Below are 271,235 nucleotides of genomic sequence, written 5' to 3'. Positions count from 1 at the left end.
CAACACGAAGCTTGTAGTTTTTTTGCAGCTCCCTTATTCTATAATACAGGTAATCGGGATGCAGTAGATGATACCGAAGACTGCATCAAATGGTCAACTCATCAAACTTAGCGAAATTCAGCAACATAAGCACATACCAAACGTAATAAGTTTATAAATTATGTTATGGTCAATTCCAAGACATATTTCTGCTGCAAATATGAAGCAATTGAACAATTCAAAATCCAAAACATAATACCAAATGACAAACAACGCGATGAAAGTTCAAACCTTAGATATAGAGCACAAGAGTTCTGGCCAAGCAAATAGTCACAAACCACATCAGCAAAAACCCACTTTACATTTCTAATATGTTTGAGCAATGGGTTTCCCTTCTGCAAAAAGGAAACATAACTTCCTAATTATTTATTAAAAAATGAGCAGGAACAAATTCTAAAAAAAAAAAAAAAAAAACCTTACCTGCCTGTGGCTAACAAGAATTGCATTTCGACTCTGTCCAGTCTGCAATGACGATGAAGAAGCAGCAGAGGCTGATGGAGAAGGTGAAGGCACACTGTATTTTACAAATTAGCCCAAATTACAAATGAACAAATCAAAATAACAATTACCCATATTTTTCTACCTTGAATTATTTGAGATGATTCCAGATTGAGAGGATGATGTGGAGGCGGCAGAAGGAGGAGGAGGAGGAGGAGTGTAGAATTCGGAGTTCTTTATAGAAGAGAAAGCTTGAGAGAAAGTCTGCGATGGCTTAAATAAAGACTGGGTCTTTGGCTGTGAGCTTTCTATTACTTCTTGGTACGACGGTATTTGAATCACCATTTTTTTAGTCGTTGATTTTCTGTTTTGCTCTTCTTTGTCCTCTCGCTCCATGTTTGCTCTTGGGATTTTCCCTTTCAGGCTTTCAGTTGATGATGGAGAAGAAACATTTTGTTCGGTGGGCCTAGGGCATTTTACAAATTCGGCCCATTCGGTTTCAGAGCTTGAATTTGAGGTTATGATCCAGGGCCCAAAAGCGAACAAATTTTCTTAAAAATATATATATATTGCTTTATTGAATATTTAAAAGATATTGCAATGTTTTCTTTTTGCCTTAAGAGAGATTACAATGTTTTAAAGTGTACTGTAAAATGGAATTTTCTGAATTTTATTTCTAAAATGTTATGACAACTCAGTATTCGCCGGAACAGAAAGCTACCAGATAAAGATTACCATTTTGCTAAATCAGCCAAGCATTTTTCATTTTTGGTAATTTAACGAAAATTCTAATTAGGGATAGATTACTGCTTAAGCCAATGGCTAATTCCATGAAATGTCAAATATAATTCCGGTAAGAACTGGTCAGAGAAGAATACTAATATAATCTCATTTTTGGCAAATTAGAAAAATCGGAATTCCATATATCAAACTGACTTTACTCTTTCTATTAAACTTTTCATATTATACATCATTATGCAATTAAATTAATTAAACAATAAGGGTTGAAGAAGCTTAATTGCTATAAACATTTTCCACATATCTAAAAAAAAAAAGGAAAAAAAAAATCAAAATTGACCATTAAACCGGAGGGCGGCCCGGTTCTTTGGTATCAGGTCCAGCCGGCCGAGTGGAAGTCCCTTCTCCATCATTGGCCACTCTTGGTGACCTAACTGATGAAGATGCTCTCGTCAAAAACGACGAGGCTCTAGTTAAAAACGACGGTGTCCGACCAAAAACCCACCTATCTGATTTGGTTCCCTGATCCAACCTATCAAGCCGTTTATAATTACTAATATTGTACTTCCCTCTACTACTTCCTTCACCGCCGCCGGTTTTATATCCCGTCCTTGAACTCCTCTGTCTTGAAAACGCTACCAGGTTCATGCTCATGGTCCGGTTCAATAGCTGCTTCCTAACCTCAACCGGCAATCTCAATGTGAACCGGTCGGTGTTTTCGCCGGGTTGGACCAAAGAATGCCCAGTGGAATGTGATCGCGGGAATCTACGTGGCCTTCCGGATCTTGATCCACGTGTACGGTTCCTGTTCAAGGTTTGGTTTACACTCATAACTTCCGGCGCCGGCGCTGCCACTTCTACACTTCCATTGTTGTGGTCGCAAGATTCTGGTTCTAATTCAGCTGCAGCTTGGTTTTGAGCTTCGAGGTCAGACTCAGGTGGTGAATCGGTGAGTTGAGGAGCCGGGTCATCGGGCTGAGGAGTCAAATTAGCCCGACAAACAGGACATGTAGTGTGAGAAGCAAGCCAAGTATCAATACAATCAGGGTGGAAAACGTGATCGCATTTAGGTATTAAACGTAGCGTTTCATCATCTTCAAATTCACACAAACAAACGGCGCATTCTAACGCCGATTGACCTATCTTAAGCCCCTTAACCTCAGAGTAAACCAAAGTCGGAAACGTCTCAATCACAGAAGCGTCAAGTCCACGCGACGCCGCAGCTCGTCTTGAACGGTTGGCTAGTCCCCGTACACTTGTTCCGCCGTTGGTGTCGTTGCAGTGGCGTATGTAAATAGAAAAGAAGCCCATGAAGAAGAGAGCGGCAATTAAGACAACAATGATTATGGCCATGGAAGGAGTAACACGGGCGTAGCCATAGCGATCCACGTCAGGATTTGTTTGAGCGACGGTGAACGGAGCTGTAATCAGGAAGAGGAAGATGTAGAAGGAAATGATGCGGTGTTTGTCCATTTGAGAAGAAGTCATGGCGGAGTTGCAGAAACTGGGTTCAAAGACTTAAAAGGATGGCTCTTGAACACAAAGGGAGTGCAATAAATCCCTCTAGTTGTGATGGGTTCTAACGTGCGCCGACGAGGGCATAGCAGGAAGAAGAAATGAATGGAGAAGAGCAGGGTCGGTTTGGGAGTTATTATAAATGAAAGAGAGAGAAGAAGTGAGGAAGGCGCAGTAAATGTGGTCAGAAACTAAACCAATGACTTTTGAGAGGGAATGTGGGGTCCACTGGAGGAAGGAGCTTGTTTGTTCCCTGATCATTTTCTGGTCAAATATGGTGAGCCACGTGGCATTATTATTTTGTTTTTTTTATAGGAAGGATCCAAATGGTTGATATGGTTATTTTTTTGTAGTCAGGTATAAAAAATAGTATTTATTTATTTATTAAAGGAATTGATTTACTTCTACAAGGATTCAACACTTATTAGGACATCTAGCTGTCAGAAGATTCCATTAAAGAAATCACGTCTACCAAGTTGGAAAATTGTTTTTTTTTTTTTTTTTTTTTTGAGATTATGAAAAAGGCAACTAATTTCAATTTATTTTTCTTTTTTAGAAGAATTGATAATTCATTGATGAGTAGTACTGTAACATTATCATGAAAAAACATAATTAAATTTTTTTTATTGAGTTTTTGTTTGGCGATCTCAGTTGTGGTCCAACCAACTTTATATCCAAATCAAGACGGAAGAAATTTATGATCCAACGGCTATTAGAAACTCTAGAACAGATAAAGTGCAGCTGTCATAAGAATATAGGGTTGGTTTTGTTTTGGCAGCAACCGCGACTTCATTTAATGAAAAGCAGTGATTTGCAGCCACAACACCAGAGGTTTCTTTTCTTAATTTTACAAAAGCAGGCTATAATTCAATTAGAGATAAGATACGGATTCTTTTCTTCATTTTCTTAGAAAGACTCGACAGTGACATAGAAGAATCAGGAGTAATAATAATAATTTTAATTTAAAAGAAATAAAAATTGAGGGTAAAATATTTTATTTAAATTATAATACTTTTTCACCGAAGATTAATTTTCTTTTAATTTTATTTTATTTATTTCATAAGCTCTTCTCACATACTCTATATATAATCCGTAAATATATAATATATAAATAATGAAAGGAACAGTATTTGTATTACTTGATTGCTACGAGGCTTCTTATTAAAGCTCACACAAGAGGACATATAATAAGGGAAAGCACATGAACGATCTGTAAAATATTCTCTTCTTTTATTTGTTCGTTATTCCCACGTGTTGGCAAATTGCGAGACTAACATTCAATTTGATGCTTGGAGAATAGGGTTGGGTGCTTCATCTTTTTGACATTCTTTAACGGGTTTCTCTTCTACGCTCAAAACACTTTTGCTGTCTCCACAACAAACCCTAATTCATATAAAATGCAATAAATTAAATATATTATCATTAATTTAATATTAATTTTTAAAAAATTATTAAATTAAAATAATAACTATTAATAACATACAAAGAGTAAACATTAAATAAATATTTATTATTTTTTAAGACAGTAAATATGCAGAGCTGTTTTCTCAGATGCGATAGCTATTAAATTTCAAAGTACAAATGTCAATTGCATCATGGATGATGATAACATTAATTTGTAAGTTTTCAATGGTCAGTGAAGTTATCTAGAAGAAATTGACTTGTGTGGAAGCAACCAATTTTTATCTTTTAAAAAAAACAAGGAGCCACTCCTTGACTTTTAGCTTCATGCTTGCCAAACAAATAAACTCCTTGCGGAACGGTCTGTATGTTTATTTTATTATTATTATTATTATTATATAGTATTTGAAATTTTGTCAAATTTTGTAATTTTTGGACAAAAATACTATAATTATTCAAACTTCAAATTAGGTAATTTGTAATTTTGACTTTTTAGAATTTCATTTTGACATTTTTTTTTTCTTTTTGATATGTTTAATTTAATTAAGAAAAATATAAAGAAAGAAAAGAAAAAAAAGAAGAAAAGTATTTTCAAATAGAATGTTCTATTTCTGATTGCTGACCTCCTTCATTTGGAAGTCAATCAATTGGTCTAAAAACATACTGAAAGAGGATTATGACATTTGAATTCAATTCTTTGCCAAGAAAAATTGGAATCCAAGTTTCCAAAATTCTGTTCAGACAGGAATAAGTTATTACAACTATCAACCTAACATTCTCACTATTGAAGATGGTCATAAATATGGAACTTGAAGCCCAATAGTGGCAAGATGAGGTTCAAAGTCCAAAATCAGGGCTTCTGTTTTTGGTTTTTCTACCCTTTTCTCTCTTAGTAATTGGGCTTTAGATAGATCATTTGGAGTTACTAAGCTCTGCAGTAAATTCACAAATCAGAATATGTATTTTGTAAATTATGGGCTTGCCATGTCCAAATTGTTAGGTACAAACCAAATGCTTAAATGGACAAGACTATTGAGAATTGTTTCTTTTATTTACGGGAGGCCCAATGTACCGACATATGTGGACTATTCAGCATATTAGTGATAACTTTTATAGCGTAGAAAATTTAAATTCGAAACATCTCATTCTCGCTTTTTCTATAAAATGTGAAAAGAACAACCAAAGCACACTTAATTGATCAGAGTATCAGAATACTAAAATTTGCATTCTTAAAACATTTTGTATTATGAAATAATTGTTGAATTATTGTATTGCTATTTTTTTTTTAAGGAAAAACATTTGTTGTTATGTAACTATTGAAAATTCTCCTTAAATGGTGGGAATCCATTAAAATACTCACATTTTTTGCCATTTTACCCAGTAAAATTCAAGAATTATAAATGTACCCTTTTTGCAACTGAACTTTAGGTCCTAATATGGTATATATTAGAGCCAAAAATGCCTCACACCTATATCAGGAGACAGTGAAACCTTGACCTAACTCTCACAGACCAAAATGTTACATCTGTTCACCTAAAAGGCTTAGTGTTATGGGTCCATGGACCAGATGGTGGATGGCCCATTTCAGTACAACACCCCTCATTTAAGAAAAATTGCCAAACCCTTATCCTCTTTCAAGGTGTCTTTGTAAAATTTCACTTAGGACCCAAATCCAATATTTCATTATTAATGAAACTTGTCTTATCTTTTTTTTTTTTTAAAAAATGTAATTCATTAATAATAATAATATCAAAAATTACCAAATAAGCATATAGACCAGATAAAAAACTTTTTCTTTTTTTGTTTTTAAGAGATGTTTTATCATCTAATTACTCATTATAATGTTGTTGAGATAAATTTACTGTTAATGACAATAACACTTACCTTATTTTCATTATAGTTTGTTGATACACCTTGAGACAATTATAACTATATAACAACTTTATTTCTTATTTAATGTTCTATTTCTTTTTTACATATATACGTGTCTCTACATTATTGAACAATTTTTTTAAAAGTAGTAACTCTAAATTTTCAATCCCTAACTATATTTATAAATTTATTTATCCAAAGGGATAGGCTATGTGTCGAAGCCTGTTTAGCCAATTAAAAAAAGAAAATACAATGATAAAAGCCTACATAGACTTAGCAAGCAATTTCACATGACATGAGCCCCAAAAAGTGGAAAAAAAAAAAAAAGCATATATTAACAATCTAATTGGAAGTATTTATGTACTCTGAAAAGTGAAAGGTTTCGAATCGAATCCTCTCGATTATACACGAAATAAAATATAAATTTCTCTGATTTTATACATGAAAGTATGAGTAGAAAATTAGAAATGTCAACTTCAAAATTGGGGTCCATAAATAAAACAGGCTGGATGAAGGGATGGACACACATGGGTCACCAAAATATAAAAAGAAAAGAAAGGCTCTCTAGGTCATTCTCTCCCTAGCCCTAATGAGATATTTGGAAGTTTGTTTAGGTTCAAAGCAACATCATTACAATCATAATCATGATGAATGATTAGTAAATTGGTGAATCTTTTTTTTTTTTTTCACCTTTTTAACCCAACACTTTCTTTTGAGACATTTTTATTTTTTATTGTTAGGGTTATTTTTAAGTAACTAAAAGAATAATTCAACCAAAAAGGGAATACAATTTTCAATTTAAATAGATTTAGGAAATTTGCTAAAACTATACCAATTTGTGGAATCAACTACATGTACCAAAAGGGCCATAGTTGGCATCAGAATGTTTATTATAAGAGAGGAAAAAAGGGACAATGTTGTATTCTCAAATGGGTTGGATATGCTCAAAGCTTAATCTATTTCATAAGTAACAATATCAAAAGCAAGAGAAGAGGGAAATCTGCAGCCTTATTCAGTAATAATGCATCAATCTAGCTAGAGAGGGCCCAGAACTTGGGATTCAGTCATTCACAATTGTTCTGTTCAGCTGTAAAAAAGTGTTAGATTATTAAATTCTTATTTATTACATTATTAAAAATATATATATTAAATTATTTAATACCATACTTTGTATTGTGTATATAAAAGCATTCATTTGATCAACTTGAAAGTTTTTTTTATCATATCTTGTAAAGTATATTTAAAATAATATATTTTTATCACAGGCGAAAATGAATTGCATTTTCAGTATACGAAACATTTTATATTTATGGACTCTTAAGAGAACGGATGGAGACAACTCCTCGAACTTATAATCTATGGAGCATAAATGAAATAATTTTATTAGAAACTCAAAAATCTCAATTGCAGAAATAAAAATAATATTAATATTTTTTTAAAAAAATAAAATAAAATAATTAATTTGGGGGCAAAAAATGAAACCACTCTAATGTAGGAGGAGTGGTATTTGACAGCGCCGTTGTTTGGAACACAATAATATAAAAAGGTGGAAATGATTTGATTTCATTTCGTTTGTTATATGCCCTGGAAGAGAGGGAATTGTAGAATGACGGACCAGGGAGTTGAATAATCACGATGCTGCCACGTGTACGGCCGAGAAAGCAACATGTTAGGTGCTCTTCCAAATATGTGATGACAAAGCTCTTTCTTTCTTTCTTTATGTCTTGTCCATTAGACGTTTAATCAGTTTGTGGGACCCAGTCCTTTCTACATCACACCATTTGATTTTCTTCTTCCTTTGCCCTTTTGCCTTTTAATTCCTTTCCTTGCATGCATTTGCTTTGCATATCCATGCATATTTCAGGAGGAGGGTACACATTTCTGATCAACTCACCCGTGTAAATAATATTAATAAATAATTTAACTTTTAAAACGTGGCAAACACGAGTGCCTAATCATAATTAATATTTTACATTTATGCCTAATTATTGTTTTTGCTTCTTGCTTAACATTCTCTTCTATCCTTGACCCACCTCACTTGTTAACTTTCTATTATGTCTAACCATAATATATTAATTACTCTAATACATTCTTTTTTTAACACTCGCCTCTACCCTTGAATCGAAAGAAGTATTTAGATAAAACTCTTTGGGTATTAATAATTTTTAAAATTTCGAAACTCTAATCTCACATATGAATTTTTACTATAAATATACTATATTTCTGTTGATCCAATTAGCTGTTACTGATATATAATTGATTGAGTTTTGCAAATTAAACTTGGAATAAAGGGGGAGAGAGAGGATTAATTAATGAAGCTAATTGCTAATGATAGCCCATTAACAAAATTCAATACTATATTGTTAGAAAAAATGGAGTGTTCACTAAACTTCAATGATAGCAATCATCAATGGAGGAAAGTAAAAAAAAGGTAAAAATAATAATAATAATAAAGGACAAAAAATGATTTAATTCTCCAATTCCATTTGTCCTTTAACATATTTGAGGGAGAATCTTACTAGTCTACCAACCAATAGTACTATTTGTTGGTCACATTTCCTTAGTGTAAGGTAACAAATTAAGAGATGGGAATTTGGACACATTGGCAATCCAAATAGAATTATTATGCCTTAGAAAAGAGGGTATCTCCAAACAAAACCTTGAGAAGGATTTGATTGGATGTGGAGAAACTTTTTGCTCTTAGATTCATAAATATGAATTTAATTTATATATATATACACACATATATTTGATTAAGAGGTGATGCCCTGAGGTCCATGTTCGATTCTTGATTATATAATGATTTGAATATAATTTGTATTCTTTTCCTTGCGGACTGTAACTCATTTATAATGAATTGTACCGTTCTTAATAGTCTTAAAACTGTTGTAACTACTCATATTCATTATATAAAATATCGAACGATAAAAAAATAAATGTATAAAGCTAGGTCATGTAGGGTTAGGTAGGGCAATATAGATGGATTTGATTGAGCTTTTAGACGACAATGATTTTGCCTGCCTGTTGGGATAAAAATTGAAAAAGAGAAAAAAAAAAAAAAAGAGAAATTTAATATAATTGAGGGCTTCTACCAATAATATAGAGACATATTGAGGTTTGGTTCAATTAATGGAACTATCTCTCTTGAAATAGTACAAGTAAAATTCTAATTCTTTGAAATGCTTTTCTTTTTGGTCCAAAACAAGCTACTCATGTTCTTTTGATTCTTATGGTGAGATAGAGGGAATATATTATATAATCTCTTTAGACCCCACTTCTTAGCTGCTATTATAAGGTGCTTTCACATGATCAATGGATTCAAAGTAATGGGTCTTTGTCACTCCCATTCTTCCCTTTCTCAATTTAACATTATCACCGTTTTAACCGTAAAAAAGAAAGAAAAATTTATAAACTGCATTTCTGGGTAAACTTTATTACGAGTTTGAGACATAAAAATTCCATCCGTAAAAGGGTTTTATTCAAATATTACATCCGACAAGATAATAAAAGCATGGATGGTGGTGAATGATATATGTCTATACAATCATTAGTTGTATTATAGTACAATATTCTTCATCATCAAGTGTAATATGTTCCTTGGAAAATGAGAGAGGAAGACTTATTATTTATTTATTTAAAGAACTGTGGGAAGAAAATGGTGAGACTGAGACCAGGTGGCATAACACAGTGCAGTTTTGATGTTTTGAATATATACAATACAGTAGTGGTGGGAAGAAATCAGAAATGGCATTTTCATACTTTAGGAAATCCAAGCTAGAAATTGAAAACATTAAGCCACCAGATTGGATGAGGATGAGGTAAGGGATGGTGTCACTTTGAATCTTTTTTTTTTTTTTTTTTATCACAGTTGCAACAAATTTCTCTGAATCAGCAGTCACATTTTGTTAGGTGGCTGATCAGTGGGGGGACAGTTTTTAGTCGGAAAAAATAAGGGATTTTTCCTTTTATTTCATAATAAAATTATTATTATTATTTATTCAGAACAGTAAGTTGATGTTCATTAATTTGGTTGTATCCATAATTGAACTATTTGATTAGCAATTATATGAATGTACAACTTTTGTCTTGTTAGATCAGAATAGATACATCGTCTTTTCAGTTTCATTTAGGAATATACCCTTTTCAATTCTTTTTATTTGCAACGTCCAACATTAATTGACTAAATTAGGGTTTAAGAAAATTTAGATTTTTTTTAATTAAGATTTGCATTTCGGACCCGACTATAAAAAATATTTTAACCCATTATAGTTTTCCTACATAGAACTTGTTCATGGCGGTCAAATTTCAATTTTGAAAATGTCAAAATTATATAACGGTCTGTATAAAAATTTATGATATGGTAATATTTACTGAATAAAATAATAATAATAAAAAAAGATGGTGGGGGGTGGTGGGGGAAGTTAAGAAATAAAATAAAATTAGTTGAGAGTATTAGGAAGGAAGGAAGGGACAAACCCTAAAATAGACCAAAAGAAGATAGAGAGAGTTTCCACCTTAATGAGCAACAACAAAATCTAAATCCTTGAAATCTAATTTTGTTTTCTTTCCCAGCTTGGACTGATACTGACAAAGTTGCCGGTAACCCCTACGGCCGGTGGTGGTTAATTGGCCCCCATTTGCTTTTAATGCATCCTCACCGACTCCCTCTAGTTTCTGCCATTTCAAATCTTAAACCTCACCAAAACCCTACTTTGCACCTTCATTTTCTCTTCTGAGATGACTTATTTAGTTATATATACCATCTGTAATTAATTAATAAAGTTGACTTTGTTTTTTCAAATTAAATGCAACAGAGATGGTTGACTTGGTCTTTTTTATTATTATATAAATGAGTCATGCTACGTGTCTGATCTCATATGTATGATTCTGACTGCCATTAGTTTTTTCGCATAACTAGATGATATTTAAACTAAACTAGGTTTAAGTATATTTAGGTTAACTAGAAGATGAGTTAAGTGATTTAACACTCTTTTTTCTTAAATATAGTTGAGCGTTCGTTTCTTATGAATAAAATAAATACTCACTCGAAATACTTTAATCCTCGATAGATCGATTCGTTGTGAAGAAAATTTAGTTCTAACTAAATGAACTGGTAATCGGTATTCACCGGACTAATGCCTAATTAATGTTATCGGGTTTGCTTCTCTGCTTTATATAGATTTTAATAACCTGCTATTACATGCTGACGTTCAACCATGACATTTCTTTCATTTCATTTACCCTTACGTAGGATCCCATATTGCTTTATTTATTTATTTATTTATTTATTAAAAGGAGTTAATAAAAATTAATAATCATGTATTTTTAGTTTAATTCAAGAGTATATATATACACACACAATCAAATATGGTGTCCTAGGATCGAATCTAGCATAAAAAAATAGCAACAACACGATTGGGAAGCAAATGGGTATGGGTTAGATTGGATTTCTTGGCCGCAAATAGGCCACAGCATGTTATCGACCAGCTCAGATTATCAATAATCAAGATGCTATTCATGTTCTTTTCTTATACAAATTTGTCTTTTTGTCTTCTCTTCAATTGTTTTGATACTTTTATATATTTTTAAAAAAAAATCCTTAAAACCAATAACATGTTTGTTGAGCTGGTAAGCGATTTCAATGCCATTACTTTTATTCTAAAAAAACGCATTTTACTGCGAATAGAAAAACATGACCGAAAGAAATTACATCTTCTAATTATATAAAAAATAAAAAAAAATTTGAATTATTGCACAAAAGCTGCCAGAAATAATTAAGCTATGGTATTGCATAATTAAAGAAATGGTAGCTAGGATGAGTAAAAAGGTTAAATGTAAAAAATTTAATTAAAGGGTACGTTAGCATTACATGAGATTAGCTAATTAATGGATTAAAAAAAATGCAAATGATTGATTAATTGGTTAATAATATGGTAGACATGCACGTATAGGTAGCTATATAGGATCTCTAACAATCTTGGACAAAACGAAAGGGATTATATGCAAGAAGACTCCATAGTCATGCGAATCTCTTAAACAACCATATATTTGATACATTCAAACTAGACCCAGTTGGGTCTAACCATAGTTTTAGATTGGCTACTCAAAATTAATCATTAATCCAGATTTAATTAATTACTATATATTAATTAGGTATAATTTGGATTGGAGAGATTAGAGGAGTTGACTATTAATCCTTTTTTTTTTTTTGGTTTATTTCTCTATTTGGAATTCATTCTTAACAAAATCTATTAATTAATTAATTTAGTTTGTTTCTTTCTTATTAAACTAAACAATATTCATTATTTAATTTGAGCCAATGGGGTAGTGACATACTCTTGTTCTTTAAAAATATATTCATAGAATAATTCTAGTTTAAAATTATAAGACCGTGATAGCCTTTTCTCGTACGAAATAAAGAATAGTCTGTCTAGACTGAAAATATTTAGTGAGAATTTCAATAAATAACAACTGATAATTAATTGATACACATTTGATTAATTATATTTAAAATTTTTTTCTTATTGCTAGTTGGATTATATTAATCTTATAAAAAATAAATAAATTTTAATATTTTAACGGCGATGGCTACTAAAATTTTATCCAACGATTAGCATTTATGAGTTAAGAATGTGCAAGTGTAACCACTGTTAGTTAGTGAGCTCTCAGTATGATTATTATTATTATTAGTTAATGCAGAAAGCAATGAAATGATAGCAACCTGACCCAACCAAAATGTACAAAAAGGACAAAAGGTTGGATTAAAATCTCTTATCTCTAACAACCAAAAGAGATAGATAAGATCATGTTTAAAAAGATGAAACAATTAATTATTTTTGTTAATTAATCAATCAAAACTTGCTTTCTCCGTTAATTGACGTTAACCAAAATAATTAAGGATTAACCACCATCCATCCAAACATCCATTCTTCGTATGTACGTATGTATTGTACACTGTCTGAAAAAAACTAAACTAAAGCTATACAACTTTTTAGCTTCTCTCATCTCTTTAGGGTTTCTTTCTTTCTTTCTTTTGTTTGTTTTCTTTTGTTTCATCTCTCTCTCTCATGACTCCTCAATGATCACTGTAAGAATCTCTGCTTTGGCTCAGTGAGAGAGAGAGTCGCCTTTTTTTCTTCCTTTCTCCCTTTCTTTCACGAATATCGATCAAAGGAGTCGTACGACCGACCGTATTATTACCAAATGACGACCATTTAACCTTCCTCTTTTCTTCTCCACATATTGTCGTGTTTCTCACTTTCTGCTTTCGTTTTCCAATTTCTTGGCTCTTATTTTGCGTTGCTCGTTACGCGCTTTCTTCGAGAGTGTATCGACTCTGTACCTCTTCTTCTCATTATTAACCTATTTTCTGTTAATTTGATAGCATGAAAAATTACAGGCATTAGTGACTGAGCATTCACATTAACTTTTTTTCTTTCCTAGCTCCAAAAAAAAAAAAAAAAAAAAAAAGAAATTAATTTTTTTAGTATAGTATTTAATTTCCAAATGAAAATGATAATATTAAACTAAGATATTGAGATAAATAATAATAAAATTTTTCATATCTTAGAAAGAAATTGGATCCCATAAAAGTATATTGAAATCCCATATATATAAACATACATTTTTTTTTATTAATTAAGTGTGAATATTTTTCTTAGAATTGAAATGGGAAAATCTAGATATTACCTTTTCTATAATTTTTTTAATCGATTGAGATTCATAATTAATAGTAACACAAATGGAAGCAATAGATGTTAAGAACATTTATTAATGAATTTTTAATCATAAATTTTAGTATTTTTCTACATATATCTCTATGAAAAATTATTAATTTATTTTCACTGATCAAACCGTCTGTTAATTTATATTTACATATATACACTTGTCGACAATATTATTTTTTTCATAATATATTGTGCCAGAATGTCACTACTCATCAATGACCGATCGATGAGGCAGCTCTAAGGATACAATGCACCAGAAATGCTCCCAGTTGTCAATTTCAGTGGGAATGCATAATATAGAAAAAAACAATATAAAAGAAAATTACATCTCTATCATGTTCATAGGAAACAAGAACAATCTTCATATCAAATTTTGTCTCAATTTAGTTATTTCTCCCATTTTTTTAAACATCATTTTCAGTCAATTAATGGAATTTGTTTTTTTAAAAAATCAATTTTTGGGTTCATATGTTGGAAATGACAGGTGTATCTTTGGTGCATCAAGTCACTTAACACTTAATATAAGATGTATATACATCATAAATAAATTTGGCAGCGTCAATTGACGTATATTGAAATACTCGTTTTTGTATAAATAACAATCAATAAATTTGTTTTCCGAAGATTAAATCTGTATTTCATCCTTACCGGGAATACCGGAAATGAAGTTTTTCATCTCAATCAATATCCCGTGGATTATATATATCTCAATTTAATATATGTTGAAAGAAAAACTCATATTTTTGGTATAATTCTCTAAAATTATATACTATTTCACGTGCAATAGATCCTGTAGATTAGTAATAAGGTCTTTAAAAGCTCATTTTCTCCAGCCATAGCACCCAAAAAGCAAACACCCTCTCTCTTTTCGGGAGGTTTCTGTACATTTTGCTATGTTTTGCATTTAAAGGAAGAATTTAAAGATTTATATATTTTCTTTTTCTAGCAGAGAAAAGAAAAAAGAAAGGAATGGCACTAGAAGCTGTGGTCTATCAACAAGACCTGTTTGGTCACAGTACTAAGGAATTCTACAATTTGCTTGGAGGGAATTGGAGCTATGAATTTGGCCAACTGGAAAAAGAAGATCATCATGATTATAATAAAGCTGCAGGTTGTTTTGAGAATTTTCTTGATAACCAAACGGAAAACGGCCTCCATGGAGATTGGAACAACTCTTCTTCTTCACCACCTTCCATAATGCCTCATTTAAGTGAAATGCTTCAAATCAACCCATCTTCTGAACCTAACAATGATTCCAATCAGTTGTTAGAGTCGCCATCCACCATGCCTGCTCGAGCCAAGAGACGTCGTTCAAGAAGTAGGAAAAACAAAGAAGAAATTGAGAATCAAAGAATGACTCACATTGCCGTCGAGCGAAATCGAAGAAAGCAAATGAATGAGTATCTCTCTGTTCTCCGATCTTTAATGCCCGACTCTTATGTTCAAAGGGTAAGTTTTTCTTTTAAATTTCTCATCATTATCGTTTTACTTTCCGTACCATCCACCAACCCTACTTTACAGGTGAAGTTTGTCTGGAAATACGGTCGATGAAATTACAGTACATAATTGTCACTCAGATTAATAATTTAACTTGCAGGGAGACCAAGCTTCGATAATAGGAGGCGCCATTAATTTTGTGAAGGAGCTGGAGCAACGACTGCAATTACTTGGAGGGGAAAAACAAGTAAAAGAAGAAAAATCTCAAGGCGAAGAGTGTCCTCTGCCATTTTCTGACTTCTTTACATTTCCACAGTACTCAACAACTCGGTCTGACAGCTCAGTAACAGGTGTAAACGAAACAATGAGCGCGACAACTGAGTCAAGTATAGCAGATATAGAAGTGACAATGGTGGAAAGTCATGCAAATGTTAAAATAAGATCAAAAAGAAGACCAAAGCAACTGTTGAAGATAGTTTCTGGGTTGCATAGCATGAGACTCACTATTCTGCATTTAAACGTCACAACTCTCGATCAAATTGTGCTTTACTCTCTCAGTGTCAAGGTTAGTAAGTTGATTCAGTTAATCGAATCTCTTTAACAAAAAGTAATTAATCAAGAAAATGTTTTAATCATCTTGTCATATATAAATTGAATGCAGGTAGAAGATGACTGTAATCTGAGTTCAGTGGATGAGATAGCAACAGCAGTGTATGAGATGCTAGGTAGGATTCAAGAAGAGTACTCAGTGATGTGATGATGAGTTAATTAAGTTTTAATCTGAAATTTGATTTTGATATTGGCTTACTGTAAGTGGGTATTTCTTGATTTTTAGGAAGGACTTTGAAAGGATCATTTCAACTAATGTTTCTCCCATTTGATCTTAGTGTTAGCTTTGCTCTGGTTGGTCTAATTTGGAGGTTTCTGTTTGCAACTGTTTTCTCCTTTGCCTTTTTTTGGGTTATTAGAGGCATCTTCTGTATCACCCATACATAAATGCTTGGTCAATTCAAACCTTTCTCTCATGTCTTGCCAATTATTATTATTATTTATATCTAATATACATATATATATAAATACTCAAATGGGCCATAGATCAAACTTTTACCAATTAAACATTTCAAATCTGTCAATCTTGTTCCCTCTCTATCTGATTTTCAAGATTTCTATTTGCTTTCTTGATTTTACATGAGCTTCTTGTTTTGTGTTACTATATGCACTCTCTCTCTCTCTCTGTGTAAACCTTGTTCTTATTAGAAACATGTACTTGATATTCACATGCAGACTTCAATTACTTACTATTTATAATAAGCTTATTATAGAATGAGAAATCAAGATTTTGATATCAGAAAAAGCTTAAAGAAAATCTATCAAAAGCTTCATGAAGGTGAAGTAGTAACAGAGACAGAGAAGGCTGCCATGAAACAGCTTTAGAAGAGCTAATAATAAGCTTTCTCTGCATCACTGCATTTTTTTTAACAGTTAAAAGATCATATGTTTCTATATGTATTATCATCCAGAAAGAAGCAAAACTAAAATCAAGAAACCAATTTTTTTTTTAATTTTGAAAATATTTTTGTACGCACATGTCTAGAATAGAGAATGGCTATTTTCTTTTCTTCTTTTCTTTTCTTTTCTTTATATATATCTGTGGCATCAAATCAAAATCATTTGAGCAATAAAGATAATTATAGCCCCATGAAGGTGGTACAATGTTCATGGCGGAATCCCAAGGCAAAAAGTTGATGAACTGGTGGGGATTTAATGTCTTCAGGAGAACAGAATGAAAGAGAATAAAGTTGATCCGAACAGGTCACTGACCTGGTGTTGCTATATATATATATATATTTTCAAGTTATATAGAAAATAAATACTATAAGCTTGATCTTTATTAGATCCTATACTATTTATGCAGCAAGATATACTTTCTTTTTCCTATCCATTTAACTCATAAATGAAAAAAAAAAAAAAAAGTAAAAAAGTAAAAAAGAAAGAAAACTTATGAATGAGAATTGATAAAAGAAAAAACTGACAGTTACAAATGCATGGTAAGTATCAGCTACCCATTCAGTAAATTTTTTATCTGATAATGACTACACTTCTTTTTGAACTAGCACCTGCTATATCTATATGCACGGTTAAAAGATAAAGGTAAAGTAAAATTGAAAGAATATATATTTATTTTGTAGATTCTTGGATGAAATTTTTTTTGTTATGTTATTAAAAAATATTATAAAGATATATTCATAGTATAAAAAGATATAACTGTGATTTTTAATTATTATAGTAAAAATTAGAATTAATGTAAAAAATAATTAACTCATTATAAAATTCATGAATAAATAATTAAAAGTTGTATAAATTATCAACTTATCATGTTATTAATTCTCTAACATTATAATTAATCAAATATATTTAATATAATATAATTTAATTTAATAAAAAATTTGAATTTTTTAATATAAAATAATAATTTCCAATATCATTAAAATTCATAAATTATATATTTTATTGAATGTATTGAATATTAATATTTTGAGAGTAGATTCTAAATCTAGATAAAAATATCTAAATATTAAATATTTAATTTGTCGTTAAAATTTATATAAATTGTTACTTAATATGCTATTAATTCTCTAACGTTATATTAATCAATTATTCATTTCCTAATGTTAAATTAATCAATTACATTTAAGACGTTTTAATTCAATTCATAAACAATCATGAATTTATTTATTTTCAAATAAATACAAAGATAAACAATTAAAGCATTATACATGTCATTAATTTGGAATCCTACGTGGCAATATTAGGGGAAAATCTGCCTGCATGCTTTATATATATATATATATATATATTTTATATTGATTTCCCATATATAAAGATTAACTCTTTTGCATAAAAAAAATAAAAAGAAATATCATTAATTTACACTTAAATTTTAAGATTAATGAATGTAAAAGTTTAATCTTTTTAATAATATTTATTTAGTTTACAGCTAATATGATAGACATAATTAATATACTTGAGGTAGTCTATTTTATGTAAATATGACAGAAATGGAAGGAGAAATTTTTGATTTTTAGGAGTTACAGTGTATTTAAATTTGTTTGTTTGTTTGAAATTATGTGGGGGTAGCTGCAATTAACCCTTATGCACTTTCAATAACAAGACAAGAGAAGCTCACATGGTCACACTTTAAAATGAGATAAATATCAAAATTGCCAAAGAAATCAAATTTATTACTTTAAGCCTTTTCAAAGAAAAATTTACAGGCAATATGCTAAAAAGCTTTTTAAGTGTAGTAAAATGATTTTTTACTGTAGCTGAGTGAATGTAAAATGATCTAAGGAGGATGTTTCTTACTGTGTAACTTTATATAGGAGGGCCATAACCTAATTACTACTATTTGTTATTATTATATTTACATTTAAAAGGTTATTTTACAAGCCTAAGCCTACATATCTTGCAATTCTAAGGATTTTTAGAAGATTCTAAGTTGTAAAACTGTAGACTCTCTTTCTTCCCATTTGTTTTTTTCTGCTTGTTTTTTTCTAGTGAAAAATTAGGGTTCAAGGATTCCAATCTCTCTCTCTCTCTCTCTCTCTCTCTCTGAATGTTCAAATATTGTAACAGTGATGGAAAATTGTCTTGTGAGAAAGGAGGAAATGTGAAAGCATGCATTAATGGTGGAAGTGATTGTAAAACACAAATGACTCAGAGATATGAGCTTATCATCAGTTAAAAGTCCATACAGAAGAGAAATTGAAACAGAAAGAAGAGGCAAGATTAGGGTTTGCATTATATATTCAAATGCAAGCAGAGTTATATGCAAATGTGTGTATACATATATAGCAGCAGAAGTACTGATCTTGCTTTTATTAAACAGAATAAAGAAGAAAAGATATAATAAAAGCAAGTCACTAACAAGAACAAGGACAATTACATTCAAGAAAATGATAAGTACATTGCAGAAAATTTTGAATTTTGCTAACATCAATTTGGCCCACTCCACAGTGTAATTATAGATTATATATAAATACACCATAACACAGACATTGTAGCTTGTTAGTTTCAGCTTATGCAATTTGCATGTATGAATACAAATAATTAATGGCAACATATTGATTCCCATTAGCAGGGTCCACAAGGAGTTATTATATATCTAATTACATGCTAATCATAATCTATGCATGTGTATTATAAAGTAAAATATACTAGGAGGATAATCTGATTACTAAAATCAACAAATCATTCAAGGATGTGTATTTATAAATCCAGAGAGAAAGACCAAAATTTTGATTTCGTAGTTCAATAAATTGGGAAATAAATGGACTATACAAAAAACATTGAAAAAATAATGTTAATATCAGAAAATAAAATTTTCATTAGTCATTGTTTGATTTCTGATGTTTATCGGGTTTTTTCACTTAACATTAAGAATCCATGAGGTGTATCGACGAGACTTGAAACTTGTTTATCAGGATTAGTTTGGATCTCTAATGTTAATTCTTGATTTGCCATTACCAAACCCTGCAAAAAGGTAAAATCCAAGAATTAAGTGTTGTATTATTACATGTATAAATAGAGTTAAAGATATTATTATACTCCTAATCGCCATTGGATTCCAATTTATCTATTTCAAAGGTGCAATATGACATCCCCTACATCTGAACTCTCCAATCACTAAGATACAGAGAGAGCATACAAGCTTGTACATCTACTTATTCCCCATTACAGAATTGGAACCTTGAAATCTTCATTCTTTGGAGGAAGATCCGGAACCGAAGAAATGATCGTACGGCCTTCTACAAGCTGCTTTCTCATTCTTGGTAAGATGGAATAGGCACTCCCGCCTCCTCTGTCAACTTTTTATAAGCTTTTTGCAACCTGTGTGTCACAGGGCCTACTTGACCATCTCCAACTTCACGTCCATCAATCTTGACAACCTGTTACAGTATGTTTAGCAAGTTTGTATTACTCATCAGAATATGGACGACTGTTTTACTTTCTTTTTTATTCGAAATTGATCAGATGCTCAGAGAAATTATGATCGTGAAATTTATATTCAAAAAATAAGGCACTCACTGGAGTAAGCTCTCCCATGGTTCCGGTGGTCCATACCTGCATGGCATAAGATTCCCATTGTTACAATATGTATATAAAAATAGAAGGAAAGACCTATTTCAGATTTTCAGGGGATGAGAATTGTCTCATATTTTGCAGAGAATATCTGAGCAATGACATACCTCATCTGCAGTATGGAACTCTGATAGACTGATATTTCGTTCCTCTAGGACCAAATTCTCTTTTACTACTAGGTCCATAACCTGCAACCTCAAAAATAATTGATCGTATCTTCACCAGATTAAAATATTTTGTCAAGAATACAAGAAAGTTTATGAAGCTACCATCAAATTTTGGATAATTTTATATCATCATGAACCTCATTTTTTTTGATAATTTTCTCATAAACTTATCCACTGTCATTTTTGCAGCTATATTTACTCCTGGTGTGAGTTGTAATGGAATATAAATCCATGATTTCAAGGTACAGAATACATACTACCATGACTAGTACAGAAGTTCAGCAACTTACAGTAGCTCGAGTGATTCCAGGAAGGCAATAATCAGCATGAGGAGTTAAAACACGGCCTTTCTTCACTAAAAACTACAAAAAAAAAAAAAAAAAAGCTGATGAGAATTTCTTCAATCAAAAGCAAAACAAGAAAACCAATGCATTTGAAGGCTCTATTATTGGGGTGGAAATGCTGGTGCCCGACAGTACTGTATAATGTGGATTCTTGTACTTACATTCTTACGAAAATTGTTGCACTTCGCATCAACATGATTACATCAGGCATCAGAAACTGTAACATAAGATAGACTTACAATATTTGTAGCATTTGTCTCTGACACATAACCATCCTTGTCAAGCATAATTGCATCATCTGCATTCGCATTATTTCCTTCTACCTGCACCATAACAAATGAATTATTAAGTTTACATCAAAATTCAACAGAAATACAAACCCATGGTAATTGACTGATCTACTGCCAGAAAATATCCAGTCAACTCCACAACATTAAACAGAAATAAAAATCTGAAAATCAATCCATATATATGGAAGATGAGGGAATCACATCATATAATCAGAAATATTTTAGTGCAAGAATACCTTTGCTAGAATGTTATTGAGGAGGTTATTGTGGTGAATCTTTGAATCCAAATTCTGGAAAAATACAAAAATAAATAAATAAATCATAGAAAGGTTCAATAAATTTTCAACATTGGTTTATTGAAGTGATCAGTGTAACCATGTTTATACTAGCTATTCCTTAAGAAATTACATGGCAGGCCACCATTTTGTTGGCCATAGTCCATATGCTCTCTCCATATATCTCTATACTTTAGCAATCACTGCCATGTGAAGATATAGAAGCTATGCAAGATGTATATTTGATTGCTTAATGTAACTTAAGAAAATTAAAAACAAAAATTGTGTTACATTGGGTGAATTACGCCGTGTTGTAGCAGTCACCAGAGTTATGCCATGAGTGTTATCATAGACGGGCGGTTTCCATTCAGGAAGCACTGCATTTCAGGTGAAATAGTGAGAGCATCAAAAGATGGAAATTGAACAATCATGGAAAATTCTATTATAAGCTTACCCAAAAAAACAAGAAGAAGAAAAGGAAGGAAAGGAGAAAGAAAACGAGAGAGAATATACATTTAGACTGACATAAAAAATAAGAAAATAAGAGAGCACTTCCATTTTATACATCAGCCACACATTTGATAATAGCAAATTTAATAATGTGCCCGAAAGACAAAGGCCATTAACAAAGCAGTTCTATTTTCACACAATTGAAAACAAAGAGTTAGCCTTACCAATTAAGGTGCATCCATAAAGATTAAATGCTGGGCTCATGCCTGAAGTGACCTGATAAAAAGAAAGCAAACGAGGAAGTAGTGAAAAAATACAGTGTGAAAAGTTATTAGGAATAAAGAACTCATAATATCAACTTTAAGAATGGTCATGGTCATGGACTTGTCCAAGAGGAGGCAGGTTTTAAATTCACACCCCAGCTCCATCAAGAAATCGCAGAAGGAACAGAGTTGAGATTGGTACTCCCACTTAAAGGTATTTTTATTTTTACAATTTGTTAATCAAAGAGAGGGAAGGAGAGAGAAACCAGAGAGTAGAAAGAGATATTAAACCTTCTTTCCCCGTGTAAGGGATAGTCGGATGTGCGCATTATCAAACATTCCATTCCTAATTAGAGTTCTGAAGATGGCTTCCTTGACCTGAAACCAGAGCAAATTGCTACGAAGTTGAACTGATCTTTCCAAACTCGCGAGAAAACAAATAAATTCTTTTCACTTGAGACAACAGCCTTGAACATAGCTAAACAAATTCAAATCTCCAAACACTAACCTCGTCACGAGTTGGAACATTCTTGAAAGCCAGTGCCTTGGCTGAGTCAAACAACCTAATGAAAAGTAAACCCAAATCAGATTGTTTCAGAAATGGGGGATTCTATTGTCCAGCCACCAATAAGAAAATCACAAGAGGAGATGAAATGCGAAATGAAGAATCTCTTTTCAGTTTGAAAAAAACAGTAGTTTTCAAGAGAAGCGAAGGAAGCCACTTTTGAAACTAATGGAAGGCACCAAAAGAACATAGGGGAGAGAGCACATTATCAGCTGCGCCTGTGCCATTAAAAAATAAATAAACAAGAAGAAGAAATAAACAAGAAAATAAAAATTATTAACAAATAAAGATCAGTCTGTTTAAATCTAGTTATAGACCTTCTTAATTGTATTCAAGGTTACTATTCGCATGGTCAATTGATATGTTAGTATAATGGTTCCAACTTAGCTGATATTAAAACTTCAGGAACAAATCTTACCACGACATTTTGAATCCCAATTTAGTTTGACACCCCTTATAAAAAATAAGCCAATACATGCCCGTTGTACATATATGTCATCATGACGTGGTGAGTGCCAATCTTGCCAAAAGTTTGACCAGTCTTTAACTAACCTATCTAAATGCTCCTCAAGCTTAAATATCGTCCCATTGTACACTCGAAGTCCCTCCCAGACTGAATCACCTCCTTGGACTACTGAGTCAAAGACAGAAACCTGATAAAAGTCACAAGACATTCACTTCAGTGTAACTTCATGAACAGTGGATCCAAAGTTTCCCATAATCACACCTCATACCTTGGCACTTTCACGAGGTAGAATCTCATCTCCAACCCATGCAAGCAGCTTCTTATTTGCAGGAACTGGAATATCTGGAGGCGGTAATGGGCTCTTAGAAAGGCCTGATGTTCGTCTCACATGCTTCCTAAGCACATTGTACAATGGTAGACTTTGCTCCAACAAGTCATACAGAGAAAAAGGAAATGGCTAACAAGGAAGTAAAACAAGGGCATAAGTAAATACAAGGAGCAAGGGAGATTAAAGACCTTATAATGATATGCTTATGCAAAAGAAGTTGAAAACTTTTCATATTTAAAAGAAACAAGAATATCAATCAAACTAATCAGTCAAAATGCCTTATAAAAAAAGTGAATGCTTTGGAAAGCATATAAATTACTATGGATTCGCAAGAAGTCTGAAATCGCCTTTTAAGGAGGACCAACCACTTCTTAGTAAAAAGAAAAAAGATAAAATGCAGGCTTTCAAAAATGTTTTAAATCTCCTATTCTCCACCAAAATTACTATATAACGTTATGGAAAATAAGTCGGATATATGGATGAATATCATTAAGGACTCAAAATCAATGTCTAAAAGAATTTTTTTTTTTTTTTTTTTTTACAACGACGCTAAAATCTGTAGAAATACGATTCTATGGAAAATAAATAACTCAATTCCTCGGCTTTAGTGAAAAAGGAATTGATAGATGATTTTTAAGTTTGCATCAAGAAATAAAACACAAACTGCATACCTTAGGATACTTTCTTGGTTCAGTGAAGCCGGTTGATTGATGCACACTCTTGTACCACCAAGGAGCCCAAATGCCATCTATTGGTTTTGGACCAGCTTCCCATCTAGCAATATGTGAACCAAAACTTGTCTATGAGAAAAATTGAGGTCCAAATATCAACAGGAAAAAAAAAAAAAAAACAGATTCCATGAGTATTAACCCATGGCGAATTTATCAAATTTCAGCAGACTACCATCAATAAGAATTTAAGCAAGTAACTTTAATCAAATTTCAGCAGACTTCCCATGTATGTTTTATGTAAATACAGCAATAAAGAAAAAAATAAAGCTTCTTTTTATCACGAAACAAAACAAGAATCAACTTTCAAATGGAAATAGTCCAACAAACCTGAGCATTGCATCGTCAAATGGAATATCCAAGTCTTCACAAAGACCTCGTAAGGTTCCCTACATATTGATGTGATCAAAAGTCTCAAATGCAAAATTTAGAGAGTAAACATAGGGTAGCTTTCATAAAAAGTAAGAATTACTATCTTGTACAAAGAAACTTGGCAAGCCACCTGACAATTTATATGGTGGAAACAAAAAGGAAACTCATATAAATAACAGAATCTAGAACCTCAGGATCCTGTTCAAGGTCGGCTGCATCAATAACAGGTGGGGGCTTTCCCAACTGAGAGAGGTCACTGTATATGGAGACTAACTCAGCCATGCCCAACTCAAGAAAAGATGGTGGCACAACTTTTTCAAAAGATGGCTGGAAAGAGAAAAAAAAATGGAACATGAGTGAAAGTATAAGTCAGTTAATGGCATCAAGAATAATTAAGTACAGCATATTACAAGGTCCAGACCAGTTAAGTCATCATTCTTGAAGAAAATAAGAGGAAAAGGGGGAGATGAGGAGCACAAGGTTCTTAATCTTTATGAAAATATAAAACTTGAGTTTACTGCCATTGAGCAGGATAACCGTTTCAACTTTCAATGTTATCGATGCAACAAGATGGAGACGGTGGTAATAAATAAAAATATTATATGCTTGCCTAATTTGATGGACAATGGCCAGATATTTAATGATTCATTTACAATGTCTTACCAATATATCAAGTGGATTACGTATCAATATAAAATGCTTTCCTTTCTTCATCAAATCACTGTGCAGACCAGGTACACGTTGCTTTGATATATTCTGCAGATAGATAAAGGAAAATGAGTTTTGATACAAGTCATTAACTGAAACCCAAATTAGTCCAGCCACCATAAAAATTTTGTATCACATGATGCTTCAGTTAGTGACTAAAAGAATTCAGCTATTTTCTTTCTCCTGTAATTTGTGCAACTAAAGTCATTCTGTAGTATCTTAAAAATAAAGTTCACTTTAAGATGCCTCTGTTGATGACAAATAAATAAGCTTTTTTTTTTTGAACAAAATTTAGCTAATTTTTTTCATTTTGTGAAATTAAAGAAAATATAAAAGGATAATCATTTAGTTTGAGTTACTGCCAACAATATACAGAGCTTGAAATTCTCAAGGATCCAGCAATATAAATTGATCTTGAAACTTTAGGACAAAAAAATGGAATTAGAAAAGGGAAGATTCCAGGATTATTTCCATCATTAAAACAGATTATATAACAATTATCTATTTGTTACAATTCTGAAGAAGATACTACATAATAAAATTAGCATATTAAAAGTTTTTTCTCAACTTGTGGTTGGCAATTATAATCGCTTGCAATTGCATATTACCTTACAATACCGATACTTCTTTTCTCCTGGTCCAAAAATAACCTCTTGTACAACCTTACTTCCATCAGATTCCTATATCCAGCGAAACAAACCATATCAGTGTCCAGAATAAGAGGAGAAAACAAAAGTGACAATAAAAATTAAATATATTATACAACTCCGCCAAATGCAAAAACAGGGTACACGTCCATCTACAACCCTGATTATCCTGTTGTGATTCTTGGCATAAGAAATGCATATACAAGCAAAGAAAATGCAGAAATGGCAAAGAAGGAAACAGTTGTTATTTGGGCGTCATTCTAGTCTAAAAAAAGCAAATCAAACAACCCTTAACTTATTATTGTTAACTTTCCGCTTCCAGGCAAAAGTAAATCAAGTTCAAAACAAAGCTCAAGTATTTTAAATAAAGCACCAAAGCAATCCTGTTTTTCTGCCTGATAGAAGCACTTATGCATGGAACGCTATCTTTTAATTATAAAATAATAAATAACCATTAATATAAGTAAGAAAGGTGAGGAAGACGATGATAGCAGATTTTGCATACCATTGTGGACAAAACTTCTGCTCTGTAGGGCCTATCAAGACCTGTCACCTTTAGAAAAGTTGCATATAAAGGTTCATCAAGCACTTCCGTATCCTCTCTCTTAGCAGAACACAAAGCAAATACACAAATTAGTGAAGTAGGAGTTAGTCAATACACTCTAAAATGATCAATTACTTTCAATATCTTATAAATTTCTGAAAGAGAAAAAAAATTAAGCGACAAGAAAAATGAAGCAAAGGAAATAGAAGGAAAGAGAGAAACCTGAGCAAAAGAGTACATGAGAGAGGTACTGAGAGATCTTGGGCCAGACCAGGAGTGGATCACCTCTAACTCTCCTTTTTTTTGTCCTCCCATTTTTGCTTTCTTTCGAATGGTTGATTAACTTCTTGTCCACCGTCGTCTGTAAGCTTTGAGTGACCGTCCGGTGGAGCATAGGAGTGTATGTATCAGCCTTGTATTGCGTTAGGACAACAAAATCACTCTGCAGGGTGGGGTCAAAAGTACACGTCAACTCATCGACTTTCGTACCTGACTTCGACACCTATCCAAAGAACAAAACATTTTATCTGTTAAATAATTTTAAATAAAATTACTTTTTAACCTCTTAATAAATTCACCTATTTTTTACAAAATAAATTTTTATAATATCTTTAATTTTTATTTTGATCAATTGAATACTTTAATTTATAAAATTATATTTATTAAATAATTTATTTGACTTATTGAACAAATTAATTTATAAAATTAAATCGATTAAATATTTATTAAAAAATTAAAAAATATAAAATTATTATTTTAAAAATTATATTAACTAATATGTCAATAAATTAAATCGATTAAATATTTATTAAAAAATTTAAAAATATAAAATTACTATTTTAGAAGTTATATTAACTAACATGTCAAAGTTAAATAACTATTTAACATAGGTGTAAAAGGATAAATTAAAAAAAATGAAAAAGTAACCATTTTCATCATTTTTGAATCTTTTCTGATAAATTATTTTAATGAGTTGACATTAAAAAACATTTTTAATAAAATTTTAAAAAAATGCAAGAAAATTTTTTTTTTCCAAAACACAAAATTATTTAAGACGTGCACTCAATTACATTATATTTATATGATTTGACTTACCAATATTTATAAATGCAGGATACATCGGTAATTTTGTTCTTAAAAATATACTTTATTATATAAAAAAAAAAAAAATTCCAACCAGCAGAGCAACCAATGGCCAAACAGCATTACGACACTTTTGCTTGGCAGAATTCATAGCCCACATGAAGGCCAATCACAATAAAGTAATAACAACTAATTGATTAATAGTACTTAAACTAAACTATATTTAATTATTCAATTACGTTGAATTTTCTATTACATTACAGATCTCCATGATAGATCACAATAAGAACAATATCCTTATCTAAAATATCCAGCAGAACGTGAACGTATGAGGATAGGACAGAGAAAATGTTGAAGGATCAATAAGGTAGGATTAGAAAAGACAAAGTACCAAACACATCATGAAAGCGACGGAAAATAAGAGCTGTTATTTGCCCGCAATATCAAATAAACGTATACTCGATCTATTGTACGACTGCATGTAAGGAAGCAAATCCATTGGCCTTAGTGTTTCGGTTATGTCTTTGACTGTAAGGTTAGCCTGCTCTGCAAGCCGGAGAAAATAACAGAATGTCTCAATATTGCGGATAACACAGGCAATATAAGCCACAGGGCCTTTCTTCCGTCCACCATGTGAAGAACCATTATCAAGTCCTTCAACTCGACAAACATCATCACAGTCGTTCTGTGTCTGAGACTCAGGGCATGCTTTCGCTTGATTTAAAAGAATGACAAGTACTTGAATAAGATATGGAAGGCAAGATGGATCGTAGATTATATCTGCGCCCAAACTGTATAAAGATAAATGAGGTATATGACAACAGTTTTAGTAATAAGATGCCAATAAATTGCAAAATTAAATTTTCATAACAAACTAACAGATATTGTTGCATCAGAACACTACATGGATGGATGGATGTCATGCTAGCAAAATCCTGGATAGTTAATATTGGCAATTAACCGTGAGCACAGACACAATGGGGAAAGTAAATTGGCAAGTACAGCACTCACATGATGTCAGGCATGAACTCCTGAAGCTCATTCTTTGTTGCAGATTCCCAAGGCATATGAACGCATTTCACCTGAGATATATTGTCCATTTCAACTTTTGCCTCCTGTCTGTATAATCATTTCCTATAATCATTACTTGGTTCTCATCTTTATTAAATTTCCTCAGGATTCAAGAAGAATACCCACAAAATTTGAAGTATAAAATTTCACTCCATAGAACTTACCAATGGACATGGAACCTAGAACAACCACCTTTCAGTTGTCTCAGCAAATCTCCTATATATTTTATTTAGGTACAATCCACTTGCACATGCAAGATTATAGCTAAATTTATAAAGCAACAAACTAATTAGCTTTGCATGACCTCAAATCAACAGAAGAACGTACGGGATACAAAATAATATGCTCAACTATTTGCTTAAGTGAAAAACCATTAGATGGAGGAACAAACATTGTCGTGATCACCAAATCACTTCATCTCCTTTATACACAAAACTCATAGATATTACTTAATTTATGCCATTCCTTAAGTTTACTCACCACATTCAGATCTTGCATAGATCCTGCTTGCATGCCGCTGTCAGCTCTCAAGTGGTTCAACTCCAAATTAAGCTTCATGTTAGCCAAGGTTGACAAGTCACCATCGCTTAATATAACCTGCATCAAATGCACAGATAATTCAAGTTCATTCTTCATTGTATTAAGTAAAGTGACTTCATAACAAGCCATATTATGTCATATCAACCACCCAGACCACAAGAAAGTTTTCAACAATTATTTCTTGAACTATAACTTTAAGCCTCCTGATTTTAGACTCGTCAGCCCTATTCTTGTTGCACAAGGCCACACACCCAACTGAAAAGCCAAAGTAAAGAATTCTTTCAATGATACCAGTGCTTCTCTCTGAAGCCATGCACATGATACTGAAATGCATACCTTAGAAGCTTTTACATGAGAAAGACAGATTCCAACCAAACCGACACCAGCACCAACCTGCATTCATTTTTGGGTAAGCTGAACAGCTTGAAAAAACATAAATTGGATAATTCTATTGTCCCAAACAGAAAATAATAATTAACAATAATCTCAAAAGACAAGGCTTCTATGTTTTGCACACTGGAGAAATGTAGGAGGGAAATCAAATGCCACTCTATGGAAGGAAAACGAAAAATAACTTTAATCTTCTCTATAAAGATATGAAATGAAAGATTAAATAATCAGACAGCAATAGGAGGCAAAAACTACAACAATTAAACTTATTCATTACTTCTATAAATCACATTTTATGGTTCAAAATTCAGATATGAGAACACACCCTGCTATTGTAACTTACCTCAAAACATGATTTATTGGAGAAGATGTCCGGAAAAGAAAGCACAAACTCTGACAAATATAAACTTGATGGCCAAACAGCACACCTGCACAACCATGCAAATGGGAACTAATATACATCAGTTTATGTGGTCCGAAAAACACACAGACAGAAAGCAGAAATCTTCTTACAATGCTGATAAAAGATAACATATGATGTGACAAAATATTAAAAAAAAAATAAAGAAAACAAGGACTGAATGCTCCCCAGCAATGCTGAAGTTTAAAACCCAACTTTAATTATCCAATGCCCAACAAGGGCATTATTCGTATGTATTGGATACATAAAAAAGAAATGAAGCATACGGTACCCAGTGTCTCCTTCGAGCATGTTGAGTGAACAGTGTAGTGGAACCACCAACTTTCTTGACTTTGAAAAACTTGGAGGTCCAGACCACCCTGAAAGTGTCGAATCATAAATTAAGGAAGAGCAGATGTGGAACTATAAATAACCAGTGAACCAATATTACAAGATTTTATTTATTACCATCAGGGAAAAGAAAAGAAATGCATTTGCAGATCCTAGAATTTCCTTTGCCTGAAAGATCATCCTATAAGGATAGAAATCAAATTAAACATAATTCAAGTGCTTAAGCATGAAAATCAACACAATAAGGAATGCTTCTTCAAGAAGACGCCTTACCTTGAATGAAGTCATGTAGTAAGCATATTGCTCATATAACTCATCCAACACAGTTATACGGCTTGATTCAATCTCAAATATAAGTTTCTTTATGAAATTCTTCAAGTAATGTGAACTACCTTCTCCAATCTGCAATGTGGACACAACTGAACCAAGCTTTGTGATCATGAAACAGACCTATTTATCACCAAAAATCACTTAATTCTTTAAAAGATAACCTCGAGTCCCAAAAATCCTTCTTTTAAAAATTTCAATTCCTTCTCTCCAATTCAAATCATGAACATAAAAATTGCAATTAAACTAAATATTCGCAATCAATAATAACTTATGGTGCATAAGGAAAACTATTTACCGCTTTGCTTATACAATGGTCCCAAATAAACCTCTGCATTCTTCCTGTAATCAAACCTCCCCCAGAAGCTCTGCTTTTCAATCAATCCAACACGTGCAAAAAAATAATAATAAATAAATACTTCTATCAGTTCCCAGCCTCATGGCTAATGCAAATGCATTTCCGTAAATATACGATTAATTGACGCTTGAGTGCTTACCTTGCTATTGATATTAAGGAATCAGTGGGCTCCATGGCAAGGAATGCAGATACCAAGTGAAGACCCGGAGGAATGCTAGGATCGAGCTTTGGGTCTGCCATGACCAGCGGATAGTGTAGGGTTTTGTGGGGTTTTAGACGAAGGCAAATAGAGCTTCCTTGCAAGAGCAAGAGAAATTTGAACGCGGTGGAAAATAACAAATTTTAATGCACTGTTTGGCTCCGATGGTTTGGACACGTGGAAGTTATTGTGAGTGGCCTTTTTAGTACTTAGTGCATATACCCGTTTGTCCTGCAAAATAACCCGTTTAAGATTTTTTACGCGTTAATTAAAAAAATAATTAATTTTCATAAATTATTAAAAAACCAAAGATAATTTTATAAAATTACTCTTCATTTAAATTCAAAAATAAATTATAAAGATTGTATCTAATATAATAAAGATCATATTAAAAAAACAGCATTTATTACTAATTAAACCTTTGAAACTAGCTTACAAAATAATCAACATAAAATAACTTATATTTTTTAATAGAGAGAATACATGTCAACTAGACTAATTGGTTATATACTACTCTATCGCATTATAATTTTCAATAATTATTTTTTTTTCTTTAATTTATGTGATATTTTTAAAAAATTAATCTAACATTAATATTTCATTTCAATCTTACTTATCTAAATAAATACTTATATTAAAATACCTTTCAAAAAAGTACTTAAATTAAATTTTATTAACAAACAATTCTTACAAGATTAAATATTTGATTTTCTGAAAAAGTGCTAAAATATCCATAATTTCTAAAACTATATTGGCTTAATATGCACTTGTACCTTTGAATTTGGGAGTTTTAATTTGAATTTTGTGACAATCGTACCCCCAAAATAAAAAGTTAATAGTGTTTACATCCGGAAATTAAATTAAGGATTGATTTGCAATAAAAAAAAAAAACATTAAACCTAACGGAAAATCCATTTTCTATTTGTAAACAATGAGAAATATCATTACCTCGATGTTGCTAGTTGATTCAAATTATTTGTAAAGCTAAACTAATTAAATGGATCTTTCAGTTTAAATGATATTGATATATGTACATTCTGAAGATAATGGAGTACATGGGTTAATGTTGGTTACAACATAAATTCTAAACATGCATAAGTTATTCATAATTCATCAAATCCTAGATTCTCAAATTGTTAAAATTTTTATTTTTCAAAATTTATTCTCAACTATACTTCTCACATACAATAAATATATAAATTAATACACAATACCACATGTGTCTATCACAATATATAAACATATATGAACTAAAATAAAAAAAATCAACGTACTGATTTTGAAGCTATTGTCCAAACTCAAAATGCTTTTACGAATTAACTGCTTTTTGTGAAAATAAAAATTTTGTAATAATTAATGATGTACTCGAATGATAGATGAGGATAATTTTAATTTTAATTTTTTTTTACTTTTCAACATTATTGTTTCAAGTTTGGGTTTAAGTTCTAGTTAAATTAACTCAAACTCAGTTATGAGTCCCATGAAATATATGTACTCGAGTTTGGGTTTAATTGTAGACCGTAAATACTCTTAACTTTTTTTCATTTTGAGGTATGTTTGTCACAAAGTTCAAATTAGAGTGTAAGTGGCACAAACTTTAAAGCGAACTATATCAATCTTATACCACAAGATATGGTATACTCATAATTAGATATGTAAATGAAACAAATTGAGCTTAAAGCTTGGCAGATTGAGAAATTTTAAACTCAAACTTAGATAAAAGAAAACTCGAAGTTACATAAAAAAATTTCGATAAAAGGACTCCTAGGATAATTATTTTATATATATATATATATATATATATTCGATAAAATTCGAAGAATTTCTGATTAAAATTGAATTAATGCATGATAAATTTATTAATAAAAATAAGTGTATGATGTCAATTAAATGTAGTATGTCTTCTCACTTACTAGTGTGAGGAGACCATAAGAAAGTTCACCAAATTTGGTGACGAGTTGTTTAGGCCGTCGTGTTAATAACGCGGCGTGTCAGACACGATGAACTCACAAAGCTCAACCGCCTAGTTTCATTTTCACGCTTCTTTTCCCGCCAATCGAGCATTCACAAGAACTGCGAGTTTCTGTATGATAAATTTCGTGATGATAATTTTGAATTTTAAAGACTTTTTTTAGTTATTCGCTTACGCACAAAAGAGATTATTATCTTTCAAACACATCTCAAATTCTTGTAATATCTGAAATCAGGTTTTGCTTCATTTTCCTTTGCTTTCTCGACAACCAAACGGACTGCATAGAAGTTTCTAGGCGATCAAAGCAAAGATAGTTAAATATACGAGATTTCAAGTTTTTGTTTCCCTTGTTTCTCAGTTTTTAAGCTCATAATCAAACATCTTTCAATTTTCTTCATTACGAATTAGAGCAAGTCATTTCTGTCTCTTCATTTATTTTTCTTTGGGTTTTCGTTTAATTTTTTATGATTAATTTGAACGGAATCCTCTGTATTCGCAGAAAGCGATGTCAAATGTAACGGTATGCTGTCGCTTCAGGCCTTTGAGCTCAAAGGAGAAAAGAGATGATGGCGATAGCGTTTGCATTCGCAGTCTGGACACTGAAACCTTCATTTTCAAGGTCTTTCACTTACCACAATGAAATGCTGTATAATTCTATTCAATATTTTGTTAATATATTAATTATCAAAATACAGAAAGAATTGATCCATTGTTTTGGCGATTTCTGTTGATTTTTTTTTTTTTTTAGGACGAAAAGGAAGAAGAGTCTACCTTTAGCTTTGATAGAGTGTTTTATAAAGAATCTGTGCAATCTGATGTCTATCAATTTTTAGCTCTGCCTATTATTCAAGGTATAACTCAGAACTCAGTTTTGGATTTTATGCTTAACAGAGCTGTAAAAGTAGGTTTGAGTTCCTGAACTACGTTTAATGTGTATGAAGCAGGTGCTGTTAACGCAATAAATGGGACAATCATCACTTACGGACAGGTGAGATTTTGTTATTTGTTTATAATTTGGTTACAGGGATCCTATGCTTTCATATTTAATATTCTAAAAGTAAGATCTCAATATATATGCCATACACCTGTTAGAATTGGATTTTGCATTTCTTTCAAGTACTTGGATCACACTGTATAATTAATTGACCTATCTAGATCAGGAAATGAAATAACTGCTAAAAATTCTGATGAGGCAATAATTTTCTTGTTCACATTCATCAATTACGTAGCTTATCTTCATTGATTTTAGCTTAGAAGATTTCAAGTGACGACAAATTGTGATCTAAATAGATGAGGGAGAAATTATTCAACTGACTGACTAATTCAGGGGGCCATTGCATGCATAAAAATGGACTTCCTTCACTGTTCTATGATGAATTTGTTTAATTTATCTGTCTCACACTGAAATTTTATTGCGCATCTATTAACAGACAGGAGCCGGGAAGACATATAGTATGGAGGTAACATGAAGATCTCATACATGTGTTCCATAAATGTTGCCGATATATGTTAAACCTTATACGCAGAGAAATTGAACATATTACTAGGGACCTAACATCCTAGAACGTGATGAGTTGACAAAAGGATTACTTCCAAGAGTAGTAGATGGGCTATTTCAATGTACGAAATCTGTTGATGGTTCAGACAAGCACTCAATAAAGTTGTCAATGGTATTAGACATGTTTACTTTAAATTGGACTACTTGCTAGCTTCAATATGATTATCTCGCATACTAAAAAATATGGCAACTGTTTGTGTGTCTTTAGGTGGAAATCTATATGGAGAAAGTCAGGTGCGTTTGACCCATATTTTTACTTGAGATTATGACTTTATCTAAAACATCTTTAATTCATTTTTTACTGTTCATTCCCCAATCCATGATCACAGAAATGATATGCTAAACCCAGTAAAATGTTCCAACACATGTTAGTGAACTTATTGCTTTGATTGTTCTTAACACTGAATGTCTCTGCTTTTCATTTTCTAGGGATCTTCTGGATTTAGCAAAGGACAATATATTGATTAAGGAGAGTAAAGTGCAAGGAATAATACTATCTGGAGTAACAGAGGCGAGTTTATTTCTTGCATGAAATGTTATGCTTAATCATAGTTTTGAGAATTCTCAAGTAAAATCTCTTGGTATGCTGCTTTCTTTCTAAATAAATTGCAACAGGAATTTTTCTTTTATGTTGTCTTTGTTCACTTGTCCATCCTCACTGGCTACTCTCTTTGTAGATTGAATTCCCAAGCCATATGCAACTAAAGGATGTTTCGAATCAGTAATCTTGTTTTGAACTTTATAAGATTGTTTTTTGGTAAATATATTTAAACTGATCATATGGCACAACAAGCGACATGGCATCTCTTGGCTGTTCAAACTGAGATAACTTATCGTATCTCTATATCATAATATATATATTCATGACTTGCTCATTAAGTGCTTCTTAATTACGTGTCCACTCACTTGTGAGTTTTTTAATTTGCCATTCAGATTTCTGTTTCAGACCCAGCAGAAGCTTTACAATGCTTATCTGTAAGATAAAGTTTCCACATAACTACTTCATTTTCTAGTAAATAGTCCAGCTTCTAATATAGAGGTTGATTTTGCAGAGTGGGATAGTTAACAGAGCAGTTGGAGAGACTCGTATCTTTTTCTTTATGTTCTTAATGCATTTCAACTTATGTCTTTCCTGTTAATATCATTTGCTTAAAAGAAATATTCTGCAAATATATCACCTGCTGTCTCCCCTACTTTTCTCGTTGAGTATAGTTGCCATTAGTCTTCAGAATTATTTTGTGTTGACACCTGACGTGGATAGAAATGAATATGTCCAGCAGTAGAAGCCATTGTATTTACATTTTCACAGTTCAGCGAGAACTGACTGAGACGAGGTAATGTTGTTTCTGTTTTGTTGTCTGTCATCAAGTTTCAAATGAATTCATCTTCAAAATTTTTGTGCTGTCGGCAGGGCCAAAACTGGAAAAGTAGTTCTTGTGGACTTAGCAGGGTCAGAGAAGGTAGAAAAAACTGGAGCTGAAGGGAAAGTTCTTGAAGAAGCAAAGACTATCAACAAATCTTTGTCTGCCCTGGGAAATGTAATAAATGCTCTGACATGTGGTTCGCCAACCAAAGCAAGCCACATCCCTTATCGTGATTCCAAGCTTACTCGGATTCTCCAAGATGCTCTGGTTAGTCTTTGTCAGTGCAATCCATGTCACGTCATTTGTAACAAACTTTATATCGACAACCTGCAGTTTCTCATCTTACAGGGAGGGAACTCTAGGACTGTATTGCTGTGTTGTTGTTCACCGAGTACTTCAAATGCGACAGAAACTCTATCCACCCTTCGCTTTGGTACAAGGTATTGAAATAAAAAACTTGGGCTGTTTTTCCTCATATGACAGATAAAATTAGAGGTCACAGTAGGTAGATGCAACGCTGATTCTATTAAATGAAATCATTTAGCCTCAACTGTCATAAATCAAATGATTTTATATTATTGGTTTAAGTTCTCTCAAAACAATTTCAGCAATCCAGTAAGTTCTTTTAATTCTAGCAAAATGATTTTCATTTTTTTTTTTTGTCATTTCATGACAGTCCATTTTTGGATTTGACATTTTGGCAGGGCAAAGCATATAAAGGCATCACCTTTTGTCAATCGCATTGAAGATAAACTTGCCAAGCAGCACGGGGCTGTTGTTCCCTCTAAAGATGAGTCATGTGAAAGAATTCTTAATAGGGTGAGGCTCTAAGTTGTCACATTATTGTTCAATAGCCATTTTATCTTTTAATACAGATTGACTTTGTGCAGTTGAGGGAGAGACTGGATGTAGAAGATGTGGAGTTTCTCGAGGATCTATTCAGACTGGAAGGAATATTATTTGATCCTAATTCAGTTGATGATTTGGAATCTGCCTGTGAAGATATTTCTCTACGAACAATTTCCTCATTGCAGCAAGCCTTGGAAGAGCTTGTATTTTCCATTGAGGAGGTGAGTAAAATACATGAGCATAATGTCGTTGCAATGACAATGGATAACTATTCAAGATATTTGTGGCTGCCAATACCATGTCTTCAAAAGAGTTCATGATAGGCACTTTCAGAAATTGTCTCACTCCATGTTTGAATGAGTTATTAGTATGAAACATTACAGATGCACATGCGCACGCTCATATTCTATTTGATATATGAAGTTCCATAAGATTTTATTTTGCAGCTTCAAAGTGAGAACAAGGCTCTTAAATCCAGAATAGCAGCTGCTAAAAAGTCAAATGATGAGCACAAGGAGACAATAGAAAATGCAAGTGTCATGAGAAAGATCTTGGACATTCTAAGCTCCTCTATGTTATGGGTCAGATCATTTCCCCTTCCTAAAATGCTCAAATGAGATAGCTTGCACAGTTGTGAGGGGTTGCCATTCATCACAAGAATTAGAAGTAGATACTGCGTCTAGTTTACAGTGTCAACATGACCATATTGTAAATCTAGATGTTAAATAAATATTTCAATTCCATCTGAAATTCAAGGGGGTTTAGGCATCTCTCAGATTCTATGGCGTATTTTTATGAGCAGCGAACCTTCCGAGCTTTTTTTTTTTTTTTAACAATTTCAGTACAAAATGTTTTGATTCGTGTTCTATTGCTTGTTTGATGACAAACTGTATATATTAATATTAGTTCATGTTTTACCATTTCCACACTACACGAACAAACTGATTTCACCGTTCTTTAAATGACGATCAATAATTTATGGGCATGTCTAATCGTCTTTGGTCGTGTAGACGAGCTGTCAGCTTTCTTTATACATGCTCATTGTTGTTGATCTTGAATAAGCTTGAACTCTACATGAGAAGACAAAAATGTTCAGTAATCTAAAGAGCTTTCAGATTTGAGTGCAGTTCAATGCGATATTAGCTGTAGTCTTGTGCGTGCACACAAGATAACTATTGGAGTAAATTGAAGACTTAAAGTATGCTATTCGTGGAAGGGAAATTCAACTCTTTGCTTGCACAGTGGTGCCCGGGTTTGTCTCACTTGTGGAATGCCTCAGTTTTTCATTGTCTCGAAATTTAACCAAATTAAACCATTTTCTTTCTTCAATTAGTTTTATACAGTGCTATTTTTCATCACTCAAAGATCCACAAAACAAAATTGGAAAAATTACTTTGCTTTTGGTTCTCATTTTGCTTTTTAATAATCCATACTTCAAAGCAAACGTTTACCATGCACATTAAAAACATCAACTGTCTCGTAACAATACATGTCCTTCTGAGTTCTGAGATATCTGGGATTTGGTAAACACAACTGACTGAGCATGGCTGCTAGAATCTATGCTGTTCATCTTCTTGCCCTACTATTCTTCATCATCCCTCCATTGAAAGCAAAATCGATTGATTTTAATTATCCAGCAGTTTTTAACTTCGGCGATTCTAACTCCGACACCGGTGACCTTGTTGCTGGCCTTGGCATTCTCCTTGAATCACCTAATGGACAATTTTACTTCAAAACTCCATCAGGGAGGTTCTGTGATGGCCGTCTCATTGTTGACTTTCTAAGTAAAGTTTCTACCTTTAACTATGCATACATAAAAAATAAAAAAAAAGCATTTCGTTTACCACTGTAGTTAGATAGTTTTCTCTAAATAGATATATACTACTTCCAAATTTTTTTGATATTTCCTTATATGTAAAATATTCATAGTATATATCACTAATATCTGGTTCTTATTATCAGGCACTGTTTAATCCTGTTGAGGTTTTCTCACATAAGTAAAATATCCATATTTATGTGTATAAATTTCTTTATTTTTCTATTAGATATTTATCTATAATATTTATTTTTTAAATTTTTCTATGTTTTAATTGAATATGTATATTTTTTAAAAAAAATTATTTTCTTTAAATAGATATATTCCACCACTTTTAAGTTTTTAAACTTGTTGGTAAAATTTTTTTCTATAAACAGATATATCACATATCCTATATTTGTAATATAATTAAGTTATATATGTTAAAATTATATGAAAATATTTTTTATTTGGGATTAATATATTTAGTATAGAAATTTTTAAATTTTTTCCTTTTATTTTCTATATTTTGTTAGAAATAATGTTTAATAATAATAATAATAATAAAATTATATTTTACTGTTAAATAATTAAATAATAAATAATACTTATCTATCTATTAAGCTATATTAAGATTTAAGCATGCGTAGGGACAAACACAAGTCAGAACCAAACAAAAATTAATGTTGCTTTCTTGCCTGCCTTTTTACTTTTATTCTACACAATTGACCCACCACCATTTTTTTCCTTTCTCTCTAGCGGTTGGTAACTAACATCTTTATGACAGCTACATATCCATTTCTCTCATCATCTTCCTTTTTCTTGATCTTTGTTTTGGATTAAAACAGATCCTCTCACTCTACAGCTCCTACCCTGTCCATGGCAACCAATAATCGTTTCCTTCACATTTTCAAATTCATCTCTGTCATCTACTTTTTCCCTCTTGTTCATTCCATAGACTTCAATTTTCCTGCTGTTTTTAACTTTGGTGATTCCAATTCTGACACTGGTAACCTTATTGCTGCTGGCTTTGAAAGCATCAATCCACCGTATGGAAAAATTTATTTCCAAAATCCATCTGGGAGATACTGCGATGGCCGTCTCACAATAGATTTCCTCAGTAAATCTCTCACATTGCTTTCCAATTTATAGTAATCTTATCTCTGTTTTTCCTTTGGATAATGCTCTGTTTCCTCTGTTTTCATGAAGAAATTTTAGTGGGTCTATGAGAAATGTATGTGAATTTATAGCATTATTTGAAAAAAGAAAACATACAGCTAATAGTTATATCGATGCACACTCCATTTTTAATTTTCATTCTGTACATATTCCCCTGTTTTCTCTGTTTTCAAGTAGAAAAAAAGAACTATTGCCAACAGAGTCTATGTTTTTATATTTTCTGTTTTTAAATCTTGTTTGGATATGATTGTAGTGGACGCAATGGATCTTCCTTTCCTAAATGCATATTTGGAGTCTGTTGGGTTACCAAATTTTCGGAAAGGATGCAACTTTGCAGCTGCAGGATCTAAAATACTTCCAGCAACTGCAACATCAGTCAGCCCGTTTTCGCTTGGAGTTCAAGTGAATCAGTTCCTTCGATTCAAAGCAAGGGCTCTTGAATTGATAGCCAAAGGTGCGTAAATTAGATTTTTCATATGAAACCTTTGATTTGTTGAACCTTGAAAGCTTGATTGGTTATGTTCTGCACTCAGACTGATAAAAATGAACATAGTTTTCAGAAAAGTCATGCTTAAATATGTAAAGAAGTAAATTATTTATTTGTGTATTTTCTTATTTTGTAGGTAGGAAATTTGATAAGTATCTCCCAACAGAAGATTACTTTCAGAATGCCCTATACATGTTTGATATAGGGCAAAATGATCTTGCTGGTGCATTCTATTCCCAAACATTTGATCAAATAGTTGCATCAATTCCAAATATTTTAGTAGAATTTGAAGCTGGAATCAAGGTTTGCTTCATTAACACTTAATATCTTCTCTTTAATTAGTGTCTTATATTGGAAGGAAGAAAACATCAAATTCTCAACTGTTTGATATTTAGTTGGCTTTGCCTTTTCTTGCTGCAGAAATTATATGATCAAGGAGCAAGAAAGTTTTGGATACACAACACAGGTCCTCTTGGATGCTTGCCTCAAAATGTTGCCAAATTCGGAACTGATCCATCAAAGCTTGATGACCTTGGATGTGTCAGTGGGCATAATCAAGCTGCTAAACTTTTTAATCTGCAGCTTCATGCTCTCTGCAAAAAACTACAGGACCAATATACCGATTCAAATGTCACATATGTTGATATCTATACAATTAAATCTAACCTTATCGCAAACTATTCTCGATATGGTTAGTGTACCTCCTCTCTTCTTAAATTAGTTGTACAATAAATGCATGAAGATGAAGAAAGATAAGAAATTTGATTTTTTCTGGATTTCTATATGCAGGTTTTGAGCAACCCATAATGGCTTGCTGTGGCTATGGAGGACCACCATTAAACTATGATAGTCGAATCAATTGTGGGCAAACAAAAGTTTTGAATGGAACTACAGTCTCAGTCAAAGCATGCGATGATAGTACTGAGTATGTGAATTGGGATGGAATCCATTATACTGAGGCTGCAAATCAATATGTTTCATCACAGATACTCACAGGAAAATATTCTGATCCGCCTTTCTCTGATAAAATGCCTTTCCTTCTCAATCTCAAGTTCTAAAGACCTAATTTCTTTACAGTGATATTTATTCTTTTCCTAATTTGTTTGATGGCTGAAACTAATTAAAGCCATTGATAATATTAAGTTCTGACAAATATTGTACTTTGTGCCTGGAAGTTAATTCGGATACTATGAGTTCAATTTATACAATTTGACATGGCTTGCATAATTCTCATGTATTATAATCAATGGAGTAAAGGCTCGATTTTCTCAGAAATGAAGCTGTTTGATCCCTTTTCTCATGCTTTTCATCCTATGATACCATTGAAATAATAATGCATCAAGCCTTCATTCCCAATACACATTCCGTTGGCACAAACTGAAGATTTGTGCTTACCCTCCAATTTTAATGTTCTAATTGACCAGTTTAATATTAACATTTGTACAACTATATGCCACCGAGTTTCTCTGAAACTTAAAAGGGAATAATTTGAGAGGCAAGCCTAACAAAGTTTACCTATTTCCTGGAAACATAAGCATAGTATTGTGCCATCGGAACCACAAAAGCAATCACCAATAGACCTCCAACCACTAGAGCGAATTGTCCCCTCTTCTCTTCTGTCTCTTCCCTGGTTTTGAAGTTAGATTCTCGCTTATTGTCCATGAACTTAGGGCCACCAGGATCAGGAAGCCCATCAATGGCAGCGGCTAACCTTTTAGCACTAGTAACCACTGCTTCATTGTACTTCTCTTCTGTTGCCAATACTGGAATTGCAAACCAGTTATTTAATCAGCATGAATGGCACATCTTAACTAACACATATTAAGTGTTGCTCATGATTAAATGAATAATTTGGACATTTCACCATTACAAAGATATTCCTTATCTTTAACACTAATGACATTTAAACCCGCAAGAAGTTTTGCAGCATGAGCAAATACAAGCAATGTATGCATTCCCAATCTCTAGGATCAATGACATCTGAAATAGTATATATCATCGCAGCTTGCATAAAGGAACTTGGTGAAAACACTGACACACACAATCTAAATGAAATGAATTTTTTCTAAGCAAAATAGGATTTAGTCTCTGACTCATATAACAATGGAGGCTGACTATATGTGTGAGTTATAGCAGATAAAGATGGATATAGTGCTTATGATGAGATGGAGCGATGCACTGTCATGGCAATGTTAAATATGGATTAAGCCTTGGGAGTCGACATTGGAAGGATCAAGGATCCATCTAAACATTCCTAAATTACTTGCAAAAAACATAGAGAAATAAAGACATAACCACATGAGAAGGAAAAGAACAAACTTAAAAAATTTAAAGTAAGAGCGTAGTTACCAGGCAGATTCTCTGAGACAGTGGAGTCAAGAACACTTTCTCCAACAGCTTGGACAAATGCAGGGCCTCCTGTTACTGCTCCTTCCTTTTGACTAGTTACAAGAACAACAATTCCCTTATTGTTTCCCTCTTCAACAGTTGGATACCATTTCTCTAGAATTTGGTCAGCATACTCAAAAGCATCAGCTTTGCTCTGCAACCAAACATAATAATCTCTATTCACTACCAATAACGGACAAAAAAGAATTAAAATTTATAATTTAGCAAAATTAGGGTATAAAGCAATCCAATTTTTGCATAATTACTTTCCATACTTACAGTAAGCTTTCTGACAGTGACGAAATTAATCTTGAAATTCTTTCTAGCCTCCAGGTCCGATAAAAGCTGCTTCAAATCAGATTTAGTCACTTTACTAAGCACACCGGCATCATCAACAACGTAGGAGTCCTTTGGTGGGCCTTCATTGATGACATCAAATTCAGATGCTAGTCCATTGCCAGTGTACAATAGTGGGCTAAAGTTAAGTGCCAAAGAGATAGCTAAAGCTGTGAGTCCTTGTTGGGCATGAGTGACCCAATTCCTTGGTATTTGCAAAAATGGTGTGCAAGATTGTGGATTTTGTTTCTTTAAGCTACAAGTGATGGTTTTAGAAAGAGAGAGTGAGTTTGGTCTTGATTGGAGTTGAGGTGGCAAATGGGTTTTTGCGAAGGAAGATTTTGGGTTAAAGAGAGGAGATAGAGAGTGAGAGGAAAGTAAGGTTTCCATGGGAAGAGAGCAACAGATCAGTAATGGTGGACAGAGGAAGAGAGATACAGAGTCTGTTTTTTTCTATGATATCAGTTTCTGGATCTTCTTTGGTTTACGGTATTGGGTGGTTTGTATTTGCTTTGTGTTGGATTGGCTGGCTTAATTTTGAAGAGGATAATGTCTCTTAGCCATGGAAAATCATGAGGACAATTTGGTCTATTCAGGATTGCCATAAAAGCTAGCATTTTTTCAAAATAATTTGTTTATTGATGCCATACAAATAAAACAGGCACGATTAATTAATAAAAGATCGTTTTTCTAAGATTAAAGATTGTTTTTTTAGATGTAAGAAATGCTCAAATGACAAATCCCTACGAATTCTCATTCAAAAGCTCAAAAATACCCTTTCAAGAGTCGAGAGAATCCAAGATATAAAATCCCTTAGCCCTACCCCACATTATCTCCCTCCTTTTTTAACGACCATGAAATTCAACCTCACCTTCTCTCATGGCCATTCTCTTCTTCCTCTCTCTCCACCCTCCAAAACCTCTCCAAAATCCCAACACCATAATCTTCAACGCCCGAAAACACACCTGTACCTTCCTTAACAGCGTTTCCAAGAGAGAATTTTTCTTCAAAACTACATCACTTGGTGTCATTTACCTAACTACTCAAAACCCGCTTGCACAGTCCTTAGCCGAAACTTCTTCCCCTTCAAAATCGGTACTTTCAGGCATTGCCAACACCAAATCTTGGTTCCAGTTTTATGGCGATGGATTTGCCATCCGGGTCCCTCCTCAGTTTGAGGACATCATGGAACCAGAGGTATATGATGTACATCCACCTTAATCCGGAATTCGATTTTTTTTTTTCTCAAATAGTGTTGCTAATTCAATTTTGAAGTTTGGTTTCATATTATCAATTTTGACAAATGGGTATATGTGTTTTGGCTGCCATTAGATGATGTGAAATTGCACCTGATTATTGATGACTTGTGTGGGATTGTTGTATCCATTTGATTGATCTCATTTTGGGAATTTGCCACTTCAGCAATTACTGTAATACTCCAAGTGATAATGATTCTTCGGTTGTAATTTGGGGCTAGTTGATCCATTTTTCTTGCTAAATGCATTGAGTGGCATATAGATTGTTGATTGAATAGATTTTCGAATTTACCTCAAATGGTCATTGGTGTCCGTGAGCTTTGAAACTCTAAATGTAGAAAGCATTTCAATGTTTTGTTTCAAAAACTTTTTATCTTGGTCTGAGGGAATACCGAATTTAAATTTGTATTGTTCTCTGTGTCTTCATTGACAGATGTTAGTTTTTCATTGTTTTTAGGATTACAATGCTGGACTGTCTTTATACGGAGATAAGGCAAAGCCAAAGACTTATGCTGCACGTTTTGCATCCCCGGATGGGTATACAAGTTTAAATAAAGTTGCATTCCTTTGATGCTTTTATTTACTTTTATTCACTCGTACAAGATTTTCAAAAACTTATCTTCTGTCATGGGCTTCTCATATTTCTGATCATTATTTACTTATTACTGTATGTCTTAATGATACTCGTAGTCTCATACTTCTGTTTCATACTTCTACTTTTTTTTTTTTTTTTGATTTTTTTTTTCTTGGCTTATTGCTTCTATAGATATGAAGTTCTAAGTGTGGTCATTCGTCCCACCAATCAACTCAAAATTACCTTCTTAGAGGTTTGTGTGGCAATGATCGTGGGAATTATGCTGTTTTTTTCTAGCATATTCATTCATCAATTTCACTGGATGAACCTTGACTATACATGTTAACTGTTGTAAACTTCTGAACTATGCTGTTGATTTTCAATACTACAACTGCTAGCCTCATAGAATTCATCTTGGTTTATGTAATGCACCATTAAGAATTGGGAGGTGAGGAGATTTGCTTTTGAGGCTTGCAATTTGTTTTGTGGATGATAAGAATATGCTGTTTTTGTTCTTCACTCTTACTAACATAAATAGTTTAGCCAGTGAGATGCATAGTTGTGTAATAATATCTCAAGATTAGAAGTCCAAAATAATGTTGTCTCCAATTGAACATCATATTTTCATGGTGAAATGCTACTCTTTTACAGTAAATCCACAACTTTTAACTCCAAAAATGGATTGCTTTGTGATGGAATTGACCAAGTTCTCACAAGTCATTATCTATTTCTTTTCTATTTTCTACCTTCTTCTGAGGTTAGGGGGGAAAAGCAATTAACATGAATGAACAATCCCTTCTGGATCCCTAATTTGAAAGTTGTTCCAATTTGAGATCTTATGGAATAACTCCATAAGTAACTCATGTAGCTTGCTAACTTGAACAGGCTAAGGATATTACTGATTTAGGCTCATTGAAGGAGGCTGCAAAAATCTTTGTTCCAGGTGTGTTTATGCTTTGAATTCTGTTATTCTTGTATTTTACATTCTTTACACCTGAAAATCACATGTATAAATCTTCTTCTTTTTGATGGTTTACAAATAAATTCATGTCGTTTCTTACCTCCCTGTTCTTCAGTTTTTATTTGTAATAATGACTTTTAAGTTCTCTTCTGATCTTTGTTATGCTCTGGTTTTATGTTTTCCTAATGCTACAATGGTAGGTGGGTCAACTTTATTCTCTGCTCGAACAATAAAAATAAAGGAAGATGAAGGTTTCAGGTAATTTTATCTTTCCAGTGGAATCTAGCTAAAATTGGTAAACAATGCCATTAAATTAGATGTGGTACCATCACAGAAAATAGGAAGTAGTGGTTATATTGTCATCAAGCATACCATGTTTTCTTCATGAGTCAGCAATAAACGGAGATCATTTCCTTTAATTAGATGTTGAGAATACCTGTTCAGAATCTGCACAAGTGTTTACTTAAAATGATTAATTAAAAAGGCCCAAATAACAAAAAGAAGTGCATCAGCTTTAGCGCTTTTTGCAATATTAGCAATTTAGTAAGGTTGTGCATCTCCTTTCAAATTTCTGCAACATTATCACCTGTCAATTCTCAGGCCATATTGCACCCCAGGTTGTTGACATGGCAGGTGATTCTTAAATGAACAGGCCAAATAAGATTTTTCTTTTTTTTTTTCAAATAAAGTAAAATTTATCCAAAACAATGGACGACGTTATTAGTTGATGAGGGAAACAAAAGGAATCCAAGGTTTTTGTACCAGCAGCTTAATGATTTGAGATTGGACATTTCTGAGAAAAATTCGATTTGGTGGAAAATTAAGAACCATTTGAAAGAAGGGGCCTGCGTCAACAGCTATAAATGTCTCATGGGAAATAGGACATGGGAGATAATGATTAATATTAACTCCGAGATACTCATAATATTGCATCTTGCATTGATGGCAGACGGTCCAATAGGTATTCGGCTTTGCATTATGAGATGAAACAAGAGTTTAAGAATGACCAGTTTGAGAAATTCTTTTGTGTCTTCACAACGGAATTTTAATTCTTTTGAGATAATTTGGCAGAGATTAGGATACGACCTGGCAAATGGTAAAGGTTGGGGATTTTCTTTGCCCCCAAACCTAGAGATGGAGTCATCTCTGTTGGAGAAATTATTTTCTTCTTATGTGACACTGGCATGTGCATATTTATCCTTGCCCACAAGTTCATGCTGGAATTGACACGAGATAGCATTGCAAAAATTTGACCGGAACTGCATAGCATTGTCAAAATTTGAAGTTAATAGAATTGCAATAATTGCTAAAGTTGAAGCCTTTTTTTTTATATATATAATTAGTTCATAAAGAAATCATTATTCAGACATGAAAAGCAGACTTTACATATTATTTATCCAATGCTTTTTCTAACCTATGCTGTTCCATCACTTGATTCATTTCAGGACTTATTATTTCTATGAATTTGGTAGAGATGAACAACATGCGGCATTAGTAGCTGCAGTTAACAGTGGAAAGGTTGAAGCATACACTTTTTACTCTTAGAACATTGATTACTTGCTGCATATCTTTCACAAACATTGTGTAGTCCTTGCAAAATGCCTTAGGAAAGCAGCGTGAAACCAACCCCGTGCCACAGATTGGAAACCACGATTTGCTAAACTTGAACTTGTTTATTCTGAAATCTCTTAGATTAACTTGCCTTCTTACCCTTATTTTCTAACTTAAGTAAATCATTAACCGTATTTTAATTTTGTTATCATTTCTATTTTTTCCTGAATCTATACCATCAAGTAATTTAATGCAGGCAATAATTGCTGGAGCAACTGCCCCACAGTCTAAATGGGACAGTGATGGTGTGAAGCTTCGCTCCGCAGCTATTTCATTAACAGTTCTTTAGACTTGCCAATATCTCAATTTTGCAGGTCGGTAAATTACTTTTGCATATCACCCTATCTATTTAGTTCTTCGATTTATTAGTCTTCACCCTCTCTTCTCACCTTTTTGATTTCTTTTCTTTTATTTTTGGGACAGCGATTAGGTTTCCAGCTATTTTAATCCGGTTGGATATTTGGAATCTTTTTGTGAAAGCAAAAGACCAGATGCAAGTTTGTTACCCCTACCAAATATTGCAACATGAAATCTGTATTTCAAGTCAATGTTTTGACCTACATTCTCAGCTTTTGGGAATCAAGAACAGAAGAGATTTGGCAGAAGTAGCTTATCTTGCCTTGGGAGAGTTTTGGCCTCAGAAATTTTGTTTTATTTTATTTTGTTTTGTTTTTTAATGAGCTTCTTGGATTCCTTCTTGTATGTGGAATCTACAACATGACTAATTGGCCACACATCAATTTTCAGTGACTTCATCCTAATGGCAACTTTTATTTACTTTATTAATTTTTAGCAATTTATTGATGAAATTAAGAGAAATACACAATCACATTATATCGCAATTTTGTGTAAATAGATTAATTTCTTTGATTAAATTTTAATCCCACCTAACCAACTACAATCTTATAATAAATTTTTAATTTTTGTTTTATTCATCTTCTAATGATGAATAGAAAATCTACTTCTTGTGTTCATGGTCAGTCTATGAAGTTCTGAGCCTTCTAAGGCCATTGGTTCTTGTTCAGAAAAGCTAAATTTAATTGCTATTCTTGCTTCTCTAGGGATAGCAACTATTAACATCAGAAAAATACATGCACACACCTGCTAGATTCACTTTGTTTTGATCTATATCACGTCAACATGATTCTAGAAATTCATAGGAATGCACCAGAGCCATATAAAAATTCAATGCCGTAGTACCCAAAATTTAATATTATATAAAAACAGTACCAATATGCACATGGAATCAAACCAACAGAAAGAAAAAGGAAAAAAAAAAAAAAAAATCAAGCGGTTAAAGGATATTTTAGGATCCAACTGAGATCCATATATATTATTTTTTAATTAATGAATGCATGATTAAAAATAAAAGCTCAATTGATTTGAAAACCTAATCAATGATTTTTTAATCATCCCTTTCTATTTTTCTTGGAAGTAATGAAATCCCCATCAAATTAATATTATATATATATTAACAGTGGGGCCCATATTGACTACATGGCTAGATATAAAAGTGACAACTAGCAGATTGCAACAATTAAAAAAAGAAGAAAAAATAGAAAAAAGAAAAATTAGCTACAGAGAATTCATAACTCATAACTAACAGTCTTCCCTCCATTTCACTGTGAATAAAACGAAGACATTAGCTTTCTGCATATACTTGAAAAGTATAATTTCATAGCTCTTAATTCCTAAATTAGCAGCTCTTATTCTTAATAATCCACCAAACCCAGATTTTGTGGATGCTAAATTTTGCTAAACACCTCCCAAAATGGCCTCTCATGAAACAATACCACTTGTGTTACCATTGCAAGACTCAACATCTTTTCTTACTACAAGCACTGTTATTGCTCTCTGTGTCTTCTTTGCTCTCCTTTGTGCTTGTATTATCATAGGTCATCTTCTTGAAGAGAACAGATGGGCTAATGAGTCTATTACTGCCCTTATTTTGGTAGGCCAAGTTCTTTCTAGTGGTTTCTTGATTGATTTTCTTCTTGTTTGTTGATTATTGTATATGTTTTAATTACTTGGCTCTTTTTCGTAGGGATTGTGTACTGGTGCTGTGGTTTTATTGATTAGTAAAGGCAAGAGTTCGCGGTTTTTAGTATTTAGTGAGGATTTGTTCTTCCTTTATTTGCTTCCTCCAATCATTTTCAATGCTGGGTATGATCTCTTTCTGCTACAATAGGAAGTTTGACTGGTTGCTCAAAATTTTTTGGGGTTGAAATTTTATTTGTGTTTCTGGTTTTGGGATTTTTCGTAAACTGGAAGAGGTGGACCCATAACAACATGGAGGGAGGTTGACATTAGTGCTGATTTAGCTATGAACAGAGTAGAATGGAGACAAAAAGGATTGATAAAGCCGATTCCAACTAGTTTGGGATTAACGCTCAGTTGTTGTTGTTGATGCATATGTGGTTTAAATAATTTTTTCTTGATTTAGTGTAATTTGAATATAATTCCATGTTAAGGCCTAAAAACTGTTTTCTACTTGAATTTGAACTTTTTGATCTTGATATTTCTGAGGTAAGATATGTTTTTAACGTGTTTGATAACTCGTCTAAAAGAAAATTTTTGCCGTTTGGGTTTCTTTCTGCTTTCTGTATAGCTATCAATTTAAGGCTTAGTCTGGTTATTGTTTCTTAGTTTCCAAATTTTTTTCCAGCTTCCAGGTCAAGAAAAAACAGTTTTTCAAGAATTTCACAACAATTTTGTTGTTTGGAATTCTTGGAACAGTAATTTCATTCTGCCTCATATCACTGGGTAAGATCCATTTCTATTTTTCTTTTTTGTGTAAGTCTTATATTCAACACCTTTTTTGTATTCTCTTTCAAACATACAGATTCTTACTCTTTGAAAATCCTGTAGGTGCATTTCTGCTTCTTAAGAGAACTGGCATTGCACCTCTGAATCTGCAAGATATCCTAGGTGATTTAATTTGTAACTATTTATAAATCTGTTTTGCACTTCTTAGCCATAATTGATTCTTAGATATTAAAGTTATCTTCTTATGTGTGCAGCTATTGGTGCCATATTGTCAGCTACTGACTCAGTTTGCACGTTGCAGGTAAATTTAATGACGCTAAAATCTTAGTAAAACTATACTTTTACATGGAATAATAGGATTAATAATCTTTTCTTTGTCCTGAAGGTTCTGAGTCAAGATGAAACACCATTTCTTTACAGCATAGTCTTTGGAGAGGGAGTAGTGAATGATGCTACCTCTATTGTGCTTTACAATGCAGTTCAATCACTAAATTTCAGCAACATTGATGCCACAGTAACCTTAAAGTTGCTGGGTAGCTTTCTTTATCTCTTCTTCACAAGTACTCTTCTTGGTATAGCAGTAAGTTATACAGTAATAGTAATTTCATTAACTCGTTTTTTTTTTTAAGTTAAAAGGATTATGAAGAGCATTTTTATCAATACAATTAGCATAAGATTGACAGACAGTAGCATGTTACTTACTAACTTCCTATATTACAACATTTCAGGCTGGTCTGTTGAGTGCTTTTATCATAAAAACGTTGTATTTTGGAAGGTGAGAATGAATGCTCTTTTGTTCTTTGTTTTAGTATTTAATGTCACATGGTCTCTTTTTGTTTGTTCATTTTTCTGTTTCCCAGAGCATTTATCTCTGAGATGTCTTCATCTAAGGTAAAGCAAATGGGAAGCAGAAAATGGCTATGACATGTAGAGCTATTTATTGACCTGTTACCATCTTGGCAGAAGCATATTACTAACTTTTAGTCATATCTGCATATCGGTCTTTGTATGTTGCATCCTGACATTATTGATGTCCCATCAACAGGCATTCCACCGACCGTGAAGTTGCACTTATGATACTTATGGCTTATTTATCATACTTGTTGGCAGAGGTACAAAACTAGAAAATCTCAAATCTTTACTAAAATTCTTTTTAATAGGACTGCTCAGAGGACAATGTATTACCCCATTTGTTGTGTGTGTGGTAAAATCAGGCAGATATTTGCTTGAGGTAAATCACTAACCAAAAAAAATTGAATAAAATGAATTCAATTCAATTTATACAGGGATAATGGTTTAAATGTTATGAGCTTATTTATGAAAAGGTAGAGGTAGAAACAGAAAAAACAATGAGGTTATGTTAACTGGATAGACTACTTGTTCCACTGTATTGCATCAGAGGCTGATATGTTAATTTGCTTCCATCTTGCAGTTTTTAAATCTCAGCGGGATTTTGACAGTTTTCTTCTGTGGTATTGTAATGTCCCATTACACTTGGCACAATGTTACAGAAAGTTCACGTATAACAACCAAGTAAGAAACCAGTTTTCTTGATCTTCTACTTTATTTTAAAAATTTTTTGACTTGAACCTGGAAGATGTATATATTTTCCCCTATTCTGTCAAAATTATAGTTTTACAAGCAAAGCAGTAAGCAGTGGGTAAAAACAAAAAAGAAAAAAAGGACTAATGACCTGACAGAACAATAGCATAGTCTCAATTGAGGGAACTTTGTTTCTTTGTTCAATAGATGTTTCTTCACTCTTGCTCTGTGCAAAACACCTTGAGATTCCGTCAGCTAATTAACTTCAGTCTAGTTCTAATAAAAACAGAAGATTTTACTTTTGGTTATGTATATATATATATTTATTTTTCTTAAATTTAATATTTATGCTGGTAAATTGCAGGCATGCATTCGCAACAATGTCATTTCTTGCAGAAACTTTTATTTTTGTGTATGTTGGTATGGATGCCTTTGACATTGAAAAATGGAAAGGGAGCGATGCAAGGTAATTTTATATCCATTAAATATACATTTGCCTTGTTGTTTCCTGGCATCAGTACTTTAGCTGATAAACTGAACAGATGATCCGCATAACGGCGGCAACATTTAACTGAATTATGTTTGTGTACGTTGCCATTTAAGGAGACTGGCCGTTAGTCATAATTCATAACAATATATTGTCCAGGGAGATTTTATATTCGAGTATCTGTCATCTCTAACTTGATCCGCTTTCATAATTCAGTGCAGGAACTTTGGTTGCTGTCAGTTCAACATTTTTCGCATTGGTATTAATCGGAAGGGCAGCATTTGTGTTTCCTATAGCAAATATTATAAATTGTGTTCAAAAGAGAGAAAGCACGAAAATTGAGTTTAAACAACAGGTGATAATTTTAGGCATCCGCTCAAAAGCATTGCTTAGTCTTTATGTTTCTACTAACTAAAAATCTGTACTAACTATGAAATCTCAGTTTATTATGTGGTGGGCAGGATTAATGAGAGGTGCAGTTACTATTGCTCTATCGTTTAATCAGGTATTGGTGTTTTAATATCAGCTTCTAATTCAACTAGAAGTTTGATTTTTAGATTAACATTGGTTTTATTCGATCTAAAATTGCAGTTTTCAAACTCTGAGACGATCCCTACTTCAGTTTCGGCACTAATGGTCACATGTACCATAATTGTTGTTCTCTTCAGTACAATTGTAAGTTCATTAAAATCGAATTAAGTAGTGTTACTTCTAGTCATATTATTAACAGTTGCGCAAAACATTTCTGTTTTGGACATAGGTGTGTGGCTCTGTGACAAAACCTCTAATTGAAGCCGTGCTGTTAAGAAACAGAAAACCAATGGTTTCAGATGCAAGTGATATTCCAAGTCTAGAAGATCTAAGGCTACTCTTTGCTGAAAATTGTGATCCGAATGAGCGGGGAAATAATGCTAAAGCAAGTAGCTTTAGGTTGCTAATGAGACACCCCGCCATAACAGCCCACTACTTGTGGAGAAAATTTGATGACAGATTCATGAGACCAGTATTTGGTGGGCGAGGATTTGTTCCATTTATACCTGGTTCTCCACCAGAAGCAACTGATGAAAATTCTCCTGCCTGAACAAGGTCAACCTTATTTTTCACTAATTAAATTTTGTTATCATCAAGATAGATACTCTTTTGTGCGGCTTCTACAATGCAATGTATAAAAAAGGCAATAAAAATTAAAAACTAGGCAGGATTGATTACTCTCTTTTTTCTTTTAGCAGGATAAATGAAATTTCTATCGTGCTAAATATTCAAAAGAAACAATTACTCCACCGTAATGAACTCTTGATACAGCCGTGTATCGTTACATTATCAAAAACTCACTTCTGCAAAATGTTAAAGAAAAAAACCAGTTGGCTAACCTGATGCAGATGACTCTTCACTGTCAAAAAATAAAAAAATAAAAAAATAAAAAAATAAAAAAATAAAAAGAAAGAAAGAATCTCTGTGATGTATTGCTGAAGACTATGTTATACTAACTCTAAAGCCGTCTGATGGGGATGCCGCTGTTTGTAACTTGTAACTGCCTCTGATTATTCCTTCAGAAACAAAGAACTATTCTCTACAGAGTGATGAAAAAATCATGAATGTACAGTATCATGTAAGCAAAGTCCAAAGTCATTTTCTTCTCTGCCACCAATCTGGAATTTTCAACCTCCGACTTCTATGTACAGCAAGTTGTACCTCAGGAAGCTTGTGCTTTACCTGTCTCCATAGCATGTTCACAGCGTCTTCCTTTTCTGGTGGGTATTGAAATTCAAAATGATGGGATATGTTCTTCAGCCGTCTCCACATTTCAACCCATCTTTCCCTTGGAAATTGCCGTAGTTGATCAACCATGTAACCTGGTTGAATTGCCTCATTGACAGAGAAGAAAACTGAGAATTGACGATAATCAATTTCGTCCTCAAAAGGGAGCTCAATTTGATCACTGACAATGACAGGAACACAATGACTAACAATAGCATCGAATAGCCGGCATGAAGATGGAGTGTCTCCTGCAGGATGTAGACAGAACTTTGATGACCGCATCCCTTGAGTTGACTGGTATTTCAGAAGAAAACATAAATAAGCAAGTGAAAAATTGCAGCTATTATGGTAAAGGTGCTATTTGGAGAATAACACCATGACTAATGCCTTTCTTGTTTGAGACCAGAGTTATCTTTCTAAATAGATAATCTAAAACCTAATATTAAAATTTCAATCCCCTCTTCAAGGAAATATTCCATCAGCAAGGGAAAAATTTAAATTTAACACAACAAACAGAAAATGGCATTAAATATGGCGACTGGACTTCCATTCTCAATAAATTTATTCCAGCTTCTAACCATGCAACAATTGCCAAACGGATCTATATACAACGGATTCATTATACAATAATTCCATAAAACTAACACAGCCTACTAGATTGTGGACAAACCTGATGGTCCATGGATGAGCAACAGCTAATAAATTAGAACACCAAAAACTGCAACAATGAGAAAGTGTACAACTTACTATCTTCTAGCTTTTGAAAGTGTGTTATAAATGCTTGCCATTGCACATTTGCACAAGTAGTCCAATGGCAATTGGGGCCTTAAAAATCCAACAACCTTACCCCTCCCCTGACCCCAAAAAGAATATCTGCACACTCACGCAACACACACACACACTCACACACATACTCGTAGGATCTAGACAATGATACTATTAATCTGACTATCTTTAGAACCCACTACATACCGCTTTTATTGTTTCTGTTGTGGGTGAGCTTCGTTCAAAATGAACATCATGGTAACCCACTAATATCTTTGCCAGTTTAGCACGGACTTTGCCTTCCTGCAAGATGAGAGAATCATAAACAATCATTTTGCCACCCAAATGCAGGTTTTAAAATGAGGTAAATTATAGAAGTACCAGACATACATCTTTCCTGACTGTATTCCCTCGGAAAAAAAGAAGCGTAGTGCGAGATTCAAATGGATCTGAAAGTTCATCATCTGTAAAAGATTCAACAACATGTACATATGGGGACACCACATCTTTCCTCAGCGTTGACATGGATTTGGGATACCGGCCAAAATCTGCAACTATAAGAATAGATGCATTCAACTGTTGTCGGAGAAATCTAAAAGCATTTGGGTGTGTCATTGGAATCACATGGTCTCGACCTCCAGACTTCTGCCAGTACTTAGATTTATACAACATATCTACTACATCAACCTAAAAAACACAGACATACCATGATCAACCTTGATGATAATGCTAAAATTCAAACCAACACGAGTTCAACACAAACAAAGTAAAGAGACATAATAAAAATTGGATACTCTAGTAGTCAGAGAAAGAGAGTAGTGCTCAATCAAAATAAGTGCGTAGATTTTTTTTTTTTCTTTTTCAAAAATAACATGTTTCACACTTGAGTTTTCTAAATTCTCTGCAGCAGCCCTCTACTTAGATAAATCTCTAATTACCTGATATTTAACGGTAGAATTTAAAACATAAGCAATGAAGAAATAAACCATAAGACAAAAAGAAGAAGCAACAGCGAAACAACTCAATGATACTCACACTTTCAAAGTGTAAGCCTTTTTAGTACAGAAAATTGAAAATTAAGAAATGCTAATTTCTCTCTCCCTTTCTTTCTTTTGTGAAGTCCAAACATATAGGAAAAATTATATGTTAATTTCTTCTCTCTTTGGTTGAGTACAGGAATATAGAACCCAATTAGATTACTCAAAGCCAAGCTATTCTAGAACTTGCTTGTGACTTGTAAGGTCAGTGTCATATAAACACAATGGCCTCAGTATGTAAACTGCAGCAGCAAATGTCAGTTCTTTACCTTTTTTTTTTTTTTTTCAACGACTTCTCAAATGATTTCCGCATACATAACCACATCCACTTGGCTTTTTCAGAAAAAAAAAAAATAATAATCTACTTGCTTACACATTCTACAAAAAAAAAAAAAAAAAAAAAAAAGGGCCAAAAACTGTCTCCTAATAACATCCATTAACGAGTTTTGAATTTCCCCACTTCCAGAAATAAAAATGTCACACTCTGCAAATTTAGCCCTTTGCACTGGAAAAAGCTACAAAGGACAACTCGATGTATCTATGATATTAACCAAATTTCTAAAATCCGCCAAGCAAACGCAAAACCTATCAAAATTCAACGCCAGTAATTGAAAATTTCACAACTTTATATGCAAACTGTAAACTGTAACTGAAAAAAAAGCATCCAATAGTTTATACTACTATTTATCAAATTCACCTGCAATTGGCGATCCTTCTCGGTCTCCGGATCGGTCATGTTATGCCCGTGAGTATTGAAGCTCAAAGAAGAGAAAAATGGCACAAAGAAAGCATGTGCCTCCTCCGGATCCAAGACCCTAACTGCCTCTCTGTCCTCTCCATCACCATGCAAAAGTGAAGCCATTAACCAATACTCAACACTGTGCTGCTGCCTCACCCCTGAATTCTTCGGCCACCGTGGCAAATTCTCCGCAGTCACCGATTCATTATCATTTTCCCGGTGATCCATCATTCCGACGTTAAATTTTCGTGGAAGTTCATACATGTAGACCTTAAGTGGTGGTGTTGCACAGACCGAGCGTGCAGCGGTAGGTGACTGTTGCAGAAGAGGAAAGAAGTATGATCTGATATCAACGGTGCCGATGAATATGGAGTAGGAGAAGATTAAGAGAAAGATGAATACGATTGAAAGAATTACTTTTCCGTACATTTTGAGAGATCTCTTGCTGTTGCCGTTTCAATTACTGTGGCTGTCGACTTTATCCCAAGCAGCAATTGTCCGCTCAGTTCAGTTCAATTCCGTTATTTTGGGGAGACAAAATGGACTAGTGACTGGTGACCGGGTCTGAGTGTGAATTTTTTTTTTTTTTTTTAATCCTGAATTTTTATTAATTAAAAGAGGAAAAGGTATTGGGTTTGTATTTTGAACAATAAGTCCAAGTGTCCAACCTTTCAGACCCAAGCCCATGCCCATGAATTAATGGTGTCGATAGACTCCAACTCCATTGCTGTCCCTTAAACCCTTAAACTGTCCCAAAACCCTTCTCTGATCCGATCATCAACATCCATAAGGGGTTTAGAAGTTTACGTGATAAATCAAAGATGGTTCCTTTTAGAAGATTACTAGCGATTCGTACTCTTTCCCGGACGCTAGAGAGTCGAGATTCTTCGTATCTGTAAGTATAAATTGCATTTGTTGCGCTCTGTTTGGTTTTGAGAAAATGCTAAAATGAGGAATATAAGTTTGGAATACTTTACTCAGGAGAGAAAACCCACTTCCTTTTTTTTTTTTTTTTTTTTTTTTTTTTTTGCAAAAGGTTAAGAATAATTTCCCTGGTCTAGGATATGTGTTTGTTTTCCCAGAAAATCCTGGGCAGAGAAAAATTAAGGTTTCAATTTTTTGCCTTCTGGTTTAATTTTCGTTTATTATTATATACAACGATAAATGACAAGTAACTAAGTTTTTTGAATGTACTCTTTTTCCACTGTTGCAAAGCTGATCTTTTTTAAAAAATAAAGCTGTCATTTGTGTTTGTTGAATTGGAGTTGGTTCATTGTGTGTAACTCATTTTTTGTTTTCTGTCTTCAGGCTTAGGAGTTCAAGAAGCTGCTATAGTCATTTTTCAAAGGGTAAATTATTTAGGCTTGTTATGTCAATATTATGAGATATTATTAGATAAGTTTAAATGGAAGATTCCATTATTCTTTTTTTTTTCTTTCTAAATGATTAGATCATGAACTTCACTCCCAGAGAACTTGGTTTCACACGCAAAGAGGTCATTGTGCTCTTCCTTGGAGTGATGGAAGTACAGCTCTTCACTCTTTAATGGTAAGATTCTGGAACATAAAATTTTGATCTATTTGGAGATAGTTTTCAGCTGTTGTATCTATGTATAAAATACCAAGTTATTTAAGATGGTTCTTAAATGCACCAACGGACTCAGTTGGTTATGATGGTATCCAACTCATATTCATCAAAATGCATCTTGGTTATCTTGATTTCAGGCAGTGGAGTTGTCAGTTTTCTCAATTAAAAAGAGGCTGGTGACAACACAGGCAAGAGCCCCCCCACAAGCACGGCAAATGGTATGTTGTTACTCCTTCAAACAGGCCACTCATAGTTAACTTTGTTTGTTTTACACTTATTCTGCCTGAAGATTACTATAATAAAATTGCTCTATTTATCTTATGAACTGTTCATACTGTGAACTTCGCTTTCTGCAACAGAAAGTTTAGAACTGTTATTTAGCCTGCCAGATCAATAAACTTTTGATAGCGTAACCATCAATAACATGCACAACCATAACACAGGCACATATTTGTTACATTTTTATCAAGTGTGTTTGATTAGTTTGATTTCATGTTGTCTTCTATTTTTCGAACCTTCAGTGCAAGGCCTGCTATTTTTGTCAATCATTTTAAAATATAATGAGTTTGTGTCTGTATTCCTGATTAAGGTCATAGGTGAACTAATTTTTATTATGAATTTTTTGGTTGTCTTGGTGCGTATTGAATTAATAACTTCATCACATGTATATATAATGCCTTATGCAGGGAGCTCTTAAAGTCTCTGTTTCGAGTCCTGGATTCATCTATGAACCTTTTGCACCACGTGAACCAATGCCATTTTGGCGAAGGTTAGCTTGAGTTTTATTTCTGTTGGATTTTAGTTTTCACTAATTATTCTCTCAAACTATAACTCGATAAATGACTTGATGGCAATTTTCGATGGTTACTCTTAGTTGCATTATGTAATTTTTGTTCTGTGTAGGATAATTATTGTTGACTTGCATTTCTTATATATACAACTTTTTTGGCCCATGGTAAATAAGCCAGAGTTTGCTGTGCACCTCTGTTGCAAATGCACTTGGAAATACTGTTATAACCTTATGATATGCAATTTCTTATGTACCCCTATGAGAATGTAACATATTTTCAACCTTTTACTCAGAGTTCTTATGGTCTTTGTTTCAGGTGGTTCACAAAAAGTGGTTGGCGAAGAACAAAAGATGATATCATTCTAGAGGTAACATTCTCGTTTATTGAGTTTTAGCTTTCATCTTCCAGAAATCAACTTATTGATTGGACATATATGGGCTTTTTATTTTTGGAATTTATGCCATGCATTTCCAACTGCAGATGTTTCATATTCTCTATTATGCCATCTTTAGTGCAGTTCTGTGGCTTTCTGTCACCCAAATTACTATTTTCCTATTCACATTTTGCAGCTGAAAAGTGCCTATGCCATTACTAAGTTAAGAAAATCTGGATATTCGAAACACCAGTTCTACAAAGAGGCCATTGAGTTATACAAGGAGGTATCCTTATGTTCTTTTCTTTTTTTCTTTTGGCTCAAGATTTAGCCATTCATTAGTGTTTATGATGACTTTTTTAGCATTCATTTGGGTTCAAATTACATGTTTTTTGCCTTCTGCCTTGTCCCCTTTTCTCTTATTCCAGATAAGCGCTCAAATAGCAAATGGTGACAAAAATTCATTGAGGAAAGCAGTTACAGAGAAAATGTACTCTGTATGCCCTTTTTGCTTTGAACTGCGGTCTTGGTGCCACTTCTCTTGAATTCAACTCTCTATCTCTGCTCCAGTAAATGTCAAACATGTGAACTATGTCTTTGGTAAATGTTGTTGGTTATCTTTTGGACAGGAACTCAAGAATGAAATTAAACAGCGAGAGTCCAGGTGGAGTAAGGTTTATTGGGAAATGATTGAACCAGTGATTAAAATAAGAACTTTGCGTGCTAGGCTGGCAAGTTTTAGTTTTTAATTTCTTCACAGTTTTTATCTTACATAGTTGATTTTTAAATAAATACCACCATGAACTTTGAAATTTAGTTTTATCTAGAAAACATAGAAATGTGAATATGCTTGAGTTTTGAACAGTTACTTCTTCCCTTCACATTGAATAACATGGCTTGCTTTTCTTTTTCACATATGATTTCAGATTGGTGTTGACCGAAATGATCTCAACAAAGTTTTCATACAACTAACACTTGAGTTTCTGACAAAGCAGGTACGATGATCCTATCTATATTTTCTTCTTCTTCCTTTTCTTATTTCTGCATATCTATTGTGTTGCCTAAAGGCATGTGCATGACTTGAGCATACCGCAACTCAAATGTGGCATGTTTGGCAGCTCCAGATACTAAGGTGAATTCATCCTCACCCCAATTTCCTGCCATGGTGATCCATGCTTGGCTAGGGAAGGTAGTTTTAGGGTCAATATTGGTCCTTAAAAGTTCCTTTCATGACGGTGGAACAATTCCTCTAATGTGCAACTCTAATTTAGAGAAAGCTTTGCCAATTATATTATATGTTCAGTAATACTAGTTCATAATATTAGTGACATAGCGGAGAATTTACATGTTCTGGAAATGACGGCCTGAGTAACCATCTGCATATTTCTTTTCTTTTGCTTATAATGTGTCTCTGATTGACAGCTAGGTTGACCTATATGTTGCTTGTTCATTGCAGAAATTTGAAGCCTATGATTCAAAAGGCACTATCGTTGCTGGAGATAAAACAAAGGAGGTAAGGATAATTGTCTTTATCCTTTTGAACTATTGCTGCCTTACCTGGATTTTCTTTCTTTATTTTATGGATTGTTTGAGATTGACGTTAATTGACAGCTGGCTCACTCATCTACCCCAAACCTGAAAATAGAGTCGCTCCCATTTCTCCGAAAGCTGCATCACATATCCCCAAATTGCCGACCTATCCTGTCCATCACCACTCGCTTCTTTGCTACCCAAAGCCCTAACACTAATTCGTTTCCTGACAAGCGCACTGTTGCCTATTACGATGATCTAGTCAATGCTGCTGGCCGTGAAAGAGACTTTAACATGCTTCACTACCTCCTGAACAAGCGTGCAAGAGATAACTGCTACAACTCCACCAACACCTTCAAATTCATCGCCAATACAAATAACTCCCTCTCTATCCTGGACGATGTCACTCAAACTCTAGCTCGCCTTGATAATGGCTTTGCTCGCATGAGCGCATACAACACACTAATTGCACGTCTTTGCAAACTAGACCGTATCAAGGAATCACTTCACATTGTGGATATCATGGCATGTGGGCAGTATGGCTTAAACATTTGTAGCTTTAACCCTATTCTGAATTCTCTTACAAGCAGGAAGAAAATGGAGGAAGCCTGGCATGTTATCGACATGATGAAGACAGTAGGAGTTTCACCTGACATAACATCATTCAATTATTTGTTGACGGCATATTGTTATAATGGGAATTTAATGGCTGCTAGTAAAATGATGAAGAGGATTGAGGAGGAGGAATTGGGTGCTGATTCACGTACATATGATGCACTGGTTTTGGGAGCATGTAGAGCAGGGAAAGTGGAGGGAGCGCTAATGGTTCTGAGGAGGATAGAGGATGACAAAGTGCATGCTTTGCATTCTACACATTTGCATATCATCAGTGCATTCTTGAAGTTGGGATATTATGCACAGGCAGTGAAGTTTGTCATGATTTATGCAGGGAGAGATGCAGCATTAGATACTGAGAGTTTTGGGTTATTGGCTAGTAAGTTGGTTAAGTTAGGGAGGTTTGAGGAAGCTAAGGTAGTTTTGAAGGAAATGCAGGGAAGGCGTTTGGTAATGAGTGATAAATTGAGAAAGTACTGCAACTCAGATGTTAAACTTGTTGAGTAGTTTCACTTATTATTCATAGAGTATCAACATTTTCTGGAGTTGGTTTGGACATATGAGGCAACCCTATTCTGAGGTTAAGTGGCACAACTTACACAGACAATCGTTTTTCTTTTTCCTTTCAGTAATTAAGGAAATTGCTTCGCTGGTGACTGTACAATAGTTGCTCCAATTTGAAAGTCTTATTCAAATGGTTAGGTGTTTACCAAGATATGATTTGGAGATCAAAATCATCAATTGGGTTCTTAGTTTAGTATTTGTAATTTAGAAGCTCATCTTAGCATGTGTGAGTTAATTGAGTAGGGAAAGTCATCTGATTTTGATCTGAAACTTACAAGACTGGAGTTTGTTCACACATCAAAAGCTTAAAAAAGGAGCAAGGATCACTTGTTTCAAATAATCCCATAACATGTCTTTCCTTCTTATACCCTGAAAATAAAGTATTTGTGTAAACTATCTTTTTGTTCTTTTTTATTTCCATTGATCGACAGAAATGGCGAATATAAGAGATGCTCTGCTCTGGTTAGGATAAGATTTAGTATGATGTGCACTAAGCTCTAATCCCAAACTAGCTGGGTCAGCTACAATTTTGATTCTTTTTCAAGCTTTTGTATATTTTCTCAAGTTCAATATTTGATATGCTTTTTTCTTGATGTGTCCCAAATCCAACTCTTTTTTCCCTTTTTTCACTAAAAATTTTTAGGTCCTTGTTCGTGATATATGGGTGTTTGAGAAGTCCCTTTTCCATCCTGGAGCTTACTGGCGTCTTTGTGGACGGATTTCAGTTTGAATCCAGCCTCTGAGGCTCAAAGACCATGCCGAAGATGAATAGCCATTTCTACCCAATTTTGCAAGCTGAAGAGAATTTAGCATATCCAGTCATCACCTCATATGTAGTTCTTTGCTTTATGAATTAATTGTATACTGAATTTCATGGGAATAAATGAACTTTAGAGCTTGGCTTTTCCATATTTGATACTCTTCGACATTCTAATATCCCTTTAGCATCATTTTTTTTATTTTTTATTTGAGATGAATCAAAGAATTGAATTTGATAATTATTGTTAGTGGGTGAGTATATGAAGCATACAGACAAAATGCAAGCCATCCATCTCTTAATGTCTATACCAAATTGTTAGTTCTTTTTCGTCTGAGAAGTACTTGAGAATAAGAAAAAAAACTTGTTGGATTGGTTTACTTATCACATTTTCTTTTGTTTTAATGTGCACTCAACCTTCTGGTATTCAAACAGGCTTCATGATCCTTTTACTTTAAGCAGAGATATTTTTGACAGTGACTTTTCTTCTGGGTTTATAAATACTTCTCAAAAAATTAAAGAAAAGAATCATCTCTATTAACAATTTCTTCTTGCTTATAATGTGCCTGTTCTTGCAAGAAAAGTATATCCACATATGAACAGCATTTATCAAATCTATCACCTCCATTTCATTTACACATCAAAATCTACTTGCAAGAAATGGATCAAAGAGAAGATCAGTTTCAAACCAAAGGCATTTGCAGCAGGCTTTACAACTTCATGACAAAAACCCTAGCAATATATGCCCTAAAGAGTGTCAAATTAGGCCATCCTTTGCATAAAAATTTCGCCAGAGCACGGACGAGGCCTCCCTGCAACAGTGATCTAATGGTGCAACCTGTGACTCAAGAAGAAACACCATTTGAAGGTGTAGAGCAAACCCTCAATATAAAGAATTCAGACCCCTTTTTTCCAAATAGCTCTTCTATAAATGGTCTCAAGCAAGAAGGCAAGGAGCTTCAAGAAGTTCAAGAAAATAACAGCAACTTCAATGGAGAGAAAATTGAGGCAAAAGTTCCAAAGAAAGTTGTTAGCATAAATGACAGGGTAGAGGAGATAGATACAAGTAAGAAGAGGATAAGAAGGAAGAAGTCAAAGGAAAATTTGACTTCATTTGAGCAAGAAGAAGAAGAGCCTAAACCCTTGAAGTCAATTCTCAAGGTGGGTTCTTTTTCAGGTGAAAAATCAAATTCTTTTGTTAATCGTACCAGCGATGAATGAAGGGCAGCGGGATGTTCACTTCTTTACGTAAAATTCAATAATAATAATAAGGATTAATTATTATTTAATCCGTCTAATTTGTTTAGTCCCTATATTTTTAGAAATATATTAATATGTCTTCGTAGTTTGTACTCTTTGCACTAATATTATTTTCCATACAAAACTCATACTTTGTCGTTAATTGTGAATAAAAAAACCAAATACTATATATAATCCTTTTTTGAAAAAATTTACATAAAAAATTGAATTTTTTTTTATTTGGGAGGCCACAACCCCTTAAAATGGTCTGGGTTCATCCCAGCATGTATATAATATAATAACATATAGTATTTAGTTTTACAAAATAATTTATATTATTGAAAATATATATAACCTTTTAAATACCGTATCATATTTAACGATGATCTATTTTTCTTATTCATATCTAATAACTTTTTAAAATATTTTTAATTGTAAAATTACTATAATTTTATCTTAAAACTCTATAATTCAAATAGCATCTAAAATAATCAAATATCCAATTAATTATAACTTTTAAAAAAATTCTATTTATTCAATGTAACTTTCGCAAATCATCCATTCTACCCTATCACTTGTTTAAAAATATTATATATATATATATATATATATATATATATATGTATTTACTTTTCTTATTTTATTACCTATTAAAAAAAAAAAAAAAAAACCGGCGCGTTGCGGTCGGAACACGCTCGTAAATACCAAGGAAAAGAAAATGAAATGATATAACAGTAATTTCAATTGATTTCTGGCCAATAAAATGAAGCAGAGTTAAACAGTCGAAGGAAGGCGTCAGTGTGACAACAAAACCAAACTTTGGCGTAAATCACAGTGAGAAAAAAAATGCACTCAATCTCCTTTGTTAGGCTGCAAATGGAATCTTTATAGAGGCCACCAAGAGAATAGTCAAAATGGGTGCCCACTCCTCTTCTCTCTCCCTCTCTACCGCTAATATCACTACTGATTATTCGTCTCTTTTTCCTCGCAAATCAAAACCAAAACCAAAACCAAACCCAAACTCCACCTTCAGTCCCACCATTGAGATCAATCTTCTAAAACCCACTTGCAGTTTTATATCCCAAAATTCGTGCTTAAATAATTCTACTTGTCCTTCTTCAAAGATTGTGCCTTTGAGGTGTGCAAAAGTTGGATTCATGGAGACCCAAGAAGGAAGTACTTCAAAATCCATAATTGAATTTCATAGCATTGATGAAGAATTGGTTCAAAAGATAGTTTATGATGCTCTTGTCTGGTGCTCTCTCCATGGCCTTGTTGTTGGTGACAAAAGTGTTCAGGTCTGCATAAAGATTCATTCTTTTTCTCCCTTATTGGTTTTGAAATGAAATCCATTATTCTTTTGTCTTTTTATCCTCCTTTCTACCTTCTTCACGATTGTTACTGATGATGATAGCGATAATTATAGAGAGGGATGTCTTCATTTGGCTTTACTTTCTATTGTTGAAACCAAAAAACTTTACCTTTTTTACGCCAACTTTCTCTTAATCTACGCATCAACATAATTTTATAATTGTATGGGTGGTATAAGATAGGAATGATGGAATTATTTGCATTGTAGAGATCAGGAGCAGTACCTGGTGTGGGCATGGTACATGCTCCATTTGCCTTGCTGCCTGCAACATTCCCGGAAAGTCACTGGAATTTAGCTTGTGAGGTTGCCCCCATATTCAATGAACTTGTCGATCGTGTGAGTTTGGATGGAAAATTTCTTCAAGACTCATTGTCGAGGTACAATTTACTGTTACTTCATTTGGATCGGTACCTGCATTATTTATTAATTCGTCAAGTAATTTAGCATTTCTTTGGCTGTTTATGTTCCTTCACTACCTCAATACTATTGCTTTTGATTATTTGCCTACTGTTTGTAAAGTTGGAACTATTTAGGTTTTTTATCAGTGACACAATAGTCAAATCTGGCAAATGCTTATGTTCAAAGCTGGAACCATTCTTGAAAAATCTGTACATTTGCTTCAATATCCGTGATGGCCAATTCTGGGATTAACCTTTGTTGGAAAAGTTGTACATAGAGAATGCTAGACAGATCTAGTTGATACTGATAGTACCTTCACCTTCTCCTTTTCCTGTTCTTGGCCTTGCCGTTTTCTTATCTCCCTTAAGCTTTAGGAAATCAGTTCCAAAATAACTGCTACCCATTTTATGGTCTGGCCTAAAATATTCCTCTTATAATTTGGTTGGTTGCTGTGCTTTGTGTAGCTTCATTTCTGGATCAGGTTGTCATTTTGTGCTAATTCTCTATATTCACTCAATAAATGTGAATACTTGTGAATTGATATCTCTTCAATTCTTGAAACTGCAGAACAAAGAAAGTAGATGTTTTTACATCAAGGCTTTTAGATATTCATTCCAAGATGCTAGAAATAAACAAATTTGAGGTAACTCTGTCAATTAGTTGTCTTGAACCCATTTTTCTTCTTCATATTTTATTTTGTTCTTTTATGTATTTTTACTGTTGTAAAGGTTAGCTAATTGATTATCATTTAGCTAGGAGGATGCTAATGTTGCGTCACACTATTACAGGATATACGCTTGGGTTTACATCGCTCTGATTATATGCTTGATGAAGAAACTAAATCACTCCTCCAAATAGAGCTAAATACAATTTCTGCATCATTTCCTGGCCTCAGTTGTGTCATTAGTGAGCTTCACAGGTTAAGAAAATTATATTAACTTTGTAATTGTGCTTTCTTCTTAGTTATAGGTGTTGCTCAACTTTGAATTTGCAATCCTAGTTACTAAGGGTAATTTAATTGTTTTTTTAAATTTGGTCCATCATTGTAATACTGGGTTTGTTACTAATATGAATGGCTACATGGTTCGCATGTAGACATGAGCAGTGAAATAGAGTTAGATCCAGCATTATAGATGATACCTATTTAGAAGGCTGTGGAAATTGTATACGTTCTGATGCAATGATCACAAAAAGGGTGCAATCAAGAATATATGATTCTACCTGTTCGTTTCTGCAGGAGCTTGCTTAAGCATTATGGGGAACACCTTGCATTAGATTCCAAAAGAATACCAACCAATGCTGCTGCCAATCAGTTTGCAGAGGCTCTGGCTAGAGCTTGGTCTGAGTATAACAACCCTAGGTTAGGTTTGATTACATTTCAGTTCTTTTCTTTTCTGCTGCTGCTTCATTGTGGGCCTCTCTCTCTTTTTTATTTTTTGGAGCTGCCACTGTGGTCTTGTTGGTTGATAATTCTTGATAACTCTTGTACAGGGCTGTGGTTATGGTTGTTGTTCAGCCTCAGGAGCACAACATGTATGACCAACATTGGCTTTGTGCTATATTGAAGGAAAAATATCCTTTTCATGTAAATATAGGCTTTCATTGCTGGACCGTTTTTGTTCCTGAGATGTGATTACAATATGATCATATAGAAAAGGTTTTTGATGCATTATAATGTTAAAGGGCTGATGAAATTTTAGCCAATTCCTGAATTAGTTGGTTTGATGAATTTCATAAATCTATTTTCATATTTTTATTTTAGTTGGAGGCTTTTACTATAATCGTCTCGGAATTTTCTTCCTTAGCTTTATAACACATATAATGTAACAGCTATTCGGAAAACATTGGCAGAAATTGATGAAGAAGGGGAACTTCTACCAGATGGAACACTCCTTGTGTATGTGACTTCCTGCCTTGGAAATTTAGTATCTCCTCTCTAGATTTGCAGTTTTACCTTTTTATATTCTTGTTTGGAATATGAAAGCTACACATTTGCAGAGATCATCAAGCTATTGCAGTAGCCTATTTTAGGGCTGGATATGCACCTACCGATTTTCCTTCAGAGGCAGTAAGTGTTTTTTGCTATTCATTCATTTTCCTATGACTTGTAGTCTTATTTCTTCCATTTCCAAAAGATGATTTCAAGTTTGAGCGCTAGAATTTTTTTTTTCTTTTTTTGGGGGAAGGGAGTAGGGGTGGTACGTCACAGGCAGTAGGTGGAGGGACATAAGCTTTGACCTTGGGAAAAATGTGTAATCAAACAAAAATAAATGGCTTAGATGCTATCCTTGAGGTATCTGTCATTTGAGAGACTCTGCCTGCTACTTTTTACTCCCTGACTTCATTTTATTGCTCAAGATATATTCTTTAAAATATTGTCATTGTTGATCTTTGTGCTTATAATGCTCCTATGATCTCAATTTATGGTGTTCTATTGCTCATTCTTGTTTTATATGTAGGAATGGAGAGCTAGGCTACTTGTGGAGCAGTCATTAGCTATCAAGTGTCCATCAATATCTTATCATTTGGCAGGCACCAAGAAGATTCAACAAGAACTTGCGAAACCTAATGTGCTTGAGAGGTAGAACATTTTTCATGAATAGCACTTCTTATGTGGTCCAAAATTTTCTGCGGCTTTTTTTTTTTTTTGGAGCAAGTCAAAATAAAGAATTGAAATGGTCTAAAACAAGTAGTTTCTCACAGATTTCTTGATAACAAGGAGGACACTGCCAAGCTGCGGAAATGCTTTGCTGGTTTGTGGAGTTTGGATGAATCAGATATTATCAAAAGAGCCATTGAAAGACCTGAGTTATTTGTGATGAAGCCCCAACGAGAAGGCGGAGGTACTATTTCTGGAATTCACTTTGAAAGTCGTTTGGATCGATGAAATTTGAGTGTTGGAATTTAAAATATTTTATGGATTGCTAGATTCTTATGTTTGATTGAGAAAAAATGTCACAATTCATGGAATTGATAAATTCAGTCATAGCCTCAATTCCACCATTTTCAAAGAAAGAGAGATCCCACCTCAGAAGAGGAATTTCTCAATTCCATCAATTTTTTTATTAATGATGGAATTTAAACCATTTAATTTTATTTCAAAAATATCTTTTAAATCTTTGGATTTTGTTTTCAACCAAACATTGGAATGTGAAATTCTATATATTTCCCAATCCATGGTATGGAATTTAAATTACATGAATTATGAAATCCATGAATTTTACATTCCATCAATTAAACTACTTTGATGTTCTCCTTACGATGATTGTTATTGTTTGTTGTGTTGGTGTTTTCTAATGAGCAGTCATCTCCGTTTTCTAAGTAGTAATCATCATCTGTTTTCAGGGAACAATATCTATGGTGATGATGTGAAGGAAAACCTTCTAAGGTTGCAGAGAGAAGGGAGTGAAGAAGACGCAGCTTACATCCTCATGCAACGTATATTTCCAGCTGTTTCCCCTGCACTTTTAGTGCGTAATGGCATTTGTCATAAAGATCATGCAATATCGGAACTTGGAATATACAGTGCTTACTTGAGGTACATAATGCATGCTCCGAAAGATGTTAAATTTAAGACATACATCTACTGAAATGTTTCAGTCATTAGAAGCTGGTTTTTGGGAAAGAAATTGTTTACAAGTATGACCAATGTGGATAATTGAACAATTTTTGTAATTTGGCCTTCTAAACTTCTCAACATTTCGTTTCTTATTTATATACTTCCTGTTTTCCTTAATAGGACCCTTCACACTCCTAAAATTTTATTTTTCACATATTTTTCCGTAGAAATTTTTATTTTATGTGGCCCTAAATTCACTAGTTTTTCATTTATTATCTTATAGTTTATATACATGTTAAAGAATACTATAATAACATCTCGGAACTTGAAAATGGTTAATTTTAACCTTTAATGACAATACAAACTGCAATGGACAGGAACAAGGACAAAGTGATTATAAATGACAAGAGTGGATACTTGGTGCGGACAAAGGTAGCATCATCGAATGAAGGTGGAGTTGCAGCTGGGTTTGCAGTACTGGATAGTGTATACTTGAACTAATGGAGCAGCTTTAATTTTCTTCAAGTGGGTTTACAGCCTCAAGCATTTCATGATTGACTCATATACATTACAATTATTGAACACCAGACCTTACAGATGTTTTGATATATAGCAGGTTTTTACCTTAATACTTCTCAAAAGGTCAGGTTGACATGGAGGTATTCCCTTTTGTTTCTAATTTTCTATTGTTCTAACAGCAATCCAATGCAATTGTAATCAATTGCCAGCATTGCTGGGTTTCATATATATATATATATATATATATATACACTTTAAATAATGGAAATAAAATTTGGAAGTCGGCTTGGGACTCGGGGAGTATGAAATTCCAACTAGATCGAGGTATTGCATATTATCTAATTAATAGTCATATTTCCTGTTTCTTATATTGAACCTATAACAGATTTTTAGCAATAGAAGTTGTATTGGTTCCTCAAGATGCAGAGTTGAATTGTGAATGTCCTGATGCAAAAATCTGAAGGTTTTTGGAAAAATGAAGACCACTTGGTATTCAGTTTCAATCCAGAATATGAAAAGGGATACTTTAACCAGCAATTCAAGAAATACAGAACCATTTCATTTACATTGAAAAAAGTATTGACAACAGCCTTGCAATCACTATTACTACAGTACAAGCTATTTTGCGATTGAAAGACAAAAATTGAAGTTATAGAAGTATCCATACTTGATATCCATCCTCATGTATATACTCTTGTACTATCTTCTTCCCATCCGAGTTCTCGAGCTCGTTTCTCCCACTCTGCTGTAAGTTTATACTCCTCAACTAGTCCTGCTTCAGCTCTCTCCCTTGCTTCTTCACAAGTTTCTGTTTGTGCATTACATTTTTCTGCTTCTTTTTGATAGTGTAAAGAGGCTTTCCTGGCATCCATTACTAATGCCCTGGTGTGCTCCAGTGAATCATTAGCCACTCTTCTCTGCAAAGCAATTTCCTCTGACAGTAAAGCTACAATATCCTTCTCCATTTCTTCATGTATATCGGGATCATCGTTACTACAGTCTGGAAATATAGTAGAAAACAATTTGACAATGAAATAAAAGAATCAATCTATAATTTTCTCTCTCTTAGACAATAATAAGGTCAGCTTTCGATTACTGAGATGCCATAGGGGCCAAGAAGAAGGCATATTCAACAATATGAATATTCATTCCGGTCAATCTTTTTTCCCCTTTTTTTAACTTTTAGTTATTGTATTTTATCATTCCTCGCTTTCATGAAAAGGCGTGATATGAAAGAAACAAAATAACCACTGCAATTTTAACTCCAACAACAATTCAAAAGACAGAAAAATTTGTTGTTGATATTATGGAAGATATATATTAAGTTCTACCTAATTATGGATCCACTTCAACCGATTGACATGGACAGGCAACAAGAATATAAAAGACTTAAATGAATATGTTAAATCTGGCAGAATGCACATGAAACCGACCTGCATATGAGCTGTTGATAAATCCTGCGGAATATAGAGAGAACAAAATTAAGGAAAGAAGCAATGCCTTTGAAGAAGGGAAAAAAACAGTAACAATGAGATATTGTAACAAGCAGAATGCTCAATATATATATATATATATATATATATATATATATAAGGAAGATAGAGAGAAAAAAAAAATTAGTAAAGATGCATCAACTTGTATGTGTTAATTAATGTTGCAAAAAAGTTCATATTGTATAAGCAGACGTCTAAACATGTCCTAAGATGTTTATGTGTCATAGATGAATGTCTTGACATGCATTTGAATCCAGCAATCTTTGATCAAAGGTAGCACTATTTTCGTCGTCATTATCATTTCAGACCATAGCTATTAAAAATTATTTTTCCCATAGTAGTTATTCCAGCAATGGCATAAAAATATATCCTTTTATTCTATCAAGAAGTTAATTATTATTATCAAATGCATTGAAAGATAGAAGTCTCACACCCAACACTTTATGCTATGGAATGAACTTCAAGCTACTAAAATTGCTTCCTTCGACCCACCATTTATTACCATGCAAATGGTTCCTCAAATTGGACTCTAAACAGGCCATGATTTTCCTAGGTCATTGCACGGGACTCCATCAGAAAAATGGTTTAAATCTATAATGGTGATGTTTCATGAGAATAACAGGAAAATCCACCATGATAATAGTTTGAACTTGCTCGTTTGTACATGAACTTGACAGAAGCCAAGATTGACAGTGTAATCCAGTAAATAATTATAGAATTGATGGTGAAAAGGAGAAGATCAGTGATTTTTCATATTTCTAGACATGTATTGACCTTAGAATCTAAAAAGTTTCTGCATTCCACCTCACAAGAACAATCATCGGCACAAAATCCATTTATGACTCTATTCCCAAGTATAAATAATGATATCAGATTTCTAAGTCTAATTAAATTGAGCACGTAATTGAAGGAATGAAAACAGCTATAAATATAGAAAAAATCTGACCTAATGGCAAAAACAGGGCAAATTCTTCAGAGCAATCACAGTCACAAGGACATGAAGCTTGAGCACTTGAACTCTCTCTTGAGTGCAATTGGGGTCTCACAACGTACCCAATCAAGAATGTAGCCACCAATGCCAAAACGATCTTCAAAGCGCCATTACTACACAACCCATAATGCTCTGGTGGATAAGCCATCGATCTAGATTCTAAGCTCAAAAAAGAAAGAAAACTCAAAACCAAACTCCGCTTTCAATTTTTCAAGAATTGAATTCTCACTCAACCAGAACAAAATTAGATCAAATGCCCAGTTCAAAAGAAACAAAACCAACTTTTTTTTTTTTTTTTTTTTTTTGTGAAAGGATATTGTATGCTCACTTAAAGATCTGAGACACTGTCACGTACTTCAAGTGTTAACCTCATCATTGAAGTATTTTAGAATGCACCCATTTCAAGATCTGTACCATTACAGTCACATCTGCAACACTTTAACTAAGTTTGGAATTGGAATCTCTTTTCAGCGGAATTTGTGTGCAAAAGAAATGTCTGCTATGAATTTTTTGAGAAAGTAAAGAAGACCCAGATCCCTAGAAAGTTCAAAAGAAATTTTTAAGACTTAAATGTGGATGTGTTGTTGCTAGGTGAAAGAAAAAGTATAGAGAAGAAAATTTTCAGTTCATGAAGCATTTAAAGTGTAAAGCTTGCTTTGATGATTCTGTTTGTTGCTTTGTTTCTTTAGGTTAAAAAAGTTTGAGAATTGAACTGAGCCAATGGAGGGGTAGATACCGGTAGTTATCTATTACCGTCTAAGCAAATGCCATGCCTTCTCTCTCCTCTCTCTCACAGTCCAGTCTGCTATGTAACTGTTGTTTAAACAATAAATAAAAATAGTATATGACCGTTTATCGATTTTTGTTGATCAATAATTGAATTTTCTGTTCATATATATATGCAATGAATAGTCAAAATTTTTTTAATTATTATTTTGAAATTGATTGGGAATTTTTTTATTAATTATTTCTTTGTGAAAGCCCGTTTAAGGCACGATTAACTATTTAAATCGTATTTATTTTTGTAGTAATTTAATCTCAACCTTGTTATATAGTTATAAAAAAAAAAAATTCGTTTTATGTTTATTTCTTTTATTTCTCATGCTTAGTTGTTGATTACGTTTAATGAAGTTGAGTCTCTGAATTTTAGTTCCTCTAACTTTTATCAAACTTGAAACACATTATAATAATTTTTTTGGTTAATTTTATTAATTTGGTTAAATTTCAAGGACTAAATAGTAATTTTTTTCCACCATCTTATGATGCTCTTTCAAGCTTTGCTCTGCAACGGATTAACAAGGTTTATGATACTTGTTTATCTTAAATTTTGCGGTTTATTATAATGATATCATTTTTTATTGTACTATCTTAATTTGCAGTTTTGGTATTATTTGAAACCCTAAAACAAGTTTGAAAAAGAACATCTCAATTCAAATTGGGTCCCTAATTATTTTAATTGTATTTAATTAAATACAATTTAAGTTTAGGATCAAATTAAGACAATACCTTTGTTTTCAAAAACAAAAATCCACATTTTTAAAAGATAAAATTCAAGAAGAGAAAAATAAAAAAATTGGAAAACAGAATAACAAGAATTGGAATTCAAGACATAAAAAAACAATAAATACATTGATCCCAAAATTGTTCATAAGTTAAAAGGAAAATTAGGGTGCAATTAGAACAAGTTACAAAATTTGAAAACAAATAAACTAGGCCGATTAAGAATGCACTGAAAAAAAAAAAAGAAAAAGAAAATACCCAACCAAATTCTGAAAAAAACAAAATAATAATTATAACAACAAAAACAAAAGAACTACCAGAATAGACAGAGATATATACACAAGGAAGTAAAGAAATAAGAACTGTCATAAGATGCACAAATTCACATTGTTCACTCATAAAACAGAAAACAGAATCTGATAAATGCTTTCAAAATTATAGGTATTTGCATTTACACTCTGCAGAAAGCAGTCAATCATGAATTCAGAAGTAAATTTTTCCTAACAAGTGTTACAATCCTAAAAGCTGTATAATCTAGGTGTATAGCCTCTGTTTGAACAAATTAGACCTGAAGTCTTACCTAATTGAATCAAAAAGAATTGGTAGAGATTGAATCAAAAGAATTTCTAACCCAATTTCTGGGTAGCCTACTCGCATATACTCGAAGAATCATCTGCTTTATCATCATTTTCTTTATTCAAATCAGTTTTCAGATGATTGAAAAATGAGTCCAAGTACCAGGGACAGTTGTCATTCCAATCACCTCTCTGCGCGCGGATTCTCCACTTTTGATCTGCAATCATTTCAGGAGACAGTCCCCATTCTTCCATTTCTTCATCTGTGTGATGGACTGCCAGGCTGTATTCTCCACCATGTCCTTGCTCCATCACTCGACACTCACAGTTATCAGGATTATTTAGTTGCTCAAATTGCTCAACCGTCCACTTGAACCACTTCATGAGGAATACACGACAGGTTAACCCATGTGTTACAATTATAAGATTTAGTTCATCAGTAGGAGCATGATGAAGCCTGTGCATATCTATGTCCCTCCAAAGAGATTCAAAAAAACCTGCCAGATAAAAGCATTTAACTTGGATGATTTAGTCTATTATATACAACTTTCCCCCATGTATGAAAATTGTAGGAAAAATTCCCCCCATTCTTTTTGGATCAGCTTTGAGCCATGTCGACTATAGACATAAGAGCATAAATAATGCAATTCAATTACATGTATATCAAATGCACCCCTTCAGTATTTCAAGGCAGAACAATAAATTTCATCGAACAATCCCAATAAAGTAAACAAAACCAGGATGTCAGATCCAAATCACAGTCTGCTAGTTCTGCTTTATTCACTTTTGAAAACAAAGGTTTTAGTCCCAATAACAAAGAGATTGATTTAGAAGCATTTCTCAGTTAGATTCCAATATACATTTAAACTAAACCGCAAGCATATCCGAATTGAGAATCAGAAAATCACATGGGAATTGCAAAAACAGAAATAAGTAAATAAATACTTTTATAAGATATTTGAATTCTGAAATAGCAACTGAAAAACATTCAAAAAATTGTAAAACTTATATTTGTTGATTATTAGACAATTGGTGATGATCTACAGTTATCATTAAATCTGTTATCCAACTGCCAACCCACGGTTCATAAAGCTGGATTCAAATGCCATCCAACTAATCCAATCTGGTGATAGCCTATCTCAAATCTAAATAATTTCAGATAATGTCTGGCGCATTTTTTACGCATCTGGTGTATTTTTTAGATTTGAAAAGAAAGCAAATGGAAATAAGCAATATAAGGTTCAAAGCGTTAGGCCTTGGAAACAAAGTATGCGAACAAATTCAATAGCATACTCCACAAAATTTTGTGTGCAAATGGTGAAAATGAAACCTTTCTTTTATGAACCAGCCCAAAGTAGGTCTTACTAACAATGCTAGTTGATTTAGCATTTTGAAAGAAATAGAAAAAATCAGCTTGTTACAATCACTATACTGCATTAAGTTGCTTTCCAATGTTAGAGGTAACAGATTAAGAACATAAACAGTTAAGTGAAACTCAGAGACTAAATTGTGCATGGTATAGAAGAGCAGAATACAATACCAAAAATAAAAACATAAGATCACAAAACCTAATTACAGAAACAATCAAAGGATTGTCGGAGCATGCTTTTCCTGTTATAGAAGAATAGATTAATAATAAAAGCAAGTCAAAAACACCAACCAATTATCTAATGATTCACTACACAACGGAAATAAACCATATAAGCAAAATGTAAAATAGTTTATGCATTATATCTATTGACATCACATATTTAGTTTTAAAAGACTCCATTTTTCTTTCTTTAAGCCAGTTCTTCTCCTATTAATATTTAGTAATATAATAATATCAAGAACAAGAAAAAAGAAAGGGAGATACTTGAAACGCGATCGTAAACATCAGCAGCAGATTCTCCTTCAGGAAACCGATAAAAGAACCTTCCAAATCTCTCTCTAGTCTCTTTAATCACCTGCATTCTCTCCTTCACCTGAAAATTTCCAAAATCTTGCTCTCTAATTCTACACTCTTCTCTAACCCCAATAATCCTCTCTCTTTGAAATGGGCGCCCGATCTCCCTGAGAGTGGAACGGGTCCGCAGGTAAGGCGAGACATAGAAATAAACCCGCCAGTTGCTCTTAGAGTTGCCGTTATCGGATATTAGATTGTAGAGGTGGTCCCCGGCGGTGCGAGCCTGCTCAAGGCCCAATGGGGTTAATGGGATTTTGTTATCTGGTGTAGTGGCGTAGGCATCGGTGTCTATGTTGCCTTCAGATTCGCCGTGGCGGACTAAGATTATCCGCTTTGGTAGCAACTTGAAGGAGCGGCGCCAGTTGGTCTTGTTTTCGTTGTCGTTGTAACAGTGGTGGTGAATCGTTTCTTGATCTGAATGCATGATTTTCTATTGTCTATCAGTTTCTTGTTCTCAGAAATCAAGATTCAAAGTCTGTGTCCGTTAGAAAAGGTTACTTGGCTCAGGTTCTTGACAATCAGTTTATATAATGGAGTCTTGCAGTCCTTTTCTTTTCTTTTTGTTTTTTAATCCATAATAGTGCTTTTTAATTATATGGTAATTTTTTAAAATAAATTATTATATTTAATAAACTAATATTTTTAAAAAATAAATTAATTAACTAATATAATTAAAGATGGAGTTAGAATTGAACCTCTTAAAATATAAAAAAGGAATATAAGAAATAAAACTTTACTCAATATTATCCTGACTCGAGTATAAAATATGTATACATGAAAGAAGAAATAAACGACAAAATCAAAATTAAAAAAAAATTTAAATTTGTGAATCAATAAAAAATATTTATATATGAAATAAAATATAATAATATAGATGAGAAATAACAATCCAAATAATTGAATCCACTATGTTAAAAAAATGTGAAATGCATGTATAATTATTTTCAAAAATTTGAAAGTTAAAAAATAATAGTATTATTTAAAGAGCCAATGCAATTTTTTAAAACTATACTAAAAATAATTTCAAAACTTTAATTCTATATTGAATATAATATTTTCCACGTGATATGATGTTAATAGAATTGTATTAACATCATCGTGTGCTGGCTGGATATGTATGGTACGTGGCTGCTTTCTAAAATATTACTCGGAATTTCAAGATTGTCAAGCTGCTATTCCTCCCTAATTCTTTAATCACTTAACCGATTAATAGGGACTTTCTTGTCTTCTAAGCAAAAATGTTGCCTTCCTTCGTGTTGACCATCAATTTTGCTCCTTTGACTTTTTACATATTTTTCACACTAAGAAAATTTTTGGTTAGGTGTAAGTGCATAAATTTTACTAGGAAAGTAAGTTTATGATAATTACCTTATAAATTACGGAATTATATTAATTTACATTAATTTATTCCTCTCATTTTCTTTTAAATATTATTCTTTCTTTCTATAAATTATTTAAAGTTATTATACAGTGATTAAAGAAATAATTAAATCTTATAAATTAATTTAATATTAAATTTTGAAAAAAGTTATTTATAAATTTATATTTAAAGTGTTTAGTTTACGTGAATACGTGATTAAAATTTTAATTTATTATCACCTTAATAATAAAAAAATTAATTTATAAATATCAATTAGTAAAATAAATGTTAATCTATTTCAAAGTAAAATGTGTGCGCGTTACCTACAGAAATAAAAATTGACAATAATGGTTAAAAAGACACTAATCATAATCATCGGACGGCTAACATTTATGCACAATTGTACATATAACCACATACGAAATCAAAGTATTAGGAACCAGGAATTGGATTTGGTGGGGCCTAACGCGGTTCTAGTTCTGCTATGTATAAATACTAAATAATGCACCGAACTTTGCTACCTTCGCATTTGCAGGACATGAAATTCAGATGCCACATTTCAAGTAGAGAAGCACCAATTAGCAAATAATGCATTAAAATTGTAACAGATCTAAAACAGCGAACTTCTTGATCAAATATAACCCAAGAAAAAACACGCACAAAAAAGGGAAAAAAAAAAAATTACAATCATTTTTTTTCGATTGAATCGAGCAACGTTTTTCTTCGAAATTCTAGGGGCGATTCTTGTTCTGGAAATGAAGACAACGTTTTGTTCGTTTGTGGGAAATGGGTATCGGTCTATGGCTGTAATTGGACAAACCCATTGTTCATTTATCGTATCTAACACATTTAGCATTGTTGATTCTGTTAAGGGAAAGGGAGTTTCGGGTTAACTATTCTCAGTTGAGCTTGGATTTTACTCAAATCGGTATTTGTTGAAGATTTTATGAGAATGATGAGTTATTTGTCACATAAATTGTGCAAATTCAGTGGTTTTAAGTGTTGAAATAGATTTGTATAATGGGGAGGTTTCTCAGTGGATTTGCTTTGCCTATGCTTCTTTTGACAGGTTTACATTGTTTTATTCCCTTTAACTGAAATTTTATAAAGATTGATCATGCTTTGTCTTATGTATTTGAAATGCCATTCATATTGTTCTAAATTTCCAAGAAGTTAAAGCTTGGAAAGCTGTTCCGTTATTCATATACAATTATATAAGCAAGTACAACAAGTCGATATGATATAGGAATATTCGTTTTAAGTTGGAGACTTCTTTTCTTGTTTTTATGCTATATATGCATAGTCACAGCTTTGTTCAGCAGATTCTACATGTTTTGTTTGATTGAAGGCCTATCCTTGTGATTACTCTGTAATCTAGTGTGAGATTCTACTATAACTTTTAGCTCTTTTGCATTGATACCCATTAGGGAATTTCTCCAATATAGTACAGCTATACTTGATAAACGTCTCTTTGAAGTTTTGCGGCTTCATAGTGATGCATGGCAAATTCTTTTCACTGTTTTCCATGAGATTCTACTTAGAGCGGATATTGCTGCTAGAGTTTGTGAATCATTCTGTGATTTATCATGGATCACTCATTCAACATCATTCTGTCTAATTTAGTCTTTCATGATTCTGTACCCATTCATCATAATTTGACACCATTAATTCATATGAAGTACTTGATTCTGTCTTTTCATTTGTATTCCTAATATAGATGATAGTCCAGCTGGCATTGTCAACTCATTGGTTATGTCCAGCTGGCATTGTTAACTCATTGGTTATGGTGTTATTGTATAATTAAGCTCTTGAGCCTAGGTGCTTATCTGCAGTTATGGGATTCCTGGGTAGATAGTATGGTGATTTTTACTAAGATAAGAATATATTCACGTAATTAAGGAATGCAAACCATGGCAAAATTATTGTGACAGCTACTTGGGGGTGGGCCCTGGGGGGGGGGGTTATTTTGTTGTTTTAATTATGGTGGGCTACTTGTGGTTCAACAATTTTTAATGCTGTGGATAAACTAATTTCGCATACTCAGGATACTGTCTTGGCCATATGTTCACAGTTTGATGCAACCAAGTATGTGATCATAGTTGGAAGTTCTCAGAGGAGGTGAGAAGACCAAACAAAATGTCTGAAACAAAACAAATTGGACATGATAGCGTTTGGATGATGTTATTATGAAAATCTAAGAGTTTTAATCACAGTGGGATATATCTAGATATTCTAATGGCCCTTATCCATATGCTTATATGATTCATGAGGAAGTAGCGAAGGAAAATCAACCATATAGCCAACCCCAACTAGCATAGTGCGGGTTGAAGTTTCGTTAGTTTAGTTGACCATATGATTCCGGGATTTTTTTTTTCTTTTTCCTTCCGGTTTCCATATATTTTGCATAATGCATCTACCTGTAGGTGTTTTGACTGTGCATCACTGCACCAGCTATAATATTTTCTCTCTCTTTTTTTTCCCCTACTGTGCTTTATCCAGCTGCTTTACTCAATTGGAGTTTGATGTCTCTGGTTGATTTGTTAGCTTTTCTCTCGATCCAGTATGCTGCACCAAAAAATGGTAAGCTTCTGATCATTGATGCCTCAGTTATATTTCTTGCTTTTTTGTATTCTTTATAAATGCTTCCCAACATGAATACTTAAGTTTCTGCTAGATCAGAATTTTTTTTTTTTTATTTTCTGGTTTAGTTCAATTTTGATTATGCATTGAGGAACAGTCGCTTCAATATGTGAAAAATAGTAAACAATGTAGTGATGGAAATTGGTCTTTCAACTCTGTTTTCTTCTCTTATACATTCAAAGAAAGTATCTGCACATGCACCTTCCCAGAACATTGGAGAAAATATTTTAGAATACTAAAGTTAAGTGATTGAAAAGAAAACCTGTATAGGGATAGATTTTAAGAAGTATCCAGGTTTGACATTTTGGCTGTCCATGCTTTCCCAACCACATATGTATGCGTTAGCTTTATGCTTGAATAAATTGATGCATGCTTTCGAGTCTCTAGAAAATCTCTCTCTCTTTGTATATGATTCACTTTATATATCTGGCATACTGTATTTTGATTCTCACCGAATGATAGGAAACATGGAAGAAATAAATATGTCTTGAACCTGCTGACCAACTGGCCCTCAATTCTCTGTGTTCACTCTTTCATGCTCCCTTGTATATGAAGTTACCTTTCTCAAATGAATTAACCTTGTTGTATCTTCCTGAGAACTGCCTATTTACCATCTCATATTGCTTTTTGCATATCAAATCCTACTTATAGAGTTGCTTATGAAGTTTGGGTGTACATGGATTTGCTACTGATTTGGCTTTTTGTGGCTGTCATCTTCTGCATGTCCTATCTTCTCTTGTGCAACCTGTGTTTGTTCTTCTTAAGGTGCTAATGCTTATGAACTTGAGTCAGGTTGGATTTATAGACCTGTAAAGGAATATTGGATCTAAGATCTATAGGTAGCTAATTTGTAACTGGTTAATGGTTATTACAGCGGATGGTATAACTAGTTCTTGAACAAAAGTTTAGTAACTAGATTTATGAACAAAAGTGACAACCAAGGTTGGACTTCTGTTCTTAAGGTATATCAAAGTGATGTCTCATTTGATGTGATCTGTTCCTGTTACTGTTGTTGACTTTTTATAAATTGTTATTGTATAATTTTGAATTTCACTTTTTTTTTTTTTTTATCGAATAGGTTTTCAATCTCAAAGGCTATCTCAGTTATCATGGTGCACGCTTATCTTTTCTTCATTGGCGGTTCTGTCACATGCCATATTTCACATCATATGGGCTGTCAAAGGGGACCAGTGGAGTGTTTCTGATGCTCAATGGGCCAAGTTAGTCGGTTTCCTAAGGTGAGGTTTGAAGTTAACATATATACTTCATTTTTCTCTTTCTACTGATTTTCCTTTGCAAAGTTTCCATAAATTGCATGATTGCTTGCTTAAGCAACTTTATACATATTGAATGTGGTGGTTTTGCAGCATTCACACTTGGAGTTTGCAATATGAAATATGTTTTATGGTCATCCAAATATCTGCAGCTTTTGTTGCTGTAATTGGAATCTCTGGTAGCAGATCTTGTCTGGATCTATGGAAAGATACGTGGTGGGGACATCTGTATTCTTTTGTTATACATATAGGTTTGTCATCACAGATTATTTTCTTTTTCTTTAAAATATATACGTGCTTTCTTCCTTTTTTTTTTTTTTTTTTTTTTTTTTTTTTTTTTCCTGCTTCAAGTCAAATAATTAGTACAGTTCATTCACAATTTAGTTGGCACATGAGCATTTTTCTTTTTTGCTGCTTCAATTCATATCTTAGTACAGTTCATTTGCAATTTAGTTGGCACATGAATTTTTCCTAGAGCATTTTAATTTTAGGGCCCTGGGAACAGGGAGATAAAGAAGTCACTGAAATATGCTTCAGCACGTACTGTTGTTTCCTTCCCCAAAAAGTTTCCTTGCTTCCTCTTTCATTTATTCTATTGTATGGAATAGAAATTATATTATAATTATTTGAGACATTTTATCCAAAATCTATATTGTTAACCTGGACCATGAGTATCTTCAAAACAAAATAGAAAAAGAAACCTTGGACTATGAAAGAAACATTTGGAAAATTTTCCTTCAGTTCAGTATCACTTGTGAATTTTCAGCCCTAATTTCTCAGCTATATTGTGATCAACCATTAAATGGTGTGAGCATTTTCCTGACCTTGGAACTTTCACCTTTGCTTATCTATTCTTTTGCTCCTTGGAAGGCTCGCGTCTCAGGGTTTTATGCTGCTTATTATTGCCCTTTGTACAGCTGGTTGTGGGCATTAGTCATCCATCTTGGGCATCCTTACCATTTTTCATTTGCAGTTGTATTGGACTCATTAAGTGGTCTATAACAAGCAATTTCTTGGGCCTTCTCCAGTAAGTAACTTAGTCTTATTATTATTTCTGTTTTTGGATCTCCTCTCTGAGCAAGATTGGTTGTTTTCATAACAATCAAATGTCAATTTGAATGATTTACACTAACTTGTATGGGTTTGAAGGTGGTGGAGGTATCTTTTGTTGTATTCGGGGTTGAATATTGTCCTGTTGTATGCATATCAGCTTCCAATTGAGTTTTCTGGGATGATTCAATGTGTTGCTGGTTTCATTGGTCTGTATAAAATATCTGCAAAATCAGAGTGGTCAGAAATATGTTCCTGTCTCTCACTTCTACTTTTCTACATTATGGTAAGCAAATTATATTCACTTTAGATCTACTGCCTGGTTTAAATTATGAAAATTTACACAGAGAAATAAACCAATAATAACTGATTGTTGCATTTTCTTTCTTTCCTTTTTTTAAGTCCTTTATGAATTTTATGTGTTTGGTTAGCATTTGCTAAGATCTTGGAAATATCAGAACAAAAACTTAAAATGATTTGGCAATGTTGCAAATACCACATGTGTGTGTAGCTTGTAATGGAATTAGTGACCCATCTATAAAAATCTAGGATCTGCTGCTAATTTTGGTTGACAAGCAGGCATGAATGGTAGTCCTTACCATGCAATATGCAACAATAAGTACGTGCAGGCCTTGCATCTCTGCATTTGGGACTGCAGTTAAAGTGTTTACCTTGCAAAAGAAATTAGAGTGAGGCCAGTAGCTTATTTCCAATCAATTAGAGATATTTATTTGAGGTGGTTTTTTCAATTACTTTCCTCTTACATTATTGATCATGAATCTTACTCTCATGTTCCTTTTGCTTTAGTCATTTACCAATGAATCCTAGCTGCTTATTCTTCCCGGTGGAAGTATAAGAGCATTTTGATCTAAAGCTTGGCACAACATAGGATTCATATAGATCCAGGTTATTCCATGTGCTTTAAACCTAGAATGTGAAGTGAATGTGTGAAAGGTTTCTGGAATTCAAAGGAAGTCCTTAATTATTTTCCTTTGATGTATTACAATTCAAGATGAGCAGCAAACGAGATGATTGACCATGCCTTTTTTTTTTCTCTACATTTGGAAATATTCCTTCTCATTATGGACAGATGTTCAATGTGCCTATTTCCTTGACAGCTATCTTGCATTAGGAATGAGCTTATTGAGATGGATTTTATCATGTCCCCAAGAGAAAGCAGCTTGTCTGAGCGTCTGCTTCTCCGAGAGCATTCATTTTTTATCTATGAATCAAGGTAATTTATGGTGGTGCTATTACATTTTGGTCTTTAGTTTGAATTTCTCTTGCATTAATATCAGAGCTTTTCCCAGCTGTGATGTTTTACTTGGAGCCTTACTGTGCAGGTACAGTGTAAGGCACACCAATGATATGTTGAGAGGCGAAGTTTTTCAGACTTTCAGTGTGAACTTTTTCACTTATGGTTTCCCAGTATGCTCGCTAAATTAACTGCTTTCAATTTTTTGTCATTTTTCTTCTCATAAATCATCAATTCATAACCAAATTGTGCTATTCCATTTGTTACCTATGCTAGTTTTTCTGTTTCATTGGTCCTCAAACTGCAAATAATTATGGGGACATTTATTTTTTATAGTACAAATGATAATTAGCCCAACATATTATGCATATTGATATAACCTATGTAGATATAGATTTCCTTGTCTGAATTCATTAACAAGCTCTTTACCATTTATAGTATGGATATCAATACATCTATAGGCAATTGCAAAGCTTATAGTATACAACAACAATAACCAAGTCTTAGTCCCGAACTAGTTGGGGTTAGTTATATGAATCCTTTGTTCAAAACTGCTATGATCAAATTAATAACAATGCAAAACACAGTACAAGTCAGAAAAAATTTTGAAATACTTTTTGTAAAAAAGAAAATTTTGAAGAGGAATTATATTATGTCTCTCTCATTTAGAAAGTGATCATACGGACAACAATTCTGGGAAATTTGGTGATATTTTAACCAAGGATAAAGGGTGCTTTCATGTTCTCGATAAGCACACAGTTGCAATAAAAACCACACCATGAATGCTCTTGAATGATGGTAGCTCCAGATTAAGTAAAGCATTCGCAATTAATTTCTCAACATTTGGATAGCAATCTGCCTGTTTCTTGGTTCCTTTTCTTTCTTAAGTTTTTTTATACATTAAGCCTTAATGGCTTCCCCTTATTTCAGTATTTGTTAACCCATTTTGGATTATGCCTTATTTACTCAATTTTGCCTGGCACTAACATGCAGATTTTCTTGCTTTCTCTGTCATTTTGGAGTTTCCAATTTGCAAGTCTCTGTGCATTTGGACTGCTTGCTCATGTTGGCTACATTATTTCTGCCTTCCCTTCATTGTTCCGCTTGCATCAATTAAATGGTTTGCTTCTTATCTTCATTCTCTTATGGGCTGCTACCACCTATGTCTTCAATGTGGCATTTATGTTCCTAATTAAGAAAATGTGGAAGGTATTCATTTTTTTGGTGAATGCTTTTGGGTCTAATGTTCATAATTATTATCAAATTATTATAAGATCTTTTAGAATGTCTTTGCAGGACACTGAAATATGGGAAACTCTGGGCTTATGGCATTACCCTATTCCAGGACTCTATCTACTTGCACAATTTTGTCTTGGTGTCCTTGTAGCCTTGGGCAATCTTGTCAACAACTCTGTTTTCTTGTACTTGTCTGATGGGGAACGAGAATCTTCAAGTGACCATTTCATAGTAGAAGGTGAGGACTATTTTGCACATTATATTTTATATATACTAAAATGATTTCCAAAGTTACTTTTCAAAGGAACAGTAACTTTGGAATTACAGCTGCCCCTATATACTAAAAGTCTTCTCCAATCACATTCTCTGTAATAGTGCATGGAGGAAACTTCTCCACTGCCTAGGTGATTTGTAACTGCGAAAATATTGTAGCTAGCATAAGTCGTGTTCCATGTTGCTACAAAGTTTAAAGTTTAATGTTAATTACAAAAATATCTCTAATTTATATACCAACTTTCAAAATTAGCCCTAAAACAAAAATCTTTACAATATGATCCGAATCTTACAAATTCTTTTCACTTCAAGTATTTTATCAAATTTTTAATGAAACTAAAGTTATTTAAAAATCATAAAGAAACTAATAAAATATTTATATTGAAAAATAAAATAAAGCCCATAGGAATTGGCATCTCATTTTCCTCTATATCGTCCAATTTTTCAATTTATTCTTTTATTTTTAAAATATATATTGCAAAATTTTTTCATGTAAAGCGGGAATATTTTGAAATTTTTTATATATATCCTCTTATTTTTAGGTTTTTGTTTCATAAATATATGACAAAAAATTAATGCATATTATTTTTTCAGAAATTGAAAAATATGATATATTAGAAAACTTAGAGAGAATGCAAAGAATGGTAATAGCTTTAAGATTCTTTTGGGGTTGGGGGGTTTATTCTATTCTCTTACCTTGGTCAGCTTTTCAAAATATTTCAACAATTTTTTATATTTTGAAAAATAAACACATTTCTTAAATTAAAATTCATTTGTAAAGTTTGGATTCAAATGGCAATGATTTTAATTGTAAATTTGAAAATGGTAATTTTCATTAATATATAATTATTAAATTGTCTCAAGTTGTTTTCGGGCAAGAAACTATTCAAGATGAAAAAAAAGGCACCAGCAGATAACAACACCTCGCCATTGGAATGAAGATACATTGTTAAAAATTGCATAGGTTATAATTAATAAAAGATAAGTTATATCATTTTATTGAGTAGCAAGATAAATGAAAATGCTATTACGTTTAGAGTTTTTTTCTTTTATTTGTTTTGAGGGAACGCTACACATATACTAACATTTATAATTAATATAAGGATTTGGATTTGTGTTTCTAAATAAAAATTATAAAATTAAATATAATGTTAGATTTCAATGATTTATCCAAATAAAGTGTGAAACAATTAAATAAATTATTTAATGATGTAATTTGAAATTATTAATTATTATTATCTTAAAAATAGTAATATGTTTATGGTATAAAAGTTTTCAAAAATATAATGTCATGCTAATACCGCAACAACGTTTGGGGACTTTTGCTTGTCTTTTATCTAATTTTCTTATCTTTTCCTCAAGAAGGTTGTTTCTTGATGAAGCTGCATTAGCTTCAAATTCAAATAATAATTGTATGAAAATCGCTGCAATTAGGTGTTAAATAATAAATATCTTGGGTGAAAGCTAGAAAAGAATGCATTGATCTTCCTAGTTTTCAGTTCAGTTATTCTTGGAAGGTTGCTATTCTTGTGGCCCATAATTTCACTTACCTTTATGTTTCGTTCAGAGAATGAAGAAACCAAAGTATTGATTGTAGCTACAATAGCATGGGGACTGCGTAAAAGCTCTCGGGCTATAACATTGTTGCTGATTTTTTTTATTGCACTAAAACCTGGAATCATCCATGCTGTATATAGTAAGTTGAAGAACCTTTTATTCTGGTTTTACTTGCAATTGACCATTCATATAGTGATACACCATTTCCTCATGTATTTAACTTGGTATTACATTTAACCTTTTTTGGCAGTACTTATTGTAAATTTGTAAACTTCCAAATGCTTTATTGTATAACTTTTACTCATTTCATTGGATAATATACTAACTTTTACTCTCTGCTTCATGCATCAGTGGCTTTCTTTCTAATATATCTGTTAAGCCACAACATCAGTTGGAAGATACGCCAATCATTGATAGTTCTATGTGAGGCACATTTTGCACTGTTGTACATTCTTCAGCTTGATCTAATATCTAAAGCCTTGGAACAGAAACACTCATTTGCTAGAGATATCCTGTCACAATTAGGTAACCACTTGTAATGTTATTTAGACTGTTTATCTTTTAGCATATGCGGCATAATTTTTATGAGACAATCATTCTTTCCTTTACCTGTAGGTTTTCTTAGTGCTAGTTCGGGGGATTTCTTAAAGATAGCAACACTTGCATGCTCCTGTGCGATTCATAATCATGGGTTTGAAATGCTGTCCTCATTTTCAGCAATTTTGCAACATTCTCCCTGCCCTCCATTTGGTTTTAGCATCTTGAGAGCCGGTTTGATAAAATCAGTTCTATTATCAGTTTTTACATCAACATCCAAACAGAGCCTTGACAATAACACTTCTCATGGTATAACTCATCAAAGGTTGAATATATTCTATGCTTTTGACTTTTCTCCAATTTATGTCCTTGTGAGAATGGTCATAATCATCTACATCAATTTTCAAGAAGTTTCAAACACTTCGTTAACACTTGTAGATTGATAAAAAATTTCTGATAGATGAGACCATAAATGGCCTTGAGCAAGGAAATGTCAGGACAAATTCTGTTAGATAAATTTGATGATTAAACTATTGTCAGCACCACTGAAATCAGTATGGTGATTCCTGTTGTAAGGAATTCTTCTGGCTTTTCTAATCACTTTATAATATTACCTTTTATTTGGAAGTTATAACTCTGAACTAAGTTCAGCTAACCAATTTTTCTTGAAGCCAAATATTGTGAAACTATTTCAATGTCGTTCATGGAGTTGGTTTATGCAATGAATGTGATAGAAGTTCAATGATACTTATAAAATTTAACTTATAGATTTTTTGCTTTATCTTCAGACAAAAGGATAGTGTCATATCTGGAGGCTATAGGGCTGAAGTTTCGTTCAGTGTATCGATCATGTGGAACCTACATTGCCTTTCTGACAATTCTTTTCACCGTGTACCTGGTAAAACCTAATTTTATTTCATTTGGCTACCTATTCTTCCTTCTATTATGGATGACCGGAAGACAGCTTATCGGAAAGACCAAAAGACGCCTTTGGTTACCACTGAAAGTTTACGCAGTTTTAGTGTTTATTCTCATCTATGGCTTCAGTGTCTTCTTCAGTTCTCAGATATGGTTGTTGAGGATGGTTGATGTGTCTTCTGTATTTGGATATAACCCAGAAGCTTCCATGTTGGAAAATATTTGGCAATCCCTTGCTGTATTAATTGTGATGCAATTATACAGCTATGAGAGGAGACAGAGTAAATTTCCTCAACCAATTGATGGTGATGCACCAGAAAAATGTTCCCTGTCCTTTGTGAAACGTCTTTTAATTTTGCACATTGAGAAGATACTAGATCTTGCCTTGTTTTATGCATCTCTCTGCCCTATTGGTGCATTTGGTTTTCTATATCTTTTTGGTTTGGCTGTTTGTTCAACATTACCTAAGTCTTCTTGGATCCCTTCAAAACTGTTTCTAGTTTATTCAGGATTTCTTGTAATGTTCGAGTACCTTTTCCAATTATGGGGTGACTGTGCTGAAATGTTACCTGGGCAAAACAACTATTCTCTGTCACTTTTCTTGGGATTGCAATTCTATAAGCCAGGTTTCTCTGGTCTAGAATCAGGCTTGAGGGGAAAAATTTTGGTTATAGTTTCGTGTATACTTCAGTACAATGTCTTCAATTGGTTGGAGAGAATGCCATGCAATTTTGGAAATGGAGGAAGATGGGAAGAGCCTTGTACTTTGTTTGGCTTAGCAGAAGAAGCTCCAAGTGAAGCAACAAACCTAAAAAGCAAAACTAAACACCCTTTAGGTTCTGGCCACTTGATAGAAAAAGAGACAGAAGAGATAAATCATACATGGCCATCTTTTAGCAGTTTCATAATTCGAGGGCTGGATGCGACAAGAGGCTTTGAAGACAGTAACCCTGAAAATTATTCAAATGCTTGTGGAAGTTCCAAAGAGAACCATAAGTGGAATCGAAGGCGGAGCCATATCCTGAGAAAAGAAAGACTTCACCTGCAGATGACTACTTTAAAAGCATGTGTGAAATTTTGGATAGAGAATATATTCAATTTCTTTGGACTGGAGATTAACATGGTTGCATTACTTCTTGCTAGCTTTGCTGTGCTTAATTCCATCTCCTTGCTGTATGTCGCATCACTTGCTGCTTGCATCCTTTTGCCTCAGCATATCATGCGAAAACTGTGGCCCATATTTGTCTTCTTGTTTGGTTCTGTTATCATCCTTGAATACTTGGCCATTTGGTTGAATCAGTTATCTTGGAAGCAACATGATGCAGGTGACACATTAGTACCTTGTAATGACTGTTGGAGAAGCTCTGATATTTACTATGACCATTGCAAAAAATGCTGGCTAGGTATTTCCTTAGATAAACATTTTTTGAGGGTTAACAAATAATGCCACTTTATATTGTTTACATATTACTGAATTTATAACTTTAGATTCGATGTATTCTACTTCTAACAAGTGAAACTTTCTTTTGTGGATATAATGGTTTTTAGATCTTTGATTGAATAGTTCTCTTTGAGACTTGCAGAAGTATAGAAATCTTTGCATAAAACTGTAATCGTCATCTTTTATTTTAAAGAACTTTTCATAAAAATTAACTGCAAATTTGGTGCATGAAGGTTGACGCTCCTATTGCTGTTTGGGTGAGGGCAAGGAATGTGCCAACTTTCCTATTTATTTTGATGAAAAATTAATGAATTTGGATTGAGATACTCTAAATCAAAGATTTGTGAGTTTTCAATCAAATTATCTTTAATGGTGGTGCTTAGATCATCATGGCCTATGGTTGAGGAGTTTCTATTCAGTTTTAAGAGCACTTTACTATAATTGCTTTCATTCTTTTTTAAAAGATGCATCCGTCTGGATGATTTTTGGGCTTTGCCTAAGGTCAAATCGAAGTGGCATATTAGTTATGGCGAATTGGCAATGCATATAACTGTGCAAAATTTAACATTTTGTCTGCGGGAACAATTTTAGTTCTGTTTCTCTTTCCTCATACCTGAAGTTCAATTGGCTTTTACTCTGGCATTTTACTAAATGATTTGTTTGTTCACCGACATGTACACATCATCAGGTTTAAGATTGGAATTGCAGTTACAAGCATTTATTACTTTAATCTTTTCTACGAAGCACTTAGGGAAGTCCTCACATGCTTAAATGTCCAGAAGATTGAAATCATATCACTTTAATTCTGCCATGTGCTTTCAGAATATCCTGCAAAGCCTCGACCACCAAGTGTTGGCTAAGTATGATATTTTTTGGCAGGAATTGTGGTTGATGATCCGCGAATGCTCATCAGCTACTATGCAGTCTTCATGCTTTCATGCTTCAAATACCGTGCTGACCGCTTGTCCAGTCTCTCAGCATCAGAGACGTATCAACAAATGATGTCTCAATATAAGAATGCATCACTGAATGATCTCTTATTTGAAAGAAAATTTCTGTGGACATTTCTGGACTACCTGAAGCTTTATAGTTATTGCCACTTACTGGATCTTGTTCTGACTTTGATTTTAATTACGGGAACTCTTGAATTTGACATTCTACACCTTGGATACCTTGGTTTTGCTCTGGTTTTCTTTCGGATGAGGCTTGAAATTTTAAAAAAGAATGAAATTTTCAAGTTCTTACGGATTTACAACTTTGCTGTAATAGTCCTTTCTCTTGCTTATCAATCCCCTTTTGTTGGGGGTTCTTGCAAGGCAAAATGCGAAATGATAGATTACATAAGTGAAATAGTTGGATTTTACAAATATGATTATGGATTTCGAATTACATCAAGATCAGCACTCGTGGAGATTATCATATTTATGCTTATATCCTTACAATCATACATGTTTTCAGCACAGGAGTTTGATTATGTATCTGAATATCTTGAAGCAGAGCAGATTGGTTCTATAGTGCAGGAACAGGAGAAGAAGGCAGCTTGGAAGACTTCACAATTGCAACAGATACAAAAATCTGAAGAGGAGAAGCAGTTGCGTAATTTTCAAGTGGAAAAGTTGAAATCAGATTTGCTTAATCTCCAAATCCAGCTTCAGAACATCAGCTTTACTGCAAATTTTGGTAATGCTTATCAAAGTCAAGGAAATAGGATGAGAAAATCCGTTAGTGCAGATGCCATTAACAAACTCGTAGACAAACTGGGAATTGATTTTAAGAAGCAAACTGTTGGTTTGAACTCTGATTTTTTATTTTCTTTTGATGTGAATGAATCTCCTAGGAATAAAAGCCCTGAAAGTCCATCAGTGGCGCATTCCAGAAAGCATTCACTGGAATTTACTGATGGGATCATTGAGCTAACAGATAAAGCTGCTACTTCAGAGTTTTGGGATTCACATGAAAGAGACGAAGACAAATTCCAAGCCAAGAAAGCATCACTAATGTCAGCCGTAAATTTGTTCAATGATGGAGTTAATCAAGTGCAATCTCTTAGTAATATGGCAGTAGCCAATATAGTGAGTTTCTTTAATATAAAAAATGAACTAGATCTAGGGGATGATTGTTCTGATGATGAGGTATACTATGAGACAGAGAATGAGAACATAGGGTGTGAACCTATCGACTCAACATTTTCAATGCAATCTGGTGATCGGCTGACTACCTCTCAAGGTGCATGTATGCAAATTGGGATGATCCTCCATTACATGTGGGCCCAAATGCGATCTAACAATGATGCTGTTTGTTACTGTTGCTTTGTTCTAATATTCATGTGGAATTTCAGTTTGTTTTCAATGGTTTATCCTGCAGTTCTTTTTCTTTATGCTCTCTGTGTGAGTACTGGTCCAAATAACATGTTCTGGATTATTATGCTGATTTACACGGAGATGGATATACTGCTTCAGTACATATATCAGATCATCATCCAACATTGTGGGTTGACCTTCAATATGAGAGTGCTTCAGGAACTAGGATTTCCTGAACATAAAATCACATCATCATTTGTAATCAGCAACTTACCTCTTTTTGTAGTGTATTTGTTTACTCTCTTGCAGACCTCCATAACTGCTAGAGATAGTGAATGGGCAACAATTCCTGAAAACAGCTTTCGGAAAAGAAGAAACAAGTGCCAAAAAGAGGCTATTAAGGATTGCTGGATGATAATAGAGAGTCTGCATTTGTCTGCCAAATCTTTTGTGGAACAATTGATTAGCAGCCTTTACAGGTATTGGAAATCTCTGACGCAGGGAGCAGAAACTCCACCCTTCTTTGTCCAGTTGTCTATGAAAGTTGATTTGTGGCCTAGGGATGGCATTCAGCCTGAAAGAATCAAATCAGGAATAAACAAAATGCTTAAGATCATGCATGATAAAAGATGCCAGGACATGGGCTCAAACCATTTCCATTCAATCAGTAGAGTTCGTGTTCAAAGCATTGAGAGGAGTCCGGAAAATGAAAATGTTGCTCTGGCTGTTCTTGAAGTGTTACATGCCTCTCCTTTGAAAGAATGTTCTGAAGGAGGATTTTATAAATCACTAACTCCAGCAGCTGATGTAGCTTATGAGATTCTAGAAGCTGAACGTAATGGTGTTGTTAACGAAATAGGATTCCCTTACCCAATTCTCTCAGTGATTGGTGGAGGAAAGAAACATATTGATCTCTATGCTTACACATTTTGTGCTGATTTGGCTGTTTTTTTCTTGGTGGCCATTTTCTATCAATCAATCATGAAAAACAACATTGAATTCCTCGAAGTTTATCAGCTTGAAGATCAATTCCCGAAAGAGTTTGTATTTATCTTAATGGTAAATTATAAACCTCTTCCTTGACTATTGTCAGTATTGGTGTAGAATCATAACTTACTAGTTTTATTAATTCAGTTTATTGGTATGTTTTTGAGATGGAGCTTATCACTCAGAGTAGCTCCTTATATGCTACACACACAACCAAGGGAATGTTACCAATCAATGGCATCGATCAGATTCTGTCTTTTATTAAATAACTTTAAACAATTGACAGAGTCAGTTTTGAAACGCTACAATCACAAAATTTCATTTGTTTCCTTGGATAATTCTTTCTGAATTGCTTCAAAGTTGAATCTGTGAAATGTCTCCAAACAGCGGTACTTTTTCAAAAATTAAGTTTGCCATATCTGAAACAGATTCACCAACATCAATTTCTATACCTTTATTGTTTTCCATCCTAGTGTGTCAATGATATATTTGGTTTTATTTTTCTTAAGTAGATAAAATTGTTCCTTCTTGCAGGTGATCTTTTTCTTGATAGTGGTTGATCGTATAATATACCTTTGTTCATTTGCCACTGGAAAAGTCATCTTCTATTTTATCAATTTTTTTCTCTTCACATACTCAATCGCAAATTATGCTTCCCACATTGATCTACAACACAGGCATGCTGCAAGATATGCACTCCGTGCTATCTATTTCACCAAGGCAATTTCTCTAGCTCTGCAAGCTGTACAAATAAGATTTGGGATCCCACACAAAAGCACTTTATATAGGCAGTTTTTGACAAGTAGCATTTCACAAATTAACTATTTGGGTTTCCGACTTTATCGTGCTCTGCCATTTCTTTATGAATTGCGATGTGTGCTTGATTGGTCGTGCACCACTACATCTTTGACCATGTATGACTGGCTGAAGGTATGTCCATTGCTGACTAAAATACAAGTAGCTTTGTTATCATTGTTTTCATCATTGTTATTGTGTATTGATGGAGTCATTTTCTGTGTTCATACATCACTCTATTATGCACATGACACATGTATACTTTTTTTTTATCAGAAAATAAAATAATTAGTAAACAAAGAAAGCTTAACTTGAGCTCTTAGAAATTGTAATAGGTTTCCAGCTATTAGTTTCTTAGTCATGTCTTTTTATACATCAAGGTGTGATATGTCGGCATCAAGGTGCCAAAAGCCTCTGATGATAAGAGCTCTTGGGAGTCATCAACTTGTTACCCCTGTAACTTTGATCTTTTGAGCGAGAGCCCTTCTACACTGAGCTCTTGGATTACTATGAGCCTATGTGCAACCTGCGTCTCTGTTCGACCAGTCGGTCTCACAGTCAGGCAGGCTTATACCATTACGCTCACGAGCAGAATCTTAGCTTGAAAATCTAAATGTATATATAGACTGTGTACTCTCATAAAATAAAACTCTGCATCATTTAGTTGAAAGTATCAAGAGCAATTGCTTATTCACAACATTCAACTCAGGTCCACTTAACTAATCTTAATTCCCAATGTAATTGCCAACTGTAAATATAATATTTCTCATGTATACCAGGGCCAATGTTAGGGTATTATTAACCGTTCATTGTTTTGTTCAATCAAATGGCTTGAATATATCAGATGCATGTTTATTTCTGGATCTGACATTAGCTCTATTTTCAGTTGGAAGACATTCATGCCAGCTTGTTTCTTGTCAAATGTGACGCGGATCTGAATAAAGCAAAACATCGACAAGGAGAGAAGCAATCGAAAACAACTAAATTTTGCAATGGGATATGCTTTTTCTTCATATTGTTGTGTGTTATATGGGCTCCCATGCTGGTAAGGATTTAAACTGTGTCCTGGCTCTGTCATGTAGGAACAAGGTTCAAGTCTACTGGTCTGTTAGGATGCCTCAGTTGCATACATCTCTGCACTTCTGCTTGACACCTATCATAATGATAAACTGCTCATCTCGCCGTCTGAAGTTTTCACCAGCAAATTTCATTAAACTATACAACCTTGTGTGGGCAGCCTAAAAATAATGAATCTTACAATTTGTTGGATGATAATGTAAAATACATATTAGCAATGAGAGGGAATGAATATTGTAATTGAAATCAAGTGCTGAGTTGACTAGGCATCAGAATTTGAGATCTGCCTTTGCTGAATGACATTTGATGAATTTATGCTATTTGGCTGCTAAACATATAAAAGTACCAATGAAGCAGAGGATTGTTAACTGTAATACATGGAAAGCACCGAGGAAAAAAAAAATGAAAAATGGACAAATATGAAAAAAGTAGGATGATGTATTTTGATGTATTATTGTTGATGCTTCCAAGAGATATTCAAGAATTTCAATGAAGCAGATTTTTAAGGAAATAAAACCAAAATCCTGAATGGAGGATCAGGTATCTGGTGTATATAGACCAATAACAGGGAAGTGAGTCAACAATCCAAGTTTGGTGTGAGGCATTCTCAGACTTGGTATTAGTATTAATTTAACCAACTCTACCATTGTTACAAATCTTCATAAAGAAGAACTTCTAACCAGCCTTGTATTCTATTTGCAATTCAGAAGCATTGATGTTTTATATTCCCTACTGCAACATGCAGTGTAAACATTAGGATATCTACAACTTATGTGCCGTCTAATTCTCTCTCTTTTTTTCTTTTTTTTTGGTTGCACAGATGTACAGTAGTGGTAACCCCACAAATATTGCTAATCCTATTAAAGAAGCCAGTATCCGGATTGATATAAGAACAACTAGTGGACGGCTTACATTATTTGAGACAACACTCTGTGAAAAGTTCTCATGGAATGGAATAGGTTCACATGTTGATCTTGATCCTCAAGGTTATTTACGTGCATATGATGAGAAGGACGTTCAATTGATATGCTGCCAAGCTGATGGTAGCTCCTTGTGGCTGGTTCCACCAGTAGTCCAGGACAGATACATGAATTCCCTCAGGTGGAGCATGGACGTAATCTTTTCTTGGCAGTTAACAAGGGATCGTCCCAAAGGAAAGGAAGTTGTGAGATATGACTTGATAGTTCAAGATGAGGATCTTCCAACATATTCAGAAGTAATGGCAGTGCTAAATGGTACTACCAGTAGCTTCAGGATACATAACGTTTATCCAAGATACTTCAGGGTTACTGGATCTGGTGAAGTGCGGATTTTGGAAGAGTTGGTATGTGGTTTCCTTCCCACTATAAGCTTTCCTTCTCTGCCTTGATGTCTATGAATACTGACATTGAAGGTAATGCATCAGAGTTGATTGATTCGCTGCCATGAAAACTGTTTGTGCAGGTAGATCTGGTTAGTGGGGATCTTGTTCTCAATCGTGGGAATCTAGAATGGTGGTCTTTCCATGATATTGATGCTGCATCTGTATGTGGTCAGATTGCAGGTCCTATGGCTATAATTGTTTCTGAGGAAACACCACGTGAGTAGTTATGAAAAGTGTGATCACTACAGCTTTTATGTGCATTTATAAATCTGTGTGCTAATAAAAAATCCCAATGATATTCTTGTCAGTTGATCACAAAATATTTATTCTTTTTTTTTTTTTTTTTCAGAGGGTATTCTTGGTGAAACACTAAGTAAGTTCAGTATCTGGGGTCTCTACATTACTTTTGTGCTTGCGGTTGGCCGTTTTATCAGACTACAATTTTCTGACCTAAGAATGAGAATACCATTTGAGAATCTTCCTTCTTGTGACAGGTATGCAAGCATTGTTTCCAATTTTGACACTGAACGATCAAATATGCGACTGTAGTCTCTTTACTTCCACTTGTTATTCTGTTGAATATCAGAATTTTAAGCCTCCGAACATTTTATTCTATGTTGTTATTATTCTGTTGAGGTCCAAAAGGGTAATACCTATTCACGCGCGCACACACACGCAGCATTATTATAATTTTCATTTATGTTGGTGTAATTAATTGTCTTATATTACTAGAAGCTTCTTGGATATCCATTGACAAGGAGAAAACAGACACATGGTTTAAGTTTTAACATCAAACCAAGTCTAGTTTAAAAATCGACTTCAGGGACAAAAATAGATATGCATGTCCCGATTTGTAAACCCTTCTGAAGATCATTAAATGTGATTGACTGCATGGCTGATGCAGGTTATTGTCAATATGTGAGGATATTTATGCAGCAAGAGAAGAGGGTGAGCTGGAAGTTGAAGAGGTCCTATATTGGACACTGGTGAAAATTTATCGCTCTTCACACATGCTGCTTGAATATACCAAGCCGGATTAATTCATTGCCAGGTGTGATCTTTGTTCAACTTGCCACTCTGCCTAGCATAAGCTCTATATTGAGACTGGAAAAGATCTCCAACGGATTATTGACAGAAAAGTTTGAGAATTCATTCGGCACTGATGCACATCTGTTTATCGAAGCGGTGATCACAATCATTTTGTTCTTGTTTCCCTGGAGGATTTCCTATACTTCGGTGAAGGCTAATGAGCACAAAAATGTTGTAGGCAATTAAAAAGAAAACAGTGGATCTATGCTAATTTGCATGGAAAGGAGCTTCTGCTGCTCATACAGTGAAACTTGATGTGATTCAATTTGTAAAGTTGCATGTTCTTGCTCGAGCAAATTGTATAGATTTATGCCTTTTCTTCCTCACAAAAAAAAAAAAAAAAAAGTTGTACTTTCAGAACAGATTTTGTCTCTCTTGAATGAATGTAGTACTTATTCATCCCAAAGTGTGGACAGGAATCCTTAGTATTTTCAAGTAATAGATCAATAACTTTAATTTCATGAAAATCTTGTAATGGTGTATTCACAAATAAAGTAATAATAAAATGACTTGGAACTTGTTAATGGAGTTAATAAAAGAAATATAACAAGATAGAGATTTAGAAAATTGTTCTTAGAAATGCCATGAAAAATAAAACTCTCAAATGTCGATATGTCCGAGTGGTTAAGGAGACAGACTTGAAATCTGTTGGGCTTCGCCCGCGCAGGTTCGAACCCTGCTGTCGACGATTAATTTTATTTTAATTTGCAGCTGTCCTCAGCCCCAGAGCTTGTCACTTCAAATTAACTAATAATTATGAGGATTCCCTTTCCAATACTCTTTCTTTGCGGCTGATGATTTCTTTAGTCATAAGATAATCATATATACTGGACAAAAAAAATTGCACAAGCAGTACGTAAGCACATATCATTATTCTTCCTTTTTTTTTTTTTTGGTGAGAACTGAGAAGTACAAAATTAATCACTAGATATACAGAAATCAATTCCCACAGAGATGCAATTTTTTTTATTTGGTTTGACATTTCCCAATTATTATGAACACCAAAACTACTAATCCTCCTATTTCCCATATCCATATCACCCAAACTTCTAAATTTTGGAAAACTCTCTCACTCTCACACTCACTCTGTATGTCTGTGTGTTACTGTTGCCCAAAACCCGACATTTATACATGCAGGCCCTTCAATTTCTGTCAAATTCTAAGAATAATAATGTCCATTGTCCCACCATTATGATCAATCATCCATACATCAATCATCATCACCGTTACCAAATACCAATCAAACTATTCTTGATCTTGATTCTCTCGAGAAATTGATTCAGCTGGTGCTTTGCACTTGCAGTACTGGCAAATGATAAATATCTACTGCAAAATCCAAAAATGAAAAACGAAAATACAGACAAACCTTAACCTCCGTTCCCTTTTCTTTTGTATCTTTTTGACACCTCACGTGAGACCTTTTTTTTTTTCTTTCTTTAACTTGTCGTTACGCAGTGCTGTCTCCACACATGCAAATTATGGTTGTGATGATTATGATGATGATGATGATGATGATGAGGTTGTGTCGCTACCTCATGACACCTCCTAAGTCCCTCTCCGTTCACCGGAAACCTCCATTCGTCACCTTCTCTCTCCTCCTCCTCCTCTTCTTCTTCTTCTTCTTCTTGAACCTCCTCCTCTTCTTCTTCTTCTTCTTGTTCTTGAACTGGTTGTTTTTCTTCATTAATATCCTCTAAATCTTCATCGTCTCTGATAAGATGCAATCTCAACCGTCCATCTTCCCTGTGAGCACGTAAAATTTCCGGCCTATCAATCCTAACCTCCGTTAACTCGAGCCTGCCATCTTTTCTCACCGGGCGGAGAAAGAAACACGGTTGGCCATTATGATTTAAAGAAGAAATAGGAGGTGGAAATTTCTTTACCTCTCTTCTTCTTTCTCCAATCTTTCTCCATTTAACCTTATCGGTTCTCGCTGATAATAACTCGTCAATCTCATCATCAACTCTTCTTTCATCGCAACTTTCAAATCCTAAACTTTCAGTGCAAGACATCAAACCATTAACACCACCACCAACATCATCAAGAAATCCAATCCCACCGGGATCTTTCTTGATCGGCGGTGAGGAAGACTTGACAGTAGCAGATTCAAGAATATTGGGTGTTTTACAAAAATCACCAGTGGCAGAGATTAACCCTAATCCACCATTAGTATTAGTTAAAAGACATTTGGAAGGCTTTTCTTGAACAACAGTAGTATTAGTATGATCATTAGAATCCGTGGGTATTGTGAGACCCAAAAAAGAGTGAACACTTTTCTTGCAAAAGCTCATCATACAGTGAAGCATAAAATAGAAAAAAAAAAGAGGAAAGGTTCTTGGTTGGAAAATGAAAAATGTATGTCTGAAAGGGGAGAGATAAAGGAGAAAAAGAGTATTAAATTAGAAATAATAAGATCCTCAAACCAAAGATAGGGAGAAAGCGAGAGAGAAGGTGAGGATTTAATTGAGGCATGCTATGGTATAGAGATTGCCAGCGTGACAAAAGGTGCTGAAATATTAGCTGTACTGATAGAGGAAACGGTGCCGGGTCCCACGTATGATTGCCTAATACTTCGCTTACATTTCCCTTCTTTTTCTTTTTTTTTTTTAATTTTTAATTATATATATATATATATATATATATATATATATATATATTCCACTTTATTTTCATTCATATTTATCTCATGTTTATTTTATCTTTTATCTGGTAACTCAACTTTAGCATTATCAGAAAAATTACTTAAACGCCATCTTGCTTACTGCAAGCATAGAAAAATTTATAATAAATATATATATAAATCAGGTATAGTCCGATTGATTTTTATAATTATAAAAAAATATTTTTTATAAATTTAATTTCATAATTAGTATGCTTTTCTCTGTCCACCGTACACTTTCCATTTTCAGAAAAATAATTAGGCTCACATTTTGTGCATATATATTAAATAAACATCCCTATCATGTATTTGAAAACTCGCACTTACCTTCCTCTCCCTCTCGCTCTCTTAATTTTGTATTTTAGTTCTTAGAAAGCAACATTTGTATTTATATAAATTTTTGTGTTCATAATCTATATAATGAATAATTAAAAGATAATCAATTAAAAAAAAAAATAATGTAATTAAAAATAAGAAAAATAATCGATAAACTAAATTTTAAAAATTTCAGTATGAATATTTTACAAAAATGGAGTATTATTTTGGAAATGATTTAGGGTTTAGGGTGAGAAAGAGGTCCTTGGAAGTTGTGAGAGAGTAAGAACAACAGGATAAGATGCAGACATGCAGTGGCCTTCAATTAGACAAAGATTGCCAACCCTCCTCACTTCTATTTTTAATTTGATTAATTGTAATAATAATTTATTTATTGATAAAATGTATATTAAATGTGGATAAAATAAGAAATTGCAAAAATTATTATCTGTTGAAAAAGAAAATAAGATTATAATTTGAAATAAATAAAAAGGTAAATAAATCTATCTTTATAATATGGAGGGAATGGTTACCATCTCCATATAATTACAAGCGTCCTTTAAGATAATTATATAAAAATTAAGAAAATAAAAATAATTATAATTAACCAAATTAAAACACATATTCCCTAAATACTAAAAAATAATAATTATTTTTTATAACTTTTTATATCTATCATTTAAGATTTTTAAACAGGCATTATATTATATTTAAATATCAACTAGAAGCAAGACAAACTTTGAGTTGGAAAAACAAGAAGAGGGAACTTCAACTTGCATAAGAGGATGGATATTTTCATTTATTTTTTTATTTTTTTGTGGCGCTATATATATATATATATATTCTGAGTTTATTACATCCTCAGTTCCTTGCATTTTTTGCATCACCAACATATGAATATATGATTGGTTCTCAGTACTCAGGACCTAGTCAAAGTCCAATGCAGCTTTTATTTATTTATTTATTTATTATAAGGGAATTAACGAATCTACCAAACTGCAGAACGACTACTTGTTAATCATTTGACGGTTTGGTTTATACATATATATATAATTAAGGAGATCTTGATATATAGTGGTTTTGATTTATTCTGCCAAGCAATAAAAAGATGCTTTGCAACTTGGATTGAGATACCAGATTTGATGGAATAGCTAGGAATTCTTATACTCATATTCTTTTTGAATTTAAACTAATTAATTTTCTTTAAATTGTAATTTGTATATTCTCAATTATGTGCATTCCATCGAGATGATTTTCTATTTTCTTTTATGATGATTTTCTATTTTCTTTTATGATATCGACTTTTAGATTATTTCGAATCTTAAAGAGCGATAGCATTTTTATTTATTATATGGCAAGCAACTAATTTATAACTTCCTTTTCAAGTCAAGCAAATACATGCTTCAAGCTGATTGAATGATCATTTACAACTGAGATGCTTAACTTAAAGCTTATATATATATATATATACAAGTACTTCTTGTACGGATAAGAGTCATATATAGAAGGAAACCTCTTAACCTACAGACTTAAACTTTACCGTGGAAGTCAGAACTAGGAGCGGAGGCAGACTTTAAAAATCGGGTAGAACTATTCTCTGCGATGAGTCCACCCTGCTTGGAACTACCCTCTGCATTGTTCTCGAAATTCTGAGGTGCTATGTTCCCATGACCAATTACTCTACGCCTAGTAGGAATATCATGAATAAGAAGCTACTCAGAAGCCCAGCTCCTAATGGCAAATTCATAATTAGTTTCTTCTCATTAGGTCCTGCCTTAGGAAACAAACAGCCTTGCACATCAGAGCTATAGAGAGCAAATACCAAGAAAACAGTCAGTGATGCAAAAGCATGCACAAAGTCTATAAGATTTATTCTGTAATTCTTTTCTTCACCAGAACCAATTAGTTCTTCTTGTCCATTACCATCACTATAATCACAAGCATTGAATACGTAAAATCCATTAAAGGTGGCAATTCCATAGTAAAGCTTATTATCTTTGCCAATGAAGCTATCAGTGAAAGAAGACAAAAAGCAAGCTAAAGAACAACAAACAATAATAGCTAATGTAAGGTACTTGTTGGCTATAATACACTCGCCATTAGTAGAGAAGGAAGGCACCAAGGCTACAAATAAAAGAACGGTTCCTGTTGCTTATAAGTTGGCTAGATTGGCTGCAGCAGCTCCTGCACCTTTAATGCCTGTTTTTGGCATTCTTATCCAGGAATTGTGATGCTGCTATTTGACTTTTTTGAAATTGTTATTTGGTGGGTTTGTTTAATTTGCATATAAGATGGTATTGGTCGTGGTTAATTAATTTTTATAGGCAAGTTGGAGTGGGGCAGGACCGTGAGTGTGCATGCATGGTGATGTGAGTAACGTGAGGTATATTGGCCAGTATAAGGTAGAAGATAGTGAGGGCTGCATGCATTACAGGAATTGACCTCCTGAGCAGTCACAATAAGTTACGCAAGTTGAGATAACGACTGAACATGGAAGGCTATATACTGTATTAGTATCCTATGACGGTTAACCAGTTCTTGATTTTGAAATCACATGCTCTCGTTTGTTCTCAGGTCAACTTTATTCCTCCTTATTATAAACAGTATAGCTAAAAAAGGAAAGAACCAAATTCGTTGTTCTATAATTCTGTTTTTATGGTGAACCAGTTACCATGTCTAACATTCTATAATAACAGCACTACAATGACAAGAATCTGATGCAGAACTAATCAACTCCTCACGACTTTCCCGTGAATGGTGCTAGAATTTTTCTTTAATCGATTCTATCTTATCAAATATAATTTCTTGATAATCAGTAGGATACAATATCCACGTGAACTTATTTCATTGATCATCTTATGTTGTATCTATACAACAAGAACAACTTACCAGAAATGGTGGAGTAGTTGCTGTCTTAGCTTTGATTATAGATTCTTAGACACGATAAACTTGCTAGCTGCCCAATTCTACCTGACCCAGACCCAGAAAGAAAGGCATGCCTCAAAAGAACTAGTTAGATTTTTGCTAGGATGAATTTACTCAAATTTACATGCATTCCATCCATGCATAACTATATATTATTATTTTCTTATTACGTATTGAGTCTAAATTTATTTATTTATTTATTAGTTTATACCACACATGTTCCTAGCCCATTAAGCAAAGTTTAATTCTACCAGCGCCGAGCCCATAAAGGAAAGTACTTTTGGTGGAGATTTTCTCTATTTACAATAATCGGACTCTTGACCTTTTATTTAAAAAGCTGAATCATTTCCACTCAGACCAATCCCGTCGGCAAATTGAATGTTTATTTTAGTATTCTGTCATTATAAGTTTATAACACAGGCTGCAAATTAAGTGGTGCAACTAGTTGAGTTGGTCCAGCTTACACAGCACCAAATATGTTTCTTGTCCTAAATTTGCCTGAAATACTAAACTCAAGCCTTTGCTGCAAACGGATTCAAGGACGCTTGTATTTCTTCCAATGTGCGTCCCTTAGTCTCCGGCACCAGCTTTGCGACAAACAGAACCGTTAGGCCACATATACTTGAGAATATGAAGAATGTTCCTGAGATCAAAATTTTAAAAAAGCTTAGATTTTACCCAAATAGCTTCAAGATCGAAAGAGTAAACTCGCATGTGAATAATTACCTGTTGAACTCCAATCCATTAGAAAGTTGAAAGCATAGGAGATAATCCAAGAACCTAACCAACTAACAAGTGTCACAAGACTTCCAGCTGGGCCCTTCATGTTTATAGGGAAAACCTGAAATTGAAACCATTTTCAGGCTTCAATAACTGAAAATTAAAACTTGCAGAAGTCAAGCCTTGGTTAGTTAACCTACCTCAGACATTATAACCCAAGGGATTCCTCCCATACCTAATGAGAATGATCCAGTGTATATCTGATCACGACATTACACATATTAGCACATATCAGAAACAATTGGACTTTTGTTGACTTTGAAGTTATACTAAAATTACCAGTACACCAACAAGTGCCAAAAATGGGGAGAATGCCGTCCATTTATGAAGGTCCTGCAAAGTCCAAGCTTTTTAGTTTACACAAAAAAATAAGGGGCAAAGAAGTAAGGCAAGCGATGAGTGTCCTGTTTTGAGAACCTGCAACAAAAATGACAATGCTGCAAGAAAGCAACCCAAGCATGTTCCAGCAGCAGAGATCTGTAAAGAATTGTAGACTTCAGCATGCATTTTTTATTCCAATATTACTTCACAAATTTGGGGCAATTTCCAATTCTACATGTGCTTACCATTAGAAGTGGTCTTCTCCCAGATATATCCATCAAGATTACTCCCAGTGCTGTCATTGGAATCTGCAGAAAATCAGTTCCGATGTTTATCTTAGAAAAGCATTAAGCAGATTGCAACACTTGTACAATGGTAAGAGGCATTTACCTGGACAACCACCATAGCAATAGTCCCAACACTACCAGAAAAACCTGCCATACAATTAGGGATTCATCATCTTTCTAATTCATTGACCACGTCGACAATGAAATATCTTCACATACCAGCTGCTACAAATATAGAACTTGCATAAAATGCAATGCCATTGACCCCTCCAAATTGTTGCAGCACCATCAGGCCAACTCCAACCTTAACAGAATTTCAATTTTAATATAAGTAACATTTCCAAAACCTAACAATACATGAGTACAATGCTATTTAGGATTAATTAAAGAGCTCACAATGAGTGAATGAGCATATTTCCACTGGAACAATTCAAATATGCCACCCTCAGAATGTCGTTGAAGAGTCTCCGTGTAATCCTATAAACAATATAATGAAGAACAAAACACAAGGTGTGCAAGAGATTTAACTCTCTTTTGAACATTAAGTGTTTGAAAAGAAAAGGATAGATTGAATGGAAACTAAAAGATTCAAACAATTCATGTATAAATAAAGTTAAAAACCTACTCTAATCTCAGCTGCTTCATCAGAAATATCAGCATTCTCCCCCCTAAGATGCTGCAGAGCAAGTTCGCACTCTTTCCATCGTCCATTTTTTGCCTGTCAGAATTATTTAACATTTAACACCACAATCTTTCCACTCTTGACAACATTCATATGCACACAATAAATGATAACCTTCTATCTAAGTTTCACAGGCATACCCATAGCACGTTTGATTTTCATTTTTCATGTTTTATGTTTTAGCACGAGAGTTGTAACATATTTCTAAAAGTTCCTTGGACCAACAAAAAATAAAACTTAACTATTCTTTTATTCTTTTAGTGCCAAAATTGAAATACATATAGATAATGACAATTCTCACCAACCATCTAGGAGATTCTGGGATGAAGAATAGCCCAAGAAGTTGAACAAGACATGGAATAGTTCCTAAATCAAACCACGACAAACCATGTATTATGGAATTACCTTTTGCATTACATTGAAACACCACACAAGGAGACAGAAATATTACCAACCAGCGCCAAAATCCGCCAGGACACAAAAGCTCCAATAAGATATGTTACTGAAACACCACAACATATCATCAACTGCAGAATCAGTGGTAATACTAATTAGTCTTATCGACAAAGCATATACCCTGCTTACCAATTATGCTATATAATTACCTGATGAACTGTTGTGAATCCTCCTCGTAGATTCTTGGGTGTAATTTCAGCTATAAATACAGGTACCTTTACATTAATGGAACTAAGGGATTAACGACCACATGTGAATGAGTAATCACATGATTACTGCAGTACTTGCAAAATACTTACCACATAAGAAAGAAGCCCCATCCCATATCCTACCAACATTCTTCCAACATCGAGCCACCAAGAAGCCTTGAGTAATGAATTCAAAGACAATAATAATGAATTCCAATATCCTATTACTTAAATGGGTGTCTCCAGGCCAATCTATGATTCATTTTCTTTCTAAAAAGGCATGGAGAGAAATGAAAGCCTCAAAGAATTATTCATTCTACTTGTAAAACATCCAGGAGAATCAGCAAATTTACAAAATTTTGGTCAGAAAAGGAGAGAAGGGAAGAGAACCTTTGAGAATGCTATTGCAAGCCATCCTATGATACAGAATATTTCGGAAAATCCCATTATCTGGTTCAAAAAAAAAAAAAAAAAAAAAGGCAAAAAATAGAGGAGTTTGATGTGGAACTTCACAGTATGGATAATGATAATGGTAGTAAAAAAAGGAGACTTACACCCCTTCGACCAATGTAATCTGCTATTCTCCCACTCATTATTGCACCTACCATTGCTCCAATTGTCAATATAGAACCGAAAAGTGAGTACTGCAAAATGAAATTAAATTGAAAAAGAAAAGAACAATATAAATTTCCACTTCAATCTCCTCAGACAGCAGAACAAGTAATTTTGCATGAAGGATGTGAAATTTTCTAACGGAAAAGAATGTAGTGAGTTCACAAACTCCAACTACGCATATAATCTAATCCAATCCAATATATATCATTAAGCTAAGGTGCCAATCCTTTAAAATAGATAAGGAATAAAAGACAAAACATGCAAAACTGAAAATTCCAGACTTAATTTCTGCTACTTGTTATTCTTTCACTGCCTACCTCCGCAACAGAGAGACCAAGGTCGTCCATTATTCCAGACTGAGTGGGTGATGAATATCCTATCTGTATACAAATACACCATTTTAGTTCGGTCTAGAAAGTCACCATTAAAGAAAAGATGGAAGCTTTTGCGTTTGGGGGATTTTGGAAGCATTAGTTAGAAAGTTGGCGTGGAGGTTAATTCCACACAAAAATTGACCAGAGAAGACTTCAAGTCCCACATAATTATCATATCAAACAGGGCATAATCTTTTTACACAAATTTATCATGTGTCAGGAACCAGACTTGAACTGGTGACACGAGTTGACCAAAAATTACTACATTACTTGCTATAGTCTTAATTAGAAAAATGAAGTTTAGTGTTATTCAGAGTACTTACAGCTGACCCAAAAACATATGAACCAGAAACAGCGATAAGAGTAGTCACCACCACAGTAGCTATTACTGAAGAACCTCCACTCTGCCCACCTGCAACACCACCATGATCTCCTCCACGTATCTGATGTCTATCTTTGAGAAGCAGATGACTCGATGTATCTCCTTCTTCTATACTTTCCTTACCCATATCTTGATTAGAATTAGTTACCACGAAACTGAAGAAAGAAACACTATGAAGTTGTTGTAAAAGTTCAAGACAAAAAGTGTTAGAGAGAGAGCTTCCAGCTCTCGCCTGTTCAATTTGGAGTTATTACGGCAAAGACAACAAAGGCCACAAAGACGACAAAGACAAGGAGAATAGAGTTGGGGTAGATAAGGGACCCACTTGGAGCTGGTTTTTTTAGGGTAATTACTATATAGTACTTAGATTTTTGTGAAATACACAAATAAGAACATAATTTCTAAAATTATATTAATTAGATAATTTTGTTCCCTAAAAGCTTCAATAGTTAACTTTCATTTAAGTAGATACCTTTAGAGATAATTCCTGTATAAGAACTTGTAGTGTAAAATTGTGAAAATTGAGGTTTTATTGATATACTTCACCAAACTTTATGGACTATATGGTAATTATTTTTAAAATTATTTTTGACATTTCATAGAAAAACTAATAATTGGATCTAATATAATGAAATTATAATATAAGGACAAAATAGTGTGATTTTAAAAATTAAGGTCCTTAATTGTGTATTTGCAAAAGTCTAGGGACCATATAGCAATTATCTTTTTTTTATTAAAGAAAAATGGATACTGCCTACTACTTGTAGTCTTTCTTTCAGCACATCGTCACTTTCTGCCTTGGTACAAATTTAGCAAGAAAACATCCTGCATAAATTTTGTGAAGGAAATCTTGCACCGTTCAACGAGTGAAATCCTATATATATATATATATATATATATATATAAATACACGCCATTTTCCATTTGCAGAATGATGTACATTCAGGTTCCACAGACATTATACATTAACCTCAAATATAATCACCACTCGAATTGCTGGATAGTATTTCCTTCCATTATACTACTAAGTACTTGTAGGTATATGAAGAAAATGAGTTTTTATTTTCTTGTTAACTTCACATTAATCTCTCAAGCACTTGTGTGAATAATCGATGCTTGTAATTCTTCTAGCATTCGTCCCTTGGTTTCCGGCACCACCTTCGCAATGAACAGAACAGCAGATCCGCAGAGTGCAAAGAGTATGAAAAAAGTTCCTGTCAATTTATCATAACATCTGTTAACTATCAAAGGGCATAGCAAGAAGAAAAGAAGATGTTTGACAGACGAAATGAAGTACCTGCTGAGCTCCATTCCATCATAAAATTGAAAGTATATGTAACAATCCAGGAGCATATCCATTTGATTAATGTAGCCAAGCTTCCAGCTGTACCCTTGATGTTTATAGGGAATATCTGGGATAAAAAATGTTAATCTAAGCCATTAAGTTTCCGTATCTTTCCACTTTATATGCCGAGTTAATATGAATGCATTTCAAACCAGAAATAGACATTAATCATACCTCAGAAATAATAACCCATGGTAATCCAGCCATGCCTATTGATACTGCTACGCTATATCCCTGTAACATGTCAGAGGATATACAATTCCATTGAAGAGCAGCCTAAAAGAACATTTTTTTTCAATCATGTTACAGGGACAGTGTCCACTTCTTGCAAGATTGAATTTGAGTTGAAAATGCAGTGAAAATTTTAAACAGAAACCATACTAGTAATTTTGATCAAAGGAATTGAATTGCTTTGAGTTTTCAGAATATCACGCAAAAATTTGCTGAAGTTGTCTTATGACGAAACATAAATATGTTAAGAGCTTCAGAATGAGGGTAAAATTTCTTTTCAATTGCATATGATCGATTAATGATTACCAATATGCCAATATAAACCAACAAGGGAGTGATTTCTTTCGCTTTGTGGAGGTCCTGTCATGAAATATTAACTTTAGACTTTCAGAGATTTGCCATATAAAAGCGTGAAAAATAAGAAGTTTAAGAAGAAATGCTGGAATATCACAAGCCATTTTGTTGACAAACCTGCAAGCAAAATGCCATTCCTATAAGAAAGCAACTTATGCCCATGCCAGAGGCAGAAACCTGCAAACATGAAAAGGGTTTTCACTACCTATTGGTTGATCAACTACATCATAAAATTGTAACTTAGATTTGTTGCATTCTAACCATGAGAAGTGGCTTCCTTCCAGATTTATCTATTAATAGTACCGATGCAGCTGTAGCTGGAATCTGCAAAAGAAAGCCTTGTCCAATGAGAAATGCATTAAGCAGAATCTCTCACCGCTAGTTAAACAGTGCTTACCTGGATGATAGCCATTGATATTAGCCCAACATTAATGGAAAAATCTGTCATCAACTAGACAAATATCAACAATTTTTTAATTTTTATATATCAGTAACTTACACAATGAAATTCTCAAAGCCTTTAATTTACCCGCTTTTTTGAAAATGGAGCTGCCATAATATGCAATTGCATTGATCCCTCCAAATTGTTGAAATAGTAGTATTCCAATGCCAACCTGAACAAAGTAGACAATCCATAGAATTTTAGATTAGTCCTGAAGAGTTTTGCCTTAAATTAGAATTTGCTGCAAGACTCACAATAAGAGAATGAGCATATCTCAATTGGAATAAATCTAAAATCTTAGATTCTGAAAGCCCTTCAAAGGTCTTAGTATAGTCCTGAACAAAAATGGAAGTTCATCTAAATTCAGATTTTGCAGCAATCATACTTAAACATCAGTTAAAAGCGGGAAACAAATAATTTTGTTATCATTGAGCATGAAGGAGGAAGTGTACACTAATATTAGCTGCTTCTTGAGAAATATCAGTATTCTTTCCCCTGAGGCTTTGCAGGGTCACTTCTAAGCATTTTTCTCGACCAACTTTTGCCTGTAGATTTTTGTACGCTTTAGCAAAGCAATATGATGAATGTTCCCTATATCTTTGGACAAGGAGAAGAAAAAGATACAGCACAACTCTTTTATGGTAATTTTTTTCCTTCATTAGTGGACTAGACTTTTTACTATAGCATTTTTTTTCCCCCAATTTTCATCATAGAAGAAGAAAAAGACTCACTCACCAACCATCTAGGAGACTCTGGAATGAAGAAAATTCCTATAGCTTGCAATACACATGGAAGAACCCCTTAAGACATCAACCAAAAGTAAGTGATTTCCATAATTTTGGATATGAGAATCAGTTCAATAAGAGGGACAACAAGATCTTACCAATTAGAGCTAAGGTACGCCAGGAAACAACAGTCCCAATAAAATACATTAGAGAAAGTCCACAACTTGTCATGAACTGCTCACTTGGCAAAATATAGAGGCAAAAAGAATGAGTCAATGAAATATAATGGTTCAATTCAATCAATGGTGGTGGTGTACTTTTTACCTGGTTAGCAGCTGTAAATCGCCCACGAAGATCTTTAGGTGTTATTTCTGCGATGTACACTGGTACCTATGAAAAATGCAAGTTTGTTGTAATAAAGAAAAAGCATGAATGCATGCAAAAATGTTTGCTAGGTAAGAAAATTGCACAAATAGCTTAATATATAATTGCAAAGTTAGCATACTTACCACATAAAGAGTAATCCCAATTCCAATTCCCATTAAAAGCCTTCCAACATCCAGCAACCAAGCGTCCTTTAAACAAGCATTGACATTAAATGCGTAATTATCACAGTCTGAAAACTTTTTAGACTTTTTTAAAACCATGCTTTATAAGTAAAGCATGAAATGAAATTTGAAGCAAAGGTTTTCATCTTTGCATAGGAAATGGGAAAAAGGAGCAAAAACCTGTGCAGATGCTATTGCAAGCCAGCCGATGATGAAGAAAATTTCAGAGACCCACATTGTCTGCATCAGAAAGCTAACAATTCATCGAGTCTAGTAGATAAGGTGACTGTGCAATTCAAATTTTACTCTGCAACAATAGATATTAACAGAACATCTCACATGTCTTCTACCAATGAGATCTGCCATAGTTCCATTTACTAATGCACCAATCACTCCTCCAATTGTAACGACAGAACCAAAAATGGAGTACTGCAGAATGAATTTTAAACCACACATGAAGAGATTCACTGGCAAATAAGTTAAAAAGTTGGCACCTTTTTCAACAAATCATTTACAGAAATCATAGTTTTAGGAAATGAAGTTGGGCAACTCAATTAATTACAAATATTTTCACTAATATAACAGTTAATGGTTCTTGCTTTTAGCAACAAGAAGAATCAAAAAGGGAAAAAACTAGTGCTCACATCAGCCGCAGACATGCCCAGATCTTCCATGATTCCAGACTGCGCAGGTGACGAATAACCCGTCTGTTCAACAATAATAATAAAAAGAAATCACAAAAATACTGGCTAATTCAACAGAAAGAAACAGTGAATATAATCTGAAGGGTCAAAGCTCAAGTTTTCTAATTATCCATTACGAATAATTACCGAAGGAGATAAAAATGCGAATCTTTATTTATAGCACTTACAGCACAGCCGGTAGCAAAAGAACCACAAATGGCAACCATGGTGCTTAGAACCACAGCAGCAGTGGCCAAACAATCCTTCTTTGAAAGGGGATCGTGAATGCCTTTGATATTGGTCTTCACTTCACGAAGAGCAGTTCTTTGAAGTAGAAGCGAGTCTTCTCTTTCTTGCATGGTTACCTTTCTGAAAAGTCAGTAAAACTGGAACTCGGACAGGGAAGGGAAGTGGACGATGGTGGTTGGATAAAGAGACGACTTTCGCTGGGTGGAAATTACCTTTTAACTTTCTAATTCTTAATTGATTCACCATCCATTTCATTATTGAGTTGAAATATATTTAAAATTATTCCTAATATATTTCATGCGGTTGAATAATTGGCGTGTCTTGCTTATCACCATCTCGTTCCTTGATCTGGAGGCCGGAGTTGTTCTTGAAACAATTTGTAGTTCTGTTTTGCGACAGTAAAGGAGATTCTCTTTTTTTTTTTCCTTCATTTTTATGGAACAAGGAAAAATGAAAGAAAGCGACAATGTCTGTTTGTGGTTTTTAAAGGCTGCAGTTAACTGACAACAGAAAGATCAAAGATATCGTGAACAAGATCAAAACTTTTCCTTTTTTTTATTATTTTTGGCAATTCAAGGGCGTCAAATAGTATACTGTTGGTGATACAACTGAACTCACAAGTACAATTACAGTAAATGGGTTCTTTAATCTCTTCACTGAAGAAAGTGGGTAATAGATGCTTGTAGTTCTTCCAACATCCTACCCTTAGTCTCTGGCACTACCTTTGCAATGAACACAACAGCTGAAGCGCAAATGCCCGAGAATATAAAAAATGTTCCTGTCATCATTTCCCCACAAAAATCTCTCAGCATCAAATATAAAACCATTACTGTGACATCAAAGAGAAGAATTAGGTACCAGCAGAACTCCATTCCATCAAAAAATTGAAAGCATATGAAACAATCCAGGAGCTTGCCCAGTTCACTATTGTCACCAAACTTCCAGCTGTACCCTTTACGTTTATTGGGAATATCTGAAATGGAAATTTTAGACCAAGTATGAAGCTGCTGCTTGTTATTTTTGCATTTGTATCAATATATATGCAGAGTTTTATAATATACTAATATACCTCAGACATTATAACAAAAGGTATTCCAGCCATGCCTACTGAGTAAGCTATACTGAATCCCTGTTAATAAGTGGCAATATCAAATGAATTAATCCATTCAAGCTCAAAGTAGAATTTTCAAAAAAATTCTGGATTTCAGTAGATCTTTCACTAGCGATTGGTTCAGGTGCGTAAAGTTTTAAATGTTATAGAAAAGTAAGCTCACAGTTGAGCATGTCAAGTCCTTAGATCCCTACATTCAGACTAGTTGATTGAGCATTTATTACCAGGATACCAATGTACACTAGAATTCCAGTGATCCCCTGTCCCTTGTTGAAGTCCTGCTTAAAAGAGGACAACATTACAAAATGACTATTTATGTTGGCAAGTGAAACCTAAATAATAATATCAAGTATCTAATTTTATTTGTTAGCAAACCTGCAGGCAGAATGCTAGTCCCACAAGGAAACAACTTAAGCACATACCAGAGGCAGAAACCTGCAAGATTTAAAGGACTCTCAAATCTCAGTACCTATTGACTTGTAAACTGCAAGGCAAATATAAGAACAAACTATATGACATTCTAACCAACAGAAGTGGCCGCCTTCCAGCTCTATCTGTTAAGATTATAGTGGCACCAACAGAAGGAATCTGCAAAAGAAAAAAGGTAGCATAGATAAAAATGAGAAAGCGATGAAACAGAATCCTGCCTCTGCCCGCATAATCGAAGTAGCACATACCTGAACAATGGCCATTGATATCAGCCCAACATTACTTGAAAAATCTGTCATCAACCACAGTTTTATTTTATAATTTTTCAAATTTTATATATGGTTGAATATATGACGGGACACTCTCAGCCTTGAATTTACCGGCTTTTTCAAAAATGGAGCTGGCATAGTATGCAATTGCATTGGTCCCTCCAAGTTGTTGAAACAGCATTATCCCAACTCCAACCTAAAATAGACCACGAAATATCAGATAATTCATGACAAAGAAGTAGTTCTTCCAAACTTCAAGATTTTTTTTAAGGCTTACAGTGAGAGCAAGAGCATATCTTTGCTGGAACAAATCTAAAAGTCTAGTTTCTGAGTGCCCTTGAAATGTCTCGGTATAGTCCTACGACAATAGAATTAAAGTGAATCTCATTTCTTATTCTGTTTATCCATTAGGAAAGAAAGAAAAGGTGTTCGAAGTCAGAAGTTTTACTCTAATGTTTGTAGCTTCTAGTGAAATATCAGCATTCTTTCCTCTTAGGCGCAGCAGACTCGCTTCTAATTCTCTTTCTCGACCAACTTTCGCCTGTAGATGTCTATATACTTTTAGGTAAAACAATACAATGAATGTTGACCACATTATTGCTGCATTATTGCATTACAAAGCAATAGAGGAGTATGCAGGTGTAATCAGCGAAAAAATGATTCTTGAACTTTTGTTTCACATACCACAGAATTTGAATAGAAATTTCTAGGACTTACCAACCATCTTGGAGACTCTGGAATGAAGAATATACCTAGAATATGCAAAGCAGATGGAACAGCACCTTGAAATCCATCCAAATCAGGGTTAGTCATCTTCATTACATTTTTAAGGCAAAAAACCAATTATCATTGGAAATTGAGGACCAGAAGATCTTACAACTGAGAGCCAAAGTACGCCAGGACACAACAGTTCCTATGAAATATGCTAGTGAAAAGCCACAGCATAACATGAACTGTACACTTGTAAAAAAATAGTTGCAATAAGAATGAGTTGATAGATAAAAAACTAAGCAATGGTTTAGTTAAATCACGGTGATGCATATGTATTACCTGGTTAGCACTTGTAAATCCTCCACGCACATTCTTAGGTGTTATCTCTGCAATATATACTGGTACCTGATTGCACAGAAGAATTTAAACGTTGTGAATAAACATGAAAGATTAATGGGGGGAATTCATAAAACAAATTAACAATAAATCTAAAGATAATAGACCATTACCACATACGCGATAATTCCTATTCCAATTCCCAATAAAAGTCTTCCAAGATCCAGCAACCAAGGAGCCTTTTAACAAGCAGTTGAAAGTGCAGTTCATTGCAGGAGGGAAAAAAAGTAAAAACTTTCACACCATATCCTTTCCGGTGAAGAAGGAAAAGGGAGCAAACCTGTGCAAATGCTATAGCGAACCACCCAGTAATGAAGAAAAATTCAGATACCCACATAGCCTGCAAGATAAAGGTAATTAGTTCAACTGAGAAGTAATAAAAATTTGGGTTTGTAATTGAAGTAATGAAAAAAAGAGAAAAAAAGGAACCTACAAATCTTCGACCAATGAGATCTGCCATTTTTCCATTTACTAGTGAACCTATGATCCCTCCAATTGTAATTACAGAACCAAAAAAGGAATACTGCAGATTGAAATTTTCCAATCAGAAGATTAACTAAACGGTAAACATGGAAGTGAAACTTGTTAGATTGCTGTGAAAAGATTAATGCTTACTGCTGCTACAGACAAGCCCAGGTCTTCCATGATTCCAGATTCTGCAGGGGATGAATACCCTGACTGCAAAAACAAATCATAAAATCATAATCAAATGGTATGCTAACTAGGCACTAGTTAGATATATCATCACACTATTGGTTGATTATGTACATAACTTGTAAAACAAAGAAATTGCTAGCCTGCTTTTTGGATAGTCAACAAGAAAATCATGCTAAGAAAGTGGAATAGTTTTGGTTAGATATATTTAAACATAGGGATTTGAAGAATTACACTAATTACTAATCCCTCTTTCGGTTTGGTTAAAATGGAGCAAAATTTTTGCATTTCATAAAATTCATCAATCAAAATCTTTCCTTTTTTTTAGAAGGACCAATCAAAATCTTTCAATTCATTGTCCATGTTTTTTGTCATTTTGTTTTTTTAAAGATGAGTTTATATACTTAGAACAACTGATGCTTTTGTTGAGAGAAATAATTTTCTAATATGAGTACATTATTTAGTGTTTTCAAAAACCTGTTGAGGTGGATTATTTAGAGCATAAAGGTTTTTGGTAACGCGCTTCCCGGAATCGAACTTGTGTTCTGGAAGAACTCTTATGGGGATTGTTGGTAAGGAGGAGTGTTATTTGATAAAGTACAAGGCAATCAATGTATCAAAAAGGAATGACTATGCTATAAATATATGCACAGAGCACTTACAGCACAGCCCGAACCAAAAGAACCGCTGATGGCGACTATTGTACTGAAGACAACAGCAGGAGTGACTGAAGGTTCACTTTTTATAATTGGTAAGGAGCCATTGATGGGTTTACCTTCTTCTACAAGAATAAGTGTAGAGGTTGGGAGGAAATCTTCTTCCATATTTGCTCTCTCCATTTCTTTATTTTCGTGAACAAGAAAGCAAATACAAAAAACTTCAGTAGATTTGAGTGATACATCAATTTTATTTTTATATTATGATACTTGGTGTATGACCGACGGATAAGTATTTGATTCCATGAAAATATGCACACCAGCTTCATGTGTTCAGCAGTTTATTTTAACAATTAATGATAAACTACTAATTAAGATTAATTAATTTAGCTGACTTTCAGCTGGGAAACGAGCAACTGAAGGTTTGATAGTTTCTTGTTACGGTCGGCTTGACTAATATATTGTAAGAAAAATGTGCACAAGATTAGGCATTTATCTATGAATTATTGCAGTCAGATTAATAATACATGGATATGCAAGAGAAGGAGGTTTGGCTTGACTAAGAAAGCTTTCTTGGTTTCTTCCATTCTTGCAAATCCATGTTTCTTCAGATGTTTTTTCTGAACTGGGTTTTAAATGTTTTGAATCAGTAAAATGTGTAATGTAAGAAAATATATTACAGAAAATTAATCTAATAGTTACTGATGTCACTAATCAATATTAGATTAAGTATTGAAGGCTGCAGTTTAACTGACATCAGAAATATATCATGAACAAAATCAAAACTTTTCTTTTTTCTTTAATTTTTTTCTTTTTGGCAATTCTAATAATGTACTGTTGGTGATACAATTAAATGTTATTACAGTTTCCTCATTGGAGGAAGTGGGTAGTAGATGCTTGTAATTTTTCGAACATCCTACTTGTTAGTCTCTGGCACTAATGCTTGTATTTCAAAGAAAGCTACAAGGAGTAGCTGACGTTTAGCTGGAATTTATTTTACCTTTGTTGAAAACTATTTAGGCATAGAAAGATTGATTTAATTAATTATATACTGATTTGATTTCTCATATACCTTTCATCAATTAATAAATTAGTAGTTTTAAAGGAAATGTAGGTGCATACAACATTTGCATCATATTAGAAACGAGTTTTATTTTTTATTATTATTTTTTTAACTATTTTGAAGTTTCCATGTGATGCTTTGCGTTTTATACATCATATTAGAAACAAAAAAGAATTTAATATTTCAGTAGCTAAATTATTGTACAAAAATATTAATAGTAGAGTCCATCTATTTGGTAACTATTGATGCTTGGATCTCTTCAAGTGTTCTTCCTTTAGTCTCTGGTACCAGTTTCCCAACAAATACAACTCCAAAACCAGAAATGATTGCATATATGAAAAACACTCCTGAAATAATGTTACAACAAATGCCTTATGGTTTGTAGCATATAAAGCTTAATTAAGCAAAAGCCATACTAGCAAAGAATGAAGTGAAGATAGGTATTTACCTGATGAGCTCCATTGGAACAGAAAGTTGAAGGTATATGCTACAGTAAATGACCCAACTGAACTCACCACATTCACTAAACTTCCTGCTGAACTCTTTATGTTTACAGGAAAAATCTGACACAGAAAGCCAGATTTTCATTTAATCTACTTATATTTGTAATCTGTTAGCAACTGATTATGATTAAACCAAGCAGAAAAATCATTCTCTACCTCTGCCACCATAATCCAGGGTATTCCTCCCACACCTATTGCAAAAAATGCTATGAATACCTGATTGCAGAATCAAAAAATTTAGATTTACTCTTCATATAATATTATAATTACTGAAAGAAGCACAAAGGCTTGTAACCTCAGTGAAGAGAATCAATATGTTTTGGGTCAAGTTGCATTACCAATATTCCTATAAGTGCCATAACAGGAGTGATTTCCTTCCCTACATTACTGGCCTGCAAACAAAATTTATATGAACAATATCAAGGATCCAAAGAAAGACCCAGTAACCAATGAGTTTTAGCTTAGTAATATTGGAATTGTCTGTAAGGCTGTGATAATGTGAGTTTGAAGATCAGTTAGAGCTTAATTAACCCAAAAAAACAGTACAGGGAAGACCCAGTCAAAAAAAGACGAGTCAAATAATTTAACCTGCAACAGGAAGGAAAGTCCTGTAAGGAATGAACCAAAGCACATTCCTGTTGAAGAAACCTGAAAACAGAACAGATATTTAGGGTTTTCTCTCAATATCAATAACATCAATCTCAGACTTTGGAGGTTTAGAATTTTACTGACCACTAGGAGTGGCTGTCTTCCAAATTTATCAATTGAGAACAAGGTGCAAAAGTTCATCACAATCTGTAACAAAAAAGGCAAAGCAGAAATGATATACGCCCCAAGAAGAGTGCCACTTTCTAGTACACTTAAAAAGACACAAACCTGTATTATACTTGCTGCTAAAGACCCAACACTACTGGAGATACCTGCAATGCACCACAATATCAAGTTTACATATTTCTGTATGAGAGTCCCATGAGTTCAATTGTTATATGAAGTATCCTTGTCAACCCACAAAATTACCAGCTGACTCCAAAATAGAACTCAGATAAAGTGTATAGCCATTGAACCCTCCAAATTGTAGCAATGCCATCAACCCAACTCCGATCTAATCCAACTTTATGTTAAACAATGCATTGAACAAATGATGCAAAAGGGGCAAACAATTGGCCACTAATTCATTAGTCTCACCATAACTGCACGGGCATATTTTTTCTGGAACAGTTCCTTAATTCCATCTTCTGCTTTGTCATTAAGATAACTTTGTATATAGTGCTGTCAGATTTTTTCAAAAAGGAAAACCTTAAGTTGAAATATTCTTCTATTTGCATTGAATTACTATTGGCTTGTGCATAGATATTGAGCAAAAACATTACAGTGATTTCATCTGCTTCATGGGAAACATCAGCATTGTTTCCCCTAAGGCATTTGAGAGCAACCGCCATATCTTGTATTCGATCAACTTTTGCCTGCAGAAAATTTTAGTCATTAATAAGCACCTCAATGGCTACTACAAAGATTTATCTTCAGTGAATCCACGTCCTAAATAAAATCAGGACAAAATATTTGACATTTCACATTTAGTAAACCTACAAAGTTTCCGCAATTTTTCAATTGCTTTGGACAATTTGCCATTTCTGCTTACAGATTCCTGATACAAACAATTTTTTTACAACATCTGCCAACATAAGTTTGGTTCGGACTCACCAGCCATCTCGGAGACTCTGGAATGAAGAATGCGCCGAGAAACTGTATTAGACATGGAATAATACCTAGGTTCAAACCAATAAACTGAACATCATGGACCTACCTTCAAATTTGATTAGAACAAAATTTTTAGAGAGAAAAATAAGTGAAATTGCATTACCAACTAGAGCCAAGATGCGCCAGTGACAGACAGAACCAATGATATATGTAATTGATATGCCACAACTTGCCATTATCTGCAGTGGACAAAGACAAAGATTGAGAAACAAAACAAAATTAAACCAAAGTTCATACTCTGAATGACTTAGATTTACCGTGATAAGAGACACAAATGCTCCTCTAGAATTCTTTGGAGTAATTTCCGCAATATAAATAGGTACCTACAGAATGCAGACAGAATACATCCATCAGTGATAGAACTTGTTTTATGGAGTGTCAGCTCCATATGTTATTTTACTAACCACATAAGCAAGAATTCCAACTCCAACTCCCATTAATATTCTTCCAAGAACAAGAGACTGGGCACCCTGTGAAGATTTAACACTATGCTTTAAAAGCCATAAATAAATAAATAAAATAAAATAAAAACTGAGCAGCAAAAACTGTCATAACTTGTAAATTGAATTATTTGATTATTTATGAATCATGATAAATTCTTTAGTTTGCCACATGAGGACTTAATCTAATTTATTTTGCTGTGAATTAGAACTTGTAAGTGCTTTTATATTAATTAACATACTTTTAAGACCAATACTTAGATAATGCATGAAACCTCAAAGAAGACGAGCAATACCTTTGATAATGCTATTGCAAGCCAACCTATAATGCAGAATGTATCAGACACCCAAATTGCCTGTTTTAAATGTTCGATAAAAAACAAAAGGCTAGATGGGTTAGATTATTAAAGTTGAAGGAAAATTGGATAAGGAAAAAGACTTTAGTAACTTACACCTCTCCGACCAGCAAAGTCTGCTACCTTCCCACATATTGATGCACCTACTATTCCCCCAATGGTTGTTGCTGAACCAAAAAGGGAATACTGAAAAGAAGAAAATAGAACTGAAAGTAAAGGCTGTTGAACAATTTCATCAATGAGAATCATCAATTTGAGTTGACTCATTGAACTAAATTAACACAAAGCATATTTTCATGAATTAATAGAAATAAAATATTAATATTTACTGCAGGCAATGAAAGCCCCAGTTCGTCCAGAATTCCAGATTCAGCAGGTGATGTGTATCCCATCTACAAGAAATCAAGGGAAAAAAAAAAAAAATTATTCCTTCCGAGCTATGGAATTTATTAGACGTGTGTAAATTTCCAATTTTGAGGTAAAATACTTAACCACAGTACGTTAATACTCACACTCTCAGACCTTAATCAACATCATCCATGTTTTAACTTTAAATTTCAGGTGAAGAGTTCTGAGTTTAAACATCATTAAAATTGAGAAAAAATAAAAAGGAAGTTACTTAACAGTATTTCCAAGAATGTAATAACCACAGACAATTATCAAGGAGCTGAAAATAAGCATAAACGTGAAAGGCGATGAATTCTCGCTTGTTGCTGCACTATTTTGACCAACCCCATTGAGCCTTTTTCCGGAAAGTAGTGACCTTGATATTGCTCCTTCTTCATCCATAGTAAGGTGCTACTCAGTGCCAACAGAGGATGAGAATGTGATATTGGGTAGTGGATCTTCCAGGTAACTTACGCTCAGCTGCTACTGAAGTTAAATCTTCAGCAAACAAAATTTTTGATTATCATTTTTCCCTCAATCTCAAATTCAAGTTTATTAGGGAGTATATTGTGGTTTATTCCATACTTTTTATATAAAGAAAAGAACAAGCTACTCCACCGCAGAGTTTTAACTTCATTATTTATTTATTTTAAAGTCAATTTATGATACGGACATCTGTGGCTGTGCTACTATCCAACCAAAAAGAAAAACAGAAATGTTATTTTCATCTTACGAAGTACTTTACTTTCACGTGCATGTACTTATTATAGATATATCTTAAGGTTTAATATTTTAATTAATTATTCTTAATATAATATGATTTGATTGATTTTTTATTTATATAAGAACCGAAAAATTTTTTAAGAAATTTGATCATAATAATTTTTTCTAATTTAATAAGTTATTAGAGCTTACGATGTTACTGTAATTTGTTAGGCCTCCAAATGAAATATTTAAAAAATATATAATTTTATAAAAAAATATTATATATAATTATAATAAACTAGTTTCCTATAGTTTTTGCTCTGGTCGGACCACTGTACGATTTAAAAGCTAACCTATAAACATTGTGTGGTCCAACTTAAAAGTTAAAACCCTCGTCAACTTCCCTGTGAAACGCAATTCAAGACAAGAAAGTGAAACTGGAACCCATTAAACAGACAAAACTTTGGCCCATATCTTGACCCACAATGGAATTCCCAATTCAACTCCTTGGGCCTTGGCCCAAGAAAACTAAAAAATAAAAAATAAAACAGGATTCAGGGGATAAGGAGTGGAATAAAAAACAAACAAAATTAAGCAAACCAATACAGAGAACAATTTTCTATTATGAAAATAAAAAGGTAACAGATCATTTGATTGAACTAAATTCCAATGCTTGATTTTGTTCAAAGAATATCAATCCTATAGATTCTAGACATTAATGAGTAATCAATGATGTTTGGATCTCTTCAAGAGTTCGTCCTTTAGTCTCTGGTACCATTTTTGCCACGAACATAACACCTAAACCAGAAATTATTGAATATACAAAAAATACACCTGAAATAACATAACATAGAAAAGAAAGTAAGAAACATCCTTAAAATAGTAGCATATAAAGGAAGAGAAGAGCAGGGAAGGAAGTTACCAGCTGAGCTCCAATCAAACAGATAATTGAAGGTGTATGCAACAATCCAACTTCCAGACCAGTTAATCAAAGTCACTAAACTTCCAGCTGAACCTTTTACATTTACAGGAAATATCTGATATACAAAAACATTGTTTCGTTTAAGTTAGGCACTTAGATTTTATATATATATATATATATATACACTTTTTATCAAGCAAAGTTATTGTCATTGCACCTCTGCCATTATAATCCAGGGTATTCCTCCCAAACCTATTGATATAGACGCCACATATACCTAATCACAGAATCATAATTTTCATACTCATCGAATAATATTTTAACGTATGTTAAACGCGAAAATGATACGGGCAAACGATGTTTTAAATAGTATAATTTTACATAAAATATAGGGAAACAGAAATGCGGAAACGCCCATGGCTGAAAGTTTCCATGCATCATAGATTTTAACTAACATGGCTGAGAGATGAAAGCTTATATGTGATGGTTGAATTGCATTACCAATATTCCTATAAGAGCTAGAACTGGAGTGATTTCCTTCACCAAGTTGAGGTCCTGTTCATTAAAGTTAAATTTAAGTACAAACAACATAATAGGGAGGGAGACAAGGTATATAATTTGTTTTTCTTTGGAACCTGTAGTAGAAAGGACAAGCCTGTAACAAGAGAAGCTAAGCAACTTCCAACTGAAGAAACCTGATAAGATAATCATAACTTTACAATTTTGGGCTCTAACCAATCAAAATTGAGAGGTTAAATTTTGAAATACTTACCAGCAGAAGTGGTCGCCTCCCGTATTTATCAATTAAGAACAAACTGCAAATGTTCATCACTATCTGTAGCAGAAATGTGAATTAGACATGAGAAATGCAGCTAGAAAAAAATAAATAAATAAAGACATACCTGAGCAATACTTGCTGCTGCAGATCCAACACCACTTGGGAAACCTGCCAATGCCAATACCAATATGTCAAGTTCATAGAGTTCCATTCAATTATCTAATAAATTTGATTTCTGAAACATCCTTTATCATTACCAGCTGACTCTAAGATAGAGCTCAAATAGAAAGTATAGCCACTTTGTCCTCCAAATTGTAGCAGTAACATCAGCACAACTCCAACCTAATCCAAGTTGGAGTTGAAACAAAGTGTCATGTAAGTAATGTAAAAAGGGGCCAAAGCTGAAAGTAAGTTAAAGCTCACAGTAATTGCATGAGCATATTTCCATTGAAACAACTCTTTAATTCCATCTTCTGCTATTTGACCAAAGTCTTGTGTATAACCCTGTTAGATTTTCCAAAACGAAAAGCCATAAATTATAAAACAAATCTCCTCTAAACTGAATTGTAAATATTTACATAGACACCAAGTTTAAAAAAAAATTACAATGATTTCAGCAGCCTCAAGAGAAATATCAGCATTCTTTCCTCTAAGCCGCTGGAGAGAAATTTCCAGCTCATTTTCTCGACCAACTTTTGCCTTAAGAATTTCAGTCATTATTGAGCATTTGAATTGTTTCTTGGAAAACACTAACTATGAAGACAAACAATATATTCTTAGATAGTTTTGGATCGGACTGACCAGCCATCTGGGAGACTCTGGAATGAAGAATGCACCAAGAAACTGAATTGCACATGGAATAGCCCCTGAAATTGAAACCAGAAAATTACCATAATAAACTAAGTACTAACTTCAAATTTATTAACAGAAATTTTTAGGGAAAACACTACCCAGTACAGCCAAGATACGCCAGTTACAGATAGAACCAATGATAAACATAAGTGATATGCCACAACCCATCATAAGCTACAGAGCAGACAAGAATTGATTAACAAAAAATGAAGCCAAAATTTTATGAATTTCAACCGGCAGAAATATACAGCTTACTGTATTAAGTGATGCAAATGCTCCTCTTAAATTCTTGGGTGTAATTTCTGCAATATAAGTAGGTGTCTACAGAATGCAAAGTGATATATATCATATTTATACCCATCACTGATAAAACTTAAGTATCAGAAATGTTAAACCAGAAATTTATCAGACTAACCACATAAGAAATAATCCCAACTCCAATCCCTACTGATAGTCTTCCAAGGTCAAGTGACCAGGCTCCCTGAATAAAAAAGGTTGGACACTAATATAATTCCTTCAAAGCAAAAGGCAAACTAATAAAAATTAAAATATATCAGTATTTTTTAGGTTTTAGATAATTTAGAAGAATAATAGGTTATTAACAGATATTAAAGAAGAGAAGAAGTACCTTTGATAATATAATTGCAAGCCACCCTATGATACAGAATACATTTGAAACCCAAATTGCCTACATTTTAAATAATCAATTAAAAAAACTATCACTTAATTATAGTATAAGAAATCAAAGGAGTTGATTTTTTTGTTGATTAACTTACACCTCTCCTTCCAGTAAGGTCTGCTATCTTTCCAGAAAATAATGCACCTGCTAGTCCCCCAGCTGTTAATATCGACCCAAAAACTGAATACTGCAAATTAAAAAATATATATATAATGTAAAGAAAACAAAATATAATTTTCAAGAATTTATTTTTTTGACATGTGATGAATTTTCAGTACTTACAGCTGAAGTAGAAATGCCCAATTCATCCAGGATTCCAGATTCAGCAGGTGATGAGTATCCTATCTACATGCAATTGCAATTCGTTACCAAAAAATATATATATATACAAGACTTGCTAATATGTAACAGAAATTTTTGAAAGACTATTTTTTTTTAAATAATTATATAATATATAAAAAGTCTCGTCTTTTTTAACAAGCTCTAGTCAAATGAAAGTGAGAAGACTCACAGAACATCCATAAATGAAATAACCACAAACAATGATAAATGTGGTGAAGACGAGCAAAAATGTGATAGGTGAAGAAGAAGAAGAAGAAGTTTCAACTCCACCATTTTCATCCAAGTTTTCTTCAGAAAGTAATGATCTTGCCATTGCTCCTTCCTCCATTGCCCTCCAATCATGCAAAAAGACAGGAATGGAAAAACTCAAGACAAGATATATTTTTTATGTACATATACATGAAAAAGCGTAAGACCGGTTGGCCATCAAAGAGCACGTTTTGGCAAAAAATGCCCACCTAACCGGCTACTGCACACTTCAGGAGAGAGAGGAGAAATTATACTGGTACAGTTTAAAATTTATTTTCAAATCCTACCAATTTTAATAGAATTTGATTTAAATATAATCGATTCCACATAATTATAATTTTAAATGGCTTTTTATTATACCAAATATGAAAAATTAAATTTGTAAATTATGAAACTTTTTTTTTTAGGAAATCTAAATTGTGAAATTTATTTATATCAAATAAGCTTTCTTTCCTCCATATTATGAAATACATTTTTTAAGAAAGCTCGTATGATTTTACTGAGTTTCATATGATTTTACCACGAATTTATCAATTTTCAATTGTTCAACTTGATTTAGTGAGTCAAGACCGCAAACTCGAATTTAAAACCCAACTTGCTTTTTTTTATAACAATGTTTATTGCAAACAATTTGCAATTGATGCTTGAATTTCATCAAGTGTCATCAAAATAAATAAATTCAAGTGAAATTAGATTAAGCTATTTTTCTAATTTATACAAATCAATAAAAAAATGGAAATGTTTCAAGAATTATGTAAATATATACTTGTTAATTTCTTGATCCTAACCACTAATTTTAACTGTAAAACATATATATATATATATATATATATATATATATTTATCTAGACATAGCTCAGCTTCTATAAACAAAAAAATAAAATAAAATAAAATAAAAATACATTTAAGTATTTTCTTTTTAATTATATTCACTATATAAAATAATTCTTAATATTATAATCAAATATTTTTTCTTATAAAATAATAATAATAATAATAATAATAATAATAATTGTCATATAGTCTCTGCTGTCTGGACCACCGTATAATTTAAAAGCTAGGCCATAAACATTGCGTGGCCCAACGTAAAACCCTCAGGCCTGCAAAACTCAATGCAAACACGGACAACACTTGGCCCATGACTTGACCCACCATGGAATGTAAATTCCCAACAACCCCTTGGCCCAAAACAGAAAACAGAATTGAGAGAAGAAATAAATAAAATTAGGCAAACTAATACAAGGAGCAATTTTCTCTTAAAAAAATAAAAAATAACAAAACAATTGAATGAACTAAATTCCAATGATTGATTTTGTTTCAAGCCACTCTAAGAAAGTCTTAATCCCACGTATTCTAGCCCTTAATTGGTACCAACCATGCATGGATCTCCTCAAGTGTTCGCCCCTTAGTCTCCGGTACCATTTTTGCAACAAATATAATACCGGAGCCGGAAATGATTGAATATATAAAAAATACACCTGAAACAACATGAGAGAAACATCCTCTGCATAAAATCTTGAAATAGAAGCATATCAAGGAAGAGAAAGGATGGAAGGTAATTACCAGCTGAGCTCCAATCAAACAGATAATTGAAGGTGTATGCAACAATCGCACTTCCAGAAGAGTTGACCACATTTGCTAAACTTCCGGCCGAACCTTTTACATTTACAGGAAATATCTGATATAGAAAGATCATTTCATTTAAGCTGCATTATTAGGCATTTAGATACATATACATTTGATCAAGCAAAATTATTGTTATTGTACCTCTGCCATTATAGTCCATGGTATTCCGGCCAAACCTATTGATAAAGACGCCAGGTATGTCTAATCACAGAATCACAAGTTCGAGACTCGGTCATCAAATAATATCTTAACTAACATGCCTGAGAGATGAAAGCTAGCATGTGATAGTTGAATTGCATTACCAATGTTCCTGTAAGCGCTAGAATTGGAGTGAATTCCTTCCCCAAGTTGAAGTCCTGTTTATAACAAGATAAATTTATATCCAAACAACATATTCACTAGGGAGGGGAAAGGAATACAACTTATATTTCTTTGGAACCTGTAGTAGAAAGGACAATCCTGTGATGACTGAAGCTAAACAGCTTCCAACTGAAGAAATCTGATAAGATAATTAAAATTGTTAGTGTTCGAACTCTAATCAATCAAATCCCAGAACTGAGAGGTTTAAATTTTCAAATACTAACCAGCAGAAGAGGTCGCCTTCCATATTTATCAATTAAGAACAAACTGCAAATGTTGGCCACTATCTGTAGCAGTAATGTAAATTAGAGATGACTTATGCAGCTAGAAAAAAATAAAGTCATACCTGAGCAATACTTGCTGCTGCAGACCCAACACCAGTAGGGAAACCTGCCAGTACCAATACGTTAAGGATATAAGTTCTGTTTAATTATCTAATAAATTAGATTTATATTGTGAAACGTCCTTTTCAAAACTTCCTAAATTACCAGCTGACTCTAAAATAGAGCTCAAATAATAAGTATAGCCACATTGCCCTCCAAATTGTGCCAGGAAGAATAGCCCAACAACCACCTAATCCGAGTTGAAGTTGAAACATGGTGTTATGCAAGTAATCCAAGAGAGGGCCAAAACCGAAAGTAATGTAAGGCTCACAATAATTGCATAAGCATATTTCCCCTGAAACAACTCTTTAATTCCATCTTCTGCTATCTGACTAGAGTCTCGTGTAAAATTCTGTTAAATTTCCAAAAAAGAAAAGCCATAAATTATAATATTAATCCTTTCTGAAATGAATTGTAAATATTTACATAGAAATTAAGTAAAAATAAAATGTTACAATGATTTCAGCAGCCTCAAAAGAAATATCAGCATTCTTTCCCCTAAAACGCTGGAGAGCAATTTCCAGCTCTTTTTCTCGACCAGCTTTTGCCTGCAGGATTACAGTCATGATTGAGCATTTGAATAGTTTCTTGAGTCACATTAACTATGAGGACAGCTCAACTTAAAATGGTTAAAAAAATTGCATTTTGTATCATTAATAGATGCAAACAATAATATAGATCCACTCTTCAGATGAGCATTTAAGATGTGATTTCACATTCGGTCAACCTATAAGGTTCTGCAATTCGAACTTTTCAGTCAAATGGATTAGTTTCCATCTGACAAATGCATCAAACAAACAAGATTTGAAAGATATCTTCGAGAAAATTCTGGATTGGACTCACCAGCCATCTGGGAGATTCTGGAATGAAGAATACACCAAGAAACTGAATCACACATGGAATAACTCCTGAGATTGAAACCACAAAATTAACAACAAGAACTAAGTTCGAATTCATTAATACAAATTTTTAGGGAAAAGAACAACACCTGTTAGAGCCAAGATGCGCCAGCTACAGATAGAACCAATGATAAATGTAAGTGCCATGCCAGAACCCACCATAAGCTACAGAGTGGACAAAAATTGATCAACAAAAACTAAAGCATAAAATTTTATGATTTCTACTAGTACAAGCATACAACTTACTGTACTAATTGATATAAATGCTCCCCTGAAATTCTTGGGTGTAATTTCTGCAGTATAAGTTGGTGCCTACGGAATGCAAAGTGATTAATATCTCAATCACTGATAGAACTTGAGTAACAGAGTCAGAATGACTAAAATGTGGAACCAAACATTTATCAGACTAACCACATAACAAGTTATCCCAGATCCAATTCCAACCGATAGTCTTCCAAGGTCAAGTGACCAGGCTCCCTGAACAAAAATGGTTGGAAATTTATAATGTTCTTCAAAGCAAAAGATAAACTAATCAAATTAAAATACATAAATCAATCAACAAGAGGTATATCCTGGGTGTACTTGTTATTTTGAGTGGAGTCCATGAATAATGACAATTCTTCTGCTATTTTTCCCTATGAGAATTCGATTTAAATTCTCCATTGGGCTCCGTTTATGGTTTATAATGCACCCTAGGAAAAAAATTTGTGAATTGACGCAACCAATCATTGCAGGAATTGAAATGTAGAATAGGATTCGCCGGCTCGCGGAGGACAAAAATGGCGGTTGGCTGTAAGATACGTCCCATGTTTTTTCTAATTTTCTTGTATTCACGAAGTTTGGGCAGATTGCAGGTGATGAAGAAAAATGTAGATTGTCATAGTGCTAAGAAACGAAATGTTGAAGTAATTTATAAGTTGTTTTACTCAAGATTTTTGCTTCAATTGGCCGAATAACGACAACGACAAGCATATTTGGTTATTCTGTTGTACAAACAGTCACATTCTATACGGACATGGTTTGCTGTCGTTTTTGTTTTTTCATTTTTCAAATTCACCTTTCATTTTCTTTTTATTAAATATGACTTTTCTTCATCCCATAAATTATCATATTACCATTTTGAAATGAAATTTTTAAGTATCTTAATATAAAATTTTATATTTTATATTCATATAGTATTAGAGAAGAGAAGTAAATACCTCTGATAATGTAATTGCAAGCCATCCTATGATAGAGAATACATTTGAAACCCAAATTGCCTATATTAAATAATCAATTAAAATAATTACATCACTTAATTATAGTATATGAAATTAAATGACAATTTTTTTTTTTTTTGGGTAATTAACTTACATCCTTTGTTCAAAAAGGGGAAAAAAAAAACTTACACCTCTCCTCCCAATAAGGTCTGCTATCTTTCCAGAAAATAATGCACCTGCTAGTCCCCCAATTGTTAACATTGAGCCAAATAGTGAATACTGCAAAAAGAAAAAAAAAAAAAAATGTAATGTAAAGAAACAAATATAATTTTCAAGAATTTATTCTTGATATATGATGAATTTCTAGTACTCACAGCTGAAGTAGAAAGGCCCAGTTCATCCAAGATTCCAGATTCAGCAGGAGATGAGTATCCCATCTACATGCAATTCCAGATTTTTTAACAATAAAAATACAATACTTGCCAAACAGATTCTTCTTTTTTTTGTAGGTAATAGGTAAAATCCCTTTTCTTTTTACTCCAACAACTCATTCATGAAAATTTTCATTTAATTTGAAATGTTTTACATAGTTCAAAATTATTAGCATAAATGAGCTGAGCTGATTATCTTAAGCTCGAACTCGATTCGTTTACATAACAAGTTAAGCTCTAAATAGCTCACAAATGGTTAAGTCCTTATCGCAGTTCTAGTCAAAATAAGGTGAAGAGACTTACAGCACATCCATAAACGAAAGGACCACAAACAATGACTAAAGTGGTGAAGACAAGCATAAATGTGATTGATGAAGACGAAGCATTTTCGTCCAAGTTTTCTTCAGAAAGCAGTAATCTTGCCGCTGCTTCTTCTTCCATCGCTTTGGCCTCCTATCCTAAGCAGGCAAAATACAGAAATGGAAAGACAAATGATAAGATATACTTTTAACTGAAGAAAGAAGAAGAATTATATCAGTAAAATTGGAACTGCATCTGTTGACAGATAAGAAAGTTCAGATTTCTTTTTCAAGCAATAACAAGTGTCGGCAGGTTTAAAGCAGTATCAATTATTGAATACGTGAAGAGCAATGCACTTCAGGATAGACTTAAAATAGAATGAGTTCAACAGATTGCGGTCCTTCCCAACTATCAGCTTAACTAATCATGCTATCATTCAAAATGTTTCAAGAAAAATGTTGAGTGGCAGGAGGCAGAAACTTTATATGTCGTACCTGTCCTTCTTGGTCTGCATCTCTATACTGTCATCATTAATGAATATGGCCCAAATCCATATTATTGGGGAGAGCCCAAATCCAATTTGACCACCTACTTTTCTACTTCAAACCTTGTTGCCCTTGTAGAGGCCCTTTCCCTTGTATCAGCAGAATTTCACTCAACAAATTTAAGATAAATAGTTGATATCTCATTATCCAAAATATAATCCTCCTTTTAAATAGATTTCAAAATAAAGGGTAGAAATTACAGAATGTAGCAAAGGCCTCTAATGCTAACCGGTACATGAGCATAAGTTTAATAGAGAAAGAAATTTTGTCAAAAAAGAGAAGATTCTTGATCTATAGAAGGTAAAAGATAGAATACAAGAACTGAACATACTACATCTTTTAGATCAAATTTACTTCCAATCTGAAAAATTATCACAAAAGTTGTGCTTATTGCAAATCGTTTGTAATTGATGCTTGAATTCTTCAAGTGTTCGCCCTTTAGTCTCAGGTACCAGCTTTGCAATGAACACAACACCCAGAGTACTAATGGCAGCATAAATGAAGAATGTTCCTGGAAATTAAAAAAGAAAGAAACCTCAAGAATTGAATGCCACATATACACTGGAGCAAAAAAAAAAAAAAATGCAGAATGGGCAGTAAGTAAGGGATCACCTGCTGAGCTCCATTCAAACAAAAAGTTGAAAGTGTATGAGATAAACCAAGAACCAATCCAACTAACTAGATTGACAAGGCTTCCAGCTGATCCCCTTATGTTTATGGGAAATATCTGAAACAAAAGGACCATCACTTTATATAACAGCTTATCTCCATCCAAAGAACTGAATCCCAAAAAGAAGAAAGAAAGAAAGAAAGAAAGAAAGCAAAACCTCGGACATGATAATCCATGGGATGCCCCCCATGCCAACTTCAAAAGAACCCAAATATACCTGTTTTAATTTGCATAATCAATCAATTACCAAACATTTAATAAAACATATAATAAAAAGTTTCTATGGAACAAATGCTAGAAGAATTGCATAGCAGGAGAGTTACATTACCAGTACACCCAACATCACCAAAAGAGAAGTGAGCTCCTTGCCTAGGTGAAGATCCTGATTAATTATGATAAGATGCATATATCATCAGTAGAGAAAAATTTCTAGAGAACTACTTGATTCTAGTTCTGAAGAAACCTGGAAGAAGAATGACAATCCTGTAAGGACACAACCCAAGCAAGTCCCCACTATAGATATCTGCAAATGATGTGATGATTCATTATTTCTGGATAATTAGCATTCATATAACTAGACTTTTCCCCTCTTATACGATACCAGTAGCAGCAGTCTTCTTCCTGCCTTATCGATTAATAGTACCCCTAGAGTTGTCATTACAATCTGCAAAGGTTATTCGCTGTCTTAGAAGTGAATCAATTAGTACTATGAACACATACATAATATAGTAAACTCGACCAAGAACCTGAGCAACTGATGCTACTATATCACCAACTGTGCTTGAGAAGCCTGCCATTAACCATAAAAATTAATGTATTGACATCCATAACATGTTTCTCAACACTAATCCTATCTCGAAATAGATTCTTTACCAGCTGATTCAAAAATAGTGCTTGTGTAGAAGGCAAAACCATTGAGCCCTCCAAGTTCTTGGAACACCATCAGCCCAATCCCTACCTAGAAAGGAATTCACTTTAGCACCGTCAAAACAAATCTATAAAATGTTAACAAGTGAGGATTAGATAAACTTTGAGGCTTACAACGAGTGAATAAGCATATTTCCTCTGGAACAGGTTTAAAATCCCATCTTCTGAGATTTTGCATACATAGTCTGTATATTCCTTGAAAAAGAAAAACCATACCTTATTTCCTTCTTAAAACCAAGTTAAAATATATGGCTGAGAGACAAAAATTAGCATATTTACTCTGATATCAGCTGCTTCTTGTGATATATTAGCACTCTTCCCCCTGAGGCGCTGTAGAGAAGATTCAAACTCTTTCATCCGACCAATTTTTGCCTTCAGGAAATTAGACTCCTTACTGTAAATATTCTATTCTCATGGCAAATTAAATTTCAAAGTGACAACTTCAAAATTATATCAAAAACTTGTTTCTTTAAATAACCAACCGAAATATGACTAGCACTATTTACTGAAGACAGACTCACCAGCCATCTAGGGGACTCTGGAATGGAACATAGGCCTAACAGTTGTATTAGACATGGAATAATTCCTGAAAATGCACAAAGCTACAAGTCAATAAAAAATTTGGGGCTAACTACAGAAAAATGATATTTCAATGGCAAAAGGTGTGACCTATTATAGCTAATATTCGCCAACTGACCAGAGAGCCAATAAGAAATGTAAGCGCCTTTCCCAAACCTATCATCAACTGTAAACTCAAGGGTAATGTCATATGAACAAAGTTTTGACAAATAACTGAAATAGATAATGGAGTCCATACCTGATTAAGAGATACAAATACTCCCCTTACATTCTTGGGGGTAATTTCTGCAATATATACAGGAACCTGCGTACTTATTTCATTAATATTTAATTCCACTATTTATTGTCAGGCCAGGTGAATCAAAATTAGAAAGTAAGGCTGAGTGCCATTACCACATAAGAAAGAAGCCCAATTCCACATCCCAGTGAAAATCTTCCAAGGTCAAGCCAAAGAGCATCCTGCCATAGGATTTCAAGTATTTTTGATGAAGTGAAAAAAAGAACATATTAAAAAAAGAAGCCCATTAACTCAGTTTAAACAATGGTTTTCAATGTGCTTTTTGCAGTTTCAGATTTAATTCAAGCAATATAAGAAGATACAAAACCTTAGCTAATATAATTGCAAGCCAACCCAGGGTGCAAAATATTTCTGAAACTCCCATGGCCTATTCAACAAGGATAAAAAGAATACATTACTGAACTTGGATAATGCATGAAACCGAATACTCAAGCAATGAAAAATATAACAAAAACCTAAAACTTACACCTTTGCGCCCAATTAGATCAGCTATCTTCCCACTAATTACTGCACCTAACATTCCTCCAATGGTTAATATTGAACCAAAGATCGAATACTGCAACATAGAGCAAATAAATTTAGAAAAATAGTAAACTGAGATATGAAAAAATGATACTTCAACCGAAATTATTTTGATTGGTTAACGTTCCATGTCCTTCCTGTGAGGGCTAGCAATGGCTTACACAACAAGCACATAAAGCAATACATACATACATACACATCCATATATGGTTAAAATTGATCAAACCTGTTCAGTCTGTGTGAATAGGTCAATCTGATGGTACTGTATGTATAAATAACATAATGATGAACCAATAAATTTATCTTGCTACTCACTTTCATCTCAACCATGAGTTGCAGTTTTTTAAAAAGATAAATATATAGTTGTATACAAAGTCAAAAATATGTGCATATATAGTAAACTGTTATCATGGTTTAATTTTTTAACTGTTCTGTAAATGAAAAAACATTAAGTCTATACACATGAAGTAACATGCTTAACATAGAAAAGATTTGTCATTTACTTTCACTTGATCCAGCAATATCCTTAGAAGTTTAGGTAAAGATTACTAGTGTAAACAAAACAATTATCCATTATGGACATAACTATGTTTTGTTTGAGTTGGTAATCAACTGTCAAAAATAATAGAAAATTTAAGAATCGGAACTTACCTCAGCCGTGGTAAGGCCAAGATCATCCACAATGCCAGACTCAGCTGGTGATGAATAACCCACCTGCAAATCACTCGTAAAATGAAGACTAAACAACTTAACCTCAGTTGGGTGTTCAATCCCCGATAAATGAAGTGCATTCATTAAAGCAACAATACATACAACAAATACATATACAAAAATAAAGGACCTGCATTTATGACCAATATCAGATATACTAAAATCTAAATGCACGAAAAAGTAGAATTTACTGCGTTTCCAAAAACATAGGAGCCACTGACGGCAACTGAAGTGGTGAAGACCAAAATAGGAGTGACTGAAGAGGAATATTGCTCTCTGTCTTCTTCATCAATTAGTGAACTTGTTACTGCTCCTCCTTCCATTAATTTCACTAATCACGATTAATCAAATGCATGGGTCTTTTTTAGGCTTTTATGCTTGTTTGTCAATCTTCCGGTCGTATACTCTGTGCCCTAAATCAGGAATTAGAGTGTAACTGTACTCAGTTTTATACTTAAATAAAACCATTAAAAAATGGTCCCAACGGTAAGTCAAAATCATGGTGATGAATTTTTTAAATTAGGGTATCGTTTTTAAATTACTCAGAATCGGACATCATCTATCTTCTTCTTCTTTCTTCTTCTTCATTAGTCACAACCAATGAGCTTTCAACTAATATGCCTATCAGGCTATGGGCATAGCCCTCAGGATGTAATGTAATTTCTCAGCAAACGAAATGACCACTCGTCTTCAAAGTCTTTTCTTTTACTTTTACGAATGTTGAGCGATTGGACGCTTCCACCTGTACCTTAAACGGGCAGATCGAAGAAATGGGCCTAGGGATTTAGAATTCAGTACATTTAAACTTTGAAAATGAGCGATTAAACTTTGCTGCAACTTTTGGATAGTACCTCTGTTTCTTGTGGATTGGAAGGCAAGCCAATGAGTCTGCTCATATTCTAGCACGAGAGGCTCCTAATTATACTAGCTTCCAGTTATGGAAGACGATTCTTGTTTGTATTGAGAAAATTGTGCTTCATGAAACTAATTAATCAATAATATTTCTTTTTTTATGCAAAAAAAAAAAAAAAAAAATTCATCTCCCTAATTTTCATAATTAAATAATCTCATATCTCAAATGTTGAAAAATGAATTAGTTTTAGAAGCCATAAATGCAATAAAAGTAAAATTCAGGGATCATAACGTTGAAAATTTCGAAGATTGTAACCCAAGTCTTTTCTTCAACAACTCAAAACATATTTAAAGTTTAATAATAATACAAGAACATAACATAAAATTCCTAAAACTGGCTTTAGGATTAGTACTTCCAGTGCAACAAAAAAACTAATTTTTGACATTTTATATAGCTTAATTATGTCTGAAATACACTATAAAAATAAATCTCCTCTTTCCTAATCTTGTTGTCCTAAATCCAAGAATCTTTTTGTTGAACTAATTTGCAGAAGCTTGAATCTCTTCCAGGGTCCGGCCTTTCGTTTCTGGAACTAGTTTGGCAATGAAAAAGATAGAGTAGATACAAATACAAGCATACAAGAAAAATGTACCTGAAATATCACAATCAACATCATCAAATTTAACAAGCTAAGTGAAGAATTTACATATTTCACTACATGCATCAATTTTAGAGAACTTGGCTTACCATAAGAATTCCATTCCATAAGCAAATTGAAAGTGAGGGATATAAACCAAGAAGCGAACCAGTTCACCAATGTCACCAAACTTCCTGCAATTCCCTTTAGATGCAATGGGAAGAGCTGTAATCCAAGCAGGAAAGAATTGAAAATTAGAGACAATTCTTACTTAATCTAAATATATTCTACTAACCCAATTAAATTTGTGTTCTTTGATTTTACCTCAGACATTAGAACCCAAGGAATTCCTCCCATTCCTATTGAAAAGGAAGCTATGTAAAGCTGAAATTAGCCATAAAAAAAAAAAGAAAAAAAAAAAGAAAAAATGCCACCCTGTTACTGTTGAAATGAAATGAAAATTTCAATTTCAGGTTTATCAGTTATCCATATTCAGGCTGTGCTAGGTTACCACTTACCATGACACCAGTGATTGCAAGGATTGGAACCAAGTCGATAGCCAAATGGTGTGCCTGATGCAAAAATTGGAATCTGTTAGTACTTGGGACCTCTATGAACTTGAATATATATAAATTACAACGTTAGAGCTTGATGGTGATTATTACCTTACAAAAGAATGAAGTTCCAATTAGTAGATTGCCCAGAAGCAACCCACATGCCGAAATCTGAAATGGAACGATAAAAAAAACTTAGCATAAATAAGATTTTACTTGTTTTAATCTCTTCTTATGAGTTATATCGAAAATTTCAAAATGAGCAGTCAGTGAGATGCCTACCATTAGGAGAGGTCGTCTTCCGGTTCTATCAATTAAAGTTGTAAGAAAAGCAGTGAGTATAACCTGTAGACCTGAGTATGATATACTTCCAGCACTTGGGGGAACACCTGGTTTATAGATTAATATACAATTAGTAAGAAAAACTTGAATATATATTATGCGCATGTTCGTCCTTATATGATTCAAGAAATGTGAACTTACCTGCCGATATAAAAATTCGATCAGCATAGAATATAATGCCATTAATGCCACAAAATTGCTGAAAAAACATCAATCCAACTCCAACCTATGTTTCAGAACCTATTAGTATTACATCAAAAGGAAATTAGTTTTTATACAAAAGTAATTCCAGCAGATTGCAAGATGCTTACAGTGACAAAACGAATGTTTCTTCTGCGAAACAAGTCGAGTAAGGTAGCTTTTGGGAGTTGTTCAAGCTGGCCTAAAGAAGCCTGTAAGTCGAAAAAAAAAAAAAAAGAAATTTCCTTCAGCATATGTTAAGCTAATAACAACAGAGACATATCAGGAAAATCATTAAATTGGGAAAGATTCTTTTACTTGAATGTCGGTCTTCTCCGGAGAAATGTCAGCCTTAGCTCCCCTAAGTTTTTGTAGAGACTCTTCAAACTCGTACTTGCGACCCATCATTGCCTGTGCCATTGAAATAGCTTCTTCATATGTAACTCTAAATGGGCAGCACTTGGACTAAATCGTAGCCTCAGGAATTATTTTATTATTATCTTCCTTTTCCTTTCATATATATATATATATATCAGATTCCTAAACTTTTAATGAATTAGTTAATATTAGTTGTTGAAATCATTTTCCTATTGGTTTTATTAACTGATCAATACCTTTCCTTGAAAAAAAAAAGGTTGAAATTTTGAGGTACTGATATATGTAATATTAGTTTATAAAATATCATAATATTAGAGATCTAGTCTATTATGAAGAAACTGAATTTACCAGCCATCTTGGGGACTCAGGAATGAAGCAAAGACCAACAAGCATAACCAGGCATGGGACATTTCCTGTAAAGCATCAAGCAAACTGAGAAACATTTCCCATCTCGACTAATTTTGGAAAATATGCTCTCAAAGGGTATTCCAGAAAGAGATAATGGAAGTTATATGTTTGAATCTTTTGTATAAAAGTAGAAAACGGAGAATCTGTAGTTACAATCTAAAGTGGAAGAAATACTAGTGTATTAGTCATTAATTAATGGTAGAGAGTACCTGTTAGCGCAAGTATCCTCCATTTTACAAATGCACCTATCAAATAGATTGCCATTACCCCAAAAACAATACAGAACTGTGGAGTAGGAAAATCGAAAGAAAAAGCTTCATCAAAATAATATAATACATTAAGCAAGAATGACTCTTACTCCAACCAAGAAACCAGTTTATTGATCATTTTCGGAAGATATTTCAATGCAGATTAGTTGAAAGATCAGCTAGCTCTCATACCTGATTTGCAGATGCTAATGCTCCTCTAAGATCCTTTGGAGTAATCTCAGCTATAAACACAGGTACCTAATCAATTTGAAAGAGACAGAAATGTTCAAGTCCAAATTTGCATATCCCTGTCAAACATTGGTAAAGTGAAGCTACAAAGGAAAAAAAGAACTACCACATAAGAAAGGATGCCAATGCTATATCCTGTTAAAAGTCTTCCAAAATCCAGTAACAAATATCCCTACCAAGAAACCAATTGGAAGGCTAATATATTATTTCACTGCATTACATTGATGAATTAGTTAAAAAAGGAGAAATATCACTAACTTGTGACAAAAGGATTGAAATCCATCCTACTATGCAGATAATAGAAGACATCCTCATAGCCTGAAACAAAATAGAGCTATGAAGTTGAGCAACCAGATTCTTTAGTCATATGATCTTAACAGCCAATCTGCCCTCTTTCATACATACCCCTTTCCGGCCAATGAGATCAGCAATTCTTCCACTTGTGATTGCACCAATCATAGCACCAATATTCAAGATGGACCCAAATACTGAATACTACAAATGATAAGAAATTTTTCCATGAAAAATCCATAATCACATTTGCCAAAATTATACAGTGAATTGATCAGGTGTTATAGCTTAAAAGGGTTACCTCAGAATAGGACAAGCTAAGGTCATTCATAATACCTAGTTGGGTTGGTGCAGAGTATCCAACCTGCAAATTCATAAACTTTAGCACTCCAATCACTAAAATACTTACTTGCTTCAATGAAAATACCAATAAAAATGTGTACTTACACAACATCCGAAAGTAAAAGACCCAGAAACTGCAATGGCAGTGCTCAGAAGAACCATTCCTAACCCACCAACGCCAGCACCACTCTTCTCATTATGTTCATGTTTATGTTGGGTCTCCTTCTTTTGCACAACAAATGGCTCCCCCAAGCTGCCATCATGATATTCTACGTCCGCAGAGATGGCCATTTCTTTTTCTTCCTGTCTCTGTTTAACTACAAAACCGATAAAGGATGATATAAACAGGAAGGTACACAGAAAAGAACAATGCAATTGAAAATATATAGAGACCCATTAGTACCAAGTTTTAATTTTTTTTTTTTTTCCAGAGCAGTATGTTTCTGCAACTTAATCCACGTAAAAGGGTAATGAAGTGTTATTGACAGTGTATATATATAGCTTCCTGTTCTCAGATTATACACATCTTGTCTATTTTTTATGTGGTCATCATCTAAAATGGATTAAAACCTATAAATTAAGAGTGGCAATATAGATTTATCCAATGAGAGCCACCAAATTCCACATTCAAAATTTTTGTGTTTGCTTGGCAAGAAAATCTGATAGATTTCAAGTACACAGCAAATATTGCTAATCAAAAAAGTTTGCAAATAAGAGAGTTTCAATGGAAGAAAAAAAAATGTTAGATTGTTCTTATACTGCTATTTATACAAAGATGAACTTAAAGTAGCCAAAACTAAAAGGGAAAGAACATCTATTATACAAGAAAAAATCTAACTAACATGGAAAACCAACTACTATAGAAATAAAATACTATATACAGCTAATCCACGGCTTGATTTTAGGCTCTAATATTAATCTTATATATATGGCTTCCATATATTTTTCAATGACTGGATAGAAGTAAATGACGTTGGATATGAGTCAAGATGATAGAATATGAAGTTCTTTTGCAGCCAATGCCTAAAGTATTTATTACGATTTGTAATATTCAATGAATACATCGAAAATTAATCAGTTTATGGTATAGTTGGTTTTGTCGAGAAAACATATCTCTTGAATTTGAATCCTTTTAATTATAAATGTTATGTAGTTTATATCGTTATTTTGATTCATTATGTCAATTTTTAATGGGATGGATGGAATTCACCTTAAGTATTTTCCTTGTGAATTAAATTTAATTTATATGAAAAGGGTTTTAACGCATAAATTGCGTCATGGGCAAATTGGGCATTTACGAATTGGGCTGCGGAGTTGGTGTCAAAGCTTGTCGTAGCAGCCAGTAGCCACCGGTAATTAGTGGGCTTTACAATTTTTGTTATACTGGACCTGTTCAAGTTTCAGGCCCTGGATTTTTCAAACTGGCCCAGGCTTGGTCCAGCTCCAATAGTTTTTTATTTTTTATACTTTTTCATTTGTTTATGTATGTATGAATATATTTAAATAATTATTTTCAATAAAAAAAATATATTTCCTTGATCCAGTGATCAAAATTGATCAATAATTTGGGGATTAATGCATAAACTGACTAAAATAAAATTTTTAACTTCTCTCAATATATGACCATAACAAAAGGATTCAAAGCAAAACAAAAATAATTCAAAATATTCATCCAAAGGCACAAAAAGCAACCATATCTAAATTTGACATATATATAATTTTCTTTATAAGAATATAATCAGAACTTGCAATTGAAATAAGACTAGTTTCTTTTATTTACCCAATGAAATTTTCACATTAACATGAGGGAAAACAATTAATAGAATGGACTAATTAATCCAATCAAACAATTCGGTAACCAACAACACGTTGATTGGGTGGTAAGTGATCTCAATCTTCAAGTTCAATTCCTGGAGCCGTTCTTTACTGGAATTACTAGACAATTATGACTAATTTCATTCATGGATCGGTTGCTGTAATGGAAGAACAGGTTATACAATTTGAGCTGACACTGCTAACTGTACTGTTATTACTACCAATAGGATAAGCTTCAAGAGAAAAGGGAGCTAAGTGCAGATTAGACTCCAGTATTTTGACAATCTGATACATTGTTGGCCTTGCAGACAGTATTGGATGAGCACAAATAACAGCAATAAAAACATACTGCTCCATAACTTCTCTGCAACCCAATTCAGGTATATTCTCCTCTATAACATCCAATGCTCTACCTTGTTTAACCAAAGACCAAGCCCAATCTGTCAGAAGAGAAACTTCTCCATCAGGATTAGTTTCATATGCTTTTTTTCCACTCAAAAGTTCAAGAAGTACAACTCCATAGCTATAAACATCACTTCTTTCTGTTAATTTCCCATATAGGGCATATTCAGGAGCAACATAGCCAAGAGTACCTGCAGCTCTTGTACTTAAATGTGTCAATCCTTGAGAATTGAATCTTGCCAGGCCGAAATCTGCAACTTTTGGTTCGAATGTATCATCAAGAAGTATATTACTAGCTTTTATATCTCTATGTATTATAGCAGGATGTACTCCATAGTGTAAATAAGCTAATCCGCGAGCTGTTCCAAGCGCGATTTTCTGTCGAATAGGCCAGCTAAGCTTGTTATTCTCTTCTGATAAGAATAAATGATCGTAAAGAGACCCATTATGCATCAAATCACATACAATAATTCTCTGATGACCTTCCATTGGAACTGTTGCAGTGCAATAGCCTCTTAAAGCAACAAGATTGACATGTCTAACACTTGCAATGATTTCTACTTCATGTGCAAATGTTGCATCACAAGAAGCTGAACAGCTCTTGAATCTTTTGAATGCAACTTGAGAACCATCCGGTAATGTTCCTTTGTAAACATTTCCATATCCTCCTTTTCCAATTAGATAATTTCTTGAGAAGTTCATTGTGGCAGCCCTAATTTCATCTATTCTAAATTTCACTAAATTAGCACTTCTCCTATATAGTTTTCCCAATCCGAATTCCAAACTACTCTCATGATCTTTATAATCAACAGAACTTCTCATTTTTTTCTTTCCATATTTCTTATGCAATATCCAAAACAACCAAACTGAAACAGCAGCACCAAAAACTCCAATGATGCAACCTAAAACAACACCTGAAATCACAGATTTGCGTTTCCTATCAGAAGTTAACCGCCAAGAAAATTCAAGCGTGAATAAGCATTTTGCAGTTGCTGAATCGCCCGGTCCAAGTTTATTGCTAAAAGCAGCTGCATACATGAACAAATAATCAGAAGCATCCTCAGTTAGATCATCATCATAAGGACTAACCTGAAGGTACAGTTTTTCAATACTTGACAACTTTTGAGTGCAAGATTTACAAGAAGAGGTATTATCCAAAGATCTGTTACAATAATCTGTCATTTCTTGCAATTCCGTTGTGGGAATTAGGGCTTCAAATTGTGCTTTAGTTGTAATATTCATATAAGTCTCTGAAATCCATTCAGGATGATATCCACAAGTAGCTTGAGCATCAAAACCATGCAAGTATTCTGCTACTAACTTCCCATATGAGTTCCAACAAGCCTCTAAAGTGTCTGGAGGAGGAAAAAAGAACCCATTTGTTCGAAGATATTCTGATCGAACAAAAAGGAGCCCTTTTCGAATATATGTGCATTGCCTTGGAACATCAATTAGAGCAAGCTTTAAAGGGGCTTCATCGGCTAGTTCACGAAGAACATTGAAGTTCAGTGGACAAGAGGAGTCTGATAATTCATCAGCAGTACCAGTAAGGTTTTTGTTTGAGATTTTGGGGAAAGTTGCAGCTGATGAAGAAGATAAATTGGAAAATGTTAAGACTAATAGTAAAAGAAAGAAAGGGAAGGGAAAGAGAGACATGATATCTCTAAAGCAACAAGTTTTCGTGGGATTTGAAAACCATGGTTTGTTGGGAATTGGGAATTGGGAATTGGAAACCCTAACTTTATCCTTAATTTTTGAAATGCTTGAGACTCAAATCAATCAATCAATGGCCGGTTTTGGCGGTTAGTTAATTGGCGGCAAGTGAGACTTGGAATGGGTCTCAAGACTCTCAACTGAATTTTAAAAAACCGAAGTGAAAAAGAATCTTGCTTTGTCTTTATAGGGAATAGTAAATTGCAAGCACTTAATTTGGAGCTCATGTGACTTTATGGGTTTTTTGATTTATAATATATGATATTTGTTTGAATAAATCAAACGAGCTTTCAAGAAGCTCCTTCTTTGTACATTATTAAACTTGTCAATTAATCACAAATCAATTAATTTTCACTTTAATCGTCATGCGTCATCGACTACATTTCCAAATAATTTTATTTACAAAATTATATTCTAAATTTTTAAAATTATTTACATGAATACTACTTTTCAATCCGAACGTGAAAACACGTTTGTGAAACTTAAAAAAAAAAAAATAATTTTATATGAATTTATATAATCAAATTTGTCATGTTCTTGATAAAAGATGAATAGTGTATATTATGTTTTTTTTTTTTTTTTTTAAAAAAAAAAGAATGATCTTATATAATATGAATGCGAGATAATTAATTATTAATTGCATTGATTAATCTCTTATTAATTAGAGAAATTTCATGGTGGGTGGAATACTATTTTACTCTATTAGGCACTTGTGGTGAAGTTATGAACCATTCTTTAATCTTTAATAAAACAAAACTAAGAACCATGAAAGAGAGTGAATTTGACCCCTCTTATCCAACAATTAGACTTAAAAAAAAAAAAAAAAAAGTCAAAAACCCTTTTATGGATGTTTTAATTTGTCAAAACCAAGTTGGTTTCACATTCTTATGAGTGACTTATACAACATAATTTATATTTTTATTACTAGGAAAAATGCATAGAAATTCCAAACCTCTCTTCACACTTTATAACGTAATTTAAATTCTTTATTTTAATTTTTGTAAGGTACTCTTGTTTCATAGTTAAAAGAGCCAAATTTCCAAATGGGCCCATTTGATGAGAAATTTATTTTTTTAGATAATTTCAAATAAATGGATTTTTTTACATTTTATATGAATTTTCTAATGGGAAAAAAATTAAATTATATCAATTTTTTATTTAATGGGATGGATAGAGTATACCTTTAAGTACTTTCCTTGTGAATTAAATTTAATTGATATGAAATGGTTTTTAACGCATTAATTATGTAATGAGCAAATTGGGCATTTATGAATTGGCGGGCTTCTATAATTTTTGTTCACACTGGACTTGTTCATGTTCACCTAATTTCGGGCTTGGATTTTTCAAATTGGCCCAATCTTGGTCCAGATCTAAGAGTTTTTTTATTTTTTATACTTTTTCATTTGTTTATCCCCTCTCTCTATATATATTTAAATAATTATTTAAAAATTTTCATATTTAATTAATAAATTTTAAATTTAAATTTAAATGACAAGAATAAAATTCTAAATAAATTTAATTTTTTTTCTTTAGATTAAATTAAAAATAATATTTTTCAAAATTTATATTTCAGAAGGGTGACTTATCGTTTATTTGAAAACACTCTCTTTCTTTTATATATATATATATATATATTTTTTTTTTTTGGTGCGTTTGACGGTTAGCTCATTTCTACTGCAATAACGAGTTGACGACAAGAAAACATTCTTCATTTCTTTCTATGACAGTGCACTAATAATTTATATTTTTGTTTATTACAAATATATTCAACCATTTTGTGCTCTGACCCTTTTGTTTTCACTATCATACACCATATATGTCTTCCATTTCCAATTATAATATAAACCAATTATTTGATATTAATTTGTGATATACCAGTAATAATTATAATAATTTATATATGGAAAACAAAATTTGATATATTGTATGTAGTAAGATATATAATTAAAAAAAAAAAAAGATATAATTTCAAAAAAGGATAGTGATTTATTAAAATAAACTTTAGATTGTTAGTAGTTTCTAACTGAAAAACTTTCCCTCTCTCTTTAAAGTCCTTCTGTTTCTCTGTCGGGTTCAAAGGCGGAGAGCAGAAGTCGCTTCAGAGCTCTTACCACTTGTCAGCAACCATTAGACTGTTCCAGCGATTTTCACGGACTTATGTAAGAGAGAGAGAACATAAACATAAACAATAGAACAAACGGAAGAGAAAGCGAGAGAAAGACATAACAATGAGGCTTTTCCATTTATAGCTTGGAGATTTTCTTTCCAGGGTCTAGATAAGTTTTATTCAAAATAAAGGTTTAATCTTTAATGTTATAGCGACCACATACGACAATTCTTGTTTTTGTTTCTGGGTCTCTCTCCCTTCTTCTCTGTTTCCACCTCTTCTTCTTATTCTTCTCTTTCTCTCTGTTTTGGAGGCTGTGTGAGCCTGCTGTTGTTTATTTTCATGGCAACTGCTGCGGGTAGAAACCATCATAAATCTTCTAGTAACACTATTAGTCAATGGTATGCGTGTGTTCCCCTTCATCTTCCCTCATTTGGGTATGTCTTAATATCTTCTTGTGTGGCGTTCATTTCGTTCTCATGTAAGGGGTCTGTGTTATATCTATCATTTTACATACATATATAACAGAATCAACCTTGTTAAATGTAATAATTTTTGGATATGGATTTTTTGGGTTGTGCTTACAATTATGGTTATTATAATTTTTTCTTCGATTTTGTTTACATTCATAGGGAGGGAGATAGAAGGTTTTCGCTTTTATGTCCACTTTTTAGTTTTTTTTTACTTTTCTGTTTAGGAGTTTAAGCTCGTAGATTTGGGGACAATTTTTTTTTGAGAAGATCATTGTGTGGTTTCTTATCATTTTGTTAAAGGCCTATGCTTTTAATGTTTATGGAGTTAATGGGTGTTTTAGATGTTATGTGAATATAAACCCCAACAGACTTTTTGTTATCTTGTGCTTGGTGATTAATTTCTTATTTATGCCTGAATATGATATGAAATGGATGGTTTTTTTTTTTTTTTCAGGAGTTGTGAGTTCTACATGATTTGGATGTTATGTCTTCTGATTTCTATGATTTATCTTTATCCAAGTTTTAGTTTGCGCATTAGTTCCAAAATTTTTGGGTTGCCTATGGTCAGGCTACAGAATGAGGAAACCTTTCTCCTTCCCCCTCATTCAATGCTGGCTGTTGAGAGGTTTTAAGAGGCCAAGTCTGTTAGAACAACATATAATTAAGATGGCAAACACCCACAACAATTACACTGTATATGGTTTTTTTATGTATCTTCCTTGAGCTTTAACATTGCTTCCTCTTTATTTTATTTTTCTATTCAGGGAGAACGGGAAGGAACTTTGTCAATCATCAGGGAGATCTCAACGAGCAGAGACTCCTCCACCAACACCAAAACATAAAAAATTTAGCAAATTACTTTCTTTTGCTGGTTCTACTCATGGTATTTTTTTGCAGTTTCTTATTTAGCATGAATGTCTGACTGTGACTAGTTCCATATTTTGTCATAAATGATTTTCATGTTTTGTGGGCATGGGACATTCAGACAAGGAAAAGGAAAGACAAGATGGATATTCTCCAACAGGAGTTATAGAAGCCTGCCTAGAAGGCTTGGAATCTACCTCCATCCCTCCTGATATTCCCAAGAAAGAAGCACAAGCTAGTTCTTCAAAATCAAGAGCACAGTCTCATTGGGGTAGATTCATTAGATTATGGAAAAAGAGGTCACTAAAGCACTTGAACTTCTTCAGTCCTCTCCCTATGCCAAAACTACCAATAAGAAAGAGCAGAAGCTCAAGAGAGAACCCATTACTGAGAGATTTATATAAGTTCAAGTCTTCATTGGAGGATTTCACACTTTCTCAGCTTGAAGCAGCAACCAACAATTTTAGCCCTGGTTAGAAATTTAAGTGCTTTGTGAAATTTGATTATTGTTTTGCTTTTTATTCGTTATTAATATATATTATGTATGATATTGTTTATAGAAAACTTGATTGGAAAGGGCGGTTTTGCTGAGGTCTATAAGGGTCGTCTGCGAAATGGAAAGCTAGTAGCAATAAAGCGGTTGACTAAAGGAACTTCTGATGAACAAACAGGAGTATTCCTATCTGAGCTTGGGATTATGGCCTATGTTGATCATCCTAATACTGCTAAGTTGCTTGGTTGTGGGATTGATGGAGGGATGTTCCTTGTTTTCGAATTGTCTCCACTGGGGAGTTTAGGATCTGTTCTCCGCGGTTCGTTCCTATCTTGCATTTAGTTCTGTACTTGAATTGAAAAAGAGTTTTGGTTTTCTAGTTACTTTGGTTGTTCTTTACTTACATTTCCAGGTTCACAAGTCAAGCTTGAGTGGAGTAAAAGATGTAAGATTGCATTAGGGACAGCTGATGGATTGATGTATCTTCATGAGGGTTGTCAAAAGCGAATCATCCACAGAGATATAAAGATTGACAATATTCTTCTTACGGAAGATTATGTGCCTCAGGTATATATATTTCGAGTTACACATGAGAATCAATCTTTATATTAAATTTTTTCTTTCACTGATGCACTATCCCATCTATTCCAGATTTGTGATTTTGGCCTTGCCAAGTGGCTGCCCAGGCAATGGACTCACCACAATGTACAAAAATTTGAAGGCACATTCGGGTTTGTGATCATACAACTTTGATCTATAGTTAATCAATCAAGTGACTTGAAATGTCAATATGTTACCCTGTTTTTCTTTTAAAATTGCAGCTACTTTGCTCCTGAATACTTTATGCATGGCATAGTTGATGAGAAAACTGATATATATTCGTTTGGTGTTCTACTTTTGGAGCTCATAACCGGACGCCCGGCTATCGATCATTTACAGCAAAGCCTTGTGGCTTGGGTAATTTTACCTCTGCAAAAATTGTTCATACCATTATTCCATGTAAAGTAATGAGCTACCCATTTTCCTTTCTGGGTGTTTTTTTTTCATAGGCAAAGCCTTTCCTTGATAACAATGATATTAAGGAACTTGCTGATCCTTCTCTTGGTGGTAACTATGACCCTGAAGAGATGGACCGAATAGTTTTGACTGCCTCTTTGTGCATTGAGCCATCTCCTATTCTTCGTCCTCGAATAAATCAGGAAAGTGCAATTCCTTTACACTAATTAGCATTATCACAGTTAAATTTACATGGAAATAACATAATCTACTCGTTATGCAGGTTGTGATACTTCTAAGAGGCGACGAATATGCAAAAAGATGTGCAAAAGAACGCAAGAAGAAGTCTTTCCAAAGAACTTACTCTGAAGAACTGCTGGATGCACAAGAATACAATTCAACTAAGTATCTGAATGATCTCAAACGACATAGGGAACTTGCTCTAGGGTGTTGAATTGTTCAAAAGCAAAAGAATCTTAGTTCCCTTGAGAGAAATAATACCGGTACTAGTTATTGATCTTAGTTTCCTTGGGATTTGCAGTTTCAAGAAGGTTTTGAAACTCCTACGGAAATAAAATCATACCCCAAGATTTCTGTTTTACATGGCATTTGATTGAAAAATGATACTCAGTTAAGTACGGATTTCAAATTCCATATAAAACATGTTGAACTGGTTTTCTTTCCATATGTGAAAAAAAGCACCAGATCATCTTCTTCCATTGCCACTATCCCTGTATATGTATATACACTGGGGTTTTTCTGAGACATGGGATGCTTTGTGGAAGATAAATTTCAGCTTTATAGAGAAATAAAACTTTGATCATATAATATTTTTTTAATGAAAATGCCAAATAAGTTCTCATATTTTTTATATTAAAAAAAATCTATATGCTAAAATCATTATCCTTTAAATCATACTATTCCACTCAAATTAATGCACATACACGTATCATATAATAATATACAATTATTATAATTTAAAACAAAAATAAAACATTTTATTCCCCCAAAGAAAAAGAAAACACAATGAGCATATACAATGATGAGGTGTTGATAAAGTACTAATGTGAGAATGACACGTAAAAATGGATTTGCCTTGAGGAAGTGGACGTGTACACGTCACCTTTTTAGTATTTTGCTCCTTTGATGTATTTTTGCTAAAGTGGAGACAGACATGTCGTTTTAGTATTCTTTCCCCCCAAAATTTACGGTGGACAAATCCCGATCTAGCCGTAAAAATAACCAAATTTACGGCACCGTAAAACCTGGGAAGATAAATAATAAATAAAATAAAATAAAAAAGGTAGCTGTAATTCGGAATCTTGTTTTGAAGATATTCTCAATTCTCATCCGTTCCCTGTCGTAACGTAACTAATGTCTACTCTCCTATGTCTTACGATTGCTTTATTATCATTAGCCTCCCCTTAGTTTTTGATATTGCCATTTGTTCCTCATTAATTGATGAATAATTGTAATTAACTACCATGACGCCATTATGTCTCTTGTTTATAACTACAAAGACCTATTTGCCCCCACGTGCTCCCTTCTATATGTCATGTTGTCACCTCGTGGCTTGTTTATTTATGTTGAATATCATCAATCTTCCCGTCTTGATATATGTGATCTATTGGTAAATTTAAAATTTAATTCCATGTAAATAAATACACCCTCTGTTGAAAAATAAGTTGTAATTTTTATAATTTCAATATTTCATTAATTTTTTCTTCTTTAATCTATTTTTATTCTACTCAGAATATGATTGTTGTTCAATTACACCCTTATCCTAAAATTATCTCTTAAATAATCTGATCACATTTTTCCAATAAATTTTAAGGCTACCTATATATAAATTGAATGCAATAGAGAGAATAATGGGATGGAGAATTAAAAAAAATTAATTAACTAATTTTAAAATTTAAACTATTAAGTTCTGTTTGTTTTCGTAAAATAAATTGCAAAAAATATTTTACATAATTTTCTGTTGTTTGGGGCATTCAGGAAAATAGGTCGATGAAAATTATTTTTCTAGTCAAAAGAAAATTAAGTCATTCTTTATGAAAAATAACTTCTCATTTTCGAGAGAATAAAGTATTTTTCAGACATTGACAAACCTTATGAATCCATATTTTTTTTTAATTTATTAATCATTATAGTCACCATCACCGGTCACTATTTACCACCAACCACCACCACCATCGGCGGCTTTCATAATTTATATTTTTTTACATTCTTCTCATATTTAACAATAAACTTTTTAAATTATAAAAAATTTATATTATTATTAATATTAAAATTTAAATCTAAACTGAATTGAACCAATGAGTTTAGTTTGATTCCAAACAAAAATTAATATGGTTTTCGTCTAAGAAAAAAGAAACTTTTGGTTATCAATTTTTGTGATCCGGTTCAATTTAGAATCAAAATGTTGATTTACACACTCCTATTTTGAATTCAAAAGCAATTAATTATGGTGAATCTTCGTGATTTTGAACCGTTTCCGATTTTGAAGACTAGAATTCAAACCAGCTCATCACGATTAATTTCGTTTTAATTTCAATTCAAAATTGGAAATATTGAACCTACTTTGATTCTATTAAAATCAGATCCCTCTAGATTAATAAAGTGGTGAAGTTGTAATATCAGTTGTTTTTTCAGCCTTCCAAATGTGGGTTCCATTGTCATTTTGAAAACATTTGGGACACAGAGGAATTTAGCTAAAGTTCATAGGATGCTTCTGACATTTCGCAGAATTAGCTTACAGAGCAATCAACACCCGAACTCACACATAGAACTCTGGTCACAAAAGCTAAACACATTTATTTTATTTTATTACTTTTTTCAGATAGAAAAGGAAAAAAGAAAAGAGAAAAACAGTTCGATCAACAAGAAAACACAAAACAAAAGCAAAGAACCGTTTCTCTTTCTCCCTCTCGAAGGTCAAAACTACCAAACCAAACACCATCAAAATCCAATTTCTCGCCGGAGCTTGCCAATTTCTCGCTGCTATTTCTCTTCATCGGTACTCAGCTCTTTATGCTATTGACGATCGTGGTGGCCAGACTTCCTGTTCCCCGGTAACTTCCCGGTGGCCGGTGAATTTTGGTTGAGTAATTTTGGATAGTGTTTTGATTTATTATGAAGAATAACAGCAAGGGAAACAATAGTAAGACTAACAGCAATGGCTTTCTCCCGAATTCTTTGAAGTTCATTTCTTCTTGCATTAAAACCGCCTCATCTGGTGTCCGGTCCGCTAGTGCCTCTGTCGCCGCTTCTATCTCCGGTGATAATCAAGACCGTAAAGACCAGGTTTCTTTATACGCTCTTTTATATTACTCTTTTGACTTCAATTTCATTTTAGTTTCTCTATTTATCTATGCTGCTATTTACAAAATCAGCTAATTGAATTGGTTCGATTTGTGATTTTAATTTCAATTAACTTTAGAAGTGAAATCTGCTTGGTTGCCAGGTCCAATACGTTGTTGTATCCCTGCAGATATTTCTCTTTCTAACCATTCTTATTCAATGCTAGGCATAATGAGTATAAGGACCTCAAAAAAAATTCTGTTTTCGTCCTATCCTATGAACTTTAAGGTGATAAAAGTTGAAGCAAAAAAAGAAAGATTCAGTTTATATTCAAAATTTGTTTTTAATAAGTGAAATGGTTGATAACTGCTTGCATCAGTGATAATTCTTAGTGATATTGTAAAGTAATTAAACTTCGTTTAAGTTCTACATTTTTTTTTATTGCCGCCAAAAGAACTAAGTGAAATGGTTGATAATTACTGATATTGTGAAGTTGAGCTGCAATTTTTTTTTTTTTTTTTCTGTGGACAAAAGAAATATGTCCAGTTTTGTTTTTGAAACTGATGTTCATTCTTGCAAAATTAGCCACCATTTCCACATGGATCCATTGTACCGCAAAATTTTAATCTTTGATTGTAAGTTTAGTTTTATTTTGGGATTAGGAGAACCTAAGACCTTGAACCGTGTTTATTATGAAATTAATTGATCAATTGATTGCCACCAGTATACTGGAGGCATCTTTGCCTAACGGGAAAACCAATGTATTTGGTACTGAATATTTTTTGTTTCAATGTCTTATCTAGTTCACCTAATGGGGATTCAACATTTGTTTCTTAAAGTGTTTTGCTGATTGTTCAGTTAATATTAAAGATTTATTTACAGGGGCTAAAGGATAAGTAAGAGGAGATAGCAATGGAGGATTTAGCCTAGTCTAGGGCCACTTTGTTTACCTTTTGAGCAAGTCAACTTAGTGTCATTTGATGATTTATTAGAAGACTTTTGAGGTCAAAAGTTTACTTCAATACCTCTGTTTCTGTTTGTGCCTATTTGTGTATGTTGCATATCGATTATCATATTATGCCTACAGGCTTGATATGGAGTTCTATGGTCAAACAGGTACTTTGGGCTTCCTTTGACAGACTAGAGCTTGGTCCATCTTCCTTCAAACATGTTCTCTTACTTGGGTATTCCAATGGCTTTCAAGTCATTGATGTTGATGATGCTTCTAATGTCATTGAACTCGTTTCCAAGCGTGATGTCCCAGTTACATTTTTACAGATGCAGCCTCTGCCTGCAAAATCTGAGGGCCATGAAGGATTCAAAGCATCACATCCTTTGCTCTTGGTTGTCACATGTGGTGAATCAAAAAGCTCAGGCCCAATGCTTAACGGGAGAGATGGGTTCATCAGAGATGGCTATAACGAGCCTCAAATGGGAAGCTTTTCCATTTCTCCTACTACAGTGGGTTTTTACTCGCTAAGATCTCATAATTATGTTCATGTTTTGAGATTTCGTTCGCCAGTTTATATGGTTAGATGCAGTCCACATATCGTGGCCGTGGGCCTTTCAACACAAGTAAGCATAAGCTAATGTTAGATGTTTACCAAGTAATTCCTAGTACAGTTGTGTCTGAGGTTAGTTTTCACCATTTACTTTCAAAGCCAGAAGAGTCAAGACTAAGGATGATTGCAGAATTGCTGCCACTTAATCAAGACATTGATTGCTGGAAGCTTTTGCTGTCTATAATTGTTATTATGTTAGTTTGGTTTGGCTAAATTAATAATTAGTCATAACCGATTTAAACTCAGCTAAAACTTGGTTTGTTTCATATTTTGCAGATATATTGCTTTGATGCTCTAACTCTCGAGAATAAATTCAGTGTTCTCACTTACCCTGTCCCTCAGTTTGGAGGCCAAGGAATTGGTGGGGTTAATATTGGATATGGTCCAATGGCTGTGGGCCCTCGGTGGTTAGCATATGCTTCTGACAATCCACTACTGTCAAACACAGGCCGTTTAAGTCCACAAAGTCTTACTCCTCCACTAGGTGTCAGTCCATCAACTTCACCAGGCAGTGGGAGTTTGATGGCTCGTTATGCCATGGAATCTAGTAAGCAGATAGCTTCTGGCTTAATAAATTTGGGAGACATGGGTTACAAGACTCTGTCTAGATATTATCAAGAATTTGTCCCCGATGGTTCTAATTCTCCTGTATATTCAAATTCAACTTGGAAAGTGAATCGGGGTGCAACACATTCTTCAGAAACAGATAATGCAGGAATGGTTAGTTTGGCAAGCTAACTTAAATTTTAAATAAAGCATAAAGATTATGACAGGGAAATGAAATTTAATTGCTTGTGCCTAGGCTTATGTCTTTCATTTTGCCTGTGGATAATACATTTAAGTTCAAGTTCCCAGGTGAATGATCTTCTGAAAGTTTAATATGGCTATCAATTTTAGACGTGCCAAGTTCTAGAGGGATGTGGAATTTTCTAAGTAATAGAATTTTACGCATGTCATCATAGTACTTAGGAATCACTTGTATTTGAAGATTTTTCCCTCTTATTTTAGTGGCATATTGCAGGTTGTTGTGAAAGATTTCGTTTCCAGAGCTGTGATATCACAATTTAGAGCTCATACTAGTCCAATTTCCGCTCTTTGTTTTGATCCTAGTGGTACACTTCTGGTTACTGCCTCAATTCATGGGAACAACATAAATATTTTTCGGATTATGCCTTCCTCATCTCAAAGTGGATCTGGCACTAAGAGTTACGATTGGAGCTCTTCTCATGTGCATCTTTATAAGCTCCATCGTGGCATTACGTCAGCTGTATGTTCCAGCTTCCCCTGTCTTTCTTTCTTTTTTTCTTTTTTTGTATCTTCATGTAGATTTTGTTTTTCCTGTGTTTTTTTTTTTTTTTTTTTTTTTTTTTTTTTTTTTTTTTTGCAGGTAATACAAGATATTTGCTTTAGTCATTATAGTCAGTGGATAGCCATTGTTTCATCCCGTGGAACTTGCCATATTTTTGTGCTTTCCCCTTTTGGTGGTGAGAATGTTCTTCAAATTCACAATTCACATGTGGATGGGCCTAGTCTTTTACCAGTTTTATCTCTACCATGGTGGTCTACTCCTTCGTTCACAGTAAACCAGCTGTCTTTTTCTGCACCACCACCACTGCCTGTTACCCTGTCCGTGGTGAGCAGAATAAAGAATAATAATTCTGGCTGGCTCAACACAGTTAGCAATGCTGCATCTTCTGCAGCAGGAAAGACATCAGTCCCATCTGGTGCTATTGCTGCGGTTTTCCATAGCAGTGTACCTCGAGATATGCAACCTGCTCACTTGAAAAATGTTCATGCTTTGGACCACCTATTAGTCTATACTCCTTGTGGTCATCTAGTTCAATATAAATTGCTGTCGTCAGTGGGGGGAGAGTCCCTTGAAGTTGCTTCAAGAATTGGACAAGGTTCTTCAGTGCAGATGCAAGATGAGGAATTGCGGGTGAATGTTGAATCTGTTCAGTGGTGGGATGTTTGCCGAAGAGCAGATTGGCCAGATAGAGAGGAATGTATTTCTGGAATTACCCTAGGCAGACTAGAAACTACAGACTTTCCCATGGAAACTTCTGATTGTGAAGATAATGATACTGAACACATGGGATCATTTAAGTCCCACGAACCATCTCACTTGTATCTTTCCAATGCAGAGGTGCAGATGAGCTCGTGGAGGATCCCACTTTGGCAGAAATCTAAGGTATTGGTCATTATGTAATTGTCAGATGCTTCTACTTTTCATTTTTCAATTTTCCTTTTGTTTGATTCATTTGTATTTCAGGTTTATTTCTACATTATTAGTCATCTTGACACAACAGAACGTAATGTCATTGAAGATCTTGCGTGTGGAGAGATTGAAGTAGAGAAGGTTCCGGTTCAAGAGGTTGAAATCAAGCGGAAGGATTTATTACCTGTTTTTGATCATTTTCACAGGAGTCTCCCTAATTGGAGTAACAGGTGCATTCACATGTTTTATACATTCTGATAACCATGTAATAACTATTATTAAGGTTGCATTTTGATTAAATATAGTGATAGTGCTTTTTGTCATTGTATCAATCATTCAGGGAGCTTTTTTCCCACTGAATGATTCTTAACAGGCAATATGCTCAACAACTGACAACCCCTTCCTAATGCTTCCTGCTTAACTTTATGTCTCAGATTAGTGTTTTTCTCAATTGTTTTCAATGTAATTGTCCACCTTCGGATGTGTAATTGTCTATTTTTTCTCTGACATGGTCCTTTTATGTTTCATCTTTCCTTCGGATATGTTTCCATTCATCTTTCCTTTGTTCATTACAGTGGCCAGATTTATTGAATCTCTTGTGCTCCTCAATGATATTTTGTAACTAAGTACATCATGCTCGGCATCTGAAGAAAAATTTGTGTTCTTTTTGTTTTTTGTATATCCACACAGTGCCCTTCGTAAATGATCATTATTTGTTGTTTCCTGCAGGAGTCTTAGTGGTGAAAGATACTCAACTTCATCGACCGGTTCTCACGAAGGTAAAGAGTCAGAAGATGCTGTTATTTCCCCCTCCAAGTTGGTCTCAACTGGCTCAGTTGCAAACCCCAATGGTGGTATGGTGATTCTGAATTAGATATTTGATTTTTTTTTTTTTTTTTTTTGTAAATATGACTTGTCTCATTTTTATTCTTGGCATTTTTCACCAGGATCATCGACAAAATTTTATCCACTTGTTCTCCAATCTGGTAATGCTACCGGTGATGGAGGGATATCTATTTCTGTGTCGCCTATCTCTTACAAAAGTACTGTTAACAAAGATAGTGGTTCAGGTTCTTTTGAACAATCCCAAATGGGTATTTCCCCTGAAGATAGTAATTCGGTGGATAGTAATGTAACATCCTTAACAAATGGTTCTCTTTCTGCTGGAAGAGCAATTGCAAAAGAAGTTCAGTCGTCAAACAGTGGTTTGACCAGTGAAGCTTCAAACACAAGCTCTAACCGTTCTGACTTGAGTATGAACATTATAGATGAGGGGCCAACAAATGATTCTTTTGATTTTGAGCAGTTTTTTCAAGAGGGTTACTGTAAGGTATCTGCATTAAGTGAGTGTCATGAATCAACAGCAGCTAGTATTGTGGACAAGAACAATGGTCCTTCTGATTTAGAAAAATCTGAAGAAGACAATGATGACATGCTTGGAGGTGTTTTCGCCTTCTCTGAGGAAGGTAGGTAGGGTGTTGAAAGTATCATCTAAATGTTTTTATACTACATCATGAAAGTATCACAGAAGTAGGTGTGATTTAGGATTATTGGTCCTTTCACATTAGTTTAGACAGGAACTATTGGTTAACTGAATCCTTTATTCATCCAAAGTTGTTGAAATTTTCTGTTTTCGGCCTGCAGGTTGATGTCTCCTCCCATTTCAAATTCTGCTAAATTATGCGTTTCTTCAGTTTCATTCAATTCATTGTGCAAAGTTTGATGCAAGGTCAGCCTAATGGAGAGTTAGGTACTAATTTAAAAAGGTTGCAGGTAATATCCTCTCAACATTGGGAACGTTTACTGACTGATTAATTAAAGATTTGCCAGTCCAAACGAATGGCTTTTCTCCTCTTCTAATTCTGATGTACATGCTGTAAATTGATATTCATAATACAAATTATTTGTGTGGAAAGGTCCATTTCTTGAGTGTATTCATTCTTCAAAAGGGGAAAAAAAAAAAAAAAAAAGAAAATAGAAATAAAAAAAAAAATTTGAAAGACCTTATCATACACATTCTGTTTGTTTTTTCTGTCCAGGTACCTGTTCTTGAAAGTGATCACATTCTCTTGTTGGCTCGAAATTGATGTTTTGTTTTTACTTGGTGGAACTAAAATGTTATCTCATCCAGAAAAGCATAAAAACCGCGACAAAAAAAAATAAAATTATTGTCCTTTATTGCATCTGTTAGTGTTTTTGCACCTCTTAGTTCTGTCACGGCATGCTACTTACCAATGCATGTGAAGAGTACTGTGTGTGCGTGGGATATGGGATAATAGGAAGTGGTTAAGCCCTTTTTGGCCAGAAGTGCTGAGGAAAATTTTGTCTGAATTCTTGGCTGTCATCCGGTATTGAACAGTGGCATGCATTTGGAACATATTATCTCTTCTGCAAAAGAATGTAGCAGGATCAGACTTTTGAAATTGATGGAATGAAATCTTTCTATATGTTAGTGTTCATAAATTAGCCATCTTATTTAGGCAGGGGAAACTGGAATTTAGATTGAAATTAGAACTTCTCTGGTCTGTTATTTTCAAATTTGTTGTAAAGAATAAGGAGGAGGGTGACAAGGATGGCTCTCAACAAGAACATTACTACATAACTAAGAGAAGAGAAGAAAGGAAACGACGGAAAAGAGAAAAAGCCAAACTAGAAAAAAGACAAGAAACGATGGTAGTACAAAGTCTAGGTGGGTACTGAGATAGGAACACTCATTCAAGTCTGGACTTTGGATTCCCAGACATCCCAAATCCTTGTATTCTAGTGGCCTGCATTGGTAGCTATATTCATGGCAGCAAAGCTGCTACTCAAAATAGTTGGCCCCCACTTTGATTCCGATCATATCAACATTAGAGGCACATAAACAACTGGTCCTTCCAATTTCAAAATCACTCATTTACCCAAATTTTATATCTATGAGATGTTTTTTCTTTTTTCTTTAGCTAGTTTCTATTTGTATTATAATTATGATTTTTTTCTTTTTTATTTTGCAAATAAGCTGATTACTTACTCCTTAAAGTTTAACTCCTTGAACTATTCAGTCCTTTGTCTGAAAATGGTCATTTTGCCGTTAAAAGAGGGATTAAATAGTAATTTAATAGTACATTCAAGGAGTATATAGTATTATTACAGTAAATGTAAATGATTAGATGATTAAATAATACTATTTTTTTGGATGTAAAGATTAAATAGTATAATAGGATAAAATCTCATGAAACAATCAATGCATTATGAAGGAAATTGTAATTATGGTTAAATTTAAAGGACTAAATAGTTATTGTCCTTTTAAAAAATTATCTTTTCAAACCTTGGGATAAATTTATAAAATAAATAAATAAATAATAATTGCAGTCGGAGACAAGATTAGTATGAAATTAATCCACATATATATATATATAGATGTGATATTTTTAATTTAATGTAAATATAAAATAAATAAATAAAGCCAAGAAAGGAGTCTCATAAATGCAAGTAGGGTAGATGGGTTAACTGAAGTAGGCCCAAAGTTTTCGATTCCCGCGAACCCATAAATCATTTTCAAAGAGGGCTCAACAAGACTTGTATTTCACGCGAGGCCCCACCAATAATTTCACCCTATTATTTCTCTTTTTTTTCTTTATTTTCTAAGGTAGCTACCTTAATTTAAAAAATTCCCTAATTATATTTTTGATAAAAATTACAAATTATAAAAATTGCAGAAAGAAAAAAAAAAATCCAAATGAGACTATTTAAGTCTCAGATTATTACATTTATCAATTAAATTAACGTAATCTGCAATAAATAGGGTCATTTTTACTAAGTAAAATTTATCTTAATATAATTTAAGAGTCATTTTATAAATAAAAAATATATTTCAAATCAGACGTGATCTCTGTTTGCTATTTTTACTTGTGTGAAAAAGTTAAAAGTCCCAGATATTTTTAATAATTTCACTAATTTATTGAGCCAAAGTGAATGTTATCTCCTATATACAGCCCGTAATATTATTGCTGCGTATTAAACTTTTCGATCAATAAAAAAAATACATTTCAATAGATTGCATTGAGATATATGATACGTAGTACTTGGTGAGACATTTCCTTTGTATCAGAATTATTGGCACTAGTTCAAAAATAGACGTCCCCCCAGCCATGGAACTCTGAAAAATTGACACGTTGTTCACATCAATGTCAAAGGTGAAAGCTTTCAACATCACAATGATAATTCAAAGATAAAATAAAATAAAATCTCCCTTTTGAGTTAAAAATTAAAAATGGCCTATTAAAATATTATAATGTATTAGCCAATCAGAAACAAACAACCAAGGTAGCAAATTTGATGAGAATCTCCAAAAGATGAAAGCAAAGGACTCGTATCATTGAGAGGATAAGAGGGCAAAAAACAATTGGGTAGGTCATAGAAATAGATAATAAATCTAAACCTAAATATTTCCTTTTTTTATATATATATTTTGAGTATTAAAGTGAAATTCTTATTTATCTATAATTAATCTTTCCAATAACATCAAGCCAAGACATTAATTTTTTAATCCCACAATTTGATCTTGTGGGAAAGAAAAGAGATGTTGAGTTTATGTTTTTATATTGTTTATTTATGAGTTTAAAAAGCTTTCAAACATATTATTAAAATGGGAAAAATCAAATAAAACAACATTCTGTAAATATATGTAAAATGATTTGATTTCAAATCAATTTATATACTTTAATCCGTGCTTATCGGTCCTTTCACTTTTTATAAAAATGTATAAAGCATTAAATTTTAAAATTAAAGTTCTTTCTGTATCAAAAATTTTTACTAATTCTACAAATTGTTGTTTAAAAGAGAAAATTATCTCTTACTTTTTGATATATGTATTAATAAGGACTCAGCTTAAATCAGATAGGACCAGATTTTGAAACTGTGATTGCCGGTTTGGATAAGTTAGCAACTTGTCTTGGGGTGGGAAAACAGACTAAACGGGTAAAGAAAAATAAAATATTGCAAAGGGAGGGAGAGAGAGAGAGAGCAATAATTACTGAAACAAAAATAATATGGAAGGTAAACGGTACAAGGAATCACGTTTTGGATCTTTAAAATTTTTTTATAGCTCAGAGAAACACAAACCTAGAGGATATATAGGAGGGAAATGAAGGCTAAAGACCAAAGAAGCTAAAAGAGTGACTTCAAATTCCTCTATTTATTATCTTATTTTCTACCTCAAAGTTCTAAAGCCAAGAATCTTTAGCTACAAAGACCAACGAGTCTATCAAGCCCTCATTTTTCTTGGTTTTAGACTTCCCAAAGAAAAGAAAGAAATGAAGTGATTCCTATACAAGATCTGCACGAAACTAGAGGAGAGTTGGTTAAAGAAAAGCTACAATGGATTGTTTGGTTCAGTTGCAACGACAGTTAGTTGACTACACAGCTTCACTGTTTAATGAGGTGAGCAGTTTGTATATCTATTAGTGGAGAAGAGAAGAGGTGATCTTTTAGTTCTCTATATTTTTCTTTCTTTGGTTTTTATTATTAAAGATGAGTTCTTTTCTTTGAAGGGAATCTTGGATGAACAGTTTACTCAACTTCAACAATTGCAAGATGAAAGCAACCCAGACTTTGTGTTTGAAGTTGTTTCTCTTTTCTTTGAAGATTCAGAAAGGCTTCTTAATGAACTGACCAAAGCTCTGTGAGTTTTTTTTTTTTTTGGATTTTTTTCCAAATAAAGCATTTATTTTACTAGCTTTGTTCATTACTAGTTTCTCCTTTTTGTTTTCCTATATTTTACAGAGACCAGCAAACTGTAGATTTCAAAAGAATAGATGCTCATGTTCACCAATTGAAGGGCAGCAGTTCTAGGTACTTTAGTCTCCCATTTTACAATAAATCTTATTCCCAAGAGAAAGATAACCTAAATCTAATTATTATTAGTGCATGGTGAAATTAAATACTTGGTTTCTTAATACTTGAAAGTTATCGTCTTTAAAGGATTTGTCTTCTCACAACAACTGTTATATATGAGTTTATATTTAGTTTTTTCATGATCACATTTAGTACATTACATATCATCTTGAAATGATACAGCATAGGGGCTCAAAGAGTTCAGAAAGTCTGCATTACCTTTCGCAATTACTGCGATGAGAAGAATACTGAAGGGTAATGTTATGTTCTTTAACTACTAGGATTACAAATTTCTGTAGCCTTTACTTATGAATGTTCTTCGTTCTGATACAAAATTGACTTGCTGTATATATATATAGGTGCCAAAAATGTTTGCAGCAAGTAAAGTACGAGTATAACTTGGTGAAAACCAAGCTTGAAACTCTGTTCAAGGTAGAAGATTATGCTTCTTGATCTGAACTTGCTTATATTGTTTGAGAACATGAGCCTGAAATGTAGTTACTGTGTGATTGTAGCTTGAGAGACAGGTCCTGTCAGCTGGAGGATCACTTCCTTTTCCTATGTGATGCAAGTAGAATGGGATTTTGGATATGTAGAGGATTTCAATCTTCATTGCTCCTCATTTTCTATTTTAAATTCAGCACTTTGCTTCAAATTTTTAGCTTAAATTTTGTATTTTATCCATAATGTATGAGCAATGTTGAAGAATTTGAATTGATCTTCCCAGTTCATTTTGTTGTTTAATTCATTTTCAATTCTCTTGTATCCTAAAAAGGGGCAGAATGAATCTAAGATGGCTATGAATGACTTCAGGCAATGGTGTTAGAGTTATCTCCAAAGGGTGTAAATAAGCTGAGTTGAGCTTAAATCTGCTAGACTCGAAGCTTGGCTCCATAGGATTTAGCTCGGCGAGCCTGGATAGCTGTTAATCCTCATTTGCTGTATTGATAATCATTGTACGGTGCATAATTATTAGTTACAATAACAGAATAGTTATTAAGAAAAGAATCTGGATTGATAACTAAAAACATAATTAGGTACACCAACTGATCAAAGCTCAGTGGATAATGACAATGTAACTGTTAAGCTCCTATTTGGAGGACAGAACTTTGGGTGCATGTGAAATAAAAATTAAACATTGGGCAAATAAAGTTTTTGCCACCGACCATTTGCCCTTATCAACAACATAACATACTAAAAAATTAGTTTATGTAATTATTTTTAAGGAGGTACAAGTGGTTGGGTATTGGGATAGGTACTTCTGAGTATCCAAAATTATAAGAAAAACCCCATCTTGGAGGTGTGATTTGTTCAAGTCATTGAATAATATTTATTTTAATCAAATATTTATAATCTTATCTTTACATTCAATGTATGGATGTATCTTTTTTATAAGTCAACTGCTTTCATATAGGGTGGGATGTCTCCTGGTCTGCGGGTATGTGCAAGTAAGGCCAAAATGCATGCTGAAATGGTAGACTTATGCTTAAAATTTTTTTTTTGCTTATATTAATGAATCGCTCTCTTCTCTCTCTCTCTCTCTCTCTCTCTCTCTCTGTTTAAGCTCTTAGGAAACAGTTTAAGTGACATTCAAAACCATTTGATCGGGAGGAGGGCAAAAAACATTTACTCTATACAGCTCGAGAGATTGAACCTTATACCAAAAAAACCATTTGATAGAATAAAAAAAAAAGAAGGTGAATTTGACTGAACACCGAAGAGAAGTAACTAGGAAGTGATTTGATCTTATTTTTAAAAGTCCTAAGTAGATTTGACAGGGTGAATTCCCAGCTAGGCAGATCCCACCATATCAAAAATAACAATATTCTAAATTTAACGTAAGCAGAAATAAACTAATTTTATTCTTGACTGTGATAACACACAAGCTAGCTAGTACATGTATATAGAACTAGGAAGCACAAGTTTGATTCTTTCTTTTTAATTTTTATATATTTTGTTGTTTGGTGGCAATTACAGCTTAATTTTTGCTCTCTTTCCTTGATCAGCTTGGAAAAATCTGTTAAGCCTGTCAATTTCCTGTTTAAATGTCTTAGTCTGCACTGCGAAGCAATAAAACAACACGAGCAACAGAATAAAATTGTATTTTTAGCTGTAAAGCTTTCAATCTTAAATCCACTAATTGTTGGTCAGCTTAGGTGATGATTGTTCGGTATTTGGTGGAGTATTCCATATTCTTTCTTGCTCTTGAAAGCTTCCAATAAAAGCAGATTGTCTGTGATCTTTTAATACCTCTGCGAAATGATTGAAATAAGCTTCAGGATTAACATTTTCTAAAATCTTAACTGTTTTTCCTTTCTCTTCATCAATAACTATTTGTCCTATTTTTGTTTCATCTCCTTCTGCTAAGATTTTAATACTTTTTAAATCAAAAGTTGGCTTCAGTTCTTGATTCCCTGCTAGTATTACTGCACCAAGAATTTCTCCTGAAAATGTATCCTGAAAAGGAAAAATGATTGAATTCAGCATTTTTTAATTAATTTATAAAAAATAATTTTAAAATTACTAAAAATTACCATGTGGAGGTAGCTATGATGTTCTTGCTGTAATTTACAAAGCCTTGATAGTAAATTCCATGCAAATCTAGCTTCAGGGATAGTAACATTTCCCGACTGTAAATTGTTAAGAATTTTAGAGAAATTACTTACTGCCCTTTGCATAGTTAATGTGATTAGTGTTATATTCAGGTCAGATTCTAAAACTGCCTTTGCTGCCAAAGGATCACGATACATATTGAACTCGGAATATTCGTTCCAAGGAACCGTAAATAGATTCCCCTTTTCATTAGCATTTCCAATGTTGCCTCCAACAATATAAACTTCCTGCATCAGAAATTATTACAATGAAAACATTAAGAAGTACTGTTGAACAATTTGCACTAAATCTAAATTACTTACCTGAATCACCGAACTTGCATTCTTTGACTGAATTATTTCCGCTAAATTAGTTAATGGCCCATTAGTCACCACAGTAACCTTAGATTCTCCATCAAGTGATTCTACAACAGATTTCCAAACATCTAATGCAGATGGTTGCCTAAACTCGGGGTGATCAGTGTCGCGAATGTCTCCAAATGTCACAGATTTTTCTGCTGTGTATCTGAAACATAGTATCTTGCATCAAATATGTAAAAATACCCCTTTCTGAAAAGAACATTCCATAATCTTACATGTATTATGTGAAAAATAATGCTTCACATGCAATATAATGAATGGGGAAGTCAAAATCTTTAAATTTTCACCTTCTAGGACCACGAGGCAGCTCGCGAGCAAGGCCATATAGTGTATCAGAATCCAAGAAACCACCAGAACCATGAGGAATAGCCTTGGAATACTTGCAGTCTCCAATAGCTTTGAAAAATGGATATGCTTGGCCAACAGCGAATACATTTCCAAGACCAACTGCTATATCGTCCCGGCCCATCATATGCAGTACATCATATATAACATCGATTGTAGCAGAGGTTGCCCATCCAGTTGAACTAACTAGTATTCCCTGGTTTTATACGTGCTTTCATTTCATTAACAAGCTCATTTTTACAAAATGTTGCATATGTAATTGTTTGTGTATATGTCACCTTTAGATTGATCAATTCCCTTGGCAATTTTAGGAGATATAGAAGAGCTAGGAAATCTCCAGCGCTCATATCCATATCGAAAACAACAGGTTGTCCACCTGATTTTGTTGTGAAATTTGGTCTGAAAATAACTTCCTTGTAATAAGGAAATTGTGTGCTAATATTGAACCTTCCAGTCTGCTGAGGTTGATTTATAACCTGAATTTGAAAAAATGTTTAGATTATCATTTATTTGATGGCATAAAGAAAATACTATGTACAAATTAAACAGTCTTACATCCAGAAAGCTTCTGTAGAATTCTTTATCAAGTGAGCTACTAATGTTGCGATTCGGTTTAGCTCTTGTTGCTATACGAGCTAGTACTGCTTCTGAACCAGTTACTTCCTTTGTGTAACCATCCTGTTTAGCATTTTTTTAATAAAAATATTTAGTAACAATAGAGTACTGTAAAGTACCTTAATTAGTTCGTAAGATACCATAAAATACCTGGCATCTACCTTTCCCACTGTCAAGGCAGAAAGGATCCTGCATTCCTGTCTGAACGTGACCACTGTGCAAACTTTTGTTCTCTACATGTAATATTGGGATCAAATGTCCATTGTTGATTGGATTTGACCCATCAGATAATCCATAAGGTTCATTAGAAGTAACCACGGTTATGTTCATAAGTTCCATATCAGCAAACTCGTTTTCTCCATCAGGATTCTGTGAATTTCGCATCATTGACAATGCTATACCAACCATAAAAGAATCCCACATACAATAGTCCTGAAAAACTTCACAGCTTTATCATTTCAGGATCTTTCACATGTTTGGTGTAAACAAAGAATGCCAAGCAGTTGGTGAGACTTGCCTCATGAAAGTTGTTATTAGGCCAACTATCGCGAATCAATTTTAAAGACCGGAAACAATATTCTGCTTCATAAGTATCCCTTCTGCCTTCAAATTCTTTGAAAAAATTTTCACTCAGAGGGAGTGTGTTTGTTGCATCAAGAGGAATCACTGTAACTGGAATACCAGAATGCAAAACCTGCTCATTGGGGCAGCAAGCAAATGTTATCGATTTACAATATTTCACATTATTGTTATTACCAATTTTAAGGCATTTGACTCCCATTCAGACAATAATCCAGTGGTCGATTTATAAGAAACTTGTCATTCTAAGTAACAAAAAGATATTTTTACCAAGTAAGCAGCCAAAGGGTCTGAAAATATATTGAACTCTGCGTAAGGATTAGTGTCTTGTGGAAACAAACTGCCAGAGGATCTAATGGCACCACCCATTACAAAAATGTGCTCGACATTTTTCTTGAGATGAGAATTGCTCATAAGAAATAAAGCAAAATTTGTATGTGCTCCCAAAAGAAACACAGTTATAGGACCAGCTGATATTGCAGCTATCATCACCTCTTGTGAAGTGGGTTGTTGAAGAGGAACATAATGCCTCCCACCCTGTTGTTCAATCATGTCTATGAGTCAATAAGATTCTACAGAAATCTCCTCTGATAAAACCATATATTTCAAACTTTAAGAATACTAGTTTGAATTGAAAAATAAAAAATAAAAAATAAAAAAGCCTAGTACTTGTGGGAGGAAGCCTTTTCTTAGTCCATAATTTGTATTTATATCTTGCCGTCCTGTTCGGCCCACTGGAATTGCTTGTCTGTATCTGCACTCGCCGGAGGTGGACATGCGCTGACAAACTCAAGCAAAAAGGATGTCGCTTTAGATTTTGTAAAGAACCAATCTGTCGTTTTAGATATAAAAAAGGTGTGATACTTAGCCATCTGAAGATTATATCACACCTGGTCGATAATAGGAAAGTACCCGCCAACATTTGGAAGAAGAGTCCCATTGCTTAAGATGGAGCCTTCACCTCCTACTCCAACTGGAATGTCGTCTCGACCCATCATGAAAAGAATGTCGTATACATGATTAATGGCATGCCCACTATCACTCCATCCATTTGTGTTTAGAGTGATTGCCTGCACATATATGTATATTTATAACTGAAGTTCCAGAAAAATATTTCAAATATCCAAAGAAAGTGAAAGGTTTTAAAACTTCTTTTTTTTCCCTTAAATTTCTGTAGAGATTATATTCAGGCCAGTTTGTTTGTCAATGGAGATTATATTTGATCTCCAGCTGAGTTTTGTTACACATTGTAAATATTGGAAAGAATAGAAAGGACAAAATAAAAAACCTGCAAGTCAAATTCGTTCTTGTCTTGCTTCAAGAGATAAAACAAAGCAAAAACATCATCTGTATCAACATCTGTATCTACAATAATTCTCTTAGGCTGTCGCTGAGCACTTCTAGCTCCAGAGGTAATATTCCAAATTCCAATCAACAACATAACCACACTGATCAGCAAGAGCATTGACCTGTTAACATTTAAAAAAAAAAATGGAAGAAGAAGAAGTATTGCAGTTGATCAAACACATTTTTCATAGCCTTTTCATACTAAAATATTAAAAAAAAAAAAAAAAAGATGTAATAATAATTCTTAAAGAAATTGAATAAAATAGCTGAAAAAATCACTTAGAAAAAAAAAATTAACTACTCATCAGGAGAGACATATATAGAATAATCACCTTCGTTTAGCCAAGCTTCTAACTTTTTGAATGATCATTCTCTGTTTAAAAAAAAAAAGGGAGATATCTTTTTTTTTGGTTGAATATAAAAATTAGGTTCATGGGGATAAAAATTTATTGGGTTGGTGTACGAGCAGTGCAAGGAAAATGATACGCATGTAGATAACAACAATAAGCTATGAAGCTAACTATTCTTTCTATTGTTTCTATAATTTCTCCTTCATTCCAAATATTTTAATGATTAAATAAAAAAAAATTTATTTTCAAGTAAGTGCGGTCTGACTTGTATTCTCACTTATTTAGAAACAAACTTTTTTATTTGGTATATATATATATATGTGGTATGGGAGCTTCCATCTAAAATTATCTTTTCTTTGGTAGGTTGAAGAAGATACATGCATATCCTCGCTCTATTCCATATATAAGTTTCATTTCCTTTTTATTTGTCCCATATTTGTTGTCCTTAACCTTTTTTTTTTTTTTTTATGATGTGGATAATTTACTTAATTTCTACTTTTTTTCCCTTATTTAATATTATATGAATTGAAGAATTTGGTGTTCCAACACTATTATTAATAATCTTTAAATAAACCTTATTTAATTAATCGTCATTTAATTGAAATAAAGTTTAATGTAAATATTAAAACAAGAATAAAGTTGAAATAAAATAATTAATATTATTTTGATTTTTTAAAAGTGCTATCTATATAGACAAAAGAATTGTTGAGTTTAATGGAATAAATGGAAAAATCTTTAGATAAACCTAATATGTGTACATGTATCATAAACATCTTTGAAAATAATCATGTTAATCAATTTTATTTCATTGGCTTATTTATAGTATTTAAAATTACAATTTCATTAATTGATGGATTATTAATATGAGGGCAATGTTAAAATTTTATAATATAATTATTTTAATTATATTATGTGAAAATCAAATTATGTGAATATGTACGCGGCTGAAGGAATATTATTCATGTAACGGAATGTGATTGTGCAGAGGTATTAATATCTATAACAATTTATAGTATAATATATATATAAGTGAAAATGCGTGGGAGAAAATCAAGATTGCCAAGAACGCTCATATTATGAATAAATAAAAATATCATTACAGATATTAATTTGATTGGTTGAAAAAAAATTAAAGATAATTTAATTTTGATTGATCATATTAATTTTCTATTTAAATTTAAATTCTATTAAAAAAATAATAAATTTTTATATACTATACAAGAAATATATAAAATATAGTAATTTTATTCGGTTATACTTTTCTTATAATTACATATGATTTGAAACCAAAACTATATTATATAATAATATATATTAAATAATGTAATATATATATATATATATATATATATATATATATATGTATATTATGATCATATAATATAATATAGTAATATTATTATATGGTAATATTAGTTGATCGATACTAAATAAGGAATATATTAAATATGGTAAGATATAATATTTTTAAAAATTTTAATTTTATTAGTTAAAAAATAAAATTAATTTAATTTTTAATCGGTTATTTTTTTTTTCGAAAGTAGAATTTATTAATAATAATAATATCAAGAGTTACAAATAAATTTATAGACTAGACATAGAACTTCACTATTAGTAGCTGATAAAATTTGCTAAACAAAGGAATTCATATGCTATTGAATGAAACTAAAACTAAAAAATATAACGTTGGATCTTTCCGCTTGAGTTGATCTTGATAAAAGATACAAATCTTCGTAACAGCAAATAGTACCTTTAATTGATTTGGACGTCAACTTCTATGAATCTTATATAATTAAAATGTTTTTCCAATAATTTGTAATATATGACGAACAGAGATGAATTTTCGCCGCTATCCCTCAATCGCATCAATGGAGGAACATACCACACTATTATACTCCATCAATCGAAGATCCACACCTGCAAATCAATATCTAAAATCTCCAACTAAATAAAATTATATATTATAATTTTATAGATTTGAACTTGAATTTACAGCCCCAAGACCGTCGGCTCCATTGATTTTAATTAGTTTGTTGAATAAACTTTAAAAATAAGATTTGAACTTTTATCTCAAAATCATAGCCGCTAAACTATTTTTTATTCAAAACATGAGTTGGCTGATTTATGGTGCTGCCAATAAAAAATTTATTTCCAAATGTAAGCACTAGCCACGTGGGTACTAACAATGAGAGAACAAAAATCTAATCTTGAGCTTGAAAAATAATTGAAATTCCCAAAGCCCTAAAACTTTGGGCCCAAAATTTAAACTCTCAGCAACCTGTCGTCTTCTGCTTCTCCCCCCAATTTTAATTTATCCAACTCATTTTCCCACCATAGACGCCCTAGCAAAACCCTAACCCTAAATTCTCAAATCCTATCTTCACCACCAAAAACTATGGCTAAAAAGAAACTTACCCATAGCTCTCAACACCCCAAACAAGTGAACCCACAAGATCAAAACCCAACCTTTACTATGACCCGACAACAATCCTCCAAGGAAGACCCTGAAGAGAAGCTACAGAACTTGAAATCCCTAAATGGTATGCTTCTCAAAGAAACCATTGAGCGCAGGCAGCAAGTTGAGTCTTTAAAGCAAGCTAAAGAGGGTTTAGAGTCTGAGTTGGCTCGGACTGGTATGGAAAAGACAGATTTGGAAAATGAGTTGGCTCGAGCTAGTGAGGAGAGAGTGTGTTTGGAGATAGAGAAGGGTCTTTTTTCTGTTTTTATCAAGACGAGAATGAATGAGATGGGAGTTGGTGTAAATGGGTTGGTAAGAGAGCAAGGAGAGAAAGAGAGTGAGATTAGGTTATTGAAGACTCAGGTGAACGGGTTACTGGTAAATCTAGAAAATGAAAGAGAGAAGTCGAGCCAGGCTTGTCGAGAGAGGGATCTATTAAGGATTGATCTTGATAACTGGGAGAAGGAAGCAAATGGCCTGAAAAGGAAAGTGACTGAAATGGAGAAAAATGGGTTAAGAACTGAGGAGGAGATAAAGAAACTGAACTTAAACCATGCTCAGTTGACTAAGCAAAATAAAGAAACAGAGGAAGAAATTAAGGAGGTTAAAAATTCGAGAGATTTAGCTGAGAAGAAATTATTGCAAAATGTGGAACAGTTTGAAGATTTGAAAAGAGAGATAGAGGAGATTGTAAAGAAGAAGAATGAGGTTGAAATGGAGAAAAGTAAGCAGAAGGTCAAGATTAGTGAATTGGAGAAACATATATCTGAACTGAATGAGATCATATCAAGTTTGCGGGGAGAAGAGGGTGTTTTGCGTGAAAAAGTGTTGGAGTTGGAAAAGTGCTGTGGTGAGGCAATTGACAAGGGGAAGGTCTTACAAATGGAGATTAATGCATTGGGGGAAGAGAAGAAAGTTAAGGAAAGAACAATTAAGAGGTTAATGGGGGAAATTGATTCAAGTGGGGAACATATAAAGGCCTTGAATAGTGAAAACAATGATAAGGAACAATTAATTGAGAGATTGATTAGAGATAAAAATGAGATTGAGGATTTGAAAGTTAGTAAGGAGAGTGAAATTGTGGAGTTGCATGGGGAGTTGAGTGGATTAAAAGATGTTGTGTTCACAATGCAAGAATCCTTAAAATGTCAAGAAGACGAGAACAAACAATTAGCATCTGAAGTTGGTCATTACAGAGATGCTTTTGAGAAAGTGAGGCTTGAAAGGGACAATGCACATGAGGATTTGGATGAGGAGAAAAGGAATGGCATAAACCTGAGGTCTAAAGTTCTGGAAATGGAGAAGAGGATTGAAGAGACTTTGAAAGAGTTTGCAAAGATGAAGACTGAGCACGAGAATTTGTTTGGGGAAAAGAAGGAACTGGAATGCCAAGTTGATTTGTTGAAAAAAGAAAAGGATTTGGTGCAAAAGAAGCTTTTGGAGGCAAAACAAGAAATTGGTGAATTGAAGACTAAAATGGAATCATCTGGCATTAGATCAGAAAGAGCACTGGCATTGTTGAAGAACACTGCAGCATTAGTACGTCAATATAATAATGGAAAGGGAGAAGTGTCCTTCACTGAAAAGAAAATTGAGGATGAAATTGAGCCATATGCAACAGAACTAGAAGTAATTAAAAATTCATTTAGAAACAAGGAAACGGCAGTAGAGGAGATGAAGCAACAAGTGAAGTTCCTCCAGAATTCTGTGGCAGATGCAAATAAGAAGAAAGGCTTATGGGCTTTAGTATCTTCAGCAGCAACAGTTTTGGTTGCAGCCTCTGTTGCGTATGTTGCTACAATACGTTGAGTATTTTGGTTTATTTGTTGACCTTTTGTTTCTGGGCAAGTTGCACTTTGCTATGAGATTAAGTACTACTTGATCAGGTTCTAATTGGGGGCAATGCTTTGTCATTTAGGTACTCTCTGAACTTCTGCTTAAGACAATGTTTTCAGTTCAAATTGCTACCTCAGATGCTATTTTAACTGCTTTTTGACCATAATAAGAAACCACTGTTCTATGTTGTACTGTATGCTTTGCTTGATTTGAGATTGTGTTCCGTCTGTTTATTTTTCATTCCCCTGTTTATACATCCACAGTCTATCACACAGAAAAATATCTTTCTATGAAATGAATAATGAATAATGAATGATAGAGTCCGTTATAATAATCAACTGAAGAAGCAATTGTAAGAATAAGTCTTTGCTATCACAAACCCGGGCTTATTTATTTGTAGAAAACTAGAGTAATTTTCTGAAAAGTTTTTTAATTTTATATTATTGCTTTAATATGTAATGAATATGTTAAATAAACAATATTTTATTTCTTTCAATTATGTGCATTATGAATAATTTTTGAATCGAATTATTACTTTCTGTCATTAACAAGCAAACACATTTTTCATTTTTTTCTAAAAACTTATTTTCTTAAAAAACTGAAAATAGAAAACTATTTTTTTGTTAATAAACACACTATAATTTTGGTCCAAAATATCCATCTTGATAGCTTTGGTTGAATTTTTATGGGATGGTTAAATGTTAAATACTTGGTTTTCTGTTAAAAGTATTATGTATAATGTTGGTACACTGAGTTGATGATGGTATATTAGGTGCAGCATCTGTTTCAAGAATTGCTAGTGATTTACTGATCTTGTTTGATAGATGAAGGTGATGTTGGCTTTGAATTGATGGTGTTTTTTCCTGACTTTCTTGTTAGTCAAAAAGATGCCATTTGGGTTTTTGTTTTAAGGTTGATGTACAATAATAATACATCCTTGAGAAGATAATGTAAGAAAGCACCCTCCCTCTTCACATAGTACCATTGCCATGATTCTTGTACAAGCAAAGCAGATATCTATATCATTCAATGAACAAAGGATAATATTTCACCTATCATATGTTATATATTTGAGGGTGAAGCTTTTAACTTTGACCCTAAATTTTACATTACCCAAAAGTCATTTCTTTACATTAATTCAATTTCTTTAACTTAAGTATAATTTATATATAATGTGTTTTGCAAGACCAAAAATAATATACAATGTGTTTTGCAAGACCAAAAATAAAATAAAATAAGCGATAATACAGGAGCACAACTTGGACATTATTTAATAATTTTGGGTTCACCGAGAAGGCAAACAAGGGAATCTAGAGAAAGATACTTCCTCAACTGGGGCACATGCTCCCAGCACTTGCATTAGCAAGCAAATGCACTCTGTAGGCGAATTTAATATTACTAAATTTGATGTTAGAACTTTTTATTTTTAAAATACAATTTTGAATTAATAATCAATTTATTTACACTAGCTTAAAAACTTTTTAAAAAAAATTGAAAATTGAATTCAGTTCTTCTCCATTTTCGATTATATGCATCACAGCACATACAGGCTTTCCAGGCTGACTAACCCAACATAACAGCTACTTATGGGATTGAGACTTGATATTCTTTTTTCCTTTTTTTTTTTTTTTTTTTTCTTTTGGAAAATGGAAACTAATATATTAAGAACATCAAAACAGAATAAGCAAAACCTTCCAACTCTTCATATAAAACAAATAAATGTGTTTTTACACCTACAAAAGCCAATTTAATATGCTTTTTCCCATTAATATAAGCAAGCAACTAACAAATCTAATTGGACTCTCAATAGTTGAATAAAATAAGAGTTGATGTCTTTATCAAGAGCTTAGCTGTTCTTTGCCATAATGCAAATATTCCTCCATCACTTTGATGGCAAATCCCAACAGCTTAAAATCATTTGTCACTTTGTACAAATACAAATTCTAACCACCAGTAAAAGGTTGGGGCATTAACCCCTTTATTTTTTGTATTTTCTGGATTCTAGCTCTAAATTATTCATCCAACATCAGGAGGGGGCCTTCTAAGAACTGCCAAGAAATTAATCAAATCAATCTTTATCAAGAGCAGGAAAAAAGTGGACTTCAATTTGCTTCCAATCATTTGTTGCAACGCCTGACCTTAGGATAGAAAAATAAGTGGACAAAAAGACTGCACGTATTGATGCTTCCTTTCAATTGTTTCACTATTATCTTCATAGCCTTAGCTTTCTACTAATTCTAGGATTAAACCCTAAATATGATCTGTTCATTAGTTAATGACAAGACAGGAAGCTTCAGTTGAACTCTGAAAATCAAGCTACAGTGCAATTTCCCAAAGGAATAATCATACATTATATTGAGGAACAGGGTAAGTAAGTGTAGAGACATTACCAAATGCATAAAAGCTCAGTTTCTTCTGCTTTCATTGATCAGCTCCACTGTCTCTTTCAACACTGGATATCGCTCATCCAGACAGTTTGACTAGTTCAGACCTGCAATGTGATTCTGAGAAATGCAAACAAAAAGGAGATATATAAACACACACACACACAGACACATATATAGAGAGAGAGAGGACTGCATCTCTGGAACTTCTTTCAAACCAGAATCGTAAGATATATAAGAGCATGTCTTCTATCCAGAACATGTACATTCAAGAAATAAGACATAAAGAAATCTGCTTCCCCAAAATTTAAGGCGTCAAAACTTGAGGGGGAGCTTATTTCATGCAGCGATAATAATCTCATTATGTCAAAACAACTGAAAATGAGGGACTTAAAAAAACATCTACTTGTTTTTTTTTTCAATCTTAACGACTTACTAACATAGTATTCACAGTTGACAGCAGAGAGTCGAAGTAGAACAAATCAAAGAGTCATTAAGAAACAGAACATAGAAGGCAAAATTGTATCAGGAGTGGAATATAAGCAACACCTTTACACATACTAAAACCATATGTATAAAACATAAAATGATCACAATATCATGGATTGTTTTCCCATCCATGTTCTAAAATTAGCTATATATAACATTAGCGAAGGACCGACCCAATCAATCGGCCAACAAAATGCTACCCTGTACTCCTGTCTTCCTTTCCATTATTGCTGGAAGTCAGTATGGGTAACCTTGAATTTGGCGGGTCTGCTAAACTTAGTCAAACAGCTTCCTGCTGCCTTAAAAGCTTCATCAAACTACATCACCTGAGTCCAGACGACTAGATGTATAACAGCACACATCCAAAACCAGCTAGATGCTGAACCACCTTCTGCACTCAATAAAAAAGCCTAGTTGTGATGAACCAGACCCCAGAGTAGCAGAGCCCAACAGCACATAATCAATGAAACAGTAAGTAGTAATACTACACAACCATATAAACAGCACACAACCCTTAATTACCCTCAAGCAGAATGTCAAACTTCTGTCATGTATAGCTGCTAGTCGGTAAAGTTACGTATATTAACAGTCACAACACACAAATTTACTTATCTCATCCATGACGGTATGAAAGTGATTATTATTGGGCAACAAGTAGAAGCCAATTGTTGCTTGCTCAAGATACAGAAGTTTCACAACTTGACCAGCCTTCTTAAGTCCTTCAACATAAGCCAATTGCCAGTCTTGAATAAGGTCCAAACCAGCCACCACAACAAGATTCTTGGGGAATTTCACTCCTTCAAGGCTTTTACCTTTTGGACCAAATGGATTACATGCTGGATGATCCCTGTCTGCTCCTTCAGGGAGAAAAGCTCTCCAATACCAGTCCCGGTCCTGGAGAGTGACAAAATATTTTCCATCTAATCGCTTCTCTGATTCTGTTCTCTCTTGCCCACCAAACATTGGGTTGAGCAATATGTTACCCAATACTTCAATTCCTGACTCCACTGCTCTTAAAGCAACATGGTGTACAATGTTACCACCAGAGCTATCCCCTGCCAAAAATATATGAACTTTCGAATCTTTCTTACTCTCAAGCCATGTTCTTGAGTTAACCCACTTAAGAGCTGTCCATCCATCATCGTACGCACAAGGATATCGATTTTCAGGCGCACGCCTGTAATTCACAGAGACCACCACAGCCTTGCAAATGCCCACCAGTCGGCGACAAAGCGTGTCATATATAGCACTGTTAGCAGAAGAATGTGCAAAGCTTCCGCCATGAAAGAAGAGAATGACAGGGACAATCTCAGAGCATACAGGCTTCTCAAGTTCAGAGATAGATGGTTGTAATTGCTCCCCATCTGCTGGTCGATAGATCCGGCTAAGGAGGCTAGTCCCACGATCAATAATAACATCAAAAGAGAAAACCCCATCAACTGGGTTTGCATTGGCTTGAACTTTCCGGTCAAGGAACTCTGCCAAGTGACGATTAAAAGTGCCATCAGGACGACGGAGAAGATTGTAGGCCAACTTAAAATTGGATATTAGGACCCAGGTATTCAGAGGAACCACCATCTATGCAAAACAGAAAGGATTAATTTTCAAATTGTCATCACATACATAATGGCATGTACCCACATACACTTACATCTTCAGGAAAAAAAAAAAAAAAAAAAGGAAAAACCCTCTTTGGCTGTATCTACAGCAACTATATGCATCATATGCAAATTGAATAACAAGGTGAACAAAGACTCTTCTAAACCTACAAATGACAAGTTAAGCAGTTCGGCAAAGTAGCAAAAAGTCAACAGTAATACGCCACAAGTAATATAATTAGTCATAATCAAATCATATTCTCCAAGTCAAATTTTTCCAAAAGAAGAACGAAAATGAAGCAAATTCAACCGTCTAATAACCAAATCGAGACTTCAAAAGCGATAATCAGACAACCCACAAGAAGAAAGTCAACAAAGTCCCCCCAAATGATCTTAAAATCCAATCAAAGAGCTCAGGCAGAACTGCTCCAAAAGCGAATCCACAAGCTTCGGTTCTTGCATAAGGCCAGAAACAGGGGATTACATTGAATACCCCACATTTGAGAAGAATACCCACCCTTTCCACAGCAAAATCAAGACCCAAAACCAATAAAAAGAAAACCTTATTTGATACAAATCCAGCTGATTTTCAACTTTGAAGCATCTCGTACGACACTAAAACACACCCATCAAAATACTTCACCTTTGATAACCAAACAAGTGGATTGCAAAAAAAACACAACGAAATGAGAAGGGGAGAAAGGAGGAGAGTACCTTGCTTTCGTTGACATTAACTTCATTACTCCCAGCCATGAAACTAAACCCTTTGAGAAATTCAAAAAATAATAATCTAATACCTCGAAATAGATCCTGGAGACAAGCCGACTTCATAAATAGCTTCACATAGTCAAAAAAGAAGATAAAGGGTGATCTTTGAGTCTAAATATCATTCCTTGAACTCAAGATCAAATAATATAAACCCAAAATGTAATGGGTAACCTTCAAAATTGCTAACCTCTCCAATTTTCTTGATGTCGAGTGGTTTTAACAGAAAGATCGACAAACGATAACAATAAATGGTAAATCTAACTGCAATAAAACTGTAAGAAAGAAAGACACAGTAGAAATGGGTGGAGGAGGGAGCGAAGGATAAGAAGGAAAGCGCACTATAGCAAAAATATGTAGATAGAAATGCTAAATTGCACCTAGGATTTGATGTGAGACGAGAGAGACGACAAAGTGATCGGCCGAAAGATAACTGTTGCATGGGACCCAGTGATGTAAATTATTAGTTTGTGAAATATTCTTTTTTTGAAAAAAAATATATAAGGAATTTTGGCAATTTTGACGTAATAAATTGAAAGGGGCAAAGAAACAAAAGCTTCCGTGCGTGCGGCCGGCGCCAAGGCACGTGAAGACAAACGGGGTCCGTCTGAACGCTTTTTGCAGAGTTAATGCAGTATACAGCTTTATACAGAGCGGAGCCTAGTAAAGAATTAAAATAATTGAAATTGATTTGTTAGGTAATTAGCTTTTCTTCTGGTAAAAATTTAGAAAAAAAAAGGTAATGAGCTTAAAATTTTATTTAAATTTAATATATTTTTATTTCATTTCAACTTGAATATAATCAACAGTCTATTTAATTAATGAAATTTTATAAATTCTTTTTATATATTTTTTATTGAACGATAAATACCAATAGCTATTTTACAAGTTCAAAATTTATTTTTTATATAGTTAGTTTTATTTCATAATAAATTTTATATAAAAAAAGATACTTAATAATTTTTATAATATTATATTATTTTTTCTTAATTATTCATGAGCTTATAAATTATAAATGATTGCGTGTATGAAAAATTATTTAATTTTAAATTTTGCAGAATTAATTTATTTAATTAATGATTTTGATCAAAATTTTATTATATAAAACCTGAGCTAGATCCGAGATTTTGAATAGTATATAACCTTAAATCATGCCATTTTTCTTTAAAAATTCATTAATTTTACTATTTTCTTATAGAATTTGATAAAAAAAACTTATGTATTTTTGAATTGAAAGCTCAAAATGAATTCAATTGTATCGCGTATACGTATATTTTAGTTTCAAATAATCAAATTTAATTATTTGTTAAACGGTTTTTAAATAAATAAAGGTTTTTTTTCTTTTAATATATGCTGTTTAATCCAACCAATATTTTGTTTAGGAGGGCAGAAAAGTCCATCGGATGAAATTGACACGTGTAAGGCAGGAAACGGTTAATAGTCCTACAAAATGGTCCCATCCGAAGGGCAAATCTATAATGCCCCAAATGACCAATCCACATAAAAACTGCTCCTGTTGGCTTTTAACACAAACCCCATTATACGGGATTGGGGCCCATAACAAAAGCATATGTTCTCTTATATTTATCCACGTGGTAATTGCCTTTACCGTCCATCTGACTTGATTTTGAGAAAACCTGCAAAAGGAAGGCGTGTGCGTGAGTGTATAGATGTGAACCGTTGATTATATTTTGATAAGGAAAATGGATGGCTTGATATTTCCATAAGAGAAAAAAGTACTTCTGTCCTTGCATGTCAAAGTACAGTACCTTCAAGAAAGTTACAACGTCTACAGCTTGCACAAATCAATATCATAGATAATACACCATTTCCATGGGGACCCTTTTTTTGGTTTTATTTTTTTTATTGTTTTTTAAGGAAAAATACGTACATAATGTGCGTATCATTACAAATAAATAACCGTATATACCATACTTTCATCTCAAAAATTAAATCACATTTTTTTTAATTTGAACTAAAACCGAATTACCTTTGAGAATCAATTAAACAAAACCAAATTAATTCATTTTTAAAAAAATTGGTTGTTTTCAATTTTTGATTTTAAAAAAAATTTATATCCATTTTTTATGCCAAACTGAAAATCAAAAATCAAATTATCTCAAATTGCAAGAGCAAATAATTTGAACATTTTGTTGAAACATGAAATCACTTAGATATGAGTATTAGTTGGAACTCCGGTTTAGTTTTTTTATTGATTCACGAATTTAGTTTTTTTTTTTTTTATAACTAGAAGGTGTAATTCCATCGTTCATAGAACATAAACGTTATTTGCCTTCTCAGCAAGGTTCATTTCCCGAAAATCAAACTAATATTTTCACTCTTACGATAATTAAAGTCGCTTACCACCTCAACCAATACCTTATTGGTTCACGAATTCAGTTTTTAATGGAGTAATCAAACTGTTTTTGATTTGAATTTGGTTTCAAATGTGGCTAATCTAATATTTTTTACTGTCCAAAATAACTAAATAAAGCCAATTAATAGATTTAGCTCAAACAAACCAACTTGATACCCCAAAGAGTTAGTGCGATAGAAATCACGCTGGACAAATTTTCGGTGGTTCTAAATTCAATTTTAACGGTCTTACTTGGGCTTAAGTACGTAATGCTCATGGATCATAGTCTCCGTATATATTAGAGATTTGCCTGGTCCATATGAAAGGGGCATTTACATGGATCCAAGGTAGAGAGCGGGAAATACACTTGTCTGCTAGTCGGTCCTAAGGGCTGGACACTCTGATAAAAAAAAAAAAAACAACTTTGATTTTATTCAATTGAATTTATTATCTATATTTTTCTTTCTTCAATTTTCAGTAAACTTGGAAACTATACTAGACTTTATGTGAATTTAATTTATGCAATAATTTCAAAAATAGAAAAAAAATTCCAAATTAAAATCACACACTTTTATGGAGTACTTGTGTGGGCTCTTCATTTGCCACGCTTTCAAATTCACTATCATTTAACCGATTGGCTCAGCTTCCATTTTGTTTGTCACTGAGCTAGATAGTAATATTTTTTTTTTTTAAGAAAAGAAAACACATTTTAATTACTAAAAAACAGCCAATTAGGTGTAATGCGGTTGATTTTCTCACTTATATGAGAAGTGGATGTCTTGAGTTTAAGTTCTCGACCACGAGTCATCGATCATAAGTGTTTTTACTAATTTGTTGAATAGAGAGAAAGATTATCCCATATTGCGTAACTTGCAGAGTTATTTCGGCCTATCAAATCTCTTTATAAATAAAAAAAAAAATAAATTATTAAAAACTATTAAAAAAAAAGGTACAAAAATTGAGTGGTGAACCAAACAACTTCTAATCTCAAGTCACTGTCCTTGAACATCACTATCAGTGGGACAGACATTAGAGGACTTCACTGTTGTAATGGTCAACAACTAGGAACAGTTTTTGGATTGTTGTGTTATAGCCCTTTTCTTTTCCCCCTTCCAAATGAACAAAAATATCACTCACCCTTTCTTTCTTTCCCTACAGTCCTTCTTTCTCTCGGGCTCTAGGGCAAGCTGCCTTAATTGCAGTCATCTTTTTTATGTGTGTTTTTAATGTATGGTCCAAAATTCAACACCTTCATTACACACCTCACCCTTTTTTGCCATTTTGCTTTTAAGCTTTTTTTTTGTCTTTTTGTGCATTTTTGGCTTCCTTCCCTCTCCAAAGTCCCACCTTCCCTGTCTTTATTACCCCATACCTTTTAGGCCATAGCCTGGATGGCTAGGGTGTCCTTAATTTTCACGCAATGAGACCTTCTTCAATCTTTTAACCCAGAAGAGGGGGAAAATAAATGAATACAGAAGAAAAGGCATATTGGGTTTTTGTGGGCTGGATCTGAACTTATGCTTATTTAGGCAAAATGTTGAGTTTTATGAATGCCTGGCCCATCATAATGCAACTACTCTTTTTGTTTTTTTTTTTTTCCTCATTAGTAATTAATACAATCCAAAGTAGTACTAGTTATTATTATTATTATTATTATTATTATTATTAACTGCGAACAAATGGCTATTAATGAAATTTTATAGATTGTATATCGGTTTTTGTATAAAGATCAAGGAAACAATCAATTCTCCTGCATTATAACAAAACCGAAAGTAATTTAATCAAACGATGATTTATCTCGAAACCAAAAGTTACTTATGAAGGTAATTATTATATCTAAAGTAAATAAGAACAACATCGGAAAAATATCATTAAAAATACTCAAAACGACTTATATTTTGAAATGGAGAAAGTAATATAATGTCTTATATTCCCTCGGTTTCACTTTAACAGCAATAAATGAATATTTTACTTTGTTTCACTTTTAAGTATTCATTTGAAATTTTAAAAGCGTATTAATTATATGTTCTAATTATTTTCGTAATCATTGTGAAAAGATCAAATGTTGGTATTAAAATTGAACCGATGGAGTATTATACAATCAGCTCAAAAAATTTTCATCTTCAAGGATTGCCAATTTGACATTTTGTTAGAAGTTGTATGAAGTGGGAGTTAGTAGAAATTGTGCATTCTCTAATTAGGAGTATACAGCGGCAAGCAATCATAGGTTTGTGGCCACCACCTAAGTCAGTCAGTCTCTTCATACACTGCAGCCAAAACTTGTGGGGTATGAATTATTAATGTTACTTACAAGTTCTTACAGATAAAAACAAATCTATCTTCACATAAATGCATTACAAGTTGGAAATCCAATAAATTATCCTTTGTTTTTTCTTTAATTAAGAATCTTAAAATAAATCTATTTAGATTCACATAATCTATATGCTTGGTGTCTGTCATTTTCTTAAAATTCAGATATAATAATTAAGATTTTACTTATTAATTTTTGGATATAACAAAAAAATTTTTTTTTTTGTTTATTTAAAAAGCACAAACGTATAAAGAAAATAAAATATTATTATTCAAAATCGACAATTATACTCGAATTATTTTTAAACAATAAACTGTGACTTCAATTATTTTATTTTAGAACAGTTATATTCATTATTCTGTAAAATTGGCTCTCGTATGCTCTATATGACATGTCTTTTCCTCTTGAATAGGTCAGTGTCTCTTTCTAGGGTTTGCCATTGCAGCCTTACGATGGAGCAAGATTTCAACCACCTCTCCGTCACTGAAGCTGAGGAGGACGAACTCAATGTTGACGCAGCCTCTCAACCTAAGGTTTCACAGTATGCACATCGTTTGGTGGGGATCTTTTTGACGTACAACACAATCAACTTTCAATCCATTAGATCTACTTTCGCAGATGTTTGGCACCCCTTGGTGGTGTTAATATCTCTGATCTGGGGGCGAAACGTATTCTGTTAAGATTCTTATATTCAAGTGGATAAGGATAGGGTGGTGGAAGGGGCCCCTTGGACTTTCAATAGGCATCTGTTAATTTTGCATTCAGTCACGGAGGAAGAAGACCCGTTGACAATACCCCTTCTCTTTGCTGATTTCTGGGTTCAGGTTCATAACGTCCCAATAGGATATATGACAGAACCTATAGCCAATATCTGGGTAATTTGATGTATATAACCCATCACAACCACTAAATCCAACATCTCTTATTTATATCATCAAATATGAATGATTTTTGTTAGGTCCAGAAAACAAAATGAAAAGGCAACATAACAAATATTACAAGCAAAACTCAATTCTGCAAATATTTTGAGTTCATTAATTCACCTTAGACTTGGGCTAATCAAAGATACACAATAGAACTGTATAAGCCCATCACTTCACTACGACGTCGTTCCGCTGTCACCGCTCTCAAAAGCCAAAGCGCGAAACAAAAACAAAGGCAATAAGTTTCCCGCCGCGAACGCAATTCGGTGCCACGTTGGCAATCCTTACCTAGCCGTGTCCACCAATCAGATCAGCCTTCCCCTTTCTATATAAACCAAACATTCCCACTTTCAGTTTCGGTCAGAAGATCATAGCGTCTACAATTTCTTTTTGCTTGCTTTTCGTTTTGTGCTAAAATACTAGGGTTAGGGTATCTGTGACATTTTTTGTATTAGTAAAGATGAGTTCAACTGGAGGATCGACCAAGGGAGGCAGAGGGAAGCCAAAATCTTCGAAGTCAGTGTCGCGGTCTTCGAAGGCTGGGTTGCAGTTCCCGGTTGGGAGAATCGCTAGGTTTCTTAAGGCTGGAAAGTATGCCGAGCGTGTTGGTGCTGGGGCTCCCGTCTATCTCTCTGCTGTTCTCGAGTATCTTGCTGCTGAGGTACGATTTTAGGGTTTTGATTCTGATTATTAAATTGGTGATTTAGGGTGTGAAGTTTCTGTCGGATTTTGTTTATTCGATTGCTTATGTTTAAATTAGGGTTCTTTTTTTTTTTTTTTCGGGATTCCATCTGGTGATTAAATTTTAACCTTATACTCGAGGGTTTCATTTAATAGGTTATCTCCTGGATTTAGTAAATTCTTATGATCTAGATCTCAATTCCATGAAAATGTTGTTCTTTGGTCGCAATTCTGGTGTTAAAGCTAATACTTCTGTGCCAGAAATCGGTTCCTTGTATTGGGGTTTGAATGCTTTTAATTGTCACCATTATCTGGTACCACGTTTCATGTGATTTTTGATATTGATTTAGTTGGCTACGTTAGTTTGGTTTCAGATTTTAGTTTTTGGTTTTTGCTAATTGGGCGTTTGAATTTAGGTATTGGAGCTTGCTGGGAATGCAGCGAGAGATAATAAGAAGAATCGTATTGTGCCAAGGCATATTCAGCTTGCTGTGAGGAATGACGAGGAGCTGAGTAAACTTCTGGGCTCAGTTACCATTGCCAATGGTGGTGTATTGCCAAATATTCACCAGACACTCCTTCCTAAGAAGATGGGCAAGGGCAAAGGCGAAATTGGATCTGCTTCTCAGGAATTCTAGACTTCTAATCTTTTTTTGTCTAGTTTCTGGTGGTTTGATTTAGGGATGCTACAGTTGTAAAATACTTTTTCATTTTGGTTTTCTGCTTTGCACTTGAAATACTGCTCATCTTTTCTGAGTAAATGAATCGGTTGATCAATCAATGCTTCTCTGATTTAATATTTTTTTCATACTATTAGTATGAATTATCATATCAATTTTCTTGGCCAATTGTAACTTAACAAATGAGAATGGAACATTATAAGAATTTAGAGACATTACCTAACTTTTTTTTTCTGTCTATTGCATTGATACAAAAGCAAACTGAATGCCCCTGTGACATGGTATCTACTAGTTTCAATACAGCTTTGCAGTGGCGGTGCAACACGCTGTGTTTAGTGCAGTCCACCTCACTCGAAATTTTGTTTCACTGGGAGAGAAGCCCAACCATTATAGGTGCTTTGTCCAACTGTTAATTGGGATGAAATAAGTCTTGGTTACTGGAAAAGATTGATTTTCTACAATATTATTATAAAAGTTCAATCTCACCTTGGTAAATAATGGCCTTGTGAATTGCCAAATTCTAGGTTTTCTGCAAATAAGCCTCTTAATACTATGCAGGAAAAATTGTTGAGAGTCTTCAATAGAGAATTAAATCAGTAACTACGTCATACAGTAATCCAATTGTAGCTGAGTATAATAGATACAAAATTCCCATCAGGTTAAATTCAAGGTGTGACTTCTAGGTCTGTTTTCTGATACTAAAATGAATTTTTAGAGTAATCCAACATGATGCTAGATGTACAGATTGAATATTTGCTGGATGTACAGACGACGCCGTGTAGCAAAATCGGCTTCCTTTACTTACCTCGGGGCTAGAATACTGTCATCACTAGGTTCTAGTTGGAGCTCCGCCGCAAATTAAACTTACCCCCATACAGATGAGGGGAAATAAAAGCTGAAGAATTTGAACGTCGCCGTTTTAGCCAGTTTAGCTTTTAAACTGTCGTTGAAATCTTGTATTTTGATTATTTTGATTATCCTGTATGTGTGGTTGACGACTCAAGTTGGAAAAACGGCATTTTAAGAATCAGGACATCACATATGATCAAATTTGGGTTCTTTTTCAGTTTTCCTTTTGAATGGGCACAGTGGTCTGTAACACGACTTTAGTTTCTCCTACACGAACAAGAATCTGCTCTTTCAGAATCGTTAATTCATCTCCATCAGTTGGCATATCAAGACAGCAAGCATTAGACCAAGTGGACAAGGAACTAGCCAAAGGAGATGAAAGAGCAGCGCTTTCCCTTATCAAGGATTTGAAGGGAAAGCCCAGTGGCTTGCGATGTTTCGGCGCTGCAAGACAAGTGCCGCAAAGGCTTTACACATTGGATGAACTGAAACTGAATGGAATAGAAACAACTTCTCTTTTGTCCCCTGTTGATACAACTCTGGGTTCTATAGAAAGAAATCTGCAACTCGCTGCTCTAATTGGTGGGATTGCTGCATGGAATGCTTTTGGGTTTAACCCACAACAAATACTTTATTTTTCTTTGGGATTCTTGTTTCTATGGACTTTAGACTCTGTAAGTTTTTTACAATTCCTCTGTTTTGCTTATATTGCTCTATTTCTAACTTTCTATAATGCCTGAACAATGGGTTCTACATAGGTCTCTTTTAATGGAGGAGTTGGGGGTTTGGTTCTTGATACAATTGGTCATACATTTAGTCGGAAGTACCACAATAGGGTTATTCAAGTAAGTACCATGCACATTACATGTTTGAGGAAATTCCTTCTATTCTTGAAAAAATTCACTACATTATTTAAATCTCTTATTGATGGAAGTGATTGCTAATATTGCAGCATGAAGCAGGGCATTTCTTGATTGCCTATTTGTTAGGCATTCTTCCAAAGGGATATACATTATCTAGTCTGGAAGCTTTACAGAAAGAAGGATCTCTTAATGTTCAAGCAGGGACTGCTTTTGTGGATTTTGAGTTTCTTGAAGAAGTATGTTGTTTCTTTACAATATTGATGCTTTATTGATTCTTATTTCTGAGCACTCGACATTTTTATACAGGTTAATGCAGGAAAAGTATCAGCTACGGTATGTTTTTGATTTCTTAATTTCAAATTTGGTACTTGAACTGTTAGCGACTAGTAGTTCATCGATTGAATAGCTTGAGATAAATTAAATACTAAGACTAAGAGTCTTTCTTTTAATGAAGCCCCCTAAACAGGAGATAAGTTCTAATGTTGGAGTGCATTTTGTTAGACTTTGAACAGATTCTCATGCATAGCACTAGCAGGTGTAATAACTGAGTATCTTCTATATGGATATGCAGAAGGAGGCCTTGCTGATATAAATAAGGTAAGGTCAAAATAAATTTCTCTGCTGAATTGTTTTTCTTTTGGCTCTAAACTTTGACATTACTGATTACTGTTTTCTACTTTGCTTGTTGCACAGTTGGATTTGCTGCTTAATGGCTTGGGATTCACACAGAAGAAAGCTGATTCTCAAATTAGATGGTCTGTGCTAAATACTGTCTTAATTTTACGTCGCCATGAAAGAGCTCGAGCTAAACTTGCAGAGGCCATGTCTATGGGAAAATCTGTAGGATCTTGCATTGCCATCGTAGAAGATAATATAGATGATGCAGACATCTAGGTTTAGTTCATACAAATACTATCCTTTGTAAATTTTTCTCTCCTAGACAAAATCTGTCATCACTTGTGAATTACATATTTTTATGTTGCTTCTAGAAAAGTAAATCAAAAGAGAAATTGTATGAACAGACTAGGTGTTGTGTGATTGATATTTTATATCGATTAAAAAAATGATATTTAGAATGTTTAATTAAAACGATTATTTAATTACCATTTTGAAATTATAAATTTAAGGGTTGATAATATCATTTTTATACAAAAATAATATTTAATTTATTGAAAGTTGATAAATTTTTTTTGAGATTTTAATTTTATTTTTTATACAATAAGAATGATCTTATAACAGCAAATATTCCGTAAATAATGTCATGGATCCAAAATTTTTCCCTCTATTTTGATTAATTTCTTGATTCATGGTCGTACTATAAAATTATAAAGAAAAAATAAAAGAAAATTAAAGTTAACAAAGTAACAACGACGGCGTTAAAATTTCCCCAGGTCAAAGTCAAACCCGAACCAAAATTTCCAAACTGCCAAATCCAACAAAAGCAAACGCAACAACTGCTAAACTCTCCCTCCCTCTCAAAAATCTCTCTTTTCTTTCTGTACAAGAGTATTAATAAGCATGGAGGTCCAGTGGGTTCTGTTATGCCATGGACTAGCCACACTGTTAGTGGTGGTCTCTTTCCTTTGCGGCCAATGGCCTATCTTTCAAGGCACTCCAATCGAGCGCATTCACAACTTCCTCACCTTCGGTGCCTACGATTACTTCCTGTACTCTCTCTATCTACGCAGACATTTTCTTTTTTAATGTTTTGCGAAATTGATTTTGAAACTGTTTGTCAGGCGCTTTGTAGGGACTGTATTTGGAAATAAAGGCACGAACTTTGTTCTCTCCATTGAGCATTTCTGTTGCGATCGCCCGAACCCTACCTTACAGGTATTTTCTTTTTTCTATTCAAATACAGTTTGTTTCTCCTCCTTATAAACTATTTTATGAATTTTTCTGCTCATAAGTTTGAAGGAGAATTTTTTAGGGTTAGATGGTTATTTTTGGATTCAAAGTGTTTTGTTTTGATATCGATGGATTGAATGTATCTTTTGTTTTCTCTGCTTTGGAAGAATAATACACACACACAGTGTGTGTGTGTCAGGTACATCAAAATAAAATGCAAGAATAGCTTATTTATCAAATTTATGCTGTCCAATGCTGATTGACCTATATAAAAATTCATCAGAATTATGTGTTGTGAGGTTTAAAGATGCAAGATTTGAACCAATAAGAAAATAAGTGAGAGAAAATGAAAGTGAAACTGTGGATGTATGGAATTAATGAAAAAAAAAAAATGTAAAAGGTTTAGATTTTTAATATCAGTTTATCAAAGTTACACTTAGCACTTCTAATATCAGAAGTACTAAGAATATAAAGGAATTTTATGGAATATGCACTTGGAGTTATCAGATGGAAAGATGATTTTGCATCTTTCTCATCTATTAGCTTTTGAGGTAACTTACTGCTAATCCAATATGTATAAGCAACCACCCCTTATTTTATGGCAGAGTTTCAAGCTTACACTTGAAATTTTTCTATTTGATTTCAGATTATATATTTGGCAATCATTGGAGCAACTTATTACTTCATTGTAGATTCATCCTTTAGCTATATTCCTGGTTATTATTTAAGTGGATATCACAGGTATGTACAGAGTCATAGATATTTGACATCTGCTGTATAATAAAGAGCATTTTTAGTTGATTTAAACGTATATGTGCTTGCAGGTACACAAGCTCGTTGGCAGTTGTTGTTGGTGTTCTACTTTTTCTATTGACTAGCTTTTCTGATCCTGGAACTGTTAAGGCTGAGAATGTTTCAGAATATCTCTCTGCCTATCCATATGACAATATCATATATACAAAGAAAGAATGTTCCACTTGTAAAATTTTCAAGTGAGTTATTTGATTTTTTTTTTGTTGAATATCTCTTATAAGTTTCTCAATTTCATTTTAAGAAAGGATTTCCCCCCTGTTCCAGACCTGCTAGGTCCAAGCACTGTAGCATATGTAATCGCTGTGTGGCACGCTTTGACCATCATTGTGGATGGATGGTTTGTATTCTATTTGTCTTTTTTAGTTATGTTTTTAAAATATTTTGCAATTAGTTACTTTGTGCAGTGTTTTGTTGCTGAAACTTATCGGTTACCTAATTTCTGGTTTCCACTTAAAGAGGTTTTCTTCATTGCAGAATAATTGTATAGGGGAGAAAAATACCCGATACTTTTTGGCATTTCTTTTATGGTAAGTTATACGTGATTTATTAGCTCAAAATTAAAAGTGGAATTATCTTTTTGGAAGATGTAACTTGTTTTGTATAAAATATCAATCCTTTTGTACAGCTGATATTTAATAGATAAGCCAAAATTAAAGTTCTGTATTTATGTTAAGCTAGATTTGACTTTAGCAGTTTCAGTGCTTTCGTCATTTCACATATCCAGTTATTGCTTTGCAAATATGTTTGACATTCACCACTATAAGGTGCATTTTTTGGCTTTCTGTTTTGTCATTTTTATGTATCCACTTTTGTCCTTGTGCAGGCATTGTCTTCTTTGTATATATGGGACAATTGCCCTTGGGTTGGTTCTGGCAGGAAGATTGAAAGAATTAAGGGTTGTATATATTTTGACTGGTAAAATTAACTTTAGTTATCTTCTAGTTGATGGCAGTTATGCTTGTGAATGTAGTGTCTAACTTTTCCTTATTTGCAGTTTACTATGGCATTGAAAATTCATTTAGTAGTCTAGCTCCACATGTTGTACAGGTAGACATGATGAATTATTACCATTCTTCTCTGGCACTTTATTGCACTTTTCAATTTATGTTTTCATTGATTGTTATTTTCTGTTTGCAGTGGCTGTTGGGCTCATATAACACACAAATACTTCTTATGGTGTTTCTTGCCATAGTTTCTCTCTTATTAGCAGGATTCTTTGGGTACCATGCCAACCTGTGTCGAATGAATACCACGACTAATGAGGTCTGGTCTGGTTTCTCTGTAATTTGTTCAACTAGTTTTCTCTTTTCTCTTGGAAATAGATGAAGCATGGACATAGGCAGTATAATTTATAAAATGGGAGAAGCACATACTATCCCTGATTCCATATCTTTTTTATGGGTCGAAAATGGAATCAACTGTGTTGTTGAACAATGAATAACTACCACAACTGCAGTGCTATACATGTTTGCCTCTTCTGGTTAATTTCAGGACAAAAACATTGCATCTTAATTCTTAAATAACTTCACGTGACTTTGAGAAGTTAATGTAAAGTAGTTTCCTTCCCTCAGGCTTATTTGTGGTGAGTTCAATAATCGGTTCTGCAATGTCAGTAAGGATCAAACTCTTTCCCATGAGAGTTCTTGTGATGGCTGTATCGATCTTTACATGTGATGTTATTAAAGTAGTTGATGTAATTTGTTGTTTTTTTTTTTCTTTTTTTAATCAAATTATTTCTGGTAGTTTATGGTAATTAAAGCCATGCCTCTCCCTCACTCTATTGGCAGATTCAAATTGTTGCCTTACTTCTTTTGGTAAACAATTAATCCCTGAAACTTACATCTCTGTGTTCTTTGACTTTTTGGTTGGGATTTACAGACCTTCAAGTGGCAAGAGTACCTTGTCTGGCAAAAGAAGGTAAATGAAGCAAGGGTTAGTGCCGCGGCACTAAAAGCAAGCATCAGTGAGATTGGTGACAAAACAAAGCATTCAGAGAGCAAATGTAGAGGCTTTTGCCGGAGATCACCCCTCAAAGATACTGAGGTTTTAGTTAAGAGAAACGTGTATGATAAGGGATTCTTTCACAATCTTTGTGAGGTAATCTTTCCGCTGTCAACAAGACCATCATGTTTGAGGAAAAAATCAAAGTCTCGCTGAGATAGTTGTGATCAAGCATTAACTGGGTAGTTTCTATAGCTTTTCCCTTGATAGGAGCTTGAACCCATACTGCATGTTCAATATATTATAATAGAACGTAATGGAATGTAATTCAATATGATAAAAAGATAATAAAATAATAAACTATTCCATTGCGCTCCATTATATATTACCAAACATGCATGTAGAGAATGCTGTGAAGCTTATATTTTATTTGCTGATGGAATAGGCAAAAATATAAGCAGCATAGCATATGGCCTTCACCTTGCATAGTGAAGTTTGATGGCTATTTTAGTGCAGAGACATTACTTATTCTGTAAGAAGAACATTGGGAGATTTTGCTTAATGCTTGAGCATGTATATTATTTTTCTTTTATAGATTCGATGAGGTTTTAAATGGAGGAAGCCGATTTGAAGGTCAGCATGTATACTTCATTTATATTTTTCTTTTGGCCTAATGCATAAATTTACTCTTAAATGTCTGGGGATTTATCTTGTGGCACCCTCAATATTGCAAGAGAATCTATCATGATCTTACACTTTCACTTTTTAATAATGACTATGTTCTTCCTCAAAATAAAATAACTTTGTAAGAGTTCAATCATAATCTTGCATTTTTTTATTTCATTTTAGCAAGGAATATAATTATTAATGAAATATGAACGTGTAGGATCATAATAGGTCTTCCGCAGACTCGAGAGTATTTCACAAATCGCATAAACTTCGGATAAAAAACTATGCATTCGAACTTATTTTTTTATATATTTTTTTTAAGTGGTACATCTCTCTTTGGAGTAAGGCGCTGGCCTGTCTAGCTTCTCATGTTATGATTGGTCTTGTCTTCCCCAAAACTTTTTTTAGGTGCACAGCTTGCAATGTGACCATCTATGTACTATTCCACAATTTAAGTATTTAAAACTATATTCAATATACTGTGAGCAGAAAAGTAAAAAAAAAAGAAAATTTCCTTTTTTAAAAGGACAATTGTCTTTCATGAAATTTATTTTGGGAATAAGGCTCAATTTATTTATTCGACTTAGCAAACTATAATTTACTTAAAAATTAGTTTTTTTATATAATTTATCTCTTGAGCTTACACAAAAAAAAAAAAGAAAAGAAAAAGCTTATTTTTTTTTAAAAAAATTATTTTAAATATTTTTAATTAATAAAAATAATTTAAAAGTTTAGACTTAAAAAAGAAAAAATAATTTAAAAAATTACAATATAATTAAACAAAATTATTACATTGCTTTCAAATTCTGAAGGTAAATTATACGAAAAGATTTTTGAACAAATTATACATTACTCGTTCATGTCGTGGGATCCCTCCCACATGTGGGATCCACATAAATTTGAAAATTAAAAAAAAAAGAAAATGAGTGGTTGTGGGACCCATACAAGTTTTGAACAAAGAAAAAATGAAAGGGCAAGTTTTTTTGATGTTCAAAGGAGGCTGCGAAGAAGAAAAGAAAAAGGAAAGAAAAATTGGCATGCAATTTTGACAAAGACGAAGAGCCGTGAATGAGTTATACACGACTTTCTCGTAACCTCTCCTATAGGAATACATAACTGAGTGTAGAGAATTTTAGGAAAAGGTTCCTAAAATTGGGAAAGAGAGAAAATAGTGAGGATTATAATTTTTAAGGTGTTTTTGTGAAACACTTAGAGTACTACTATTTTTGTAATCTCTTTTGTACCTACTATTTTTAGTGGAAGAATTATTCAGAGTTTTTGTCCCGTGGAAGTAGCCCATAACAGTTGAAGGTGAATCACGTAAATCTCAGTGTTCTTATTTTTCATCTGACATTTACTGTAATTATTTAATTTTTACTGTGATTATTATTTCTGGTAGAGTCGATCGTCAATATCCAATATTTAATTATTGGAGGTATATGTGGTAATAGTAATTTTATTTTACTTTTACCACCGGTATTTTTCCGTGGACCCCACTCGGGATCAATTATAATCCCAACAGTTCAAATGGCAAATTGGATTCGAAGTTAGAAGTTTATATATATATAAAATGGTTTGGTTCGAATGGATGGTTTTCAAAACCATATAACCAAACTAAAAGCTCAAGTTTTAAATTTTCCGAAAGTAAATCAAATCATCAATTATTGAAAATCGCAGTTTTAGGTCCATCAATTTCAGGAGTGAGATGAATACCCTTGATCTGTGGTATGGTAATCTAACACCTTTCTTTGCTATTTTCATGCTTGATTTGTGCTTTTGTCCACTGTTGACTCTCAAATTTGTTATTTATTTCATTCAAGTGGTAAAAAAAATAGCACTATCATCTTCAAGGACAGATCAAATTTATTCAAGTGGTATAGATTTGGAAACTTTCTTTAGCTTCCACTGTGCATAAATAATGACTCAAAGCTTCTCTCATAACTCTTTGAATGCCATTGTAATATAAAATTAGTCCACAACGTAAACTCATGCCAGTTTGTCCTGTGAAGCAATTTGGCCTCGCTGCATTTATTAGTGTCTTCAATGTCAAAATGATCATTTGCATGTAGAACATTCTATAATCAATCAACAACTTTGTGTGTAAACAAGCAGATTAGCCTCAAGTCAAACTGCTGAAATCATAATTGTTAATTTAACCAGTTTATGCATGATGATCAAGTAAATCTGAAAAAGAATTGTTGTGATTTGATCGTCATCACAACCTACTGTAGCAACAGCTTCATTACTTAAGTTGGGCGAAGCAGGCTGTTTTACTTCACTTAAAGCCTTTACCCGCTTCTTTCTCTTTCTTTTCTTTGATCAGCCATTCTAAAGCTTTCACCGAGCAATCATGTAACGATGATATGTTTTCTGTGTCTGAAATAGTAATTTATTAGTCTTTAAATAGTAGTATTGGTTCGAAAATTAGTATTATTTTTGTTCAAAAAAATTACTATATATATTTTATATTTTATTTAATATTTTTAGAGCATGTATGCTAATTTTTATAGATAAAAAGTAAGTAATGAATATTTTTAGAAAATTTAGATAATTAGTGAATTATGGTGTTATATTAATTAAAGAATTTGAGGAATTTATTTTTATGGGGTAAATTTAAGAATTTTATGGAGATAAATAATATTTTTGAGAAATTTAATTGGAGAATATTTTTAGCCATTAGATTAGATTACCATTAACTAAATCTTAACCACCAAATTATGGTAAATGACTAAAAAGCCCTTTAATAAAGTCAACTCAAATAATTGAGCTACCATTTTCTCTTCTTCTTCTTCCCCTTTTGGCCGTTAACTCCTCCTCCTCCTCCTTCTTCTCTTTGTTTTTCTTCGCTTCCTAGCTAAATCCACCAAATTCACTCTATTTAACTTGATTTAATCAATAAATCCTAGAGATTATAGCTTGAAAAGTGATTTTTAGTGACTAAGTTTAAGAAATTTGGAGAGTTACTACTTAAGCCAAGTAAGTGATCACTTCCTTCCTGCAGATTAAGGATTTCAAAATTCCTTCTTTTGTTTGCTTTTATATTCCATTCCTTCATATTTAGTCTGTTTTCTCCTTGTTGTTTTCCATTTCTCATTTTGATTCCAAAACCACAATCTTTTCTCCTCTCTGTTCTTTTTATGTTAATTGCTTATTATTAGTTGATTTTCTTTCCAATTCTCAATCTTTTTCCTGTCCTGAAAGTTTGTTTTCTTATTCCTACAAAAAAAAAAAAAAAAAAAACCAATTAAGGAGCAAATGGAAACAGTTGTGGAAACTGGAGTAACAAAAGTTACAGAACCGTTGGTTGATTCAGTATTGCGTCAAATTGGGTATATATGGAACTACCAGGACAACCTCCAGAGCTTGAGAGCTCAAGTACAAAACCTGAAAGATGAAATGCAAGTTTTGAAGCATGACATGGAGAATGCTAGACAAAAAGGAGAACAAATTGAAGATGTCGTGAAGAACTGGCTGAAAGATGCGAATGAGAAAATTGAAGCTTCAGAGAAAATTTTGGAAGATAATGACAGAGCAAATCATTTTTGCTTTATGGGATGCTGTCCTAATATGAAGACTCGCCACCAGCTCAGCAGAAAAGCAAATAAAAAGACACAAGTTCTGGTTGAGGTTCGAAAAAATCGCAAGTTTGACAAAATCTCCTACCGCACTGCTCTCAAGGGGATAGGCCCTCCTAAGGATTATGAAGCCTTTGAATCCAGAATGCGAATTTTGAACCAACTGCTGGAGGCTCTAAAAGATGTTGATGTTACTATGATTGGGGTGTATGGAATGGGAGGTGTGGGCAAGACAACACTAGCAAAAAAGCTTGCCAAACAAGTTGTGGAAGATGGAATTTTCAAGGTGGTGGTTATAGCAACGGTAACCTCTAATGTAGACTTGAAAAGAATTCAACAAGAGATCGCAGAGTGGTTAAGGTTCCCTCTTGAAGCGGAGCTCACCGCAGTGAGGGCAGCTTTGTTATGCTCAAGACTGGAACAGGAGGAGAAAATTCTTGTAATTCTTGATGACGTTTGGGCACAAATCAAACTAGAAGATATCGGAATCCCTCTTGGCACCGAACATAAAGGATGCAAGATACTGATGACATCCAGAAATCGAAATGTATTGCATGAGATGGGCATAGAGAGGAATTTCAATCTTGAAGTTTTAGAGGATGAAGAGGCAAGGCAATTATTTGAGAAGAAGGTGGGAACTCTAAAACATTCGCAGATAAAACCTATGACAGATGAAGTTGCAAAGAGATGTGCAGGTTTGCCAATTTCAATTGTGGCAGTTGCAACAGCATTGAAAAATAAGGGGTTGGAAGAATGGAAGGATGCCTTGGAACGCCTGAAAAGGTCTGGTGAGGATGATATGGATAAGCAAGTTCATTCTTGTTTTGATTTAAGCTACAGATATTTGGAAAATGATGAAATCAAATCACTGTTGCGCTTAAGCGCATATTTATTTCTTAGCGGTAGAGTAGACCAATTGCTGAAATATGTTTTGGGCATGAGTTTATTCAAGCGATGCAGAAACTTAGAGGAAACAAGAAATAGACTTCATAAGTATGTTAATGACCTCAAATCCTCATGTTTACTGCTAGAAGGTGAGAGGGATGGAGAATTCAAAATGCACGACGTTGTTCGCAGTTTTGCTATTTCAACTGCATCTAGGGATCATCACTTCTTCGCTGTAGCAGATGACAAGGTATTAGAATGGCCACCTAAATCTAAACTTGAACAGTGCACTGCAATCTCTCTGTATTTTACTGAAATTCCTGAGCTTCCGACAACACTTGAATGCCCGCAACTGCAATCATTTCTACTAGTTTATCCTGCTTTGGGTCTCTCGTTAAGAATCCCAGATGACCTTTTTACTATGACAACAGAACTGAAAGTTTTGGATTTAACAGGCATAAGTTTATTGTCACTACCTTTGTCAATTCAAATTCTTGAGAATCTTCAAACCTTGTGTTTGGATGATTGTAAGTTGGAAGATATAAGTATAATCGGAAAGCTCAAGAAGTTACAAGTTCTCAGCCTTATGAGCTCTGATATTGTTCGATTGCCAAGGGAATTGGAGCAGTTGACTCATCTGCGACTTCTAGATTTGACCAACTGTTCTAGCCTAGAAGTGATTCCGCGCAATGTCCTGTCAAAGTTAGTCCGACTGGAGGACTTGCGTATGGGTAACAGCTTTGTCCAATGGGAGGGTGAAAATCAAGGTGGTGTAGGGAAAAATGCTAACCTCTCTGAATTGAAGGCTCTATCAAATCTTGTCGCTCTAGACATACACATTACTGATGCAAACATAATGCCTAGAGATTTGTTCCCTGAAAATCTGGAGAGATTTGGAATATTGATTGGGGATGGGTGGAATATTGATTTGTTCTCTGATATGTATGCAACGTCAAAATTGTTGAAACTCAAGCTTAACACAAGTGTTAACCTTGAGGGAATGAAAGTCTTATTGAAGACAACTGAACATCTACATTTGGATGAGCTGAACGGTGTAAAAAATATCCTCCATGAGTTAGACGAAGAAGGTTTTCCATACTTGAAGAAACTCTACATCCAAAATTGTCTTGATATTGAACATATTATAGACTGGAGGAGGATGAACCATTTCATTGCTTTCCCCAAGTTGGAGTCATTATTTCTACAAAATTTAAAGAAATTGGAGAAGATTTATCACGGCCGTTATGGGATGGGGTCTTTCAGCAATTTAAGAGAATTAAAGGTCAGAAATTGTAATGTATTGAAGAATCTCTTTTCGTTCTCTATGCTCAAGGGTCTTGTGGTGCTCGAAAAAATAAATGTAAGCCGTTGTGAAATTTTGAAAGAGATTGTTGCTTTGGAAACAAGAGAAGATTCTGAAATTAAGTTGCCACAGTTACGCAAATTGAAATTGAAGCATTTACCTCAGCTTACATGCTTTTGCTCCCAAGGGGATGTGCCTTCCATTTCCCAAAAGCCAGCAACAGCTTCTACGAGCTCTGGAGAGGTCATATTGGAGGATGAATCTGCAACTCTTTCGCTACTTTTCAGCAAAAAGGTACGCTCCATATCCTTTTTCTGGTCGGATTTTTTTTTTTAAGTTAAATTATACGTAGAAGTAATATTAATAACTAAATACAAATACGGTTTATTTCTCATGTAATAAGTGGAAATACTTGACAATACATTTCTCTGAACTTAATAATAATTAATTAATAGTTAATAATATTAAGTATATTAATTTAAATTTTATATTGCTACGTATATAATTAATATATATCATATTTATTATAAAATATCTAAAGTTTTTTTTTTTAATTAGTATTATATATAGGGTAAATTATTATTTAGTCCCTCAGGTTTTACATAATTAATCAACTAATCCTAAGTTTTGAGCAAATATTGAGCTAGTCCCTCAGGTTTAACCCCGTCTAATTAAAAGGTTCTTCCGTCCAAAAAGTTGATTTTTTTCCGTTAATTGAAGACTAAAAGACTAAAATACCCCTCCCTAGCTGACGTGGACCATAAGGGAAAATTATTATCTAGTCCCTCAGGTTTTACATAATTATCTAACTAATCTCAAGTTTTGCACAAATATCTAACTAGTCCCTCAGGTTTAACTCCGTCTAATTGAAAGGTCCTTCCGTCTGAAAAAGTTAGTTTTTTTCCGTTAATTGAAGACTAAAAGACTAAAACACCCCTCCCTAGCTGACGTGGACCAGTATGAAGCGATAATGATATACCTAGTTTGTTTCCCTTTTGTTCCTTCCATGCCATAATGATATAACTAGTTTATCTTTTGCACAGATAACCTTGCATTAAATATTAATATTTATATTCAAAGTTATGAAATTATAATAATATAGGTGGCAATAATAATTACTTTTTTTATCTATAAATAACTATTATTTTAGAGCCGGTGTTTTCTCCACAAATATCTTTTTTTTAAGAATATTAATGAGTAATTAATTTTTTTTTTCAATTTTATCCTTATTTATATTAAATTTAATAATTATTTTTATAATTTTCCAAAATCATATAACATCTCCTCTCTTACTTAAGGTTACGTAATAAAATTAATTAATATTTTGTTATAATTTATAAGAATAAATTTACTTAATTACCATAAAAACATTAAAAGTATTTATGAATAGATGGAATACTTTGTTTTTTTTTTTTTATAGATTTTATCAATGATAATAGTAATGTTTCTTGATAAAATTTGCATATTAAATATGAATAAAATAGAAAATTATGTTTATTACTTTTTTTCTAAAAAAGAAACTATGATGATAATTTGGGGTAAAAAGAAAAATGAGGTATTTACTTTTTTGAAGAAGTATTTACTTTCATGATTCACTTAAATTTAATAATATTTAATTAGAACATCAAATTAATTTTTTATCCTTTTTTTAATACTATTTTTGTTCCATAATATTTGTCAGATTTGAGAAAATAGTTTGTTCTAAAATATTTATCTTTTAAGGAAAATTATTATTTAGTCTTTTAGTTTATACAATTCCCTCCCTTATCGCTTCATACTGGTCTACGTCAGTTAGGGAGGGGTTTTTTAGTCTTTTAGTCTTCAATTAACGGAAAAAAACTAACTTTTCGGACGGAAGGACCTTTCAATTAGACGGAGTTAAACCCGAGGGACTAGTTAGATATTTGTGCAAAACTTGAGATTAGTTAGATAATTATGTAAAACCTGAGGGACTAGATAATAATTTTCCCTTATGGTCCACGTCAGCTAGGGAGGGGTGTTTTAGTCTTTTAGTCTTCAATTAACGGAAAAAAATCAACTTTTTGGACGGAAGAACCTTTTAATTAGACGGAGTTAAACCTGAGGGACTAGCTAGATATTTGCTCAAAACTTGGGATTAATTGGTTAATTATGTAAAACCTGAGGGACTAAATAATAATTTACCCTTATATATATTAGGTTTAAAAACTGTTATTGTTAATATTTCTTACTTAATTTCCAATACATAACAATCCTTCAATAATAGGAAACTAAGCTAACCAATTAAATTAAAAGTTTTCGATAATAATTTTCTATTCTATGTTTTAGGCACTAAAATTAATGCAATTATTAAATTTAAGCATGTCCATTACCATATTAGTATTTTTTGGAGTTGACAGTACTCAAATTTACTTTTCTTGAAACACAAACTGTGTCTACAGATTCAATTCCCCAATTTGGTAGATCTGAAATTAGCTTCAATCAATGTGGAGAAGATATGGCCCAATCAACTTACAGAATTATCTCCATGGATTACAAACTTAACAAGATTGATTATTGACACCTGCGAGAATTTAAGTTATTTATTCACATCTTCTATGGTTGAAAGCCTCGCGAAACTCATACACATTGAGATAAGGGATTGCAAATCCATGAAAGAAGTCATAGTTACAAACCGAGAAGAAATGAAGAGCATAATGCTATTCCCTAGACTGGACTCCATCAAGCTCAAAGGACTTCCGAGTCTCAGAAGATTTTGCACTGCGAAGTTCATAGAATGTCCCTCCTTGAAACACTTGCGGATAAAGAATTGCCCGCAACTCCAAGCATTTATCTCTAGTTCCAGAAGTACATATGCGGGAACTAGCGGACAAGCAAACTCAACTCTCTTTGATGAAAAGGTTATTTCCTTCTTATCTGTTCACGTTCATCTTTTAGTTTTCAGAATTTGATGTTAACTCCATGAAATTTTTACTTCAGATTTTGTTTCCCAACTTGGAAAATCTGCGTATCACGAACATGCACACATTGAAGATGATATGGAACGATGAACTCTGTGTGGATTCCTTTTATAGATTGAAAGTACTCGAAGTAGAGCATGGAAAAGAACTATTGAAAGTTTTTCCATCTAAACAGTTGCTGAGATTCAAGAACTTAGAAAGATTGATGGTTAAGGATTGTAATTTAGTGGAAGAGGTATTTGATCTCCAAGTATTGATGAAAATACAAGAAGAAACAGATGTTGCAGCAACCACTCAGACTCAATTGAGATATTTGATTGCAAGAGAACTCCCAAATTTGAAGAATGTATGGAATGGGGATCCTAGTGGAATTTTGTCCTTTCATAACCTACAAAATGTGCATGCATGGGATTGTCCAAATTTGAAAGAGCTATTCCCATTTTCAATAGCTCAAAGTCTTCCACAACTTGAACTGCTGAATATAGATGGTTGCGGGATGGAGGAAATTGTTGCCAAAGAGGAAAGAGCAGAAGCAACTCCTAAGTTTACATTTGGTCGACTGAAGTCCTTATACCTTTGGAGATTAAATGGATTAAAGTCTTTTTACTCAGAAAACCACATCTTAGAATGTCCGCAGTTAGAAAAATTGAGTGTCTATGGCTGTGATAAATTGGAAATTTTTACTTCAGAACCTGGGGATTTGCAAACAATGGATTTGGAGAAGCAGGAGACTCAATTGAAGATTCAGGTTCCGCAGCCATTTTTTTCATTTAGAAAGGTATGTAAGAAAATGTGTTTTTTTCAATTTTAATATTTTACAAGAAAAATTTTTTAAAAACTTATAAAACAAAATATTTTTCCTTTTGAACAAATTTTGATTTATTCGTTTGAGTTCGTAATCATATAACTGTATTCCTATAAACGGACTATTAGCTCAACTTGATTTCTAATCAATGGTTTCCAGATTATTCCCAACTTGAAGCATTTATCATTAGGGAACAAGGACACCTCAACGATTCGTCAAGGCCAGTTTCCAGCACACAAACTAGAATTTCTTGAATTGAGTTGTTTTCTTGATGGTTCAACAGATTCTGCATTTGGTCTCATTCATAAATTTCCAAATATTAAAAAGCTTACTCTGGCAACTTCTTCCTTCAAAGTGCTATTCCAACATAGTATTCTTGGTGAAGCTGAAGGGGCTCTCGCTCGGCTGCAATTCTTAAAACTGGAAAACCTTCCGCACATGAGCCATATTTTGAGTGAAGATTGCCCACCTGACCAAGTTTTCCAAAATCTTGAAGCTTTAAAAGTATGGGTTTGCCCCAGTTTGATTATCTTGGCACCGTCAACCGCATCTTTCCAAAACCTTTCTACTCTTGATGTTCGGCGCTGTGATCAACTAGTCAACCTAGTAGCATCCTCTACTGCAAACAGTATGGGGAACCTCACGAAATTGACTGTAAGAGATAGCAATATGCTGAAAGAAATTGTAGCCAACGAGGGAAATGAATACCAATCCCATTCCCAACCTCAGATTATTCTCAGTAAATTGGTAACTCTAGAGCTCTGTGGCTTGAAAAACCTGACTAGCTTCTGCTCAATTGCAAGTTGCACCATCAAACTCCCATCTTTGAATGATTTAGTTGTGGCACAGTGCCCCAACATGAAGATTTTCTCTCAAGGAGTCATAACCTCACCAGAGCTAAAGAGAGTCTATCAGACACAGGATAGAGATAAATGGCTTTGGATTGGGGACCTGAATACCACCATAAAACAATTGTATGAAGAAATGGTAAGTTTGATAGCAATCTCTCCTGCTAAATTCCGGATGTCTATTTGTTTCTTGTCCATGAGAATAATTAATTTGTTACAGACTTACAATCACTAAAGCACAATTTTGCTTTCTAGGTTGGATTTAGTGGCCTGCAGCATTTGAAACTCTCAGAATTTCCCCGATTAAACAAATCTGGCACGACCAACTTCCCGTACAGTTATTCTGCAATTTAAATACGCTGGTGATCGATGATTCAGATTTACCTTTAGCTCAGTTCCATCCAATCTAATACCATTTTTGGGTAAATTGGAAGAGCTTGAGGTAAGAAATTGTGATGCAGTAGAACGAATATTTGGTCTAGAATGGCTAAATCTGAGTGGATTTGTTGGACATTTTTCAAAGTTAACAAGCTTGACTGTGCATGGTTGTGGCAATTTAAAATATCTTTTATCATCATCAATGATTAAAAGTATTGTGCATCTCCAAAGAATTGAGATATGTGATTGTAAAAAGATGGAGCAAGTAATAGTCGGGGACGGTTCAGAAGAAGAAATGAGGATGCTACTACGTGAACTAGGGTTCCTGAAACTTGGAGGTCTCCCGAAACTCACACGATTCTGCACATGTGATTTGATTGAATGTCCTGCATTAAATGAGTTGCAAATTAAAAATTGCCCTGTACTGATGACATTTGTCTCCAGTTCTGCAAGTGCAGTCATGGCAGCAAGCAGTGAACGTGAAATATTGGACTATACACTCTTTAATGAAAAGGTGATCTCTTTTTCTAATTATCTAAAAAGATTGTCTTCATTCCTGTTATATGGTTCGGTTAATTTGTTTATTTAGCTGGTGTACTTTCGTGTTCTATTTTCATCATATTAGTAATGGAGTATGATTTTGTGATGCAGGTTGCATTCCCCAACTTGGTGCAAGTGCAAATTTCCAATGCAGATGCTTTGAGAAAGATCTGGCATAACCAACTCCACTCAGATTCTTTCTACAAATTACGGGTAATGAAGGTGGAATATGGCAATCAACTAGTGCACATTTTTCCATCTAACATATTTAAGAGACTCGAGAATCTCGAGGATGTGGTCATAAGGAATTGTGATTCGCTAGACGTGGTCTTCGATCTCCAAGAGCTGGTTATAAATATAACAGAATCAATAACGAGTGAATTGAGAGATTTGGATATTCAAAACCTCCAAAATTTGAAGCATGGTGGATTAAGGATCCCCAACAAGCTCTCTCCTTTCCTAACTTGAGTTCAGTTTATGTTTCGGACTGTCCAAGCCTGAAAAACCTGTTTCCAACTTCCATTGCTAAAAATCTTCTCCAACATAAAATACTTTACTTAGATGATTGTGGCTTGAAAGAACTTGTTACAAAGGAGGAAGGAGCGGAAACAAATCCTAAGTTTGCATTTCCTCAACTCAAGTCCTTGGACTTGTGGAGATTAAATGAGCTAAATTGTTTCTATCCTGGATCTCACACACTAGAATGTCCAGTTTTAGAAAAGTTGGTTGTCTTTCATTGTGACAAATTGGAGACTTTAACCTTTGAACCAGTTGACAGCAACTTGCAAGAAACACAAATGGAGAACCCGCTTTTCTCATTTAGAGAGGTACCTGTGGTCCTCAATCCCTATATTAAAGAAAATCTAAGCACAACGAGTTTTTTTCTTAACATGTCTGCAAACTATTTCAATTTGTCTTTTTTTCCAGATCATCAACAACTTGGAGCATTTATCGCTAACAAGAAAGGATGCAACATCGATATTGCAAGGCCAGTTTCCAGAACACCTCTTTCACATGCTGAAAGTCATTCAGATAAATTGCTATCACGATGAATCTGCAGTTTTTTCCATTTGATCTCCTTGAAAGATTCCACAGCACGGAAAAACTTCTTGTAGGATGCAGTCAATTCAAAGAGTTGTTCCCACATGAAGGACATGTAGGTAAAGAAAACTATGTTAAGATTGTGGAGAAGATACGGCACTTAGAGTTGGATGGTCTTGCCAATTTAGAACATATTTGGAACCAAGACTCCCAGCTAGACAAAGTTCTTCAGTCTCGATAAATTCTAGATGTTTCGGGGTGTGACAGTTCGATTACTTTAGCACCATCCTCAGCTTCTTTCCAGAATCTGACAACTATGTATGTAAAATCTTGCAAAGTATTAGCAAGTTTGATGACATCCTCAACAGCAAAAAGTCTTGTTCAGCTTACAAGATTGAGTGTAAGGGAATGCGATATGCTGATAGAAATAGTTGCCAGCGAAGGAAATGATGGATGAAGAGAGGAGATCATCTTCAACAAATGAAGAAGTCTGGAACTGATTTCTTTACCCAGCCTTGTTAGCTTTTGTGCAGCAGAGCACAGCTTCAAGTTTCCCTCTTTGACACTAGTAATTGTTGAGCAGTGCCCCAAGATGCAGGTTTTCTCAAATGGAGTCTTAAGCACGCCAAAGCTACAAACTTTAAGAGTGACAGAAGAACTAGAAGATGAAGGACGTTGGAATGGCAATCTTAACGCCACCATACAACAGTTGTTTACAGAAATGGTATGTTTTCTGAATTAAATATTCATTTCCTTTAATGAATAGGTAGGTAAGTGCCTGCGTTACTAGTTCAAGAAATCACACAATTCATTAAAAGACCAAAAAAGGAAAACCATTCCTCAAGCATTATCTGACTTTATTGCCTCTGCTGCATATATTGCATGGTCGCCAGAATGCAGAGGAAGATCAATCGCCATCTATCGAGTGCTGAAGGCGTAGAAAGTCGATTTTCGTTGTGATACGAGGCAGTAGAGGCAAATGGTGTACTCTATTGATTTATGAAATGGTGGAGGATCATTTTATTTCCATGTTGTTGCTGCTGTGAAGCTCTCTCTATATTTGTATTTATTAAAAGGATTCTGATATTCATCTTAATATTTGTAATTATACTAGAAATTTTTCACACAATTGCATTAACTTAAATTTGTTTTAAATAAATCTATACACGAGATTCTCCATGGCAAAACATCCCTCTTTCTACAATACCAGAAAAATATTCAGCCCAAACTTTGATCTCCTTCAGGTTCAATTCAAATCCAAACACTAGGCCCTCGGACTAGTCATGTGTTCACAATCCATGGGCCTCAGTTTTCACAAGCCCGTTTTAAGTATACGAACTTTGCTATAGCTCAAGTGAGTTTTAATTGCTTACTTGACCTCGGTTTTAAAAAATGTTGCAAAGACTTGAAGTTAACATTATTAAATTGTAATTAAAAACTTAAAATCAAATTAAACCCGATTAATTTAAATGAATTCAAATTTAGTAAATTCTTTCTTGACATATTAATATTAATATATATTTAAAATTCAGCTTCTGAACTTTAAACCCTTAAAATACTCGGATTACTATATATAAAATAATGAATACAATCCAATTCTATACCTGAAAATTTCGAGATTTGAGTGGATACGAAGTTATAAACAGAAACATGTCTAAGTCGTGGTTTCCAGTACATAAGCAGTAATCTGGATGTGCAAAAATGAAACCATCTCCACATTTTTTAACAACTCTGATGCTGCAGGCATTTCCTTCAAATATTAAACCTCCCCATACTTGCCTGCAACTATTTTGTTAGGCTGACAATTACTGATACAATGCATGGAAGAAGGTACAATAATAAAGCACCAAGCACTGATGATAGTGCAAGTATTAGGAAACAAATTGTCCTCTACTGATTTTTAACTTGCGCGCTCTAATGGGGAATTAAACAGAAAAGGTAAATAGATTTAACAAGAAGTTAGCGATAGGACATAGACGGCCCTGCAAATGAGTACTGAGATGAAACAGGCGTGTTGGCTCAAGGGTCAAATCTTGGATTTTGATGATTAATACAAAACAAATAAATTTAAATTATATTATTTGTGCTAATTTTATTTTATGTAGAATTTCTATGAAAAGAAACCATACAAGGCAGGTCTTACATTGAGTGTGAAGATTTCGAAGAACCTAGTAGCTAGGTATTTAGGAAACTTTGTAGGATAGAGAGAAAATCCATATATGAGCACAAAAAAAAAAATTTTTTTTCTTCTCTCAAAAATATTTTTCGGAAAATTAGTTTTCTTCAAAATAATTTATTTTCGAAAATATTCCCTTAAATCGAAAAGATTTGTTTCCCTAAAAACTAAAGAGATTTCTTCTCTAATGTTTTTGGTAATACAAATCATACTCTTTTCGGAAATATATTTTGATAGATCTAAAGTACTTAAAATTATTTTCTTACCTTAAAAACGAAAGAGAATCTCTTTCGGTTTTAGCAAGAGTGTTGGCTCAAGGGTCAAATTTATCTTGAGATTTTGATGATTATACAAAACAAATAAATTTAATATTCTTGTATGTGCTAATATTATTTTATGTAGAAATTATTGTTGAAAATTATTGAAGAAATGAAGTTCCTACATCCCAAGATTTTTATTTGAAGACCATGAAGATTAATGAAGATATTTTCTATTGGTTAGTATTATAATAAGTCTTAGGAAATTATTGTAGGATAGAGAGTAAATGATATTATAAGCACAAATCTATTTTATATCTCTCAAAATTGTTTTGAAATGTTTTTGAATAAATTTATTAAGAGGATATAGCCAAAATCTTTACTCTTCACGTTTTTCCATCTAAAATATCTTTGGAGTAAATATTCTTGGTAGCTATTAAATGAAATTCTGCAAAAAGTATTTTCTGATCTAAAAAACAGTTTCTGATTTAATACAGCTATCTGTTTCTGATACAGCTGGCTGTTTCTGATATAAATGTTACACTGTTTTCTAAACTGATTTAATACAGCTATCTGTTTCTGATATAAATGTTACACTGTTTTCTAAACTGAACCTTTCATCTTCAAACCTTGCATGTGTGAATATTAAATATGGTCAAACAGCCCTTTTAATTGCAACCCATGCATTGCCTCGTTAGTTTAAAAAACATCAGAGTCTTTATTGCTCATTAAAGCAAAAATAATCTCAATGTTAACTTCAAAAGAGAATATCATCTTTTCATATAAAAACCATTTCCTCTTTTAAAAAGACGGGTTTTGCAAAAGAGTATGAGTCCATTGTTCAAAGTTTAAATCTCTCTAAGCTCTCTCTTCAATCCCCCTATTTCTTTTCGTCTTTTTGCTTCAAGAAAAATTTTTAAGAGAAAAGAAAATTTATTAACAACATTTTCTGAAGAACAGTTCTAATCTTTAAATCTATTTTCTAAATTCGTTTTATGTTCTTCCTGTGCTTATATTTGCATTTCTCTCTGTCTATATAGATTTTGTAATCTGTCGTAGACAGACTCTTTATTTGAAAAATTTTTATGTAATAGCTTAGGTGAAAAGCTATGGTGTTATAGGTTATCAAGCGACCTTCTCTTTGTGTGAGATTCTAATGTCTTGATTTGAGTTTCTGATCTCTGCAAAATCAGAAAGGGGTTGAAATTAACTAGAACCTTTGAAAAATCTAGTGGGATAAAGGTTAGATCTAGGTGTTGATCTATTTCCTTGTATTGTTGGTTTGTCTCTTACCCTTGAAAAGAGATAACATAGTGGATGATCTCAAGATGCGTCTTGGGGAATGGATGTAGGCGAGTTAGTACCGAACCACTATAAATCTCTGTGTTTATCTTCTTTTACTTTCTGAAGTTCTGCTTGATTATATTCTATTTACGCAACTGTTAATTTGTTTAGAAATGCGATGTTATTAATGAGTTTCTGATTCTAATCGTGAATAAGCTTTATCTCTGTGGAACATTAGAACTCTGGATTTCTGTATTGTGATTATACCAAGTTCTAATCTGTCCTTCTATATTCAGTATAATTCACAATATGAATTATAATCAGTTTTCTAATCTTGCTTAAAACTTTGTGAAGCTGTTCTAATCACAATAGCTGTTCTTCACAGAGTCTTTCTAAACTTGTTTATGCTTTGTGAAGTAGTTCTAAATGCAATAACTATCATTCACAGAGTTATTCTAAAATTGTTTAAGCTTTGTGAGGCAGTTCTAAATGCAATAATTGTTCTTCACAGAGTCTTTCTAATCGTGCAATAAGCTTTGTGAGGAAGTTCTAAACTTGATAACTATCTCTCACAAATGCTTTCTAATTCCGCTGCAATAGAATTCTGATTTTTATTTTTGAAAGCTAAATTTTTAGAAAACCCAATTCACCCCCCTCTTGGGTTGTGCCATATATAAACGGGACCCACAAAGAGTATCCTTCCGCAAAAATATCCTTCCAAAATAAACGTTATCAAAAATCTTTTCTAAAAGAAAAATCGGGTTTTATTCTCTTACCAAAAAGGGATAAAATAATTTATGGTAACAAAGATTTTCACATCTTCTAAAATAAGGAAAGAAGATATTCTGATCTCTTTCCAAAAGTGACAGCTCCTTTGTTTCCTATATATAGGAACACTCACGCCTTAAAACATTTGGTGAAGTAAGAGTTTTGTTTTAAGAGTACTCTCTCATTAAACGAATCTTTATCTCTCAAAACTTACTCTCTACCCCCATTTTCTTTTCATCTCTACACTTAACGTTTTCATATTTAAAGTGAAAAGATTTTTTACATTTTCTTTTGAAAAATGATTCTATGTTCTAATCGATCTTCTAATCTGATAAAATTGTTTTTCCTGTGCTTATATAGGCGTTTCTTTCTGTCTATTTAGATTGTGTAATCTATAGTAGACATGCCCTTTATTTGTTAAACTTTTGTGTGTAATAACTTAGTTAGAAGCTATTGAGATAGAGGTTATCAAGCGACCTTCTCCATGTGTGGGATAGTAATGTCTTGAATCGAGTTTTCTGTACTCTGCCAAAAACAGAAAAGGGTTGAGGTTAACTAGAACCTTTGGAAAATCTAGTGGGACAAAAGGGTAGATCTAGGTGTTGATTTATTGCCTTGTACTGTTGGTTTGTCTCTTACCCTTTAAAAGAGATAACTTAGTTGCGGATCTCAAGATGCGTCTTGGAGAGTGGATGTAGGCGAGTTAGTGCCGAACCACTATAATTCTCTGTGTTGATCTCTTTATTTTTGAAGTTTGCTTGATACTATCTTTATAACACTTCTATTTGATTTTCATTAAGAAACGCTAATATTGTTATTAATTCAGATGTTCTAAAATGGTAATAAATTATATCTATTCTGAACCTTAAAACTCTGGTATTCTAATACAGTGAATATACCATGTTCTAACTGTTGTTCTATTCACAGTATATTTCACTGATTGAGTTTCTATTTAATGTTCTAAACTTTATGAGGATGTTCTAATCTTGATAGCTCTCCATCATAAAGTTATTTCTGATAATTGATTAAGGCTTTGTGAATAAGTTCTGAATTTAATAACTGTCCTTCACATAAGCTTTATATGATTTCTCAAACTTTATGAGAAAGTTTCAATTTCTATAACTTCCCTTCATAAAGAAGTTTTGATAGTGTAAAAGTCAGTGAGAAGCTGTTCTAATCAATAGCTGCACTTCGCACAGACTTTCTATCTTTTATAATTAGAACATTGTGAGGATATTCTAATCCATATTCTATTCTTACAAAGTTCTGTGTGTTTTTCGCTGTGCTTAGAATTCTAATTCTTATTTAGAATTTCTAAAATTTATTTCAGTTTTTAGAAAACCCAATTCACCCCCTCTTGGGTTATGCCATATATATATATTCGGTACCCACAAGGCGGTGGTGCGATTTCTGGTTTGGCTCCTTGGTATGTCTTCCTATAATCTGGTAGTGGATCAATAGCATACTTTAAGTACAATTTATCCATTTGATCAGTCTCTCTCCTATGTAGAGGATCAGCTTCAGTTAAATAAGTCTCTTTCAGACTATCAGAATAATAGGAAGCTGAAGAAACTTCTTCGCGCCTTGGGGGCAGCACATATGAGCTCGCAGAAGCACCGAGTTGATAAGAATAATATGGATCCCTTGTATACGAGTCTAACGCAGTAATAGCAGAACCAGATGCTGCTGCAGAAACTGAAGGAGCTGCAGGTGGCAATTCACTTCTACCACTAAGATTATATGTCTGAAACTCTCTTTGAGCCAAGTACAGGGGATCAGCAAGAATGGATGCTCTATGCATGGGAACAGTATCACCATACATAGCAGCTGGCTGTCTAAGAAGCTGCTCTCTTTCCAGATCCTTCTGGTATAGATCTAGGGTATTAGAAGGAGCACCACGTAGAGGAGTCACGTTTCTTCGCTCTCTTTGAAGACCATAAGTACGATAATCCTTTTCACTCATGTATAAATCGCGAGAAGTTTCCTCTTTATGTCTTAATACCACCTCCTGGCGCCCAATACCCTGATCCCTTTCATGAGGGACTACAGGATAACTCCTACCATCACCACTAACTCTGGCAAATGTTTCCGGATCTGAAAGACGTCGCAAATCTCTCTGCCCCTCACAAGCTTCCCTATCTCGCATAGTTGCCTTTGCTGGGGAATGGATAGGCACTGTAGCTGACTGCACTGACTGAAATATGGCAGATCGGAAAAGTTCACTGAGCTTCCTAACCTGAAAGGGAAATTTTGTAAAATCATGAATGATAAACTGTGAAAATAGAGAATAACCATAAAACTACCAGGTTAAACAAGTAATTCTCACTTGTCGAACAGTAAGTTCTATCTTGAACTTGTTCTTCTCATCGTAGTTGTCCTTTATAGCCCTCTTGAAGACACTCTCAGGGAGTGGAAAACAATCCTTATGGATACTGAAACGTACCTGAACTTCAAAGATATCAGTCTACAGATCTAACTAAATTGGTGAAGAAAACAACAATGTATACCGAGATAAGTTAGACTGGATATACTAAAACATAACCTGAACTGGGAAGGACCCACCAAAAGCCTTGGGCTCCAGTCTCATCCCACCAGAAGATGAAGCTTTATAAATTCCATACATAAGTCTAAGATCAAAATCATAGAGGAAAACCTTTAGTCCAGGTTTCACACCCAGCACAAGGTCTTTTTTACTTCCTGTTACTCCCATGACTTGATATCGGAAACAATCTGGCTTGGTCTTTGCACTACACATAAAGATCAAACCACCGAGCTTCTCCTTTCTTTCATCTCTTTGACTCTTTTCCTTCAAATCAAGCTTTCCTTTGTTTCTTTGACTCCTCGAGTTCTTATCTGTATTGCCAGGCTTTCCTTCACTGCTTAAGTTACTCCCGTTCCTACTTGAACCAGCAATCCTTTCTTGGCTCTTTTGAGTCTCCAGGTGCTTTGCATTGTGCTCTTCATGGGCACCTTTCTTTTTAAGTTTCTCTTCCCTAGAATTTGGGTTCTGGTCATTCTTGTGCTCCTGTCTGTTACCTTCCTTCACATCAGGTTTTCCTTTGTTTTTTTGACTCCTCGAGCTCTTATCTGTACTGCCAGGCTTTCCTTCGCTCCTTAGGTTACTTCCGCTCCGACTTGAACCAGCAACCCTTTCTTGGCTCTTTTCAGTCTCTTGGTGTTTTGCATTGTGCTCTTCATGGGCACCTTTATTTTGTCCCTTTTTCTCAGAATTTGGGTTCTGATCATTCTTGTGCTCTTGCCTGTCACCTTCCTTGTTCTCTTGGACAACATTGTTATTCTTCTTCTTTCTGTTTCTTCCCCAAGTTCGTGGATTATCTTTAGCTTTCTTGACCTTCAATGATTTCTTCTTAACTTCAGATTTGGCCCTCAATGATTTGGGGTTTATTTTTTTGGATGATTCTGGTTTAATTGGTGTTTCACCAGGATTCCCAGATTCCTTATTTTGCATTGCACTTGATGGTGATTCGGTGGAGGTTTCCACAGGATTCTTAGCTTCCTCATTGTTTTTTTCAGGTGATACTGATGTAGCTTGTGCTTCAGCAGAATTGCCTGAATCTTTATTGGCATTATCTTGTTCCATGTACCCTATGAAATTGTATAGGGGAGAAAAATACCCGATACTTTTTGGCATTTCTTTTATTGTAAGTTACACATGATTTATTAGCTCAAAATTAAAAGTGGAATTATCTTTTTGGAAGATGTAACTTTTTTTGTATGAAGTATCAATCCTTTTGTACAGCTGATATTTAATAGATAAGCCAAAATTAAAGTTCTGTATTTATGTTAAGCTAGATTTGACTTAGCAGTTTCAGTGCTTTCGCCATTTCACATATCCAGTTATTCCTTTGCAAATATGTTTGATATTCACCACTATAAGGTGCATTTTTTGGCTTTCTGTTTTTTCAGTTTTATGTATCCATTTCTGTCCTAGTGCAGGCATTGTCTTCTTTGTATATATGGGACAATTGCCCTTGGGTTGGTTCTTGCAGGAAGATTGAAAGAATTAAGGGTTGTATATATTTTGACTAGTAAAATTAACTTTAGTTATCTTCTAGTTGATGGCAGTTATGCTTGTGAATGTAATGTCTAACTTTTCCTTATTTGCAGTTTACTATGGCTTTGAAAATTCATTTAGTAGTCTAGCTCCACATGTTGTACAGGTAGACATGATGAATTCTTACCATTCTTCTCTGGCAATTTATTGCACTTTTCTATTTATGTTTTCATTAATTGTTATTTTCTGTTTGCAGTGGCTGTTGGGCTCATATAACACACAAATACTTCTTATGGTGTTTCTTGCCATAGTTTCTCTCTTATTAGCAGGATTCTTTGGGCACCATGCCAACCTGTGTCGCATGAATACCACGATTAATGAGGTCTGGTCTAGTTTCTCTGTAATTTGTTCAACTAGTTTTATCTTTTCTCTTGGAAATAGATGAAGCAAGGACATAGGCAGAATAATTTATAAAATGGGAGAAGCACATACTATCCCTGATTCCATATCTTTTTTATGGGTCGAAAATGGAATCAACTGTGTTGTTGAACAATGAATAACTACCACAACTGCAGTGCTATACATGTTTGCCTCTTCTGGTTAATTTCAGGACAAAAACATTGCATCTTAATTCTTAAATAACTTCACGTGACTTTGAGAAGTTTATGTAAAGTAGTTTCCTTCCCTCAGGCTTATTTGTGGTGAGTTCAATAATCGGTTCTGCAATGTCAGTAAGGATCAAACTCTTTCCCATGAGAGTTCTTGTGATGGCTGTATCGATCTTTACATGTGATGTTATTAAAGTAGTTGATGTAATTTGTTGTTTTTTTTTTTCTTTTTTTAATCAAATTATTTCTGGTAGTTTATGGTAATTAAAGCCATGCCTCTCCCTCACTCTATTGGCAGATTCAAATTGTTGCCTTACTTCTTTTGGTAAACAATTAATCCCTGAAACTTACATCTCTGTGTTCTTTGACTTTTTGGTTGGGATTTACAGACCTTCAAGTGGCAAGAGTACCTTGTCTGGCAAAAGAAGGTAAATGAAGCAAGGGTTAGTGCCGCGGCACTAAAAGCAAGCATCAGTGAGATTGGTGACAAAACAAAGCATTCAGAGAGCAAATGTAGAGGCTTTTGCCGGAGATCACCCCTCAAAGATGCTGAGGTTTTAGTTAAGAGAAACGTGTATGATAAGGGATTCTTTCACAATCTTTGTGAGGTAATATTTCCGCTGTCAACAAGACCATCATGTTTGAGTAAAAAATCAAAGTCTCGCTGAGATAGTTGTGATCAAGCATTAACTGGGTAGTTTCTATAGCTTTTCCCTTGATTGGAGCTTGAACCCATACTGCATGTTCAATATATTATAATAGAACATAATGGAATGTAATTCAATATGATAAAAAGATAATAAAATAATAAACTATTCCATTGCGCTCCATTATATATTACCAAACATGCATGTAGAGAATGCTGTGAAGCTTATATTTTATTTGCTGATGGAATAGGCAAAAATATAAGCAGCATAGCATATGGCCTTCACCTTGCAGAGTGAAGTTTGATGGCTATTTTAGTGCAGAGACATTACTTATTCTGTAAGAAGAACATTGGGAGATTTTGCTTAATGCTTAAGCGTGTATATTATTATTTTTCTTTTATAGATTCGATGAGGTTTTAAATGGAGGAAGGGTTGATTTAAAGGTCAGCATGTATACTTCATTTATGTTTTTCTTTTGGACTAATGCATAAATTTACTTTTAAAGTTTAGGTGGATTTGCCTTGTGGCACCCTCAATTTTGCAAGGGAACCTATCATGAACTTAGACTTTCACTTTTTAATAATAATTATGTCTCTACTCAAAATAAAATAACTTTGTAAGAATTCAATTATAATTCTGCATTTTTACATTTTATTTTGGTAAGGAGTATAATTATTACTGAAATATGAAGGTGTAAGATTATAATAGGTCTTCCGCAAACTTGAGAGGGTGTCACAAATCGCATAAACTTCAGAGATAATACTATGCGTTCGACCTTTTTATTTTTTATTTTTTATTTTTTATTTTTTTGCAAGTGGTACATCTCTCTTTGGAGTAGGGCGATGGCCTTTCTAGCTTCTCATGTTATGATTGGTCTTGTCTTCCCCAAAATTTTTTTTAGGTTCACGACTTGCAACGTTACCATCTACGAACTATTCTATTCCATAATTTAAATATTTAAAACTATAAATTGTGAGCAGAAAAGTAAAAAAAAAAAAAGAAAATTCCCTTTTAAAAAAGGACAATTGTCTTTCGTGGAATTTATCTTGGGAATAAGGCTCAATTTGTTTATTCCACTTAGCAAACTATAATTTACTTAAAAATTAGTTTTTTATATAATTTATCTCTTGAACTTACACAAAAAAAAAAAAAAAAAAGAAAAAGCTTATTTTAAAAAAAAAATTATTCTAAATATTTTTAATTAATAAAAATAATTTAAAAGTTTAGACTTAAAAAAGAAAAAATAATTTTAAAAATTACAATATAATTAAACAAAATAATTACATTGCTTTCAAATTCTGAAGATAAATTATACGAAAAGATTTTTGATATTTCAAAGAGCAAATTGGATTGGAAGTTAAAAGTTTATATATATAATGGTTCGATTGGATTGGATGGTTTTCAAAACCATATAACCAAACTAAAAGCTCAAGTTTTTAAATTTTACGAAAGCAAATCAAATCATCAATTATTGAAAACCACAGTTTTAGATCCATCAATTTCAGCAGTGAGATGAATACCCTTGTCCTGTGAAGCAATTTGGCCTCGCTGCATTTATTAGTGTCTTCAATGTCAAAATGATCATGTGCATGTAGGCCATACTATAATCAATCAACAACTTTGAGTTTTGTTACATTTTTTTTTTTTTTTGTTTGTATTGAGGTCAATGTTTTTCTTCTGTATTATAATCGAATGATAATAATAAGAAATTACATTTTGTGTGTAAACAAGCAGATTAGCCTCAAGTCAAACTGCTGAAATCATAATTGTTAATTTAACCAGTTTATGCATGATGATCAAGTAAATCTGAAAAAGAATGGTTGTGATGTGATCGTCATCACAACCTACTGTAGCCTCTTCTGGTTAATTTCAGGACAAAAACATTGCATCTTAATTCTTAAATAACTTCACGTGACTTTTAGAAGTTAATGTAAAGTAGTTTCCTTCCCTCAGGCTTATTTGTGGTGAGTTCAATAATCGGTTCTGTAAAGTCAGGAAGGATCAAACTCTATGCCATAAGAGTTCTTGCGATGGCTGTATCGATCTTTACAAGTGATGTTATTAAAGTAGTTGATGTAATTTGTTTTTTTTTTTTTCTTTTTTTAATAAAATTATTTCTGGTAGTTTATGGTAATTAAAGCCATGCCTCTCCCTCTCTCTATTGGCAGATTCAAATTGTTGCCTTATTTCTTTCGGTAAACAATTAATACCTGAAACTTACATCTCTGTGTTCTTTGACTTTTTGCTTGGGATTTACAGACCTTCATGTGGCCGGAGTACCTTGTCTGTGTTGTGGTGTGCCCACTTAAATGGGACCCACACGTGTGAAAGTAAGAAAAAATAGGAGCAGCCAGTTCAACCGTGATGGCTTTGAATTGCTGCACATGGGCAGTGAGCATGTTAGGCAGTAAACACGATAATTATGCGTCTCTCATTCTCTATAAATAGAGGCACCTGCAACACAGTAGAAAAAAAGAGAAAATGTAGCAAGAGAGTTTTCTAGTTTTAGGAAGAGTTTCCCTAGGTGAGAGAAAAATAGTGAGGAAATTATTATGGGGTGTTTTTGGAAAACACTTTATGTGCCACTATTTTTATGTTACTCTTTTTGTGTAACTACTATTTTTTTAATAGTGGAATAATTATTCGGAGTTTGTCCCGTGGACGTAGCCCTAAACAATTGAGGGTGAACTTTTTTTAATAGTAGAATAATTATTCGGAGTTTGTCCCGTGGACGTAGCCCTAAACAATTGAGGGTGAACCACGTAAATTTCTGTGTGTCCCATTTCTATTTTCCGCTGTGTAATTATTCTCTTAATTCTTGAAAAGGCCCAACAAGTGGTATCAGAATTGATGCCTAACAACTGGTATCAGAACTGATTCCCAACAAGTGGTATCAGAGCCGAAGGTTTCGGTAGATCCAGCCGATTAGATAGCGGTACTAGATCCGTGGATATATTTTGAAAATAAATATACCACGACGAAGAGAAAATTACGATGAGTCCATTGGTGTTATCCGCTCGGAAAGACGTTGCAGAATCGACTTAGTGATGAATGGTAAAATAGTAACTCGCGGTTGAAAGTGAATAGTTACTATTGGCGTTACTGTTGCTGAGCCCGTCACTATTAAGCCCAGCACTATTACGTATAGTACTATTCATGAATATATGTACTATTCATATATAGTACTATTTACGTGTACAGTTACTGTTCATACATAAAGTTACTATTCGATTATACTATTACTATTAATGGTCACTATTTACGTATACTACTGTTCACATATACGGTTTATGTTAGTGATGATATTCTGCATAAGTCAAAATCGATAAATAAAATGATCAGTCTGAATGACGCGTATTTTATCAACAACTAAAAAATTTTCACCAAATTAATAATGTATTTACTCTGATAATGACAAATATTTTAAAAAAGATTTTAAAATAAAATAGAGAATCACAGTTGAGGGCAGTTTTGAGGTCAACATCTTGACTTAAGTGCAAAGCTTAACCAAGGAGGAAATTGAATCGAAGTAACTCCAAATTTGATTTTGGGGTCTCATAGAAGTCAAGCAAAGTCATTTGAGACTCTCTCTCTCTAGCTTCAAAAGAGCGCCAGCTCTGCTTCCGTACAACCCCTAGGCTATACCCTACGGCTAGAAGAATCAAACCAATAAACTTTCTCTGACTATTTTACCCTTCCACCCCGTAATTATTACATTAACTGCCATCAATTGTTATTATTATTATTTTTTTTTTATCATGAATTCTGGAAGCTTCTTAATGGAAAGTAGACATGATATGACTAGCTTATCCACCCTAATTGCTAATTTTGTAATTAGTGGAAAAACTCTTCTCTCACCCCAATCTTGTATGTCAATGTGAAATTTGATAAAAGCGGTTAAGTTACTTTTTCAAAAAATTATATATAAAAAATTGAGAACTTTATATATATATTTTTTCGATCTGAAATTAAATTAAATATAATATAATTATTTGTAATGCTGCATGGAATGACCAAAATGTTCATCTTAGTTTTGGAATAGTTTGTAACGTTTAACAAGGGTAAAGTATCATCACCTTCATTTGTAAATCAGTCAAAATGAACGTTATATTTTGGACCACCTTTCTTTTATTTTACTTCAATTCCAAGAATTATCAAATTTTGGAAGTAAATTTTCTTTCCCGTATTAAAAAATAAATTACGTATTTTACTTAAATGATTAAAAATAGAGAATAACATAAAATAAATTGAATCCATCTCCAATTTTAACAGTCTTTTTACAATAATTCAATTCAATTTTTTCAAGAGAAATGAATTTTTGCTCAATATTTTTTAATAGATGATGCCAAAATCAATATAATGGGAGAAGAAAAAGATTATATTTCACGTCAGAAACAAAAAAAAAAAAAAAAAAAAAAAGAAAAGAAAAGAAAAGAAAATTGAAACAGCATTTAATAGGAAATTATTTAAAAAAGCATACTTACAGAGTAGGCCCGTTGGACAAGCAAATGAATGAGATGTCAAGTCACTTCTTTATTATGGTTTGGTGGTAGTATAATAAATACAAAGCAGAAAAATCAGTCTCATTTCAGCCTTCAGTATAGAAAATTATTATTATTATCATCTTCTCTTTGGTAGTTTGCTATTGTTTTCTCTGAGTTTTTAAAAATTAAAATCCACAATAAGAATATGGATGATCGTCATCACAACCTACTGTAGCAACAGCTTCGTTACTTAAGTTGGGGGAAGCAGGCTGTTTTACTTCACTTCAAGCCTTTACCCGCTTCTTTCTCTTTCTTTTCTTTGATCAGCCATTCTAAGCTTTCGCCAAGTGATCATCACTTCCTTCCTGCAGATTAAGGATTTCAAATTCCTTCTTTTGTTTGCTTTTATATTCCATTCCTTCATATTTTGTCTGTTTTCTCCTTGTTGTTTTCCATTTCTCATTTTGATTCCAAAACCACAATCTTTTCTCCTCTCTCTTCTTTTTATGTTAATTGCTTATTATTAGTTGATTTTCTTTCCAATTCTCAATCTTTTTCCTGTCTGAAAGTTTGTTTTCTTATTCCTAAAAACAAAAAAAAAAAAAAAACAAAAAAAAAAAGAACCAATTAAGGAGCAAATGGACACACTTGTGGGAACTGGAGTAACAAAAGTTACAGAACCGTTGATTGATTCAGTATTGCGTCAAATTGGGTATATATGGAACTACCGGGACAACCTCCAGAGCTTGAGAGCTCAAGTACAAAAACTGAAAGGTGAAATGCAAGTTTTGGAGCATAAAATGGAGAATGCTAGACAAAAAGGAGAACAAATTGAAGATCTTGTGAAGAGCTGGCTGAAAGATGCGAATGAGAAAATTGAAGCTTCTGAGAAAATTTTGGAAGATAATGACAGAGCGAATCATTTTTGCTTTATGGGATGCTGTCCTAATATGAAGACCCGCCACCAGTTCAGCAGAAAAGCAAATAAAAAGACACAAGTTCTGGTTGAGGTTCGAAACGAAGGCAAGTTTGAGAAAATCTCCTACCGCACTGCTCTCAAGGGGATAGGCCCTCCTAAGGATTATGAAGCCTTTGAATCCAGAATGCTAATTTTGAACCAAATGCTGGAGGCTCTAAAAGATGTTGATGTTACTATGATTGGGGTGTATGGAATGGGAGGTGTGGGCAAGACAACACTAGCAAAAAAACTTGCCAAACAAGTTGAGGAAGATGGAATTTTCAAGGTGGTGGTTATAGCAACGGTAACCTCTAATGTAGACTTGAAAAGAATTCAACAAGAGATCGCAGAGTGGTTAAGGTTCCCTCTTGACGCGGAGGCCCCCACACCGAGGGCAGCTTCGTTATGCTTAAGACTGAAACAGGAGGAGAAAATTCTTGTAATTCTTGATGACGTTTGGGCACAAATCAAACTAGAAGATATCGGAATTCCTCTTGGCACCGAACATAAAGGATGCAAGATACTGATGACATCCAGAAATCGAAATGTATTGCATGAGATGGGCATAGAGAGGAATTTCAAGCTTCAAGTTTTAGAGGATGAAGAGGCAAGGCAATTATTTGAGAAGAAGGTGGGAACTCTAAAACATTCGCAGATAAAACCTATGACAGATGAAGTTGCAAAGAGATGTGCAGGTTTGCCAATTTCAATTGTGGCAGTTGCAACAGCATTGAAAAATAAGGGGTTGGAAGAATGGAAGGATGCCTTGGAACGCCTGAAAAGGTCTGATGAGGATGATATGGATAAGCAAGTTCAATCTTGTTTTGATTTAAGCTATAGATATTTGGAAAATGATGAAATGAAATCACTATTACGTTTAAGCGCATATTTATTTTTTAGCGATAGAGTAGACCAATTGCTGAAATATGTTTTGGGCTTGAGTTTATTCAAGCGATGCAGAAACTTAGAGGAAACAAGTAATAGACTTCATAAGTATGTTAATGACCTCAAATCCTCATGTTTGCTGCTAGAAGGTCAGAGGGATGGAGAATTCAAAATGCACGACGTTGTTCGCAGTTTTGCTATTTCAACTGCATCTAGGGATCATCACGTCTTCGCTGTAGCAGATGACAAGTTATTAGAATGGCCACCTAAATCTAAACTTGAACAGTGCACCGCAATCTCTTTATATTATCCTGAAATTCCTGAGCTTCCTACAACACTTGAATGCCCGCAACTGCAATCATTTCTACTAGTTTTTCCTGCTTTGGGTCTCTCGTTAAGAATCCCAGATGACCTTTTTACTATGACAACAGAACTGAAAGTTTTGGATTTAACAGGCATAAGTTTATTGTCACTACCTTTGTCAATTCAAATTCTTGAGAATCTTCAAACCTTGTGTTTGGATTATTGTAAGTTGGAAGATATAAGTATAATCGGAAAGCTAAAGAAGTTGCAAGTTCTCAGCCTTATGAACTCTGATATTGTTCGATTGCCAAGGGAATTGGAGCAGTTGACTCATCTGCGACTTTTAGATTTGAGCGACTGTTCTAGCCTAGAAGTGATTCCTCGCAATGTCCTGTCAAAGTTAGTCCGATTGGAGGACCTGCGCATGGGTAACAGCTTTGTCCAATGGGAGGGTGAAAAACAAGGTGGTGTAGGGAAAAATGCTAGCCTCTCTGAATTGAAGGCTCTATCAAATCTAGTAGCTCTAGACATACACATTCTTGATGCAAACATACTGCCTAGAGATTTGTTCTCTGAAAAGCTGGAGAGATTTAGAATATTCATTGGGGATGGGTGGAATTGGTCTGATGATATGTATGCAACGTCAAAAGTGCTGAAACTCAAGCTTAACACAAGTGTTAACCTTGAGGGAATAAAAGTCTTATTGATGACAACTGAACATCTACATTTGGATGAGCTGAACGGTGTAAAAAATATCCTCCATGAGTTAGACGAAGAAGGTTTTCCATACTTGAAGAAACTCTACATCCAAAATAGTCTTGATATTGAACATATTATAGACTGGAGGAGGATGAACCATGTCATTGCTTTCCCCGAGTTGGAGTCATTATTTCTACAAAATTTAAAGAAATTGGAGAAGATTTATCACGGCAGTTATGTGATGAGGTCTTTCCGCAATTTAAGAGAATTAAAGGTCGGAAATTGTAATGTATTGGAGAATCTCTGTTCGTTCTCTATGCTCAAGGGTCTTTTGGTGCTCGAAAAAATAAATGTAAGCCGCTGTGAAATTTTGAAAGAGATTGTTGCTATGGAAAGAAGAGAAGATTCTGAAATTAAGTTGCCACATTTACGCAAATTGAAATTGGAACATTTACCTCAGCTTACATGCTTTTGCTCCCAAGGGGATGTGCCTTCCATTTCCCTAAAGCCAGCAACAGCTTCTACGAGCTCTGGAGACGTCATATTGGAGGATGAATCTGCAACTCTCTCGCTACTTTTCAGCAAAAAGGTGCGCTTCATATCCTTTTTCTAGTCCCATTTTTTTTTTTTTTTTTTCATTTGAAAATGAAGTATATTTCTGTTTATGAGACGTGAAATAATATCAAATTCTTGGCAGCTAAAGCAACACAAATCAAATAAAACTTTTAAGGTTGAGTTTTTTTTTTTTTTCTTTTCTTCCAAACAAAGTATATATATATATATATATATTATATTACTCCCGTCCCAAAAAGACAGTACACTTCCTTTTTTCACACAAATTAAGAAATATAATTAAAGAATAATTTTTTTTATATAACTTTTCTATTTTGTCCATATTAAATAACACATGATTATTGAAATAATAACTAATAATTAATTCAATAAGCGTATAGTAGACATTTCTTACTTAATTTCCAATACATTAACATTAATTGTTCACTTTAATAAACTCAGATTGTTCACTTCAATAATAGGAAACTAAGCTAACCAATTAAATTAAAAGTTTTAAATAATAATTTTCTATTTTATGTTTTAGGCACTAAAATTAATGCAATTATTAAATTTAAGCATGTCCATTTCTCTATTAGTATGTTTTGGAGTTGACAGTACTTAAATTTATTTTTCTTGAAACACAAATTGTGTCTACAGATTCAATTCCCCAATTTGGTAGATCTGAAATTAGCTTCAATCAATGTGGAGAAGATATGGCCCAATCAACTTGCAGAATTATCTCCATGGATTACAAACTTAACAAGCTTGATTATTGACACCTGCGAGAATTTAAGCTATTTATTCACATCTTCTATAGTTGAAAGCCTCGCGAAACTCATAAACATTGAGATAAGGGATTGTAAATCCATGAAAGAAGTCATAGTTACAAACCGAGAAGAAATGAAGAGCAAAATGCTATTCCCTAAACTGGTCTCCATGAAGCTCAAAGGCCTTCAGAGTCTCAGAAGATTTTGCACTGCGAAGTTCATAGAATGTCCCTCCTTGAAATTGCTGTGGATAGAGAATTGCCCGCAACTCCAAGCATTTATCTCTAGTTCCAGAAGGACATATGCGGGAACTAGTGGACAAGCAAACTCAACTCTCTTTGATGAAAAGGTTATTTCCTTCTTTTCTGTTTACGTTCATCTTTTAGTTTTCAGAATTTGATGTTAACTCCATGAAATTTTTACTTCAGATTTTGTTTCCCAACTTGGAAAATCTGCGTATCACGAACATGCACACATTGAAGATGATATGGAACGATGAACTCCGGGTGGATTCCTTTTGTAGATTGAAAGTACTCGAAGTAGAGCATGGAAAAGAACTATTGAAAGTTTTTCCATCTAAACAGTTGCTGAGATTCAAGAACTTAGAAACATTGATGGTTAATGATTGTAATTTAGTGGAAGAGGTATTTGATCTCCAAGCATTGATGAAAAAACAAGAAGAAACAGATGTTGTAGCAACCAGTCAGACTCAATTGAGAGATTTGAGTATAAGAAACAACTCCCAAATTTGAAGAATGTATGGAATGGGGATCCTAGTGGAATTTTGTCCTTTAGTAAGCTACAAATTGTGTATGCATGGATTTGTCCAAATTTGAAAGAGCTATTCCCATTTTCAATAGCTCAAAGTCTTCCACAACTTGAACTGCTGGATATAGATGGTTGCGGGATGGAGGAAATTGTTGCCAAAGAGGAAAGAGCAGAAGCAACTCCTAAGTTTACATTTAGTCGACTGAAGTCCTTATCCCTTTGGAGATTAAATCGATTAAAGTGTTTTTACTCAGAAAACCACATCTTAGAATGTCCGCAGTTAGAAAAATTGAGTGTCTATCACTGTGATAAATTGGAAATTTTTACTTCAGAACCTGGGGATTTGCAAACAATGGACTTGGAGAAGCAGAAGACTCAATTGAAAATTCAGGTTCCGCAGCCACTTTTTTCATTTAGAAAGGTATGTAAGAAAATGTGTTTTTTTCAATTTTAATATTTTACAAGAAAAAAGTTTCTTAAAACCTAAAAAACAAAACATTTTTCCTTCGAACAAAATTTGATTTATTCGTTTGAGTTCGTAATCATATAACTGTATTCCTATAAACGGACTATTAACTCAACTTGATTTCTATTCAATGGTTTCCAGATTATTCCCAACTTGAAGCATTTATCATTAGAGAACAGGGACACCTCAACGATTCCTCAAGGCCAGTTTCCAGCACACAAACTAGAATTTCTTGAATTGAATTGTTTTCTTGATGGTTCAACAGATTCTGCATTTGGTCTCATTCATAAATTTCCAAATATTAAAAAGCTTGCTCTGCGAACTTGTGCCTTCCAAGTGCTATTCCAACATGGTATTCTTGGTGAAGCTGAAGGGGCTCTCGCTCGGCTGCAATTCTTAAAACTGGACAACCTTCCGCACATGAGCCACATTTGGAGTGAAGATTGCCCACCTGACCATGTTTTCCAAAATCTTGAAGCTTTAGAAGTATGGGTTTGCCGCAGTTTGATTATCTTGGCACCGTCAACCGCATCTTTCCAAAACCTTTCTACTCTTGATGTTTCGGACTGTGATCGACTAGTTAACCTAGTAGCATCCTCTACTGCAAACAGTATGGTGAACCTCACGAAATTGACTGTAAGAGATAGCAATATGCTGAAAGAAATTGTAGCCAACGAGGGAAATGAATCCCAATCCCATTCCCAACCTCAGATTATTCTCAGTAAATTGGAAACTCTAGAGCTCTGTGGCTTAAAAAACCTGACTAGCTTCTGCTCAATCGCAAGTTGCACCATCAAATTCCCATCTTTGAATGATGTAGTTGTGGCACAGTGCCCCAACATGAAGATTTTCTCTCAAGGAGTCATAACCTCACCAGAGCTAAAGAGAGTATATCAGACACAGGATAGAGATAAATGGCTTTGGATTGGGGACCTGAATACCACCATAAAACAATTCTATGAAGAAATGGTAAGTTTGATAGCAATCTCTCCTGCTAAATTCCGGATGTCTATTTGTTTCTTGTCCATGAGAATAATTAATTTGTTACAGACTTGCAATCACTAAAGCACAATTTTGCTTTCTAGGTTGGATTTAGTGGCCTGCAGCATTTGAAACTCTCAGAATTTCCCCGATTAAAACAAATCTGGCACGACCAACTTCCAGTACAGTTATTCTGCAATTTAAATACGCTGGTGATCGATGATTGCAGATTTACCTTTAGCTCAGTTCCATCCAATCTAATACCATTTTTGGGTAAATTGGAAGAGCTTGAGGTAAGAAATTGTGATGCAGTAGAACGAATATTTGGTCTAGAATGGCTAAATCCGAGTGGATTTGTTGGACATTTTTCAAAGTTAACAAGCTTGACTGTGCATGGTTGTGGCAATTTAAAATATCTCTTATCATCATCAATGATTAAAAGTATTGTGCATCTCCAAAGAATTGAGATATCTGATTGTAAAAAGATGGAGCAAGTAATAGTCGGGGACGGTTCAGAAGAAGAAACGAGGATGTTACTACGTGAACTAGGGTTCCTGAAACTTGGAGGTCTTCCGAAACTCACACGATTCTGCACATGTGATTTGATTGAATGTCCTGCATTAAATGAGCTGCAAATTAAAAATTGCCCTGTACTGATGACATTTGTCTCCAGCTCTGCAAGTGCAGTCATGGCAGCAAGCAGTGAAAGTGAAATATTGGACTATACACTCTTTAATGAAAAGGTGATCTCTTTTTCTAATTATCTAAAAAGATTGTCTTCATTCCTGTTATATGGTTCGGTTAATTTGTTTATTTAGCTGGTGTACTTTGGTGTTCTATTTTCATCATATTAGTAATGGAGTATGATTTTGTGATGCAGGTTGCCTTCCCCAACTTGGTGCAAGTGCAAATTTCCAATGCAGATGCTTTGAGAAAGATCTGGCACAACCAACTCCACTCAGATTCTTTCTACAAATTACGGGTAATGAAGGTGGAATATGGCAATCAACTAGTGCAAATTTTTCCATCTAACATATTCAAGAGACTCGAGAATCTCAACGATGTGGTCATAGGGAATTGTGATTCACTAGAAGTGGTCTTCGATCTCCAAGAGCTGGTTATAAATATAACAGAATCAATAACGAGTGAATTGAGAAATTTGGATATTCGAAACCTCCAAAATTTGAAGTATGTGTGGAATAAGGATCCCCAACAAGCTCTCTCCTTTCCTAACCTGAGTTCAGTTCATGTTTGGCACTGTCCAAGCCTGAAAAACCTGTTTCCAACTTCCATTGCTAAAAATCTTCTCCAACTTAAAAAACTTGACTTAAGTAATTGTGGCTTGAAAGAACTTGTTACAAAGGAGGAAGAAGTGGAAACAAATCCTAAGTTTGCATTTCCTCAACTCAAGTCCTTGGACTTGTGGAGATTAAATGAGCTAAATTGTTTCTATCCTGGATCTCACACACTAGAATGTCCAGTTCTAGAAAAGTTGGCTGTCTTTCATTGTGACAAATTGGAGACTTTAACCTTTGAACCAGTTGACAGCAACTTGCAAGAAACACAAATGGAGAACGCGCTTTTCTCATTTAGAGAGGTACCTGTGGTCCTCAATCCCTATATTAAAGAAAATCTAAGCACGACGAGTTTTTTTCTTAACATGTCTTCAAACTATTTCAATTTGTCTTTTTTTCCAGATCATCAACAACTTGGAGCATTTATCGCTAACAAGAAAGGATGCAACAACGATATTGGAAGGCCAGTTTCCAGAAGACCTCTTTCACATGCTGAAATTCATACAGATAAATTGCTATCACGATGAATCTGCAGTTTTTCCATTTGATCTCCTTGAAAGATTCCACAGCATGGAAAAACTTGCTGTAGGGTGCAGTCAATTCAAAGAGCTGTTCCCACATGAAGGACATGTAGGTAAAGAAAAATATGTTAAGACTGTCGGGCAGATACGGCACCTAGAGTTGTATGCTCTTGCCAATTTAGAGCATATTTGGAACCAAGACTCCCAGTTAGACAAAGTTCTTCAATCTCTCGAAATTCTATCTGTTTGGCGGTGTGACAGTTTGATTACTTTAGCACCATCCTCAGCTTCTTTCCAGAATCTGACAACTATGGTTGTAAAATCTTGCAAAGTATTAGCAAGTTTGATGACGTCCTCAACAGCAAAAAGTCTGGTTCAGCTTACAAGATTGAGTATAAGGGAATGCGATATGCTGATAGAAATAGTTGCCAGCGAAGGAAATGATGGATCAAGAGAGGAGATCATCTTCAACAAATTAGAAACGCTGGAACTTCTTTATTTACCCAGCCTCGTTAGCTTTTGTGCAGCAGAGCACAGCTTCAAGTTTCCCTCTTTGACACTAGTAATTGTGGAGCAGTGCCCCAAGATGCAGGTTTTCTCAAGTGGAGTCTTAAGCACGCCAAAGCTACAAACTTTAAGAGTGACAGGAGAACAAGGACATGAAGGACGTTGGAATGGCAATCTTAACGCCACCATACAACAGTTGTTTACAGAAATGGTATGTTTTCTGAATTCAATATTCATTTCCTTTAATGAATAGGTAGGTAAGTGCATGCGTTAGTAGTTCAAGAAATCACACAATTCATTAAAAGACCAAAAAAGGAAAACCATTTCTTTAAAAATTGGTAACTAGAGTCGTCCTCAAGCATTATCTGACTTTATTGCCTCTGCTGCATATTTTGCATGGTCGCCAGAATGCAGAGGAAGATCAATCGCCATCTATCGAGTGCTGAAGGCGTAAAAAGTCGATTTTCGTTGTGATACGAGGCAGTAGAGGCAAATGGTGTACTCTATTGATTTATGAAATGGTGGAGGATCATTTTATTTCCATGTTATTGCTGCTGTGAAGCTCTCTCTATATTTGTATTTCTTCAAGGATTCTGATATTCATCTTAAATTTGTTTTGAATAAATTATATTTCTGACTTGAAACCATCAATGAAGTGCAGAGATCTTATTTAAATTAATATACACGAGATTCTCCATGGCAAAACATCCCTCTTAACTTAACACATTCTTTTTACAATACCAGAAAAAACATTCAAGTTACCATACGATATTAAGTTGGAGGCTGAAGGGGCTAAGGCCACCCAAGAATTAAAAAAAAAAAAAAAAATTCTTTTGAAAATTATATTTTGCTCTCTACAATTTGCAACAAAATTTCATTTGGCTCCTCAAAATAATTAAAATAATTGTCCTAGCTCTACCTCTGATTGCAAACAGCTTTGCTATGATGATACTAGCATTGTTTCAAGGGTGTGATGCTATAATTATAAATTTTATATCTCATTGAAAAGATAATATGAGATAATAAGAAATAAGCTAGTTGTTCCCCTTTTTTTTTTTTTAAAGAAAAAAAGATGTAATGAGAGATTTGAACGAATCACCGGACTTTTCATCAATTCGATGAGATTTATTAAAAAATGTGAGGACTCATGTAAAATTTAAGCTCAAATATTTTTTAGCTGAAAGAAATTCATTTGAAAGTGAAATTTTAATAATTTTTACTTTACATTTTCACTGTCGTTTTCGGTTCAAAATATTAATACTAAAGGAACGCCCATAATTACACAAATATAGTACAAAATATAGGTAAGATCTTAGAAAATTTTAAAAAAGTTATATTATTTTCTTTGTGTGAACCTTTTAAATGATACAAGAGTGTAAGAGAAAGGCTTGTGAACCAAAAATATGCATTTGGAGAAACGAAGACATGTTAGAAACATATATACTACACATAGCAAGGAAGTGGTAATATCCCATGAAGAAAATGACTAGAGGAGAAAAAAAGTCTTTCCTTGATTTTTGGAAGTAGAAATTGCTTCACCAACTAAATTCTATAATGACACAACCATATCAGATATAGCTTTATTATCATAAACATGTGCAAACATTTATTTTGTGGATATGCATGCAACTATAAAATAACTCAATCTTGATTTATTTATCATGTGAGTGGTTAGGATTGAATTAAAGGGAGCATGCCTCCCTAACCACATGATAGGGACTTTTGTTTATGATAAGTGTAACTTAAGGGAGCATTGTTTCAGATAAGATCATACACCGGCTAAATTTGATAATCACAATTCAAATACTCTCCGCCAATTGATAGCAACATTTTTTTTAGAGAAAATCAAATTGAAAATTTCACTAAAATTTGGTAAATTCAAATCCAAACACTAGTCATGTGTTCACAATCCATGGGCCTCAGTTTTCACAGCCCGTTTTAAGTAGACGAAATTTGCTATAGCTCAAGTGAGTTTTAATTGCTTACTTGACCTCGGTTTTAAAAAATGTTGCAAAGACTTGAAGTCAACATTATTAAATTGTAATTAAAAACTTAAAATCAAATTAAACACGATTAATTTAAATGAATTCAAATTTAGTAAATTCTTTCTTGACATATTAATATTAATATATATTTAAAATTCAGCTCCTGAACTTTAAACCCCTAAAATACTCGGATTACTATATATAAAATAATGAATACAATCCAATTCTATGCCTAGATTTGAGTGGATATGAAGTTATAAACAGAAACACGTCTAAGTCGTAGTTTCCAGTACATAAGCAGTAATCTGGATGTGCAAAAATGAAACCATCTCCACATTTTTTAACAACTCTGATGCTGCAGGCATTTCCTTCAACAACTCTGATGCTGCAGGCATTTCCTTCAAATATTAAACCTCCCCATACTTGCCTGCAACTATTTTGTTAGGCTGACAATTACTGATACAATATATGGAAGAAGGTACAATAATAAAGCACCAAGCACTGATGATAGTGCAAGTATTAGAAAACAAATTGTCCTCTACTGATTTTTAACTTGCGCGCTCTAATGGGGAACTAAACAGAAAAGGTAAATAGATTTAAGAACAAGTTAGCGATAGGACATAGACGGCCCCGCAAATGAGTACCGAGATGAAACAGGCGGTGGTGCGATTTCTGGTTTGGCTCCTTGGTATGTCTTCCTATAATCTGGTAGTGGATCAATAGCATACTTTAAGTGCAATTTATCCATTTGATCAGTCTCTCTCCTATGTAGAGGATCAGCTTCAGTTAAATAAGTCTCTTTCAGACTATCAGAATAATAGGAAGCTGAAGAAACTTCTTCGCGCCTTGGGGGCAGCACATATGAATTCGCAGAAGCACCGTGTTGATAAGAATAATATGGATCCCTTGTATACGAGTCTAACGCAGTAATCGCAGAACCAGATGCTGCTGCAGAAACTGAAGGAGCTGCAGGTGGCAATTCACTTCTACCACTAAGATTATATGTCTGAAACTCTCTTTGAGCCAAGTACAGGGGATCAGCAAGAATGGATGCTCTCTGCATGGGAACAGTATCACCATATATAGTAGCTGGCTGTCTAAGAAGCTGCTCTCTTTCCAGATCCTTCTGGTATAGATCTAGGGTATTAGAAGGAGCACCACGTACAGGAGTCACGTTTCTTCGCTCTCTTTGAAGACCATAAGTACGATAATCCTTTTCACTCATGTATAAATCGCGAGAAGTTTCCTCTTTATGTCTTAATACCACCTCCTGGCGCCCAATACCCTGATCCCTTTCATGAGGGACTACAGGATAACTCCTACCATCACCACTAACTCTGGCAAATGTTTCCCGATCTGAAAGACGTCGCAAATCTCTCTGCCCCTCACAAGCTTCCCTATCTCGCATAGTTGCCTTTGCTGGGGAATGGATAGGCACTGTAGCTGACTGCACTGACTGAAATATGGCAGGTCGGAAAAGTTCACTGAGCTTCCTAACCTGAAAGGGAAATTTCGTAAAATCATGAATGGTAAACTGTGAAAATAGAGAATAACCATAAAACTACCAGGTTAAACAAGTAATTCTCACTTGTCGAACAGTAAGTTCTATCTTGAACTTGTTCTTCTCATCGTAGTTGTCCTTTATAGCCCTCTTGAAGACACTCTCAGGGAGTGGAAAACAATCCTTATGGATACTGAAACGTACCTGAACTTCAAAGATATCAGTCTACAGATCTAACTAAATTGGTGAAGAAAACAACAATGTTTACCGAGATAAGTTAGACTGGATATACTAAAACATAACCTGAACTGGGAAGGATCCACCAAAAGCCTTGGGCTCCAGTCTCATCCCACCAGAAGATGAAGCTTTATAAATTCCATACATAAGTCTAAGATCAAAATCATAGAGGAAAAGCTTTAGTCCAGGTTTCACACCCAGCACAAGGTCTTTTTTACTTCCTGTTACTCCCATGACTTGATATCGGAAACAATCTGGCTTGGTCTTTGCACTACACATAAAGATCAAACCACCGAGCTTCTCCTTTCTTTCATCTCTTTGACTCTTTTCCTTCAAATCAAGCTTTCCTTTGTTTCTTTGACTTCTCGAGTTCTTATCTGTATTGCCAGGCTTTCCTTCACTCCTTAAGTTACTCCCGTTCCTACTTGAACCAGCAATCCTTTCTTGGCTCTTTTGAGTCTCCAGGTGCTTTGCATTGTGCTCTTCATGGGCACCTTTCTTTTTAAGTTTCTCTTCCCTAGAATTTGGGTTCTGGTCATTCTTGTGCTCCTGTCTGTTACCTTCCTTCACATCAGGTTTTCCTTTGTTTTTTTGACTCCTCGAGCTCTTATCTGTACTGCCAGGCTTTCCTTCGCTCCTTAGGTTACTTCCGCTCCGACTTGAACCAGCAACCCTTTCTTGGCTCTTTTCAGTCTCTTGCTGTTTTGCATTGTGCTCTTCATGGGCACCTTTGTTTTGTCCCTCTTTCTCAGAATTTGGGTTCTGATCATTCTTGTGCTCTTGCCTGTCACCTTCCTTTTTTCTCTTGGACAACATTGTTATTCTTCTTCTTTCTGTTTCTTCCCCAAGTTCGTGGATTATCTTTAGCTTTCTTGACCTTCAATGATTTTTTCTTAACTTCAGATTTGGCCCTCAATGATTTGGGGGTTATTTTTTTGGATGATTCTGGTTTAATTGGTGTTTCACCAGGATTCCCAGATTCCTTATTTTGCATTGCACTTGATGGTGATTCGGTGGAGGTTTCCACAGGATTCTTAGCTTCCTCATTGTTTTTTTCAGGTGATATTGATGTAGCTTGTGCTTCAGCAGAATTGCCTGAATCTTTATTGGCATTATCTTGTTCCATGTACCCTATGAAATTGTATAGGGTAGAAAAATACCCGATACTTTTTGGCATTTCTTTTATTGTAAGTTACACGTGATTTATTAGCTCAAAATTAAAAGTGGAATTATCTTTTTGGAAGATGTAACTTTTTTTGTATAAAGTATCAATCCTTTTGTACAGCTGATATTTAATAGATAAGCCAAACTTAAAGTTCTGTATTTATGTTAAGCTAGATTTGACTTGAGCAGTTTCAGTGATTTCGTCATTTCACATATCCAGTTATTCCTTTGCAAATATGTTTGATATTCACCACTATAAGGTGCATTTTTTGGCTTTCTGTTTTGTCATTTTTATGTATCCACTTCTGTCCTTGTGCAGGCATTGTCTTCTTTGTATATATGGGACAATTGCCCTTGCGTTGGTTCGTGCAGGAAGATTGAAAGAATTAAGGGTTGTATATATTTTAACTGGTAAAATTAACTTTAGTTATCTTCTAGTTGATGGCAGTTATGCTTGTGAATGTAGTGTCTAACTTTTCCTTATTTGCAGTTTACTATGGCATTGAAAATTCATTTAGTAGTCCAGCTCCACATGTTGTACAGGTAGACATGATGAATTCTTACCATTCTTCTCTGGCACTTTATTGCACTTTTCTATTTATGTTTTCATTAATTGTTATTTTCTGTTTGCAGTGGCTGTTGGGCTCATATAACACACAAATGCTTCTTATGGTGTTTCTTGCCATAGTTTCTCTCTTATTAGCAGGATTCTTTGGGTACCATGCCAACCTGTGTCGAATGAATACCACGACTAATGAGGTCTGGTCTAGTTTCTCTGTAATTTGTTCAACTAGTTTTATCTTTTCTCTTGGACATAGGCAGAATAATTTACAAAATGGGAGAAGCACGTACTATCCCTGATTCCATTTCTTTTTTATGGGTCAAAAATGGAATCAAATGTGTTGTTGAACAATGAATAACTACCACAACTGCAGTGCTATGCATGTTTGCCTCTTCTGGTTAATTTCAGGACAAAAACATTGCATCTTAATTCTTAAATAACTTCACGTAACTTTAAGAAGTTTATGTAAAGTAGTTTCCTTCCCTCAGGCTTATTTGTGGTGAGTTTAATAATCGGTTCTGCAATGTCAGTAAGGATCAAACTCTTTCCCATAAGAGTTCTTGTGATGGCTGTATCGATCTTTACATGTGATGTTATTAAAGTAGTTGATGTAATTTGTTGTTTTTTTTTTCTTTTTTTAATAAAAATTATTTCTGGTAGTTTATGGTAGTTAAAGCCATTTCTCTCCCTCACTCTATTGGCAGATTCAAATTGTTGCCTTACTTCTTTCGGTAAACAATTAATCCCTGAAACTTACATCTCTGTGTTCTTTGACTTTTTGGTTGGGATTTACAGACCTTCAAGTGGCAAGAGTACCTTGTCTGGCAAAAGAAGGTAAATGAAGCAAGGGTTAGTGCCGCGGCACTAAAAGCAAGCATCAGTGAGATGGGTGACAAAACAAAGAATTCAGAGAGCAAACGCAGAGGCTTTTGCCGGAGATCACCCCTCAAAGATGCTGAGGTTTTAGTTAAGAGAAACGTGTATGATAAGGGATTCTTTCACAATCTTTGTGAGGTAATCTTTCCGCTGTCAACAAGACCATCATGTTTGAGGAAAAAATCAAAGTCTCGCTGAGATAGTTGTGATCAAGCATTAACTGGGTAGTTTCTATAGCTTTTCCCTTGATAGGAGCTTGAACCCATACTGCATGTTCAATATATTATAATAGAACGTAATGGAATGTAATTCAATATGATAAAAAGATAATAAAATAATAAACTATTCCATTGCGCTCCATTATATATTACCAAACATGCATGTAGAGAACGCTGTGAAGCTTATATTTTATTTGCTGATGGAATAGGCAAAAATATAAGCAGCATAGCAAAAATATAAGCAGCATAGCATATGGCCTTCACCTTGCAGAGTGAAGTTTGCGAGAGTTTAATCATAATCCTGCATTTTTACATTTTATTTTGGTGATGAACATAATTATTACTGAAATATGAAAGTGTAAGATCATAATAGGTCTTTCCAAAACTTGAGAGGGTGTCACAAATTGCACAAACTTTACCTTTTTCTTTTTTCTCTTTTTATAAGTGGTTCTAGCTTCTCATGTTATGATTTGTCTTGTCTTCCCGAAAACTTTTTTTAGGTTCACAACTTGCAATGTGACCATCTATGTACTATTCCATAATTTAATTATTTAAAACTATATTCAATAAACTGTGAGCAGAAAAGTAAAAAAAAAAAAAGAAAATTCCTTTTTAAAAAAGGACAATTGTCTTTCATGGAATTTTTTTTGAGAATAAAGCTCAATTTGTTTACTCGACTTAGCAAACTATAAGCTACTTAAAAATTAATTTTTTTATATAATTTATCTCTTGAACTTACACAAAAAGAAGAAAAAGCTTATTTTTTTTAAAAAAAATTATTTTAAATATTTTTAATTAATAAAAATAATTTAAAAGTTTAGACTTAAAAAAGAAAAAATAATTTAAAAAATTACAATATAATTAAACAAAATAATTAAATTGCTTTCAAATTCTAAAGGTAAATTATTCGAAAAGATTTTTGAACAAATTATACATTGTTCCACGTTCAAAGGGCAAATTGGATCGGAAGTTAAAAGTTTTTATATATAATGGTTTGGTTCGAATGGATGGTTTTCAAAACCATATAACCGAACTAAAAGCTCAAGTTTTAAATTTTACAAAAGCAAATCAAATCATCAATTATCGAAAACCACAGTCAATTTCAGCAGTGAGATGAATAGCACTATCATCTTCAAGGACAAATCAAATTTATTCAAGTGGTATAGATTTGGAAACTTTCTTTAGCTTCCACTGTGCATAAATAATGACTCAAAGCTTCTCTCATAACTCCTTGAATGCCATTGTAATATAAAATTAGTCCACAACGTAAACTCATGCCAGTTTGTCCTGTGAAGCAACTTGGCCTCGCTGCATTTATTAGTGTCTTCAATGTCAAAATGATCATTTGCATGTAGAACATTCTATAATCAATCAACAACTTTGTGTGTAAACAAGCAGATTAGCCTCAAGTCAAACTGCTGAAATCATAATTGTTAATTTAACCAGTTCATGCATGATGATCAAGTAAATCTGAAAAAGAGTGGTTGTGATGTGATCGTCACCACAACCTACTGTAGCAACAGCTTCGTTATTTAAGTCTGGGGAAGCAGGCTGTTTTACTTCACTTCAAGCCTTCACCCGCTTCTTTCTCTTTCTCTTCTTTGATCAGCCATTCTAAGCTTTCGCCAAGTGATCATGTAACGATCATATGTTTTCTGTGTCTGAAATAGTAATTTATTAGTCTGTGAATAGTATTGCTGGTTCGAAAATTGATATTATTTTTATCCGAAAAAATTACTATATATGTTTTATATTTTATTTAATATTTTTGGAGCATACATGCATAATTTTTATGGGTAAAAAATAAGTAATGAATATTTTTGAAAAATTTAGATAATTAGTTAATAGTGAATTATGGTGTTATATTAATTAAGGAAATTTGAAGAATTTATTTTTTTGAGTAAATTTAAAAATTTTGTGGAGATAAATAGTATTTTTAAAAAATTTAATTGGAGAATATTTTTAGCCATTAGATTATATTACCATAAACTAAATCTTAACCACCAAATTCTTGTCAAAGACTAAAAAGCCCTTTAGTAAAGTCAACTCAAATAATTGAGCTACCATTTTCTCTTCTTCTTCTTCTCCTTTTGGGCGTTAACTCCTCCTCCTTCTTCTTCTCTTTGTTTTTCTTCGCTTCCTAGCTAAATCCACCGAATTTACTCCATTTAACTTGCTTAAGTAATAGATCCTAGAGATTAAAGCTTGAAAATTGATTTTTGGTGACTAAGTTCAAGAAATTTGGAGAGTTAATACTTAAGCCAAGTAAGTGATCACTTCCTTCCTGCAGATTAAGGATTTCAAATTCCTTCTTTTGTTTGCTTTTATATTCCATTCCTTCGTATTTAGTCTGTTTTCTCCTTGTTGTTTTCCATTTCTCATTTTGATTCCAAAACCACAATCTTTTCTCCTCTCTGTTCTTTTTATGTTAATTGCTTATTATTAGTTGATTTTCTTTCCAATTCTCAATCTTTTTCCTGTCCTGAAAGTTTGTTTTCTTATTCCTAAAAAAAAAAAAAAAAAAAAAAAAAAAAAAAAACCAATCCAATTAAGGAGCAAATGGAAACAGTTGTGGGAACTGGAGTAACAAAAGTTACAGAACCGTTGGTTGATTCAGTATTGCGTCAAATTGGGTATATATGGAACTACCAGGACAACCTCCAGAGCTTGAGAGCTCAAGTACAAAACCTGAAAGGTGAAATGCAAGTTTTGAAGCATGACATGGAGAATGCTAGACAAAAAGGAGAACAAATTGAAGATGTCGTGAAGAACTGGCTGAAAGATGCGAATGAGAAAATTGAAGCTTCAGAGAAAATTTTGGAAGATAATGACAGAGCAAATCATTTTTGCTTTATGGGATGCTGTCCTAATATGAAGACTCGCCACCAGCTCAGCAGAAAAGCAAATAAAAAGACACAAGTTCTGGTTGAGGTTCAAAAAAATCGCAAGTTTGACAAAATCTCCTACCGCACTGCTCTCAAGGGGATAGGCCCTCCTAAGGATTATGAAGCCTTTGAATCCAGAATGCTAATTTTGAACCAAATGCTGGAGGCTCTAAAAGATGTTGATGTTACTATGATTGGGGTGTATGGAATGGGAGGTGTGGGCAAGACAACACTAGCAAAAAAGCTTGCCAAACAAGTTGAGGAAGATGGAATTTTCAAGGTGGTGGTTATAGCAACGGTAACCTCTAACGTAGACTTGAAAAGAATTCAACAAGAGATCGCAGAGTGGTTAAGGTTCCCTCTTGAAGCGGAGGTCACCGCAGTGAGGGCAGCTTTGTTATGCTCAAGACTGAAACAGGAGGAGAAAATTCTTGTAATTCTTGATGAAGTTTGGGCACAAATGAAACTAGAAGATATCGGAATTCCTCTTGGCACCGAACATAAAGGATGCAAGATACTGATGACATCCAGAAATCTAAATGTATTGCATGAGATGGGCACAGAGAGGACTTTCAAGCTTCAAGTTTTAGAGGATGAAGAGGCAAGGCAATTATTTGAGAAGAAGGTGGGAACTCTAAAACATTCGCTGATAAAACCTATGACAAATGAAGTTGCGAAGAGATGTGCAGGTTTGCCAATTTCAATTGTGGCAGTTGCAACAGCATTGAAAAATAAGGGGTTGGAAGAATGGAAGGATGCATTGGAACGCCTGAAAAGGTCTGGTGAGGATGATATGGATAAGCAAGTTCAATCTTGTTTTGATTTAAGCTACAGATATTTGGAAAATGATGAAATCAAATTACTATTCTTACGTTTAAGCGCATATTTATTTCTTAGCGATAGAGTAGACCAATTGCTGAAATATGTTTTGGGCTTGAGTTTATTCGAGGGATGCAGAAACTTAGAGGAAACAAGAAATAGACTTCATAAGTATGTTAATGACCTCAAATCCTCATGTTTGCTGCTAGAAGGTCAGAGGGATGGAGAAGTCAAAATGCACGACGTTGTTCGCAGTTTTGCTATTTCAACTGCATCTAGGGATCATCACGTCTTCACTGTAGCATATGACAAGGTATTAGAATGGCCACCTAAATCTAAACTTGAACAGTGCACCGCAATCTCTTTATATTTTACTGAAATTCCTGAGCTTCCGACAACACTTGAATGCCAGCAACTGCAATCATTTCTACTAGTTTATCCTGGTTTGGGTCTCTCGTTAAGAATCCCAGATGACCTTTTTACTATGACAACAGAACTGAAAGTTTTGGATTTAACAGGCATAAGTTTATTGTCACTACCTTTGTCAATTCAAATTCTTGAGAATCTTCAAACCTTGTGTTTGGATTATTGTAAGTTGGAAGATATAAGTATAATCATAAAGCTAAAGAAGCTACAAGTTCTCAGCCTTATGAACTCTGATATTGTTCGATTGCCAAGGGAATTGGAGCAGTTGACTCATCTGCGACTTCTAGATTTGAGCAACTGTTCTAGCCTAGAAGTGATTCCTCGCAATGTCCTGTCAAAGTTAGTCCGATTGGAGGACTTGCGTATGGGTAATAGCTTTGTCCAATGGGAGGGTGAAAAACAAGGTGGTGTAGGGAAAAATGCTAGCCTCTCTGAATTGAAGGCTCTATCAAATCTAGTAGCTCTAGACATACACATTCTTGATGCAAACATACTGCCTAGAGATTTGTTCTCTGAAAAGCTGGAGAGATTTAGAATATTCATTGGGGATGGGTGGAATTGGTCCAAGGATATGTATGCAACGTCAAAAGTGTTGAAACTCAAGCTTAACACAAGTGTTAACCTTGAGGAAATAAAAGTCTTATTGAAGACAACTGAACATCTACATTTGGATGAGCTGAACGGTGTAAAAAATATCCTCCATGAGTTAGACGAAAAAGGTTTTCCATACTCGAAGAAACTCTACGTCCAAAATAGTCTTGATATTGAACATATTATAGACTGGAGGAGGATGAACCATTTCATTGCTTTCCCCAAGTTGGAGTCATTATTTCTACAAAATTTAAAGAAATTGGAGAAGATTTATCACGGCCGTTATGTGATGGGGTCTTTCAGCAATTTAAGAGAATTAAAGGTCAGAAATTGTAATGTATTGAAGAATCTCTTTTCGTTCTCTATGCTCAAGGGTCTTGTGGTGCTCGAAAAAATAAATGTAAGCCGTTGTGAAATTTTGAAAGAGATTGTTGCTATGGAAACAAGAGAAGATTCTGAAATTAAGTTGCCACAGTTACGCAAATTGAAATTGGAGCATTTACCTCAGCTTACATGCTTTTGCTCCCAAGGGGATGTGCCTTCCATTTCCCAAAAGCCAGCAACAGCTTCTACGAGCTCTGGAGAGGTCATATTGGAGGATGAATCTGCAACTCTTTCGCTACTTTCCAGCAAAAAGGTACGCTCCATATCCTTTTTCTAGTCGGATTTTTTTTTTTTTCCAAACAAAGTATATATATATAAAGGGGTAAATTAAATTATACGTAGAAGTAATATTAATAACTAAATACAAATACGGTTTATTTCTCATGTATTAAGTGGAAATACTTGACAATACATTTCTCTGAACTTAATAATAATTAATTAATAGTTAATAATATTAAATATATTAATTTAAATTTTATATTGCTACATATATAATTAATATATATCATATTTATTATACAATATCTAAAGTTTTTTTTTAATTAGTATTATATATATTAGGTTTAAAAACTGTTATTGTTAATATTTCTTACTTAATTGTTCAAATAACAATCCTTAAATTAAAAGTTTTAGATAATAATTTTCTATTTAATGTCCATTTCCCTATTAGTATGTTTTGGAGTTGACAGTACTCAAATTTATTTTTCTTGAAACACAAATTGTGTCTACAGATTCAATTCCCCAATTTGGTAGATCTGAAATTAGCTTCAATCAATGTGGAGCAGATATGGCCCAATCAACTTACAGAATTATCTCCATGGATTACAAACTTAACAAGATTGATTATTGACACCTGCGAGAATTTAAGTTATTTATTCACATCTTCTATGGTTGAAAGCCTCGCGAAACTCATACACATTGAGATAAGGGATTGCAAATCCATGAAAGAAGTCATAGTTACAAACCGAGAAGAAATGAAGAGCATAATGCTATTCCCTAAACTGGTCTCCATGAAGCTCAAAGGCCTTCCGAGTCTCAGAAGATTTTGCACTGCGAAGTTCATAGAATGTCCCTCCTTGAAAGTGCTGTGGATAGAGAATTGCCCGCAACTCCAAGCATTTATCTCTAGTTCCAGAAGGACATATGCGGGAACTAGTGGGCAAGCAAACTCAACTCTCTTTGATGAAAAGGTTATTTCTTTCTTATCTGTTTACGTTCATCTTTTAGTTTTCAGAATTTGATGTTAACTCCATGAAATTTTTACTTCAGATTTTGTTTCCCAACTTGGAAAATCTGCGTATCACGAACATGCACACATTGAAGATGATATGGAACGATGAACTCTGGGAGGATTCCTTTTGTAGATTGAAAGTACTCGAAGTAAAGCATGGAAAAGAACTATTGAAAGTTTTTCCATCTAAACAGTTGCTGAGATTCAAGAACTTAGAAATATTGATGGTTAATGATTGTAATTTAGTGGAAGAGGTATTTGATCTCCAAGTATTGATGAAAATACAAGAAGAAACAGATGTTGTAGCAACCACTCAGACTCAATTGAGATTTTTGAATATAACAGGACTCCCAAACTTGAAGAATGTATGGAATGGGGATCCTAGTGGAATTTTGTCCTTTCGTTACGTACAAAATGTGTATGCATGGAATTGTCCGAATTTGAAAGAGCTATTCCCATTTTCAATAGCTCAATGTCTTCCACAACTTGAACTGCTGGATATAGATGGTTGCGGGATGGAGGAAATTGTTGCCAAAGAGGAAAGAGCAGAAGCAACTCCTAAGTTTACATTTAGTCGACTGAAGTCCTTAACCCTTTGGAGATTATATGGATTAAAGTGTTTTTACTCAGAAAACCACATCTTAGAATGTCCGCGGTTAGAAAAATTGAGTGTCTATCGCTGTGATAAATTGGAAATTTTTACTTCAGAACCTGGGGATTTGCAAACAATGGATTTGGAGAAGCAGGAGACTCAATTGAAGATTCAGGTTCCGCAGCCATTTTTTTCATTTAGAAAGGTATGTAAGAAAATGTGTTTTTTTCAATTTTAATATTTTACAAGAAAAAATTTTTAAAAAACTTATAAAACAAAATATTTTTCCTTTTGAACAAAATTTGATTTATTCGTTTGAGTTCGTAATCATATAACTGTATTGCTATAAACGGACTATTAACTCAACTTGATTTCTATTCAATGGTTTCCAGATTATTCCCAACTTGAAGCATTTATCATTAGATAACAAGGACACCTCAACGATTCGTCAAGGCCAGTTTCCAGCACACAAACTAGAATTTCTTGAATTGAATTGTTTTCTTGATGGTTCAACAGATTCTGCATTTGGTCTCATTCATAAATTTCCAAATATTAAAAAGCTTGCTCTGGCAACTTCTTCCTTCAAAGTGCTATTCCAACATGGTATTCTTGGTGAAGCTGAAGGGGCTCTCGCTCGGCTGCAATTCTTAAAACTGGAAAACCTTCCGCACATGAGCCACATTTGGAGTGAAGATTGCCCACCTGACCATGTTTTCCAAAATCTTGAAGCTTTAGAAGTATGGGTTTGCCCCAGTTTGATTATCTTGGCACCGTCAACCGCATCTTTCCAAAACCTTTCTACTCTTGATGTTTGGCACTGTGATCAACTAGTCAACCTAGTAGCATCCTCTACTGCAAACAGTATGGTGAACCTCACGAAATTGACTGTAAGAGATAGCAATATGCTGAAAGAAATTGTAGCCAACGAGGGAAATGAATACCAATCCCATTCCCAACCTCAGATTATTCTCAGTAAATTGTTAACTCTAGAGCTCTGTGGCTTGAAAAACCTGACTAGCTTCTGCTCAATTGCAAGTTGCACCTTCAAATTCCCATCTTTGAATGATGTAGTTGTGGCACAGTGCCCCAACATGAAGATTTTCTCTCAAGGAGTCATAACCTCACCAGAGCTAAAGAGAGTATATCAGACACAGGATAGAGATAAATGGCTTTGGATTGGGGACCTGAATACCACCATAAAACAATTGTATGAAGAAATGGTAAGTTTGATAGCAATCTCTCCTGCTAAATTCCGGATGTCTATTTGTTTCTTGTCCATGAGAATAATTAATTTGTTACAGACTTGCAATCACTAAAGCACAATTTTGCTTTCTAGGTTGGATTTAGTGGCCTGCAGCATTTGAAACTCTCAGAATTTCCCCGATTAAAACAAATCTGGCACGACCAACTTCCAGTACAGTTATTCTGCAATTTAAATACGCTGGTGATCGATGATTGCAGATTTACCTTTAGCTCAGTTCCATCCAATCTAATACCATTTTTGGGTAAATTGGAAGAGCTTGAGGTAAGAAATTGTGATGCAGTAGAACGAATATTTGGTCTAGAATGGCTAAATCCGAGTGGATTTGTTGGACATTTTTCAAAGTTAACAAGCTTGACTGTGCATGGTTGTGGCAATTTAAAATATCTTTTATCATCATCAATGATTAAAAGTATTGTGCATCTCCAAAGAATTGATATATGTGATTGTAAAAAGATGGAGCAAGTAATAGTCGGGGACGGTTCAGAAGAAGAAACGAGGATGCTACTACGTGAACTAGGGTTCCTGAAACTTGGAGGTCTTCCGAAACTCACACGATTCTGCACATGTGATTTGATTGAATGTCCTGCATTAAATGAGCTGCAAATTATAAATTGCCCTGTACTGATGACATTTGTCTCCAGTTCTGCAAGTGCAGTCATGGCAGCAAGCAGTGAACGTGAAATATTGGACTATACACTCTTTAATGAAAAGGTGATCTCTTTTTCTAATTATCTAAAAAGATTGTCTTCATTCCTGTTATATGGTTCGGTTAATTTGTTTATTTAGCTGGTGTACTTTCGTGTTCTATTGTCATCATATTAGTAATGGAGTATGATTTTGTGATGCAGGTTGCATTCCCCAACTTGGTGCAAGTGCAAATTTCGAATGCAGATGCTTTGAGAAAGATCTGGCACAACCACCTTCACTCAGTTTCTTTCTACAAATTACGGGTAATGAAGGTGGAATATGGCAATCAACTGGTGCAAATTTTTCCGTCTAACATATTCAAGAGACTCGAGAATCTCAAGGATGTGGTCATAAGGAATTGTGATTCACTAGAAGTGGTCTTCGATCTCCAAGAGCTGGTTATAAATATAACAGAATCAATAACGAGTGAATTGAGAGATTTGGATATTCGAAACCTCCAAAATTTGAAGTATGTGTGGAATAAGGATCCCCAACAAGCTCTCTCCTTTCCTAACCTGAGTTCAGTTCATGTTTGGCACTGTCCAAGCCTGAAAAACCTGTTTCCAACTTCCATTGCTAAAAATCTTCTCCAACTTAAAACACTTTACTTAGATGATTGTGGCTTGAAAGAACTTGTTACAAAGGAGGAAGGAGTGGAAACAAATCCTAAGTTTGCATTTCCTCAACTCAAGTCCTTGGACTTGTGGAGATTAAATGAGCTAAATTGTTTCTATCCTGGATCTCACACACTAGAATGTCCAGTTTTAGAAAAGTTGGTTGTCTTTCATTGTGACAAATTGGAGACTTTAACCTTTGAACCAGTTGACAGCAACTTGCAAGAAACACAAATGGAGAACCCGCTTTTCTCATTTAGAGAGGTACCTGTGGTCCTTAATCTCTATATTAAAGAAAATCTAAGCACGTGAGTTTTTTTCTTAACATGTCTGCAAACTATTTGAATTTGTCTTTTTTTCCAGATCATCAACAACTTGGAGCATTTATCGCTAACAAGAAAGGATGCAACAACGATATGTCAAGGCCAGTTTCCAGAAGACCTCTTTCACATGCTGAAAGTCATAGAGATAAATTGCTATCACGATGAATCTGCAGTTTTTCCATTTGATCTCCTTGAAAGATTCCACAGCATGGAAAAACTTGCTGTAAAGTGCAGTCAATTCAAAGAGTTGTTCCCACATGAAGGACATGTAGGTAAAGAAAAATATGTTAAGATTGTGGAGAAGATACGGCACTTAGAGTTGGATGGTCTTGCCAATTTAGAACATATTTGGAACCAAGACTCCCAGCTAGACAAAGTTCTTCAGTCTCTCGAAATTCTAGATGTTTCGGGGTGTGACAGTTTGATTACTTTAGCACCATCCTCAGCTTCTTTCCAGAATCTGACAACTATGGATGTAAAATCTTTCAAAGTATTAGCAAGTTTGACGACATCCTCAACAGCAAAAAGTCTTGTTCAGCTTACAAGATTGAGTGTAAGGGAATGCGATATGCTGATAGAAATAGTTGCCAGCGAAGGAAATGATGGATCAAGAGAGGAGATCATCTTCAACAAATTAGAAAGTCTGGAACTTCTTTCTTTACCCAGCCTCGTTACCTTTTGTGCAGCAGAGCAGAGCTTCAAGTTTCCCTCTTTGACACTAGTAATTGTGGAGCAGTGCCCCAAGATGCAGGTTTTCTCAAATGGAGTCTTAAGCACGCCAAAGCTACAAACTTTAAGAGTGACAGAAGAACAAGAAGATGAAGGACGTTGGAATGGCAATCTTAACGCCACCATACAACAGTTGTTTACAGAAATGGTATGTTTTCTGAATTAAATATTCATTTCCTTTAATGAATAGGTAGGTAAGTGCATGCGTTACTAGTTCAAGAAATCACACAATTCATTAAAAGACCAAAAAAGGAAAACCATTTCTTTAAAAATTGGTAACTAGAGTCGTCCTCAAGCATTATCTGACTTTATTGCCTCTGCTGCATATTTTGCATGGTCGCCAGAATGCAGAGGAAGATCAATCGCCATCTATCGAGTGCTGAAGGCGTAAAAAGTCGATTTTCGTTGTGATACGAGGCAGTAGAGGCAAATGGTGTACTCTATTGATTTATGAAATGGTGGAGGATCATTTTATTTCCATGTTGTTGCTGCTGTGAAGCTCTCTCTATATTTGTATTTATTCAAGGATTCTGATATTCATCTTAATATTTGTAATTATACTAGAAATTTTTCACACAATTGCATTATCTTAAATTTGTTTTAAATAAATCTATATTTCTGACTTGAAACCATCAATGAAGTGCAGGGATCTTATTTAAATTAATATACACGAGATTCTCCATGGCAAAACATCCCTCTTAACTTAACACATTCTTTTTACAATATCAGAAAAATATTCCAGTTACTGTACAATCTTAACTTTCTTCATTGAAAATCTACAGCCCAAGCTTTCATCTCCTTCAGGTTCAATTCAAATCCAAACACTAGGCCCTCGGACTAGTCATGTGTTCACAATCCATGGGCCTCAGTTTTCACAGCCCGTTTTAAGTAGACGAACTTTGCTGTAGCACAAGTGAGTTTTTATTGCTTACTTGACCTCGGTTTTAAAAAATGTTGCAAAGACTTGAAGTCAACATTATTAAATTGTAATTAAAAACTTAAAATCAAATTAAAACCGATTAATTTAAATGAATTCAAATTTAGTAAATTCTTTCTTGACATATTAATTTAATATATATTTAAAATTCAGCTTCTGAACTTTAAACCCCTAAAATACTCGGATTACTATAGATAAAATAATGAATACAATCCAATTCTATGCCTAGATTTGAGTGGATATGAAGTTATAAACAGAAACACGTCTAAGTCGTAGTTTCCAGTACATAAGCAGTAATCTGGATGTGCAAAAATGAAACAATCTCCACATTTTTTAACAACTCTGATGGTGCAGGCATTTCCTTGAAATATTAAACCTCCCCTTACTTGCCTGCAACTATTTTGTTAGGCTGACAATTACTGATACAATGCATGGAAGAAGGTACAATAATAAAGCACCAAGCACTGATGATAGTGCAAGTATTAGAAAACAAATTGACTTGAGCACTGATGATAATATCAATCCTTTTGTACAGCTGATATTTAATAGATAAGCCAAAATTAAATTTCTGTATTTATGTTAAGCTAGATTTGACTTGAGCAGTTTCAGTGCTTTCGTCATTTCACATATCCAGTTATTCCTTTGCAAATATGTTTGATATTCACCACTATAAGGTGCATTTTTTGGCTTTCTGTTTTGTCATTTTTATGTATCCACTTCTGTCCTTGTGCAGGCATTGTCTTCTTTGTATATATGGGACAATTGCCCTTGCGTTGGTTCTTGCAGGAAGATTGAAAGAATTAAGGGTTGTATATATTTTGACTGGTAAAATTAACTTTAGTTATCTTCTAGTTGATGGCAGTTATGCTTGTGAATGTAGTTTCTAACTTTTCCTTATTTGCAGTTTACTATGGCATTGAAAATTCATTTAGTAGTCTAGCTCCACATGTTGTACAGGAAGACATGATGAATTCTTACCATTCTTCTCTGGCACTTTATTGCACTTTTCTATTTATGTTTTCATTAATTGTTATTTTCTGTTTGCAGTGGCTGTTGGGCTCATATAACACACAAATACTTCTTATGGTGTTTCTTGCCATAGTTTCTCTCTTATTAGCAGGATTCTTTGGGTACCATGCCAACCTGTGTCGAATGAATACCACGACTAATGAGGTCTGGTCTAGTTTCTCTGTAATTTGTTCAACTAGTTTTCTCTTTTCTCTTGGAAATAGATGAAGCATGGACATAGGCAGAATAATTTATAAAATGGGAGAAGCACATACTATCCCTGATTCCATATCTTTTTTATGGGTCGAAAATGGAATCAACTGTGTTGTTGAACAATGAATAACTACCACAACTACAGTGCTATACATGTTTGCCTCTTCTGGTTAATTTCAGGACAAAAACATTGCATCTTAATTCTTAAATAACTTCACGTGACTTTGAGAAGTTTATGTAAAGTAGTTTCCTTCCCTCAGGCTTATTTGTGGTGAGTTCAATAATCGGTTCTGCAATGTCAGTAAGGATCAAACTCTTTCCCATAAGAGTTCTTGTGATGGCTGTATCGATCTTTACATGTGATGTTATTAAAGTAGTTGATGTAATTTTTTGTTGTTTTTTTCTTTTTTTAATAAAAATTATTTCTGGTAGTTTATGGTAATTAAAGCCATGCCTCTCCCTCTCTCTATTGGCAGATTCAAATTGTTGCCTTACTTCTTTCGGTAAACAATTAATCCCTGAAACTTACATCTCTGTGTTCTTTGACTTTTTGGTTGGGATTTACAGACCTTCAAGTGGCAAGAGTACCTTGTCTGGCAAAAGAAGGTAAATGAAGCAAGGGTTAGTGCCGCGGCACTAAAAGCAAGCATCAGTGAGATGGGTGACAAAACAAACCATTCAGAGAGCAAATGTAGAGGCTTTTGCCGGAGATCACCCCTCAAAGATGCTGAGGTTTTAGTTAAGAGAAACGTGTATGATAAGGGATTCTTTCACAATCTTTGTGAGGTAATCTTTCCGCTGTCAACAATGTTAAAGTTATAGTTACAGCTCCATTGAAGTAAAATTGATGCAAGTGTTGTTGACAGTTTTTGGAGAAATTTTGTTAAAGTCATTTAGATTTTGTTGTATTTTGTTGAAGTCAAGAGGTAGGTGAACTACCTTGCTTTTAGGTAGGTTTGGTGAACAACCTTCCTTGACTTATGGAAGGTTGGTGAACAAACTTTAGAATAGCTCTACTATAAATGTTTACATTATGCTTTAATGAAAAAATAAGAAGTGAATATTTGTTTCTTCACACTTACAAAATCTGCAGCTTTTTTTTCATTTTCTGCAGAATTTTTCTTCTCTTCCTTAATTTTCTGCTCTTCTAAACCAACAAGTGGTATCAGAGCTACCTTGATCTCAAAGGGCTGTGTGTGTGTTTGAGTGAAAATCATAGAGAAAGCCACCAAATAAACCAGAATTTGTGAAGTTTTTCTGTTTATTTGCTTTTCCTCAAATGGCTTCCAGCAGCATGTCTCTTTCACCTCCTCATTTTAATGGGGAAAACTATCATGTTTGGTCTGTGAAGATGAGAGCTTATTTCAAGGGGCTTGGATTATGGCAGTATGTGGAGGAAAACAGAGTACCTCCACTTCTTAATCAAAATCCAACCCTTCAGCAGATTAGACAACATGAAGAAGAGGTTGCTAAGGCTCCAAAAGCTCTGTCCTATATACATGCAGCTGTTGCAGATCCTATCTTCACCAAGATTATGACATGTGAGACAGCACATGAAGCTTGGGAGAAGTTAAAAATTGAGTATCATGGATCTGAAAAAACTAGACAGATGCAGATATTCAATTTAAGAAAAGAATTTGAAATGTTGAAAATGAAGGACAATGAAAAGGTGAAAGATTACATTGATAGAGTTATGAAAATTGTAAACCAAATTCGATTGTTGGGAGAAGAGTTAGAAGAGAAGAGAATTGTGGAGAAAGTTATGGTGACTCTCCCTGAAAAATTTGAAGCCAAGATTTCTTCTCTTGAAGAAACTTGGGACATGTCACAAATATCATTGAATGTGCTTTCAAATGCTCTACAAGCTGTAGAACAAAGAAAAGCCTATAGGGAAGAAGAAACCTTTGGAGAGAAGGCTCTTGTAGTGACTCAACAACCAAAAATGAAGAAGAATTTCAGAAAAAATTGGAGGAAGGACAGATTTTCACCTTGTCCACATTGCAAAAAAACAAACTACACTGAGAACTACTGCTGGTTCGGACCTGGAGCCCAATGTAAGGTTTGTAAGCAATTTGGTCACACCGAGAAAGTTTGTTCTACAAACCAGAATCAACAAACACAAGCCCATCATGCACAAGTCACCGAAAATTCTGAAAAGTATGAAGAACAACTATTTGCTGCAAATGAAATTGAAAAATGTGGTGTCTCAATTGAAGCTAAAGAAGCATGGCTTGTTGATAGTGGCTGCACTAACCACATGACACCAAACTTGGTGAATTTCGATAGCTTGGATACAAACTATTCTTCAAAAGTCAGACTTGGAGATGGTAGGCTTGTTGATGTCAAAGGCAAAGGAGATGTGATTGTACAAACTCCTTCAGGTACAAAGCTTGTTTCCGATGTTCTTTACATACCGGAACTAAATCAAAGCTTGTTTTCGGTGGGTCAATTGCTGGATAAGAATTATAGTTTGCTATTTAAAGATAAAACTTTTGAAATAAGTGATCCTTCTGGCTCAAAGTTATTTGCTGTCAAAATGAAACGGAGAAGCTTTCCTCTAAATTTAAGAAGATTCGAAGAAGAATCTTGCTTGAGTCATAAAGAAGAATCTGATTTGTGGCATAAGAGACTTGGTCACACCAATCTCAATTCATTAAAACTGCTACAATCCAAGAACTTAGTTGCTGATTTGCCATCTGTAGTTGAAAACAACAATGAATCCAAAGCCTACAGAATTTTGAATCCTATTACTAAACAGGTGTATGTCAGCAGGAGTGTCAAATTCGATGAGAAAGGTGAATGGGATTGGAGTAAAATGGAACCAGAAAATTCTAAATCAGTTCTTGATTTTCAGCAAGAGCAAGAACTTCCAAAGATGATTATGCAATTAGAGGGACTAGATCCCTAGAGGAAATTTACAGCAGATGTAATGTTGTCTCACTTGAACCAACTCAGGTGGATGAAGCCTTAAAATTGCTTGAGTGGAGAGCTGCCATGGAGGAAGAGTTGAAGATGATTATGAATTTTCATCAAGAGAATCCAACTAAAATACTTTGTGACAACAAATCAGCTGTTACTATGGTTAAGAATCCAATCTTCCATAAAAAAACCAAGCATACAAAAATCAAGTACCATGCAATGCATGAAGCTGAAAAGGAAAATAAAATTCAGATTGTTCATTGCAGTTCTGAAGACCAAGCAGCAGATATTTTCACCAAGGCATTGCAAAAAAATCAAGATTTGAATTTCTTAGGAATAGACTTGATGTTTGTCTCAACTCTTGCATCAAGGAGGAGTGTTAAAGTTATAGTTACAGCTCCATTGAAGTAAAATTGATGCAAGTGTTGTTGACAGTTTTTGGAGAAATTTTGTTAAAGTCATTTAGATTTTGTTGTATTTTGTTGAAGTCAAGAGGTAGGTGAACTACCTTGCTTTTAGGTAGGTTTGGTGAACAACCTTCCTTGACTTATGGAAGGTTGGTGAACAAACTTTAGAATAGCTCTACTATAAATGTTTACATTATGCTTTAATGAAAAAATAAGAAGTGAATATTTGTTTCTTCACACTTACAAAATCTGCAGCTTTTTTTTCATTTTCTGCAGAATTTTTCTTCTCTTCCTTAATTTTCTGCTCTTCTAAACCAACAAACAAAACCATCATGTTTGAGGAAAAAATCAAAGTCTCGCTGAGATAGTTGTGATCAAGCATTAACTGGGTAGTTTCTATAGCTTTTCCCTTGATAGGAGCTTGAACCCATACTGCATGTTCAATATATTATAATAGAACGTAATGGAATGTAATTCAATATGATAAAAAGATAATAAAATAATAAACTATTCCATTGCGCTCCATTATATATTACCAAACATGCATGTAGAGAATGCTGTGAAGCTTATATTTTATTTGCTGATGGAATAGGCAAAAATATAAGCAGCATAGCATATGGCCTTCACCTTGCATAGTGAAGTTTGATGGCTATTTTAGTGCAGAGACATTACTTATTCTGTAAGAAGAACATTGGGAGATTTTGCTTAATGCTTGAGCATGTATATTATTTTTCTTTTATAGATTCGATGAGGTTTAAATGGAGGAAGGGTTTATTCGAAAGTCAGCATGTACACTTCATTTATGTTTTTCTTTTGGCCTAATGTTTATATTTACTCTTAACATTTTAGGAGATTTGCCTCATGGCATCCTCAATTTTACAAGGGAACCTATCATGACCTTACATTTTCACTTTTTAATAATAACTATGTCCCTACTCAAAATAAAATAACTTTGCAAGAGTTCAATTATAATCTTGCATTTTTACATTTCATTTTGGCAAGAGGCATAATTATTACTGAAATATGAAGGTGTAGGATCATATTCGCAGACTTGAGAGGGTGTCACAAATTGCACAAACTTTACTTTTTTCTTTTTTCTTTTTTTGTAAGTGGTTCATTCGCTCCTTGCAGTAAGGCGCTGGCCTGTCTAGCTTCTCATGTTATGATTTGTCTTGTCTTCCCCAAAACTTTTTTTAGGTTCACAACTTGCAATGTGACAATCTATGTACTATTCCATAATTTAATTATTTAAAACTATATTCAATAAACTGTGAGCAGAAAAGTAGAAAAAAAGAAAATTCCCTTTTAAAAAAGGACAATTGTCTTTCATGAAATTTTTTTTTAGAATAAAGCTCAATTTGTTTATTCGACTTAGCAAAAGCTACTTAAAAACTAATTTTTTTATATAATTTATCTCTTGAACTTACACAAAAAGAAGAAAAGGCTTATTTTTTTTATAAAAAATTATTTTAAATATTTTTAATTAATAAAAATAATTTAAAAGTTTAGACTTAAAAAAGAAAAAATAATTTTAAAAATTACAATATAATTAAACAAAATAATTAAATTGCTTTCAAATTCTGAAGGTAAATTAACAAATTATACATTACTCCACATTCAAAAGGCAAATTGAATTTGAAGTTAAAAGTTTATATATATATAATGGTTTGGTTGGATTGGATGGTTTTCAAAACCATATAACCAAACTAAAAGCTCAAGTTTTAAATTTTACGAAAGCAAATCAAATCATCAATTATTGAAAACCACAGTTTTAGATTCATCAATTTCAGCAGTGAGATGAATACCCTTGTCCTGTGAAGCAATTTGGCCTCGTTGCATTTATTAGTGTCTTCAATGTCAAAATGATCATGTGCATGTAGGCCATACTATAATCAATCAACAACTTTGAGTTTTGTTACATTATTATTATTATTTTTTTTTATTGAAGTCAATGTTTTTCTTCTGTATTATAATCGAATGATAATAATAAGAAATTACATTTTGTGTGTAAACAAGCAGATTAGCCTCAAGTCAAACTGCTGAAATCATAATTGTTAATTTAACCAATTGATGCATGATGATCAAGTAAATCTGAAAAAGAATGGTTGTGATGTGATCGTCATCACAACCTACTGTAGCAACAGCTTCGTTACTTGAGTTGGGGGAAGCAGGCTGTTTTACTTCACTTCAAGCCTTTACCCGCTTCTTTCTCTTTCTTTTCTTTGATCAGCCATTCTAAAGCTTTCGACAAGTGATCATGTAACGATCTGTGTCTGAAATAGTAATTTATTAGTCTGTGAATAGTACTATTTGCTCGGAAATAGATATTATTTTTATTTGAAAAAATTACTATATATGTTTTATATTTTATTTAATATTTTTGGAGCATGCATGCATAATTTTTATGGATAAAAAGTAAGTAATGAATATTTTTGAAAAATTTAGACAATTAGTGAATGATAAATTATGGTGTTATATTAATTAAGGAAATTTGAAGAATTTATTTTTTTGAGTAAATTTAAAAATTTTGTGGAGATAAATAATATTTTTAAAAAATTTAATCGGAGAATATTTTTAGCCATTAGAATATATTACCATCAACTAAGTCTTAACCACCAAATTCTTTTCAAAGACTAAAAAGCCCTTTAGTCAAGTCAACTCAAATAATTGAGCTACCATTTTCTCATTGTTCTTCTTCTGCTTTTGGGCGTTAACTCCTCCTTCTTCTTCTCTTTGTTTTTCTTCACTTCCTAGCTAAATCCACCAAATTCACTCCATTTAACTTGCTTTAAATAATAAATCCTAAAGATTAAAGCTTGAAAAATGATTTTTGGTGACTAAGTTCAAGAAATTTGGAGAGTTACTACTTAAGCCAAGTAAGTGATCACTTCCTGCAGATTAAGGATTTCAAATTCCTTCTTTTGTTTGCTTTTATATTCCATTCCTTCATATTTAGTCTGTTTTCTCCTTGTTGTTTTCCATTTCTCATTTTGATTCCAAAACCACAATCTTTTCTCCTCTCTCTTCTTTTTATGTTAATTGCTTATTATTAGTTGATTTTCTTTCCAATTCTCAATCTTTTTCCTGTCCTGAAAGTTTGTTTTCTTACTCCTACAAAAAAAAAAAAAAAAAAAAAAACCAATTAAGGAGCAAATGGAAACAGTTGTGGAAACTGGAGTAACAAAAGTTACAGAACCGTTGGTTGATTCAGTATTGCGTCAAATTGGGTATATATGGAACTACCAGGACAACCTCCAGAGCTTGAGAGCTCAAGTACAAAACCTGAAAGATGAAATGCAAGTTTTGAAGCATGACATGGAGAATGCTAGACAAAAAGGAGAACAAATTGAAGATGTCGTGAAGAACTGGCTGAAAGATGCGAATGAGAAAATTGAAGCTTCAGAGAAAATTTTGGAAGATAATGACAGAGCAAATCATTTTTGCTTTAGGGGATGCTGTCCTAATATGAAGACTCGCCACCAGCTCAGCAGAAAAGCAAATAAAAAGACACAAGTTCCGGTTGAGGTTCAAAAAAATCGCAAGTTTGACAAAATCTCCTACCGCACTGCTCTCAAGGGGATAGGCCCTCCTAAGGATTATGAAGCCTTTGAATCCAGAATGCTAATTTTGAACCAAATGCTGGAGGCTCTAAAAGATGTTGATGTTACTATGATTGGGGTGTATGGAATGGGAGGTGTGGGCAAGACAACACTAGCAAAAAAGCTTGCCAAACAAGTTGAGGAAGATGGAATTTTCAAGGTGGTGGTTATAGCAACGGTAACCTCTAACGTAGACTTGAAAAGAATTCAACAAGAGATCGCAGAGTGGTTAAGGTTCCCTCTTGAAGCGGAGGTCACCGCAGTGAGGGCAGCTTTGTTATGCTCAAGACTGAAACAGGAGGAGAAAATTCTTGTAATTCTTGATGAAGTTTGGGCACAAATGAAACTAGAAGATATCGGAATTCCTCTTGGCACCGAACATAAAGGATGCAAGATACTGATGACATCCAGAAATCTAAATGTATTGCATGAGATGGGCACAGAGAGGAATTTCAAGCTTCAAGTTTTAGAGGATGAAGAGGCAAGGGAATTATTTGAGAAGAAGGTGGGAACTCTAAAACATTCGCAGATAAAACCTATGACAGATGAAGTTGCAAAGAGATGTGCAGGTTTGCCAATTTCAATTGTGGCAGTTGCAACAGCATTGAAAAATAAGGGGTTGGAAGAATGGAAGGATGCATTGGAACGGCTGAAAAGGTCTGATGCGGATGATATGGATAAGCAAGTTCAATCTTGTTTTGATTTAAGCTACAGATATTTGGAAAATGATGAAATCAAATCACTATTCTTACGCTTAAGCGCATATTTATTTCTTAGCGATAGAGTAGACCAATTGCTGAAATATGTTTTGGGCTTGAGTTTATTCAAGCCATGCAGAAACTTAGAGGAAACAAGAAATAGACTTCATAAGTATGTTAATGACCTCAAATCCTCATGTTTGCTGCTAGAAGGTCGGAGGGATGGAGAAGTCAAAATGCACGACGTTGTTCGCAGTTTTGCTATTTCAACTGCATCTAGGGATCATCACGTCTTCACTGTAGCACATGACAAGGTATTAGAATGGCCACCTAAATCTAAACTTGAACAGTGCACCGCAATCTCTTTATATTGTACTGAAATACCTGAGTTTCCGACAACACTTGAATGCCCGCAACTGCAATCATTTCTACTAAGTTATCCTGGTTTGGGTCTCTCGTTAAGAATCCCAGATGACCTTTTTACTATGACAACAGACCTGAAAGTTTTGGATTTAACAGGCATAAGTTTATTGTCACTACCTTTGTCAATTCAAATTCTTGAGAATCTTCAAACCTTGTGTTTGGATGATTGTAAGTTGGAAGATATAAGTATAATCGTAAAGCTCAAGAAGTTACAAGTTCTCAGCCTTATGAACTCTGATATTGTTCGATTGCCAAGGGAATTGGAGCAGTTGACTCATCTGCGACTTTTAGATTTGAGCAACTGTTCTAGCCTAGAAGTGATTCCTCGCAATGTCCTGTCAAAGTTAGTCCGATTGGAGGACTTGCGTATGGGTAACGGCTTTGTACAATGGGAGGGAGAAAAACAAGGTGGTGTAGGGAAAAATGCTAGCCTCTCTGAATTGAAGGCTCTATCAAATCTAGTCGCTCTAGAGATACACATTCTTGATGCAAATATACTGCCTAGAGATTTGTTCTCTGAAAAGCTGGAGAGATTTAGAATATTCATTGGGGATGGGTGGAATTGCTCTGATGATATGTATGCAACGTCAAAAGTGCTGAAACTCAAGTTTAACACAAGTGTTCACCTTGAGGGAATAAAAGTCTTATTGATGACAACTGAACATCTACATTTGGATGAGCTGAACGGTGTAAAAAATATCCTCCATGAGTTAGACGAAGAAGGTTTTCCATACTTGAAGAAACTCTACATCCAAAATAGTCTTGATATTGAACATATTATAGACTGGAGGAGGATGAGCCATTTCATTGCTTTCCCCAAGTTGGAGTCATTATTTCTACAAAATTTAAAGAAATTGGAGAAGATTTATCACGGCCGTTATGTGATGGGGTCTTTCAGCAATTTAAGAAAATTAAAGGTCGGAAATTGTAATGTATTGAAGAATCTCTTTTCGTTCTCTATGCTCAAGGGTCTTGTGGTGCTCGAAAAAATAAATGTAAGCCGTTGTGAAATTTTGAAAGAGATTGTTGCTATGGAAACAAGAGAAGATTCTGAAATTAAGTTGCCACAGTTACGCAAATTGAAATTGGAAAATTTACCTCAGCTTACATGCTTTTGCTCCCAAGGGGATGTGCCTTCCATATCCCAAAGCCAGCAACAGCTTCTACGAGCTCTGGAGAAGTCATATTGGAGGATGAATCTGCAACTCTTTAAAAACTGTTATTGTTAATATTTCTTACTTAATTTCCAATACATAACATTAATTGTTCAAATAACAATCCTTCAATAATAGGAAACTAAGCTAACCAATTAAATTAAAAGTTTTAAATAATAATTTTCTATTTTATGTTTTAGGCACTAAAATTAATGCAATTATTAAATTTAAGCATGTCCATTTCTCTATTAGTATGTTTTGGAGTTGACAGTACTCAAATTTATTTTTCTTGAAACACAAATTGTGTCTACAGATTCAATTCCCCAATTTGGTAGATCTGAAATTAGCTTCAATCAATGTGGAGAAGATATGGCCCAGTGAACTTACAGAATTATCTCCATGGATTACAAACTTAACAAGCTTGATTATTGACACCTGCGAGAATTTAAGCTATTTATTCACATCTTCTATAGTTGAAAGCCTCGCGAAACTGATAAACATTGAGATAAGGGATTGCAAATCCATGAAAGAAGTCATAGTTACAAACCGAGAAGAAATGAAGAGCATAATGCTATTCCCTAAACTGGTCTCCATGAAGCTCAAAGGCCTTCAGAGTCTCAGAAGATTTTGCACTGCGAAGTTCATAGAATGTCCCTCCTTGAAACACTTGTGGATAGAGAATTGCCCGCAACTCCAAGCATTTATCTCTAGTTCCAGAAGGACATATGCGGGAACTAGTGGACAAGCAAACTCAACTCTCTTTGATGAAAAGGTTATTTCCTTCTTATCTGTTTACGTTCATCTTTTAGTTTTCAGAATTTGATGTTAACTCGATGAAATTTTTACTTCAGATTTTGTTTCCCAACTTGGAAAATCTGCGTATCACGAACATGCACACATTGAAGATGATATGGAACGATGAACTCTGGGTGGATTCCTTTTGTAGATTGAAAGTACTCGAAGTAGAGCATGGAAAAGAACTATTGAAAGTTTTTCCATCTAAACAGTTGCTGAGATTCAAGAACTTAGAAAGATTGATGGTTAATGATTGTAATTTAGTGGAAGAGGTATTTGATCTCCAAGTATTGATGAAAATACAAGAAGAAACAGATGTTGCAGCAACCACTGAGACTCAATTGAGATATTTCAATGTAACAGAACTCCCAAATTTGAAGAATGTATGGAATGGGGATCCTAGTGGAATTTTGTCCTTTCATAACCTACAAAATGTGTATGCATGGAATTGTCCGAATTTGAAAGAGCTATTCCCATTTTCAATAGCTCAAAGTCTTCCACAACTTGAACTGCTGAATATAGATGGTTGCGGGATGGAGGAAATTGTTGCCAAAGAGGAAAGAGCAGAAGCAACTCCTAAGTTTACATTTAGTCGACTGAAGTCCTTAACCCTTTGGAGATTAAATGGATTAAAGTATTTTTACTCAGAAAACCACATCTTAGATTGTCCGCAGTTAGAAAAATTGAGTGTCTATCGCTGTGATAAATTGGAAATTTTTACTTTAGAACCTGGGGATTTGCAAACAATGGATTTGGAGAAGCAGGAGACTCAATTGATGATTCAGGTTCCGCAGCCATTTTTTTCATTTAGGAAGGTATGTAAGAAAATGTGTTTTTTTCAATTTTAATATTTTACAAGAAAAAAGTTTTTAAAAACTTAAAAAACAAAACATTTTTCCTTTGAACAGAATTTGATTTATTGGTTTGAGTTCATAATCATATAACTGTATTCCTATAAACTGACTATTAACTCAACTTGATTTCTATTCAATGGTTTCCAGATTATTCCCAACTTGAAGCATTTATCATTAGAGAACAGGGACACCTTAACGATTCCTCAAGGCCAGTTTCCAGCACACAAACTAGAATTTCTTGAATTGAATTGTTTTCTTGATGGTTCAACAGATTCTGCATTTGGTCTTATTAATAAATTTCCAAATATTAAAAAGCTTGCTCTGCGAACTTGTGCCTTCGAAGTGCTATTCCAACATGGTATTCTTGGTGAAGCTGAAGGGGCTCTCGCTCGGCTGCAATTCTTAAAACTGGAAACCCTTCCGCACATGAGCCACATTTGGAGTGAAGATTGCCCACCTGACCATGTTTTCCAAAATCTTGAAGTTTTAGTAGTCGGGGGTTGCCCCAGTTTGATTATCTTGGCACCGTCAAGAGCTATTCCCATTTTCAATAGCTCAAAGTCTTCCACAACTTGAACTGCTGAATATAGATGGTTGCGGGATGGAGGAAATTGTTGCCAAAGAGGAAAGAGCAGAAGCAACTCCTAAGTTTACATTTAGTCGACTGAAGTCCTTAACCCTTTGGAGATTAAATGGATTAAAGTATTTTTACTCAGAAAACCACATCTTAGATTGTCCGCAGTTAGAAAAATTGAGTGTCTATCGCTGTGATAAATTGGAAATTTTTACTTTAGAACCTGGGGATTTGCAAACAATGGATTTGGAGAAGCAGGAGACTCAATTGATGATTCAGGTTCCGCAGCCATTTTTTTCATTTAGGAAGGTATGTAAGAAAATGTGTTTTTTTCAATTTTAATATTTTACAAGAAAAAAGTTTTTAAAAACTTAAAAAACAAAACATTTTTCCTTTGAACAGAATTTGATTTATTGGTTTGAGTTCATAATCATATAACTGTATTCCTATAAACTGACTATTAACTCAACTTGATTTCTATTCAATGGTTTCCAGATTATTCCCAACTTGAAGCATTTATCATTAGAGAACAAGGACACCTCAACGATTCGTCAAGGCCAGTTTCCAGCACACAAACTAGAATTTCTTGAATTGAGTTGTTTTCTTGATGGTTCAACAGATTCTGCATTTGGTCTCATTCATAAATTTCCAAATATTAAAAAGCTTACTCTGGCAGCTTCTTCCTTCAAAGTGCTATTCCAACATGGTATTCTTGGTGAAGCTGAAGGGGCTCTCGCTCGGCTGCAATTCTTAAAACTGGAAACCCTTCCGCACATGAGCCACATTTGGAGTGAAGATTGCCCACCTGACCATGTTTTCCAAAATCTTGAAGTTTTAGTTGTCGGGGGTTGCCCCAGTTTGATTATCTTGGCACCGTCAACCGCATCTTTCCAAAACCTTTCTACTCTTGATGTTTGGCACTGTGATCAACTAGTCAACCTAGTAGCATCCTCTACTGCAAACAGTATGGTGAACCTCACGAAATTGACTGTAAGAGATAGCAATATGCTGAAAGAAATTGTAGCCAACGAGGGAAATGAATCCCAATCCCATTCCCAACCTCAGATTATTCTCAGTAAATTGGTAACTCTAGAGCTCCGTGGCTTGAAAAACCTGACTAGCTTCTGCTCAATTGCAAGTTGCACCATCAAATTCCCATCTTTGAATGATGTAGTTGTGGCACAGTGCCCCAACATGAAGATTTTTTCTCAAGGAGTCATAACCTCGCCAGAGCTAAAGAGAGTATATCAGACACAGCATAGAGATAAATGGCTTTGGATTGGGGACCTGAATACCACCATAAAACAATTGTATGAAGAAATGGTAAGTTTGATAACAATCTCTCCTGCTAAATTCCGGATGTCTATTTGTTTCTTGTCCATGAGAATAATTAATTTGTTACAGACTTATAATCACTAAAGTACAATTTTGCTTTCTAGGTTGGATTGGGTGGCCTGCAGCATTTGAAACTCTCAGAATTTCCCCGATTAAAACAAATCTGGCATGACCAACTTCCAGTACAGTTATTCTGCAATTTAAATAGGCTGGTGATCGATGATTGCGGATTTACCTTTAGCTCAGTTCCATCCAATCTAATACCATTTTTGGATAAATTGGAAGAGCTTGAGGTAAGAAATTGTGATGCAGTAGAACGAATATTTGGTCTAGAGTTGCTAAATCCGAGTGGATTTGTTGGACATTTTTCAAAGTTAACAAGCTTGACTGTGCATGGTTGTGGCAATTTAAAATATCTCTTATCATCATCAATGATTAAAAGTATTGTGCATCTCCAAAGAATTGAGATATGTGATTGTAAAAAGATGGAGCAAGTAACAGTCGGGGACGGTTCAGAAGAAGAAACGAGGATGCTACTACGTGAACTAGGGTTCCTGAAACTTGGAGGTCTTCCGAAACTCACACGATTCTGCACATGTGATTTGATTGAATGTCCTGCATTAGAGGAGCTGCAAATTAAAAATTGCCCTGCACTGATGACATTTGTCTCCAGTTCTGCAAGTGAAAGCAATGCATCCGGCAGTGAACTCCAAATAATGAACTCTACACTCTTTGATGAAAAGGTACTTATTTTCTTTTTCTTTCTTAATATTTACAGCTTTACTTGTTTTGCTTTCTATCCTTAATTATATTTACAAGTGAACTGAGCTATGTCAGTTTGGTTTTTGTTTTTATAAAATCAAAAATTTAATTTATATATTAAAATTTATAAATACACAGTATATTAAATCATATTTTTATAAATATATAATTTGATTCTGCAATTTATTTATTTTGCCATCAAAACTAAACCAAATTCAAATAGTCAAAATTTACTGAAAATTAAAATACCAAATTTTAAAAATTGAATAAAATTCAAAAAAATATTCCTACTTATGCTATTGTTAACTCCATGAAATTTTTATTCCAGGTTTTGTTTCCCAACTTGGAAAATTTGCAACTCACCTGTGCGCATAAGTTGGAGAATATATGGAATGATGAACTCCAGGTGGATTCCTTTTGTAGATTGAAAGTACTCAAAGTAGAGCATGGAAAAGAGCTATTGAAAGTTTTTCCATCTAAACAGTTGCTGAGATTCAAGAACTTAGAAAGATTGATGGTTAATGATTGTAATTTAGTGGAAGAGGTATTTGATCTCCAAGTATTGATGAAAATACAAGAAGAAACAGATGTTGCAGCAACCACTGAGACTCAATTGAGATATTTCAATGTAACAGAACTCCCAAATTTGAAGAATGTATGGAATGGGGATCCTAGTGGAATTTTGTCCTTTCATAACCTACAAAATGTGTATGCATGGAATTGTCCGAATTTGAAAGAGCTATTCCCATTTTCAATAGCTCAAAGTCTTCCACAACTTGAACTGCTGAATATAGATGGTTGCGGGATGGAGGAAATTGTTGCCAAAGAGGAAAGAGCAGAAGCAACTCCTAAGTTTACATTTAGTCGACTGAAGTCCTTAACCCTTTGGAGATTAAATGGATTAAAGTATTTTTACTCAGAAAACCACATCTTAGATTGTCCGCAGTTAGAAAAATTGAGTGTCTATCGCTGTGATAAATTGGAAATTTTTACTTTAGAACCTGGGGATTTGCAAACAATGGATTTGGAGAAGCAGGAGACTCAATTGATGATTCAGGTTCCGCAGCCATTTTTTTCATTTAGGAAGGTATGTAAGAAAATGTGTTTTTTTCAATTTTAATATTTTACAAGAAAAAAGTTTTTAAAAACTTAAAAAACAAAACATTTTTCCTTTGAACAGAATTTGATTTATTGGTTTGAGTTCATAATCATATAACTGTATTCCTATAAACTGACTATTAACTCAACTTGATTTCTATTCAATGGTTTCCAGATTATTCCCAACTTGAAGCATTTATCATTAGAGAACAGGGACACCTTAACGATTCCTCAAGGCCAGTTTCCAGCACACAAACTAGAATTTCTTGAATTGAATTGTTTTCTTGATGGTTCAACAGATTCTGCATTTGGTCTTATTAATAAATTTCTAAATATTAAAAAGCTTGCTCTGCGAACTTGTGCCTTCGAAGTGCTATTCCAACATGGTATTCTTGGTGAAGCTGAAGGGGCTCTCGCTCGGCTGCAATTCTTAAAACTGGAAACCCTTCCGCACATGAGCCACATTTGGAGTGAAGATTGCCCACCTGACCATGTTTTCCAAAATCTTGAAGTTTTAGTAGTCGGGGGTTGCCCCAGTTTGATTATCTTGGCACCGTCAACCGCATCTTTCCAAAACCTTTCTACTCTTGATGTTTGGCACTGTGATCAACTAGTCAACCTAGTAGCATCCTCTACTGCAAACAGTATGGTGAACCTCACGAAATTGACTGTAAGAGATAGCAATATGCTGAAAGAAATTGTAGCCAACGAGGGAAATGAATCCCAATCCCATTCCCAACCTCAGATTATTCTCAGTAAATTGGTAACTCTAGAGCTCCGTGGCTTGAAAAACCTGACTAGCTTCTGCTCAATTGCAAGTTGCACCATCAAATTCCCATCTTTGAATGATGTAGTTGTGGCACAGTGCCCCAACATGAAGATTTTTTCTCAAGGAGTCATAACCTCGCCAGAGCTAAAGGGAGTATATCAGACACAGCATAGAGATAAATGGCTTTGGATTGGGGACCTGAATACCACCATAAAACAATTGTATGAAGAAATGGTAAGTTTGATAACAATCTCTCCTGCTAAATTCCGGATGTCTATTTGTTTCTTGTCCATGAGAATAATTAATTTGTTACAGACTTATAATCACTAAAGTACAATTTTGCTTTCTAGGTTGGATTGGGTGGCCTGCAGCATTTGAAACTCTCAGAATTTCCCCGATTAAAACAAATCTGGCATGACCAACTTCCAGTACAGTTATTCTGCAATTTAAATAGGCTGGTGATCGATGATTGCGGATTTACCTTTAGCTCAGTTCCATCCAATCTAATACCATTTTTGGATAAATTGGAAGAGCTTGAGGTAAGAAATTGTGATGCAGTAGAACGAATATTTGGTCTAGAGTTGCTATATCCGAGTGGATTTGTTGGACATTTTTCAAAGTTAACAAGCTTGACTGTGCATGGTTGTGGCAATTTAAAATATCTTGTTGAATGTTGACTTAGTAGCTATGGTGAAGGCCGTTGGAAGATTAGATAATTATTTGTTATTCTGTTGCTATTTTTAAGGAATAATTTAATATGCTTATCATATCAGATATGCATAATAAGTTTGCTTATTTTTCTGAAGTTTTCTGTTTTTAGAGTCTATAAATACTTCTGTAATAGTGTTTCAATATAATAAAAAAAAAAGCCTTCACATGTTTATAAATTTTGTTGTTTAAGATCCTTTTTGAATTACTCTTAGTTTCTGAGACACATATCTAACATTGTGGTATCAGAGCCAATATCTTATAGGACCTGTGAAATTGAGTGAACCAAAATCAAACCCAAACACCAACCCGTGAGATGGAGGGAGAGTCTAGTTATGGTTCAATTACTCCTCCAATATTTGATGGAGTTAAATACAAAGTCTGGGCTATTAGGATGGAAACTCATCTCAAAGCTTATGATCTGTGGGAGGCTGTGGAAGAAGATTATGAAGTTCCACCACTTGGAGATAACCCAACAATGATTCAGATCAAAAGTCACAAAGAGAAGGTGACAAGAAAAGCTAAAGCCATGAATTGTTTGTTTTCTGCTGTTTCACCCTCGATTCTCAGCAGAATTATGCAAAAGAAATCTGCCGCAGAAATTTGGAAATATCTTGAAAAGGAGTATAAAGGAAATGAAAAGTTAGATAATATGCAAGTCATGAATTTATTTCGTGATTTTGAAACACAAAGGATGAAAGAATCAGAAACTGCAAAAGAGTATGCCGATAGACTTCTCGATATTGCAAATAAGGTGAGACTTTTTGGCAAAGAATTTTCTGATGAACGAATTATTCAAAAAATTCTAGTCACATTACCTGAAAAATATGAAGCAACGATCTCATCTTTGGAAAATTCTAAAGATCTGTCAAGTATTACCTTGGCAGAACTCTTAAATCCTTTACAGGCTCTAGAGCAAAGAAGGCTTATGAGGAATGAAGTTTCTGTAGAAGGTGCTTATCAAGCAAGTTCACGAATTAAAGAAGGGAAACTGACACAGAGGACAAGAAATGCCAAAAATTATCCACCATGTCCGCATTGTAAGAAAACAAATCATCCTCAACAAAGGTGTTGGTGGAGACCAGATATTAAATGCCATAAATGTGGTCAGTTGGGACACATCGAAAGAGTATGCAAAGGACAGCAGCAAGAAGAGGTTGAGGCTAAGGCTGTTGTTGATGAAAACCAGGAGGAGCACTTATTTGTGGCGTCATGTGTTGCCACAGACAACTCTGAAGGATGGCTTATAGACAGCGGCTGCACGAACCACATGACCTATGATCGGGAATTATTTAAAGAGCTTGACACAACCGTCATCACCAAAGTCAGAATTGGAAATGGTGAACGTATTGCTGCAAGAGGCAAAGGAACTGTGTCAATAGATAGCCTATCAGGTCAGAAACTTATTTCTGAAGTTTTATTTGTTCCTGATATTGATCGAAACTTGTTAAGTGTTGGGCAGCTGCTAGAAAAAGATTATGAAGTGCTCTTTAGAAAAAAAGGTTGTATAATCATCGATCCTGAAGGAAAAGAGGTGTTTAGAATCAAGATGAAAGGCAAAAGTTTTGTTCTTGACATACTGGAACAAGAACAAACTTTTGTTGCACAAAGAGACAGCAACACCATGCTTTGGCATAAACGATTAGGGCACTTTCATCATAATGCAGTGCTATTTATGAAGAAAAATCAAATGGTGAAAGGCTTACCAGACCTGGAGAAAGATTTGCCGATGTGTGCAGCCTGTCAATATGGAAAGCAGACCAGATTGCCTTTTCCAAAAAGAACAGAATGGAGAGCAACTCATAAGCTAGAACTTGTACATACAGATGTTGGAGGCCCGCTGAAAGTATCATCCTTGAATGGTAGTAAGTATTATATTATATTCATTGATGATTGTACAAGATTCTGTTGGATATATTTTCTTAAATCCAAAACTGAGGTTGCTGGTATTTTTTGGGAGTTCAAAACATGGGTTGAAAATCAAAGTGGATGTGAGTTACATGTCATACGATCTGATAATGGCACGGAATACACATCTGATAAATTCAACAGATTTTGTAAAGACGCAGGAATTGAACACCAATTGACGGCACCATACACTCCACAGCAGAATGGAGTAAGTGAAAGAAAGAATAGAGTGATAATGGAGATGACAAGATGTCTGCTACATGAAATGGATTTGCCGAAGAAATTCTGGGCAGAGGCTGCGAGTACTGCAGTTTTTTTACTCAATAGGCTTTCTACTAAAGCTTTGAAGAATAAAACTCCTTTCGAGGCTTGGTTTGGTTATCAACCATTTCTGTTAAACTTAAAAATATTTGGATGCCTGTGTTTTTCTTATGTGCCTCAGGTGAAAAGGGATAAGCTTGATAGAAAGGCTGAAGCAGGAATCTTTGTAGGCTATAGCAACACGTCAAAAGCTTACAGAGTTTATCTACCTCAAGTGGATAAAGTCATAACCAGCAGAGATGTGAGGTTTCTGGAAGATGAAAAATGGAGTTGGAATGATGCTAAAAATAACAAAATTCCAAAAACAGTTAAAGAAAATGGTGATGCCTTAGAATTTTTTGATGATGCCTTTGATGATGAACCAGTAAGGGGCACAAGATCACTTGAAGACATTTATCACAGATGCAATGTGGCTATCATGGAACCAGAAAAATTTGCAGATGCTGTTTTAGATGAGAAATGGGTTTTAGCAATGGAGGAGGAGCTGAGAATGATTGAGAAAAATGATACATGGGAGCTTGTGGATAGACCAACACACAAGAAGGCCATTGGAGTAAAATGGGTTTATCGGACAAAGCTGAATTCTGATGGATCTATTAATAAACATAAAGCAAGACTAGTGGTCAAAGGTTATGCTCAAATGTTCGGAGTTGATTTTTCTGAAACTTTTGCTCCTGTGGCTCGTCTTGATACAATCAGAATGCTATTAGCTATAGTTGCACAAAAGGGATGGAAGGTTCATCAACTTGATGTAAAGTCGGCTTTTTTAAATGGTTACTTGGAAGAAGAAATTTTTATAGAGCAGCCCGAAGGTTTTCTGGTTAAAGGAGATGAAGATAAAGTATATCGTTTGAAAAAAGCCTTATATGGTTTGAAGCAAGCCCCTAGGGCTTGGTACAGCCGAATTGATTCTCATCTTCTAAGCTTAGGCTTTGAGAAAAGCTTGAGTGAATTCACTCTCTATGTTAAAAAAATAGAAACAGATATACTCATAATATCTTTGTATGTTGATGATCTATTAATAACAGGTAGCAATGGAAGAATGATAAATCAATTCAAGGCAGAGATGATGGAGGTGTTTGAAATGACAGACCTTGGAGAAATGTCTTTTTTTCTTGGAATTGAAGTGCATCAAAAAGAAAATGAAGTTTTTATTTGTCAACAAAAATATGCCAAGGAGATTCTAAAAAAATTCAAGATGGAGAATTGCAAGTCAACCACAACTCCAATGAATCTGAAGGAGAAATTTTGCAAAGAAGATGGAGCCAAAAAGGTAGATGAGGTGCTGTACAGGAGTTTAATAGGTTGCCTAATGTATCTAACTGCAACCCGACCTGATATCATGCATGCTGTAAGTTTGCTGTCAAGATACATGCATTGTGCTAGTGAGATTCATTTTCAAGCAGCAAAACGTATAATTAGATATATTAAAGGCACAATAAACCATGGTATTAAGTTCAGTCAAGTTCAGAATTTTAATTTTCATGGTTTTTCCGATAGTGATTGGGCCGGTTGCTTAGATGATATGAAGAGCACTTCCGGTTACTGTTTCAGTTTTAGTTCTGGTGTATTTTCCTGGTGTTCCAAAAAGCAAGATGTGATAGCTCAATCCACAGCTGAAGCAGAATATGTTGCAGCCACTTTAGCAGTTAATCAAGCTTTGTGGATAAGGAAATTGTTAGCTGACTTGTCTATGGAAGAAAAAGGAAGTACAGAGGTTTATGTCGACAACCAGGCTGCAATCTCAATTGCAAATAATCCAGTATTTCATGGAAAAACTAAGCACTTCAAGATTAAATTGTATTTCCTTAGGGAAGTTCAAAAGAATGGTGAAATAAGTTTGGTGCACTGCAATTCAGAATTTCAGAATGCTGATATTTTGACCAAATCTCTCTCTAAGGCTAGATTTGAATATTTAAGAGAAAGACTTGGAGTTTGCTGCTCCTAAGCCAAGGAGGAGTTTTGTTGAATGTTGACTTAGTAGCTATGGTGAAGGCCGTTGGAAGATTAGATAATTATTTGTTATTCTGTTGCTATTTTTAAGGAATAATTTAATATGCTTATCATATCAGATATGCATAATAAGTTTGCTTATTTTTCTGAAGTTTTCTGTTTTTAGAGTCTATAAATACTTCTGTAATAGTGTTTCAATATAATAAAAAAAAAGCCTTCACATGTTTATAAATTTTGTTGTTTAAGATCCTTTTTGAATTACTCTTAGTTTCTGAGACACATATCTAACATATCTCTTATCATCATCAATGATTAAAAGTATTGTGCATCTCCAAAGAATTGAGATATGTGATTGTAAAAAGATGGAGCAAGTAATAGTCGGGGACGGTTCAGAAGAAGAAACGAGGATGCTACTACGTGAACTAGGGTTCCTGAAACTTGGAGGTCTTCCGAAACTCACACGATTCTGCACATGTGATTTGATTGAATGTCCTGCATTAGAGGAGCTGCAAATTAAAAATTGCCCTGCACTGATGACATTTGTCTCCAGTTCTGCAAGTGAAAGCAATGCATCCAGCAGTGAACTCCAAATAATGAACTCTACACTCTTTGATGAAAAGGTACTTATTTTCTTTTTCTTTCTTAATATTTACAGCTTTACTTGTTTTGCTTTCTATCCTTAATTATATTTACAAGTGAACTGAGCTATGTCAGTTTGGTTTTTGTTTTTATAAAATCAAAAATTTAATTTATATATTAAAATTTATAAATACACAGTATATTAAATCATATTTTTATAAATATATAATTTGATTCTGCAATTTATTTATTTTGCCATCAAAACTAAACCAAATTCAAATAGTCAAAATTTACTGAAAATTAAAATACCAAATTTTAAAAATTGAATAAAATTCAAAAAAATATTCCTACTTATGCTATTGTTAACTCCATGAAATTTTTATTCCAGGTTTTGTTTCCCAACTTGGAAAATTTGCAACTCACCTGTGCGCATAAGTTGGAGAATATATGGAATGATGAACTCCAGGTGGATTCCTTTTGTAGATTGAAAGTACTCAAAGTAGAGCATGGAAAAGAGCTATTGAAAGTTTTTCCATCTAAACAGTTGCTGAGATTCAAGAACTTAGAAAGATTGATGGTTAATGATTGTAATTTAGTGGAAGAGGTATTTGATCTCCAAGTATTGATGAAAATACAAGAAGAAACAGATGTTGCAGCAACCACTGAGACTCAATTGAGATATTTCAATGTAACAGAACTCCCAAATTTGAAGAATGTATGGAATGGGGATCCTAGTGGAATTTTGTCCTTTCATAACCTACAAAATGTGTATGCATGGAATTGTCCGAATTTGAAAGAGCTATTCCCATTTTCAATAGCTCAAAGTCTTCCACAACTTGAACTGCTGAATATAGATCGTTGCGGGATGGAGGAAATTGTTGCCAAAGAGGAAAGAGCAGAAGCAACTCCTAAGTTTACATTTGGTCGACTCAAGTGCTTATACCTTTGGAGATTAAATGGATTAAAGTCTTTTTACTCAGAAAACCACATCTTAGAATGTCCGCGGTTAGAAGAATTGGGTGTCCATGGCTGTGATAAATTGGAAATTTTTACTTCAGAACCTGGGGATTTGCAAACGATGGATTTGGAGAAGCAGGAGACTCAATTGAAGATTCAGGTTCCGCAGCCATTTTTTTCATTTAGAAAGGTATGTAAGAAAATGTGTTTTTTTCAATTTTAATATTTTACAAGAAAATTTTTTTAAAAAACTTATAAAACAAAATATTTTTCCTTTTGAACAAAATTTGATTTATTCGTTTGAGTTCGTAATCATATAACTGTATTCCTATAAACGGACTATTAACTCAACTTGATTTCTATTCAATGGTTTCCAGATTATTCCCAACTTGAAGCATTTATCATTAGAGAACAAGGACACCTCAACGATTCGTCAAGGCCAGTTTCCAGCACACAAACTAGAATTTCTTGAATTGAGTTGTTTTCTTGATGGTTCAACAGATTCTGCATTTGGTCTCATTCATAAATTTCCAAATATTAAAAAGCTTACTCTGGCAGCTTCTTCCTTCAAAGTGCTATTCCAACATGGTATTCTTGGTGAAGCTGAAGGGGCTCTCGCTCGGCTGCAATTCTTAAAACTGGAAACCCTTCCGCACATGAGCCACATTTGGAGTGAAGATTGCCCACCTGACCATGTTTTCCAAAATCTTGAAGTTTTAGTAGTCGGGGGTTGCCCCAGTTTGATTATCTTGGCACCGTCAACCGCATCTTTCCAAAACCTTTCTACTCTTGATGTTTGGCACTGTGATCAACTAGTCAACCTAGTAGCATCCTCTACTGCAAACAGTATGGTGAACCTCACGAAATTGACTGTAAGAGATAGCAATATGCTGAAAGAAATTGTAGCCAACGAGGGAAATGAATCCCAATCCCATTCCCAACCTCAGATTATTCTCAGTAAATTGGTAACTCTAGAGCTCCGTGGCTTGAAAAACCTGACTAGCTTCTGCTCAATTGCAAGTTGCACCATCAAATTCCCATCTTTGAATGATGTAGTTGTGGCACAGTGCCCCAACATGAAGATTTTTTCTCAAGGAGTCATAACCTCGCCAGAGCTAAAGAGAGTATATCAGACACAGCATAGAGATAAATGGCTTTGGATTGGGGACCTGAATACCACCATAAAACAATTGTATGAAGAAATGGTAAGTTTGATAACAATCTCTCCTGCTAAATTCCGGATGTCTATTTGTTTCTTGTCCATGAGAATAATTAATTTGTTACAGACTTATAATCACTAAAGTACAATTTTGCTTTCTAGGTTGGATTGGGTGGCCTGCAGCATTTGAAACTCTCAGAATTTCCCCGATTAAAACAAATCTGGCATGACCAACTTCCAGTACAGTTATTCTGCAATTTAAATAGGCTGGTGATCGATGATTGCGGATTTACCTTTAGCTCAGTTCCATCCAATCTAATACCATTTTTGGATAAATTGGAAGAGCTTGAGGTAAGAAATTGTGATGCAGTAGAACGAATATTTGGTCTAGAGTTGCTATATCCGAGTGGATTTGTTGGACATTTTTCAAAGTTAACAAGCTTGACTGTGCATGGTTGTGGCAATTTAAAATATCTCTTATCATCATCAATGATTAAAAGTATTGTGCATCTCCAAAGAATTGAGATATGTGATTGTAAAAAGATGGAGCAAGTAATAGTCGGGGACGGTTCAGAAGAAGAAACGAGGATGCTACTACGTGAACTAGGGTTCCTGAAACTTGGAGGTCTTCCGAAACTCACACGATTCTGCACATGTGATTTGATTGAATGTCCTGCATTAGATGAGCTGCAAATTAAAAATTGCCCTGCACTGATGACATTTGTCTCCAGTTCTGCAAGTGCAGTCATGGCAGCAAGCAGTGAAAGTGAAATATTGGACTATACACTCTTTAATGAAAAGGTGATCTCTTTTTCTAATTATCTAAAAAGATTGTCTTCATTCCTGTTATATGGTTCGGTTAATTTGTTTATTTAGCTGGTGTACTTTCGTGTTCTATTTTCATCATATTAGTAATGGAGTATGATTTTGTGATGCAGGTTGCATTCCCCAACTTGGTGCAAGTGCAAATTTCCAATGCAGATGCTTTGAGAAAGATCTGGCACAACCAACTCCACTCAGATTCTTTCTACAAATTACGGGTAATGAAGGTGGAATATGGCAATCAACTAGTGCAAATTTTTTCATCTAACATATTCAAGAGACTCGAGAATCTCAACGATGTGGTCATATGGAATTGTGATTCACTAGAAGTGGTCTTCGATCTCCAAGAGCTGGTTATAAATATAACAGAATCAATAACGAGTGAATTGAGAGATTTGGATATTCGAAACCTCCAAAATTTGAAGTATGTGTGGAATAAGGATCCCCAACAAGCTCTCTCCTTTCCTAACTTGAGTTCAGTTTATGTTTGGGACTGTCCAAGCCTGAAAAACCTGTTTCCAACTTCCATTGCTAAAAATCTTCTCAAACTTAAAACACTTAACTTAGATGATTGTGGCTTGAAAGAACTTGTTACAAAGGAGGAAGGAGTGGAAACAAATCCTAAGTTTGCATTTCCTCAACTCAAGTGCTTGGACTTGTGGAGATTAAATGAGCTAAATTGGTTCTATCCTGGATCTCACACACTAGAATGTCCAGTTTTAGAAAAGTTGGTCGTCTTTCATTGTGACAAATTGGAGACTTTAACCTTTGAACCAGTTGACAGCAACTTGCAAGAAACACAAATGGAGAACCCGCTTTTCTCATTTAGAGAGGTACCTGTGGTCCTCAATCCCTATATTAAAGAAAATCTAAGCACAACGAGTTTTTTTCTTAACATGTCTGCAAACTATTTCAATTTGTCTTTTTTTCCAGATCGTCAACAACGTGGAGCATTTATCGCTAACAAGAAAGGATGCAACATCGATATTGCAAGGCCAGTTTCCAGAACACCTCTTTCACAGGCTGAAAGTCATTCAGATAAATTGCTATCACGATGAATCTGCAGTTTTTCCATTTGATCTCCTTGAAAGATTCCACAGCATGGAAAAACTTGTTGTAGGATGCAGTCAATTCAAAGAGTTGTTCCCACATGAAGGACATGTAGGTAAAGAAAACTATGTTAAGATTGTGGAGAAGATACGGCACTTAGAGTTGGATGGTCTTGCCAATTTAGAACATATTTGGAACCAAGACTCCCAGCTAGACAAAGTTCTTCAGTCTCGAGAAATTCTAGATGTTTCGGGGTGTGACAGTTCGATTACTTTAGCACCATCCTCAGCTTCTTTCCAGAATCTGACAACTATGTATGTAAAATCTTGCAAAGTATTAGCAAGTTTGATGACATCCTCAACAGCAAAAAGTCTTGTTCAGCTTACAAGATTGAGTGTAAGGGAATGCGATATGCTGATAGAAATAGTTGCCAGCGAAGGAAATGATGGATCAAGAGAGGAGATCATCTTCAACAAATTAAGAAGTCTGGAACTGATTTCTTTACCCAGCCTCGTTAGCTTTTGTGCAGCAGAGCACAGCTTCAAGTTTCCCTCTTTGACACTAGTAATTGTGGAGCAGTGCCCCAAGATGCAGGTTTTCTCAAATGGAGTCTTAAGCACGCCAAAGCTACAAACTTTAAGAGCGACAGAAGAACAAAAAGTTGATGAAGGACGTTGGAATGGCAATCTTAACGACACCATACAACAGTTGTTTACAGAAATGGTATGTTTTCTGAATTAAATATTCATTTCCTTTAATGAATAGGTAGGTAAGTGCATGCGTTACTAGTTCAAGAAATCACACAATTCATTAAAAGACCAAAAAAAAAAAAAAAAAAAAAATGGTAACTAGAGTCATCCTCAAGCATTATCTTCCTTTATCTGACTTATTGCCTCTGCTGCATATTTTGCATGGTCGCCAGAATGCAGAGGAAGATCAATCGCCATCTATCGAGTGCTGAAGGCGTAAAAAGTCGATTTTCGTTGTGATACGAGGCAGTAGAGGCAAATGGTGTACTCTATTGATTTATGAAATGGTGGAGGATAATTTTATTTCCTTGTTGTTGCTGCTGTGAAGCTCTCTCT

General features: G+C 33.9%; 43 protein-coding genes, 1 long non-coding RNA gene, 1 other non-coding gene and 2 pseudogenes across 77 annotated transcripts in view; 23 read left to right on the top strand and 24 right to left on the bottom strand.

Moving 5' to 3' along the window:
* The window catches only part of ERCC1 (nucleotide repair protein), a 2,659-nt gene extending 1,751 nt beyond the window's left edge, over window positions 1–908 (bottom strand). Inside the window, exons 1-4 of the mRNA XM_012233710.4 lie at window positions 623–908; window positions 460–553; window positions 271–374; window positions 1–80 (exon numbers count right to left, since the gene is read on the bottom strand). The exon at window positions 1–80 is cut by the window's left edge and continues 20 nt beyond it. Of these exons, the coding sequence (XP_012089100.1) occupies window positions 1–80; window positions 271–374; window positions 460–553; window positions 623–873 (529 nt within the window). The 5' untranslated portion in view covers window positions 874–908. The remainder of the gene's footprint in view (window positions 81–270; window positions 375–459; window positions 554–622) is intronic.
* Window positions 909–1,401: 493 nt separating this feature from the next.
* On the bottom strand, window positions 1,402–2,890 carry CNI1 (carbon/nitrogen insensitive 1). Its single transcript, XM_012233712.4, has one exon. The coding sequence runs from the start codon at window positions 2,701–2,703 to the stop codon at window positions 1,558–1,560; it is 1,146 nt and encodes a 381-aa protein (XP_012089102.1). The 5' UTR covers window positions 2,704–2,890; the 3' UTR covers window positions 1,402–1,557.
* Window positions 2,891–14,466: 11,576 nt separating this feature from the next.
* On the top strand, window positions 14,467–16,192 carry LOC105647578 (transcription factor bHLH94). The gene is made up of 3 exons (XM_012233713.3): window positions 14,467–15,179; window positions 15,328–15,732; window positions 15,829–16,192. Exons 1-3 carry the CDS (start codon window positions 14,700–14,702, stop codon window positions 15,922–15,924), a joined length of 981 nt encoding a protein of 326 aa, XP_012089103.1. The 5' UTR covers window positions 14,467–14,699; the 3' UTR covers window positions 15,925–16,192.
* Window positions 16,193–19,711: 3,519 nt separating this feature from the next.
* Window positions 19,712–26,928, bottom strand: LOC105647579 (branched-chain-amino-acid aminotransferase-like protein 1). Its single transcript, XM_089717579.1, has 19 exons — window positions 26,679–26,928; window positions 26,418–26,516; window positions 25,874–25,945; window positions 25,221–25,313; window positions 24,747–24,884; window positions 24,516–24,574; window positions 24,129–24,231; window positions 23,398–23,586; window positions 23,216–23,316; window positions 22,607–22,661; window positions 22,390–22,476; window positions 22,060–22,111; window positions 21,677–21,762; window positions 21,347–21,400; window positions 21,060–21,143; window positions 20,767–20,838; window positions 20,417–20,497; window positions 20,256–20,291; window positions 19,712–20,116 (listed from the first exon to the last, which is right to left on the bottom strand). Exons 1-19 carry the CDS (start codon window positions 26,769–26,771, stop codon window positions 19,991–19,993), a joined length of 1,680 nt encoding a protein of 559 aa, XP_089573705.1. The 5' UTR covers window positions 26,772–26,928; the 3' UTR covers window positions 19,712–19,990.
* An 818-nt stretch (window positions 26,929–27,746) lies between these two features.
* On the bottom strand, window positions 27,747–31,317 carry LOC149498642 (S-adenosyl-L-methionine-dependent methyltransferases superfamily protein). 3 transcript variants are annotated; one of them, XM_089717580.1, is made up of 10 exons: window positions 31,116–31,317; window positions 30,917–30,986; window positions 30,565–30,741; window positions 30,409–30,472; window positions 30,233–30,320; window positions 29,884–29,968; window positions 29,487–29,543; window positions 29,091–29,207; window positions 28,551–28,654; window positions 27,747–28,330 (listed from the first exon to the last, which is right to left on the bottom strand). In XM_089717580.1, the coding sequence occupies exons 1-10, from the start codon at window positions 31,214–31,216 to the stop codon at window positions 27,967–27,969; spliced, it is 1,227 nt and encodes a 408-aa protein (XP_089573706.1). In that variant the 5' UTR covers window positions 31,217–31,317; the 3' UTR covers window positions 27,747–27,966. The 3 variants fall into 3 exon arrangements, with proteins under 3 accessions (XP_089573706.1, XP_089573707.1, XP_089573708.1); XM_089717581.1 differs by having other exon boundaries at window positions 28,551–28,621; window positions 31,116–31,315; XM_089717582.1 differs by having other exon boundaries at window positions 30,565–30,693; window positions 31,116–31,315.
* Window positions 31,318–33,108: 1,791 nt separating this feature from the next.
* On the top strand, window positions 33,109–37,844 carry LOC105647580 (ATP binding microtubule motor family protein). Of its 4 annotated transcripts, none has more exons than XM_012233715.4 (16): window positions 33,109–33,260; window positions 33,647–33,766; window positions 33,896–33,998; window positions 34,092–34,135; window positions 34,578–34,607; window positions 34,695–34,817; window positions 34,914–34,939; window positions 35,135–35,216; window positions 35,639–35,680; window positions 35,758–35,791; window positions 35,967–36,039; window positions 36,117–36,336; window positions 36,418–36,509; window positions 36,774–36,888; window positions 36,960–37,139; window positions 37,365–37,844. In XM_012233715.4, the coding sequence occupies exons 2-16, from the start codon at window positions 33,653–33,655 to the stop codon at window positions 37,533–37,535; spliced, it is 1,449 nt and encodes a 482-aa protein (XP_012089105.1). In that variant the 5' UTR covers window positions 33,109–33,260; window positions 33,647–33,652; the 3' UTR covers window positions 37,536–37,844. The 4 variants fall into 4 exon arrangements, with proteins under 4 accessions (XP_012089105.1, XP_020540272.1, XP_020540273.1 ...); XM_020684613.3 differs by having other exon boundaries at window positions 36,403–36,509; XM_020684614.3 differs by having other exon boundaries at window positions 34,089–34,135.
* Window positions 37,845–38,398: 554 nt separating this feature from the next.
* LOC105647582 (GDSL-like Lipase/Acylhydrolase superfamily protein) lies at window positions 38,399–41,606 on the top strand. Of its 2 annotated transcripts, none has more exons than XM_012233719.3 (5): window positions 38,399–38,702; window positions 40,146–40,346; window positions 40,516–40,682; window positions 40,800–41,070; window positions 41,169–41,606. In XM_012233719.3, exons 1-5 carry the CDS (start codon window positions 38,462–38,464, stop codon window positions 41,435–41,437), a joined length of 1,149 nt encoding a protein of 382 aa, XP_012089109.1. In that variant the 5' UTR covers window positions 38,399–38,461; the 3' UTR covers window positions 41,438–41,606. The 2 variants fall into 2 exon arrangements, with proteins under 2 accessions (XP_012089109.1, XP_012089108.1); XM_012233718.4 differs by lacking the exon at window positions 38,399–38,702 and adding an exon at window positions 39,439–39,833.
* TLP18.3 (thylakoid lumen 18.3 kDa protein) lies at window positions 40,623–43,621 on the bottom strand. 2 transcript variants are annotated; one of them, XM_012233716.3, is made up of 4 exons: window positions 43,047–43,621; window positions 42,729–42,921; window positions 41,895–42,142; window positions 40,623–40,982 (listed from the first exon to the last, which is right to left on the bottom strand). In XM_012233716.3, exons 1-3 carry the CDS (start codon window positions 43,491–43,493, stop codon window positions 41,895–41,897), a joined length of 888 nt encoding a protein of 295 aa, XP_012089106.1. In that variant the 5' UTR covers window positions 43,494–43,621; the 3' UTR covers window positions 40,623–40,982. The 2 variants fall into 2 exon arrangements, with proteins under 2 accessions (XP_012089106.1, XP_012089107.1); XM_012233717.4 differs by lacking the exon at window positions 40,623–40,982 and having other exon boundaries at window positions 41,702–42,142.
* A 242-nt stretch (window positions 43,622–43,863) lies between these two features.
* LOC105647584 (tagatose-6-phosphate ketose/aldose isomerase, putative (Mog1/PsbP/DUF1795-like photosystem II reaction center PsbP family protein)) lies at window positions 43,864–48,291 on the top strand. 2 transcript variants are annotated; one of them, XM_012233721.4, is made up of 8 exons: window positions 43,882–44,300; window positions 44,817–44,896; window positions 45,126–45,186; window positions 45,819–45,876; window positions 46,095–46,152; window positions 47,340–47,412; window positions 47,702–47,819; window positions 47,929–48,291. In XM_012233721.4, the coding sequence occupies exons 1-7, from the start codon at window positions 43,983–43,985 to the stop codon at window positions 47,792–47,794; spliced, it is 741 nt and encodes a 246-aa protein (XP_012089111.1). In that variant the 5' UTR covers window positions 43,882–43,982; the 3' UTR covers window positions 47,795–47,819; window positions 47,929–48,291. The 2 variants fall into 2 exon arrangements, with proteins under 2 accessions (XP_089573841.1, XP_012089111.1); XM_089717715.1 differs by lacking the exons at window positions 44,817–44,896; window positions 45,126–45,186 and having other exon boundaries at window positions 43,864–44,300.
* Window positions 48,292–49,064: 773 nt separating this feature from the next.
* Window positions 49,065–53,508, top strand: LOC105647585 (sodium/hydrogen exchanger 1). The gene is made up of 14 exons (XM_012233722.3): window positions 49,065–49,456; window positions 49,550–49,668; window positions 50,171–50,268; window positions 50,374–50,433; window positions 50,526–50,572; window positions 50,657–50,851; window positions 51,000–51,046; window positions 51,317–51,383; window positions 51,704–51,804; window positions 52,178–52,279; window positions 52,517–52,655; window positions 52,743–52,805; window positions 52,892–52,975; window positions 53,061–53,508. Exons 1-14 carry the CDS (start codon window positions 49,277–49,279, stop codon window positions 53,379–53,381), a joined length of 1,623 nt encoding a protein of 540 aa, XP_012089112.1. The 5' UTR covers window positions 49,065–49,276; the 3' UTR covers window positions 53,382–53,508.
* Window positions 53,509–53,540: 32 nt separating this feature from the next.
* On the bottom strand, window positions 53,541–57,140 carry LOC105647586 (putative arabinosyltransferase ARAD1). Of its 3 annotated transcripts, XR_016319509.1 has the most exons (5): window positions 56,558–57,138; window positions 55,214–55,510; window positions 55,031–55,126; window positions 53,789–54,352; window positions 53,541–53,690 (listed from the first exon to the last, which is right to left on the bottom strand). XR_016319509.1 is itself a non-coding variant. In XM_012233725.4 (4 exons), exons 1-4 carry the CDS (start codon window positions 57,026–57,028, stop codon window positions 53,927–53,929), a joined length of 1,290 nt encoding a protein of 429 aa, XP_012089115.1. In that variant the 5' UTR covers window positions 57,029–57,138; the 3' UTR covers window positions 53,541–53,926. The 3 variants fall into 3 exon arrangements, 2 of the variants coding, with proteins under 2 accessions (XP_012089115.1, XP_020540287.1); XM_012233725.4 differs by having other exon boundaries at window positions 53,541–54,352; XM_020684628.3 differs by lacking the exon at window positions 53,541–53,690 and having other exon boundaries at window positions 53,956–54,306; window positions 56,558–57,140.
* A 113-nt stretch (window positions 57,141–57,253) lies between these two features.
* On the top strand, window positions 57,254–62,970 carry LOC105647587 (Mitochondrial inner membrane translocase complex, subunit Tim44-related protein). The gene is made up of 13 exons (XM_012233726.4): window positions 57,254–57,494; window positions 57,908–57,948; window positions 58,050–58,147; window positions 58,324–58,404; window positions 58,873–58,955; window positions 59,293–59,344; window positions 59,547–59,636; window positions 59,779–59,847; window positions 59,980–60,081; window positions 60,277–60,345; window positions 60,807–60,863; window positions 60,962–62,075; window positions 62,703–62,970. Exons 1-12 carry the CDS (start codon window positions 57,421–57,423, stop codon window positions 62,000–62,002), a joined length of 1,857 nt encoding a protein of 618 aa, XP_012089116.1. The 5' UTR covers window positions 57,254–57,420; the 3' UTR covers window positions 62,003–62,075; window positions 62,703–62,970.
* Window positions 62,971–63,326: 356 nt separating this feature from the next.
* Window positions 63,327–64,164, top strand: LOC105647588 (uncharacterized). The gene has a single exon (XM_012233728.4). It carries the CDS (start codon window positions 63,477–63,479, stop codon window positions 64,035–64,037), a length of 561 nt encoding a protein of 186 aa, XP_012089118.1. The 5' UTR covers window positions 63,327–63,476; the 3' UTR covers window positions 64,038–64,164.
* A 678-nt stretch (window positions 64,165–64,842) lies between these two features.
* On the top strand, window positions 64,843–70,958 carry GSH2 (glutathione synthetase 2). Of its 2 annotated transcripts, XR_016319561.1 has the most exons (15): window positions 64,843–65,353; window positions 65,635–65,804; window positions 66,394–66,469; window positions 66,615–66,745; window positions 67,064–67,186; window positions 67,318–67,402; window positions 67,647–67,723; window positions 67,825–67,894; window positions 68,286–68,407; window positions 68,530–68,669; window positions 69,172–69,364; window positions 69,763–69,910; window positions 70,002–70,044; window positions 70,290–70,651; window positions 70,751–70,958. XR_016319561.1 is itself a non-coding variant. In XM_089717870.1 (13 exons), the coding sequence occupies exons 1-12, from the start codon at window positions 64,970–64,972 to the stop codon at window positions 69,884–69,886; spliced, it is 1,695 nt and encodes a 564-aa protein (XP_089573996.1). In that variant the 5' UTR covers window positions 64,843–64,969; the 3' UTR covers window positions 69,887–69,910; window positions 70,002–70,221. The 2 variants fall into 2 exon arrangements, 1 of the variants encoding a protein (XP_089573996.1); XM_089717870.1 differs by lacking the exons at window positions 70,290–70,651; window positions 70,751–70,958 and having other exon boundaries at window positions 70,002–70,221.
* On the bottom strand, window positions 70,442–73,206 carry LOC105647590 (uncharacterized). Of its 3 annotated transcripts, none has more exons than XM_012233731.4 (4): window positions 72,717–73,205; window positions 72,344–72,547; window positions 71,338–71,361; window positions 70,442–70,904 (listed from the first exon to the last, which is right to left on the bottom strand). In XM_012233731.4, exons 2-4 carry the CDS (start codon window positions 72,534–72,536, stop codon window positions 70,585–70,587), a joined length of 537 nt encoding a protein of 178 aa, XP_012089121.1. In that variant the 5' UTR covers window positions 72,537–72,547; window positions 72,717–73,205; the 3' UTR covers window positions 70,442–70,584. The 3 variants fall into 3 exon arrangements, with proteins under 3 accessions (XP_012089121.1, XP_089573998.1, XP_012089123.1); XM_089717872.1 differs by having other exon boundaries at window positions 72,744–73,205; XM_012233733.4 differs by lacking the exon at window positions 71,338–71,361 and having other exon boundaries at window positions 72,344–73,206.
* Window positions 73,207–74,283: 1,077 nt separating this feature from the next.
* LOC105647592 (phosphoglycerate mutase-like protein AT74) lies at window positions 74,284–76,920 on the bottom strand. Its single transcript, XM_012233734.4, has 2 exons — window positions 76,319–76,920; window positions 74,284–74,960 (listed from the first exon to the last, which is right to left on the bottom strand). Exons 1-2 carry the CDS (start codon window positions 76,830–76,832, stop codon window positions 74,536–74,538), a joined length of 939 nt encoding a protein of 312 aa, XP_012089124.1. The 5' UTR covers window positions 76,833–76,920; the 3' UTR covers window positions 74,284–74,535.
* Window positions 76,921–78,408: 1,488 nt separating this feature from the next.
* On the top strand, window positions 78,409–97,966 carry LOC105647593 (piezo-type mechanosensitive ion channel homolog). 6 transcript variants are annotated; one of them, XM_089717523.1, is made up of 21 exons: window positions 78,409–78,837; window positions 80,268–80,348; window positions 81,487–81,646; window positions 81,776–81,933; window positions 82,553–82,709; window positions 82,832–83,018; window positions 83,851–83,966; window positions 84,076–84,160; window positions 84,981–85,196; window positions 85,284–85,461; window positions 87,064–87,192; window positions 87,405–87,578; window positions 87,669–87,899; window positions 88,379–89,833; window positions 90,829–93,308; window positions 93,771–94,166; window positions 94,918–95,076; window positions 95,929–96,432; window positions 96,552–96,687; window positions 96,821–96,965; window positions 97,376–97,966. In XM_089717523.1, the coding sequence occupies exons 1-21, from the start codon at window positions 78,789–78,791 to the stop codon at window positions 97,509–97,511; spliced, it is 7,332 nt and encodes a 2,443-aa protein (XP_089573649.1). In that variant the 5' UTR covers window positions 78,409–78,788; the 3' UTR covers window positions 97,512–97,966. The 6 variants fall into 6 exon arrangements, with proteins under 6 accessions (XP_089573649.1, XP_089573647.1, XP_089573648.1 ...); XM_089717521.1 differs by having other exon boundaries at window positions 88,379–89,911; XM_089717522.1 differs by lacking the exon at window positions 78,409–78,837 and adding an exon at window positions 79,820–79,886 and having other exon boundaries at window positions 88,379–89,911.
* A 200-nt stretch (window positions 97,967–98,166) lies between these two features.
* On the top strand, window positions 98,167–98,248 carry TRNAS-UGA (transfer RNA serine (anticodon UGA)). Its single transcript has one exon. It is a non-coding gene; the product is annotated as a tRNA-Ser (tRNA).
* A 153-nt stretch (window positions 98,249–98,401) lies between these two features.
* LOC105647594 (FANTASTIC four-like protein (DUF3049)) lies at window positions 98,402–100,167 on the bottom strand. The gene has a single exon (XM_012233738.2). It carries the CDS (start codon window positions 99,864–99,866, stop codon window positions 98,997–98,999), a length of 870 nt encoding a protein of 289 aa, XP_012089128.1. The 5' UTR covers window positions 99,867–100,167; the 3' UTR covers window positions 98,402–98,996.
* A 1,724-nt stretch (window positions 100,168–101,891) lies between these two features.
* LOC149498641 (inactive Serine/Threonine-kinase, putative (DUF679)) lies at window positions 101,892–103,015 on the bottom strand. Its single transcript, XM_089718346.1, is given in 2 exon segments — window positions 101,892–102,230; window positions 102,233–103,015. Coding segments are annotated over 2 exon segments (681 nt in total). The 5' UTR covers window positions 102,747–103,015; the 3' UTR covers window positions 101,892–102,063.
* An 810-nt stretch (window positions 103,016–103,825) lies between these two features.
* LOC105647595 (sugar transporter ERD6-like 5) lies at window positions 103,826–107,813 on the bottom strand. 2 transcript variants are annotated; one of them, XM_012233739.4, is made up of 18 exons: window positions 107,486–107,813; window positions 107,106–107,168; window positions 106,728–106,817; window positions 106,564–106,623; window positions 106,285–106,350; window positions 106,135–106,200; window positions 105,981–106,056; window positions 105,831–105,895; window positions 105,473–105,565; window positions 105,244–105,324; window positions 105,067–105,151; window positions 104,951–104,994; window positions 104,806–104,868; window positions 104,657–104,716; window positions 104,519–104,572; window positions 104,380–104,439; window positions 104,186–104,300; window positions 103,826–104,102 (listed from the first exon to the last, which is right to left on the bottom strand). In XM_012233739.4, the coding sequence occupies exons 1-18, from the start codon at window positions 107,669–107,671 to the stop codon at window positions 103,972–103,974; spliced, it is 1,458 nt and encodes a 485-aa protein (XP_012089129.3). In that variant the 5' UTR covers window positions 107,672–107,813; the 3' UTR covers window positions 103,826–103,971. The 2 variants fall into 2 exon arrangements, with proteins under 2 accessions (XP_012089129.3, XP_089573853.1); XM_089717727.1 differs by lacking the exon at window positions 107,106–107,168.
* Window positions 107,814–108,603: 790 nt separating this feature from the next.
* Window positions 108,604–112,544, bottom strand: LOC149498640 (sugar transporter ERD6-like 5; annotated as a pseudogene). Its single transcript, XR_016319397.1, has 18 exons — window positions 112,061–112,544; window positions 111,834–111,896; window positions 111,529–111,618; window positions 111,370–111,429; window positions 111,151–111,216; window positions 110,966–111,031; window positions 110,800–110,875; window positions 110,652–110,716; window positions 110,369–110,461; window positions 110,171–110,251; window positions 110,004–110,088; window positions 109,872–109,915; window positions 109,736–109,798; window positions 109,592–109,651; window positions 109,427–109,480; window positions 109,064–109,123; window positions 108,842–108,956; window positions 108,604–108,758 (listed from the first exon to the last, which is right to left on the bottom strand). The product of XR_016319397.1 is annotated as a sugar transporter ERD6-like 5 (transcript).
* Window positions 112,545–112,643: 99 nt separating this feature from the next.
* Window positions 112,644–116,582, bottom strand: LOC149498639 (sugar transporter ERD6-like 5). 6 transcript variants are annotated; one of them, XM_089717728.1, is made up of 18 exons: window positions 116,354–116,579; window positions 115,653–115,715; window positions 115,471–115,560; window positions 115,318–115,377; window positions 115,151–115,216; window positions 114,981–115,046; window positions 114,808–114,883; window positions 114,648–114,712; window positions 114,379–114,471; window positions 114,208–114,288; window positions 114,042–114,126; window positions 113,910–113,953; window positions 113,758–113,820; window positions 113,608–113,667; window positions 113,457–113,510; window positions 113,191–113,250; window positions 112,980–113,094; window positions 112,644–112,899 (listed from the first exon to the last, which is right to left on the bottom strand). In XM_089717728.1, exons 1-18 carry the CDS (start codon window positions 116,528–116,530, stop codon window positions 112,775–112,777), a joined length of 1,443 nt encoding a protein of 480 aa, XP_089573854.1. In that variant the 5' UTR covers window positions 116,531–116,579; the 3' UTR covers window positions 112,644–112,774. The 6 variants fall into 6 exon arrangements, 5 of the variants coding, with proteins under 5 accessions (XP_089573854.1, XP_089573857.1, XP_089573855.1 ...); XM_089717731.1 differs by lacking the exon at window positions 116,354–116,579 and adding an exon at window positions 116,169–116,285; XM_089717729.1 differs by lacking the exon at window positions 116,354–116,579 and adding an exon at window positions 115,926–116,099.
* Window positions 116,583–117,482: 900 nt separating this feature from the next.
* LOC105647596 (sugar transporter ERD6-like 5) lies at window positions 117,483–121,472 on the bottom strand. 3 transcript variants are annotated; one of them, XM_037640166.2, is made up of 18 exons: window positions 121,092–121,472; window positions 120,797–120,859; window positions 120,564–120,653; window positions 120,408–120,467; window positions 120,076–120,141; window positions 119,929–119,994; window positions 119,775–119,850; window positions 119,615–119,679; window positions 119,284–119,376; window positions 119,099–119,182; window positions 118,931–119,015; window positions 118,790–118,833; window positions 118,646–118,708; window positions 118,502–118,561; window positions 118,252–118,305; window positions 118,070–118,129; window positions 117,859–117,973; window positions 117,483–117,757 (listed from the first exon to the last, which is right to left on the bottom strand). In XM_037640166.2, the coding sequence occupies exons 1-18, from the start codon at window positions 121,254–121,256 to the stop codon at window positions 117,639–117,641; spliced, it is 1,428 nt and encodes a 475-aa protein (XP_037496094.2). In that variant the 5' UTR covers window positions 121,257–121,472; the 3' UTR covers window positions 117,483–117,638. The 3 variants fall into 3 exon arrangements, with proteins under 3 accessions (XP_037496094.2, XP_089573860.1, XP_089573861.1); XM_089717734.1 differs by having other exon boundaries at window positions 119,615–119,631; XM_089717735.1 differs by lacking the exon at window positions 121,092–121,472 and adding an exon at window positions 120,980–121,032.
* A 677-nt stretch (window positions 121,473–122,149) lies between these two features.
* LOC149498638 (putative sugar transporter ERD6-like 13) lies at window positions 122,150–125,554 on the bottom strand. 4 transcript variants are annotated; one of them, XM_089717738.1, is made up of 18 exons: window positions 125,403–125,554; window positions 125,073–125,135; window positions 124,888–124,977; window positions 124,740–124,799; window positions 124,527–124,592; window positions 124,367–124,432; window positions 124,210–124,285; window positions 124,061–124,125; window positions 123,866–123,958; window positions 123,683–123,763; window positions 123,517–123,601; window positions 123,384–123,427; window positions 123,254–123,316; window positions 123,117–123,176; window positions 122,983–123,036; window positions 122,699–122,758; window positions 122,482–122,596; window positions 122,150–122,393 (listed from the first exon to the last, which is right to left on the bottom strand). In XM_089717738.1, the coding sequence occupies exons 1-18, from the start codon at window positions 125,472–125,474 to the stop codon at window positions 122,275–122,277; spliced, it is 1,332 nt and encodes a 443-aa protein (XP_089573864.1). In that variant the 5' UTR covers window positions 125,475–125,554; the 3' UTR covers window positions 122,150–122,274. The 4 variants fall into 4 exon arrangements, with proteins under 4 accessions (XP_089573864.1, XP_089573862.1, XP_089573865.1 ...); XM_089717736.1 differs by having other exon boundaries at window positions 125,302–125,505; XM_089717739.1 differs by having other exon boundaries at window positions 125,073–125,131; window positions 125,403–125,499.
* A 1,029-nt stretch (window positions 125,555–126,583) lies between these two features.
* On the bottom strand, window positions 126,584–131,023 carry LOC105647834 (putative sugar transporter ERD6-like 13). Of its 2 annotated transcripts, none has more exons than XM_020684646.3 (18): window positions 130,583–131,020; window positions 130,223–130,285; window positions 130,038–130,127; window positions 129,849–129,908; window positions 129,061–129,126; window positions 128,896–128,961; window positions 128,739–128,814; window positions 128,594–128,658; window positions 128,206–128,298; window positions 128,022–128,102; window positions 127,856–127,940; window positions 127,714–127,757; window positions 127,592–127,654; window positions 127,447–127,506; window positions 127,310–127,363; window positions 127,149–127,208; window positions 126,945–127,059; window positions 126,584–126,859 (listed from the first exon to the last, which is right to left on the bottom strand). In XM_020684646.3, exons 1-18 carry the CDS (start codon window positions 130,718–130,720, stop codon window positions 126,735–126,737), a joined length of 1,404 nt encoding a protein of 467 aa, XP_020540305.2. In that variant the 5' UTR covers window positions 130,721–131,020; the 3' UTR covers window positions 126,584–126,734. The 2 variants fall into 2 exon arrangements, 1 of the variants encoding a protein (XP_020540305.2); XR_016319512.1 differs by having other exon boundaries at window positions 126,836–126,859; window positions 127,149–127,183; window positions 130,583–131,023.
* A 251-nt stretch (window positions 131,024–131,274) lies between these two features.
* LOC105647835 (sugar transporter ERD6-like 5) lies at window positions 131,275–135,553 on the bottom strand. Its single transcript, XM_089717733.1, has 18 exons — window positions 135,023–135,553; window positions 134,772–134,834; window positions 134,065–134,154; window positions 133,906–133,965; window positions 133,694–133,759; window positions 133,539–133,604; window positions 133,391–133,466; window positions 133,243–133,307; window positions 133,001–133,093; window positions 132,836–132,916; window positions 132,668–132,752; window positions 132,541–132,584; window positions 132,396–132,458; window positions 132,258–132,317; window positions 132,123–132,176; window positions 131,952–132,011; window positions 131,737–131,851; window positions 131,275–131,635 (listed from the first exon to the last, which is right to left on the bottom strand). The coding sequence occupies exons 1-18, from the start codon at window positions 135,152–135,154 to the stop codon at window positions 131,475–131,477; spliced, it is 1,434 nt and encodes a 477-aa protein (XP_089573859.1). The 5' UTR covers window positions 135,155–135,553; the 3' UTR covers window positions 131,275–131,474.
* A 551-nt stretch (window positions 135,554–136,104) lies between these two features.
* Window positions 136,105–139,625, bottom strand: LOC119370963 (Major facilitator superfamily protein). The gene is made up of 17 exons (XM_037640172.2): window positions 139,419–139,625; window positions 139,273–139,335; window positions 139,086–139,175; window positions 138,939–138,998; window positions 138,787–138,852; window positions 138,624–138,689; window positions 138,393–138,468; window positions 138,124–138,188; window positions 137,716–137,808; window positions 137,529–137,609; window positions 137,359–137,443; window positions 137,158–137,264; window positions 136,987–137,046; window positions 136,840–136,893; window positions 136,646–136,705; window positions 136,432–136,546; window positions 136,105–136,336 (listed from the first exon to the last, which is right to left on the bottom strand). The coding sequence occupies exons 1-17, from the start codon at window positions 139,602–139,604 to the stop codon at window positions 136,224–136,226; spliced, it is 1,440 nt and encodes a 479-aa protein (XP_037496100.1). The 5' UTR covers window positions 139,605–139,625; the 3' UTR covers window positions 136,105–136,223.
* A 1,440-nt stretch (window positions 139,626–141,065) lies between these two features.
* LOC105647837 (putative LRR receptor-like serine/threonine-protein kinase RKF3) lies at window positions 141,066–143,376 on the bottom strand. The gene has a single exon (XM_012234064.4). It carries the CDS (start codon window positions 143,184–143,186, stop codon window positions 141,273–141,275), a length of 1,914 nt encoding a protein of 637 aa, XP_012089454.1. The 5' UTR covers window positions 143,187–143,376; the 3' UTR covers window positions 141,066–141,272.
* Window positions 143,377–145,334: 1,958 nt separating this feature from the next.
* On the top strand, window positions 145,335–149,008 carry RBK2 (ROP binding protein kinases 2). Its single transcript, XM_089717754.1, has 9 exons — window positions 145,335–145,787; window positions 146,588–146,706; window positions 146,809–147,159; window positions 147,248–147,499; window positions 147,593–147,747; window positions 147,832–147,911; window positions 148,002–148,137; window positions 148,230–148,380; window positions 148,461–149,008. The coding sequence occupies exons 1-9, from the start codon at window positions 145,693–145,695 to the stop codon at window positions 148,628–148,630; spliced, it is 1,509 nt and encodes a 502-aa protein (XP_089573880.1). The 5' UTR covers window positions 145,335–145,692; the 3' UTR covers window positions 148,631–149,008.
* A 1,994-nt stretch (window positions 149,009–151,002) lies between these two features.
* ATG18H (autophagy 18h-like protein) lies at window positions 151,003–157,174 on the top strand. The gene is made up of 9 exons (XM_020684632.3): window positions 151,003–151,482; window positions 152,596–153,054; window positions 153,318–153,761; window positions 154,063–154,308; window positions 154,429–155,232; window positions 155,314–155,489; window positions 155,989–156,113; window positions 156,207–156,725; window positions 156,904–157,174. Exons 1-9 carry the CDS (start codon window positions 151,312–151,314, stop codon window positions 156,906–156,908), a joined length of 2,949 nt encoding a protein of 982 aa, XP_020540291.1. The 5' UTR covers window positions 151,003–151,311; the 3' UTR covers window positions 156,909–157,174.
* A 3,083-nt stretch (window positions 157,175–160,257) lies between these two features.
* Window positions 160,258–161,864, top strand: LOC105647600 (histidine-containing phosphotransfer protein 1). Its single transcript, XM_012233747.4, has 6 exons — window positions 160,258–160,680; window positions 160,791–160,921; window positions 161,023–161,091; window positions 161,317–161,388; window positions 161,493–161,565; window positions 161,649–161,864. The coding sequence occupies exons 1-6, from the start codon at window positions 160,618–160,620 to the stop codon at window positions 161,697–161,699; spliced, it is 459 nt and encodes a 152-aa protein (XP_012089137.1). The 5' UTR covers window positions 160,258–160,617; the 3' UTR covers window positions 161,700–161,864.
* A 1,139-nt stretch (window positions 161,865–163,003) lies between these two features.
* On the bottom strand, window positions 163,004–167,506 carry LOC105647839 (nucleoside hydrolase 3). Its single transcript, XM_012234066.4, has 13 exons — window positions 167,324–167,506; window positions 166,933–167,113; window positions 166,535–166,714; window positions 166,314–166,424; window positions 165,915–166,181; window positions 165,583–165,759; window positions 165,216–165,497; window positions 165,006–165,128; window positions 164,729–164,926; window positions 164,393–164,646; window positions 164,049–164,250; window positions 163,668–163,973; window positions 163,004–163,590 (listed from the first exon to the last, which is right to left on the bottom strand). Exons 1-13 carry the CDS (start codon window positions 167,359–167,361, stop codon window positions 163,270–163,272), a joined length of 2,640 nt encoding a protein of 879 aa, XP_012089456.2. The 5' UTR covers window positions 167,362–167,506; the 3' UTR covers window positions 163,004–163,269.
* Window positions 167,507–169,619: 2,113 nt separating this feature from the next.
* On the top strand, window positions 169,620–171,831 carry LOC105647601 (uncharacterized). The gene has a single exon (XM_012233748.4). It carries the CDS (start codon window positions 169,737–169,739, stop codon window positions 171,606–171,608), a length of 1,872 nt encoding a protein of 623 aa, XP_012089138.3. The 5' UTR covers window positions 169,620–169,736; the 3' UTR covers window positions 171,609–171,831.
* Window positions 171,832–174,492: 2,661 nt separating this feature from the next.
* LOC105647602 (gibberellin receptor GID1C) lies at window positions 174,493–177,212 on the bottom strand. The gene is made up of 2 exons (XM_012233749.3): window positions 176,821–177,212; window positions 174,493–176,086 (listed from the first exon to the last, which is right to left on the bottom strand). Exons 1-2 carry the CDS (start codon window positions 176,935–176,937, stop codon window positions 175,091–175,093), a joined length of 1,113 nt encoding a protein of 370 aa, XP_012089139.1. The 5' UTR covers window positions 176,938–177,212; the 3' UTR covers window positions 174,493–175,090.
* Window positions 177,213–182,807: 5,595 nt separating this feature from the next.
* Window positions 182,808–183,923, top strand: GAMMA-H2AX (gamma histone). Its single transcript, XM_012233750.3, has 2 exons — window positions 182,808–183,122; window positions 183,559–183,923. Exons 1-2 carry the CDS (start codon window positions 182,922–182,924, stop codon window positions 183,778–183,780), a joined length of 423 nt encoding a protein of 140 aa, XP_012089140.1. The 5' UTR covers window positions 182,808–182,921; the 3' UTR covers window positions 183,781–183,923.
* Window positions 183,924–184,557: 634 nt separating this feature from the next.
* LOC105647604 (uncharacterized) lies at window positions 184,558–186,623 on the top strand. Its single transcript, XM_012233751.4, has 6 exons — window positions 184,558–185,345; window positions 185,430–185,516; window positions 185,624–185,770; window positions 185,841–185,867; window positions 186,036–186,131; window positions 186,228–186,623. Exons 1-6 carry the CDS (start codon window positions 184,902–184,904, stop codon window positions 186,426–186,428), a joined length of 1,002 nt encoding a protein of 333 aa, XP_012089141.1. The 5' UTR covers window positions 184,558–184,901; the 3' UTR covers window positions 186,429–186,623.
* Window positions 186,624–186,948: 325 nt separating this feature from the next.
* On the top strand, window positions 186,949–190,773 carry LOC105647606 (DHHC-type zinc finger family protein). Its single transcript, XM_089717702.1, has 10 exons — window positions 186,949–187,201; window positions 187,274–187,367; window positions 188,029–188,123; window positions 188,207–188,374; window positions 188,460–188,532; window positions 188,670–188,722; window positions 189,019–189,110; window positions 189,190–189,242; window positions 189,333–189,458; window positions 190,074–190,773. The coding sequence occupies exons 1-10, from the start codon at window positions 187,053–187,055 to the stop codon at window positions 190,350–190,352; spliced, it is 1,182 nt and encodes a 393-aa protein (XP_089573828.1). The 5' UTR covers window positions 186,949–187,052; the 3' UTR covers window positions 190,353–190,773.
* A 2,832-nt stretch (window positions 190,774–193,605) lies between these two features.
* Window positions 193,606–204,306, top strand: LOC105647840 (uncharacterized; annotated as a pseudogene). The gene is made up of 8 exons (XR_016319507.1): window positions 193,606–196,862; window positions 198,989–199,447; window positions 199,527–200,285; window positions 200,472–201,299; window positions 201,416–202,052; window positions 202,190–202,905; window positions 203,006–203,843; window positions 204,013–204,306. The product of XR_016319507.1 is annotated as an uncharacterized LOC105647840 (transcript).
* A 4,631-nt stretch (window positions 204,307–208,937) lies between these two features.
* Window positions 208,938–211,216, bottom strand: LOC149498637 (uncharacterized). The gene is made up of 3 exons (XM_089717361.1): window positions 210,147–211,216; window positions 209,931–210,047; window positions 208,938–209,840 (listed from the first exon to the last, which is right to left on the bottom strand). The coding sequence occupies exons 1-3, from the start codon at window positions 211,203–211,205 to the stop codon at window positions 208,938–208,940; spliced, it is 2,079 nt and encodes a 692-aa protein (XP_089573487.1). The 5' UTR covers window positions 211,206–211,216.
* Window positions 211,217–213,072, top strand: LOC149498636 (putative protein S-acyltransferase 17). Its single transcript, XM_089717703.1, has 4 exons — window positions 211,217–211,266; window positions 211,562–211,785; window positions 211,876–212,001; window positions 212,617–213,072. Exons 2-4 carry the CDS (start codon window positions 211,684–211,686, stop codon window positions 212,893–212,895), a joined length of 507 nt encoding a protein of 168 aa, XP_089573829.1. The 5' UTR covers window positions 211,217–211,266; window positions 211,562–211,683; the 3' UTR covers window positions 212,896–213,072.
* Window positions 213,073–217,464: 4,392 nt separating this feature from the next.
* Window positions 217,465–226,739, top strand: LOC119369116 (uncharacterized). The gene is made up of 9 exons (XM_089717360.1): window positions 217,465–220,792; window positions 221,413–221,871; window positions 221,951–222,166; window positions 222,277–222,711; window positions 222,898–223,725; window positions 223,842–224,480; window positions 224,618–225,334; window positions 225,435–226,271; window positions 226,468–226,739. Exons 1-9 carry the CDS (start codon window positions 217,997–217,999, stop codon window positions 226,504–226,506), a joined length of 6,966 nt encoding a protein of 2,321 aa, XP_089573486.1. The 5' UTR covers window positions 217,465–217,996; the 3' UTR covers window positions 226,507–226,739.
* A 1,543-nt stretch (window positions 226,740–228,282) lies between these two features.
* On the bottom strand, window positions 228,283–230,722 carry LOC149498635 (uncharacterized). The gene is made up of 3 exons (XM_089717700.1): window positions 229,850–230,722; window positions 229,634–229,750; window positions 228,283–229,543 (listed from the first exon to the last, which is right to left on the bottom strand). The coding sequence occupies exons 1-3, from the start codon at window positions 230,597–230,599 to the stop codon at window positions 228,653–228,655; spliced, it is 1,758 nt and encodes a 585-aa protein (XP_089573826.1). The 5' UTR covers window positions 230,600–230,722; the 3' UTR covers window positions 228,283–228,652.
* Window positions 230,723–230,926: 204 nt separating this feature from the next.
* On the top strand, window positions 230,927–232,748 carry LOC105647847 (putative protein S-acyltransferase 17; the record flags this gene model as incomplete). The annotated part of the gene is given in 5 exon segments (XM_037640186.2): window positions 230,927–230,970; window positions 231,267–231,358; window positions 231,438–231,490; window positions 231,581–231,706; window positions 232,305–232,748. Coding segments are annotated over 5 exon segments (594 nt in total), but the record flags the coding sequence as incomplete, so codon positions are not given.
* A 1,254-nt stretch (window positions 232,749–234,002) lies between these two features.
* Window positions 234,003–237,959, bottom strand: LOC149498634 (uncharacterized). Its single transcript, XR_016319508.1, has 2 exons — window positions 237,828–237,959; window positions 234,003–234,264 (listed from the first exon to the last, which is right to left on the bottom strand). It is a non-coding gene; the product is annotated as an uncharacterized LOC149498634 (long non-coding RNA).
* On the top strand, window positions 234,679–243,757 carry LOC105647848 (uncharacterized). Its single transcript, XM_037640187.2, has 8 exons — window positions 234,679–237,961; window positions 238,440–238,898; window positions 238,978–239,736; window positions 239,924–240,751; window positions 240,868–241,506; window positions 241,644–242,360; window positions 242,460–243,296; window positions 243,493–243,757. Exons 1-8 carry the CDS (start codon window positions 235,163–235,165, stop codon window positions 243,529–243,531), a joined length of 7,077 nt encoding a protein of 2,358 aa, XP_037496115.2. The 5' UTR covers window positions 234,679–235,162; the 3' UTR covers window positions 243,532–243,757.
* Window positions 243,758–251,323: 7,566 nt separating this feature from the next.
* The window catches only part of LOC110008736 (uncharacterized), a 20,037-nt gene continuing 125 nt past the window's right edge, over window positions 251,324–271,235 (top strand). The window contains 18 exon segments of the mRNA XM_089717359.1: window positions 251,324–254,576; window positions 254,707–254,720; window positions 254,820–255,278; window positions 255,358–256,116; window positions 256,303–256,727; window positions 256,729–257,038; window positions 257,225–258,052; window positions 258,169–258,807; window positions 259,155–259,913; window positions 260,100–260,927; window positions 261,044–261,369; window positions 265,903–266,203; window positions 266,551–267,309; window positions 267,497–268,324; window positions 268,441–269,079; window positions 269,217–269,933; window positions 270,034–270,873; window positions 271,073–271,235. The exon segment at window positions 271,073–271,235 is cut by the window's right edge and continues 125 nt beyond it. Of these exon segments, the coding sequence (XP_089573485.1) occupies window positions 251,786–254,576; window positions 254,707–254,720; window positions 254,820–255,278; window positions 255,358–256,116; window positions 256,303–256,727; window positions 256,729–257,038; window positions 257,225–258,052; window positions 258,169–258,807; window positions 259,155–259,913; window positions 260,100–260,927; window positions 261,044–261,369; window positions 265,903–266,203; window positions 266,551–267,309; window positions 267,497–268,324; window positions 268,441–269,079; window positions 269,217–269,933; window positions 270,034–270,873; window positions 271,073–271,111 (12,261 nt within the window). The 5' untranslated portion in view covers window positions 251,324–251,785 and the 3' untranslated portion in view covers window positions 271,112–271,235.

The sequence above is a fragment of the Jatropha curcas genome, chromosome 2, assembly GCF_041381405.1.
Source record: "Jatropha curcas cultivar XTBG-Jc1 chromosome 2, XTBG_Jcur_1.0, whole genome shotgun sequence".
In the NCBI taxonomy this organism is placed as follows: domain Eukaryota; kingdom Viridiplantae; phylum Streptophyta; class Magnoliopsida; order Malpighiales; family Euphorbiaceae; genus Jatropha; species Jatropha curcas.
The sequence above is the reverse complement of the archived record's forward strand: the minus strand, read 5'-3'. Positions and strand labels throughout refer to the sequence as shown.

Bases quoted from the DNA above. Each gene is read 5' to 3' on its own strand.
- CNI1 (XM_012233712.4), bottom strand. From the start codon at position 2,703: ATGACTTCTTCTCAAATGGACAAACACCGCATCATTTCCTTCTACATC.
- LOC105647578 (XM_012233713.3), top strand. From the start codon at position 14,700: ATGGCACTAGAAGCTGTGGTCTATCAACAAGACCTGTTTGGTCACAGT. The intron at 15,180-15,327 runs GTAAGTTTTTCT...TTTAACTTGCAG, and splicing joins CCGACTCTTATGTTCAAAGG to GGAGACCAAGCTTCGATAAT. The intron at 15,733-15,828 runs GTTAGTAAGTTG...AATTGAATGCAG, and splicing joins TTTACTCTCTCAGTGTCAAG to GTAGAAGATGACTGTAATCT.
- LOC105647579 (XM_089717579.1), bottom strand. From the start codon at position 26,771: ATGGGAGGACAAAAAAAAGGAGAGTTAGAGGTGATCCACTCCTGGTCT. The intron at 25,946-26,417 runs GTATGCAAAATC...CGCTGGATATAG, and splicing joins CAGAAGTTTTGTCCACAATG to GAATCTGATGGAAGTAAGGT. The intron at 20,292-20,416 runs GTATGTCATTGC...TATGCCATGCAG, and splicing joins AGTTCCATACTGCAGATGAG to GTATGGACCACCGGAACCAT.
- LOC149498642 (XM_089717580.1), bottom strand. From the start codon at position 31,216: ATGGCAGACCCAAAGCTCGATCCTAGCATTCCTCCGGGTCTTCACTTG. The intron at 29,969-30,232 runs GTACCGTATGCT...ATGGTTGTGCAG, and splicing joins ATGCTCGAAGGAGACACTGG to GTGTGCTGTTTGGCCATCAA. The intron at 29,544-29,883 runs GTAAGTTACAAT...AAATGAATGCAG, and splicing joins CCAATAAATCATGTTTTGAG to GTTGGTGCTGGTGTCGGTTT.
- LOC105647580 (XM_020684611.3), top strand. From the start codon at position 33,653: ATGTCAAATGTAACGGTATGCTGTCGCTTCAGGCCTTTGAGCTCAAAG. The intron at 34,818-34,913 runs GTATTAGACATG...GTGTGTCTTTAG, and splicing joins ACTCAATAAAGTTGTCAATG to GTGGAAATCTATATGGAGAA. The intron at 35,681-35,757 runs GTAAGATAAAGT...TTGATTTTGCAG, and splicing joins AAGCTTTACAATGCTTATCT to AGTGGGATAGTTAACAGAGC.
- LOC105647582 (XM_012233719.3), top strand. From the start codon at position 38,462: ATGGCTGCTAGAATCTATGCTGTTCATCTTCTTGCCCTACTATTCTTC. The intron at 38,703-40,145 runs GTAAAGTTTCTA...ATATGATTGTAG, and splicing joins TCTCATTGTTGACTTTCTAA to TGGACGCAATGGATCTTCCT. The intron at 40,683-40,799 runs GTTTGCTTCATT...TTCTTGCTGCAG, and splicing joins AATTTGAAGCTGGAATCAAG to AAATTATATGATCAAGGAGC.
- TLP18.3 (XM_012233716.3), bottom strand. From the start codon at position 43,493: ATGGAAACCTTACTTTCCTCTCACTCTCTATCTCCTCTCTTTAACCCA. The intron at 42,922-43,046 runs GTAAGTATGGAA...GTTTGGTTGCAG, and splicing joins TCACTGTCAGAAAGCTTACT to AGCAAAGCTGATGCTTTTGA. The intron at 42,143-42,728 runs GTAACTACGCTC...TTGCAATTCCAG, and splicing joins TGTCTCAGAGAATCTGCCTG to TATTGGCAACAGAAGAGAAG.
- LOC105647584 (XM_012233721.4), top strand. From the start codon at position 43,983: ATGGCCATTCTCTTCTTCCTCTCTCTCCACCCTCCAAAACCTCTCCAA. The intron at 45,187-45,818 runs GTTTGTGTGGCA...TAACTTGAACAG, and splicing joins TCAAAATTACCTTCTTAGAG to GCTAAGGATATTACTGATTT. The intron at 45,877-46,094 runs GTGTGTTTATGC...CTACAATGGTAG, and splicing joins TGCAAAAATCTTTGTTCCAG to GTGGGTCAACTTTATTCTCT.
- LOC105647585 (XM_012233722.3), top strand. From the start codon at position 49,277: ATGGCCTCTCATGAAACAATACCACTTGTGTTACCATTGCAAGACTCA. The intron at 50,269-50,373 runs GTAAGATCCATT...AAAATCCTGTAG, and splicing joins ATTCTGCCTCATATCACTGG to GTGCATTTCTGCTTCTTAAG. The intron at 51,805-52,177 runs GTAAGAAACCAG...GGTAAATTGCAG, and splicing joins AGTTCACGTATAACAACCAA to GCATGCATTCGCAACAATGT.
- LOC105647586 (XM_012233725.4), bottom strand. From the start codon at position 57,028: ATGTACGGAAAAGTAATTCTTTCAATCGTATTCATCTTTCTCTTAATC. The intron at 55,127-55,213 runs GTATGTCTGGTA...CTCATCTTGCAG, and splicing joins GGAATACAGTCAGGAAAGAT to GAAGGCAAAGTCCGTGCTAA. The intron at 54,353-55,030 runs GTATGTAGTGGG...CTGAAATACCAG, and splicing joins CAACAGAAACAATAAAAGCG to TCAACTCAAGGGATGCGGTC.
- LOC105647587 (XM_012233726.4), top strand. From the start codon at position 57,421: ATGGTTCCTTTTAGAAGATTACTAGCGATTCGTACTCTTTCCCGGACG. The intron at 59,848-59,979 runs GTATGCCCTTTT...TCTTTTGGACAG, and splicing joins TTACAGAGAAAATGTACTCT to GAACTCAAGAATGAAATTAA. The intron at 60,082-60,276 runs GCAAGTTTTAGT...ATATGATTTCAG, and splicing joins GAACTTTGCGTGCTAGGCTG to ATTGGTGTTGACCGAAATGA.
- LOC105647588 (XM_012233728.4), top strand. From the start codon at position 63,477: ATGGATCAAAGAGAAGATCAGTTTCAAACCAAAGGCATTTGCAGCAGG.
- GSH2 (XM_089717870.1), top strand. From the start codon at position 64,970: ATGGGTGCCCACTCCTCTTCTCTCTCCCTCTCTACCGCTAATATCACT. The intron at 65,805-66,393 runs GTACAATTTACT...TTGAAACTGCAG, and splicing joins CTTCAAGACTCATTGTCGAG to AACAAAGAAAGTAGATGTTT. The intron at 66,746-67,063 runs GTTAAGAAAATT...TCGTTTCTGCAG, and splicing joins GTCATTAGTGAGCTTCACAG to GAGCTTGCTTAAGCATTATG.
- LOC105647590 (XM_012233731.4), bottom strand. From the start codon at position 72,536: ATGGCTTATCCACCAGAGCATTATGGGTTGTGTAGTAATGGCGCTTTG. The intron at 71,362-72,343 runs GTCAGATTTTTT...TATATTCCGCAG, and splicing joins TGCCCTGTTTTTGCCATTAG to GATTTATCAACAGCTCATAT. The intron at 70,905-71,337 runs GTCGGTTTCATG...CTATATTTCCAG, and splicing joins TATCAACAGCTCATATGCAG to ACTGTAGTAACGATGATCCC.
- LOC105647592 (XM_012233734.4), bottom strand. From the start codon at position 76,832: ATGCATTCAGATCAAGAAACGATTCACCACCACTGTTACAACGACAAC. The intron at 74,961-76,318 runs GTATCTCCCTTT...TTTATCTGGCAG, and splicing joins TGTTTACGATCGCGTTTCAA to GTTTTTTTGAATCTCTTTGG.
- LOC105647593 (XM_089717521.1), top strand. From the start codon at position 78,789: ATGGGGAGGTTTCTCAGTGGATTTGCTTTGCCTATGCTTCTTTTGACA. The intron at 85,462-87,063 runs GTGAGGACTATT...TGTTTCGTTCAG, and splicing joins TGACCATTTCATAGTAGAAG to AGAATGAAGAAACCAAAGTA. The intron at 87,900-88,378 runs GTATAACTCATC...CTTTATCTTCAG, and splicing joins TGACAATAACACTTCTCATG to ACAAAAGGATAGTGTCATAT.
- LOC105647594 (XM_012233738.2), bottom strand. From the start codon at position 99,866: ATGCTTCACTGTATGATGAGCTTTTGCAAGAAAAGTGTTCACTCTTTT.
- LOC105647595 (XM_012233739.4), bottom strand. From the start codon at position 107,671: ATGGGTAAGGAAAGTATAGAAGAAGGAGATACATCGAGTCATCTGCTT. The intron at 106,818-107,105 runs GTAGGCAGTGAA...TTCATTTTGCAG, and splicing joins TTGGTCTCTCTGTTGCGGAG to TACTCACTTTTCGGTTCTAT. The intron at 104,717-104,805 runs GTAAGCACATGT...AATTCTTTACAG, and splicing joins GGAGAAGACCACTTCTAATG to ATCTCTGCTGCTGGAACATG.
- LOC149498639 (XM_089717728.1), bottom strand. From the start codon at position 116,530: ATGGAGAGAGCAAATATGGAAGAAGATTTCCTCCCAACCTCTACACTT. The intron at 115,716-116,353 runs GTAAGTGCTCTG...TTGTTTTTGCAG, and splicing joins CTTTTGGTTCGGGCTGTGCT to TCAGGGTATTCATCCCCTGC. The intron at 114,289-114,378 runs GTAAAACTTCTG...CTATTGTCGTAG, and splicing joins TAGAAGCTACAAACATTAGA to GACTATACCGAGACATTTCA.
- LOC105647596 (XM_037640166.2), bottom strand. From the start codon at position 121,256: ATGGATGAAGAAGGAGCAATATCAAGGTCACTACTTTCCGGAAAAAGG. The intron at 120,654-120,796 runs GTAAATATTAAT...TCTTCTTTTCAG, and splicing joins TGGGGCTTTCATTGCCTGCA to TATTCCCTTTTTGGTTCAGC. The intron at 118,834-118,930 runs GTAATTTTGTGG...GGTGCATTGCAG, and splicing joins TTCTATTTTGGAGTCAGCTG to GTATCTCCAGTAGTGTTGGG.
- LOC149498638 (XM_089717736.1), bottom strand. From the start codon at position 125,460: ATGGAGGAAGGAGCAATGGCAAGATCATTACTTTCTGAAGAAAACTTG. The intron at 123,764-123,865 runs GTAATTTTTTTT...AAAATCTAACAG, and splicing joins TTGAGGCTGCTGAAATCATT to GGTTATACACAAGACTTTGG. The intron at 123,602-123,682 runs GTGAGCTTTAAC...AACTTGGATTAG, and splicing joins AATATGCTCATGCAATTACT to GTTGGAGTTGTGCTGATGTT.
- LOC105647834 (XM_020684646.3), bottom strand. From the start codon at position 130,720: ATGGAAGAAGAAGCAGCGGCAAGATTACTGCTTTCTGAAGAAAACTTG. The intron at 128,299-128,593 runs GTGAGTCCAATC...GTAATCCTGCAG, and splicing joins CAGAATCTCCCAGATGGCTG to GCAAAAGCTGGTCGAGAAAA. The intron at 127,209-127,309 runs GTAATGCAATTC...TTCTGTGATTAG, and splicing joins TAGCGCTTACAGGAACATTG to ACATACCTGGCGTCTTTATC.
- LOC105647835 (XM_089717733.1), bottom strand. From the start codon at position 135,154: ATGGAAGGAGGAGCAGTAACAAGTTCACTAATTGATGAAGAAGACAGA. The intron at 132,012-132,122 runs GTAATGTAACTC...AAATTAAAACAG, and splicing joins TGGTGATGTTGGGTGTACTG to GTATATTTGGGTTCTTTTGA. The intron at 131,852-131,951 runs GTTTTGCTTTCT...CTTTTGTTTCAG, and splicing joins CATGGATTATCATGTCCGAG to ATATTTCCCATAAACATAAG.
- LOC119370963 (XM_037640172.2), bottom strand. From the start codon at position 139,604: ATGGCCATCTCTGCGGACGTAGAATATCATGATGGCAGCTTGGGGGAG. The intron at 138,469-138,623 runs GTATGAGAGCTA...CCTACTCCACAG, and splicing joins CATTAGCATCTGCAAATCAG to TTCTGTATTGTTTTTGGGGT. The intron at 137,809-138,123 runs GTAAATTCAGTT...TCAATGGCACAG, and splicing joins CTGAGTCCCCAAGATGGCTG to GCAATGATGGGTCGCAAGTA.
- LOC105647837 (XM_012234064.4), bottom strand. From the start codon at position 143,186: ATGTCTCTCTTTCCCTTCCCTTTCTTTCTTTTACTATTAGTCTTAACA.
- RBK2 (XM_089717754.1), top strand. From the start codon at position 145,693: ATGGCAACTGCTGCGGGTAGAAACCATCATAAATCTTCTAGTAACACT. The intron at 146,707-146,808 runs GTATTTTTTTGC...TGGGACATTCAG, and splicing joins TTTTGCTGGTTCTACTCATG to ACAAGGAAAAGGAAAGACAA. The intron at 148,381-148,460 runs AAAGTGCAATTC...TCGTTATGCAGG, and splicing joins TCGTCCTCGAATAAATCAGG to TTGTGATACTTCTAAGAGGC.
- ATG18H (XM_020684632.3), top strand. From the start codon at position 151,312: ATGAAGAATAACAGCAAGGGAAACAATAGTAAGACTAACAGCAATGGC. The intron at 153,055-153,317 runs GTAAGCATAAGC...CATATTTTGCAG, and splicing joins CCGTGGGCCTTTCAACACAA to ATATATTGCTTTGATGCTCT. The intron at 155,490-155,988 runs GTGCATTCACAT...TGTTTCCTGCAG, and splicing joins CTCCCTAATTGGAGTAACAG to GAGTCTTAGTGGTGAAAGAT.
- LOC105647600 (XM_012233747.4), top strand. From the start codon at position 160,618: ATGGATTGTTTGGTTCAGTTGCAACGACAGTTAGTTGACTACACAGCT. The intron at 160,922-161,022 runs GTGAGTTTTTTT...TATATTTTACAG, and splicing joins AATGAACTGACCAAAGCTCT to AGACCAGCAAACTGTAGATT. The intron at 161,389-161,492 runs GTAATGTTATGT...ATATATATATAG, and splicing joins GATGAGAAGAATACTGAAGG to GTGCCAAAAATGTTTGCAGC.
- LOC105647839 (XM_012234066.4), bottom strand. From the start codon at position 167,361: ATGATCATTCAAAAAGTTAGAAGCTTGGCTAAACGAAG. The intron at 166,425-166,534 runs GTGTGATATAAT...TGAGTTTGTCAG, and splicing joins ACTTTCCTATTATCGACCAG to CGCATGTCCACCTCCGGCGA. The intron at 163,974-164,048 runs GTAAGTAATTTA...TTTCTGATGCAG, and splicing joins ATGCAAGTTCGGTGATTCAG to GAAGTTTATATTGTTGGAGG.
- LOC105647601 (XM_012233748.4), top strand. From the start codon at position 169,737: ATGGCTAAAAAGAAACTTACCCATAGCTCTCAACACCCCAAACAAGTG.
- LOC105647602 (XM_012233749.3), bottom strand. From the start codon at position 176,937: ATGAAGTCGGCTTGTCTCCAGGATCTATTTCGAGGTATTAGATTATTA. The intron at 176,087-176,820 runs GTACTCTCCTCC...TGTTTTGCATAG, and splicing joins TTAATGTCAACGAAAGCAAG to ATGGTGGTTCCTCTGAATAC.
- GAMMA-H2AX (XM_012233750.3), top strand. From the start codon at position 182,922: ATGAGTTCAACTGGAGGATCGACCAAGGGAGGCAGAGGGAAGCCAAAA. The intron at 183,123-183,558 runs GTACGATTTTAG...GTTTGAATTTAG, and splicing joins TCGAGTATCTTGCTGCTGAG to GTATTGGAGCTTGCTGGGAA.
- LOC105647604 (XM_012233751.4), top strand. From the start codon at position 184,902: ATGGGCACAGTGGTCTGTAACACGACTTTAGTTTCTCCTACACGAACA. The intron at 185,346-185,429 runs GTAAGTTTTTTA...GGTTCTACATAG, and splicing joins TTCTATGGACTTTAGACTCT to GTCTCTTTTAATGGAGGAGT. The intron at 185,517-185,623 runs GTAAGTACCATG...CTAATATTGCAG, and splicing joins ACCACAATAGGGTTATTCAA to CATGAAGCAGGGCATTTCTT.
- LOC105647606 (XM_089717702.1), top strand. From the start codon at position 187,053: ATGGAGGTCCAGTGGGTTCTGTTATGCCATGGACTAGCCACACTGTTA. The intron at 188,375-188,459 runs GTGAGTTATTTG...CCCCTGTTCCAG, and splicing joins TCCACTTGTAAAATTTTCAA to ACCTGCTAGGTCCAAGCACT. The intron at 189,459-190,073 runs GTCTGGTCTGGT...TGGGATTTACAG, and splicing joins TGAATACCACGACTAATGAG to ACCTTCAAGTGGCAAGAGTA.
- LOC149498637 (XM_089717361.1), bottom strand. From the start codon at position 211,205: ATGGAACAAGATAATGCCAATAAAGATTCAGGCAATTCTGCTGAAGCA. The intron at 210,048-210,146 runs GTTATGTTTTAG...TTTGAAGTTCAG, and splicing joins GTGGGTCCTTCCCAGTTCAG to GTACGTTTCAGTATCCATAA. The intron at 209,841-209,930 runs GTGAGAATTACT...TTTCCCTTTCAG, and splicing joins TAGAACTTACTGTTCGACAA to GTTAGGAAGCTCAGTGAACT.
- LOC149498636 (XM_089717703.1), top strand. From the start codon at position 211,684: ATGGCAGTTATGCTTGTGAATGTAATGTCTAACTTTTCCTTATTTGCA. The intron at 211,786-211,875 runs GTAGACATGATG...TTCTGTTTGCAG, and splicing joins TAGCTCCACATGTTGTACAG to TGGCTGTTGGGCTCATATAA. The intron at 212,002-212,616 runs GTCTGGTCTAGT...TGGGATTTACAG, and splicing joins TGAATACCACGATTAATGAG to ACCTTCAAGTGGCAAGAGTA.
- LOC119369116 (XM_089717360.1), top strand. From the start codon at position 217,997: ATGGACACACTTGTGGGAACTGGAGTAACAAAAGTTACAGAACCGTTG. The intron at 222,712-222,897 runs GTATGTAAGAAA...AATGGTTTCCAG, and splicing joins CACTTTTTTCATTTAGAAAG to ATTATTCCCAACTTGAAGCA. The intron at 224,481-224,617 runs GTGATCTCTTTT...TTTGTGATGCAG, and splicing joins ATACACTCTTTAATGAAAAG to GTTGCCTTCCCCAACTTGGT.
- LOC149498635 (XM_089717700.1), bottom strand. From the start codon at position 230,599: ATGTTGTCCAAGAGAAAAAAGGAAGGTGACAGGCAAGAGCACAAGAAT. The intron at 229,751-229,849 runs GTTATGTTTTAG...TTTGAAGTTCAG, and splicing joins GTGGATCCTTCCCAGTTCAG to GTACGTTTCAGTATCCATAA. The intron at 229,544-229,633 runs GTGAGAATTACT...TTTCCCTTTCAG, and splicing joins TAGAACTTACTGTTCGACAA to GTTAGGAAGCTCAGTGAACT.
- LOC105647848 (XM_037640187.2), top strand. From the start codon at position 235,163: ATGGAAACAGTTGTGGGAACTGGAGTAACAAAAGTTACAGAACCGTTG. The intron at 239,737-239,923 runs GTATGTAAGAAA...AATGGTTTCCAG, and splicing joins CATTTTTTTCATTTAGAAAG to ATTATTCCCAACTTGAAGCA. The intron at 240,752-240,867 runs GTAAGTTTGATA...TTTGCTTTCTAG, and splicing joins AACAATTGTATGAAGAAATG to GTTGGATTTAGTGGCCTGCA.